Source organism: Homo sapiens, chromosome X (assembly GCF_000001405.40).
Source record: "Homo sapiens chromosome X, GRCh38.p14 Primary Assembly".
NCBI classification, from domain to species: Eukaryota; Metazoa; Chordata; class Mammalia; order Primates; family Hominidae; genus Homo; species Homo sapiens.
In genome coordinates this window covers 81,092,147-81,380,504 of record NC_000023.11, presented here as the reverse complement: position 1 = coordinate 81,380,504, position 288,358 = coordinate 81,092,147, and the positions used below count along the sequence as shown (strand labels likewise).

General features: G+C 36.9%; 2 protein-coding genes and 2 long non-coding RNA genes across 13 annotated transcripts, besides 5 other annotated features; 1 reads left to right on the top strand and 3 right to left on the bottom strand.

The window, feature by feature from the left end:
* Positions 1–14,289: 14,289 nt before the first annotated feature.
* On the bottom strand, positions 14,290–20,766 carry LOC105373284 (uncharacterized). The gene is made up of 2 exons (XR_007068280.1): positions 18,361–20,766; positions 14,290–17,278 (listed from the first exon to the last, which is right to left on the bottom strand). It is a non-coding gene; the product is annotated as an uncharacterized LOC105373284 (long non-coding RNA).
* Positions 20,767–52,228: 31,462 nt separating this feature from the next.
* On the bottom strand, positions 52,229–61,421 carry LOC124905203 (uncharacterized). Its single transcript, XR_007068279.1, has 3 exons — positions 61,320–61,421; positions 60,833–60,907; positions 52,229–55,929 (listed from the first exon to the last, which is right to left on the bottom strand). It is a non-coding gene; the product is annotated as an uncharacterized LOC124905203 (long non-coding RNA).
* A 20,536-nt stretch (positions 61,422–81,957) lies between these two features.
* Positions 81,958–178,403, bottom strand: SH3BGRL (SH3 domain binding glutamate rich protein like). Of its 4 annotated transcripts, XM_011531014.2 has the most exons (6): positions 178,260–178,403; positions 177,929–178,068; positions 143,225–143,387; positions 103,336–103,521; positions 102,094–102,174; positions 81,958–83,310 (listed from the first exon to the last, which is right to left on the bottom strand). In XM_011531014.2, exons 3-6 carry the CDS (start codon positions 143,378–143,380, stop codon positions 83,278–83,280), a joined length of 456 nt encoding a protein of 151 aa, XP_011529316.1. In that variant the 5' UTR covers positions 143,381–143,387; positions 177,929–178,068; positions 178,260–178,403; the 3' UTR covers positions 81,958–83,277. The 4 variants fall into 4 exon arrangements, with proteins under 4 accessions (XP_011529316.1, XP_047298310.1, XP_011529315.1 ...); XM_047442354.1 differs by lacking the exons at positions 177,929–178,068; positions 178,260–178,403 and adding an exon at positions 177,785–177,913; XM_011531013.1 differs by lacking the exons at positions 177,929–178,068; positions 178,260–178,403 and adding an exon at positions 144,115–144,197.
* Positions 122,604–122,869: a silencer, noted in NCBI's record as "fragment chrX:80513135-80513400 (GRCh37/hg19 assembly coordinates)". NCBI's record gives its function as "represses an EF-1alpha promoter that drives an FKBP-Casp9 reporter gene in an ReSE screen in HepG2 liver carcinoma cells {active_cell/tissue: HepG2}" and the evidence as "EXISTENCE:reporter gene assay evidence [ECO:0000049][PMID:32094911]".
* Positions 153,273–153,803: an enhancer, noted in NCBI's record as "NANOG hESC enhancer chrX:80482201-80482731 (GRCh37/hg19 assembly coordinates)". NCBI's record gives its function as "activates a minimal SCP1, AML or CMV promoter by ChIP-STARR-seq in naive H9 embryonic stem cells {active_cell/tissue: H9 hESC(naive)}" and the evidence as "EXISTENCE:reporter gene assay evidence [ECO:0000049][PMID:30033119]".
* Positions 178,208–178,377: an enhancer, noted in NCBI's record as "active region_29793". NCBI's record gives its function as "activates an Ori minimal core promoter by ATAC-STARR-seq in GM12878 lymphoblastoid cells {active_cell/tissue: GM12878}" and the evidence as "EXISTENCE:reporter gene assay evidence [ECO:0000049][PMID:35858748]".
* Positions 178,498–178,747: an enhancer, noted in NCBI's record as "active region_29792". NCBI's record gives its function as "activates an Ori minimal core promoter by ATAC-STARR-seq in GM12878 lymphoblastoid cells {active_cell/tissue: GM12878}" and the evidence as "EXISTENCE:reporter gene assay evidence [ECO:0000049][PMID:35858748]".
* Positions 178,592–266,806, top strand: HMGN5 (high mobility group nucleosome binding domain 5). Of its 7 annotated transcripts, none has more exons than NM_030763.3 (7): positions 178,592–178,768; positions 258,833–258,970; positions 260,688–260,717; positions 261,746–261,775; positions 262,020–262,073; positions 264,164–264,301; positions 265,275–266,806. In NM_030763.3, the coding sequence occupies exons 2-7, from the start codon at positions 258,956–258,958 to the stop codon at positions 265,854–265,856; spliced, it is 849 nt and encodes a 282-aa protein (NP_110390.1). In that variant the 5' UTR covers positions 178,592–178,768; positions 258,833–258,955; the 3' UTR covers positions 265,857–266,806. The 7 variants fall into 7 exon arrangements, with proteins under 7 accessions (NP_110390.1, XP_047298466.1, XP_047298470.1 ...); XM_047442510.1 differs by having other exon boundaries at positions 262,017–262,073; XM_047442514.1 differs by lacking the exon at positions 260,688–260,717.
* Positions 258,324–258,553: an enhancer, noted in NCBI's record as "active region_29791". NCBI's record gives its function as "activates an Ori minimal core promoter by ATAC-STARR-seq in GM12878 lymphoblastoid cells {active_cell/tissue: GM12878}" and the evidence as "EXISTENCE:reporter gene assay evidence [ECO:0000049][PMID:35858748]".

Here is a 288,358-nt window from a genome sequence, read left to right as displayed (position 1 = left end):
CAGCTCTAGAAGCTTGAAAAGACAAAATAAATTATCTCTTAGAGCCTCCAGAAGGAACACAGTCCAGCTAACACCTTGATTTTGGCCCAGTGAGACTTGTGTCAGATCTCTAACTTACAGAACTGTAATATGATAAGTTTGTAACACTTAAAAACTATATAATCTATAGCCTTGGAAGAAATATATTTGTAGAACAGAAGCCAGCAAATTATGTTTGTAATGGACTAGAGAGTAAGTACCTTTAGTTTTGTAAGTTACATGGTCTCCATTTCAACTACCCAACTCTGTCTTTGGAGCATGAAGGCAGCCATAGACAATATGTAAAGAAATAGACATGGCTGTGTTCTAATAAAAATTTATTAATTAACACTGAAAAAAGTCAAAACAATCTTGGAAAAGAAGAAAAAGTTAAAAGAGTTATACTTTATGATTTTAAAAGGCTGCTACTAAACTAAAGCAATCAAGACTGTATAGTACTGGCATAAAGAGAAACATATAGCTCAATGAAATGGAATTAAGAATATAAGAATAAAGCCTTCATATTTAGGGTACATTGATTTTCGCCAAGGGTGTCAGGAGAATTTAATGGGGAAAGAATAGTCCTTTCAGCAAATAGTACCCTAACAACTAGATATTCTCATGCAAAACAAGGAAGTTGGACTCCTACTTCATACCATAAACAAAAATTTACTCAAAATGAATCATAGACCTAAATATAGGCACTAAAATGATAAAACACTCAGAAGAAAACATAAGTGCAAACTTTGTTATATTGGATTTGGCAAAGCCTTGTTAGACATGACAAAGCACAAGTAACCAAAGAAAAAATATATACATTGAACTTCAAAATTAAATAATTTTGTGTGTAAAAGAACATGATCAAGACAGTGAAAATATAATACATAGAATGGGAGAAAATATTTAGAAATTATATAACTGATAAAGGTATAGTATCCAGAATATGTGAAGAACTATTACTACTCAACCACAAAAAGGCAAAAAATTCAATTTATAAGTAAGAAAAAAAGTTTAGATATTTTTCTAGAAAAGATATACAGAAGGCTAACAAACACATGAAAAAATGCTCCACATCATTAGTCATCAGGGAAATGCAAATCAAAACACCATGAGATATCACTTCAGACTGACTAGAATGGCTATGATTAAAAAATGGACAATAACGAATGATGATAAAGTGGAAAAATTAGAATGCTCAAACATCGTCGATTGGAACGGAATATGGTGGAATTCTGGGAAAACCAATTTGGCATTTCCTCAAAAAGTTAAACATAGCAGTTACCATAGAACCCAGCATTTCCGCTTTTATACATATAACCAAGATAAATGAAAACATATACCCACACAAAAACTTTTACACAGATGTTCATAACTACACTATTTATAATAACAAAAAAACTGTTAAAAATCAAAATGCTCATCAACCGATACATGGGTAAACAAAATTTTGTATATTCACACAACGAAGTATTTTTCAGCCATAAAAAAGAATGAAGTACTTATAACATGCTACAACATGGATGAAACTTGAAAGCATTATACTACATGAAAAAAGCCAGTCACAAATGGCCATTTATTTCATGATTCAATTTATATGAAGTGTCCAGGAAAGACAAATTCACAGAAACAGAAAGTAGATTAGTAGTTGCCAAGAACTTGGAGGAGAGAGTAATAGGAACTGACTGTTAATGAGCATGGAGTTTATTTTTGGGGTAACCAAAATGTTCTGAAATTAGATAGTGGTGATGATTGCACAACTTTGTGACCATACTAAAAACAAATGAAACAAAAATGTACAAACAAACATTGTACATTTTAAAGTGAAACAGATGTAATTTATGGTGCGTGAATTATAAATCTGTTATTAAAAAATACTCTGGGCATCAGTAGCCAAAATTATACTATAAATAATAGTCTTGGCTGTGCCCAGTGGCTCATGCCTATAATCCCAACACTTTGAGGGGCAGAGGAGGGAGGATCCCTTGAGCCCAAGAGTTACAGACCAGCCTGGGCAACATGGTGAAAACCCCTGTCTACAAAAAATATTTTTTTCATTAGCCCAATGTGGTGGCACATGCCTGTAGTCCCAGCTACGCGGGAGGCTGAGGTGAGAGAATCACCTGTGCCAGGGAGGTTGAGGCTGCAGTGAGCCGTGAGCACCCCGTGCCACTGCACTCCAGCCTGGGCAACAGAGTGAGACCCTGTCTCAAAAAAAAATGTTGAGAATAATAGAAGCTGGCATAAGAAGCATATTTCCACCTATGAGCTTCATAGACTAGACTAGGGAGGTAAAGCATCACAGACAATAATACAGTCTTACTCCAGCTATGGTTTCTTAGAAAGGGTTCTGAGAACAGAATATCTGAAAAATGAGGGTGCATGCGTCCTTCTTTAGACTTAGAATCCTGGAAGACAGTAGCTTCCCTGCATCAACATGTTAACAGGGATGGAGGGAACTTCACATGGCACAGCATGATAAAGGGGTAGTTATATTTTCTCATACTACCAAAAAATGATGAAGTACAACAAGAGAGGGGATGGGAGAGAGAGGGAGAGAAAAAGAGAGAAATCCTGACGGGTTGTGATTTTGATTTTGAGAAGTAAATACTGCAGAGGGTGGGGGATTAGGTGAAGTGTAGTTTGGGCAAATAAAATATGTATTTGAAGCCATCTCAGCAGGTTCTAGCATAGGGGAAACATTAGCTAAAGAGAGATGGATTTCCACGCTTTAGCGGATGCCAGTATGGACAGACATTAATGACTAAGTGCCTCCTTGCAGATGCCATGATACTATTTGAGCAGCTGGAAATGTTTATGCCACACTGGGGAAAGAGGATGAGGTGAGGACAAGCTCTTGTTAGACTGAATTTGAGCCCTAAAATAACTGAGAAACCTTAAAGTTACTTGAGCTTACCCAGAATTGATTAATAGCAAATTTCAGCCACTAGGTGGACTCAAAACCCAAGGTTGAAATGAAGTTTGGTTATGGAAAAATAATGACTTTTGGAACACTTGAATAAATGGCTTACGAAAGTCAGTATTCCTGCGTAAATTCTACTAATATAGTAGAACAAATTTTAAAACTTTACTGTCAAATTTAAATGTGTAATCAAAAACTACTCATATTTTCTTCTTTCATGAATGAACTTCCAGTCCCTTATGCAAGTTTTATTTCTAGATAACAGAATCCAGGATTGGATAAGACTTCATAAAACACCTGGTCTCATGCACTCTCCTTAACTGTACCTACGCCCTCCCTGAATATCTTCAGTGACATAGAAATTCAGAATTCATAATGCAGCCCATCCTATTTTGGACTGTTCTAATTGTTCGAATATTTTTTTAATGATCCAAAATCTATCTTGAATGCCTATAAGCTGGTCCTAATTCTGGTATGATTAATTTATTTATTCCTTTGATAAATATGTAACAGACACCATGCTAGGCCTGGAAGTTGTAACAGGAAACAAGACAGGCATAGTGTAGAGGCTAAGACACACATTAAACACAGATCAAGCACCCTTATCTTTCCCTGGCTTACACAAAAGCTGTGGGTTATAAAGGAATTTAGGAGAAAGCGAATACAACAGACCACCTTTTCACAAGTAGTGCCTGTTTGTCAAGATAGTTATTGAAATAAATGGTTCATGAAATCTGAAATAGATGGGAAGGAAAGTGAAAATAGAAGGAGGCTACCATAAAGGAAAAAGTCAGAGGTATCAATGGACTAGAAGTCAAAGAACTATTATGGTAGGAGTGTTTGCATAAACACTCTGGAAGATAGGAGACTCTCATGAGAAAATAGGATGCTTGATGAAGATTAGCACATTTGGGGGTATCTTCAGTAACAACATCTCTGGAAGTTAGTCAGTACTACAGCATAATCTAACATCTTCATTTCCAACTGTTAAGGACTGAGTGTATCTCCCCCAAATTTATATGTTATAATTATACCCAATAATATGATATATTCAGAAGCAGAACTTTTGGGAGGTAATTAGAGTTAGATGAGGTCAGGTGGGTAGGGTCCTCATGATGTGATTAGTATCCTTATAAGAAGAGAGGGTGACCAGAGCTCTCTCCACCACATGAAGATACAATGAGAAGGTGGTAGTCTGAAAGCTAGGAAGAGGGCTTACTATGAACAGAATCTCTCACCTTGATCTCGGACTTCTCGCCCCCACAACTGTGAGAAAATATGTATCTGTTGTTTAAGCCATCCATCTATGTTATTTTATTATAGCAGCCCCAAAAGACTAAGACAGCAACCTAGAAACTGTTTTCTGGTGTACAAAGAAAATTGTAACCTCAAATATAATTTTCCATCATATGGATTAAATTAGTTATTTCTGGTAAATCACCTACAAATGTTGCTTGACACATAATAAGCACTCAATAGATGTTACATTATTGTTACTATCATTACTATTGTTATATTTACTTCAATCTCTAGAATGAGTTACAAGAAACTTAAGAACCTTTGGAATTTGCAGGAGGGAAAGAAAGTTAAAAAACTGCATGAATAATATTTTAACATTTGTACAGACTTTGCTGTTGGTTTACAAAGCACCTCCAAACACATTTTACATATATATATATATGTGCAGAGTATATATACATATTATATATTTTTATATATGCAGAGTATATATTTATCAATATATATGCATATATAATTTTCACAATATTCCTTTGAGGTATAAGTAGGAAAAGTAGTAACCTGATTTTACAGATGAGGCAGTGACTCCCAAAAGCTCTGATAATAGGCAATCTATAATGTGAGCCTGATTAATCTGACCTCACCTCTGATGTTCTTTTTTCTCTTCTGCCTCCCCTGATAATAATAGAGCGGAAAAAGAAACCTTAAAAAGCTAACTGGTCCAAGCTAGTCTAAGTTTAAATAGAGAGCAGGAAATCTAAAATAATTATTCAGAACTTTATCATTATTTTCTTGATTACTTTGTAAAATTCTCTTAGAGAAGCCTTCTTTCTGGCTTCTGTACCTGTTCCTCAGAACTGTGTTTTTCTGTCCTTTCCAACTGAGGAACTATTCCTATAATTAGTTGTTCTTTCCACACATGAGACTCCAACATCCTTTTCTTTCTCTTCTGCACTAGTCACTTCTTCCTAAAGGAAGACAACACTGCCTTACTCGTAGAAAATCAGCGCATAGTTTTATTTCTCTTCCATTATGCTTCTTTAACAAGTCTTGCACCATTTTGAATCAAATCCATTACAATTAGGTACGTTCCTTGTCTTATCTGTTTTAAGGGTATTAAGTATGTGATTTTGGGGGGATCATCCAAAAGTTTTGCATTGTGTCTAATAAATGCTAAAGATGAAGTCAGAAAACGGCTTGCCTGCTCAGGTTAAGCCTTTTATAGACTTTTCATAGGATACTTTTAATATTTATTCTAAGTGTGAAAAATTGTAAGAGCAAAGGACTCCCCATTCAATAAATGGTGCTGGGATAATTGGCTAGCCATATGCAGAAGATTGAAACCAGACCCCTACCTTACACTACATACAACAATCAATGCAAGATGGATTGAAGACTTAAATGTAAAACCTGAAATTGTAAAAATCCTTGGAGATAACCTAGGAAATATCAATCTGGATATAGAGCCTGGCAAAGATTTCATGATGAAGACACCAAAGCAATTGCAACAAAACAAAAATTGACAAACGTAATTTAATTAAAGAGCTTCTGCAAAGAAAAGAAACTATCAACAGCATAAACAGAAAACCTACACAGTGGCAGAAATTATTTGCAGACTGTGCATCCAACAAAGGTCTAATATCCAGAAACTATAAGGAACTTATACAAATTTACCAAAACCCCCCAAACCACCCCATTAACAAGTGGGCAAAGGACATGACCAGACACTTTTCAAAAGAAGACATACATGCGGCCAACAAGCATATGAAAAATTACTCCATATCACTAATCATTAGAGAAATACAAATCAAAGCCACAATGAGATACCATCTCACACCAGTCAGAATGACTATTATTAAAAAGTCAAAAAATGACAGATGTTGGAGAGATCGTGGAGAAAAGGGAACGCTTATTTTGTTGGTGGAAGTGTAAATTAGTTCAACCATTGTGGAAAGCGGCATGGCAATTCTTCAAAGAGCTACAAACAGAACTACCTTCCAACCCAGCAATCTCATTACTGGGTATATAACCAAAGTAATATAAATAATTCTATCATAAAGACACATGCACATGTACGTTTGCATCACTCTCCACAATAACAAAGACATAAAATCAGCCTAAATGTCCATCAACAGTAGACTAGATTAAGAAAATGTGGTACATATACACTACTGAATACTATGCAGCCATAAAAAAGAATGAGATCATTTCCTTGGCAGCAATATGGATAGAGCTGGAGGTCATGATCTTAAGCAAACTAATACAGAAAAAGAAAACCAATACTGCATGTTCTCACTTGTAAGTGGGAGCTAAACAATGAGAACACATGGATACTAGGAGAGAAACAACAGACACTGGGGCCCACTTGAGGGTGGTGGGTGGGAGGAGAGAGAGGATCACAAAAAAATTACCTACTGGTTATTACATTTATTACCTGAGTGATGAAATTATCTGTATACCAAATTCTCATGACACACAGTTTACCTACATAACAAACCTGCACATGTACTCTTGCACCTAAAATACATTTTTAAAAAAGCATAAAAATCACACCTGCATTTCCAAGTCACATTGCACTTCAACAGAGTCCAATCTTTCCCATGAAATACTGTATGAGAGATTCTGCAAAGCAAGGGTAGATGACCCTGTATCCATCTGTGTCCTTCAATATTGGGTCTCCCAATTCCTCACCTAGACCCCCAACCTCTTCAGGAAAAAAAAGTAATTGTCTTGAATTATTTTCTACTTGTTTAATGTTTCCTAATCTTATCTTCTCATTTAGAATATGCAACTCCCTCGAATAGGGGAACCCTTCTGTACCACTTACCTCCCTCAGGCTCCAACATTCATTGTTCATGGATACAGGTGAAAAGGAAAAAAAAGTTACCTTCAGCAAGTCATTTACTCTTTCTTACTCTACATTTCCTTATCTTTACAGTGAAGGAGCTAATCTAGGTCAGAAGTTCTTCACCAAATGTCTGTATTAGAAACCAGATAACTTTTCCAAGCCCAAACCTCAAAGTCAAGTTTAGTAGATCAGGGATGAGGCCAATAAAATTTATCTCAGAGAAATTTCTCATGTGTTTCTGAAGTAGATCCCATGTTGAGAAATGAGCTGTAAGAAATCTATCACTCTATAAACATGCTATTTTTCTGTAGAACATATAAACATTTATATCCCTTCCTGAGATTTTTATTTGTCTAGGGCTCTTCACACTGGCTAGTTTGGCCACTGCTCTGTATAAGTCAGCTATCAGTTCTCATAGTCTGGAACATCTAGATTACTAAATGTAACAAGTAATGAGATTTATTTTGTTATTCTTTGTTTGGATGTTAGCATTGCTGAAATGGATGTCCTATATATATTTATATATTAAAGAGCAGTCTTAATGGTCTGAAGTGGCAGGAGAGAAGAGAGAAAATGTTTAACTGTTTATTCAAACAAATAATGGGAGTCAGATTCATTTTTAATAGCTTTTCTTTCCTCTTAGGGAGATTCTATAGTCACTGCATTTTAGTATTTTTCCTATTCATTATATGAACTCTCAGTTGCTCATTTTGATTATTTCATCACCACTGCTCAGTCAGTAAAATTAAAACAATGGGAAAATGATAACATCCAATGTTGTTATTTCTCTTTGAAAACAATTCTCCCCTCTGCAAATAGAATAAATTTACAAAATACACAGTGTAACAACATTTATTCTTTTATTTTTTAATTTTAATTTTTTGGATACTTAGTAGGTGTACATATTTATGGTGTACATCAGATGCTTTGATATAGGCATGGAAAACATAATAATCGCATCATATGAAATACCTCAACATTTATTCTTAATGGATCTACGGATCCATTAAGAATAATGGATGGGATGGGAGATGTGAAATGATGAGTGACTGCCAGTGGTTATGTGACAACTGGTCCCTCTGGTGCTTGGAGGCCTGGAGCAGCAGTTTATGGCACCATTTGGAAGCAAGCTTTTCCACTATACAGAAGCCTGCAAAACATTTTTGGCATGCATGCCACAGGATAAACTTTCTTACAGCTGCCAGTGATAATGCTAATAATGATGTTGATGATCACAGTCATATTCTGTTCTCAAAATGATAAAGAAGCAGCATAGGTCTATGAAATCATCACATTGCTAGCATATAAACACCTGGTACTTCAATTTAAAAAGCAAAAAGAAAACTAGACTGGGAATCAGAAGACATAGGCACCAATGCCAGTTTGGTCACTCACTAACTCCTTGGGAAATTTCATTCCCTCTCTTTGGGGATCATTTTTTTCACCTATAAGAGTGTTATGTTAGACCAATAATATTCAAACTGTTATTTAAGGATTCCCCTCAATGGCTGCCTAAATGTGATAAGAGGGAGCAGAATCTTTATTCTTCCTCTTTCAATCAGAGGAACTCTACCTCTTCCAATGCCTGTTTTATGTATGGGCTACTTCGTGTTTGTGTGTGTGTGTGCGAGAGAAAGGAGAGAGAGGTTTAGTTTCCTGGATTTTTAAGAGTAAATTTATTCTAGAACATGGGACTTTATATCTGTGATGTCCTAGAACTCTACAGTATCTATGATTAGAAAACAAAGATCTTCCAAAGATTTTCATGATAAATACCTCCTTTATTTTGCTTCTATTAGATCTTTTGCTATTTCTTTCATACCCTCTACCCCCATCCTCCTGAGCTTCAAGTCATAACATGCCTAATGAATGGCACTAACACTGTTACCCCCATAGGGCTGACTTAAGACCTAAAAAGATTCAGGGTTATATAGGTAGTGGACTTTTGAGAAACTAGCATGGGAGACTCAAATTCTCATCCCACACCATTTCTGGCTGAAGCCTGAATGCCCTTTTCGGAGCACAGAACCTGTTGTTACACATGGAGAATTTAGGTTTATAAAGGCAGACCCTTCTGGGAGAAAGAACATTGACATAATCACACTCAATTAGAAATGACTTTTATCTGGGCATGAGCTTTTGATTATGGAAAAACTGAATTATTGAGCACCTCAAGTCACAGGATGGAACACATCTCAATTTCTTCATATATAACATGGGAATAATGATAAATATAATAAAATAACAATGACACTGATAATTTATTGAGTCTTCAAGGGGTTCCAATATCATATGAGACCCTTGACTTACACTACCCATTTTTTCCTCACCTTATAAGGTGAGTGAATTATCCTTACAAGGTAGTGAAGTATCTATTGCAATGGTAAAGTCTCTGTTATTTATAACTTTATTACTATTATTATTATTATTAGGTAAAGGATCTAGGATGGGGAAGCTAGAAGTCAAATTGTACCAATTATACAGTCCTGCTGTCATGCTTCCTTGACAGTATGGAGTCAGCTCTCTCTTTTACGTGATATCCTAATCTTTGCCAATATTACATTCAGTTAGAAAAATAAACTACTATAGCTACAGCATTTGCTGCTGAAACCTACCATAACTCTTCCACAAAGGTTCTCACCAGTCTCTCTACACTTTAGTGTAATAGAAAGTACTGTGAATTAAACTAAGTTTATGTTTCTCTCCTCCAGCATTTACAATATGATTTCTCATTACAAATCATCCAGCTTAAATTTCCTGCTCTATCAGAAATATTTATTTATTTATGTTCAGAAATGTTATTTTAAATCAAAATGCTATAAAGTTTCTCAAACATTTGGAAACAGCCAGAGAAATCTTTCTCTTCATATATCCCTGTAGAACACACAAGTCTGTCACTCCCAGCAGTAAACAGTAGCAGCTTGTGTGGACTCTCATCTCTTATTTTACTTTGAGGTGGTCCTATTAAGTAATCAGAAGGGATTTATTCAAAGTATTTTTTAGGTTGGCAAAAAATAAATGCTTCCCCCATCCCAACCTTGAACATGATGATTAATTAATTTGTTAGAATTGTGCTGATGTTTATCGAAAGGATTTATATTAGTAGAATATTTTACCACTTACCAAGTCTTCTCACCTCCCTTTAATTTTCATAAAATTCCTGTGATATAGTTGGGGCAAGTGTTGCTATCCTCATTTTCCAGATGAGGAGATTGAGACTGGGAGAAACAGTGTGTCTTGTCAGGCAGTTAGTGAGTGGCTGAGTTGCAACATTATTAAAACATAAATATTCTCATTATGCATTCTTTGCTCTTTCCAGCTCTCTTTCCACCTGTTTCATTACATGATTCAGTTGTGTAACAGGATTGAAACAGGGATGTCTCTACACACCTACCACAGGAAAAAAAAAATCTCTGGTAGACTATAGAGTCCCTAGAAGACAAATCTTTCTCCCAAGCTCTCCTTCAAGGTAATGCCTCTATAAATGGTACCTTGTATTTACAGCCTCCAGAATTATTGGTCTTTACCTCCTTCATTGGGTCCCTCAATTCTCCACCAACTGCCTTCAGGTTCTGCTCTACTACTCCCTATATTGCACATTCTCTCTGTTTTTTTAATAACCCTGGGAAAAGTATAGGGTAGTTTTTAAGGTAGGGTTGCCAGGATGCCCAGTTAAATTTGGACTTCAGATTAATAATGAAATAATGTTTTAGTATTAGTGTGTCCCAAATATTGCATGAGGACATACTTTATACTAAAATATAATTTGTCGATTATCTGAAATTCAAATTTAACCAAGTATCCTGTATTTTTATTTGATACATCTGGCAACCCTAGTTAAAAGCAGAGGTTCTGATGTCAAAATAACTTCATTTGAATACTCACCCTGATGAGCTGCATAATCTTGGACAAATTTTTAACTTTTCTCAATTTTAATTTCCTCCTGTCTAAAATAGGGGTAATAATATAATAAGGTTGTTGAAATAATTGAGATAATGTGAATAAAGCTCTTAGCAGAGTGCGTACCACATAATAGATACTCCAAATGGTAACTATTATTATCACTGAATGACAATGAATAATAGCAGCACGCTCCCTGCTAAATAGACAGGCATTTAATAGGTAATAAAATTTTCAGTTCATGGGCAAAGCTCATTCAGAAAACTTCACATAGACAGGTCTTCTGAGGGCATGGACACTTTTTTATAGTTGAGCCTTAAAGTATAAGTCCTCAGTGTTTGAAACAGAAATACCTTTCTTTATGAAGCACAATGCACTATCAGTAGTTTTTAAGTTTTAGTTGACATATAAAGCAGGAATAAATGCTCAGGATAATCAATATCCAGCATCCAAAATGTGGTCCTCTCAGATCACTTAATTTGGTCAACAGGTGTCAGGCAATATATAATTCCAAGTCAACCTGCATTTGTATAGTATATCAAGAAGCAAGTGATCTTAAAGAAGCACACAGCAATAAAGATTGAAAACAAAGCAAAAGAGAATCAAGAAAGGTGAGTAAGAGTGAGGAAGGTCCAGTCAAAGTTTGAGGTTCTGGAATAGGTCTTCAGTTACTTAGAAACTGTATGAAAAAAGTAGGGCCCAAGCCTAGGGATACTAGTGATACTGAGCAGGATTTTGAAACGGGAATCTCAATACTGAAGTACATACATGCAGAAATGAGACTCAAAATATTTAACAACTCATAGGGACAGGAAGTACCACAGGTAGTATTGGAGCTGAGTACTAGAGGCTCCATGTTTGTCTGTGTAGATGCTGGATCATGAGAAGATACAAAGGTCCAGAGGGCGGAGCCAGAGTTGCCAAGATTCTCATGATGGGAGGATTTGGAGGGTTGGGGCAGCAGCTTCATATCAGCTGCTATGGAAAGAATTCAACATGTTTAATGGCCATTAGAGCCACACTGTTGTACACCAGCAAAATAGCAGTCCTGGATACAAGATTCAGACTAGATTATGAACAGAACAAGCAGACAGAACTACCAGTGTGGAATGATCTAGAGCTGCGTGCTTGTACTTCTCATATCCCTAAAGTTGGATTGTGATGATTTACTATTGCTCTCTGCTTTTACATCATCTAGACTATAAGCTCAGTGAAAAACAGGAATTGCATCATTTTTGTTCACCATTTATTCCTATTACCTATCACAGTGCTCAGTAAGTATTTGTTTAATACATGAAGAGCCAATCAATTTTTCTTAATATATGGTGTGTTCTGAAGATATTTCTACATGAAAGACAGAAAGATCTGAGAACTCCTTTTTGGTTTTCAACTGGCCTTGGAGATCTGCTACAGACACAAGCTGGTCCCATATCATTAAAACCGTTATAATATCAATTTCTAAGCTTCTCTTAAGCAGAAGACTACAAGGGTGTTATACAATTACAAGACTTCCTTAAAGTAAAGCTGAACCCTTAAATGAAAGAGGTAGAACCACACAAGTCCCTGGGATCCTGAGTTGTTAAATTTTTTCAATTCTATTCAAAATCTATTTAGCAGAAATGGGTTCAGTTTACAATTATTAGCATACATAGGCTGGGCGTGGTGGTTAACGCCTGTAACCCCAGCACTTTGGGAGGCTGAGGCGGGCGGATCACTTGAGGCCAGGAGTTCGAGACCAGCCTGGCCAACATGATGAAACCCCTTCTACCCAAAAAATTAAAAAAAGGAAAGAAAGAAAGAAAGAAAAGAAAAAAAGAAAAAAGAAAAGAAAAGAAAAGCCAAGCCAGGCATGGTGGTGGGTGCCTGTAATCCCAGCTACTCGGGAGGCTGAGAGATGAGAATTGCTTGAACCCGAGAGGTGGAGGTTGCAGTGAGCCGAGATTGCACCACTTAACTTCAGCCTGGGAGACAGAGTGAGACTTCATCTCAAAAAAAAGAAAAAAAAACATAAATAGTATATTCAGGAAAAGACTTTGGTCACTTTCAGATAAAACCAAGGTCTTTCACAATTTATTTTTCTCGTAATAAACTGCCTCCACTCATTTGGGGAAATAGAACCAGAACTATAGAGAAATTTTGTAAGCTACAAGTTTCTCAGCTTTAAATAGAAATAGCAGAACAATTCAAAGACAGCTTCCCACAACAATGATTCAGTATTTTTTAAGTTGCAGTCAATATACCTTAATTTGTTTCACATCACTTTACAGATATGATCTTCAATATAATTATTTAGAGGCTATTTCATAAAACTCCAAGTGATGGTGTGTATTTATACCCTAACAAATACTGAACCAATATGTAATAATAAGGCCATTTTTACAAATTTACTAGACCTTGAGGAAAAGAACATAACAATGTAACTGAGGACCAAAAGCTCCAAATTGCCCCTAGGTAATAAAAGGACACCTAGCTTAATTTTAACACTGTGATAACTATTTTGCTTTCAAATTATTATTTCATTTTTTCATGGATTTTCACACATACATAGTTGACTGGCTAAATTTCCATGCAAGTGACTAGTTATGAAAACATTAAACTACATTTAATTTGATTTAATAGATATCTGTTGATATTAATTTGTTGATTTCTTTCTGCATTGACTAAAAAAAATCATTCCTTTAACTACACAATTATTCCAGTTTATCAGTTTATCCTACACACTAATTCTCATCAAGTCACCTCTCCACCCTTCATCCACACATACATTACGTAATAATGCTAAGTTAGCCATTTACCTCTTCAAAGTAAACTATCTTAAAAAATATATTCCTTTAATTTTTTAACAGGAAAATAATTTCGTGGTATTAGATACTTCCATCCCCAAAGCAGGAACTATTTACTTTGTTTCTCCATTTCCAAAAACAAGTTTTAGTAAGACCCAGAAAGTCTGCTTACAACCTTGAATGGACCATCACAGTGTTAGGTCCAGTCTTAATAACCTCGGGGAGACTGGCTTCTTTTGAGGACTAACCTATAAGACAAAATGAGCCTGAAAATTCCAGGAGTACAGTATAGACTGTATCTCTTAAATAGGTGTTGGTGTTTAAAGGACACTCTTGACAGAAAACTTCCTGAGACTTGGTCAAATCTACTTTGGGACCCACAATAGTGACCTGAAATCCAAAGACGGGATGTAAATTAAACTGATCTATATAAGCAGGGAGCAACATTGTATTCAGCATCCTTCATAAACTCCTTGACTTTTTTTCCTACCAGAAAACATGATGATCCTCCCCAACGACTGAATCATTTACATTTTGTATATTCATAGAAGCACAAAACGAATACTTTCAACTTCTGCAAATGTGAGACAAAAAGAAATTTATTATTCCATACATTTCAAAAAATGTTTTGAAAGGGAACATTATGGTCATATAAATAATACCGATGGTGAACAACAGAATGAAGAATGACTACTTAAAGCCAAACTATGCTAAATCACAACGTCATATGCATATTTCATTCAAGCACTGAAGTCAGTAGGTATGAGGTCAGGATAAAACGTAACACCAAATTCATCATCTTTCCTTACTTAAGAATTGCATTATATTTTTAAACCATTTTAACCATAAGTGAGTATCTTTAGATGATAAATATTTTGATGACACAGATAAAGAGGGGGAAATTTTAAATATGAGAGCGTAATTAAATGCATTTATAAATTTGATATATACTAAATACTGTGGTTTTGTATATGATACTATGTAATTTCAACACTTTATGAATATATCTGTTTCATAAAATATTAATACATATTACTGGACCTAAGAAAACAATCCACACTAGTAATACTGTCCCATGATATTTAATTCACTTTTGTAAATGTTAACATTAATATTTCATAATTTTAGTAACTCTCCTATTAAAATGCCGAAATTTAACAGCATAAAAGACAATATACATACAACTTTTTTTCAATATCTAAAGATACTGAGTTACTTTAAACTCTTACTCATTGTCTCTTCAGAATCAAATGTCTGAATGATAAACATTAATTGGTATGGTTATGGTAGAGGATGGTGTGGAAGGGAGCAATAAAGAGAAAAACAGAAGACAAATCAGGGGTACTTACTATTATTAGATCATATACATTTGAAGAGGGTGAAAATAAACGAAGTATTGTGTGATCATAAAAAACGAGCTATTAGGGCATTACAGTGACTCATTCTACAAGAGTTAATCAAAGACCCAAGAAAAAATTGGAAGGGATGGAAGGGAATATATGATTGTCAATGCACAAATCTTATTAATGCATAATGCAATTGTAAGAATTCTATAACAGAAATTAATACCATTTTATTTTACAACACAGAAGTGCATGTCTATCATTTTCCTATTTCTATTAAAAGTATGGAGTCTTCTTTCCAAGTCTGCAATAAATTATACTGTTACTTTAGATATATTTTGTTAATTTATTTAATTTGGATCCGAAAATTTCCATAATAAACTACTGCCAGGATCATGATTGAGGATAATCTGATGTGTAATAAGTTGCTGAGAACCTTTTTATTTCTAAATGGTGGTTCTCTACTTTCTTCACTCTACCTGTGTGTTTTTTTTCCTCCCATCTCTAAAAACAACCAGAGATAACAGTGATATAAAACAGTTAATGCTCGTTCCAGGAAAGTTCCAAAGCACCAAGTTTCAATATAAATGGTACTTACAAATTTTCCATTTTTCCTTAAGCCCTCCCTCCATGTTTCTTTCAAACATCATTTAAATTTGACTTTTGTTTAAAGTATTTCCTTTTATATGTCCCCATACTCAATCTTGATATATAGATATCCACATATAGATATCCAGATATAGATATCCACATATAGATATCCAGATATAGATATCCACATATAGATATCCAGATATAGATATCCATATCCATAACTACATATCATAATTTCCCCTAGACTATTTTGATTGTCAGTATAAATGCGTTTTTGTGGGGAAATAAATGTCCCTCTCTGATATACCTTCTCATGGTCCTTCAGTATCTTGGAGCAATAATCCACTCCTCATCCCATTTTTGTTGTAAATAAAGCTGTGCGACACTGAGGTAATTGATTTGGGGTGCCAGTGACAATTAAATAGGTAAACGCATACAGAGTTTAGTTTGGCAACTATTAAAATATCAACACATTAAGAACTTGCACTCTAAAACGTAGTTACTATAGTTGTCTCCTATAAGAATTCAGATGTACCATGGGTCAAATCATTTCTCAAAAACTATAATAACCACACCCCAAAGAAGGCTAGATGTGACATGATAAGCTAGAAAAAACTCTTGTTATTGCAGTCTCTTAAGTCTGTCCAAACAACCTACATTTGTTATCTACTGTAGATGTGATAGAAGTTCCCTACTTGTCTGGTTCGATATTTGTAAGTCAGGGGTACTGAATTAAGAACTCTTTCCACTCTTTCCATGAGAAATGTTACACAGATTACATAGTGGTAGAGTGTAGGGCAGCTTCCTGAGCTTTCCATAACTCAATGTTCTGCTCTTGAGAGATTTGAAAGCTGATGTAATTTACATTATTCATTAGCAAATTGGAAGCCATAAGATTGGTTACAGAGTGGCATCTGGTGAGATTTTCTTCCAATAATTGTTTGCAGAGCTAGTCCACCTTTCTTTCCATATAAGTATTAAGCATAGAATTAGAGAGGGGCTGTTTATGAAACAACATACTTTTTTCTTGGCTTTCATCCCCATTCAATAATTTTGAGGTAGGTAATGTCTCTAGAGGCCCAATGACAGGAGAATGACCCAGTGGCCTACCAACTGAAAACAAAAGGGGACCATTAAAAACATCATTATGTGTGTGTTCCGTAAAGCAGCCTGAATCACACATGTTCCTCACATCGTCACCTCCAATCTGTAGGTCAGAATAATTGTGACAAATACTCATACACAACCAGGATCTATATAAATCTAGTTGTCTTTGATCATGTTTTTCTCTCTTTGAAATGGGCAACGCAACTGACACATTTCCTGGAAGAGGTAATACCTTTGCATTTTGCTACAGTTGTCTCATCCACAGATTTTATTTGATCTGTATCATCATTTTGCTCTGTTACACTTTCTTTCCTAGTTGTTTCTTGATTTTCCATCTTAGCAGAGGAAAGTGAATTTTCTTCTCTATCTAAAATCTTCTTTTTCCAAGTTTCCTTTTCAGTCTTCTTACATGTAAATGGTTTGCAAAATTTTGCATATTTCTGTTCTTTGTACAGAAGATCAATTAGGAAAGCTTCTCTAAGCATTTTGTTAGACAAGTTTTACAAAGTAAGTTTCTAGTATATTCCTGTAATATAAAATAACTCATTAAGGCAATGTACATTAAAAATGTCAAATAAGTATTTAACTCCTACGTGAAATAAAAGTAATTTAGGGAAGCCGTGTTGCTCAAAGTTTAGGAAATAGGACCAGGAATAACTAAACCTGGGTTTCCGTTCTGCAATGAACTTTTAACATAAGCTAATTTATTTAACATTTTGCGGTCTCAAATTTTTCAGCAGTTAAATGATGATACTGCACACATCATTTAATGAATCTTCACGGGACTATTGTCAGTGTAATATTATATGGTGCACATGCAAGTGTTAGAAGTACAAACATACAAATGTATAATTATTATATTCAACTATCTTTAAGGGTTTATTTAGAAATGATAAACTTTCTATCTTCAAAGAGTCTACTTAAAATGAAGGCAGCTGTCAAGGAATTGGTTTTAACTATCCTTTTTAATTAATGTCATTTGAGTCATAGATTGAAGTAAATTACTATACCTTAGAATGTATATAAGATGTGGAAATTTATATACAGTTTGGACTCCTGCAAATTTGTTGATTGAAAACATAAATACAGCCACTTTACTTTTTGAATAATGTAAGTGAATAGTTATCATTTCGGTGGTGAGAGCTATGTGAGATAATGCATTTGTTAATTAGCTAGATTTAACCACTCCAAAATGTTGTACATAATAAAAACATACAATGTTATTTGTGAATTTAAAAAATAATGTAAATGTAAATAGGTTTCTCAACTTCATTATCAATCTTTTTTTCTTTTTCTTTCCCTTTCCCTCCCTCCACTCCTCCTCACTTTCTTCTCTTCTCTTGTTTTGTATTAAAATCTTACTTAGCACTTATTGCAGACTTTTGTGTGGCTCTTTAGTGCAATTGGCAATCTTTACACCTCCAATTTTCTCAACATTACAAAAGCATGAAAGAAAAAAGCATACTTGATTCAAGATACAATTTTCCTCTTATAAGACAACACTGTTTGTTATAACTGTTTCCAGGAAATGCACTTATATTCATATTTACAGCCTTCTGTGAAGAAAATCAAAAAAAAGAACCAAAATATGTAAGATTTTAGACTTACCTTTTTGAAATATCAGGATACCTAAAGATTTGTTTTTCTGAGACTCCAACAGTAAAAACACAGAAGATGTCCTGTTTGGCTCATTTAGTTCTCATATTTCGTTTACTCTTCAAAAATAAAGCTTTAACCACACAAATTGTTCTGCTTTCCACTCACACCCTGGGATTGAACCAAACTAATAAGAAAATGACATGGATTGATCACATGTTCGGTATGGTAGTGATCCAAAAGAGGATCTTGAAAATGTTTATTCAAGTTTTCAGTAACAATGAGAATGGGAAAATGTTAATAGCACTAGCTTTTTTTCATACAAGTTAAGGCAGAGACAAGGTTATTTTAATTTTTAAAAAATATTTATAGATTCATGGGGTACATGTGCAGGTTTGTTACATGGATATATTGTGCAGTGGTGGAGTTTAGGCTTCTAGCATACCCATCACCTGAAAAGTGAGCATTGTACCCAACAGGTAATTTTTCAACCCTCATCCCCCTCCCAACCTGCCCCCTTCTGTAGTCTCCAGTGTCTATTATTTTCCTCCGTATGCTCATTTATACCCATTTAGCTCCCACTTGTAAGTGGGAAAGTGTGGTATTTTGTTTTCTCTTTCTAAGTTATTTCACTTAGGATAATGGCCTCAAACTCCATTCATGCTGCTGCAAAAGACATGATTTCACTCTTATTTTATGGCTGGGTAGTATTCTATTGTGTGTATATACCATATTTTCTTTATCCAATCATCTACTGATGGACACTCAAATTGATTCCATGACTTTTCTATTGTGAATAGTGCTGTGATAAACACACAAGTACAGGTGTTTTTTTTTACATAACAATTTATTTTTCTTCTGATAGGTACCCAGCAGTGGGTCTAATGGGTCAAATGGTAATTCCATCTTTAGTTAAAGTATGGATACCAGAATATTTTGTAACAATGAATATTTAGAAGTAATCTAAATGACCATCAACTACGAATTGTTAAATTAATTATAATATATCTATAACATGAAATAATAAACTGAGTGCTTTCAATGACATAATAATAATAAGCATCTACAGAGTAATTACTACATGTCAGTCATTCTAAATGTCCTATATATAGTACTTAATTTAGAGCTAAAGCTACTACCCCCATTTTACAGAGAAAACAAAGGAAGTTTATATACTTCCTGACAGGCATAAAGCTAGTAAATGATAGAACTAGGATTTGCACCTGATAATTGGATTCAGAACCAGAATCCATGCTCTTAATGGCTACACTACATTTCCCCTATGTGTACAGAATACAAGTTGTGAAACAATATATGCATCATGATTCCATGATGAATTGTGTGCACTATATGCCAGGCACTATTCTAAATACTTCACACATGCTAAAGACATCCTCATAACATGTCTATGAAGCGCTTAATATCCCCATTTTACCTATGAGGAAACCCAGGCACAGAGACATTAGATAACATCACCAATATCACACAACATTAAGTAACAGAATCTGGGTTTTAACCCAGGAAGCCCAGCTTCAAAGAAAGCATGGTTAACTTCTTTGTTAAACTGACTTTTTCTCCCTTTTAGTTACCTTAATATGTGTAACCATGTTGGCGGAAAAGGATACAAATCAAATTCTTAATAGTAGCTTCCTCTGGAGGGACAGTGGTAGGCGGTAACTGAAGGAATATTTTCACATTTTACTCTATATATTTACACATGGTTTGAATTCTTGTACAAATGAGCATGTATTCACGTATTACTTGAATAATAATAAAACATTTACACACACAAAAGAAGAAGAAAAATCTTTACTACCCTCTTTATAATGTATTTTCCTCAGCCTCACAAATGTCTTACCTGTTTTTTAGAAGGATTTTTACACCCAGATGCAAACTGCCAAAGTAGACTAGGCAGCATAAGCAAAATATCTATGTAGTTCACATTTTTATCGACAATTATCAATACAGCTTTTGTTTTACAGTTTTACCATTATAAATGATTATCACAAACATACTATAGAGTAGGTTATAATTTTGTATGCCATAGTAACCTAATTATTTTAGGTTGTCAAAGATACACTCTTGTAAGAAGTAGTGCACTAATTTAGCTTAGAGTCAAGGGAATGGCTCACAGTGAAATGAGGAGGCATGTCACAATCCTACACTGGAAACATAATGAAACCTATTTAAAAAAAAAAAGAAGAAGAAGAAAAAGAGAGAGAAAAGAGCAACCCAACCCGAAAGTTAGCAGAAGACAAAATAAATAACCAAAATCAGAGCTAAATTGAAGAAAAATGAGAAGAAAAACCATACAAAAGGTCAACGAATCCAGGAGTTTGTTCCTTGGAAGAAATTAGACTGCTAGCTAGACTAATAAAAAAAAGAGAAAAACACAATCAGAATGACAAAGGGGACATTACCAATGATAACCCAGAAATAGAAAAAAAAAAAAAACACCCTCGGAGACTACTATGAATACCTCTATGCACAAAAGCCAGAAAACTTAGAAGAAATAAATTCCTGGCAACATACAACATGTTGAGATTTAACCAGGAAGAGATTGAATCCCTGAACAGACCAATAACAAGTTCTGAAATTGAATCAGTAATAAAAAGCACACCAACCAAAAAAAGCCCAGGACCAAAAACGCAGCTGAATTCTACCAGGTGCATAAAAAAGAGCTGGTACCATTCCTACTGAAAATACTTCAAAAACAATGATGGGGATGGACTCCTCCCTGACTCATGATGCCACCGTGATGTTGATACCAAAACCTTGCAGAGACACACACAAAAAAAGAAAGTTTCAAGGCAATATCCTTGATGAACATAGATGCAAACATCCTCAACAAAATACTGTTAATATTATAGTAAACAAAGTCCAGCAACACATCAAAAAGCTAATCCACCATCATCCCTAAAATGCAAGGTTGATTCAACATACACAAATCAATAAATGTGATTCACCACATAAACAGAACTAAAAGTAAAAACCACATGATCATCTCAGTAGATGCAGAAAAGGTCTTCCGTAAAATTCAATATTTATTCATGTTAAACACCCTCAACAAACTAGGCATTGAAGGAAAATACTTCAAAATAATAAGCACCATCTATGAAACACCATAGCCAGCATCGTACTGAATGGGTAAAAGCTGGAAGCATTCCCACTGAAAACTGGAACAAGACAAGGATACGCTCTCTCTCTAGTCCTATTCAACATTGTACTGGAAGTCCTGGCCTGAGTAATTAGGCAAGAGCCAGAAATAAAAGGCATCCAGTTGGGAAGAGTGGAAGGCAAATTTTCCCTGTTTGCAGACAATATGATTCTATAGCTAGAAAACCCTATAGTCTCTGCCCAAAAGCTCCTTGATCTATCTGATAAACAACTTCAGCAAAGTTTCAGGACACAAAATCAATGTACAAAAATCAGTAGCATCCCTATAAACCAACAACATCCAAGCTGGGAACTAAATTAAGAATGCAATCCCATTCAAAATAGCCACAAAAAGAATAAAATACTCAAGAATATAGCTAACCAAGGAGGTGAAAAACCTCTACAGCAAGAATTACAAAATACTGCTTAATGAAATCAGAGATGGCACAAACAAATGGAAAAACATTCCATGATCATAGGTAGGGAGAATTAATATTGTTAAAATGGCCATAGTGCCCAAAGCAATTTACACATTCAATGCTATTCCTATGAAACTACCAAGTCAATGCTATTCCTATCAAACACAAATTTCATTACAGAATTAGAAAACTCTAATTTAAAATTCATTTGGAACCAAAGAAGAGCCCGAATAGCCAAGGCAACCCTAAGCTAAAAGAACAAAGCTGGAGGCATCACATTATCTGACTTCAAACTATACTAAAAGTCTACAGTAACCAAAATAGCATGATATTGGTACAAAAAAAAAAGACACATAGGCTAATGGAACAGAATAGAGACTCCAGAAATAATGCCAGCCACCTACAACCATCTGATCTTCAACAAAATTGACAAAAACAAGCAATGGGGAAAGGACTCCCTATTGAATAAATGGTGCTGGAACAACTGGCTACCCATCTGCAGAAGACTGAAACTGAAGCCCTTCCTTACACCATATACAAAAATTATCTCAAGATGGATTAAACACTTAAATGTAAAACCTAAAACTATAAGAATTCTGGGGGATAACCTGGGAAACACCATTCTGGACAAAGGACCTGGAAAAGATTTTATGACCAAGATGCCAAAAGCAATTGCAACAGAAACACAAATTGACAATTGGAACCTAAATAAACTAAAGAGCTTCTGCACAGCAAAAGAAACTATCAACAGAGTAAACAGACAATCTATTAAATGGGAGAAAATATTAGCAAATTATGCACCCAACAAAGGTCTAATATCCAGAATCTATAAGGAACTTAAAGTAACATGCATAAAAAAAACAACCCTATCAAAAAGCAGGCAAGGGATGCAGACATTTTTCAAAATAAGGTATAGACCCAGCCAACACGCATATGACAAAATTTTCAGTATCACTAATTATTAGAGAAGTGCGAATCAAATTCAAAATGAGATTCCATCTCACACCAGTCAGAATTGCTATTGTTATTATTATTTTTTTTATTTTTTTTTAGGTTCTGGGATACATGTGCAGAATGTGCAGGTTTGTTACATAGGTAAATGTGTGTCACAGTGGTTTGCTGCACCTATCAATCCATCACCTACGTATTAAGCTCCACATGCATTAGCTGTTTGTCCTGCTGCTCACCTCCCTCTGCCCCCTGACAGGCCCCAGTTCGTGTTGTTCCCCTCCCTGTGTCAATGTGTTCTCGTTGTTCAGCTCCCACTTATGAGTGAGAGTATATGGTGCTTGGTTTTGTTTTCCTGTGTTACTTTGCTGAGGATGATGCCTTCCAGCTCCAAAAGACATAATCTCATTCATTTTTATGGCTGCATAGTATTCCATGGTGTATATGTACCACATTTTCTTTGTCCAGTCTATCATTAATGGGTTTTGGGTTGATTCCATATCTTTGCTATTGTGAATAGTGCTGCAATAGACATATGTGTGCATATATCTTTATAACAGAATGATTTATATTCATTTGGGGATATACCCAGTAATTGGATTGCTCGGTCAAATGGTATTTCTGGTTCAGGATCCTAGAGGAATCACCATACTGTCTTCCACAATGGTTGAACTAATTTACATTCCCACCAACAGTGTAAAAGCTCAGAATGGCTATTATTAAAAAGTCAAAAAATGACAGATGCTGGTGAGGTGTTGGGAAAATGGAACACTTTTTGCTTCTAACATAGACTCCTTTATGTTATATCCCACCTCTTTTGCCGTCCTCACCCCTACCTCCAGCTCAATCAGTTGTAGCAATGCCCTGTCCTCAGAATATCTGCCTTTTCACTTCTCTCATGACTTTTGGTTCTTAGATTTTTGTAGTTGCTTCCAACCTTGCCTCTTTCCAATCCAATTGCCATCCTAGATTGGTCTACCTTTCTCACAAACCTTCTGAAATCTTCAATGGCTTCTGATCACCCATCATTTAATAATAAGCATAGACACAATTTATTGAGTGTCTCATAAGTGAAAGATGTTCTTAGGAAACTTCTATGCTTAATCTTCGCAGCAAATCTGCCAGTTGGGATTATCCACAATTTTAAAAAACAGAAAATACCCTCCAATGATTAAAAATCAAAATACAACATGAAAGCTGAACCCCTCTGTGATTTGCCTTGTTTACTTCCTCAGCCTCCATCTTTTCCTCCACTTGCTCCCAAAGCTCCAATTACCACATTGCTTCATTATCGGTCCTTCTACCTGAAATGTTTTCCTTCTCATAATTTCCTGGCAGAGTATATACATCCATCAGGTTTCAGTGCTTTAAAGATACATGCCTTAACCCACCTAGCCTGGTTTTGATTTCTCTTAATTGTATTTACTTCATCTTACCAGTTATCACTCTGTGAGTTCCTTGAAGGTAAACACTTTGTCTTATTCATGCATGTGTTCCCAAGCAATATGGAGAGTGTGGCACTTATTATCATAAACAAAACTTATTATCATTTTCTGCACTACCTACAATGTGTCAGACAGTTTACCAAACACTTTTATGTACTCAATTATTTTAATCCTCACAATGATGCTTTTAGGTTGGTATCACTGCCCTCTTTTTAACAATAAAGAAACTGACACTGGAGAAAGTAATTTACCTGAGACTCATAGTTATTAAGTGGTAGAGCCATAGATTCTAACTGTGCCTAACTCAAACGTTTGGAGTTGAGGTTCTTTGGCCCTTCACTCTCAATTTCCATTCCCCACATTTGGCAAACTGCCCAAATCCTGTAAATATTGTTCCTATTTTCCACTACCTTACAAGGTTACAATAAAAAATAAAGGCTGAAAAAATGAGATATGAACGTATTGAAGAGGAAGCAAGCATTTAAGACAGAGGTCCCTTTTATACAGGAAAAAGGAAGAGGAAGTGTAGGACAGGCAGGGACAATTGAACCCGCTATTTCAGAAACCAAAAGGTCAACTCCCAGAAGGAAAGGGCAGCTTACAAAGCACGCCCTCAAGAAGGGAGGAGGACTGGAGAATGGAGGCATTTCCCTGTGCTAAGAGATAACAAAAGTTGATAAAGTGGTCATGTCCTGACAGGCACCTTTTGCTCTGTCCCTACAAGCACAAGCAACGTGATTTTTATTTATCTTTTCTTCACTGATTACATTTTATTTTGGCCATTTTCTCCCTCAGGTATCTAGGTCTTTCAAGCGTGGCTGCAGTTGACAGCAGGAAAGTTCATGTTCTCCTCCATTCCCAAGCATGGAGGGGGAGAAAAGGCAGCAGGATTGCAGATTCAATTTGCTCTTCCCTCTCCCCCTCCCCTGAGCCTCGCAGATGAGACAATAGAAGAGGACTTACCTGTAGTTTATCATCCCTAGGTGTCCAGACCACTCCCCCAAGCCAGTGGGGATTCCACTTCCTCTTCACCAGCATTCCCTGGAATGGACCCTTGCCTAGGCTACAGAGGCACTTGTTTCCCAGCCAATGGTGAGTGCATGGGCCGCTGGCCCTTACCAATGGCCAAGGATAAGGGCAGGGCGGGGTATGGGAGTTGAGCCTGAAGCAGCGGTGAAGAGGCTGACCCTGTGTTGCTTCTGCAAAGTAGACTCAGTGGAAACAATGAGTTCCATTAAAGTCTATTACACCAGCATGTCAGGCTCTAGGGAGGTGAGTGGGAAGAAAAGAACCTCAGCCAGTGGGGTGGGGATAGTGGGTAGGAGTGAAGACTTAAGATTGTGCTAAGACATTATCAGCCCGTTTCTGCCTTCTATTCTTCAACTCTAAGTTTTCAAAGGTGGGAGGTGCAAGGAAAACAGAGAAAGTGATTATTGCCCTCACTTAGGTTGTGCTCTTAGAATGGAATGATCCGGGAGGTTTCAGTATTCTGAGCTCAACCATCTTAAGGTCCTCCAATAATTTTGCAGATGTTTCAAATGGAAGAAGTAAAAAATCCTGTTTAGTACAGAAGAGGAAAAATGTCAGTGAGTGAATGGCCAAAATCATCCAAGAAGTCAAGGCAACCTAAAAGAAGGGCAAACTGGTTGTTGATTTCTAAGAAGCAATTGTATTTGCATAGATGAGACATTTCTTAGATGAATTAAAGTTTAGATGAATTATTTTGACGGGGATAAAAGAAATATTATAGAACCATGCCTTCCAACAGAAATATAATGTGAGTCACATATCAAATTTAAAAAATTGTAGTTGCCACTTAAAAAAGATACTAAAGTTTTATTTGACACAAAATTTACAAAATATCATTGCAATATGTAGTCAATGTTTTTAAAAGATGTTACTTATTCTTTTTTTCACATTGTCTTCAAAATCCAGCATGGATTTGCGCGCATATGGCACATCTCATTTTGGACTAGCGACTTTTCAAGAACACAAAAGTCACATGTGACTAGTGGTTATCACATTGGATAGCACAGTTAAAGACAGACGATTATATGACTTAGAACCTCATTCTGCAAAGTTTTTAGAGAAGAATGAAAACTGAAGGATGTGGAGATTATTATAAATGGTTGACAAACACTCTACATGATTGCTATGTGCCAGACGCCATGATAACTGCAGACAGGAATGAGGTTTGATCTCAGCCTAGAAAGAGTGCATTGCTGTTGCATAAAACCTGGTCTGGTAGATTAGTGATTTCACTTGGGTATTAAGAAACAACGATAGCAAAAGGCTGTTTTTAAAAAGAAAGTTATGAAGAATGGGAGGGGTGTGGGTAATGAGAAATTACTTAATGAGTACAATGTACATTATTCAGGTGATGGACACACTAAAAGACCCGACTTCACCACTCTGCAGTATACCCATGCAACAAAACTGCAGTTGTACCCCATACATTTATACGGATTTAAAAAAGAAAGAAAGAAAGAAAAAGAAAATTATGGACTATTTGACTAGTTGCTGTTGTTTTTAACACTGTGATTTATGTTATTGAGTACCAGTACTAAGCATCCATAAGAAAGAATAATTTAATAAATAAAGACCATGATGGGTGCAGCAAAAGATTCACCCAACTATTGGTCCATGACTCCCAAACTGTAGCAAAAAAATCATCTAGAGGACTTGTTAAAACAGATACCTAAGACACATTCCCAGTGAGTCTGATTTTGTAGACTTAAAGTGTAGTAATGCTGATGCTGCCAGTCTGTGAATCACACGCAGAATAACATTGGTCTAGGCTGTTCTTCTCTTAATGGTTTCCTTTGAAAAGGTTTTGAAAAACTACTACAAAAATGTGACATGTCACATTCAACATGCTTTTGCAACCTCAAAATCTAAGAAGGCTTAGAAGGTAGAAATGCTGAATTTTGGAACTTCAGAATTTTTTCTGCTGTCTGTTGGAAATAGGCAGAGTTTCTTAAGCATGGCTGGAATATTTGCAAGTCATTAAACAAAAAGCCCACTGACTTTCACAGGAATCCCACTTGAATAAACTGGGGTTTGTACCTCTCAAATTACTTTCACATATGTTTTCTCCTGCTAGCATTAGAGGTTTTATGTGACAAAATGGTCTAAGATTGTTGTGCAAAAACACAGAAACCTCAACCTTTACCTAACATTCATGCTGTACTTATTTTTAAAATTGTAGTTAAAAAATATGTTTAAAAGACAGCCAACTATTAACATTTTACTTTAGCAGTTACATGTGTTTCAGGGGAAAAGGCAATGGAAAAAAACAGTCTGTTAACAGATGATACAAATCTTACAGTTCACACGAGAGAACATAGCAAGAACTGACCACTTTTATCCACTCACGTATTTGTAAATATTAATCCCCTTGTGTATTTATTTTCTTTTATTTTTGCATCCTGTGGATTTTATCTCTATATTTAGGCATAGTCTATGATTATAATTTGGAACTTGTAGTATGGTTTCCACAAACTTAAAAACCTGGTATCATGTCCATTTCCTACGCAAAGCTGCCATAGATATTAGCATAAATTAATGCAGTGAGGAGTGCAAAGGCTGCCTCAAGTGTTAGCAGAATGTTCTTACCACTTCAAGTGTGTTATGAAATCAATCTGGTAAATATTTATAACCCATTAGGGATTTTCTGCCCCCACTAAAATTCTTTATATATATATGAAAATGAACATGATACCAGGTTTTTTAATTTGAGGAAAACATACTACAAGTTCCAAATCACAATCAGAAACTATGCCTAAATATAGAAATAAAACCCATGGGAGGATGAAAAATAAAATATATATTATATATCAAATACAGCTATTTAATATATTTATATATTACATATATGTGTGTATATATATGATTTCACAAGAAAGTTATCTAACTTTTGCCCCTCAAAGAAAATTACACCGTTAAAAGCTGTTCCTGTTCCATAATATAATGGACAGGGAAAATGAAAAAAATATAAAAACATTGGGACCAGCCAGCAGATTAACATCTTTCTATTTCTCTCTCCCTCTATCTAGGTGAAGCAGAGACAAGAAGAAGTTACTAGAATTTTAGAGAGTTACAATATAAAGTATGAATTAACAGATGTTTCTATCAGTTTTAAAGTACTTCAATAAATGAGAATAAAGGTTTCTACCCTTAAGGCTCTACCACCTCAGATATTCAATGGTCAAGAATATCGTGGAGTAAGAGTAAATGTCCATTGTTATTTTATTTTGACACCTTAAGGTAATATACATGGGGAAATATTACATTTATGGAGTATGAGATTCAGATTTACCTATCTACAGAATAACTTAACTATGTCTCTGAAGACAAAACAATTTGTACTTTTGATAAAAAGATTATCATAAAAGAAAAATATATCATGCCACTTGTTTTGGGATACTTATGCAGTAGTTTTCACCATACATTATAATATGAAATGACTAGTGTTCTGGGGAAATTTTTCTTCTAACAGTTGGCAGAGGTTTGCAAATGTCCAGCAAGATAATTAGCAAACTTAACCTATATACCTGAACTTAATAACTTCATAATTAAAAATTATCAGCAGTAGTATTACAAATTAATTATTTTTGGCATTTTGAAATGTTTTACAAAGCAAAGGAGAATAAAGAGATTCTGAAATTCCTGAAGATGGAATGAATGGATAGTTATGATACAAGAGACACTTACTGGTATGGATCCACATATACATCCATATATATCAGTTACTTTTAAAACTATAAAAACAGAACTCTTTCACTAACATAACCAGTTTGACACATGGGCCTTTCCTGTTTCAATCGCGCATTAAAATTATTTCATTACACTGTGAATATTTTATATAGCTGTGTAAAAAACATTGTAAATTGTCTATCATAATCAAACTTTTAAGAATCACTATCCATTTATAGGCAAGAAATATACTTTCAGTATAATTTTAAATTTGCTTTCAGTTTTATTTTGTAAGTGCTTCTTTTTAAAAAAATTTATTTTTTTTAAGTTCCAGGGTACATGTGCAGGACATGCAGGTTTGTTACACAGGGAAATGTGTCCATGGTGGTTTGCTGCACCTATCAACTCATCACCTAGGCATTAAGCCCAGCATGCATTAGCTCTTTTCCCTAACGCTCTACCCCTGCCATCCTCCCCTGACAGGCCCCAAATACCGTATATTCTCACTTATAAATGGGAGTTGAACAATGAGAACACACGGACACAGGGAGGGTAAATACTTCTTAGTACACTTAACTGAGTTTTAAATACCATACTGGGGCTATTTGTTCAAAAAAAAAAAAAGGAAAGAAAAAAACAGATCACTGGCCTTATTCTAAGTCCTCCTAAAAAGAAAATAGAGAACAGAGTAAAAATCTATATTCTTAACAAGGTCTCAAGTGATTTTTCTTGTACACTGAAATCTGGGAACCAATACTAAAGAATAACAATAGTTTTAGGTCACCTCTCCCTTGCCCCCACCTCCATTATAAAATGATAGTCTTCTTCCAAATCTGTTTCTTCTCCAGTTGTTCTATCATGTTGAATGGCAAGTCCATCCACTCAAATCCCAATTCAGAAACTTGGTAGTCATCCTTAATATCACACACTCCCTCACCCCCATATGGAACGAATCACCAAGCCCTAGATGGGTTAGTCTCAACATTTCAGTTACACTCTACTTCTCCAGCTGTTGCCTTTGTTCATGTCCTCATCACTCTTGCCTGCACTACTGCAATGATATATTAACTAACCCCCTATTTCTAATTTTACTATTCTGATGTCTGCCCTCTACACTGCTGCTAGATTAGTGCTTTTCAACCTTGGCTGAACACTGGAATCTTCTAAGGAATTTTTAAAACTGTAATGTCGGCCGGGCGCGGTGGCTCACGCCTGTAATCCCAGCACTTTGGGAGGCCGAGGCGGGCGGATCACGAGGTCAGGAGATCGAGACCATCCCGGCTAAAACGGTGAAACCCCGTCTCTACTAAAAATACAAAAAAAATTAGCCGGGCGTAGTGGCGGGCGCCTGTAGTCCCAGCTACTTGGGAGGCTGAGGCAGGAGAATGGCGTGAACCCGGGAGGCGGAGCTTGCAGTGAGCCGAGATCCTGCCACTGCACTCCAGCCTGGGCGACAGAGCGAGACTCCGTCTCAAAAAAAAAAAAACAAAAACAAAACAAAAAAAAAAAAACTGTAATGTCTGCATCACACTCTTAATGATTCTAATGGGCAGCTAGGGTTCAGAACAACGGCATTAAAGGAGTCATTTTAAAAATAAGTTTAATACAGTCTACATAGCCTGCAACAGAAAGTTTCTCAGCATTTGGTGTAGGAAATTCACGTTCCTTAGAATCATCTGGAGTGCAGAACCCTAAAGCTGGGGCCAAGATAGTTGAATTTTAAATGAGTAGCTCCAGGTGCTTCTTAAACAGTAATTTTTGAAACCTATTGATCAATATGCCTCTATACTCATTCGCTGAAATCGGCATCTGTAGATCATTCTTTTCCACCTCTCCGTTACATCCATCCTTCTCCACCATGCATCACCATCACCTTTGCATTTCCTTGCCTTTTTGCAGACACTTGTAGTCCTGCTTCATCCCACCATCTGCTTGACAGTAATCATTGATCTTTGAAGTACAACTTCCCTATAAGGTTTTTCTTGACATCTTCCTTCTCTAATTGAATGTAACTCCATTCCTCTTTATGACCTAGATGACATTAATTGTCTACTTCTTCTATCACAGCCCTCATAAAAGTTTAGAACTATTGTCTACTTTAAAAGTAAAGCCAACACTTTTGAATACTTACTATATGCCCGGCACTTTACTAAAGTTTTTTTATATGAATATACCTCATGTAATCCTCACAACCCTATGAGGCAGGTACTATTTGTTAGCCCCACTACATGGAGGAGGAAAATGAGTTGCCAATTAGTAATTTGCACAAGATGACACAGCTAATAAGTGATAACGTCAGGTCTTGAACCCATTACAGACGCAAAATAAAAGGCCTTTCCTACACAATGGGGTTACAGGAAGAGGAGGGAGGATCTGAAAAGAGAGAAGACAGCAACAAAATGAGTCAGTAGTAGGGGTCCCTAAAAAAGAAGTCCTGGCCGGGCACGGTGGCTCATGCCTGTAATCCCACCACTTTGGGAAGTCGAGACAGGTGGATCACTTGAGTCCAGAAGTTAGAGACCAGCCTGGACAACATGGCGAAACCCCATCCATACAAAAAATATATAAAAAAAAAAATAGCCAGGCATGGTGGCACGCACCTGTAGTCTCAGCTACTCAGGAGGCTGAGGCAGGAGGATCGCTTGAGCCCAGCAGGGAGAGGTTGCAGTGAGCCGAGATCTTGCCACTGTAATCCAGCCTGGGCAACAGAGTCCCGTATCAAAAAAAAAAAAAAAAAAAAAAGTCCCTTCTTATGGTTAAAACCCAAAACCCAAAACCCCCAGGGAGATGGAGGAATAGACTCTTCAAAAATCTCTCAGCTAATTTTAGGAGGACCAGAAAGCAGAAATGACTGTTGTATCTCATTTCCAAAGTCTAGCCAGAGAAGACTGGCAGCCTCTCATTGCAACACAACTGCAGAGTTGCAGTGCCTAAGTGAGAGTCTAGGATGATGGGGTTCAGGGAAGCCTCACAAAGCCCTACGGCTCCATTTCGGTGAGTGAGACAGCCTTCCAAATTTCATATGCCTCCTGTGGAAATAAATGAAAACCACCAAAAATGAGAACAATTAAAGACTATTTATTCAGTTTGCTATAGCAAAGGAGTGAGCCACAATCACTTGCATTTTGCAGAGATTGAAAAGAAGGCAAAGAACTGGGAAATCTTTATGGCATAAAAAAAGGAAAAGCTTTATATACACCCTGATTGGAGGCTGTTGGCACGGGGAAGCTGAATTCAGGCTAACTAGAAGCAAGGCATCTTACATGATTGATTAAAGAAGCATAGTTGGCTTTCTCCAATTGGTCTTAAGTTGGAAGTAGGGACAAAAATTAGGGAAGCTGGCAGTTATTAACCAAGTACTAGCTGTTTGAGGCTGACTTCAAAGAGGCTGTGGTTTGATTTCATGAACAGTTTGCTGCAGAGTTCAAGATTTGGCTTTCTAGGTTGGATGTTGCAAGTTATGGGTTAGATATCTATTTTTTTATAAAAACTGTCCATCGTCTGTCTCTATATTCAGTTTCTCCACTCCAGGAGATGCTAAAAGATGTGAAGTGTGAGCTAGAAGATATAGAATATTCAAACTCAGAAAATGAATGATTAGAGACCTTTGTGAACCTGATGACAAATAAGTAGAGGGAAATATACAAATCACTCACAGTTTAAAGTTCATTTCTCCTTTAAAATAAAGACAATGCATACTATATACAAATGAGTTTTTCCCCCATTAACACCTTATTCCTCCAGCTTTCAGACACTGACTAAAAAATCTGAGGATTGTCACTTAGCATAATAACATTCCTTGGAGCTTCCCATAGGACTGTTAACCCGGGTGGCATAAAAACCTCTACTAATTTTGCCTATACAACACGCTGACAACCATCCACTGGGAAGGTCTTTTCTCTTCTCCTAAATCCCCTGTCATGGGTAAAAAGGTGACCCCTCCCCCCAAAAATAGATGTCTACATCTGAATCCCTGGAACCTGTGAATGTTACCTTATTTGGAAAAAGGGGTCTTTGTAAATGTAATTAAGGATTTTGAGATGAGGTGATCACCCTTAATTATCCAAGTGAACCCTAAATCCAATGACAACTTTCCTTATAAGGGTAAGGAAGAGGGAGATGATTAGACAGAGAGAAGAAAGAGGAGGCATTGTGATCATGGAAACAGAGATGGCAGTGATGCAGCCACATGCCAAGCACTTCCAGAAACCAACAGATGCCAAAACAGACTAAGAACATTTTATCCTCTAGAGTCTCCAGAGGGAATGTAGAAATGTTGATAGCTTCGTTTCAAACTTCTGGCTTCCGGAACTGTGAGAGAATAAATCTCCATTGTCTTAAGCCACTTATTTGTGATAGTTTGTTATGGAATTCACAGGAAGTTAATATATACCGCAACCGCCATTTCCCAAAAAGAAAGCAGAAGAGAATTAAAATATCTGGGATCACGGTTGAGGTTGAAAGAAGAAAAGGTTTCCCTTTACACTGATAAAGGATAGACACAGACATATTCCTAAGGTTGCACTATGGGTGAAAGCTAGTGGAATAAGGCAAGAGTCACTCTCAAATCCCAAGTACCTTTTATATTAATTCTGTAATGCAGAGACTTTGGAAAGAAAGGAGGTTATGTGAAATTAATATCTAGTAGTATGCTACTGGCCTTGTTGAGAAAAAGAAATAAAACAGCAGAAAATACTACAGTATATAGCACACATATAAAAGTACATAACTCAGAACTCACTCGAGGTGGAAAACCAGTGGGCACTGCTTGAAAACATTGTAAGGTGAATAAGAAACACACAGCCACCTGAAGCAAATCACTATGACCTATACATACAGCACACTGTCTAAATCTTGGTAGGAAAGCCTGAGAAGAAAGTTTCTTCGGGAAACTTGGGCATGCAAAAGTCCTCCTATATACCGGGGAATTTAAAAATAGACTTAATGCTAAGGACAGAATGCATGCTCAGAAAAGGCTTGAGAAGACCCTAAGATTTCACCTCTGGCTAATATCTAGACTCAAGGCAAGCAGAAAGTGAAGGTTATGTCAGACTTGCAAATGGCTTGGCTAAGCCTAAAAGCCTTGCCATAGCACAAAGCCAATACTCAAAGAGTGGGAGTGGTGTTTTGTATGTGTTTGTTTTTTTGAACTCCTCGACCTTAAGAAAATCTCAGAAAACACAAGCTGAACAGAAGCTAATAGAACTAGAGACTTCAGTGAACACAAGTTCAGTGAATACAATCTTTGCAATAGAAAAATAGAAAAACTGTAACTTTCAGGAATAAAGAACAACCAACCTTGGTAACTACATTATAATAGTCAAATGTGCAATTTTTGAAATACAATGAGTATACAAAGAAACAAAAAAGTACAGCCATTCAAAGGAAAAAATAAATCATTCCTGAGGAAGACCAGATATTGGACTTACCACACAAAGGCTTTAAGTCAACTGTATTAAATACACTCAAAGAGCTAATGGAAACTATGAATGAAGAACTAAAGGAAACCAAGAAAGCAATATATTGAACAAAATGAGAATTTTAATAAAAAGAAACTATAAAAAAGGAACCAAAGTGAAATTATTAAGGGAGGAGCCAAGATGGCCGAATAGGAACAGCTCCGGTCAACAGCTCCCAGCATGAGCAATGCAGAAGACCGGTGATTTCTGCATTTCCATCTGAGGTACCGGGTTCATCTTCACTAGGGAGTGCCAGACAGTGGGTACAGGTCAGTGGGTGTGCGCGCAGTGCGCGAGCCGAAGCAGGGCGAGGCATTGCCTCACTAAGGAAGTGCAAGGGGTCAGGGAGTTCCCTTTCCCAGTCAAAGAAAGGGGTGACAGACTGCACCTGGAAAATCGGGTCACTCCCAACCGAATACTGCGCTATTCCGATGGGCTTAAAAAACGGCGCACCAGGACATTATATCCCGCACATGGCTCAGAGGGTCCTACACCCACGGAGTCTCGCTGATTGCTAGCATAGCAGTCTGAGATCAAACTGCAAAGCGGCTGCGAGGCTGCGGGAGGGGCGCCCACCATTGCTCAGGCTTGCTTAGGTAAACAAAGCAGCCGGGAAGCTCAAACTGGGTGGAGCCCACCACAGCTCAAGGAGGCCTGCCTGCCTCTGTAGGCTCCACCTCTGGGGGCAGGGCACAGACAAACAAAAAGACAGCAGTAACCTCTGCAGACTTAAATGTCCATGTCTCACAGCTTTGAAGAGAGCAGTGGTTCTCCCAGCACGCAGCTGGAGATCTCAGAATGGGCAGACTGCCTCCTCAAGTGGGTCCCTGACCCCTGAACCCCGAGCAGCCTAACTGGGAGGCACCCCCCAGCAGGGGCAGACTGACACCTCACACGGCCAGGTACTCCAACAGACCTGCAGCTGAGGGTCCTCTCTGTTAGAAGGAAAACTAACAAACAGAAAGGACATCCACACCAAAAACCCATCTGTACATCACCATCATCAAAGACCAAAAGTACATAAAACCACAAAGATGGGGAAAAAACAGAACAGAAAAACTGGAAACTCTAAAAAGCAGAGCGCCTCTCCTCCTCCAAAGGAACAGAGTTCCTCACCAGCAAGGGAACAAAGCTGGACGGAGAATGACTTTGACGAGCTGAGAGAAGAAGGCTTCGGATGATCAAATTACTCCGAGCTAAGGGAGGAAATTCAAACCAAAGGCAAAGAAGTTGAAAACTTTGAAAAAAGTTTAGAAGAATGTATAACTAGAATAACCAATACAGAGAAGTGCTTAAAGGAGCTGATGTAGCTGAAAACCAAGGCTCGAGAACTACGTGAAGAATGCAGAAGCCTCAGGAGCCGATGCGATCAACTGGAAGAAAGGGTATCAGCGATGGAAGATGAAGTAAATGAAATGAAGTGAGAAGGGAAGTTTAGAGAAAAAAGAATAAAAAGAAACAAGCAAAGCCTCCAAGAAATATGGGACTATGTGAAAAGACCAAATCCGCATCTGATTGGTGTACCTGAAAGTGACGGGGAGAATGGAACCAAGCTGGAAAACACTCTGCAGGATATCATCCAGGAGAACTTCCTCAATCTAGCAAGGCAGGCCAACATTCAGATTCAGGAAATACAGAGAATGCCACAAAGATACTCCTCGAGAAGAGCAACTCCAAGACACAAAATTGTCAGATTCACCAAAGTTGAAATGAAGGAAAAAATGTTAAGGGCAGCCAGAGAGAAAGGTCGGGTTACCCACAAAGGGAAGCCCATCAGACTAACAGCGGATCTCTTGGCAGAAACTCTACAAGCCAGAATAGAGTGGGGGCCAATATTCAACATTCTTAAAGAAAAGAATTTTCAACCCAGAATTTCATATCCAGCCAAACTAAGCTTCATAAGTGAAGGAGAAATAAAATAGTTTACAGACAAGCAAATGCTGAGAGATTTTGTCACCACCAGGCCTGCCCTAAAAGAGCTCCTGAAAGAAGCACTAAACATGGAAAGGAACAACCGATACCAGCTCCTGCAAAATCATGCCAAAATGTAAAGACCATCAAGACTAGGAAGAAACTGCACCTACTAACGAGCAAAATAATCAGCTAACATCATAATGACAGGATCAAATTCATACATAACAATATTAACTTTAAATGTAAATGGACTAAATGCTTCAATTAAAAGACACAGACTGGCAAATTGGATAAAGACTCAAGACCCATCAGTGTGTTGTATTCAGGAAACCCATCTCTTGTGCAGAGACACACATAGGATCAAAATAAAAGGATGGAGGAAGATCTACCAAGCAAATGGAAAACAAAAAAAGGCAGGGGTTGCAACCCTAGTCTCTGATAAAACAGACTTTAAACCAACAAAGATCAAAAGAGACAAAGAAGAACATTACATAATGGTAAAGGGATCAATTCAACAAGAAGAGCTAACTATCCTAAATATATATGTACCCAATACAGGAGCACCCAGAATCATAAAGCAAGTCCTGAGTGACCTACAAAGAGACTTAGACTCCCACACAATAATAATGGGAGACTTTAACACCCCACTGTCAACATTAGACAGATCAGTGAGACAGAAAGTTAACAAGGATACCCAGGAATTGAACTCAGCTCTGCACCAAGCAGACCTAATAGACATCTACAGAACTCTTCACCCCAAATCAACAGAATATACATTTTTTCAGCACCACACCACACCTATTCCAAAATTGACCACATAGTTGGAAGTAAAGCTCTCCTCAGCAAATGTAAAAGAACAGAAATTATAACAAACTCTCTCTCAGACCACAGTGCAATCAAACTAGAACTCAGGATTAAGAATCTCACTCAAAACCACTCAACTACATGGAAACTGAACAACCTGCTCCTGAATGACTACTGGGTACATAACGAAATGAAGGCAGAAATAAAGATGTTCTTTGAAACCAATGAGAACAAAGATACACCATAACAGAATCTCTGGGACGCATTCAAAGCAGTGTGTAGAGGGAAATTTATAGCACTAAATGCCCACAAGAGAAAGCAGGAAAGATCCAAAATTGACACCCTAACATCACAATTAAAAGAACTAGAAAAGCAAGAGCAAACACATTCAAAAGCTAGCAGAGGGCAAGCAATAACTAAAATCAGAGCAGAACTGAAGGAAATAGAGACACAAAAAACCCTCCAAAAAATTAATGAATCCAGGAGCTGGTTTTTTGAAAGGGTCAACAAAATTGATAGACCGCTAGCAAGACTAATAAAGAAAAAAAAGAGAGAAGAATCAAATAGACACAATAAAAAATGATAAAGGGGATATCACCACTGATCCCACAGAAATACGAACTACCATCAGAGAATACTATAAACACCTTTACGCAAATAAACTAGAAAATCTAGAAGAAATGGATAAATTCCTCGACACATACACTCTCCCAAGACTAAACCAGGAAGAATTTGAATCTCTGAATAGATCAATAACAGGAGCTGAAATTGTGGCAATAATCAATAGCTTACCAACCAAAAAGAGTCCAGGACCAGATGGATTCACAACCGAATCCTACCAGAGGTACAAGGAGGAACTGGTACCATTCCTTCTGAAACTATTCCAATCACTAGGAAAAGAGGGAATCCTCCCTAACTCATTTTATGAGGCCAGCATCATCCTGATACCAAAGCCGGGCAGAGACACACCAAAAAAGAGAATTTTAGACCAATATCCTTGATGAACATTGATGCAAAAATCCTCAATAAAATACTGGCAAAACGAATCCAGCAGCACATCAAAAAGCTTATCCACCATGATCAAGTGGGCTTCATCCCTGGGATGCAAGGCTGGTTCAATATACACAAATCAATAAATGTAATCCAGCATATAAACAGAACGAAAGACAAAAACCACATGATTATCTCAATAGATGTAGAAAAGGCCTTTGACAAAATTCAACGACTCTTCATGCTAAAAACTCTCAATAAATTAGGTATTGATGGGACGTATCTCAAAATAATAAGAGCTATCTATGACAAACCCACAGCCAATACCATACTGAATGGGCAATAACTGGAAGCATTAGCTTGGAAAACTGGCACAAGACAGGGATGCCCTCTCTCACCACTCCTATTCAACATAGTGTTGGAATTTCTGGCCAGGGCAATTAGGCAGGAGAAGGAAATAAAGGGTGTTCAATTAGGAAAACAGGAAGTCAAATTGTCCCTGTTTGCAGACGACATGATTGTATACCTAGAAAACCCCATTGTCTCAGCCCAAAATCTCCTTCAGCTGATAAGCAACTTCAGCAAAGTCTCAGGATACAAAATCAATGTACAAAAATCACAAGCATTCTTATACACCAACAACAGACAAACAGAGAGCCAAATCATGAGTGAACACCCATTCACAATTGCTTCAAAGAGAATAAAATACCTAGGAATCCAACTTACAAGGGATGTGAAGGACCTCTTCAAGAAGAACTACAAACCACTGCTCAAGGAAATAAAAGAGGACACAAACAAATGGAAGAACATTCCATGCTCATGGATAGGAAGAATCAATGTCGTGAAAATGGCCATACTGCCCAAGGTAATTTACAGATTCAATGCCATCCCCATCAAGCTACCAATGACTTTCTTCACAGAATTGGAAAAAACTAAAGTTCATATGGAACCAAAAAAGAGCCCGCATCGCCAAGTCAATTCTCAGCCAAAAGAACAAAGCTGGAGGCATCACGCTACCTGACTTCAAACTATACTACAAGGCTACAGTAACCAAAACAGCATGGTACTGGTACAAAAACAGAGATATAGATCAATGGAACACAACAGAGCCCTCAGAAATAATGCCACATATCTACAACTATCTGATCTTTGACAAACCTGAGAAAAACAAGCAATGGGGAAAGGATTCTCTATTTAATAAATGGTGCTGGGAAAACTGGCTAGCCATATGTAGAAAGCTGAAACTGGATCCCTTCCTTACACCTTATACAAAAATCAATTCAAGATGGATTAAAGACTTAAACGTTAGACCTAAAACCATAAAAAACCCTAGAAGAAAACCTAGGCATTACCATTCAGGACATAGGCATGGGCAAGGACTTCATGTCTAAAACAACAAAAGCAATGGCAACAAAAGCAAAAATTGACAAATGGGATCTAATTAAACTAAAGAGCTTCTTCACAGCAAAAGAAACTACAATCAGAGAGAACAGGCAGCCTACAAAATGGGAGAAAATTTTCGCAACCTGCTCATCTGACAAAGGGCTAATATCCAGAATCTACAATGAACTCAAACAAATTTACAAGGAAAAAACAAACAACCCCATCAAAAAGTGGGCGAAGGACATGAACAGACACTTCTCAAAAGAAGACATTTATGCAGCCAAAAAACACATGAAAAAATGCTCACCATCACTGGCCATCAGAGAAATGCAAATCAAAACCACAATGAGATACCATCTCACACCAGTTAGAATGGCAATCATTAAAAAGTCAGGAAACAACAGGTGCTGGAGAGGATGTGGAGAAAAGGGAACACTTTTATACTGTTGGTGGGACTGTAAACTAGTTCAACCATTGTGGAAGTCAGTGTGGTGATTCCTCAGGGATCTAGAACTAGAAATACCATTTACCCAGCCATCCCATTAGTGGGTATATGCCCAAAAGACTATAAATCATGCTGCTATAAAGACACATGCACACATATGTTTATTGTGGCATTATTCACAATAGCAAAGACTTGGAACCAACCCAAATGTCCAACAATGATAGACTGGATTAAGAAAATGTGGCACATATACACCATGGAATACTATGCAGCCATAAAAAATGATGAATTCATGTCCTTTGTAGGGACATGAATGAAATTGGAAATCATCATTCTCAGTAAACTATCGCAAGAACAAAAAACCAAACACCGCATATTCTCACTCAGGTGGGAATTGAACAATGAGAACACATGGACACAGGAAGGGGAACATCACACTCTGGGGACTGTTGTGGGGTGGGGGGAGGGGAGAGGGATAGCACTGGGAGATATACCTAACGCTAGATGACGAGTTAGTGGGTGCAGCGCACCAGCATGGCACATGTATACATATGTAACTAACCTGCACATTGTGCACATGTACCCTAAAAGTATAATAATAATAAATTTAAAAAAAGAAATTATTCAGCTTACAATAACTGAAATTTAAAAAATACTAGAGATTCAAAACATATTTTAAGAGAGAGGAGAAAGATTCAGCAGACTTGAAGACAAGACAATTGAAATAATCCAGTCTGAGAGGCAGAAAAAAATGTACTAAGGTGAACAGATCCTAAGGGACTAGTGGGACTCTATCAAGCAAATCAACACACATGTGCATAATGAGAACAGCAATGCAAAAGGGAAAGAAACAGAATGATTATTTGAAGAAATAACAAAACAATACAAATTTGATAAAATACATGAATCTACACATCCAAAAACTCAACAGACTTTAAGTAAGATACATTCAAAGAGATTCACAAGGAAATGCATTATAATCAAACTGTCAAAAGCTTAAAACAAAAGGGCACTCTTGAAAGCAGCAAGAGAAGTGGATCATCGAATACAAGGAATCCTCAATAAGAACAACAGCCAATTTCTCATCGCAAACCACGGAGTCCAGAAAGCAGTGAGATAACATATTTAAGGTGTTAAAAGAAAAATAAAACATGTCAAGCAAGAATCCTAAAAATTATGTTTCAGAAATGTAGGAAAAATTAAGACATACACAGGTAAACCAATGTTGAGACAGTTTATTGCCAATAAGTCTGCCATATAACAAATGCCAAAGGGAGTCATTTGGGTTCAAATGGAATGACACCAGACTTCATTAAAAAGACAAGAATTGATTTAAAATACAAATGCATAAAAAATAAATCAGTTATTGATTACGCAATGTAAAAAGATGTAATTTGTGAAGAGAACAACAAGATAAAGAGGGGAGACACAGAGCTATATAGGCACAAAGTTTTTATATGCTACTGAAAATAAGGTTATATCAATTAAGACTACACTGTTATAAATTAAGAATGTGAATTATAATTCCCATGGTAATCACTAAGAAAATATTTTTAAAATATAGGTGAAAGGCAATGAGAAGGGAATGAAAATTCCCTACAATACAATAAAAAAAAATACAAATGAAAGCACTAATGAAGAGATGAGGGACAGAAACGGTATGAAATTTATCAAAACAAAAACAAAAATGTCTGAAGTTTTATTTATCAGTAATTACTTCTAAATGTAAGTGAATTAAACTCTTAAATCAATAGGAAAATTGGCAGAATGGATTAAAAAACATGGTCCATCCGGGTGTGGCAAAATGGCTGACTAGAAGTGGCTAGTGTGCTCCACTCTCACGGAGAGATGAAAGAGTGGCAAATAAACACTAGCTCTTCAATTGGAACATCTAGGTGGACAAAATGCGATTCATCAAGGAAACAAAACAATCCACAGGGAACGGAGAAGAGTAAGACAGCACAACTCACCAGGGTATGGCATCCTTGGGCTCAGGAGATCCCTTGTGAGCCCCCACCCCTACCACCCACCCCCACCCCCACCCCCAGGCCTCCAGATCAACACGGAGAGCTACTGGGACTCTTGGCAGAGCTGCTGCTCAGGCGCACATGGAGTTCCAGAAGCTTTGGATCCCTGGGAACACGGGAACCAGTAGCTGCAGCTCATGCAATGGAGGATGCCAGGCTCCCTCAGACACACCCAAGAAAGGGGCCAAATCCATGGGGTTGAGCAGGGCCAGACTGCAGGCCTCACCTGCACGGCGTCTTGCAGAATAAGAACCACTGGCCTGGGATGCTAGTGAGGCCACCCCAGCCCTATCTAAGTTCTCAGGCCAAGAGCTCCGTGCACTTCCCTGGGACAAAGCTCTCAGAGGGAGAAGCAGGCTGCCATTTTTCCTGCTCAGCACCTCTCACTCCTGTTGCCCTCAGGCTCAGAAAGGTGTGCAGTGATTAGGGACTACCATGGACCCCCCAGCACAGTGCAGCTGCCTTATGGAAAAGTGGTCACACTGCCTTCCATGTGGGTCCCCCACCCTGCTACTACTCACTGGGAACGGCCTAGGGACATGGGACCCCAGCCACACCCTGCCTGGGCTCTCGGGCTGGTAGCAGCTCTGTACTTCCCTGGAACAGAGCTCCTTGAGGGATAAGGCAGGCTGCAGTTTTGCTTCTCTGCAGCCCTTGCTTCTGTTGCCCTCAGGCTTGGGAGGGTACACAGTGATTAGAGAGTAATGGATACCCCTAGCATAGCACAGTTGTGTCAAGGAAAAGCAGCCAGACTGTTTTTCACGTTGGTCCCCCACTTCTACTACTCTTTACCGAGCAGTGCCTCTCTACCTAGGCACCAAGCACACCCTGCCCCTTCCTCAACACTTCAGTGGGTGGTGCCTCTGCATTTATTTCAGGAGAAAATTCCAGAAACAACTCACAGCCACTCTGCTATTGCAGCTGCTTACTGTCCTTCCTTACTATAAGCTTCCTTACTGTCCTTGGGTTGGGGAAAAAACAAAGGGCCTGATTGTTATGCTGGAACCCCCAGCATGCCATAGCCACTATATGGAGAGAGGTCCAGTCTCTCTTACCTGTGACCCTCCAACCCCCAATCCTCACCAGGCAGGGCCCTCAACTCAGAACCACAGAATAGTCACCCCACCCCTAGCTGAGCATTCAGCCACTGTGATCCTGATCCGCCTCTAGTGGCTCTGTGTTTCCCTGGGGACAGGCTCATAGAGGCAACCAAAATCCAGCAGTAGGTCTGCCCCTGATGCCCTCAGACTGAAGAAGAAACAGAGCCTGAGGGCTTTGATCGTGCTTCCAGCAAGACACAGTCACCCCACAGGGAGAGGAGCCCAGTCTCTTCTCCCTGTGAGCCCCGCTCTTCTCCAAGTGGGGCCCTCAGCAAGGGCCAGCAGCACAGCTGCCCCACTCCTGGCTGAACATTCCCAGTAGCAGTGGCTCTTCATATTTCTGAGGTGGAGTTTCCAGAGGCAACCGAAAGCACCTCTGCACTGCTGCCAATGGTACTGCCCTTACTGCCCTTGGACTGGGGAAAAGAATCTGCATGCTTTAACCACACCTTCAACAAGCAGCACAGCTGTCCTAAGGAACAGAGGCCAGTCTGTCTCCCCATGAGCCCCCCAGCCACTGCTCATCATCGGGCAGGGCTCTCCACCTTGGGCCTACAATGCAGCCTCCCCACCCCAGGCCAGTCACACCTATGGACAGTAGCTCTGCATTTCTCTGGGGTGAATCCCCAAGAAACAAGTAAAAAGCTCTCTGCCACAGCCACTGCCAAGGTCCCTCCCCCTGCTGGATCGAAGCTGGGAAAGAAACATAAACACTGAGTTCACCCCAGGGCTGCAGTGTGCAGCTCTGGACTGCCAAGTCAAGATCTAGAGTCAGCACTCAAGTGAGAGAGGAGTCCACACTTTCAAAGAAGTGAAAGGGGGAATGGCTGCAATTGTGAGGAAATGCATAGGAGCCACATAGCTGAGCAAGAGCCTACCTGCTGGTCATTACACTTAAGTGTTATCTACTGGATCACGCCCACATTTAAACACCAGAAACACTTTGCTATTATGACCCCCTGTGAAGCCAAGAAAGATAACTCAGCAACAAATAAGGATGCTGCACAAAGCTGTGGTCCTCTGAAAATATCGAGAAAAGAAGTCAATAGACTGTACTCGAATTACACCACAGTGAAAGGAACATCAGTCCACACAGATGAGAAAAAACAGTGCAATAACTCTGGCAACCCAAAAAGCCAGAGTGTCTTGTTCCTTCCAGATAATCGCACTACTTCCTCAGCAAGGGTTCTTACCAAGGCTGACATGGCTGAAATGTCAGAAATAGAACTGAGAATATGGAGAGGAATGAAGAGATCACTGACATTCAGGAGAAAGTTGAAACCCCATCCAAAGAATCTAAGGATTAGAATAAAAAGATACAGGAGCTGACAGACCAAATGGCATTATAAGAAAGAAACAAACTGATCAGATACAGCTGAAAAACACACTAAAAGAATTTCATAATAAAATCACAAATATTAACAGCAGATTACAACAAGCTGAGAAAAGAATTGCAGAGCTTGAAGACTGGTTTTCTGAACTAACTCAGTCAGACAAAGGTAAAGAAAAAAGAATTAAAAATGATTAACAAAACCTCCAAGAAATATGGGCTTATGTAAAGAGACCAAATCTATGACTCATTGGCATCACTGAAAGAGAAAGAGAAAAAGCAAGTAACTAGGAAAACATATTTCAAGATATTGTCAATGAAAATTTCCCCTGCCTCTCTAGAGAGGCCAATATTGAAATTCAGGAAATGCAGAGAACCCTTGCAAGACACTACCAAAAAAGACCATCCACAAGATACCTAGTCATCAGATTCTCCAAGGTTGAAATGAAAGAATAAATGTTAAAGGCACCTAAAAGAAGGGACAGGTCACCTACAAAGGGAACCCCATCAGGATAACAGCAGATCTTTCAGCAGAAACCCTACAATCCAGAAGAGATTGGGGACCTATATTCAACATTCCTAAAGAAAATAATTTCCAACCAAGAATTTCATATCCAGCCAAACTAAACTTAATAAGTGAAGGAGAAATAAGATCCGTTTCAGACAAGCAAATGCTAAGGGAATTTGTAAGCAAAAGACTTACCTTAAAAGAGGCCCCTAAATTAGTGCTAAATATGGAAAGGAAAGACTATTACCAAGCACTACCAAAGCACAGTTACATACATAGGCCATTGAAACTATAAAGCAACCACACAAAAAACACTGCATAATAACCAGCTGACAAACTGATGACAGGATCAAATCCACACATGTCAACATTAAACTTGAATATAATTGGGCTAATTGTACCAATTAAAAGGCATAGAATATCAAGCTGTAAAAAGAAGTATGACCTAATGGTATGCTGTCTTCAAAAGACACATTTCACATGCAATAATACACATAGGCTCAAAGTAAAGGGATGGAGAAAATTATACAAAGCAAACGGAAAACAGAAAAAAGAAGGAGCTGCAATTGTAATTTCAGACAAAACAGACTTTAAACCAACAAAGATCAAAAAAGACAAAGAAGGGCATTACCTAATGGTAAAGGGTTCAATTCAACAAGAAGACCTAAGTATCCTAAATATATATGCACTCAATGCAGGAGAAGAACGATTAATAAAGAAAGTTTTTAGAGACCGTTAAAGAGACTTAGACTCCCACACAATTACAGTGGGGGATGGTAACACCCCACTGACAGTATCAGACAGATCACTGAGGCAGAAAATTAACAAAGACATACCCAAAAACCACAGAATATACATTCTTCTCAATACCACATGGCACATACTCTAAAAATGATCACATCTCAATTCTTCTCAGCAAGTGCAAAATAACTGAAATCATAACAGAGAATCTCTCAGACCACAGTACAATCAAATTAGAAATCAAGACTGAGTAATTCACTTAAAACCATACAACTATATGGAAATTGAATAACCTGCTCTTGAATGACTTTCGGGTAAATAATGTAATTAAGGCAGAAATCAAGAAATTCTTTAAAACTTATGAAAACAAAGATACAACATACCAGAATCTCTGGGACACAGCTAAAGCAGTGTTGAGAGAGAAGGTTATAGCAGTAAACAGCCACATCAAAAAGTCAGAAAGATCTCAAATTAATAATCTAACATCACACATAGAAGAGCTAGAGAAACAAGAATAAACAACACCAAAGCCAGAAGAAGACAATAACCAAAATCAGAGCTGACTTGAAAGGAATTGGGAAACAATAACATACAAAAGATAAATGGATCCAGGGACCGGTTCTTTGAAAGAACTCATAAGATAGATAGATCACTAGTTAGTCTGATAGAAAAGGAGAAAGAGCCAAATAAACACAATTGGAAATGACAAAGGGGACATTTATCATTGAACACACAGAAATACTAAAACCCTCAGAGACTACCAAGAACACAAGTATGCACACAAAATGGAAAACCTAGAAGAAATGAATAAATTCATGGAAACATACAGGCTCTGACTACTGAATCAGGAAGAAATTGAAACCCTGAACAGACCAACAAGTTCTGAAATTGAATCAGTAATAAAAATCCTACTAACCAGAAGCCCAGAACCAGGGAAATTCACAGCCAAATTCTACCAGATGAATAAAGAAGAGCTGGTACCATTCCTACTGATATTATTCCAAAAAACTGAGGAGGAGAGATTCTTCCCTGAGTCATCCTATGAGCCCAGAATTATCCTGATACGAAAACCTGGCAGACGAACAACAACAACAACGACAACAATGAACTTCAGTCCAATATCCTTGATGAACACAGACACAAATTCCTCAACAAAGTACTAGCAAACTGAATCCAGCAGCATATAAAAAAACTAATCCACCACAATCAAGTAAGCTTGATCCCTAGGATGTAAAGTTGGTTCAACATACACAAATCAATAAATATGATTCATCACATAAACAAAACTAAAACCAAAAATGACATTGTCATCTCATAGATGCAGAAAAGGAACTTGATAAAATCCAACATCCTTCCATGTTAAAAACCTTTAACACACTGGGCATTGAATGAACACAATTCAAAATAATAAGAGCCACCTATGACAAACACACAACCAACATCACAGTAAGTGCACAAAAACTGGAAGCATTCCCCTTGAGGACTAGAACAAGAAAAGGATGCAGTCTCTCGACTCTCTTACTCAACATAGTACTGTAAGTCCTGGCCTGAGTAATCAGGCAAGAGGAAAAAATAAAAATAAAGGTCATCCAAAAGGAAGTCAAACTATCCCTGTTTGCAGATTATATGATTCTATATTTAGAAAACCCTAGAGTCTCTGACCAAAATCTCCTTGATAAGATAAACAACTTCAGTAAAGTTTTGGGATACAAAATTAGTATATAAAAATCAGTAGCATCCCTGTATACCAACAACATCCAAACAAAAAGCCAAATCTAGAACACAATCCCATTCACAATAGCCACAATAAATGGTGCTGGGATAATTGACTAACTATATGCAGAAAATTCAAACAGGACCCCTTCCTTACACCATATATAAAATCAACTCAAGATGAATTAAGGACTTAAATGTAAAACCTAAAGCTATAAAAAGGCTAGAAGATAACCTAGGCAATACAATTTTGGACATAGGACCTGGCAAATATTTCATGAAGATGTGAAAAGCAATTGCAACAGAAATACAAACTTATAAATGGGACCTAAATAAATGAAAGAGCTTCTGCATAGCAAAAGAAACTATCAGCAGAGTAAATAGACAACCTATTAAATTGGAGAAAATATTAGCAAACTATGCACCAGACAAAGGTCTAATATACAGCATCTATAAGGAACTTAAATTAACAAGCAAAGTACGTCCAGGTGCAGTGGCTCATGCTTGTAATTCCAGCACTTTGAGATGCCAAGGTGGGAGGATCCCTTGAGCCCAGGAGTTTGAGACCATTTTGGGGGACATGGTGAAATCTGGTCTGTACAAAAAATATAAAAATTAGCCATGTGTGGTGGCCTGCAGCTGTAGAACCAGCTACTCAGGAGGCTTATGTGGGAGGGTCACCTGAGCCTAGGGAGGTGGAGGCTGCAGTGAGCCAAGATCACAACACTGCACTCCAGTACTCCAGCCTGAGCAGGAAAGTAAAACCTTCTATCAAAAAAAAAAAAAAAAAAGGCAAAAACCAAACAACCCTATTAAAAGGTGGACAAAGGACATGAACAGAAATGTTTCAAAAGAAGACATACACATGGACAATAAGCATAAGATGGAAAGCTCCACATCACTAATCAGTAGAGGAATGCAAATCAAACCCCAAATAAGATTCCATCTTGCACTAGTCAAAAAGGCTATTGTTAAAATGGAAAAGAAAAAATGATCCTATATCTGGAAAACCCCTTCGTCTCAGGCTAAAAACTCCTTAAGCTGATAAGCAACTTCAGCAAAGTGTCAGGATACAACATCAATGTGCAAAAATCACAAGCATTTCTATACACCAACAATAGACAAGCAGAGAGCCAAATCATGAATGAACTCCCATTCACAATTGCTACAAAGAGAATAAAATACTTAGAAATGGAGTGAAAAGGGGAAGTGAAAGGCCTCTTCCAGGAGAACTACAAACCACTGCTCAAGGAAATAAGAGAGGAAACAAACAAATGAAAAAACATTCCATGATCACGGACAGAAAGAATCAATATCTTGAAAATGGCCATACTGCCCAAATTTATAGGTTCAATGCTATTTCCATTAAACTATCATTGACACTCTTCACAGAATTAAAAAAAAAAAACTTTAAAATTCATACAGAACTAAAAAGAGCCTGTATAGCCAAGACAACACTAAGCAAAATGAACAAAACTGGAGGAATCATGCTACCTGACTCAAACTATACTACAAGGGTACAGTAACCAAAACAGTATGGTACTGGTACAAAAACCAGACACACAGACCAACGGAACAGAATAGAGATCCCAGAAACAAGACCGCACATCTAAAACCATTTGATCTTCAACAAACCTGACAAAAACAAGCAATGGGGAAAGGATTCCCTATTTAATAAATGGTGCTGGGATAGCTGGCTAGCCATTTTTAGAAAATTGAAACTGGACCCCTTCCTTAAACCTTATTAAAAAACACCTCAAGATGGATTACAGACTTAAAAGTAAAACCCATAACTATACAAACCCTAGAAGAAATTCTAGGCAATACCATTCAAGACATAGGCACAGGCAAAGATTTCATGGCAAAAACAACAAAAGCAATTGCAACAAAAGCAAAAATTGACAAATGGGATCGATTTAAACTAAAGAGCTTCTGCACAGCAAAATAAACTATCATCAGAGTGAACAGACAATCTACAGAATGGGAGAAAATGTTTGCAATCTACCCATCTAACAAAGGTCTAATATCCAGAATCCACAAGAAACTTAAACAAATTTACAAGAGAAAAAAAAGCGACCAATTAAAATTGAGCAAAGGACACGAACAGAACCTTCTCAAAAGAAGACATATATGCAGCCAAAAAACATATGAAAAAAAGCTCAACATCAGTGATCATTAGAGAAATGCAAATCAGAACCACAATGAGATACTATCTCCTGCCAGTAAGAATGACGATTATTAAAAAGTCAATAAACAACAGATGCTGGCAAGGCTGCATTTTTCTATGTTTTATTTTACCTCTGGCTGAGATATCTATTTTTTAACCGATAAATAAAAATTATATATATTTATGGTATATATGATGATTTCTTAAAGATGAATTTTCGGGTTTGGTTCTGGGTTTTCTGGAAATTTTTCTCTAATCAAATTAAAGACATTACAGACTCTCTTTCAAGTGATAAACAGGGCACTCTGTCCACAGCATGATGTGTCAATAGAGATATGCAAAATTTGACCATTGGATACTTCTAATTAAATACTTATAAAGGCAAGGTTCTGGGTTATCATGCATTTGACAGCTTAGGACATTTTTGTGAAACTAATGCATATAATGATATTGACAGGCTACTGCTAACTACATTGGAGAAAGTAGGACAAGAAAAAAGAAGTTTCATTAAATTTATTTTCCAATTACAGTATGAATGGGGAGATATACATGCTTATGAATATGTATATAGTGACTGATGTAGATAAAGTCTTACATACTTATAGATCTATATTTACTTATTTATTGAGTCATGATTTAAGGTATATTTCTCACTGGAGATCATAACCAAAAAGTTTGAAGGTAATTATTATAATGGGTTGAAAATAAATGACTCAAGTTAAGGCTACTTTACATTATTTCGGACTGTGTGTGTGTGAAGGGTGTAACAAGCTAAAGAACATTTGGGACCTGGAGTTTTCTGACTCCCTCCCTTCTATGTCAAGAATACTGAGCTGAGACTTTATTTCAGGTTAATTTTGAAAAATAATAGCACTGTGTACAACATATCTAACACAGAATAAGTGCTTGTAATGGTAGCAGCCCAAAGGATAAATAGTAAAGTATATTTCAATTATTTTGCCTTATTTATCCATAGATAGTCTCCTGTAGTATCACTTGCCTGATTTAACAATCCAATATAAAATCTGCTTATTAATCAAGTACATTAAAAATGAATCACTAGTTTGTTATATATATGAAGTCCATTGGCATAATTCAGGGAAATATCAGTCTATGACTCTTTGTGTTTGACAAATAGATATGGTATCTGAGTTGAAAAAATATACTTTAAATTATGAATGTATAATATTTACAGTTCCTTTAGGCAGAAACATTTGTTTCTCGAGTGTAATGGCTTTCAAACTGTTCTTTAAAAAGGCTTAGGGGGTCCCAAGAGTTACTTGGTGCTTGAGATGGAGTGGGGGAGAGAACAAATACACACACACACTTATTTCACTCAGAAAAGCTTTACTTAACAAATATTTCATACTGGGCTTATATCATATGTTGTTCAAATAAACAACTCTTTTTGGTGTTTTCTAAGACACTAGTCATAACCAGGGTTGATTAGCACTGAAAACAGAAATGCACGTTTTTCAAGAAAATCTTGAAGTGTGCACTTCATAGTAATTTTCCTGTTACTTCAGAAAATTTCTCTTTCAAGATGACCTTAAAAGACATATAGTAGAAATACCACTGGATTGAGTAAGAAGCACCAGAATTATTCTTCCTTTGCATGTTACAAGTTTTGAGTCCTGGGGTATCATTTGATTTTTCTGTATTTCAGTTTCCTTGTTGGTAAAATGAGATTGTCTAGACTAGATTGAAGTAGCAAATAGGTTTTAACTCCTGTGCCAGATCTAATGATTGGTAGCATCTTCCTAAAGTAATGTGTTCAGAAGAATTCTGAGACTCCATAGGAAAGATCACTATAATCATTTAAACAGTATCTGGCACGGACAAGGGAATAAGTGTGGAAGCTTTTATGTAAGACATTTTGTATCCCTGGGCCAAATGATCTCTTAAATTCCTTTCCAATTCCAAACAATGTAACATAAATATAAAAAAACAAGGAACACATCAAATAAATGTAAAGCACATTAATAAATGACAAAAAACATTCACTACTATAAGAATAGCACCAAGCCTTTCACGAGGAATCCTCCTCCATTTCCCAAACACCTTTCACTAGGCCCCTCCTCCCAACACTGCCACACTGGGGACCAAATTTCAAGGTGTTGTGGTGGGACCAAAGCAATCATCCAAATGCTATCCAAACCAAAGCATTCTTCCCCTCCCCCTCAACTCATATTCTTCTCACATACGTCATTTCATCTCAGTAGTCTCAAAAGTCTTAACTTGTCCCAGCATTAACTCTAAAGTCCAAAATCCAGTCTCATTGAAGACTCAGGCAAGTTCCTTTCAGCTATGAGCCTATAAAATAAAAAGCAAGTTATTTACTTCCAAGATATAATGGTGGGACAGATATTTGGTAGACTTTCCCATTCCAAAAGGGAGAAATAGGCCAAAAAAAAAAAAAAAATAAGCCCCATGTAAATCTGAAACCCAGCAGGGCAGACATGCAGAATTAAATCCTTTTTTTTTTCTTTTTTTGAGACAGAGTCTTGCTCTGTCACCCAGACTGGAGTGCAGTGGCACGATCATGGCTCACTGCAGCCTCAATCTCCTGGACCCTACTGACCCTCCTACCTCAGCATCTTAAGTAGCTAGGATCACAGGTGTGTGCCACCATGCCAGGCTAATTTGTTTTACTTTTCACAGAGACAGGGTCTCCCTATGTTGCCCAGGAAGGTCTTGAACTCCTGGGCGCATGTGACCCTATTGCCTTGGCCTTTCTAACTGCTGGGATTATATTACATCTTAAAGCTCCAGAACAATCTCCTTTGACATCGATGTCCTACATCTTGGGCACACTGGTGTGAGGGGTGGGCTCCCAAGACCCTCGGAAGACCTGCCCACATAGGTTTCCAGGATGTAGCCCACGTGGCTGCTCTCACAAGTTGGAGTTGAATGCCTGTGACTTTTCCTAGCTGGTATTGCACACTGCCTGTGGCTCTACTATTCTGGGGGCCCAGTGGTGGCTCTGCCCCTATGGCTCCACTAGGTAGTGCCCTAGTAGTGATTTCCTGCGGTGGCTCCACCCTGTAGCAAGTTTCTGGATGGGCTCCCAGGCTTTCAGATATATCCTCTGAAATCTAGGTGGAAGCCACCTAGCCTCCATGACTCTTGTATTCTAGGCACTTGTAGACTTAGTACCATATGGAAACCATCAAGACTTACTACTTTGGCCCTCTGGAGCAGTGGTCTGAGCCATACCTGAGGCTGTTAAAGTGATGACTGATCTACCCAGATGGGTTGAGATTTGGGGAGCAGCATCCTGAGTTGATGTAAGGCAGTAGTGCCCCAGGTTCATCCTAGAAAACCATTCTGCCCTTCCAGGCCTCTGGGCTTGTGTTGGAAAGGACAGCCATGAAGATCTTCAAATGCCGGTGTAGCCTTCTAATTGTTTTGACTATTTGCACCTGTCTCCCTTTTAGCCCTGCTAACTTCTTTAGCAATCCGTTGCTCAGCCAGTCTTGATTCCTCTCCTTAAAATTCCCTTTTATTCTCTACCACAAGGCCAGGCTATGAAATTTCCAAATTTTTATGATCTGCTTCATTTTTAATTATAAATTCTGGCTCTTAGGTCATTCCTTTGATGCCTTAACTAATCATAAGCTATTAAAAGTAACCACACTAATTCTTGAGCACTTTGCTGCTTAGAAATTTCTTCCATCAGACATGCTAGGTCATTATTCTTAGGTTTGGCCTTCCACAAAGCTGTAGAGCATAGACATAATGCAGCCAAATTCTTTGCAACTTTATAACAAGAGTGACCTTTGTTCTACTTTTCAAATAAATACTCATTTTCATCTGAAATCTCATCAGAATATCCTTTACTGTCTAATTTTAGTCACTACCACTTACCCAATCTCTAAAAAGTTGCAAACTTTCCCTCATTTTTTTAGTCTTCTTTTGAGTACTTACCAAAAGCACCCTAATGCTCCCATTGCTGCAATACCATCTCCTTCTAGCCTGCTCTTTCAAACTCTTCCAACTTCTGCCCTTTACCCAGTTCAAAGCCACTTCCCCATTTGCAGGTATCTTTATAGTAACAATCCACTCCTTGGTACCAATTTTATGCCTTAGTCAATTTAGTGTTGCTGTAACAGAATACCTGAGGCTGAGTAATATATAATGAAAAGAGGTTTATTTACTTCACAGTTCCGCATGATGGGAAGTTCAAGGGCATAGCTCTGGCTTCTGATGAGGGATTTCATACTACGTGGTCATAACGTGGCAGAGAAGGTCAAAGGGGAAATAGACACGTACAAAGAGGCAAAACCCAAAGGGCATTATGGCTTTATTAACAGCCCACTTTTGAGGTAATGAACTCATTTCCATGAGAACTAAACTAATCCATTACCATAAGAAATAATTCAATCTCACCAGAGAGAAAACTCATTGACTACTGTCAGAATGGCACTAAGCCCTTCATGATGGGTCATCCCTCATGATCCAAACACCTCTCACTAGTCACCATTTCTCAACACTGCCACATTGGAGGCCAAATTTCAAGATCAGTTTTGGTAGGAACAAACAAACCATATCCAAACCACAGCAATCAGTTTCTAAAAGTAGGCATAATGTGTTGTTCATAATAGTATTCTCATTCTCTAACAAAGTGCCTGCTACATAGTATACAATTAAAAATATGGGTCAAATCAGTGAATAATTATAATTACTATTGACAGTAGCACTTTACAACTTAAACATTACAAAATGTAGAGAATTTGATTTTAAGACTGAGTTTTTTGATGACCCAGAATGTCTTCTGCCTTAATTATACATTCCCAAAGCATAGCATCGTGGCAGATACATTGTAGGAAACAACAAAAAAAAAGTAGAATTGAGTTGAAATGTCCATTGGCCATTAACCATGTAGACTGTTGTCCCATTTGCTGAGGAGTCAGTCATTAAACCAGATGTTAATTTGTGTTTTTCCCACCTCCACTCCAAGCTAGTTATTATAAATTTAATAAACACATGCTTCCCCAAATCTTCTGCTTAACACTTTACTAACACTTAGAGAGATGTGAAATAGAGAAATGTGATCTGTATATATTTCCAATATATATAGTAAAAAAACTGAAAGGAAATAAAACTATCCACTATTTCGTTCAAGTATCATCAACATAAACAAACCTGTTTGATTATTTTAACTGACTTCACCTCTTCAAGCCAGTCCAGAAACTGTCAGTCCAATTCTTCATTTGACTTATTTTTATTGATGGAGCTGATAAAACCAATATAAGTATCAAAATGCTTTGTGAATAAAGAGTTAGATTAAAATTATACAAGATAAACAGTTGAGGTAAAATCTGTACCTTCTCTGATTTGTTTATCTAAGTTACTTGTTTGTAGTATTTGCCTTAAAATTCTATTTCAAAGTTTAGACTTCCTGCTGCCACAGAAACTGCAGCATTCAGTAAGACCAGGATGTAATTTTTAAATTCAAGTAAATAAAAAAAGTGTTTGTGCCCAAGAATTTGACTTTATAGTCAGTGTTCAGGAATGTATTTATTTTATATATGGTCATCTAAAGAGAATTTAGGGGTAGAGAGAAGCAGGGAAAATGGTTCCGTTCAGCCTCACTTTAAGAGGAATGGCAGTGAGTGGCAAAAACACAGATTTTAGAGTTATTAATATTTAGAGAACTGCTATTTCCCAGCTGTGTAACCCTGGAAAGGTTACATAATTTCAGTTTCTCCATCAAAAATGTAGAGATAATAATATCTACAGTATTAGCCAAGGTTCTCCAGATAAACAGATAGATATGTAAATAACTACATATATATAAATCTCTCTCTCTATATATATAAATATCAATATCTATATATCTATGGGTATAGATATATAGGAACAGATAGCTATATTTATGTTCATACATGTTCTATATGCATATCTATGTTCATATAGATATCTATACATCTATAAAGACATGCATCTATGTATCTATGTATATTGATCAATGTCTACATATCAACAAAGATATATATTTATGTAGATATACATAGATATGTATATATTTCTATCTGTATTAAATATATATGTCTATGTATACATATATAGCAAGAGAGAAAGGAAAGAGAGATTCATGTAAGAAATTAATTTAAAAGATACATTTTAAGGAACTGGCTTACACAATTGTGGAGGCTGGCAAGTTTGAAATCTGCAGAGCAAGCTGGCTGGCTGAAAATTCCAGAGTTTACGTTGTAGTCTTGAGTCTGCAAGCAGTCTGGAAGCAGAGTTGCTGCTTCCTCAGTGGGCCTCAACCTTTTTCTCTTAAGGCTTTCACATGATTGAATGAGGTCTGCTCACCTTTATGAAGGGTAATCTGTTTTACAAAGTATATTAATTTAAATGTTAATCATACCTAAAGAACACCTTTACAGGAACGTCTGGACTGGTGTCCAAACTACTAGGCATCATAGTCTAGCTGGCACGTAAAATTAACCCTCGTACCTACTTTTCAGGGCTATTGTGAAGATTAAGTGAAATTATATATGCAGAGTACCTAGCAGAGTGCCCAGAGTAGATGCACAACTTTCATGATGCCCAGTCACAATAACACAATTGGGACTTGGATAAAAAAAGGGAGAAGAGAAAGGTGTTCTATACAAGTTCTATAGCCATTGTACTTTACTCAAAAGTAGGAGAAGGAAAATGAAAGTGCTAAAAACATGTGCCCATTACTGTCTCTCTGCCCCTTCCAATACATTACTCGAGTAGTAGTACAAATTAAAAGCTCAAAGATTTTTAAAATCTCAGTCAGTTAAATGATTTTGTATGTCAAAGCTTTTAAATTTGTACAGGAAATAAGATTTACTTTATTGTAAAAGGCAACCATGCTGAGCTTTTGTAATGGAAGAGTGAGGAACATGGCAGTCTTTGATACAACAAAACAATTCAACAAAGAAAATTATTTAAAACACAAGTTAAATTTCTGGAAGTTTTCCCTAAGGGCATAGAGCAGTACTGTCATAAGGAAATGACAGAAGATGGTAACTCAGTTCCACAGAAATAAATGAAGAGAGCCAAAAGGGTAAAGAAGAATATACATATTATAAAAACTCTATATTTGTGTTCTGCTCTATTCTCATAGTCTCTTTAAAAGACATACTATATAATGTTATAATTAAAACAATGTACTTATGGATTTGTAATATATATAGATGCCATACGTATAATTATAATAGCATGAAAATGGCAAAAGGGGATAGAGTTTATAGGAGTAAATATCTATACTTCACTGAAATTAAGTTAATACAAATCTGAAGGAAATTTTGATAAATTAAAATGTGTATTGTAAGCCCTAGACAGAAACTCTAAGAAAATAACTAAAAATACAATTTTAAAATAATCAACAGAATTAAAAGCTTACACTAAAAATATATTCAATTAACTTAAAAGAATACAGTAAAAAAGGAACAAAAATGACATGAGACAGAAAACGAAAAGCAAAATCACAGATGTCAATCCAACTATATCAATAATAACATTAATGTCACCAGATTGAACAATCCAATCTAAAAGCAGATAACATCACAAAAAAAAAACGACATCCAATTTTATACTTTCTATGACACACACACTAAATTCAAAGATAATAACTGGTTGAAAGCGAAAGGATGAAAAACAACAATAAGATGAATGACTATACTTATACCACAGAAGATAGATTTTAAACTAACAATAAAAGTTATTTATAGAGAAAGAAGGACATTTTATAATGAAGAAAGAGTCAATTCATCAAGAAGATACAACAATTATAAAAACTATATCATTGAAAGCCTTTCCTCTAAGATCGGGAATAAGACAAGGACGCCCACTTTCACAACTGTTATTCAACACAGTACTGGGAGTCCTAGCTTGAGAAATCAGACAAGATAAACAAATAAAAGGCATTTAAATTGGAAATAAAGAAGTCATATTATCCTTGTTTGCAGTTAATATGATCTTAAATTTGGAAAAACCTAAAGATTCCACCAAAAAAAACTATTAGAACTGATGAACAAATTCAGTAAAGTGGCAGAATACAAAATCAACATGCAAAAATCAGTATCATTTCTATATGCCAACAGCAAACAATCTGAAAAAAGAAATTTAAAGTAATCTCATTTACAATAGCTACAAATAAAATAAAGTACATAGTAATAAAATTAACCAAAGTGAAAGACCTCTGTGATGAAAACTATAAAACATTGATGCAAGACATTGAAGAGGACACACACAAAAAATGGAAAGATATTCCATGTCATAGATTGGAAGAATCAATATTGTTAAAATGCCCATACTACCCAAAGCAATCTACAGACTCAATACTAACCCTATCAAAATACCAATGACATCCCTCACAGAAGCAGAAATAAAACCCTAAAATTTATATGGAAGCATAAAAGACTCAGAATTCCCAAAGCTATGCTGAGCAAAAAGAGGAAAACTGGAGGAATCAAATTACCTAACTTCAAATTACAAAGCTATAGTAACCAAAACAGTGTAGTACTGGCATAAAAACAGACACATAAAACAATGGAGCAGATTGGACAACCCAGAAATGAATCCATACAACTAAAGTGAACTCATTTTTTTTCATTATTTAGATCATATTTGTTCGTATAATGAAACTCATGTAGATAAGATCTCACATACTTAATACAGTGAATTACCCCCATACAATGGAAAAAATTATATTTAATGTTCCTAGATCAATATGACTGTTAATTTCTGCACAATGCCAACTCAACACGATAAAATGTAATACATTTTCCAAAGCTGAGAGCACAGCTAAACTTTCAAAAAATACAAATATATATATATAATATACAAATATAGATTTATAGATCAATAATAACTGTTATGCATAGTAGCAGCAACAGCTTTTCCAGGTTCTGTAATCATCTGAACACAATTATAGAGACATCTAGCAAACCCCATTTAAAAAGGGAGAAAAGGTAAAAAACAAAACCCCAGAAAATAGCAATGTTCTGTTTTTCTTGTGGTACTTGGCACTATTTTTTAAATTAGCTTCTGAATCATCATCTGGAAAAAAAATTCTGGAATAATATCACTAAACACAGATCTGATGAAGCACTGTCACTACTATGTATCATAAAGCAGGAACAAGATATTTCACATTCACAGAGGTATCATACAGTACTCTCCTACATCTATAATACTACAGGATACAATTAAAAAGGCATTATTTGAGGCTTGACTCTACCTTTCCAGCAGAGAGCCCAAAGGATGGTATGACAGCTCGGTAAAGAAAGAGGAAGTCAAATTGTCCCTGTTTGCAGATGACATGATTGTATATCTAGAAAACCCCATTGTCTCAGCCCAAGATCTCCTTAAGCCGATAAGCAACTTCAGGAAAGTCTCAGGATACAAAATAAATATGCAAAAATCACAAGCATTCTTATACACCAATAACAGACAAACAGAGAGCCAAATCATGAGTGAACTCCCATTCACAATTGCTTCAAAGAGAATAAAATACCTAGGAATCCAACTTACAAGGGATGTGAAGGACCTCTTCAAGGAGAACTACAAACCACTGCTCAATGAAATAAAAGAGGACACAAATGGAAAAACATTCCATGCTCATGGATAGGAAGAATCAATGTCGTGAAAATGGCCATACTGCCCAAGGTAGTTTATAGATTCAATGTCATCCCCATCAAGCTACCAATAACTTTCTTCACAGAATTGGAAAAAACTACTTTAAAGTTCATATGGAACCAAAAAAGAGCCCTCATTGCCAAGTCAATCCTAAGCCAAAAGAACAAAGCGGGAGGCATCATGCTACCTGACTTCAAACTATACTACACGGCTACAGTAACCAAAACAGCTCAGTACTGGTACCAAAACAGAGATATAGACCAATGGAACAGAACAGAGCCCTCAGAAATAATACCACACATCTACAACCATCTGATCTTTGACAAACCTGACAAAAACAAGAAATGGGGAAAGGATTCCCTATTTAATAAATGGTGCTGGGAAAACTGCCTAGCCATATGTAGAAAGCTGAAACTGGATCGTTTTTTTACACCTTATGCAAAAATTAATTCAAGATGGATTAAAGACTTAAATGTTAGACCTAAAACCATAAAATCCCTAGAAGAAAACCTAGGCAATACCATTCAGGACATAGACATGGGCAAGGACTTCATGTCTAAAACACTGAAAGCAATGGCAACAAAAGCCAAAATTGACAAATGGGATCTAATGAAACTAAAGAGCTTCTGCACAGCAAAAGAAACCACCATCAGAGTGAACAGGCAACCTACAGAATGGGAGAAAATTTTTGCAATCTACTCAGCTGACAAAGGGCTAATATCCAGAATCTACAAAGAACTCAAACAAATTTACAAGAAAAAAACAAACAACCCCATCAAAAAGTGGGTGAAGGTCATGAACAGACACTTCTCAAAAGAAGACATTTATGTAGCCAACAGACACATGAAAAAATGCTCATCATCACCGGCCATCAGAGAAATACAAATCAAAACCACAATGAGATACCATCTCACACCAGTTAGAATGGCGATCATTAAAAAGTCAGGAAACAACAGGTGCTGGAGAGGATGTAGAGAAATAGGAACACTTTTACACTGTTGGTGGGATTGTAAACTAGTTCAACCATTGTGGAAGACAGTGTGGTTATTCCTCAAGGATCTAGAACTAGAAATACCATTGGACCCAGCCATCCCAGTACTGGGTATATACCCAAAGGATTATAAATCATGCTGCTATAAAGACATGTGCACATGTATGTTTATTGTGGCACTATTCACAATAGCAAAGACTTGGAACCAACCCAAATGTCCAACAATGACAGACTGGATTAAGAAAACGTGGCACATATACACCATGGAATACTATGCAGCTATAAAAAAAGATGAGTTCATGTCCTTTGTAGGGACATGGATGAAGCTGGAAACCATCATTCTCAGCAAACTATTGCAAGGACAGAAAACCAAACACCACAAGTTCTCACTCATAGGTGGGAATTGAACAGTGAGAACACTTGGACACAGGAAGGGGAACATCACACACCAGGGCCTGTTGTGGGGTGGGGGGAGGGGGGAGGGATACCATTAGGAGATATACCTAATGTAAATGACGAGTTAATGGGTGCAGCACACCAACATGGCACATGTATACATATGTAAGAAACCTGCACAATGTGCACATGTACCCTAGAACTTAAAGTATAATAAAAAAAAGAAAGGTACCTTCTTAGACAGCATTTCCTTTCATTAGCTGCACAGTTCTAGTACTCACTATTCTTCATAAACATCAGCTAAAAACTGTTAAAAAAAAAAGAAACAGAGAAAAACAAAACCATTGGATTCATACAAAGATCATAGAATGGAGACAAGCAAGACACAATCTAAATAGTATTTTATCCAATCTGTTGTGTTTAACTGGTCAGAGCTCCGTAGAAGAAAGGAGATTTCAAGTAGCACCTCAAAGCTCTGAAGCACAACCAAAACACAGCATCATTTCAGACCGAAGCAGTAACCAAACATTCCTACTTTGATATGGTTCAAGGATGCTATCATCAATATTGAATCATCTGCTCACTTATCCAGGAAGAAGGGGGGCTTAGTTACTACTGTACTATGATTGTGCTCAATCAACACGTTACAAAAATCAAGCTGCCATAATAATAATAATAAAGGCTCCTATACACAGGACCAATTATCTTCAGTTCTTCACCTCCAAGCATCCAGTGTTTACTTCCACATGTGCTCAATGTTTAGCTAAGACATATAAGTGAAATATGTGGTATTTGGTTTTCTGTTCCTCCATTAGTTCACTTAGGATTGTGGCCTTCAGCTCCATCCATGTTGCCACAAGGGAAGTGATTTCATTCTATTTTATGGCTGCATAGTATTTTATGGTGTATATGTACCACATTTTCTTTATTCAGTCCGAAATTGATAGGCTTCTAGGTTGATTCCATGTCTTTGCCTTTGTAAATGGTATGACAATGAACATAGAAGTAAATGCATCTTTTTAGTATAGTGACCTATTTTCCTTTGGGTTTATACCCAATAATGGGATTGCTGGGTTACATGGTAGATATGTTTTAAGTTCTGTGAGAACTCTCCAAACTGCCTTCCACAGTGGATGAATTAATTTACATTTCTACAACCAACAGTGTCTAAGTGGTGAACTCATTTTCGAGAAAGGTGCCAAAAATGTACAGTCTTTTCAATAAACAGTGCTGGGAAAGCTGAATTTCCATATACAGAAGGGTGAAACTAGACCCCTACCTCTCACTATATACAAAAATCAAATTAAAATGTATTAAAGAATTAAATAAATCTAAAACCTCAACTTATGAAACTACTAAAAGTAAACATTGGGGAAACTCTCCAGGACATTCTGGAGTGGGGAAAAATTTCTTGAGTAATACTGCCACAAGCGCAGGCAACGTAAGAAAAAATTGACAAATTGGATCACATTGAGTTAAAAAGTTTCTGCACAGCAAAGGAAGCAATCATCAAAATTACGAGACAAACCACAGAATGGGAAAAAAAAAAAAAAACCCTGCAAACTCTCCATCTCAGAAGGAATCAATAATCAAAATACATAAGAAACTCAAACAACAATATAGGAAAAAATCTCATAATCCAATTAAAAATTGGGCAAAATATTTGCATAGACATTTCTCAAAAGAAGACATACAAATGGCAAACAGGCATATGAAGAGGTGCTCAACATCACTGATCAACCAAGAAATGCAAATCAAAACTAACTACAATGAGATATCACCTAACCCCAGTTAAAATGACTTTCATCCAAATGTCAGGCAATAACAAATTCTGGCAAGATCGTGGAGAAAAGGGAATCCTTGCACACTGTTGGTGGGAATGTAAATTAGTACTAGCACTATGGAGAACAGTTTGCAGGTTCCTCAAAAGACTAAAAATAGAACTAGCACATGACCCAATAGTCCCACTGTTAGGTCTATACCCAAAAGAGAGCAAGTCAGTATACCAAAGAGATAACTGCACTCCCATGCTTATTACAGCACTATTCACATAGACAAGATTTGCAAGCAACCCAAGTGTCCATCAACAACGAAAGGATAAAGTAAATGTGACACAAATACACAATGGAGTACTATTCAGCCATAAAAGAATGAGATCCTATTATTTGCAGCAACATGGATGGAAATGGAGGACATCACATGAAATAAGCCAGACACAGAAAGATAAACTTCACTTGTTCTCACTTATTTGTGGGAGCTAAACTTTAGAACAACTGAACTCATGGAGACAGAGAGTAGAATGATGGTTACAAGAGGTTGGAAATAGTAGTGGAGGGGGGACTTAGGGATGGTTAATGGGTACAAAAATATAATTAGATAGAATGAATAAGATGTAGTATGTGATAGTACAAGAGGGTGACTACAGTCAACAATAATTTAGTGCACATTTAAAAATAAAAGAGTATAACTGGATTGTCTGTAACAAAAGAAATAAAAGCTTGAGGTGATTGATACCCTATCTACTGATGTGATTATTAAACATTGTATGTCCATATCAAAGTCTCATGTATCCCATAAATATATACACCAACTATATACCCGAAAAAATAAAAATTAAAAAAATGCACCTAATAAAAGAGCCCCACAGTAAATGAAGAAAACAGACTGAATTAAAGTGACAAGTGGCCAACTGAACAATAATAGTTGATGGCTTCAATACCCCATTTTCAATTAGTCATCTTTAGAATGCTCCAGCCACTATCAGAGTACTCATTCTTCTCAAGTGTACACAAAATATTCTGCATGATAGATCACATATTAGGCAATAAAACAAGAATCAGTAAATTTAAACAGACTGGATTCATATGAAATAGGCTATCCAACCACAGTGAAAAGAAATTAGAAAACAAGAACAGAACAAAATTTAGGAAATTCACAAGAAGTAGAAATTTAAAAACACATTCCTGGAGACTCATGGCAGATGGGAGGCAGGACTAGATTGCAGCTCCCACTCAGACAGACAGAGCAGTGTGTGGAGGCTTACATCATAAACTTTTGCTCCATAACAACTGCAGAAATACATTAGTAAAGGCAAGAGAACCCACAGGCCCTCTGAAGAAAGCAGACTGTTCCTGCAGGAATAGGGAGACACCCCAAATACTGGGAAACCTGAAGGTCTATGTTACAGAGATTCTGACCTTACTTGGAGCTGAGTCAATTTAGAGAGCCAAGAGAAATACAGGGTAGAGAAAGGAGTGGGAAAATGCCTGTGGGCTCACTGGGTTCCCTAGAAGCCATTTCTGCCCTGCCTCAGAAGGGTCCTTAGGGAGGGCAGTCAGAGGCACTGGGAAAAGGGCACAGGGAGAAGGAAACCTCTAGCTCAACACTGTTAACAATTTGAACTGATTGAGAAGTCTCCTGGCCAGAACTCAGGGGAGGGCGTGAATCTGGTGTGCAGACTCCACAGGCAGGAGAAGAATGAAAGCCTTAATTGCTTTCGCAACTGGAAGGTGAGTAGTCTGAGGCAAGTTCTCAGCCCTGCTGGCTCAGTGCCTGGAAACAAACTCCGTGTTGTTGGGGGGTGCACGGTGAGAGTGAGACTGGCCCTTTGGGTTGAGTGGGGGCTGGGTGAGGCCTGTGACTGACAGCTTTCCCCCACTTCCCTGACAACATGCATGACAAAGTAAAGGCAGCCGTAATCTTCCTAGGAACATAACTCCATTGATCTGGGAACTTCACCCCCATCACCCACAGCAGCCACAAGAAGACCTGCCCAAGGAGAGTCTCAGCTCGAACATGCCTAGCCCTGTCCCCACCTTATGGTACTTTCTTACCCACCTTGGTAAATGAAGACAAAAGGCATATACTCTTAGGAGTTCTAGGGCCCCACCCACCACATGTTCCTCCCCATACTACTACAGCTGATGCTCTCTTGAAAGTGCCACTTTCCAACAAGAGACCAACCAGCACAAAAATAGTGCAGTAAGCAACCAAAGCTAAGGACTCTCAGAGTCCATCTTGCCCCCCTGTCACCTCCACCGGAATAGGTGCTGGTATCCAGGGCTGAGAGACCCACAGAGAGTTCACATCACAGGACTCTGTGCAGACAAGCCCTAGTACCAACCCAGAGCCTGGTATACTCACTGGGTGGCTAGATCTAGAAGAGAGATAACAATCACTACAGCTTGGCTCCCAGAAAGCCACATCCCTTGGAAAATGGGGAGAATACTACATGAAGGGAACACCCTGTAGGACAAAAGAATCTGAACAACAGCCTTCAGGCCTAGACCTTCCCTCAGACAGTCTACCCAAATGAGAAGGAACCAAAACACCAACTCTGGTAACGTGACTAAACAAGTTTCTTTAACACTACCAAAAAAAATTGCACTAGCTCACCAGCAATGGATCCAAACCATGAAGAAATCCCTGATTTCCCTGAAAAAGAATTTAGAAGGTTAGTTATTAAGCTAATCAGGGAGCCACCAGAAAAAGGTGAAGCCCAATAAAAGGAAATTAAAAACAAACAAACAAACAAGAAGTGAAGGGAGAAATATTCAATGAGATAGCATAAATAAAAAAATCAAAATGTCAGGAAACAATGCACACACTTATTGAAATGCAAAATGCTCTGGAAAGTCTCAGCAATAGAATTCAACAAGCAGAAGAACTTCAGAGGTCGAAGACAAGGTCTTTGAATTAACCAAATCCAACAAAGAAAAAAAAATATGAACAAAGCCTCCAAGAAGTCTGAGATTATGTTGAATGACCAAACTTAAGAAAAAATTGCCATTCTTGAGAAAGAAGAGAAATCTAAAAGTTTGGAAAACATATTTGGGGGAATAATAGAGGAAAACTTCCCCAGCCTTGCTAGAAACCTAGACATATAAATACAAGAAGCACAAAGAATACCTGGGAAATTTATCGCAAAAAAATCATCACCTAGGCACATGGTCATCAGGATATCTAAAGATAAGATTAAAGAAAGAATATTAAGAGCTATCAGGCAAAAGCACCAGGTAACCTATAAAATCTATCAGATTAACAGCAGATTTCTCCGCAGAAACCCTACAAGCTAGAAGGAATTGGGGCCTTATCTTCAGCCTCCTTAAGCAAAACAATTATCAGCCAAGTATTTTGTATCCAGCAAAACTAAGATTCATAAATGAAAGAAAGAAAAAGTCTTTTTCAGACAAACAAATGCTGAGAAAATTTGCCATTAACAAGCAGGTACTACAAGAATTGCTTTAAAAGGAGCTCTAAATCATGAAACAAATCCTGGAAACACATCAAAAAAGGACATTTTAAAAGCATAAATCTCACAAAACCTATAAAGCAAAAATACAACTTAAAACAAAAAAATAAAAAACCAAGGTATACAGGCTACAAATAGCACAATGAATGGAATGGTACCTCACATCTCAATACTAATATTGAATGTAAATGGCCTAAATGCTCCACTTAAAATGTACAGAATTGCAGAATGGATAGGAACTCACCAACCATCTGCTGCCTTCACGAGACTCACCTAACATATAAGGTATCATATACATTTAAGGTAAAAAGGTAGAAACTGACATTCCATGTAAACGGACACAAAAAGTGAGCAGAAGTAGCTATTCTTATATCAGGCAAAACAAAATTTAAAGCAACAGCAGTTAAAAAAGGAAAAGTCGGACATAACATAATGATAAAAGGCCTTGCCCAACAGGAAACTATCACAATCCTACACACATATGCACCTAACACTGGAGCTCCCAAATTTATAAAACAATTACTAATAGACCTAAGAAATGAGATAGACAGTAAGACAGTAATAATAGTGGGGGACTTCAATACTCCACTGACAGCAATAGACAAGTCATCAAGACAGAAAGGCAACAAAAACAAAAAAAAAAACGGATTTAAACTATACACTGAAACAAATAGACTTAACAAATATATACACTACATTCTATCTAACAACTGGACAATATACATTCTGTTCAATAGTGCATGGAAACTTCTCCAAGATAGACCATATGATAGGCCACAAAATGAGCCTCAGTAGATAAAAGAAAATTGAAATTATATCAAGCACTCTCTCAAACCACAGTGAAATAAAACTGGAAATCAACTCAAAAAGGAACCTTCGAAACCATGAAAATACATGGAAATTAAATAACCTGCTCCTGAATAATTATTGGGTCAAAAATGAAATCATGATGGAAATTACAAAATTCTTTGAACTGAATGATAATAGTGAAATAACCTATCAAAATCTCTGTGATACAGCAAAGGTGGTGCTAAAAGGTAAGTTCATAGCCCTAAATGCTTACATCAAAAAGTCTAAAAGAGCATAAACAGAATCCTAAGGAATTTAGATTCTCAAGGAATCTAGAGGACACCTCCAGGAACTGGAGAAACAAGAACAAACCAAATTCAAACCCAGCAGAAAAGAAATAACAAAGATCAGAGCAGAGCTAAATGAAACTGAAAAAAAAAAAAAAACCGCAAAAGATAAATGAAACAAAAAGCTGGTTCTTGGAAAAGATAAATAAAATTTATAGACCATTAGCAAGATTAACCAAGAAAAGAAGAGAGAAAATCCAAATAAGCTCAATTAGAAATGAAACAAGAGATATTACAAATGACACCACAGAAATACAAAAGTCCATTCAAGGCTACTATGAACACCTTTATGCACATGAACTAGAAAACCTACAGGAGATGGAAAAATTGCTGGAACGACACAACCTTCCTAGCTTAAATCAGGAAGAAACAGACACTCTGAAAACACCAATAACAAGCAGCAAGATTGAAATGGTAATTACAAAATTACCAAAAAAAAAAAAAACAAAAAAAAAGGCCAGGACCAGAAAGATTCACAGCAGAATTCTACCAGACATTTGAAGAAGAACTGGTACCAATCCTATTGACACTATTCCACAGGATAGAGAGAAAACCCTCCCTAAATCATTTTATGAAGTCAGTATCACCCTAATACAGAAATCGGGAAAAGGCATAACCAAAAACAAACAAACAAACAAACAAAACAAAACAAAAAAACAACTGCAGACCAATATCCTTGATTAACGTACATGGTAAAATCCTAAAGAAAAAAACTAGGTAAACGAATCCAATAACATATCAAAAAGTTAACACATCATGATCAAGTGGATGTCATACCAGGGATGCAGGGACAGTTTAACATACACAAGTCAATAAATGTGATACCCCACATAAACAGAATTAAAAACAAAAATCACATGATCATATCAACAGATGCAAAAAAAGGATTCAACAAAATCCAGCTTCCTTTATGATTAAAACTCCCAGCAAAATCAGCATATAAGGTACATCAATGTAATAAAAGCCATCTAGGACAAACCCACAGCCAACATAATACTGAATGGGGAAAAGTTGAAAGCATTCCCTCTAAAAACTGGAACAAGACAAGGATGCCCACTCTCACCACTCCTCTTCAACATAGTGCTGGAAGTCCTAGCCAGAACAATCAGACAAGAGAAAGAAATAAAGGGCATCCAAATCAGTAAAGAGAAAGTCAAACTGTTGCTGTTTGCTGATTATATGATTGTTTACCTAGAAAACCCTAAAGACTCTTCCAGAAAGCTCCTGAAACTGATTTTAAAAATTCAGCAAAGTTTCTGGATACAAATTTCATGTACACAAATCAGTAACTCTTCTATACACCAACAGTGACAAAGCTGAGAATCAGATCAAGAACTCAATCCCCTTTACAATAGTTGCAAAAAAATAAAATAAAATACTCAGGAATATACCTAACCAAGGTTGTTAAAGACCTCTACAAGGAAAACTACAAAACCCTGCTGAAAAAAATCATAGATGACAGAAACAAATGAAAACACATCCCATGCTCATGGATGGGTAGAATCAATATTGTGAAAATGACCATACTGCCAAAAGCAATCTACAAATTCATCACAATTCCCATCAAAATACCACCCTCATTCTTCACAGAATTAAAAAAAACACAATCCTACAATTCATATGGAACCAAAGAAGAGCCTGTATAGCCAAAGAAAGACTAAGCAAAAAGAACAAATCTGGAGGCATCACATTACCTGATTTCAAACTATACTATAGAGCCATAGTCACAAAAACAACATGGTACTGGTATAAAAATGGCCACATTGACCAATGGAACAGAAAAGAGAACCCAGAAATAAACCGAAATACTTACAGCCAACTTATCTTTGACAAAGCAAACAAAAAGATAAAGTAGGGCAAGAACACCCCTTTCAACAAATGGTGCTGGGATAATTGGCTAGCCACATGTAGGAGAATGAAACTGGATCCTCATCTCTCATTTTATATAAAAAAAATCAACTCAAGATGGATCAAGGACTTAAATCTAAGACCAGAAACTATAAAAATTCTGGAAGATAACATTGGAAAAACCCTTCTAGAAATTGGCTTAGGCAAGGATTTCATGACCAAGAACCCAAAAGCAAATGCAATAAAAACAAAGATAGATAAATACCTGGGACTTAACTAAAGAGCTTTTGTATGGCAAAAGGAAGAGTCAGTAGAGTAAACAGACAACTCACAGAGTTGAGAAAATCTTCACAATCTATACATCTGAAAAATGACTAATATCCAGAATGCATAATTAACTCAAACAAATCAGAAACAAACAAACAAACAAATGATTCCATCAAAAAGTGGGCTAAGGACATGAATAGACAATTCTCAAAAGAAGATATACAAATGGCCAACAAACATATAAAAAAATGCTCAACATCACTAATGATCAGGGAAATGCAAATCAAAACCACAATGTGATACTACCTGATTCCTGCAAGAATGGCCATCATCAAAAAATAAAAAAAGAAACACAGATGTTGGCATGGATGTGGTGATCAGGGAACACCTCTGTAAACTAGTATAGTCACTATAGAAAACAGTGTGGAAATTCCTTAAAGAACTAACAGTAGAACTACCATTTGATCCAGCAATCCCACTACTGGGTATCTACCCAGGGGAAAATAAGTCATTATACGAAAAAGATACTTGCACATGCATGTTTATAGCAGCACAATTCACAACTGCAAAAACGTGGAACCAACCCAATGCCCATCAATCAACGAGTGAATAAAGAAGCTGTGATTTATATATATATATATATAAAAACATATATATACGTGTATTTTATATATATACACACATATATACATATATACGTATATACGTATATATGTACGTATATACGTATATACATATATACGTATATACGTATATATACGTATATATGTATACTTATATATGTATATACATATAAACATGTATATACATATATACATGTGTATATACGTGTATGTATATACGTGTGTATATACGTGTATGTATATGCGTGTGTATATACGTGTATGTATATGCGTGTGTATATACGTGTACGTATAATGAAATACTATTCAGCCATAAAAAGGAATAAATTCATGGCATTCATAACAACCTGGATGAGACTGGAGACTATTATTCTAAGTGAAGTAACTCAAGAATAAAAAACCAAACTAAATATTCTCACTCATAAGTGAGAGACAAGCTATGAGGATACAAAGGCATAAGAATGACACAGTGGATTTTGAGGACTCAGGGAGAAAGGGTGGGAAGCAGGTGGGAGATAAAAGACCACAAATTGGGTGCAGTGTATACTGCTCAGGTGATGGGTGCACCAAAATCTCACAAATCACTAAAGAAATTACTCATGTAACCAAACACCACCTGTTCCCCAATAACCCATGGAAAAAATTATAATAATTTGAAAACATTAAAAATATAAATAAAAAATAAAAACAAATTCCTAACCAGTGGGTTAAAGAAAAAAATGAGAAAAGACCTTGGTATAAATAAAAGAAACACACACACACACACACACACACACACACACACACACACACACAATATAACAAAACTTATAGGATGTAGTTTAAAAAGTGCTTGGAGGAAAATGTATATTTGTAATATTTTAATTTAATAAATTTTTCAGATCAATACATTCACTCCCACTTTAATGAGAAACTGGAAAATATGAGCAAACTAAACAAAAGCAAGCTAATGATTAGAGGGGAAATCAACAAAATATAAAACAGAAAAACAATAGAGAAAATCAACAAAACCCAAACTTGGTTCTTTGAAAGATAAACAAAAATGACAATCCTTTAGCTAGATAGATCAATAAAAATAGAGAGAACACTAAAATTACTAAAATCAGGAATAAAAAAGCAGACATCACTACTGACTATAGAGAAATATGTAGGATTATAAGGGAATTGTATGAACTAGTATAGTTGGAAAATGTTAAAATCTGTCAAAACTGAGTTAAAAGAAATAGAATACTTAAAAAGGTATGTAATGAGTAAAGATACTGAATTAGTAATCCAATGACTTCCCACATAGGGAAGTCCAGGTTCAGATGGCTTTACTGGTAAACGCTACCAGATATTTAAGAAAAATTAACACCAATCCTTTGAAAATTCTTCCAAAATATGGAAGAGCAGAACAAGCATTACAATATATTCTTTGGGGTCAATATTAACCTGATAGCAAAAGTATAAAAACATATCACGATATAAAAAATGACAGACCAATATCCCCTTATGAATAAACATGCAAAAATCCTGATGAAAATGTATAGTAAACCAAAATCCAGCAATATATAAAAGAGATTATGCACCATGGCTAAGTGGAACTTTCAGAAATTCAAAGTTGGTTCAACATATGAAAATCAATTAATGTAATATACTAAATGAATAAAAAGAAAACATAATTTTCTCCATAAGTGTAGAAAAAAGCATTTGCCAAAACCCAACACTTTCATGATAAGCGGTCAACAAACTAGAAATCGAATCGAACTTCTTAAACCTGATAAAGAACATCTATGGAAAACCCAAAAGACTGTGACAAGATGCTCAACAAGACACAGCCAGGATGAGCTTCTCCCACTGAGAGAGACCAGAATATAGGGTAGAACAGCATATTCCAAACAAATCGTCTCAGAAAATACACTGAGAGTGAGTAGAGAGAAAAATATAGAAATTGGGGCTGAAGAGAGAGGAAGCTGCGAACCCTGCACTGGGCTGCCAAGCACTGGGATTCATTCCTGGCCCTGAAAGGCTCCTAAGGTAGGGGTGAATGAACTAACTGTGGAGTAACCCACTCTCACCACAGATCTGCAAGATCTTAACTGCAGGAAATCCCATGACTCTTACGGACATATAAATTGAAAGGAGGAACTGCACAAAGAGATGGAACAGACAGAGCCCAGGGAGTTGCCATGGGGATAGCTGCAAAGGAACATGGCCGTAGGTGCCCATTCATCAATGCTCTCCATACTCCTCTAGATGGCTCTCAGCTGTGTTAACTACAGGACTTGAAGAGAGCAGAGCTGTCTTTCCCACAGAACAAGGGCAAAACTGATCTAAGTGCCCCCTGTCCACTTCACCATGGGAGCGGGCACACAGTGAAGCCACCACTGCTCAACCAGAGGGCTTTTGCAGGTGACCACTACCAGATTGCTTTCACTGGGGGCCCCTCCCACCATCCCACCAGAGTGCTTTCCCCAGTGCCCCCGCCCCCACCACTGCCCCACTGGAGCCCTTTAGCCAGTGGCTCCCTGCCGCTCTGAGGGAGTGCTTGTGACTATTGCCCCCACTGCCCTGACGTAGTGCTTTTACAAACCAACCCCCACTGACCTGATGGAGCACTTTCACCTTCTAACCCCAACAGAATGCTTTTACCAGCAGCTTGGGAGACTCTCAACCCCCCTAGCACAGCTGGTGCTCAGTCTCAAGGGGCCAGATAACAAGACTACGGGCTCAGTCCCAGTCCCCCAGGATAAAAGCAGCAGTCCAAGAGTGACAAGGTGAGCCTTGGCCCTCTAAAAGCATCCAGACGTGAAGCCAATCAACCATATTTAACTTGCACCACAAACACTCAAGAGAAATTAAGACTATAAAAACAAGAAGCCCCATCCAAAAGACAGCAATTTCAAAGAATAAATTAACATCAGCTTTCACAGGTGACAAAGAACCAGCACAAAAACTCTGGCAACTCTAAAAGCCAGAGTGTCGTCTTATCTCCAAATGATCACACTAGCTCCCCAGCAATGGTTCTTACCAGATTGAAATGGTTGAACTGTCAAACACAGAATTCAGCCTCTGGATGGAAACCAAGCTCAAAGAGATACAGAGGGTTGAAACCAAACAAGAAAAATGGTAAAATAATGCGAGAGTTCAAAGATGACCTAGCCATCTTAAGAAGGAACCATACTGAACTTCTGATAATAAATTTAGTACACAAATTTCATAATACAATTGGAAGCATTAGCAACAGAATAGATCAAGCTGAGGAATCCCAGAGCTCAAAGACCACTTCTTTGAATCAATGCAAGTAAACAAAAATTTAAAAAATAATTTTAAAAATGCACAAAATCTCTGAAAAATATGGAGTTATGTAAAGAGACCAAACCTATAACTCATTGGTATTCCTGAATGAGGAGAAAGAGTAAGGAACTTTGAAAACATATTTTAGGACACAGTCCACGAAAATTTTCCCAATATCACTAGAGAGGTCATCATGCAAATTAAAAAATTCAGAGAACGCTTTTGAGATATCATACAAGACAAACATCCCCAAAACACAGACTCATCAGATTTTCCAAAGTGAATGTGAAAGAAAAATTGTAAAGACAGCTAGAGAGAAGGATCAGGTCACCTATAAAGGCAGCCTTACCAGGCTAACATGGGCCTTTCACCAAAAACATTAGAAGCCAGAAGAGATTGGGGGCCTATTTTCAGCATCTTTAAGAAAATAAATTACAACAAATAACTTCATATCCCACCAAACGAGGCTTCATATGTGAAGGCGAAATAAATTCCTTTTCAGAGAAGCAAATGCTAAGAGAATTTGTTACCACTAGATCTGCCTGAAAAGGCATCCTTAAGTGAGTGCTAAACTTGGAAATGAAAGAAAGATACCTACCATCACAAAAACACACTTACATACATATGCCACAGACACTATTAAGCAACTACATAATCAAGTCTACATAACAACGATCTAACAACATGATGACAGGATCATATCCTTGCACATCAATATTAACCTTGAACATAAACAGGCTAAATGTCCCCACTTAGAAGGCATAGAGTGGCAAGCTGGATAAAGAAGCAAGACTCAACTGTCTGCAGTCTTCAGGAGACCCATCTCATATGCGATGATACCCACAGGTCCACAGTAAAGGGATGGAGAAATATTTATCATGCAAACAGAAAACAAAGAGCAGGGATTGCTATTCTTATATCAGATAAAACAGACTTTAAACCAACAGTAATTTAAAAGGACAAAGAAGGTCGTTACATAATAAAAAAGGGTTCAATTCAACTAGAAAACTTAACTATTCTAAATATATATACACCCAAATTTGGAACACTCAGATTCATAAAACAGGTACATAGAGACTTATGAACAGATGTAGATTATGATAAAATGATATTAGAAGACATCAACACCTCACTGACAATGTTTCAGACCATCCAAGCAGAAAACTAATAAAGATATGTTGGATTTAAACTCAACACTTGAACAATTGGATATAATAGACATCTACAGAATACTCCACCAAATAAGAACAGAATGCACATTCTTCTCATCTGCATGCAGTACATGCTCTAAGATGGATCACATGCTTGACCATAAAACAAGTTTCAACAAATTTAAAAAAAAATCTAACCATATCACTCACATTCTAAGACCAAAGTATAACAATAATAGAAATCAATACTAAGAAGATCTCTCAAAAGCATACAGTTACATGGAATTAAACAATGCACTTATAAATGACTGTGAGTAAAAAACAAAATCAATGGAGAAACCAATAAATTATTTGAAACTAATGAAAAAAGAGCCACAACATACTAGAATTGTTGGGACAGAGCTAAAGAAGTGTTAAGAGGTAAGTTTATAGCACTAAAGACGTCAAAAAGGAAGATCTCAAAGTAACAACCTAACATCAAACCTGGAGGAACTAGAAAAACAAGAGCAAACAAACCCCAAAGCTAGCAGGAGAAAATAAATAACCAAAAATCAGAGGAAAACGAAATAAAACTGAGATGCAAAAATTCATACAAAGATCTACAAAACCAAAAGTTTGTTCTTTCAAAGAATACGCAAGATTGATAGTCTGCTAGTTCAACTAACAAAGAAAAAAATGGAGAAGATAAAAATAAGTTCAATCAGAATGGAAAAAAGTGACATTACAATAACCCCATGGAAATACGAAAAAAAATAAATAATCACAGACTATAACAAACACCTCTATGCACATAAACTAGAAAACCTAGAAGAAATGGGTAAGTTTTTGGAAACACATAGCCTCCCAACATTGAAAAACTTGATACCCTGAGTAGACCAATAACAACTTCTGAAATTGAATCAGTAATAAAAAACACCTACTAAGCAAAAAATAAAGCCCTAGATCAGATGGATTTACAGCTGAATTTGACCAAATGTGCCAAGAAGAGCTAGTACCAATCCTACTAAAATTATACCAAAAAATCAAGGACAAGGGGCACCTCCCTATCTCATTCTATGAAGTCAGCACCATTAAGATACCAAAACCTCACAGAGACACAATAATAGAAGGATACTTCAGGCCAATACCCCTGATGAACATACACACAAAAATCCTCAACAAAATACTAGCAAACCAAATTGAGCACCACAACAAAAAGTTAATACCTCATGATTAAATAGGCTTCACTCCTGGGATGCAAGGTTGATTCAACATCTGCAAATCAATAAATGTGATTCACCACAAAATAGAATTAAAAACAAAACCACGTACCCATCTCAAGAGATGCAGAGAAGGCTTTTGATAAAATACAACATCACTTCATATTAAAAATCCTCAACAAATTAGGCTCTGAAGGAACATACATCAAACTAATTACAGCCATGTATGAAAAACCCACAGCCAACATCATGCTGAATGAGCAAAAGCTGGAAGCATTCCCCTTGAGAACTGGAACAAGGCAAGGATGCCCACTCTCACCACTCCTACTTAACACAGTGCTGAAATTTGTAGCCAGAGCAATTAGGCAAGAGAAAGAAATAAAAGGCACCCAAATAGAAAAAGAGGAAGTCACACTATCTGTCTTTGCAGATGATATGATTCTATTGCTAGAAAATGCTAAAGACTCTGCCACAAGGCTCCTAGAACTGAAAAATGACTTCAGTTAAGTTTCAGGATACAAAATTAATGTACAAAAATCAATAGCATTTCTATATGACAATAACATTCACATTGAGAGCCAGATCAATAATGCAATCCCATTTGCAATAGCCACAAAAAGAATAAAATATCTAGGAATACATCCAAACAAAAACATGAAGGATCTCTACATTGAGAACTACAAAACAGTACTGAAAGAAATAGAGACAACACAAACAATTGGAAAAATATTCCATGCTCATGTATGGGAAGAATTAATATCATTTAAATGGCCATACTGCCCAAAGCTATCAATATATTCAATGCTATTCTTATCAAACTACCAATGCCATTTTTCACAGAAGTATAGAAAGCAATTTCAAAATTCACATAGAACCAAAAAAAGAGCCTGAATAATCAAAGCAATCCTAAGCAAAAAGAGCAAAGCCAGAAGCATCACACTTACCAACTTGAAACTACACTACAAGGCTAAAGTAACCAAAGCAGCATAATACTGGTACAAAAACACATCCATGGACCAATGGAACAGGAGAGAGAACCAAGAAATACAGCTGCACACTTACAACCATCTGATATTTGACAAAGTTGACAATGACAAGTAATGGGGAAAGGACTTCCTATACAATAAACTGTGCTTTGATAACTGGATAACTATATGCAGAAGATTAAAATTGGACCCCTTTCTTTAACCACTTACAAAAATCAACTCAAGCTGAATTAAAGATTTAAGCATAAGACCTCAACCTATAAAAACCCTAAATGAACACCTAGGAAATACTTTTCTCAACATAGGCCTTGGCAAAGATTTTATGACTAAGTCCCAAAAAGCAACTGTAACAAAAACAAAAATTGACAAATGAGACCTAATTAAACTAAAGAGCTTCTGCACAGCAAAAGAAACGATCAACAATGTAAACAGACTACATACAAAATGGGAGAAAATATTCGTAAACTATGCATCTGACAAAGGTGTAATATCCAGAATCTATAAGGAACTGAAACAAATCAAGAAGCAAAAACCAAATAGCCCCATTTAAAAAATGGTGAAAGGACATGAGCAGACACTTCCCAAAAGAAGACTATTTAAAGGAGCTATTAAATATATGAAAACATTCACAACTCCACTTATCATCAAAGATTTGCAAATCAAAACCACAGTGAGATACCTTCTCACACCAGTTAATATGGTTATTATTAAAAAGTCAAAAAATAGCAGATGCTGCCTAGGTTTGTGGTGAAAAGAAAATGCCTATACACTGTTGGTGGGAATGTAAATTAGTTCAGCCACTGTGGAAAGCCATTTTGAGATTTCTTAAACAACTTAAAACAGAACTAGTATTCAAACCAGCAACCGCATTACTGGATATACCTCTAAAAGCAAATATATCATTCTACAAAAAAGACACATGCACTCATATGTTCATTGCTGCATTATTAACAATAGCAAAGATATGAAATCAGCCTGGATGCCCTTCAACAGTGGCCTGGATTTAAGAAAATGTGGTATAGACCCTGGAATACTACACAGTCATAAAAACAATGAAATCATGTCCTTTGCAGAAACATGGATGCAGCTTGAGGCCATCATCCTAAGCCACCTAACACAGGAACAGAAAATCAAATATCACGTGTTCCCACTTACAAGTGGGAACTAAACACAGTATACAAGGACACAAAGCTGAGAACAACAGACACTGAGGACTACTTGGAGAGGATAGTGGAAGTGGGTTGATAGTTAAAAAACTAATTATTGTGTACTAAACTCACTCCCTGAGTGACAGCATAATTCCTTCAGCAAACCCCATTAACATGTATTTTACCCATGTAAAAATGAGTAAAGCACATGTAGCTCCTGAACCTACTTTAAAAATAAAAAGAAAAAAAAAGCGCTTTTAGGTAAAACCAGCTTAATAAATGTGGAAAAAATATATGTCAAACTTATATTTCACTTAACGGCAAAAGATTGACATAAGTAAATAAATAAATCGGGAAGAAGACGAGGATTTATGCTCTAGAAACTTATTTTCAACATTGTAATCGAGGTTCTAACCAGGCCAATCAGGCAAGAAATACAATATATCCAGATCAGAAAGGAAGTAAAAGTTTCTTCCTTTGCAGATGACAGGATTTTTTATTAATATATAAACTATCTTAAAGAATCCACAAGAAAACCTATGAGAAGCAATAAACCAATTCAACAATGTTGCAAGTTACAAAATGAAAATACAAAAATCATACGTAAATACAGTGGTCACGTGTGTTTATGTACACTGGATAGATATGAAGAAACCAAAATTAATATTAAGAAAACAATTCTACTTATAACAGCATCAAAAAGAATAAAATGTTTAGAAATAAATTTAAGAAAAAAGGGTGAAGTATAAACTCTGCAAACTAAAAACTATTGCTGAAAGCAACTAAAAAAGATGCAATTAAATGGAAAGGCATCCATGCTTATGAATTAAAAGAGTTAATATTGTAAAGATGACACTGCTTCCCATGTTCAACTAAATATTCAACAGAATCCTTATCAAAATCCCAGCTGGGTTTTTTGCAGGTATTGACATGCTGATCCTATGAGTCATACAGAAATGCAAGGGATGCCAAAGAAAAAAAAGAATTTAAAAAGAAAGAACAACACTGGAGGACTCACACTTCCAAGTTTCAAAATGTACTACACAGCTACAGAAATCAAAACTGTGTGGAACTGGCAAAGGTACACATATAGTACACTGACATATAAACCATAGAAATATAATTGAATGCCCCGAAATATACCTTTACATGCAGCATTATTTACAATAGACAAGTTATGGAATCAACCCAAGTGTCCATCAATGGATGAATGGATAAAGAAAATATGTCTGTGTGTGTGTGTGTATATATATATATATACATATAAAACATTTTCTTTATATATGTTCCTTTATATATGTTTTTATAAAGAATATATGTTCTTTATAAAATATCTTAAAGAATATATGTTGTTTATAAAAACATATATAAAGGAACATATATAAAGAACATATATATGTTCTTTATGTTCTTCTTATGTCTACATGTGTTCTTCTTATGTTCTCTATATATGTTCCTTTATATATGTGTCTTTATATGTGTTTCTTATGTAACATTTCCACTGTATATGTGTATTTTATATATATATTATATATTTATGTTTTACATATATATAATATACACACACATATACAGTGGAATACTATCCAGCCTTATAAAAAAGAAGATTCTGTATTTGCAACAACATGGATGAATGTGGAGGACACTATACTAAGTGAAATATGCCAGATGCAGAAATACAAATACCACATGGTCTCACTTATATGTGGAATCTAAAATAATGTTGGTTAGCAGAGGCTAGGTGGGGTGAAATAGGGTGATGTTGGTCAAACAGTAAAAAGTTGCATCTGAACAGTAGGAATAAAGTAAGGTTATGGATATATTAATTAGTTTGATTAAATCATTTCCCACTGTGCATATATACACATATATAATATATATTATATAAAATAGCATCACACTACTTCTAGTTGTATGCAATTATAATTTGTTAAAATCATTAAATTAACAAATATATAACTACATATTTATGTATGATTATCTTATTTTTGACAAAGCTGCCAGGAAAATTTAATGGGGAAAGAGTGGTCATTTCAGCAAATGGTGCTTGGACAACTGAATGAACTTAAATCCCTATCCCATATCATATACAAAAAGTAACTCAAAATAGATCACAGACGTAAGTGCTCAAGGTAAAACTATTAAATGAAAACAGAAAAGTAAATCTTTATGACCTTGGATTAGGCAATGTTTCCTTAGCAAAAACAAAATATAAGCAATAACAAAAAAAAAGATGAATTTGCCAAAATTTAAAACTTACATACTTCAAAGCATACCCTCAAGAAAATAAGACGACCCATATAATGGTAAAACATTTTCAAACCACATATATAATAACAGACTTGTAATCAGAATATATAAGGAAATGTTAAAATTGAGCAATAAAAATACAAATAACCCAATTTAAAGATGGACACAGGATCTGAAAAGACATTTCTCCAAAGAAGATATATAAATGGCTATAATCACATAAAAAGATGCTCAACATATTTAGCCATCAGAGAAATGTAAATCACAACTACAATGAGGAACCACTTTATAGCCATCAGAATGGCTGTAATCAAAAGTGTAAATAACAACAAGCACTGGCCAGAAATTGGGAAAATCAGAACAATACTCATACATTGTTGGTGGGAATGTAAAATAGTGAAGCCAACTTGGAAAAGTCTCACGTTCCTCAAATTGTTAAATACAGAACAATCATGTAACTCTTCTACATATATATCCAAGACACAAAAACAGGTATTCCAACAAAAAATTTGTACACCGATGTTCATAGCAGCATTATGCGTAACAGCCAAAAAGTGGAAACCACCCAAATGTCCATCAACTGATTAATGGGCAAACATAATGTGCTTTTATCCATACAATGGAATGTTATTCAATAAAACATGTGAAGTACTAATGCATGCTACAACATGGATGAAACTCAAAAATGTGGTAACTAGAAGACACAAACCACAAAAGACCACATATTGTATGACTTTAGTTATATAAAATGTCTAGAATAGGTAAATCCACAGAGACAGAAAGTAAGTTGGTGTTTGCATAGTGCTGAGGGAGTGGGGGATGGGGAGTGACTGCTATTGGGTAGAGTTTATTTGTTGGGTGATGAAACATTCTAAACTTAAATCTTAGTGATGGTTGCATGATTCTGTGAATATAGTAAAAGTCACTGCCTTATACACTTTAAATGAGCAAAGTTTACAGTATGTGAATTGTATATCTCAGTAAAGATGTTAAAAAGACAATTGTGTGAAAATAGGAATTATGGTAACATTATAGTACTCTTTACAAAGGATTTCAAAATTTTGTTTGCTAAATAAAGGAAGGTGATAATAGATACAGGGGAAGAATGATGGGTGGAAGCAGAAGACTAGAAGGTTCAAATTAATCAAATGTGCATGTTTCTTAATCAGTTTTGTTGGAATTCTTCAAAAGAAAAGAAATATGTATTTTACATTAAAAAGATTAGACCAATGTCAACCTTTCAATATTTTTCAGCATCCACAACTGGGTAATAAAATCCATGTGAATCCTCATTTTTCCTTTTGCTGAATGAATGGAATATGTGCAATGAAATCTGACTTCACCAACATTTTCTGTATTTAAACTTTCCCAAGCAAGTAATTAACAACTTCTGTTTTAAAATTCTGTTTACCCCTACACTCAGACTCCCAAAGAAATGTTGACATTTAACAATGCAATCGACGTCCAATTTGCATTGTTTGGTGAAAATGAAAATCTTCCTGAGAGTCAAATATTCCCAAGAACAAACCAGCTCAATAACTGAACATAACAAATAAACAAGTCTGATTTACAAACAGAAACAATCTGAATGTAATATAACAAGTGGCAAAGATTATATTTTCCGGCCAAATATTTTGGAGATTTTTTTAAATAAAACTCACCTTCATATTCAGAATTTCACTTGCATTTTTGTATCTACAAAACATATTTCTCAGCTGACAAAATAAAATATTTCAGTTTAGGAAGACTCAATTCAACCTTTTACTTTAATATACTATGTTAATTTTAAGTTATATAAACATGGCAAAAAATACATCTATTTTTAAAGAATGCCCATTTTGGCAGTGTTAACTTATTTGACATTAAAATAAAAGTGAAAATGACCACATAAAATATTGCAAGTATCATCAGCAACATTTAATAAAGCTTAGGAGAAAATATTGACTAAAAAACTTTTTTTGCGTTTCCAGTGTATTACAAAGCACCCTGTTTTCTCTAGAGTTCTTTATGCCGTATTTTTGTAAACCCAATAAAATTGTTCATTTGACCTCATGTGTATTGTGAGATTAAAAGCCCTAAAAAGAAAACATAGAAAACGAAAACCTTGAATTGCATTCAAAGCTTTTTCTTTCTACTATTTTCTCTTTTTGCATTCCCAACCCTCTAAAAAAAGATATTACTCATCTAAAATTACTATTATATAAACTCCAAGAACACATAAGTTATGTTTCTAAAAGTACTGAGTTTATTTTAAAGCATAGCATCAAGTTTGAATCTCATGAAACAAAGGCATCTCTTCATTATATGTTGATTTTGGCAAAAAGTAAAGACCAGCATACAATAGATATACATGATAATGTAGTTTAAAGTAAGAGGTGTTTGCTTTTGGTAATAAGGTAGTGTGAAACTTACTATGTAAATCTATGTTGGTTATTTAGGCCATGTTTCTTGTCTTTTTAGAAGTCTTCAGGCTTAATATTTTAAAAGTTGCCCTTTTTATTTGATACTTCTACTTTTTGCTGGAATAGAGGCATAGAAAAGATTCTCACTGCTTAGACTAATACACTCATACAATACATGGCTAAACTGAAATAAAAAGGTAAGATATCTTAGGAATAGTAGCATTTACGATTGTGAGTTGTTTTAAACGGGCAAAACTACTAAGATTTGTTTTAGCAAAAACTCAAGGGAAACCAATCTTGGGAAATGATCGCCAACCTGTTTTATAAGAGTTATTTAAAAGTCTAATCTCTTTGCTAGAGAATGCCATTTTAAGCTTACTTGGCATCCCACTTTCATGATATACATATGCATATTTCACTGAGGCAAGGAACTTGGATATATCATTCCATCATAGCTGTGTAGTTAAACAAGGAACTTGTCCACTGAATGAATCTATTGCTTTTGTGCGTGTAAAAGGATATCTATTCTGATCACTGAAATGTGCAATGAAAGGCTACATTTAGAAGCTCAGAAAATCTGTGGTTCAATATGTAGAAGTTTCATCTACAAAAGAATGGGAATGTTATAATTACGATAGGAAATTACAACGTTTAACATATCATAAACATTACCTGCAAGAACTTTTTAATCGCAGTAATATAGCATCAAAAAGGTACATATTCTTGTTCATGAAAATTAATGAGGCAACTTAGGAATGAGAGACAGGTTATTTCTCTTTCTCCTTTTTAATGTAGAGCTGCAGATACACTTAAGTTGCCATAGTAATGGCAGAAGGAGGGAAGGGTGTTTTCTTTGTAAAATCATTGGTGTATACAGGATGGCTTGGCAGGTAACAACACTATTTCTACGATATCTACTTATTAATATAATTTTATGTTAATATCCCATTCTCCTCACCATAATCACCATAATGTTCAAATTTTAATTTTGTATTCATTTTGAATGTTTGCATGTGAAAACCCAACTAATCTATTATTTCAACATTAAGCCTATTTCTTTTGAAGCAAAGCTAATTCTGCTATTTTATAAAAGCAATGGAGACTCATTTTTCAGGATGCTTAAAGCACAGTGCTTAAGGTTCATGCTTGCTGCTTTGCTTGCACTTCTGCTTCCTGAAATGAAAAACAAACAAAACAGATAAGTTTAAACATCACAGAGCAGACACCCATGTGTATTTTAGTCAGACTACATTAGTTCCAACTACTAAGAATAAACAAAAGCCCCCAGAAGAGATTTCTTAAAAAGTTCTTAATAGAAAAACTATATAATACAAACAGATTTCTAGAAACAGATACACAAAAAGACTACCTAATCATTCCTAATGATTTGGAATACTTTCATGAAAGCAAGTGATATACAATTATAATTGATATTTTACTTAAAAATAGTCAGTTTCCTTTTTGTGTGATTTTTTTTCATGAAAATTGAGAATATAAAAACATGGTTACTTAAGTTTAAAATTAGTTGGGTTTTGGTTAATTAAGGTTTAAATTACTTAGAAAATGTGCTATCCATTAAAATATTGTAGTTTTCATGTTTTATGATAGAATACACACCAAAAAATCAGGTTGTCTTCCTTCTCCTCTGGATAGTGAGGTACTCACCTCTAGCATAGGAACTCTGACCTACTTGACACAAAATAAACTTCAAGGAAAGTTTGTTGAACTAAAGATGAGTGGCAAGATTGACTCCAGAAAAGGAAACATCAGACTTAAGTTGTAGAAATCAAGCGTGGTAGACAACATCATTCTAAACACCTGTCACTAAATCAATACTTGACAGTCTCAGGAGGACTGATACTGTCCAAATGAGTCCCAGTATTACATGCAAAAGAAGGGAGAAAAGCTAAAAGAGACACTAGATTTTTACCCAAAAAAGGCAAAAGTAGAGGAAAGAAGAAAATATTAAATGACACCAAAATTCATTCTTCATATCCTTTAAAAAAATAACGAAATATACTACTGACTCATTGATATGGTTTGGCTCTGTGTCCCCACCGAAATCCCATGTCAAATTGCAATTCCCAGTGTTGGAGGAGCAGCCTGCTGGGAGGATATTTGATCATGAGGGCAGTTTCTAATGGCTTAGCACCATCCTCCTACTGCTGCTTGTCTAAAAGTGTGTAGCACCTCTCCCTCTCTCTCCTGCCACCAGGCGAGGACGTGCTTCCTTCCCCTTCACCCTTTGCCATGATTGTAAGTTTCCTGAGGCCTCCTCAGCCATGGCTCCTGTACAGTCTTTGGAGGTGTGGGTCAATTAAACCTCTTTCTTCTTTATATATTGTCCAATCTCAAAAAGTTCTTTATAGCAGTGTAAGAATGAACTAATACATAAAATTGGTACCAGGGGTGGGGTATTACTATAAAGATACCTGAAAATGTGGAACCAACTTTGGAGGAAAGGTTGGTACAATTTGGAGGGCTCAGAAGAAGGCAGAAAGATGATGGAAAGTTTGGAGCTTCCTAGAGACTTGTTAAATTGTTATGACCGAAATGCTGATAGTGACATGGACAATAAGGTCCATACTGAGGTGGTCTCTGATGAAGATGAAGAACTTATTTGAAACTGGAGTAATGGTCACAACTACTGTGCTTCAGCAAAGAGACTGGTGACACTGTGCCCCAGCTCAAGGGATCTGTTGAAATTTGCACTTGAGAGAGATGGTTTAGGGCAAGCTTGTCAAACCTGTGGTCTGTGGGCTGCATGCTGCCCAGGACAGCTTTGAATGTGGCTGTATTAGTCTGTTTTCATGCTGCTCATAAAGACATACCCAAGACGAGGGAGAAAAAGAGGTTTAATTGGACTTACAGTCCCACATGGCTGGGGAGACCTCAGAATCATGGCGGAAGGTGAAAGACACTTCTTAAGAGGAGGCAGCAAGAGAAAATGAGGAAGATGCAAAAGTGAAAACGCCGGATAAAACCAACAGATCTGGTGAGATTTATTCACTACCACAAAAGCAGTATGGAGGAAACTGCCTTCATGATTCAAATTATCTCCCAACGAGTCCCTCTCAAAACAGGTGAAAATTATAGAAATAAAACTCAAGATGAGATTTGGGTGAGAACAAAGTGACAAACCATATCATTCTACCCCTGACCTCTCCAAATCTCATGTCCTCACATTTCAAAACTAGTCATGCCTTCCCAAAAGTCCCACAAAGTCTTAACTCATTTCAGCATTAAACCAAAAATCCACAGTCTGAAGTCTCATCTGAAACAAGTAAAGTCCCTTCCGCCTATGAGCCTGTAAAATCAGAAGCAAGTTCATTACTTCCTAGATACAACGATGGTACAGGCATTGGGTAAATACAGATGTTCCAAATGGGAGAAATTGGCCAAAACAAAGGGGCTACAGGCCCAGTGAAAGTTCAAAATCCAGCAGGGCAGTCAAATCTTAAAGCTCCAAAATGATCTCCTTTGACTCCATGTCTCACATCCAGGTCACAGTGATGCAAAAGGTAGGTTCCCATGGTCTTGGGCAGCTCTGCCCCTGTGGCTCTGCAGGGTACAGCCTCCCTCCCAGACCTTTTCACAGACTGGTGTTGAGTGTCTGCAGCTTTGCCAGGCACATGGTGCAAGCTGTCAGTGGATCTACCATTCTGGGGTCTGAAGGACAGTGGCCCTCTTCTCACAGCTCTACTAGGCGGTGCCCCGGTAGGGACTCTGTGTGGGGGCTCCAACTCCACATTTCCCTTCTGCACTGCCCTAGCAGAGGTTCTCCATGAGAGCCCCACCTCTGCAGCAAACTTCTGCTTGGATATCGAGGCATTTCCATACATCCTCTGAAATCTAGGCAGAGATTCCCAAACCTCAATTTTTGACTTCTGTGCACCCACAGGCTCAACACCACATGGAAGTTGCCAGGGCTTGGGGCTTGTGCCCACCACAGCCATGGCACAAGCTGTACTTTGGCCCCTTTTAGTCATGGCTGGAGTGGCTGGGACACAGGGTACAAAGTCCCTACACTGCACACAGTATGCAGACACTGGGTCTGAACCACAAAACCATTTTTTCCTCCTAGGCCTCTGAGCCTGTGATGGAAGGGGCTGCCGTGAAGACCTCTGACATGCCCTGGAGACTTTTTCCCCATTTTCTTGGGGATTAATAATTGGCTCCTCATTACTTATGCAAATTTCTGCATCCGGCTTGCATTTCTTCTCAGAAAATGGGCTTTTCTTTTCTATTACATTGTCAGGCTGCAAATTTTCCAAACTTTTATGCTCTGCTTTCCTTATGAAAGTGAATGCCTTTAACCACACCCAAGTCACCTCTTGAATGCTTTACTGCTTCAAAATTTCTTCTACCAGATACCCTAAACCACCTTTCTCAAGTTCAAAGTTCTATAAATCCCTAGGGCAGGGGCAAAATGCCACCAGTCTCTTTGCTAAAACATATCAAGAATCACCTTGCTCCAGTTCCCAACAAGTTCTTCATCTCTATCTGAGACCACCTCAGCCTGGACCTTATTGTCCATATCACCATCAAGCTTTTGGTCAAAGTCATTCAATAAGTCTCTAGGAAGTTCCAAACTTTCCCACATTTTCCTGTCTTCTTCTGAGCCCTCCAAACTGTTCCAACCTCTGCCTGTTACCCAGTTAAAAAGTCACTTCCACATTTTTTTTGAGATGGAATCTCACTCTATCACCCAGGCTGTTGTGCCGTGGTGCAATCTCAGCTCACTGCAACCTCCACCTCCCTGATTCAAGTGATCCTCCTGCCTCAGCCTCCCAAGTAGCTGGGACTACAGGCACATGCCACCATGCCCAGCTACTTTTTGTATTTTTAGTAGAGACAGGGTTTCAGCATGTTGGCCAGGCTGGTCTCAAACTCCTGATCTCAAGTGATCCACCTGCCTCGACCTCCCAAAGTGCTGGGATTACAGGCATGAGCCAGCGCACCTGGCCACATCCACATTTTTAAGTATCTTTTCAGCAACACTCCACTGTGCTGGTACCAATTTACCATATTAGTCCATTTTCACCCTGCTGACAAAGGCATACCCGAGGCTGGGAAGAAAAAAAAAATGTTTAATTAGACTTACAGTTCCACATGGCTGAGGAGGCCTCAAAATCATGGGGGAGGAGAAAGGCACTTCTTACACAGTGGCAGCAAGAGAAAATGAGAAAGATGCAAAAGCAGAAACCTCTGATAAAACTATCAGATCACAAGACTTATTCACTACCACTAGAACAGTATGGGGGAAACTGCCCCCATGATTCAAATTATCTCCCACTGAGTCTCTCCCACAACACGTGGGAATTGTGGGAGTACAATTCAAGATGAGATTTGGATGCAGACACAGAGCCAAACCATATCAATGATCCAACACAAAGTCATAAACTTTCTTAAAACATTATGAGATTTTTTTTTTGCAATATTTTTTAGTTCATCAGCTATCACTAGTGTCATTGTATTTTATGTGTGGCCCAAGACAATTGTTCTTTTTCCATTGTGGTCCAGGGAAGCCAAATGATTGGACATCCCTGATTTAGGGTCTCTGGTGGAAGAAATTTCTAAGGAGCAAAGGGTTCAAGATGTAGCCTGGCTGCTTCTAACAGCATAGCTCATATACATTCACAAAGAAATGGTCTGAAATTGCATCTTACATTGAAAAGGGAAGCAGATAATAAAAGTTTGGAAAATTTGAAACCTAACCGTATGGTAGAAAATAAAAACCCATTTTCAGGGAAGAAATTCAAGCTGACTGCAGAAATTTGCATAAGTAAAGGGAGCTGAATGTTAATAGCCAAGACAATAAAGAAAATGCCTCCAGGGCATTTCAGAGGCCTTTATGGCAGCCCCTGCCATCAAAAGCCCAGAGGCCTGGAATAGTAAAATGGTTTTGTGGGCCAGGCACAGAGCTCCACTGCTCTGTGCAGCCTCAGGATATGGCAACTCATGTTCCAGCCACTCCAGCTACAACCATGGCTAAAAGGGCCCCAGATATGTGTCAGGCCACTGCTCCAGATGATGGAAGCTACAAGCCTTGGGTACTTCCACATGATGTTAAGGCTGTGGGGGTACAGCAGGCAAGAGTTGAAGCTTGGGAGTCACGGCCTAGATTTCAGAGGATGTATGAAAATACCTGGATGTCCAGGCAGAAGTCTGCTGCAAGCATGGAGCCCTCATGCAGAACCTCTACTGGGGCAGTGCTGAGAGAAAATGTGGGGTTGGAGCCCCCACACAGAGGCTACACTGGGGTACTGCCTAGTGTAGCTGTGAGAAAGGGGCCACTGCCTCCAGGAAGAATGGTAGATCCACTCACAGCTTGCACCGTGGACCTGGTAAAGCCACAGGCACTCATCACCAGCCCATGAGTGCAGTTGCCAAGGCTGTACCCTGCAGAGCTGCAGGATCAGAGTTGCCCAAGGCCCTGGTATCACATCCCTTGCATGAGTGTGCCCTGGATGTGAGACATGCAGTCAAAGAAGATTATTTTGAAACTTTAAGATGTAATAATTGTCCTACTTGGTTTCAGTCTTACATAGAGCAATTTTGTCAGTTTTGGCCAATTTCCCCCTTTTGTAATAGGAGCACTTACCTAATGCCTGTACTCCTACTGTATCTTGGAAGTAACTAACTTCTTTTTATTTTACAGGCTTATAGGAAAAATGGACTTGCCTCATCTCAAATGAGACTTTGGACTTGGACTTTTTAGTTAATGCTGAAAGGAGTTAAGACTTTGGAAGACTGTTGAGAAGAGATGACAGTATTTTGCAATGTGAAAAGGACATGAGATTTGGGAGGGGCCAGAGGCATAATGATATGGTTCAGCTCTGCATCCCCACCCAAATCTCATGTCAAATTGTAATTCTCATTGTTGGAGGAGGGGCCTGGTGAGAGCTGATTGGATCATGGGGGGTGGTTTCTAATGGTTTAGCACCATCCCCTTATTTCTGCTTGTCTAAAAGTGTGTAGCACCTAACTCAACGCCTCCTGCCAACAAGTGTAGATGTGCTTGCTTCCCCTTTGCCTTCCACCATGATTGTAAGTTTCCCGAGGCCTCCCAAGCCATGTCTGCTTTATAGCCTGTGGAACTGTAAGTAAATTAAACTTCTTTTCTTTATAAATTACCCAGTCTTGGGTAGTTGTTTATAGCAGTGTGAGAATGAACTAATAGACTCACCTTTGCAAATGCCTAGTCAAAAAAGGAAAAGTCCCTAAGTTCTTTTGAAGCTTTAACAGTGTTTAGATGTCAAAATGAATATGTTAAAGTCACAGTATGCATCTTGCTTCATTTTATAGAACAAGCTTTCAAGAATTTCTACACATAACTCAAAAAATAATTTATACTAAGACCCCTCAAAAACATAGCATACATAGTTGGAGAAGCAGTTGTATAATAATGCAAAAATGACCTAACATGAAATCCTTTTTCCTCTAAGGACCTAACATTGCTCCATAGCCAGTATTTTGTTCTTTTTTTTATTTTGAATTTTTGTATGTACATAGTAGGTATATATATTTATGGGGTATATGACATGTTTTGATACAGGCATGCAATGGATAATAATCACATCTGGGTAAACGGGGTATCCATAACTCCAATATGTATTGTTTGTATTATAAACAACATAATTATTATATTATTAGTTATCTTAAAGTATACAATTAATTTATTTTTGACCGTAGTCTTCATGTTTTGGTATCAAATACTAGATCTTACTCATTGTTTCTGTTTTTTGTGCCATTAACCAAACCCACTTCTCAATCACCCACTACCTTTCTCAACCTCTGGTAACCATCTTTCTATTCTCTATCTCCATGAGTTCAATTGCTTGATTTTTAGATCCCACAAATAAGTGAGAACGTGGTGATCGTCTCTCTGTTCTTGGCTTATATCACTTAAAATGGTAATCTCCAGTTCCCTCCATTTTGTTGCAAATGACTGGATCTCATTCTTTTTCATGGCTGAATACTACTCTATTATGTATAAATACCACATTTTCTTAACCCACTCATCTGTTCATGGACACTTAGGTTACTTCCAAATCTTGGCTATTGTGTACAGTGTGGCAACAAACATGAGATTGCAGATATCTCTTTGATATACTGATTTGCTTTTTTTAGTGTATATACCCAGCAGCAGGATTGCTGAATCATATGGTAGTTCTACTTTTAGGTTTTTGAGGAACCTCCAAACTGTTCTGTATAGTGGCTGTATTAATTTACATTCCCACCAACAGTGTATGAATGATCCCTTTTCTCCTCATCCTTACCAGCATGTATTATTGCCTGACCTTTGGATAAAAGCCATATTAACTGAGGTGAGATTATATCTCATTGTAGTTTTTATTTGCATTTCTCTAATGATCAGTGATGTTTAGCACACTTTCACATCTGTTTGCAACTCATATGTCTTCTTTTGACAAAGGATTATTCAAATCTTTTGCCTACGTTTTAATTGGATTATTAGAATTTTTCCTATAGAGTTGTTTTTTGTTTGTTTGAGGCAGTCTCACTCTGTCAACCAGGCTGAAGTGCAGTGGTACAATCTTGGCTCACTGCAACCTCCACCTTTTGGGTTGAAGTGATTTTCGTGTCTCAGCTTCCTGAGAAGCATGTCTTACAGATTTGTGCCACTACTCCCGGCTAATTTTTGTATTTTTAGTAGAGACGGGGTTTCACCTTGTTGGTCAGGCAGGTCTCAAACTCCTAGCCTCAAGTGATCTGCCCGTCTTAGTCTCCCAAAGTGCTGGGATTAAAGGTCTAAGCCACCATGCATGGCCCCTATAGAGTGGTTTGAGCCTCTCATATATGCTCGTTACCGATCCCCTGTCAGATGGGTAGTTTGCAAATATTTTCTCCCATTCTTTGGGTTGTCTCTTCACTTTGTTTATTGTTTCCTTTGTTGTGAAGAAACTTTTTAACTTGATGTGATCCCATTTGTCCATGATTACTTTCGTTGCCTGTGCTTTTGGGATATTTCTCAACAAATTTTTGCCCAGATCAATGTCCTGGAGAGTTTCTACAGTGTTTTCTTGTAGTCATTTCATAGTTTGAGGTATTAGATTTAAGTCTTCATTGTGAAATGGTTTTTGTATATGGCAAGAGATAGGGGTCAAGTTTCATTCTTCTGCATATGGATGTCCAGTTTTCCCAGCACCATCTATTGAAGTGACTCTCTTTTCCCCAGTGTATGTTCTTGGCACCTTTGTCAAAAATGAGTTCACCGTAGATGTGAGGATTTGTTTCTGGGTTCTCTATTCTGTCACCTTGGTGTATGTGTTTGTTTTTATGCCAATACCTTGCTGTTTTGATTAGTATAGCTCTGTATTATAATTGGAAGTCAGGTAATGTGATTCCTCTAGTTTTGTTCTTTACACTTAGGATAGCTATGGCTATTCTGGGTCTTTTGTGGTTACCCATGAATTTTAGATTTTTTTTTATTTCTGTGAAGAATGTCATTGATATTTTTATATTAATTGAATCTGTAGATTGTTTTGGACAGTATGAACATTTTAATGTATTGATTATTTCAATCCATGATCATGGAATATTTTTTCAATTTTTTATGTCATCTTCAATTTCTTTCATCAATGCTTTACATTTTCATTGTAGAAAACTTTAAGATCTTTGGTTAAGTTAATTCCTAGGTATTTAATTTTATTTGTGGCTATTGTAAATGGAATTACTTCTTATATTATTTTTCATATTATTTGCTGTTGACATATAGAAATGCTACTGACTTTGTATGTTGATTTTGCATCCTGCAACTTTACTGAGTTTGTTTATCAGTCCTAATGGTTTTTTGGTGAAGTCTTTAAAACTCTTTGAATTCAACATTATATCATTTGCAAACAGGGATAATTTGACTTCTTCATTTTGAGTTTGGATAACTTTAGGTATTTTTCTTGGCTGGTTGCTCTAGCTAAGACTCCCAGTACTATGTTAAATAACAGTGGTGAAAGTGGCATCAATGTAGTGCTCCATATCTTATAGGAAAGGCATTCAGTTTTTCCTCATTCAGTATGATACTAGCTGTGGTTCAGTCATATATGGCTTTTATTGTGTTGAAGTATGTTCCTTCTATACTAAGTCTTTTTGATGGCTTTTATCTTAAAAGACGTTGAATTATATCAAATGCTTTTTCAGCATCAATTGAAATGATCAGATGGTTGTTATCCTTCATTCTGTTGATATAATGTGTCACATTGGTTGATTTGCATATATTGAATGATCATTGCATTCCAGAAAAAATTCTCACTTGGTCAGGATGAATGATCTTTCTAATATAGTGTTGAATTCTGTTTGCTAATATATTTTTGAAAAATTTTGTATCAGTATTCATCAGAGATATTGTCCTGTAGTTTCTTTCTTTCTCTTTCTTTCTTTCTTTCTTTCTTTCCTTCCTTCCTTCTTTCTTTTTCTTTTTTATGTATTCTAGTGTGATTTTGGCACCAGGGTAATATTGGCCTTGTAGAATGATTTTGGAACTATTCGTTCCTCCTCTATTTATCAGAATAGTTTGAGTAAAATTGGTATTGCCATTTCTTTTTTATTATTATACTTTAAGTTCTGGGTTGCATGTGCAGAACATGCAGTTTTGTTACATAGGTATACACATGCCCTGGTGGTCTGCTGCACCCGTCAACCCGTCACCTATATTAAGTATTTCTCCTAATCTTGTCCCTCCCCTACTCCCCCACCCACAGACAGGTCCCGGTGTGTGATGTTACCCTCCCTGTGTCTATGTGTTCTCATTGTTCAACTCCCACTTAGGAATGAGAACATGCAGTGTTTGGTATTAGCATTTCTTTAAATGTTTGGTAAAATTCAGCAGTGAAGCCATTGGGTTTCAGGCTTTTATTTACTGATAAACATTTTGTTATGGCTTTGATCTTTTTACTTGTAATTGGTCTGTTCAGGTTTTGGATTTCTTCATGGTTCAATCTTGGTTGATTGTACGTGTCTAGAAATTTGTCTATTTCTTCTAGAATTTCCAATTTATTGGCATATAATTGCTTGTAGCAGCCACTAATAATCCTTTGAATTCCTGCAGTATAAGTTGTAATGTCTCATTTTCATCTATGATTTTTATTTAAATCTTCTCCACTTTTTTCTTAGTCTGGCTAAAAGTTTGTCAATTTTGTTTAACTTTTCAAAATACCAACGTTTTCTTTCATTTTGTATTGTTTTCTTCATTTCGATTTGTAACTAGTATTTTGGATTAATACTAGTTACACATATAGGGAAAGAAGTTTATTTCCCTAAAGTGACACACTATCAATCTTTCCTATAATTTGTCATAAATTCTGCAGCTCTAAGTTATCATTTTTAATGGGAGAAATCACTGGCATAGAAATCCAGAACAAAATTCATCTCAAAATTCTTTATAATTTGTCTTTAGAACACATCAAAGTTACAGTAAATTATTTACCTTTCTAATCTTATTTTATATATCAAATATGTGAATTTATCTGAACTCCTTATTAGTGCCTACAAGCAAATTGTCAGTATTTGTAGAATGAGTCATCCAATCAAACAGAGAGCTTTAAGAGCAAGCATATAATGTTCTCTTCCTCCGTATTCCCAATGTAAACATCATTCCATAAAGGCACTGGTTTTAAATCAGATAATCCTGGGCTAAAATTTCAGCTTCACTACTAAATCATTATATACCCTTTGATAAATTACTTAAATTATCCTCTCTAAAGTGCTTCTAATTATATCTATCCTAAAGGGATGGTGGAAAGATAAAATGAGATGTACCTGAGGTGCCTATCTCAGTGTTTGGCCCATTATAGGCATCCATCCTTCTTTCCTGCTTTTCCCCTCTCTTTTTTTTTTTTTTTTTTTTTTTTTTGCCTAGTAGCTAAAATCAATACCACAGCTAAGTTTATGAACATGCAGTCTCTCTTGGAGATGTAGTAAAAATAGGATGAATTCAGTATAAATAGGATTGCTTCAAATCTCACAGCAGAGATGGACTCCGGAGCTCCTCCCTGGAGCAGTTTAATTCAACTAAAGCTAACGAGGACATTTCTCTGACCCATACCCTCTATTCTTTCAACATAAGTGAACATGCCTTTGCCAATAGAGTCGTTTTCCTTTCTGCACAAGCATCACCAAATATTTATTTTGTGGTAAAAATATCAGTGATCTTATTTCATATCTCAAAACCATCATCTCCACTTTAAAGTAAGAAATGCCAGTACTAAGAAATATTTCATATTGACAAAATTGAGTGAATCACAGTAGACAAATACATACCTTGTTTTAAACAATCCAATATAAAAAAGAATACAACAATTATTTGTCTTACACAGAAGGATTCTTTGCCTTATGGAAATATTTGACACAGAGTACTTTTCAATATCAAGCTCTCCAGTGCATTGGTTTCAATTATTTTTTAAATGTAAAGAGTATGTTTGATAATTATTTAAAAGTAGAGAATAGGAGAAAATGCATATTAACTACCTTTCAGTTTCTTTTTTTGTCCTATCCATACATTTTAAATGTAATTAGAATATTAACCTTACTTTCAAAATAATTCTGTAGCTCATTTACATATATGTTTTCACAAATTTTCATTTTCTTCATGACAGTCCAAGTTCATTCAGTAGATAAACTATTTTTGTTGACGCTATCGTTAGATACTTAACTAGTTTCTAAAGTTCAGAATTAGACACAGTATAATACTTTGATTCATATTTTATCCATAAAGTCCATTCAATGCATGAATTTAGTTGAACCTCTTGTTAAATATGTTAAGCATTTAACTTGTTTTCAAAGTTTTAAGATTATAATTAACACTTCTATTCACATTTTTATCTATGAAGCTTTTTCCACGTATAGGATTATTTCACTTGATTATAATACCCAATGTGAAACCACTGGGTGAAGGAGTACCAATATTTTTGAGATCCTTGACACGTATTTGCCATTTTGGTTTTCAAAAAGGGGTACCAATTTATGCCAACATCAGTAACGTATTATAGCAACTGTTTCAATCCACCCTTCTCAGCACTATTATCATTTTGTTTTAGTTTTGCTGAATTTACAGCTAAACATTTTATCTCATTTTATCATATAACTTTTATTATCAATTCACTTTTTCAATGTGGGTTAACCAGTTGTCTTTCTTATTTAGTATACTTTCTGTTCATCTGGTTCTTTGTTGAAGGCTTATTATCCTGTTAAAGGGGAAAACTCTAGAAATTGAGCTGAAGTATAAAAATATCATTCTGACATGAAATGGATCACTTCTAGTCTTGGAAAAACCTATTAAATACCAAAATTCAAAATCTCCCTATCACCAATCCACTCTTCATGTTCATTGTCAATACCACACCTATTCTTGTTAACCCAGTCTATCAGGTCCTTCTTGCCCATCCTTCATAACATTCACTATTCATTTACTCTATTCCTACTCCTGAGCTTAAGCAATGATGGAAGAAACATGGTAACCAAGATGTCTAGCTTCCTATGGGCCCATCAGTTCTAACTACTGCTGGGCCCTGCTTAGCTGTTTTTTATTTATTTGTCTGTTTATTTATTTATTTATTTATGATCTTAGCCTATTCCCTAGCCAATTTTCAACTGAATCTGTTCAATTCTCCTCAGGGATCTAATGTTTCAAATTTCCCCTCACTCCTTGCGGATAAGTTTTCCTCCTGCCTTATACTTTCAAATCTGACTTTCCCTAACCTTCCCACACATTAAAATTTCTCTTTATTTTTATTCCTTTCTCCTAATTTCATCCACTCTCAGAACACCACATGCTATTTCCAAGGCTAACTTCTTCCCTGGATCACTGACTTTTCTATTTCCTCCATGATCTTTTCTTCATTTCCCAATCACCAAGGTTAGAGATCCCATGGCTAGCTTTAATCCCGCTCAGGTCTTTACAGGCACAAGCAACTCATTAATTCCTAAATCCTGTAACTTTTTTTTTTTTTGGTGGGGGGAGGCTCCTAAATCCATCTTTTCCTTTCCAAAACTGCTGTCCCATTTTAGGCCCTCTCAATCACTTTTTGATTTCATATGAATTTTAGGATTTTTTTCTATGAAGAAGGATAGTGGTATTTTAATGGGAATTGCATTGAATTTGTAGATTGCTTTTGGCAGTTTGGTCATTTTCACAATATTGATTGTATCCATCCATGAGCATGGGATGTGTTTCCATTTTTGTGTTATCTATGATTTCTTTCAGCAGTGTTTTGCAGTTTTCCTTGTAGAGGTCTTTCTACTCCTTGGTTAGGTATATTCCTAAGTGGGTTTTTTTTTTCAGCTAACATAAAAGGGGTTGAGTTCTTGATTTGATTCTCCACTTGGTCACTGTTGGTGTATAGAAGAGCTACTGATTTGTGTATATTAATCTTGGATCTGGAAATTTTGCTGAATTCTTTTATCGTTCTGGGAGCTTTCTGGAGGAGTCCTTAGGGTTTTCAAGATAAATGATCCTATCATCAGCAAACAGTGACCAATTGACTTCCTTTTTACCAATTTGGATGCCCTTTATTTCTTTCTCTTGTCTGATTGCAATGGCTAAGACTTCCAGTACCATGTTGAAGAGTAGTGGTGACAGTGGGCATCCATGTCTTGCTCTAGTTCTCAGTGGGAATGTTTTCAACTTTTCCCCATTCTGTATTATGTTGGCTGTGGGTTTGTCATAGGTGGCTTTTATTACATTAAGGTATGTCCCTTGTATGCTGATTTTGCTGAGAGTTTTAATCATAAAGTGATGCTGGATTTTGTTGAATGCTTTTTCTGCATCTATTGAGCTGATTATGTAACTTTTGTTTTTAATTCTGTTTATGTGGTGCATCACATTTATTGACTTGTGTGTGTTAAACCATCCCTGCATCCCTGGTATGAAACCCATTTGATCATGGTGGATTATCTTTTTGCTTTTTTGTTGGATTCAGTTAACTAGTATTCTCTTAAGGATTTTAGCATCTATGTTCATCAAGGATATTGGTGTGTAGTTTTCTTTTTTGGTTGTGTCCTTTCCTGATTTTGGTATTAGGGTGATGCTGGCTTCATAGAATGAGTTAGAGAGGGTTCCTTCTTTCATTATCTTGTGGAATAGAGTCCAACAGATTGGTATTAATTCTTCTTTGAAAGTCTAGTAGAATTCTGCTGTGAATCAGGCTAATCCTGGACTTTTTGGTTGGTAATTTTTAAATTACCATTTCAATCTTGATGCCTGTTATTGGTCTTTTAAATGTATCTGATTCTTTCTGATTTAAGCTAGGAAAGTGATATTTTTCCAGGAATTTATCCATTCTCTTCTAGGTTTTCTAGTTTATGCGCATAGAGGTGTTCATATTAGCCTTGAATGATCTTATGTATTTCAGTGGTGTCAGTTATAATATTTCCTGTTTCATTTCTTAGTGAAGTTATTTGGATTTCCTTTATTCTTTTCTTGGTTAATCTTGCTAATGGTCTATCCATTTTAATCTTTTCAAAGAACCAGCTTTTTGTTTCATTTTATCTTTTGTATTTTTTTGTTTCAATTTAATTTAGTTATGTTCTGATCTTGGTTATTTCTTTCTTCTTCTGGGTTTGGGTTTGGTTTGTTCTTGTTTCTTTAGTTCTTTGAAGTGTGACCTTAGATTGTTTGTGCTCTTTCAGACTTTTTGATGTAGGCGTTTAGGGCCATAAACTTTCCTCTTAGCACCACCTTTGCTGTATCCCAGAGGTTTTGATAGGTTGTGTCATTACTGTCATTCAGTTTAAAGAATTTTTTAATTTCCATCTTGATTTTGTTTTTAACCCAATGCTCATTCAGGAGCAGGTTATTTACTTTCCATGTATTTCCATGGTTTTGAAGGTTCCTTTTGGAGTTGATTTCCAGTTTTATTCCACTGTGGTCTCAGAAAGTGCTTGATATAATATCAATTTTCTTAAATTTATTGAGGCTCATTTTATGGCCTATCATATGGTCTATGTTGGAGAAAGTTCCATGTGCTGTTGAATAGAATGTGTATTCTGCAGTTGGATAAAATGTTCTGTATATATCTGTTAAGTTCATTTGCTCCAAGGTAGAGTTTAAATCCATTGTTTCTTTGTTGACTTTCTGTGTTGATGACCTGTCTAGTGCTGTCAGTGGGATATTGAATTCCCCCACTATTATTGTGTTGCTGTCTATCTCATTTCTTGGGTCTATTAGTAATTGTTTTATAAATTTGAAAGCTCCAGTGTTAGGTGCATATATGTTTAAGATTGTGATATTTTCCTGTTGGATAAGGTCTTTCACCATTATATAATGTCCCTCTTTGTCTCTTTTACCACTGTTGCTTTAAAGTTTGTTTTGTCTGTTATAAGAATAGTTGCCCCACTCTCATTTGGTGTCCATATGCATGAAATACCTTTTTCCACCCCTTTACTTTATGTGCCTCCTTATGTGTTAGGTGAGTCTCCTGAAGGCAGCAGATAGTTGGTTGGCGAGTTCTTATCCATTCTGCAGTTCTGTATCTTTCAAGTGAAGCATTTAAGCCATTTACATTCAATGATAGCATGGAAATGTGAGGTACCATTGCATTCATTGTGCTCTTTGTTGCCTGTGTACTCTAGATTTTTTCATTGTTGTTTTTTGCTTTTGCTTTCAAGCTTGTATTTTTGTTTTATAGGTCCTGTGTGATTTATGCCTTAAAGAGGTTCTGTTTTGATGTGTTTCCAGGATTCCTTTCAAGATTTAGAGCTCCTGTAGTGGTGGCTTGATAATGGCGAATTCTCTCAGCATTTGTTTGTCTGAAAAGAGCTGAATCTTTCCTTCATATATGATGCTTAATTTCACTGGATACAAAATTGTTGGCTGATAATCATTTTGTTTAAGGAGGCTGAAGATAGGGCCTTAATCCCTTCTAGCTTGTAGGGTTTTTGCTGAGAAATCTGCAGTTAATCTGATAGGTTTTCCTTTATAGGTTACCTAGTGCTTCTGTCTCACAGCTCTTATTTCCTTTGTCTTAACTTTGGATAACCTGATGACAGTGTGCCTAAGGCGAAGATCTTTTTGGAATGGATTTCCCAGGTGTTCTTTGTGCTTCTTGTATTTGGATGTATATATATCTAGCTAGGCCAGGGAAGTTTTCCTTGATTATTCCCCCAAATATGTTTTCCAAGATTTTAGAATTCTCTTCTTCCTCAGGAACTCCAATTATTCTTAGGTTTGGTCGTTTAACATAATCTCAGACTTCTTGGAGGCTTTGTTCGTATTTTCTTATTCTTTTTTCTTTGTCTTTGTTGGATTGGGTTAATTCAAAGACCTTGTCTTTGAGCTCTTAATTTCTTTCTTCTACTTGTTCAATTCTATTGCTGAGACTTTCCAAAGCATTTCGTGTTTCTAAAAGTGCATCCAAAGTTTCCTGAATTTTTTATTGTTTTTTTCCTTACACTGTCTATTTCATTGAATATTTCTCCCTTTACTTCTCGTATCATTTTTTGGATTTCCTTGCATTGGGCTTTGCCTTTCTCTGTTCCCTCCCTGATTAGCTTAATAACTAACCCCCTGAATTCTTTTTCAGGTAAATCAGGGATTTCTTCTTGATTTGGATCATTGCTGGTGAGCTAGTGTGATTTTTTTGCAGATGTTGAAGGGAACTGTTTTGTCATATTACCACTGTTGGTTTTCTGGTTCCTTCTCACTTGGGTAGGCTCTGTCAGAGGGAAGGTCTAAGGCTGAAGGCTGTTGTTCAGATTATTTTGTCCCATGGGGTGCTCCCTTGATGTAGTACTCTCCCCCTTTTCCTATGGATGTGGCTTCTGTGAGCCAAACTGCAGTGATTGTTGTCTCTCTTCTGGGTCTAGCTACCCAGCGAGTCTACCCAGATCCTGGTTGGTACTGGCGGTTGTCTGCACAGAGTCCTGCGATGTGAACCATCTATGGGTCTCTCAGCCATGCATACCAGTGCCTGGTCTGGTGGAGGAGGTGGAGGGTGCAATGGACTCCGTGAGGGTCCTAAGCTTTGGTGGTTTAATGCTCTATTTTTATGCTGGTTGGCCAGGAGGTGGCGCTTTCCAGAAACCATCAGCTGTAGTATTGCGGAGAGGGACCCGCAGTAGGCAGGGCCCTAGAACTTCCAAGATTATATGCTCTTTGTCTTCCACTACCAGGGTGGAAAGGGAAGGACCATCAGGTGGGGGAGGGGCTGGGCATGTCTGAGCTCAGACTCTCCTCGGGTGGGTCTTGCTGTGGCTGCTGTGAGGGGTGGGGGTGAGATTCCCAGGTCACTGGAGTTCTATACCTAGGATGGCTTCCTCTGCTGAGTCAGGCAGATTGTCAGGGAAGTCCTGTAAAATCAGCAGTCACAGGCCTCACTCAGCTCCCAGGTAAACCGAAGGGTTGGTCTCACTTCCACCAAGCCCCCGTCCAACAGCCCTGAGTCTGTTTCCAGGTGGAGGGCAAGAGGGGCTTAAAAATTCACCCAAGGCTATCCACCTCCCAGCTGCGAAAGAAAAGGGTTTTGGTTCTTCCCTTGCCTGTGAAGTCTGCAAGCGAGATTTGCACCCTCCCCCGAGTTCTGGCCAGGAGGCTTCTTCCCCTTTCGAATTGTTACAAAATTTGGCTAGAGAATTCCTTCTTTCTGTGGAGTTTTAACCCCTGCTCCTCTGGCCACCCTCCCGATGGATCCCTATGGTGCCAGGCAGAAATGAGCTGCCTGGGGACCCAGCGAGATACCAGGGCCTTCCTGTTGCTTCCTTTACCCCTGTATTTCGCTGGGCTCTCTAACTTGACTCAGCTCCAGGTAAAGTTGGAAACTTCTCCCGCAAACAGACCTTCAGTTTCTCCAGTGAGGGTATCTGTTCGGGAGAGGAGGGTCTCCCTTTTCCACTTCCTCAGTTGGGGCACTCACAGTATTTGGGGTGTCTCCTGAGTCCTACATGAGCAGTCCACTTCCTTGAGAGGGTCTGTGGGTCCTCTCAGGATTGCTGGTTTGTTCTTGCAGTCTATTTGGGGCTAAAATGCACAATGCAAGCCTCCAGATGCTGCTCTGTCTGGATTGCAGATGCTGCAATCTAGTACTCTATCTTATTTAAAGAAAAGTGCCTTACCTCACTTTTCTTATGGCTCAAATTGTACAAAGCCTAAAATATAAGATTTTATCCATGGGAAAAGAAAGTTCGGCAAGAAAACCATTTTACAATGACATGAACACAGTACTAGTAAATTTTTGTCTAGTGAAAACAGACAATAACACAGCCTTTTAAAATAGGAGAGGGAATTGGAGTTCAAAGAATCTGTCTAACATACAATTAGTTGCTAAGAGCAAAACATAAAATGACAGAGCAAGAGACACGCATTTTGATTAAGGCAGTTTGTGTGAAGAACTACTATAAAAGGCAAAGGTATGTTTAAAGTTGATAGTTTGGGGACATCTCACTAGACAGGCAACTTTATTGTTGCTTTCTTTATTTGGTCTCTCCTGAAAATGCTGCTACTTAAAAAATTAATTTGTGTTGGCAGGAAAAAAGCCTCAAATTTGGCGAGCAATTTAGTGACCAGTTTTGCAATGCAGATGCTCTTAATTAACTTGAATGGATGACTCTATCATTTGCTCTCACACAAAGACAATAAGTGCTGCCAAGGAGATTACCATGAACTAAGATGCTTACTGTCGATGTAGAACCATGCAGGACAGCTGGAATAATGAAGGCTTTAAAATTGCTAAGCACTTATCTGTGCATAGGTCAATGAGAAATTTGCTCCCATGGGCAGCTTGATGGGGAAGTCACTCTACCTACCTGCTAAACACATAGTTTATGCATTTGGTTATGCACATCTTTCTGCCCTAATAGGAATTAAGTGGATGCAGAGAAGGCACTTTTTGCTATAAAGGATTGTCTCTGACTTAATTTGAATACTTAACAAAAATGAAAATCTTACTGATTAAAAAAGTTCAGCAGCAATAAAATGACCTATAAAACAGGAAAAAAAGGGTATCATACCTTTGAACCAGGTGGGGCTGTCAAGCCTAAGAAGGCATACACTGCATTATTTTCTCTGGCTTCAAAGAAGGCATCATAGTCCTTGATGAAAAGAAGATAAGATGAATTAGCAATATGCAACCAATAAAAGAAAAAAAGGAAATTTATTCAGCCGAAAGCAGTGGCTCACGCCTGTAATCCCAACACTTTGGGAGGCCGAGGTGGGCGGATCACCTAAGGTTGGGAGTTTGAGACCAGCCTGACCAACATGGAGAAACCCTGTCTCTACTAAAAATACAAAAATTAGCCAGGGGTGGGGGCACATGCCTGTAATCCCCGCTACTTGGAAGGTTGCGGCAGGAGAATCGCTTGAGCCTGGGAGGCGGAGGTTGCAGTGAGCCAAGATCACCCCACTGCACTCCAGCCTGGGCAACAGGAGGGAAACTCCATCTCAAGAAAAAAAGGAGATTTATTCAGAATGACCTGACTGGTCGACAGAATCATCTACCTCCTTGGGGACAGAGAGACTAACTTCCATAATACTAGAATTCTGGAAGGAATAAGGAGTAATAAAGAGGCAAGGCTTCTGGATCTTATTTAATATAGGTTGAAAAGTATGCTATTCTATGTCACAAAAACTGCAGAATGATTTATTCCACATCACATGGAATTTAACTCTGCCTGCAGCTTCCTCCACCATGCAAAACAGCCACCTATTTCCCAGTAAGAAGATGTTTATTTCTGGTCAGACACTGTTGTTTCCATTCACCATATTTCTGTTCCATTATTCATTTAGGTTGAGATTTTCTCAGAGCCTACAATAGACTAGATATTAGCTAGACATGCCCAAGGCCAGAAGAATAGTTAATCTTTGCTGTGTTTTGAGAAAGGCAATGAGATGTCCATGATGCATGACCAGAAGAGCAACCAAACTGCTAAGAGGTTTCAACCTGGGGAATGCAAGAGAATCTTCACATGACTAAATTTGGTTGGGATTCCTACTGTCATCTTATAAGCCACAACACATTCTCAAAAAGTAACAAATAAACTTTCCTAAATTTGGCTGTGATGCATAATCAATAGCAAACATATTTAGAAAATGTAGCCATTGTCTACATCCAGCCTTTGAGTGGATGGAAAGGACAAATGACTATATGCAAGAGATATGACTATATATATGCAGGCTTGGAGGCAGAGGTGAAAATAATGGATAGATTTGGGGCAATCTATTACAATAAACAAGAATTTAAATTGTTTTCTTACCCCGCGATACTGGCTTTCATTGAAAATCTGAGGTGGCAGGGGGTAACCTGTGGCTGGTCGACTATTTTCAGGTACATTTTCTCTCATCCACTTCCGATTCTCTTCATTGGCTGCAATATCTTTTTCTTCAAATCCTATTTTGTTGGCTTCTAGGAAACCAAGCACATCTTGTTGTTTCTTCTTAATCTAGGACCAAAGGACAAGAAACCGTATTTTCCAAATTCAACAAAAGTCAAATGTTTGTGAGCTGGCAGAAATGAATTCAGACAGAACAAAGATTGTGGTTTCACAGAAGTTATATGATTTTCACTCTTTATTATTGTATTGTTAATAATGCCTCACAAGTATATTGAAGAGCTTTTGGTCCACTGGTCCTTTTATCAAGTTGAATTTCTCTTTTTTTTTTCCATTGAAAATTTTCATTATTTAATGATGTACATGCAAAACTAACTGATGCATATCAATATCTAAAAATGCAGTTAACTCCAAATTATGTGCAGTGAAAAGTTATGTTTTCTGATACTCTACAAGCCTCTCTTAGTTTCAGCCTTTCAAGAAAGTTTTTTCCAAATGATGCGTCTGCTTCCCATCTTAACAAGAATTGTATATGCAATAGAAATGAATCTTTCCTTGACAAAGTGCACAGGCTTCAAGAGTCATTCAAGTCTCAATTTTCAGTGTTCAAAACAGAAACTGAACAAGAATATATTAGCTAATCCTACAAACTATAAAGTTTGCAATATATCTGTACCATTCATTAGCCCTTATCATGTGCTGCTAAGGTATCTTTTATGTGTATTATGTATTAGGTTGGTGCAAAAGTAATTGCAGTTTTGGTCATTACCTTCAATAGCAAAAACTGCAATTACCTTTGCACCAACCTAATATGTTCATCTAGATAACCAGGTGGAGATGGCACATGTATTCTGTCTCCTTATCATAGCTAGAAGAGAGCTTTGAAAACAGTAAAATTAATACTATTCAGTTCAGTTTCTCTTCCGACATGCATTTCTTTTAGAACCTGTATTCACACATCAATGGTAATTAACCCCTATTTAAAACCATAACTTAACATTTCTGAGTTATAGGACCGTAATCAATAAGCAAGTTTCTTCATGGAATCACATTAAAATAAAGACACATGGAGTGTTGTCATCAAAAAATAAAATAAAATAAATCTGTCTGCCAATGAGAATAAAAATGCAAAATAAGAAACTCACAATCAAGTCCCTCTCTGGATTTACACCCCTCCATCTACCCCCACATACATGCATATATGCATAAAAGTTGTGTTTTTGTCTTTCTAAGTTGCTCGTGATTGTGATTAAATAATTTTCTCTCTCATCACATAAACTCGGGAAAATAATTCTCAATTTCTCCCAAAAGAAACGGAAAGTTTTCAATGCTATTTAGATTAGGGTACTGAATGTCCCTCTTTAAAGATCAGTTAGAATCTAGCAAAACTTGCTACAAGGTAATTTTTCTAATGGGAATTCTGTTTTTTAATTGGCTTATAAAATCAAACTTTCATTCCTAAATGTAACATATGCCCTCTTTTGAACTGAGAAAAATCAATGTAAAACTCAATAAATAGGAGTGCCTAGTGGACTAATGCACTTGATGAAAGGTTCCATTAAATCAATGGTTTCAATTTCTGAGGTACAGTAGGTGGGTTCAGTCAATGTCAATTGTGTCAAGTAATTTGTCGATCATTAGCATATTTACAAATTTGAGTAGATATAAAGATGTCCTATTAAGACTGTACTTTCAAGGCTGGGCACGGTGGCTCTCATCTGTAATCCCAGCATTTTGGGAGGCTGAAGCAGGAGGATTGCTTGAGCCCAGGAATTCGAGACTGGCCTGGGCAACGTGTGAAAACCCCATACTTTGAGGGAACTTGCATTCCAACAGATTTTTTTTTTTGAATGAGTGAAGAGACATGCTAAGAATTTTACATACATGACCCTGGCAGAATGTCATCAGTCACATTTGCATGAGCAGAGGACCTTTAAGATAAATTATTTTTTGAGGCTTTTCCTACCTTATTGAATGCTTACTTTGTCGAGAACATGACTCACTGTGCTAAGTTAAAATGGTCGCCAGGCCTGGTATCACTAGGCATGATAGTGTACCTTCACTGAAGTAATTACTCTCCAGCCATCAGTTGGAGAGTAATGACCAAGTATTTCTCCCATGCCCTGAGATTGCCTGATGACAAGTACACATACCTACTAGTGTGTTCTACATCTCCATAAAGCTGAACAGAATTGGCCATAATCACACTTTGCTAATAGGTTCTGCCATGTCAAATATGAACTTTTGTTCAGCTTTGAATCTTCAGGGAAAGTTAAAAAAAAATGTTTCCTAACTTGATCAAATTTTCAAGTCCAAAATTTCACATATTAAGTTTATTTCCAAGAAGGAATCTATTCCTTTAATTTTTTTTTTCCAAGATAGGGTCTTGCTGTTTCACCCAGGCTGGAATGCAGTATCATGAGCTTGCATCACTGCAGCTTCAAACTCCTGCACTCAAGTGGAGATTTCTAATATATAAATAATTATTGCTTTTTTTTTTTCTGAGACAGAGTCTAGCTCTGTCGCCCAGGCTAGAGTGCAGTGGCGTGATCTCAGCTCACTTCAAGTGATTTCTTCTGCCTCAGCCTCCTGAGTAGCTGGGATTACAGGCGCACACCACCAAACCCGGCTAATTTTTGTATTTTTAGTAGAGACGGGGTTTCACCATGTTGGTCAGGCTGGTCTCGAACTCCTGACCTCATGATCTGTCCAACTTGGCCTCCCAAAGTGCTGGGATTACAGGCATGAGCCACTGCACCCAGCCAATTATTGTCTTTCTTATACACCTATAGGCACATGTTCACTATAACACACACTTATAAGGGAGCATCTGGTGATGGTAATTTCCTAATTTCCCTAATAGGACTTAAAATAAGGGGACACAGTGAATGCATGAGACTGAAAACCATATATTGCCAGAACCAAGAGGAATAGGTGTCACAAGGGTTCATTTAGAAATAAAATTTAAATTTCTTCCAGGATAAAAATGACTTTGGAGTTAAAAGGCTATTGATACCCTTTTCAGCAAATAAATGCATTTGCAAGTGGACAATGCACTGTCCAGGAATTTAAATAAATATTTTTCAAACAGTAAACCACACCCCTCACCTCTACCGAAAGAATTCCAAGTCATTTCTGTCCACATGTTAGATTTTTGAGATTCAGGGTATTCTTCTCTCCAAAGACACAGAGCAGGTACATTAAACAATTGTTTCCTGGAGTAAACAGTTGTCTTCCCACAAGTCTTAGCAAGCTCCCTTTCTGTCATGCTAAGGGTCAAGTTTCTTTCAAAAAAGGGGAGTGACAAAGTTTCTGCTTTAGAAGGTGCCAGTGTGAATGTTGCAAATACCAAAGAAAGATCAAAACTTCACCAATGATGCTTCAAATGGGAAAATACCCTTTTTATAAAAGAAAGTGTCGACCTTCCAAAAAAAAAAAAAAAAAACCATTTAACCAAAGTGGGAATTTTGCCTTTTTTAATGATCAACCTCTATCACACTTTCTCTACTAACAGTTAATTAACATTGACAGAAGTTCTTGACTATGATGTGCTAAAATATAAAATGATTGTCAGAAGTAATTCAACAATATTTCTTGAGTGTCTCTTAAGTGACTCTCAATGAACTTTGTTAGACTCTCTAAACTAGCTAAAGATAAATAGGCGTGATCCCTTCCTCACATTACAATCTATTGGGAGAGATTAGAAATAGATATATTTAAAAGTTCAATTACAATAGCGTATTTAAATAAGAAGCTAAGACAACAATACAAGGTTGTTAGGTGAGAGGAGCCAAGAGAATGGCAACGCCAATGAGAGAAGAGAGAACAAGCATTTATTGCTATTAGCAATGCCACTTAGACTAAGCTTAATAAGGAGAGCACAAATGTTAGATTTTTAATCCTTCTATATTGCATACAATCTATAGTTCTGGTGAAAGGATGACATACTTAATAAAATTTAATATAACTGGCCAACGGTAGAAACTGAGCTCACAAAGGTGACAGCATATTGAACTAGAACAATGAAGGTACAGTATTACAAAATAAACTTGGAAACTTTCTAAATGGATGCTCACAATTTCTCCTACTGAATTATTACATATAATCGAACTCTATAAATAAATCATGGTGTGTATGTGTATTTGTCTTTTTCCAAACAGGTTATAATTTTTGACTGACTCAGTCAACTTCCTCAAAGAGAAATTCAGATACGGAGTCTCCCTCCATTTGGCTCCATTTATTTCAAATGCTACCCTAGGAAGGGTCACTCTTCATTTTAGAAAAGTAATGAGCCTGGGCCAGGAGCGGTGGCTCACGCCTGTAATCCCAGCACTTTGGGAAGCCGAGGCGGGCGGATAACGAGGTCAGGAGATCGAGACCATCCTGACTAACATGGTGAAACCCCGTCTCCACTAAAAATACAAAAAATTAGCCGGGCGTGGTGTCAGGCACCTGAAGTCCCAGCTACCAGGAGGCTGATGCAGGAGAATGGCCTGAACCCAGGAGGTGGAGCTTGCAGTGAGCCCAGATCTCGCCACTGCACTCCAGCCTGGGCGGCAGAACGAGACTCTGTCTCAAAAAAAAAAAAAAAAGAAAAGAAAAAAAAGAAAAGTAATGACCCTGTCTTTGCCTACTCTGTGTCAAATGATTTAACAGTGGAGTGGATGAGGAGTGAACAAACAGCATTTAAAGCTGCCAATTCAGTCTTTTACTAAGTTACTTACAAAATACATCTAAAAGGAACATCAAATCTGAAACCCCAGTTAGTCAGTTTGGCAATAAGCGAGTGCAGTATTGCCACTGTGTAGTCTTTCAATAACCAAACAGATCTGTGTCTATTCTTAAATGAATACTGCCACGACCTACTAAACTATTGTCTTCCTTTTTTTTTTTTTTTTTGGACGCAGTCTCACTCTGTCACCCAGGCTGGAGTGCAGTGGCACGATCTCAGCTCACTGCAAGCTCTGCCTCCCGGGTTCATGCCATTCTCCCACCTCAGCCTCCTGAGTAGCTGGGACTACAGGCATCCGCCACCATGCCTGGCTAATTTTTTTTTGTATTTTTAGTAGAGACAGGGTTTCACCATGTTAGCCAGGATGGTCTCAATCTCCTGACCTCATGATCCGCCCACTTCAGCCTCCCAAAGTGCTGGGATTACAGGCATGAGCCACCATGCCCAGCCACCATTGGCTTCTTCTTGCTCAATTTCAGGGTTAACCACAGCAAGATACACCTTTTTTTTCAGCTTGTCTGTTTGCAATATTTCCAAAAGTGGTTTGATCACAATGCAACGTAATCTGATGATTATGTGTCTTGGGGTTGCTCTTCTTGAGGAGTATCTTTGTGGTGTTCTCTGTATTTCCCGAATTTGAATGTTGGCCTGTCTTGCTAGATTGGGGAAGTTCTCCTGGATAATATCCTGCAGAGTGTTTTCCAACTTGTTTCCATTCTCCCCATCACTTTCAGGTACACCAATCAGACGTAGATTTGGTCTTTTCACATAGTCCTATATTTCTTGGAGGCTTTGTTCATTTCTCTTTACCAACAAGAAACAAGTCTTGGTTAAAATGTCTAATAAGAATTTTCTTATCATTCCTCACCTGCACCCCTGGCTCCCTAGAGTTCTCGTGACAGATGTTCCAAGATGTGGCAGCATTAAAGTGTAATCTAAGATTTCCTATTTTATTCCTGCTAAAAGAAAAAGAAGATCACTTCCAAGATGGCCAAACAGGAACAGCTCTGGTCTACAACTCGCAGTGAGATTGACACAGAAGACAAGTGATTTCTGCATTTCCAACAGAGGTGCCTGGTTCATCTCACAGGGACTGGATGGACAGTGGGTGCAGCCCACAGAGGGCAAGCCAAAGCAGAGTGGGGTGTTGCCTCACTGGGGAAGTGCAAGGGGTCATAGGATTTCCCTTTCCTGGCCAAGGAAAGCTGTGAGTTACTGTACCTGGAGGAGAAGTACACTCCTGCCCAAATACTGCACTTTTCCTAAAGTCTTCGCAACCAGCCGACCAGGAGATCCCCTCCCATGCCTGGCTTGGTAGATCCCATGCCCACGGAGCCTTGCTCACTGCTAGTGCAGCAGTCTGAGATTGACCTGGGACACGGGAGCTTGGTTGGGGGGGGACGTCCACCTTTGCTGAGGATTGAGTAGGCAGTTCCATGCTCACAATGTAAACAAAGTGGCAGGGCAGCTTGAACTGGGTGGAGTCCACCCCAGCTTAGCAAGGCCTACTGCCTCTCTAGACTCCACCTGTGGGGGCAGGGTATATCTGAACAAAAGGCGGCTGACAGCTTCTCCAGACTTAAAGTTCACTGCCTGGCAGCTCTGAAGAGAGCAGTAGTTCTCCCGACATGGTGTTCGAGCTCCAATAACAGACAGACTGCCTCCTCAAGTGGGTCCCTGACCCCCGTGTAGCCTGACTGGGAGACACCTCCCAGTAGGGGCCAACAGACACCTCATACAGGTGGGTGCCCCTGTGGGACGAAGCTTCCAGAGTAAGGATCTGGCAGCAATATGTGCTGTTCTGCAGCCTCCACTGGTGATATGCAGGCAAACAGGGTCTAGAGTGGACCTCCGGCAAACGCCAACAGACCTGCAGCTGAGGGGCCTGTCTGTAGAAGTAAACCTAACAAACAGAAAGGAATAGCATCAACATCAACATCAACAAAAAGGACATCCACACCAAAACCACATCCATAGATCAGCAACATCAAAGACCAAAGGTAGATAAATCCACAAAGATGGTGAGAAACCAGAGCAGAAAGGTGGAAAATTGCAAAAACCAGAACGCCTCTTCTACAAAGGAACACAACTCCACACCAGCAAGGGAACAAAACTGGATGGAAAATGAGTTTGACGAGGAGACAGAAACAGGATTCAGAAGGTCTGTAATAACAAACTTCCCCGAGCTAAAGGAGCATGTTTTAGCCCATCACAAGGAGGATAAAAACCTTGACAAAAGGTTAGATGAATGGCTAAGTAGAATAACAAGTGTAGAGAAGAGCTTAAATGACCAGATGGAGCTGAAAACCACAGAACAAGAACTTCGTGAAGCATACACAAGCTTCAATGGCTCATTCAATCAAGCAGAAGGAAAGGATATCACTGACTGAAGATCAAATTAATGAAATAAAGTAAGAAGACAAGATTAGAGAAAAAAGAGTAAAAAGAAATGAACGAAGCCTCCAAGAAATATAGGACTATGTGAAAAGACCAAATCTACGTCTGATTGGTGTACCTGAAAGTGATGGGGAGAGTGGAAACAAGTTGGAAAACACTCTGCAGGATATTATCCAGGAGAACTTCCCCAATCTAGCAAGACAGGCCAACATTCAAATTCGGGAAATACAGAGAACACCACAAAGATACCCCTCAAGAAGAGCAACTCCAAGACACATAATCATCAGATTCACCAAGGTTGAAATGAAGGAAAAAATGTTAAGGGCAGCCAGGGAGAAAGGTCGGGTTACCCACAAAGGGAAGCCCATCAGACTAACAGTGGATCTCTCAGCAGAAACCCTACAAGCCAGAAGAGAGTGGGGGCCAATATTCAACATTCTTAAAGAAAAGAATTTTCAATCCAGAATTTCATATCCAGCGAAACTAAGCTTCATAAGTGAAGGAGAAATAAAATAGTTTACAGACAAGCAAATGCTGAGAGATTTTGTCACCACCAGGCCTGCCCTAAAAGAGCTCCTGAAGGAATTACTAAACTTGGAAAGGAGCAACTGGTACCAACCACTGCAAAAACGTGCCAAATTATAAAGACCATCAATGCTATGAAGAAACTGCATCAATTAACAGGCGAAATAACCAGCTAACATCATAATGACAGGATCAAATTCACACATAACAATATTAACCTTAAATGTAAATGGGCTAAATGCCCCAATTAAAAGACACAGACTGGCAAATTGGATAAAGAATCAAGACCCATCGGTGTGCTGTATTCAGGAGACCCATCTCACATGCAGAGACAAACATAGGCCCAAAATAAAGGGATAGAGGAAGATCTATCAAGCAAATGGAAGGCAAAAAAAGCAGGAGTTGCAATCCTGGTCTCTGATAAAACAAACTTTAAGCCAACAAAGATCAAAAGAGACAAAGAAGGCCATTACATAATGGCAAAGGGCTCAATTCAACAAGAAGAGCTAACTATCCTAAACATACATTCACTCAGTACAGGAGCAGCCAGATTCATAAAGCAAGTTCTTACAGACCTACAAAGAGACTTAGACTCCCACACAATAATAATGGAAGACTTTAACACCCCACTGTCAATATTAGACAGATCAATGAGACATAAAATTAACAAGGATATCCAGGACTTGAACTCAGCTCTGGACCAAGCAGACCTAATAGACATCTACAGACCTCTCTACCCCAAATCAATAGAATATACATTCTTCTCAGCACCACATCGCACTTATTCTAAAATTGACCACATAATTAGAAGTAAAACACTCCTCAGCAAATGTGTAAGAACAAAAATCACAACAAACTGCCTCTCAGACCACAGTGCAGTCAAATTAGAACTCAGGAGTAAGAATCTCACTAAACAGCACAACTACATGGAAACTGAACAACCTACTCCTGAATGACTAATGGGTAAATAATGAATGAAGGCAGAAATAAAGATGTTCTTTGAAACCAAGGAGAACAAAGATACAATGTACCGGAATCTCTGGGACACATTTAAAGCAGTGTGTAGAGGGAAATTTATAGCATTAAATGCCCACAAGAAAAAACAGGAAAGGTCTAAAATCGAAACCGTAAAATCACAATTAAAAGAACTAGAGAAGAAAGAGCAAACAAATTCAAAAGCTAGCAGAAGACAAGAAATAACTAAGATCAGAGCAGAACTGAAGGAGATAGAGACACAAAAAAAACCCTTCAAAAAAAAATTAGTGGATCCAGGAGCTGGTTTTTTGAAACAATCAACAAAATAGATAGACCCCTAGCAAGACTAATAAAGAAGAAAAGAGAGAAGAATCAAATAGATGCAATAAAAAAGGATGATGAGGATTTACCACCAATCCCACAGAAATACAAACTACCATCAGAGAATACTATAAACACCTCTACGAAAATAAACTAGAAAATCTAAAAGAAATGGACAAATTCTTGGACCCATACACCCTCCCAAGGCTAAACCAGAAAGAAGTTGAATCTCTGAATAGACCAGTAACAGGATCTGAAATTGAGGCAATAATTAATAGCCTAGCACCCAAAAAAAGTCCAGGACCAGACGGATTCACAGACAAATTCTACTCGAGGTACAAAGAGGAGCTTTATTGCATGCGTAGTTCCTTCTGAAACTATTCCAATCAACAGAAAAAGAGGAAATCCTACCTGACTCATTTTATGAGGCGAGCATCATCCTGACACCAAAGCAGGGCAGAGACACACACAAAAAAGAGAATTTTAGGCCAATATCCCTGATGAATATCGACGTGAAAATCCTCAATAAAATACTGGCAAACCGAATCCAGCAGCACATCAAAAAGCTTATCCACCACAATCAAGTCAGCTTCATCCCTGGGAGGCAAGGCTGGTTCAACACACAGAAATCAATAAACGTAATCCATCACATAAACAGAACCAACGACAAGAAGCACATGATTATCTCAATAGATGCAGAAAAGGCCTTTGACAAGATTCAACAGCCTTTCATGCTAAAAACTCTCAATAAACTAGGTATCAGTGAAACGTATCTCAACATAATAGGAGCTATTTAGGACAAACCCACAGCCGATGTCATACTGAATGGGCAATAACTGGAAGCATTCCCTTTGAAAACTGGCACAAGACAGGGATGCCTTTTCTCACCACTCCTATTCAACATAGTATTGGAAGTTCTGGCCAGGGCAATCAGGCAAGAGAAAGAAATAAAGGGTATTCAATTAGGAAAAGAGGAAGTCAAATTGTCTCTGTTTGCAGATGACATGATTGTATATTTAGAAAACCCCATCGTCTCAGCCCAAAATCTCCTTAAGCTGATAAGCAACTTCAGCAAAATCTCAGGATGCAAAGTCAATGTGCAAAAATCACAAGCATTCCTATACACCAATAACAGACAAACAGAGAGCCAAACCATGAGTGAACTCCCATTCACAATTGCTACTAATAGAATAAAATACCTAGGAATCCAACTTACAAGGGATGTGAAGGACCTCTTCAAGTAAATATACAAACCACTGCTCAAGGAAATAAGAGAGGACACAAACAAATCGAAAAACATTCCATGCTCATGGATAGGAAGAATCAATATCGTTAAAATGGCCTCACTGCCAAAAGCAATTTATAGATTCAATGCTATCCCCATCAAGCTACCACTGACTTTCTTCAAAGAATTGGGAAAAACTACTTTAAACTTCATATGAAACCAAAAAACAGCCCGCATAGCCAAGACAGTCCTGGGCAAGAAGAACAAATCTGAAGGCATCACACTATCTGACTTCAAACTTTACTACAAGGCTACAGTAACCAAAACAGAATGGTACTGGTACCAAGACAAATATATAGACCAATGGAACAGAACAGAGTCCTCAGAAATAACACCACACATCTACAACCATCTGATCTTCGATAAATCTGACACACGCAAGCAATGAGGAAAAGATTCCCTATTGAATAAATAGTGTTGGGAAAACACTATTTTTGCTAGCCATATGCAAAAATCTGAAACTGTACCCCTTCCTTACACTGTATACAAAAATCAACTCAAGATGGATCAAAGACTTAAATGTAAGACCTAGGACCATAAAAATCCTAGAAGAAAACCTGGGCAATACCATTCAGGACATAGGCATGGGCAAAGACTTCATGTCTAAAACACCAAAAGCAATGGCAACAAAAGCCAGAATTGATAAATGGGATCTAATTAAACTGAAGAGCTTCTGCACAGCAAAAGAAACTATCATCAGAGTGAACAGGCAACCTACAGAACGGGAGAAAATTTTTGCAATCTGTCCATCTGATAAAGGACTAATACCCAGAATCTTCAAATAACTTAAACAAATTTACAAGAAAAAAGCAAACAACTGCATCAAAAAAATGGGCAAAGGATATGAACAGACACATCTCAAAAGAAGACATTTATGCAGCCAACAAACACATGAAAAAATGTTCATCATCACTGGTCATTATAGAAATGCAAATCAAAACCACGAGATCGCCAGTTAGAATGGCGATCATTAAAAAGTCAGGAAACGACAGATGCTGGAGAGGTTGTGGAAAAATAGGAATGCTTTTACTCTGTTGGTGGGAGTGTAAATTAGTTCAACCATTGTGGAAAACAGTGTGGTGATTCCTTAAGGATCTAGAACTAGAAATACCATTTGACCCAGCCATCCCATTACTGGGCATATACCCAAAGAATTATAAATCATTCTACAATAAAGACACATGCACATGTATGTTTATTGCAGCACTATTCACATTAGCAAAGACTTGGAACCAACCAAATGTCCATCAATGATAGACTGGATTAAGAAAATGTGGCACATATATGCCATGGAATACTGTGCAGCCATAAAAAAGGATGAGTTCATGTCCTCTGCAGGGACATGGATGAAGCTGGAATCCATCATTCTCAGCAAACTATCACAAGATCAGAAAACCAAACACCGCATGTTCTCACTCATAAGCGGGAGTTGAACAATGAGAACACTTGGACACAGGGAGGGAAACATCACACACCGGGGCCTGTGGCGGGTGTGGGACTAGGGGAGGGATAACATTGGGAGAAATACCTAATGTAGGTGACCGGTTGATGGGTGCAGCAAATCACCATGGCACGTGTATACCTAACTGTAACAACACTGCACGTTCTGCACATGTAACCCAGAACTTAAAGTATCATTAAAAAAAAGAAAAAAAAAAAACTCTACTCTGTTTTCTTTTTTAGTTGCACTTCTACCACAATCATGCCTGCAGTACCTTTTCTAAAAACACGTTAAGGCTTACATAATTTCAAAAATAGAGTCTAGTGTGAAAAGTAAGCAGCTCCTTAAAGGATGTTTCTCAAAAACTGCTATGTCTTCAGGTGTTAACAGTAAAAAAAAAAAAAAAAAATACAGTCATTCCCAGTTTCTGGGTTAAAAGGGTTTTTCTTCTTGACTATGAAATCAGTTCTGAATAACTTTATCCACTTCTTTTTTATCTGGAATTACTATCTGTCTATACTTTTTTCTGGAGTCAGAAAGAACATTATTTAGTCATTTTCCCATTTCTTCAGAGATGGCTTCATGAGGCTGTGAAATAAGGAGCACTGAGAGTAACATCCTACCCTAAAGCCAATTCTACTCTCGGTGCCTGAAACTCTACCATTACTGATTCCCTACTTTAGTCTTCACAGAAAGGGCAGACAGTGAGCATATTTGAAGTAGAGGGAGGGACCACCTAGAGTGAATCAGGTAATGAAGACAGTGAAGTTTCTTTGTCTCAGAATTTTGCCTAGAGTTGCCCCTATATATATTCTAACAGAGGGTCACATAATAAAGGAATAGGAAAAGCCTCCCAAGATAACCCCAAAAGGAAATTTCCAAGCCTTACTATATGTTAGCAGCGAGATATGCACAGGATAAAATCGTTTACGGACAGAAGACTAACATTTGTTGAGTGCTTGTTAAGTGTTTTCTGAATATCAAACCCTTTTTGGGGTGGCTATCCATTTCACGGCAAAGGAAACAGGGGCTCAGAGATGTTAAGAAACCTGCTCAGTAAGACAGAGCTATTAATGGTCTTTAAATCAAATTACATGTCTAAATTTAGCTGACTACAAAGCCTTGTTTTTGTTTTGTTTTGTTTTTCATTACTTACAGTACACTACTTTCATGGGGGGGATATACTAGACATACTCCAAATTCAGCTGGAGACTGACATATGAGCGAGTTCCTTCTAAACTATGTAACTAAGTAAGACACCAAAGGTTGAGACATCTTATATTCTGTCCTAAATATCCCTTATGAGTGAACATGAATTCCTAGTTATTATAATCTCCTTTCTCTTGACCAGCCTTAACTGACTTCAACGAAGTCCTAACCCCCTATTATGTGGGCTTGCATGAACACAGGCAGTATGCACACAGGAGAACTGAGTAGAACACCACGAGGCCTCTGGTTTCTGGACCACACCGAGAACAATACAGCACATGCCTCCGCTTTGTCAAGAGTTCAGTTACCTAATAGTTTTGAGTGGGCAAAGTTAGTGTGGAAGATATAATTTCTGTACTTCAAATTTACAAAAAAAACAGACAAGAAAGTGCAAAGGCATCAGACCCTTTCTGTTCTTTTTATTTTTCTTATTACACACTGCACCCATCACTTTAAAAAAAAAATGCCCAACGAACTTTTTAAAGAGCAAAACGATCTAATTACAATGTATTTCTTTTGAAAGCAGAAACAAGCTTTGAGTCAGTAACAATAAAGGGACTAAAGTTCCTTCTGACTATGGAAAACAGCATGGACAGAGAAAAGTTCCAGACAAGAAAGGTCTGGATACATGAGATTATTCAGAAGTGATATTTCATTTAGTTAAGAAAGAGCCTTTTTAATCCAGAAAGTGGGCATGGCTGTACTTTCACCTCTTCAGGTGAAATCGTCCCCACATAGTCTTGTCTTATCAAACGTACATGCCAAGACAGTTGTTAGCTGATTAATATATGACAGACATAAATTTGGCCAAAGGCTGAAATTCAAAGAATTGAAACACATACAGTTACCCAACTGCTACTGAGGTTCCCTGTGGCCGGTTCCAACCCCTACCCTCTCTGACTGTTTAACTTTCAATGCCCTGCATAATGAGGCCCAGCTTCATCTGCCTCTGTAAAAGTATGCAGCCTCCTCTCTCCCAGATCAGATCAGGCTGCCTTTATTCTCCTCTGAACATGTCATGCCCAACACTCCAGTGCTTTTTCTCTCTTTGTTCCCTTCATCTGCAAGTCTCCCCTCTCTCCACTGATGCCATTCTAATCTATTCTTCCAGGTCTACTCTGTGAAGTTCTCTGTGGCCACTCCATCTGACCTCCTGCAGTTTTTACCACCCAGTTTGGAGCTTAATCAAAGAGTACCAATGTTTGCCAATCATTTCACATGTCAAAGTCACATCTCTTCAGTTAGTTGATAGGCTATCTGGAGGTAGGGACTATGCCTTTTGCTTTTGTCTCCCCATATAGTGCTCACCACAGGGCTGGACACAAAGTAGATACTAAAACTGATTGATCTCACAATTTTATTTTAAACTCAGCACCACCAAAATGTTTTTAGATTTTAATTATAATAAACTTTAATTCTGGAATGCAATTTACATTTACAGAAAATTTGCGAATATAGTAAAAAGTCTCCATATATCACTCACCCAGTTTCTGCTGTTGTTAACATCTTACCTCATAGTGGTACATCTGTCACAACTAAGAAGCCAACATTGGTATGATACTACTAACTAAACTCCAGCCTATTTGGATTTCATCAGCTTTTCTAATAATGTTCTCTTTCTGTTCCTTTCCAGGGTGTGTCAGTACACTTATTTGCCATGTCTCCTTAGTCTCCTCTGGGCTGTAAGAGTTTCTCAGACTTTTCTTATTTCCTGTGACCCTGACAGTTTTCAGGGGCCCTGGTTAAGTATTTCGTAGAATGTCCCTCAGGTCAAGTTTGTGTTATGCTTTTCTGATAATTATACTGGGGTTATGGATATTTGGGACAAATACCACAAAGAAGAAATGCCTTTCTCATCACATCATGTCATAGGGCATATTATAGCAACGGACTTATTGATGGTGATATTAACCTTGAATAACTGGTTATAGTAGTGTCTGCCAGAGTTCTGCACCTTTTATCCCTTTTCATCACTGTATATTTAGAATAAAGTCAATAAATCCAGCCCACACTCAAGTAGTCAAGGTGCTTTTATAAAAGCTCCTACTGCATAGTGGGACTCTGACCATACTTTCTAGAGTTTCTGGGAAGTTTGAGAAAAGTAAGGTGGCTGTAATCAGCAACCTATGATAGTTTATTAAAAAGTAATATACATCAGTCTTTGAGGCTGACTGGGCAGGATTTTTCATGGTTTGACTCTTATTTGGAAATATTTATTCAAAATAAATCTCCTGGATTAAACATCTCATGTACCAAATTAAATTGATGGGTTCTCCAAAATTGATTGGAGAAAACTCCATTTATTAGTGGTGTTTACTTATGTTTTTAGTCACTTTTTTGATGCCAGATATTCCTCCCACCCTTTAAGTACTAACGCCTGTGGAATGTACAATATGCCTACATGCATTCTTTTTACCTAGGATTTGAATACAGGGAGGCATTGTTCATAGTTACCGTTTGCACACAGATTCTTATCCATTCCCAACTAGCAAAGTACTTCCTTATTCTCCAAATCCTAGATGAAAGCTGATCAGAAGAAAGAGTCCTCAAAAATGCCCAGGGCCCTACAAAGTATCCTTCTAGCATATCCTATGGTAAAGAGATAGCATCTGCTTTACCAAAACACAAAAAGATTGGAGCACAAAATTTTTACAAGATTTAGAGCTCTGACCGCACATATGTTATGGGCTCCTCCATCACAGAGAGACACTTTAGGCTATCAGAAGGTGCTCTGTAATTATTTCCAAATTCAGGAGGATTTCAATTTGAGGCTGTGTTCTGAAAATACTGGAAGACAGATACTGTCTTCTTATAATTCATATCAATAAGAGCTACCATTTGTAGGTCAATTAAGTGATAATAGCTATAGCAGGCACTTTGCATATATTATTTCATTGAATAGTTATAGTAGCCCAGCAAGGTAGATATTATTATCTCCATTTTACAGACTAGAATACTGAGATTCAAAAAGGTTAAGTAAATTTATCCACAGTCACAAAGCAACTGGGTGTCAAGGCTGGAATTCAAACTTAGATATCCCTAACTCTAAATCTTAAGTTTGTTCCACTACTTTTCACTGTCTAGCCTCATGATATTTTATATGGCTTTTTTCTTAAGAGATTTTTATAGAAGGTCGACAATCTTTTACAACTAATATCACTTTTGATGTGTTCTTGCTAAATAATTTAAATTTAACTTCTACTTACCAGTCTGTGATTTTGCTTCCTTTTTTTATCCAAATGAGTATGTACACAATTTAATCAATTTCTACATCATTATAAACAAAATCAGTATAATACCCAATTTCAGCTCTAAGATCTTCTGCTTCTAGGGAAGGATCAGTGTTCGACTCCTGCCTAATAATGTTAGGAGCTATAGTTCAATCAAGATGATAGTCCCTGAGTACACATTGAGCCTAATGGCCACTGTTCTTACCCTGATGTAAGTAAAACTAAAATAAAGATAGTAGTTATGGTCTGAAGGAACTTTAATTATAATTATAAGGTCACAAATTCCATACTAGTAGATAATTTAATGATGGAATCTAACGAGCCCTTAATCAAAGTTTGGCCTCTTTCTGCTACAAGTAAGTGGGTATATTAGGGCTGGGCTCATAAGAAGAAACAGTGAGACACAGACCCCACTTTAGAGTGTGCTAGCAATGGGTTATGGAATTCTATATGTATTAAGTCTCTCTCTGTATTGCAGATATAATTGTATTGTAAAGTATAATACAATAATTATTATGTATTAAGTGCTTCCTATGGGCCAGGCACTGTGCTAAGCTCTTTACATGCTTATTTTATTTAATTCTAACAATAACCTTATGAGACAGCTGTTATTATTTTCATTCCAAATTCATAGATAAAGAGACAAATGCTCAGATGGATTAAGGAACATGCTCCAAGTTACACAGTTACCCATGCTCTGTCAGACCAAAAAGCACCATTTAAACACTAAGCCTACGAATAACAAAATCACGCACTACAATGTATGTTGTCTCATGCTAATTACACTGTCTGCCAACTTAATGAAGCCTCCTTGAGTGCAGATATGACTCATAATACTTTTGCATTATGCTTAATTCTAAAGTTTGGCCTAAGAAAAAACAAGAATACCTGTTGGTTATTTTGAGTATTTTGAAGGTTTTATACACCATAGGTTTTTTTAGGTAATCATTTTGTCCTTTCCCAGTCTGAGATTATGTGATAATGAAACAAAGAAACATGCCAGCAGCAATAAAAGCCTCCTGGATCTTTAAGATTTCGTAAGAAAAAGTTTCTGTGAAGAAGCAATGATTCATATGAATTACAATGACTTTACCAAAATAAAGTCCTATCTCCATTTGAAACTGTTTTCATGTATTTAGTCAAATAAAGTGTGAAGTTAAGAACATTCCACAACAGTGCTTCCATAACAGTGTCAGTGGCTTCTGACCATAGGTGGCTACAGAAAATGAGTAATAAAAGGGAAATAGAGGAACAAGTATTTTAGGTTGTTCTGAGGGCTTTGGGAGTAGGTGCCTTAAAGCAAAAGCCTTCCTTGAAACAAATCACACTGTCACAATCAAGTACCAAAACTAAATTTGTGACAAGTGCTAGCCTAGCATATGTTGACCTTCCATTTCAAAAATTTCTGACTAGAGTTACACTAAGATTTTGAAAGCAAACAAACCAGTTCATTCCAGCTTCCACTTCCCTGCCCTTATCACTACCATTACCAATTCGGTACAGTGAGTTTCTGCATAGATTTCAATTCTCTCTAGGGGAACTTTGTCAAGGGACAAGTTCAAGAATCTAGAGAATCAAGGGAATCTGACTAGTTATAAGGACCATTAAGAGCTATGAAATGATGATTATTTTATAGTCTGTAAGATGTTCTCCAACTCACCACCTTCTCTATGCAACAAAGACAATCCACATCCTAAAACCACACTTCCTACAAATGCTACAGTGCTTCTAATTTTGGTCAGACAGATCCTCCAGGCAGCCTTCCCATATAAGGATAAGCAAAAATACACAAACCTTCAAACAGGCTGATGTGAGGTCACAGGGCAGGCATATGCAAACCAAATTTGGTAGCTAAATTCTCCAGCTCACAACAGATACTTTTAAAAACAGACTGTAACTACAAACTCCAAACTATCAGTTCTTGAATCACAAGAAAAGTAATAATCAATTAATCTGTTCTTGTTAGTGTTAACTGGATGAAAACTATGAGCCAGTCTACTGTGTATAACATTAGCTTTTTTTCTTTTTACTTTTCTATTGCAGAAAACCCTACTGTAAAATGTGCTGCTAAAGTGGATACATACAATAGCAGAGTACTGCATCTAAATAGATAAATTAGTCCAATCTGTCCCTGTACACAAGGAAATACAGATTTCCCAAATGTCCTGTGAGAATAGCCTCTGATCTATTGTAGGAAAGGCACTGTCCTACACTGTGACCAGGAAAAATATCCATAGACATGACATCATTTGATATGAAGGGTAAGGCAGTATCCTGAGGGTATCCATGTCTTCCACTTGAACTCCAGGGTAGACTAAGACCCTTAGAAATGGCCCATGGCCATGAAGAGAAGATAATTCTCCCCACTTCTCTCAACCAAAACACCTTGATTTAGGACAGGTTAAGATATTGTCTTTCCAGTGATCACAGAGTTCCTAATAGCACTATCATATGCCTTGGAAATTTTGAAGGCTGTTAATTAAGTCAGTCAAATAAAATCAGAAATATTTTGATAGCATGCACCCAGAGCCATGGAAATGTTCATGTTATTTGATCCAGTAATTTCACTTCTGGATTCCTAGTTTAAGTAAATAATCCAAAAGACGGCAGAATTCTGAGTCTGAAGTAGTTATGTAACTGTGTTCTGTTGTTGTTGTTCATTTACTTGTTTTCAGCAGTGGAAGATTGAAAGTTGCCTGCATATCCAATCATTTGGATCTGATAAAATAAATGTTTGGTGGCATGGACAGTTGAAAGAATGTTGTGAGCACTCTGAAACTGACAGCTATACAATTCTTCAGCAACAGGAAAAAATGTTAATGATATCAAAATTGAGAAAGGAATTCTGGAGAATAATATATTTGCTCTGATTTCAGCAGTAAAAAGGAGAACTGTGTATATTTTTTAAAGACTAACAGGAAGTCAAACACCATCATTATGATGGCTTTGAGACAGCAGGCATGAGTACCTAGCACCTTGCTCAGGAGACTCATTGAACTGTGTTGGGATCATGAGATTATGGGGATTTTACCCCTAAACTTTTCTAATAGTGTTATATAGCTTTACAGAATTTTAAAAAATCAATTCATAGATGTTGAGCTCTTACTAGATGCAGCATGGTACAGTGGAACAATTACAGATTGTGGAACCTGTGACCCACTCTAATGTGGCCCCACCATGTTCCCCACCTCCTGGTGTTCACTCCCTTGTATGCTTCCCTCCCCTTGAGTGTGGGTAGGATCTGCTATTTGCTTCCAACCAATAGAATTTGGCAAAGGTGATAGGATGTCACTCTAATGATGATGTTATGTTATAAAATACTTTTTCTAGAAGACTCACACTAGGGTCTTTCTTTTTCTGGCTATGAAGAAGCAAAATGCCATGAGCACTACAGCCTCAAAGAAATGAATTTTGCCAACATTCATATGAGCTTGAAAATTGATTCTGCCATAGTGGAGCCATCAGATTGAGAAGTCAGTCCTTGCTGACACCTTGATTGTAGTCTTTTAGAGGAGAACTCAGCTAAGCTGTGCCAGGACTCCTGACCCATAGGCACTGTGATGTAATAAGTGTGTGTTGTTTCAAGCCACTAAATACTTAGTATTTGTTACACAGCATAGAAAACTAATACAGAACCTGACTGACTTGCATTTGAATCTCAAATCCTCCATTTATCTGTGTGACTGAGCAACTTGATTAACTTCTCTGAGTCTCAAATTCCTCATCTATTAGTTGAGAGTCATAATACCTACCTCTCAGAATCGTTGCACAGAAAATTATATATAACAGATGCAATGTGCCTATTGCACTGCCTGTCAAAAAATAAGCTAGATTGTTAATTATAAGCTCTCTCATGGCTGATCATGTTATCTAGTGCCTGCTATCATATCTGTGACCCATAGCGGGTATTCTATAAATATGTAGAGAATAAACAAATTAATAAATGATAATAAGTACTCAAGGATTGGTAGCTAGTATTTTAAATATACATAAGAAACTAGAGATATATAGAGTTGAGAGAAAATCCCTCCCCTCAAGCTATTAAAACTAATGAATGACAGAATAATGCATCAACCATAATATAGGAAAGTCTTCCTAGGGCAGTATAATAGTGAAGGTATGTAAATGAAGAACTGGACTTTGGGATCAAACATAAGAAAACTGTATCTGCACAATTCAATAAAATGTTTCTTAAGCTGCTGTCAATATCAATAGAAACAACAAATAGGGATGATAAAGTGTTTAAAGAAAGCAATATAGTTGCTAGGTAGCACGATCAGCCAAGTAGTTTACAATACGCTGGGCTGATGCCTAAGCATTAATGAAGCCTAATAACTTTCCTCACTCACATCATGGGGCTCTGAGAAACAAGATAGGCTACTTTGTATGCCCAGTAAATGTTTGAAGGATCACTGGGAAACTGTAAATTTCTCCCTGAGAAACTTAAGAAGACATAACAATTTATTGAATTACAGCAAAACTCCAAAAGTGTTCTGCTCAGAAAAAGGGCTGACCAAAGTAAGAAATTATATCTTGATAATGATCCATAAAAAGGAGCTTCTAAAGTAAGAGAATCTAATAAGAAAGTTGACTGGCAGTTAAATACTGTGGAGCAATATATTTCTGGAGCGCTAAGTCAATTCCCATCAAAGAACATCCTGCCAAATTGTAAAATTGCTCTTTTTCTTAGATTGGCACCTATTAAATTGTTTCAAATGCAAAAGCATTCTCTCTCTCAATGAATAGATAAATCTGAAGCAGTAGAAAACGTTCTGAAGTTAAATAAATCTGAACCTCAATCCCTATACTCAAAACCTACTCATGTACTTAGCTAGTGTTCACTGTGAAAATCCACCAACATTTGTTTCTGAAAAAGGGGGAAAACCAAAAACATTGTGAAATAATGAGGAGTAAGGAAGTTATTGACATAATCTCCGAAAGTCCCCCAAATCATTCTATGAAGAAGACTAATAATACCCATAGAAACACACATGAAAATTCTCAGAAATGCAACTCCTAATGATTCTAGGTTGAAATAAATGTACTTCTCCACTTCCCTTTATTTTTCCAATGGGAAAAAAAGCTATTTCTCCATAGGCCTTTCTGTATTTTCATCCCAGTAAAACGTCTCTTTGTTAGAACCAAATTTTCTCTCAATACAACAAAAATATTTTAAGGCAATGGCTTTTTTAAACTCAAAAGTGTTATTACAGTGGCAACCATAAATAACTGAACTATAAATAAAGTGAAAGAAGGGGAGCAAAACAGAAAATTATTCAGGGGTCTGACCTATTGCTAATGGCATCACTCTGACAGAATCGCAATCTAACACTCACTGTGAAGCAAGCCCTCAAATGCAGGAAAGAATCATAATCCTTTGGCAGATTGTTCAAATTCACTGAAATGGCACACAATGCCCCAATTCAACTTATATAAATTCATTTTATATATCCTTAATAATTATTATTCTATTAAATGTTTAACAGCAGAAGATAGCAAATCTTTGTACACATTATATAACTGGGTAATTTCCACAGAAAATTCTCTCAGAATTTTAGATCACAGGATCAGCTTTCAAAACAATGAAACCCTTGTCTAACTAAATAGCATGCTTTATTAACTTCATATAATGAGACAAATAGGCATGCCTTTATTTTTCACACACTGAAAAATTAAACATAGCCACCCATTTCAAAACTAACCTTCAGTTACAGTCTATTCAGGGTAAAAGAGTGTAAATGGCCTTCCACAAACATAGGATGATTGCAATTTTGCTTTTTAAAAGAATTTGTGGCTGGGTGTGGTGGCTCACGCCTGTAATCCCAGCACTTTGGGAGGCTGAGGGGGGCGGACCATGAGGTCAGGAGATTGAGAACCTCCTGGCCAACATGATAAAACCCCGTCTTTACTAAAAATACAAAAATTAGCCAGGTGTGGTGGCGCACGTCTGTAGTCCCAGCTACTGGGGAGGCTGAGGCAGGAGAATCGCTTGAACCCAGAGGCAAGGGTTGCAGTGAGCCGAGATCGTGCCACTGCACTCCAGCCTGGCAACAGAGCGAGACTCCATATCAAAAAAAAAAAAAAAAAACTTAAGAAAGAAGTTGTAAGAATCTCCACAAAGCAATGTATATTAATAAATGTTGCTTAACAATCTAAAATCTGTTTACATCAATGCCTCTTCAAGGCTGCACACTCAGTTGGTAAATAAGTCTTGATCAAGTTACTTTCACACACAAAAATACTGCATTTCCCTGGTCACCCTCTCTAGGCTGGTCTGGGAAAATAACTGTTAAACATCTGTCACTGATGGTGGGTCCACATGGTAATCATCATACCTGAAGGGCTCCCCATGACTAAAGAAAACACACACAACAAAAGCAAATACTACCTTTTCAGACTATGTTAGCTGTAGCACTGGGCTTTTTCCTCTATAGTTGGTAAAGTGATAAGATTTCATTACAAAAGAAATTAAACACTTTCCTTTCAAGGGAGCCTAGCAACTTAGATAATTGTTTACCCACCAAAACAAATTTATTTGCCATAGGAAGAAGAACTAGTCTGAAGCCACAGCGGTGTGCCCCAGATGAACATACCAGAAAGCACTAAGAATGTACTCTCAGACACAAGCCAAAAAAACATGGTCCAAACTGCCCAGCTGAGAACAACTGCCATATATTACCTAATTGGTTAAATAAGACCAGAATCAAATGATCCAAGAAGTTAACCAACTAGCAAACAAAAGGTGCTAAAATAAAAGGGGCTTGGGTCATATAATTCTATGGGCTCATTACTGAATTTCTGTGCAATTAATTGTTAGCATAGTTATTTGAACTATGACTATCAAGAACAACAGTATGTCCAGAAATAAGAACTACTGTCAAGAATGGTGGAGTCTGAGATTTTACCCTACTTGCAAACTAACTTGTAAGCCTAACACAGTTTTAAGGATGCTGGCAGATAACACGAGACCCCTGGGCCACAGATACAGCAGTAATCAGAGTATCAGCATTTTCTTTTACCTGCTTCCTGATCCTCAATTTCTACATGATGATACAGAGGGAAAGGATACATAATCTGAATCCTTTATACTGGACAGTAAGCAAATCTACCCTTTGCTCTGAAGGGAGACACTATATCTTTCAAGGATATTTGCATCTTTGAAAAGATAATACAGAACAAAAGCAGTCAGTGCCACTGCTCACAAGATGTGCAAAAAAGCAAGAAATCAATAAAAAATCGTATGCCAACATCTACCATTTACAAGTTATTTTGACTATTATAAAGTGTCCAGCTCTTGTCTTACAGATTTTTGAAAGGGAAGGTCATCTGAACATCAAATGTTGTGTTGAGTGATTAAAACCTGTAATTTCACCACCTGGTTGAACAGAAAATTGTGGGTGTTAAGTTGTATAACAATTCAATTAAAAATAGGAGTCATGGATGCTTGAAGAATCCATCAAGTGCCTGGCAAAGTGGCTCACGCTTGTAATTCCAGCACTTTGAGAGGCCAAGGTGAGAGGTTTGCTTGAGGCCAGGAAATTGAGGCTGCAGTGATCCATGACCATGCCACTGGGTAACAACCCAGGTAACAGAGCAAGACTATCTCAGAAAAATAAAAAAACAAACAAACAAACAGAAAAAAACAAAAATAATCCATCAAGCCAGACTGAACTCTTCCATCTCCAGGGATGATAATACAATTCCTTCATCACTCTCTTGTTAAGTGGGTTATTTATGTGTGAAATCAATTATTGTGATCCACATTACATCTTTACCTATTTTCACTCTAAAAGCAAATCTCCATATATTTACCAAAAGACGAAAAGTAAACCATGGCCTCATTTTAAAGTATAGACAAGCTGCAAAGCATTTATTCACTCTATGAACATGTTTTTGCCATAAGCATTTTGATCCTGATTCAGAGAATCACTTATTGACATAAATCTAATAGTATTCAAGTTGAAAAAAGAAAATAACATAGAATCCTTATTGAAAGTAAAGTGTATGAAAAAAGAACTCTAATGTCTTGTGTTATTACTCAAATGTTGTGTAAGCAGAACTGCTTTTTTCTCTTGTTTGTTTTAATTTTATCAATATTAGTAGTAAGTATAAATTACAGGAAATAAAATTGTAGAAATTCAAATACTCATTTTACCCACTGATTTTTAAAAATGCTGAACTGCTTACCAAAAATGTGGCTAAAACCTGTTTAAGATCCAGTGGGAAGCCATATACTAAAACAAGCTAGTCCAACCGGGGACCCAAGGGCCACATGTGGCCCAGGACGGCTTTGAATGTGGTCCAACACAAATTCATAAACTTTTTAAAAACACTATGAGATTTTTTTGGAATTTTTTTTTAGCTCATCAGATATCATTAGGGTTACTGTATTTTATGTGTGACCCAAGACAACTTTTTTTCCAATGCGGCCCAGGGACGCCAAAAGACTGAATACCCCTTTACTAAAAAGCGAAGTTCAGTTATAAGCCAGTTTCCATGGTGAGACAGTAAGATACATTTTCTCCATTAAAATGATGCATTCATATGCACAACTGGAATGATTTATTCTAAAGTATCTTAGATGATTTATTCTAAAGTATCACTTAGTGATCCAACAATAGATAATTTATTGAAATATATCTAATTTACCTGAGCATCTGACTAACTGGCAAACAGGTATAACTGACAGCAAACGGGTATTGGATTCTGCCCATTATAAACTCTCTAAAATTTAAAGAGGTTACTAATCATCTCTGCGCTTCAGTACATCTCAGGTATGTTTCAGGTATATCTCAGGAATGTTTCTTTGTTTATTGGTATAGATGCAGTTTCTGTAAACATTTATGGATATTTTAAAATATCTACATGATAAATACTTGTTAATGATTCTTCATCATAGAATACTGCAACTTTTTCACAATAGATTTGAAACAGACCAACACCTAAGTAACTATCTTTTTAGGGGAACAGAAAAAAAGCACTAAATATTCCCAGCCATCCAGAACATGTAGAATTCCATATAAATAATTCCATTTTTCTTGGTATAAAAACAAGTGGAAGTGTTAAGAAATAATTTGAAAAGATTACTGCTATGTAGCAATTTTAAAAATGATTAATGCTTTTTCCATATTCTTCAGTTCATGTTTCTATGAAATATCCTAGCAGTGGAAGCTACCCCCAATATCCTGTAGGTTAGTTCTGGTTCCACAGCCTCAGTTTTCAGGGAGCAAAAAAGTAGAAAATATTGTTTCTGTTTTAGAATGTTTAAAGTTTAGTGGGACATTAAAATTCAATTTGCTGTACTTCAGTGAAATATATGTGAGAATTATACATTTTAAATACTTATATCATATGCCAGACATGACACTAAGCACTGTGTCTCATTGTAATTAATGAGAAAACAGTTCTCAGAGCAGTTTAACTTTCTTGCCCAAGAGAACACAGCTAGAAAATGGTAGAACAGAGATTCAAACTAAACAGCACAATTTTAGAACCCATGATCTTTACCACCATATTATACAAGAGGAAATTAAAGAATTAAGTCATAAATAAAAAAAAAACAGTAATTTGTTAAACAATTAGGAAATTTTTCATCCTAAAAATTGAAAAGCGGAAGCGAGCTAGTCAAGCCAATGAAAAAAAAAGAGTGGCTTTAAACTAATAAACAGAAAACTATAGTATTAAAATATAAAATTCCTTTAACAGTTAAAAACATATTTTAAGCAGTTATTCTAATAAATATTTTTGTCTAATACATTTTCCAGCATTCAAGTCTAGAACTGAAATCCAAAATATATTTTAAATGATATTGCATAAAATCCATTAAAATACGAGTAATTTTCATAAAACGTCTCAGATTGCCCAATTTAGTTTATGATAATGATTAGAGAGCTGGGTGTCCTTTGACTTGTGAAAAGTCTTAGGAGGTTTCTTTAATTATGCAGTCTTCATTAAAAATCAGCAGGATTTTTTACAAATATCACAAATTTAAGATTAGAAGCTATGGTATAACTTAAAGCAGTATTTTTTTAACTCTCTACCTGATGGTGTATTTATGAATATATTTCATATCAGGTCACAAAATGAAGCTCTCTAGCTTTTCCATCCAACACGGGGACCAGGTATATTTGGATACATTCAATGACTGCCTAGTGCCTATTATCTACCAGTACAATTGAAGGAAAACGTGGCTCATGACTGTGAATAGTATTTGCTGAGAAAAAGAAAAACTTAAACTAAGGTCTAAATTCTGCATTTTTATTGCACCTATGGGTGCTTTATGAAGAACAAGAATTTGGCCTTGAAAGTTTGTTCCGAGGAGAAAAAAAATAGTTGAAGTTGGTAAACTTTATATAAATCAGGCTACTGTATATCAATGAAGGCATAATTTCATCAACTATACTTAATAATTTCTTTTAAATGTGGAGAAGGAAAAAGAAGAGGATGGAGTACAACACCAAACTTGGGTTATACCAAAGTATTATGCGTGAGACCAGGAAGGGAAATAATCACCTATCATTATAGCTAAGACTATTTTTTTCTTTCTATTTTTATTTTATTTTTTTTTTTTTTTGAGACGGAGTCTCGCTGTGTCGCCCAGGCTGGAATGCAGTGGCGAGATCTCGGATCTTGGCTCACTGCAACCTCTGCCTCCCGGGTTCAAGCGATTCTCCTGCCTCAGCCTCCCGAGTAGCTGGGACTACAGGCATGTGCCACCAGGCCCGGCTAATTTTTTGTATTTTTAGTAGAAACGGGGTTTCACCATGTTAGCCAGGATGGTCTTGATCTCCTGACCTCGTGATCCACCCACCTCGGCCTCCCAAAGTGCTGGGGCTACAGGTGTGAGCCACTGAACCTGGCCAGTTGAAACTATTTTTAAGAAAGAAAAAGCAAGTCCATAACTCCAGAACATGGAGACAAGATGCTGCTTAGTATACTGCATTAAAAAAAAAAAAGTTAAAACCTTCATTATATTAAAAATATTTTTTAAATTTATTTTAAATTATACACTGTGAAATTCACCTTTTTGTTGTGCATTTCTATGAATTTTAACAAATGCATAGCATCATGTAACTACCATACAGAACAGTTTAATTACTCCCCCCAAAATTCCTTTGTACTACCCCTTTATAGCACTAGTTTTTAAGATTAAAATTTCCATTCACCGATATTCTTCCTAACTACTTGCATAGTTACTTTCTGGTTTCTTTCGACCATTTTGTTGAATAAGAGTTTAGCTTTTTCACAAAAACACAAACGGATAACCGTCTGTATGTCAGGACAGCAAGTATTTATTAAGTACTCATTCTGGGCCCAGCAGTGTTCTGGGGACTACAAGAGAAGACAAAAATACTACATAAAAAGGGAAACCATAGGCATGTAAAACTTTGCAGACATAAAAGATATTCTGTAATGGAATGCTTAATTGCAAGGTTCACATTATAAAAGGGATGGTTAACAGGGTTCATGAGTCCCCTAGTAAAATGTGTATGTTATAAGCAATAAAATGGGACAAGGAAAACAGTGAGGAAAATTAGTATAATAGAAGTATGCAAGATAGGTTGAAAATAGACTGTAGTTAAGAAATTATTGTTTAATCTAGGTCTGAAAGAACAAGGGTCAAGTGGAAGTTATAAGTTGTAAAAATGCAGAGGAAATTTACTCTCTAAGAGACATTATTAAAATAACTAATGAGATTTACTGGTCCATTGGTTGGGAAAGATTAAGAATTAAGAATTATTCAATCAAGCACTCATTTAACAACTATTTATTGAGCTGAGACTTTTCTTGACACTTGTTCTAGGTGTCAGAGGAAGAGCAATAAAGATAGTTAAGATTTTTTGTTTTTTTTGTTTTGTTTTGTTTTGTTTTCCCAAGACAGCGTATTTGAGCATGCCTCAGGCACTTGGAAATAACAACATAGTGCATATAGATAAACTCTGTGAGCTTTAATTCAAGAAGGAAAATGGGAATCCACCAGAATTGTGAGGGACATCCCAGATCCTTGGGAGAAGAATGTCAGCAAAGCCCCTGTGATGGCATACAGCTGATAAAGGTGAGAAAAAATAAAAGTGATTAAAGTACATGAGAGAGGCAGAGAGCCTCTCCCTATGATTCATCTTTCCACTGGGGATCCAAGCAACCCAGGCCAATGGACAGCGCTTTCTTTCTCCCAACCCCTGGAGCTAACATGGGAAGAGGCTTGAAGACACTCTGAGGGAAAGACACCAGGAAAAGCTGCGGATATTTTCCCATACCCAAGGCTAAGAGCAGGATGCCATTTTTAATTTGGGTGCATAAAAGCCAGTCATGTTTTGGCAACCTGGTGGCACAACCACGCAGGCATTTTAGTCCCTTGCCAGAGATTGGAAATTCTGTTCTGGAGTTAGGTAGGGGGTCTCCACAGCCAAAACTGTGAAAAGTGCCTCAGCAGTAGGAACTGGAATTGTGCTCTGCCCTGTCACAAGCCTGGGTAGGGAAGAGAGCTGCTACAGCAGCTGTCTCTTCTGGACAATGAGACTTGCCACCAGGGCCAGCTTGTTGACCTGGAACTAGTCTGTGTGGGCCATTGCTGGGTGCCCCAGCCTGGTCCGCTGAAATCGTGGCACAGCAGGGTCCTCTACAAAGAGTCTCTCAGTAAACAAAAATCGAGTATATACCTAGCTGTATTGAGTGCAGCCAGCTCTTACCTGTAAGTGCCATCTACGGGCTTGTAGGTTTACCTGCATGGTACAATATAAAACCTGCTGAAAGACATACACTATCTAGATTAACAAAGACAAAAAGACATAAGATTCAAATAAGCATAATCAGAAAGGACAAAGGTGACATTACAAATGACCCCACAGAAATACAAAAGATTCTCAGGAACCATTATGAACACTTCTATGCACAGAAACTAAAAAATCTAGAAGATATAAATATATTCCTGGAAACACACAACCTCCTAGGATTGAATCAGGAAGGATTTGAAACCCTAAACAGGCCAATACTGAGTTCCAAAATTGAAGCAGTAATTTAAAAAAAAAAACTTCCAACCAAAAAAAAAGCCCTGGACCAGATGGATTCACAGCCAAATTCTACCAAAGAAGAACTTGTACCCATTCCTCTGAAAGTATTCCCAAAACAAGGAGGAAGGACATCTCCCTTACTCATTCTAAAAAACCAGCATTACCCTAATACTAAAACCTGGCAAAGTTACACTAAAAAAAGAAAACTGCAGGACAATATCCCTGATAAACCTAGACACAAAAATCCTCAACAAAATACTAGCAAACTGAGTCCAAAAGCACGACAGAAAGTTAATGCACCACAATCAAGCAGGACTTCATTCCTGGGATGCAAGGTTGATTTAAGAAATATAAATCAATAAATGTGATTCACAACAAAAACAGAATGAAAAACAAAAGCCATATAATCATCTCAATAGATGCAGAAAAAGCTTTCAATAAAATCCAGTATCTTTTCATGATAAAAACCCTCAAGAAACTAGGCGTCAAAGAACCATACCTCAAAATAAAAAGAGTCATCTATATCAAACCAACAGCCAACATCATACTGAATGGGCAAAAACCCGAAGCATTTCTCTTGAAAACTGCAATAAGACAAGGATGCCCACTGTCATCACTCCTTTTCAACATAGTACTGGAAGTCCTGGCCAGAGCAATCAGGCAAGAGAAAGTATAAAAGCATCCAAATAGGAAAAGAAGTCAAATTATCTCTCATCACAGACAATAAGATTCTACACCTAGAAAACCCTAAACACTCTTCCAGAAGCCTCTTGGAAATGATAAACTATTTCAGTACAAATTTCTAATACAAAATCAGCATACACAAATCAGTACCATTTCTATACAACAATAACATCCAAGCTGAGAGCCAAGTAAATAATGCAATTCCATTACAATAGGCACAAAAGAATAAAATGCTTAGGTTTGATGTGTTCAAACCAAAATGTGAAAGATCTCTATAACAAAAACTACAAAACAGTTCCAAAAGAAATCAAAGACAACACAAACAAATGGAAAAACTTTATATGCTAATGATTTGGAAGAAAAGTATTGTTAAAATGACCGCACTGCCTAAAGAAATCTACAGATTCAATGTTATTGCTATCAAACTACAAATAACATTCTTCGCAGAACTAGAAAAAAACTATGCTAAAATTCATACGAAACTAAAATATTGCCCAAATAGCCCTAGAAATCCTAAGCAAAAACAACAAAGCCAGAAGCGTCGCATTATCTGACTTCAAACTGCACTATAAGGCTACAATAATCAAACCAGCATGGTACTGGTACTAAAACAGACTCACTGACTAAGATAAAAAAAAAATAGAGAACCCAGAAATAAAGCTGCACACCTACAGTCATCTGATCTTTGACAAAGTTGAGAAAAATAAACAATTGGAAAGAACTTCCTATTCAATAAATGTTTCTGGGATAACTGGCTACCCATATGCAGAAGATTGAATCTGGGCCCCTTCCTTTCATGAAGTACAAAATTTAACTCAAGGTGAATTAAATATTTAGATGTAAGACCTCAAACTATAAAGATCCTAGAAGAAATCCTAGGAAACCATACTGGACATCTTCCTTGAGAAAGAATTTATGACTAAGTAATCAAAAGCAACTGCAAAAAGCAAAAAATTAACAAGTGTGACGTAATTAAAGAACTTCTGCACAGCAAAAGAAACTACTGCCAGAGTAAACAGGCCACCTATAGAAGGTGAGACAATATTCACAAACTACACATCTGACCAAGGTTTAATATCCAGAATCTATAAGGAACTTAAACAAATTAACAAGCAAAAACAAAATAACCCCATTACAAATGGGCAAAAGACATGAACGGACACTACTCAAAGGAAGATATACAAACGGCCAATACACATATAAAACAATGCTCCACATTACTAATCATCGGAGAAATGTTAATCAAAACCACAATGAGATACCATTTCACACCAGTCAGAATGGCTACTATTAACAAGTCAAAAAGCTGGCGAGGCTGTGGAGAAAAGGGAATGCTTATATGCTGTTGATGCGAACATAATTTATTTCAGCTACTGTGGAAAGCAGTTTGAAGATTTCTCAAACTTAAAACAAAACTAACATTTGACCTAGCAATCTAATTGCTGGGTATATATCCAAAAGAAAATCATTCGACCAAAAAGACACACTTACTTGCATAGTCATCACAGTACTATTCACAACAGCAAAGACATTGAATTAACCTAGGTGCCCATCAATGATGGACTGGACACCATAAAATGGTAACAGACAGAACTATCTGAACAAAAAGAAAACTAACATGGTACAGCAAAACAAGATATATTCTGTAATTTCTATCTCTACAAGTTAAGATGTTTTAATTTGTAATATAAATATAATGGTTATTCATACAGTGAGGCATGAACAATCAGTAAATTAATGCAATGTACTTCTCTTTTCTACTCGCACAGTTACCTGCTCATATAACTGCTTCTGCATTTTAAGATCTCTTATTACATAAAAGCAAGCTCGCCAAACCATTGTGTGCAAAGGAAGAAATCTGGAAAAAATATATACATACCTATATATTTTTGTGGAATATGATGTGAAATGTGAAAAAATACACTTTCACATAAAAGTCTTGTTGCTACTAGGTAACAGAGTCTCCTCAAGGGCAGGTCTCACATCTGATTTATGTTTGTGTGCCTCAGAATACAGAACAGAGTGCCTTATACATTGTGGGTACTCAATAAATACTTTTAAGTACAGGCCTATTCAGAGCAGAAAGCCTTATTTAAACCACAATGCATCATTTGGATAGTACTCTCACAAGAATACTGACAAGATCTATTCTATTGATGCTTTAATCACTGTAAAATCAGTTACTAGCAGTATTTTCATCTTTCAATCCAAGCCTGTTTTGGCCTAATTCTAAATCAGAAGACATTCACTGAAGAAAAGCAGAGTATATTGACTTTCAGGCCCAAGAACTAAACCAGAAAAGAGGGATGCAAAGAAATGAAGTAGGCAAAAATGCTCTGCTAGCATCTGACACCTTCTAGGTTTTTCTTCCTCTGCCTAACCCCAAGTTCTAAAATGACCTCTGTTTCTGGACAGGAAAGAATCTTTCTTTTACCTGAACACAGGGAGGGGAACATCACACACCACACCGGGGCCTGTAGCGGGGTGGAGGGAGGGATAGCATTAGGAGAAATACCTAATGTAGATGACGGGTTGATGGGTGCAGCAAACCACCATGGCACATGTATACGTATGTAACAAATCCTGCACATTCTGCACATGTGTCTGAGAACTTAAAAGTATAATAAGAAAATTAAATTAAAAAAAGAATCTTTCTTAAAGCTGTTAATCAGATACTTGATTCATGAGCCATTAGAAATCTATTTAGAATTGGTTTAAGTTTAAAGCTGACTATATATTAATACATACAACTGGTTTTTGTTCTCTGCCTGTCTAGTTTGAGAAAGCAAACAATTCGAAGATGATAAATACACCTTAGGGCAACAAGCATGACATTACATGCTGCATGTTGGCATAATAACCTAAAGTTCATAAAATAAGAGGCTCAGCTAAAATTTTTCATAGAAATGTACCCTGTCAGCTAACATTTTAAATGTTAGTTTAGGTGATGTTTTGTTACTTAATTACAGCCCTATAACTGATTGACAGAGACAACTGCATGAACATAGTCCCAAATGAACATAATCTGTCCAGTCTTGTAATTCATGTGTCCCCCCAGCACTCCTTTTTCTTGGATTTTTTCCCTACATTTTTTGGTCTGTGTTTCCTAAAGAGTTGTGAAGATTTGCATGGAAGAGACATATGTTAGATACAAGGATTTTAGCAGTCAAGAAAGAAAGCCAACTTTGGTAGAAAAAAAATAACTCAATAAAGATGACTAAATAAATTAATAAAGTGCTGTAAAAACATCTGACATGTGGTAAGCTTTCAATTAATGTCAGTTGTCATTATTACTGTTATCATTTCAATAGGTGAGGGAGACAGTGTGGTGTATTAACAATAATACTGGACTCTGAGTCAAATTTCGTTCACCATTTGACTATTTGACCTATTAGACATAAGGTAGTAAACAAACCACTTAAATCCTCAAGGCCTCAGTTTCCTGATGTCCAAAAGAGGGACATGAGTTCTTACCCTCATAAATTATTATGATTATTAATGTAAATATATTAGAATATATGTAAAAGACTTGTATAAATATAATCAAGTAAGAATTTACTTATTTTTTTTTAATTTTTGTGAGCACATAGTTGGTATATATATTTATGGGGGACATGAGATGTTTTGAAACAGACATGCAATGTTAATAAGCACATCGTACAGAATTAGGTATCCATCCCCATATCATAGAGAATCGGGTATCTATCCCCACAAGCATTTATACTTTTGTGCTATAAACAATACAATTATACTCAGTTATTTTAAAATTTAACAATTAAGTTATTATTGACAACAGTCACCCTGTTGTGCTATCAAATAGTAGGTCTTATTCATTCTTTCCAACTTTTTTGTACCCAATAACCATTCCAATCTCCTCCCGACCCCCTCGCTACCCTTTCCAATCTCTGGTAACCATATTTCTACTTTCTATGGCCATGAGTTTAATTGTTTTGAATTTTAGATTCCACAAATAAATGAGAACACATGGCATTTGCCTTATTGCGCCTGATTTATTTCACTTAATATAATGATCTCCAGTTCTATCCATGCTGTTGCAAATGACAGGATCTCATTTTTATGACTGAATAGTCCTCCACTGTGCATATGTACCACATTTTCTTTACATTTCATTCATCTGTCGATGGACACTTAGATTGCTTCCAAATCTTACCTATTGTGAATGCTACAACAAACATGGCAGTGCAGAATACCTCTTTGATATACTGATTTCCTTTCTTTGGGGTATATATCCAGCAGTAGAATTGCTGAATCATGTGTTATCTCTATTTTCAGTTTTTAGAGGAACCTACAAACATTTCTCCATACTGGTAGTACTAATGTACATTCCCACCAACAGTGTATGGGGGTTCCCTTTCCTCCACATCCTCACCAGAATTTTCTATTGCCTGTCTTTCTAGATAAGCCATTTTAACTGGGGTGAGATGATATATCATTGCAGTTTTGATTTACATTTCTCTGGTGATCAGTGATGTTGAGCACTTTTCCATGTCTGATTGTCCTCTGTATGCCCATTTTTTGATTGGATTATAAGTTTTTTTTTCCTCTAGAGCTGTTTGGGCTCCTTAAGTATTCTGGTTATTAATACCTTGTCAGATGGATAGTTTGCAAATATTGTCTACTACTCTGTGGGCTGTCTCTTCACTTTGTTGATTGTTCCCTTGCTGTGCAGAAGCTTTATAACATGATGTGATCGCAGTTGTTCATTTTTGCTTTAGTTGCTGGTGCCTGTGCAGTGTTACTCAAGCAATTTTTGCCCAGACCAATATCCTAAAGAGTTTCCCCCAATGTTTTCTTGTAGTAGTGTCTTGTAGTACTTTTGACATCTCATATTTAAGTCTTTAATCCATTTAAATATGATTTTTGTATATGGCAAGAGATAGGGGTCTACTTTCATTCTTCTGCATATGGATGTCCAGTTTTCCAGCACCATTAATCGAAGTGACTCTCTTTTCCCCAGTGTATGTTCATGGCAGTTTTGTCAAAAATGAGTTCACTGTAAATGTGTGGATTTGTTTCAGGGTTCTCTAGTCTGTTCTATTGGTCTATGCTTCTGTCTTTATGCCAATACCATGCTATTTTGGTTATTATAGCTCTGTAGTATAATTTTGTCATGGGATTCTTGGGGTGTCATTTTGCAAGCTAGAAAACTCTGTAGCTGGCAGCACCTTCTGCTTCAGTATTACTTACAAGTTCTTATTCCGCCCACTCGGTTCAGCATGCTGCACTTGGCTCATGCTACTGGCCTGGATCCCATACCTGCCAAGGGCAAGCCAGGGCAGAGAAGTGAGGGGTGTGTGGGTGAGCAAGTGTGGGGACCAGACACTGCGCCCAGCCAGGCATGCTGGCTTCTGCTGTCGGGCAGGCAGCTCCAGGCACTGGCACAGGTACCAGCTCCATGCAAGGCTGTGGCTGGACCAGATGTACTGCACGTGCCTTCCACTGCAAGCAACCTGTGTCTGGACGAGAGGAACGTGGTGATGCTTGGAAGTTGCAGATGCCAGGAACTGCAGAGCCCCAAAGAGGATGTCACATCTCTGGCTCGGGGACCCCCTAAGTCTGGGGTCCCCAAAGGGCTGCAACTCTTCTCTCCTTGTTGCCCACAACACAGTGAACAGGGGTGCATGTTTCAGCCAGGAGATGAGCTTCATTGAGTGACAGAACACTCAGGAGACCAAAAGTGGGTAGCTCCTTCCTGCAGCTGATAATCCCAATGTCTGCCAGAGTCTGGCTGAGTCTGGGGTTTTTATGGGCTCACAGGGAGGAAATGATTATTGATTGGTCCATGGGGAGCCATGGGTGGGCCAAGAAAAAGTACCATAAGCTATCACTCTGGGCCATGGACTCCACTTGGAACTGGCAGCCTGGCCCCCAGATTTCAGACTTTATCTGTCTTGAAGGTGGGGTTTCACCTGAAACCTACCCCTTTCCACCCCGGAGACTGTCTGCCTTCTGCCATCCATGGCACCCAGGCTGTTTGTGCCAAGGGGTGCATGCAGGCCCGTGCCAAGCAACCCTCAGCCTCCTCAGTATCCCTCTCATGCTCCTCAGTGCACAAAGTCTAGAGGAAGCTGAGGCAGCAGGGTCTGCTGTGTCAGCACCGCCCCAATCATGCACACACCCAGTTGGGTTGCTACAACACCCAGACAAGGCCACAACTTTGCTCCACCCAAGAGCAGGCACCAGGAGCGGGAAGAGGCCAGAGAGAGGGAAAAGGCACTTCTGAGCCTGCAGAAGCAGGGATGGATTTCCAGGCCCCTGAGAGGGCAAGGATGCCTGGGTTCACAACCTTGGCTGGGCATTTTCAGCTGCACACAGGAGCATGGGGCTCCCACCCTGCCAACTCAGTAGGGGATGGGGCTCCCACTTGTTACCAGCCCCCACTGGCTCTGCGGAGTGTGTAGCCCAAGCTGCATCTCCCCCACTGTAGCTGGCATCCCCACAGAGGCTGCTCCAGACACACCACCACCACCATCAATTTGAAGTCAGGTAATGTGATTCCTCCAGTTTTGTTCTTTTTTGTTTAAGATAGCTTTAACTATTCTGTGTCTTCTGTGGTTCCCTATAACTGTACAGATTGTTGTTTCTATGTTTGTGAAGAATGCCATTGCTATGTTGATATGGACTGCACTGAATCTGGAGATTGCTTTGGGTAGGATGAACATTTAAACAATATTGATTCTTCCAATCCATGAAAATGAGATGTATTTCCATTTTTTGGAGCCCTCTTCAGTTCCTGTCATCAAGGTTTTATGGTTTTCATTAGATCATTTACTTCTTTGGTTAACGCCCCGCTATTTAATTTTATTTCTGGCTATTGTAAATGGGATTAATTTTTTATTTCTTTTTCAGATTGTTCACTGTTGGCATGCCACATACTTGCAAATACTATCTTATGACCCATTATTTTCAACTAAATAATAACACTGTTTGCATGAAGAAACAAACATGCAAAATAAAACTAATAAAAACTTTACACCTTAACACCATCCACCTGCTTTTTAACTTTCTGCTGTTTCTGTTTACATATTATTGTATTGTCTATGTCTCCAAAAGATGTTGTAGTTATTGTTTTTGATTGGTTTATCGTTTAGTTCTTCTACTCAGGATAAGAGTGTTACACACCACAGTTACAGTGATATAATAATCTGTGTTTTTTCTGTGTATTTCCTCTTACCAGTGAATTTTGTACTTTCAAGAGATTACTTTTTGCTCATTATCATTATTTTCTTTCTCATTGAAATACTACCCTTAGCATTTCTTGTAGGACAAGTCTGGTGTTAATGAAAACCCTCAGCTTTTGTTTGTCGGGGAAAATATTTCTCCTTCAAGTTTGAAGAATATTTTTGCTAGATGTACTATTCTTGGGTTAAAGTTGTTCTCCTTCAGTACTTTAAATATATCGTCCCACTCTCTCCCGGTCTGTAAGGTTTCCACTGAATAGTCTGCTGCCAGATGCATTGGAGCTCCATTGTATGTTATTTATTTTCTCTTGCTGCTTTTAGGATTCTTTCTTTATCCTTGATCTTTGGAAGTTTGATTATTAAATGCCTTGAGGCAGTTTTCTTTGGGTTAAATCTGCTCGGTGTTCTACAACCTTCTTGTACTTGTTTCTTGGTATCTTTCTGTTTTGGAAGTTTCTCTGTCATTTTTCCTTTGAATGAACTTTCTACCCCTATCTCTTTCTCTACCTCCTCTCTAAGGCCCATAACTTTTAGATTTGCCCTTTTCCACCATTTTTTAGATTCTGTATGCGTGCTACATATTCTTTTTTCTTTTGTCTCCTATGACTGTGCATTTTCAAATAGCCAGTTATTAAGACCACTACTTCTTTCTTGTCTGATCAATTCCACTATTAAAAAACTCTGATGCATTTCTCAGTATCCTCATTGCATTTTCTGCTCCAGAATTTCTGTTTGTTTCTTTTTAATTACTTTAATCTCTTTCCTAAATTTATATGATAGAATTCTGAATTCCTTCTCTGTGTTATCTTGATTTCTTTTGAGTTTCCTCATCACAGCTATTTTGAATTATCAGTCTGAGAGTTCACATATCTCTTTTTCTCCAGGATTTGTCCCTGGTGTCTTATTTAGTAATTAATGAGGTCATGTTTTCCTGGATGATGTTGATGCTAGTAGATGTTCTTTGTCATCTGGGCATTAAAGAGTTAGGTATTTCTTGTAATCTTCAATGTTTGGGCTTGTTTGTACCTCTCTTTCTTAGAAAAGCTCTCCAGATATTCAAAATAAATTGGGTTTGTGATCCAAGCTGCAGCTGCTTCAGAAGGCATGCCAAGTCCATTAATTCTTTGGCTGTTGCATACTCATAGAGGTATCACCTTGATGGTGCTGGGCTAGTTCCAGGAGAATTCTCTGAATTACCAGGCAGAGACTCTTGTTCTCTTCCCTTACCTTCTCCCAAGCAATGGAGTCTCTCTCTCCCTCTCTCTCTCTCTCTCTCTCTCTCTCTCTCTCTGTTCTGCACTACCCAAAGGTAGGAACAGAGTGACACAAGTACCCCTGTGGCCACCACCACTATGACTGCACTGGGTCAGACCTGAAGCAAACATAGCACTGTGTCTCACCCGAGCCCTGCTGTAATCACCCCCTGGCTACTGCCTGTTCGCTCAAAACCCTGGGGCTTTACAATTAGCAGGTGACAAAACCAGCCTGGCCTGTGTTCTTCTCCTCAGTGTGGTGAGTTCCCCCAGATCCCAGGTGGATTCAAAGGTGTTGTGCAGGAGGCCGATAATAGAATCAAAAACCTTAGCAGTCCACCTGGTGTTCTATTATACTGTGGCTGCACTGGCACTTAAGCCACAAGATGTAGTCCTTTCTACTGTTCACTCCACTTTCCAAAGGCAGAGGTGCCTCACCCCGTGGCCACTGCCACCACAGGCCATGGGGAGTACTGCCAGACTGCTGTCAATGTTCCCTTAAGGCCCAAGGGCCCGTAAGTCGGCTTGTAGTTAATGTTGCCTGGCCTGAGACTCACCCTTCAGGGCAGTGGGCTCCCTTCAGGCCCAGGGCAGGTCCAGAAATACCATCCAAGAGTCAAGTCCTGGAGTCAGGGACTCCAAGAGCTTGCCTGATGCTCTACCCTCCTGTGGCCAGCCAAGCGGGTACCTTAAGCTTACAATCAGAGACCCAACCAAGGCCTTTGATGTAGTACCTGGGAATCACTGTTGGTTATTCAGGGCCTGAGGCCTCTTTAGTTAGCAAATGATGGATGCTGCCAAGATTGGGTCCTTCCCTTCAAGGCAGTGGGTTCCCTTCTGGCCCAGGGTATGTCTAGAAATGTCATCCGGGAGCTAGGGCCTGAAACAGGGGCCTCACAACTATGACCAGTGCCCTGTCCTGCTGTGGCTGAGCTAGTATCCAAGATACAAGACAAAGTCCTCCCCACTCTTCCTTCTCCTCTCCTCAAGCAGAAGGAAGGCGCTTCTTTTGGAGCTGTGAGCTGTGCAACCTAAGGTTAAAGGAGGGGTGATGACAGCATTCCCTTAGCCAACCCAGCTATTGTCTTAGTAGCTCATGTGCCCCACAGTCTACTGTATCTGGACTCAGTTCAGCTCTAGGATTTGCCTTAGTGTTGCAGCCCTTGTAGCCTAGCCTGCCTTTCAAGTTTACTTAAAGACCCAGGGCAATGTAACCCTCTGTGGCAAGGTTTGCAAGAACTCAAGTTCTGACTGCTAGTATCAACAATTCCCTTCTGGCTGGGGCTACTTTAAATGCTCCCTGTGTCCAGACATCAGCTGAGTTTGGTCTGGTTTTCCTTTCTGCTCTAACAGGACAGAACTGAGTTGAATGTCTCACAATTGCTGAGTTCTCCCTCCCCCAGCAACCAGAGAAGCTCTCTGCACCATGCAACTGCTGCTGGTCGGGGAGGGAGTTATGGGCGACACTGGTGATTCAAGACTGTTTTTTCTACCTTTTCAGTGCCTCTTTCACCAATATGATGTTAAAACCAGGTACTATGAGTACTTACCTGATTTTGAGTTCTTACAAAGGTTTTGTGTGTGTGCATGTAGATAGTTGTTAAATTGATGAAGCTTTTGTGTGTGTGCATGTAGATAGTTGTTAAATTGGTGTTCGTGTGAAGGGGATGATTGGTGGAGTCTTCTATTTCACCATCTTGATCCATCTCTTCCCTAGGAAATCCAAGTAAGAATTTAATTCAATAACATTACTTGACTTTTCTCTCACTACCATAGCCTTCACTGGAATCTATCTAATTTCCATGGTTTCAAGTCTTTAGACTGTGCCTGCTTTCTTACTGAAGGTTCCTTGCCACTTAGAAGCCACACCAGGGCCTCCTTGCACTGTCATCCTATTCTGTCTCTCTCTCTCTCTCTCTCTCTCTCTCTCCCTCAGCCTCTCTCTCTCCCTCCGTCCTTCCCTCACACACACACAACAAAACTTACTGGACTTCAGATAAGATCATTTTCTTTTCTTCTAGAATCCTGTGTATTATAACTTAAATGGTAATTGGTTCCACAGTGTGTGGCTAATTCCAAACACTGCCACTTTTTTATAGAAAGTGAGCATTCTCTAAACTACATAGTTTTCAGCCCTTTTAGAAATACATGGCTCAGTCTTCTCAAGTCTTCAACTACATATCCTTAGTTATATATAGCTACTTGATGTTTTTTGATGGTGCATCTGTTGTTGAAAATGCAGACTGTTGAGTCGCATTCCCATGGATCCAAATTTAATAAGTCTAGAGCACCCATGAATAAAATTTTAAACAGTCACCCTCTGAAATTTTTGAAGCAGGTGTTACTCATACTGCATCGTGAGAAACAATGGAATGTTTATAGAAAACCTAACACTGAGTCGTTTACTAGTCCTAAGTCATGTATTTGCTCTTACTGTTACCTCTCACAGGAATGTCCTTTGTCTTCACCTTGATTGTAGGTACCCGTTAATAGAAGTTTACTAGGCATGTTTTAATATCTGAAAGGGTTGTAATTCTGGTTAATTATTATTGCTTATTTTTTGAGATTCTGCTTAAAATGCAGAATCCTTGTCCATTTTTCCACACCTAGCATGTGTGCTCTTGCCTATTAAATTAGATATGGACACGATCTGCACTGGGGTACAAAGAAGTATTCGGTGATTATAGAGTCTGTAGGCTATACACACTGAAGTTTTGCATCTGAGTCCATACCCTTGAGTTAAGTTTGCTATCCAGGCTCTAAATTGGGTAAACTCATAAAAAACAAACAAACCTGGGCATCAGATTGGTCAGGGTAGTAATTCAGACCACATAGAAACTAGGGAGAAGAATTGGCAGTCATGTCAGGACCAGACATTGTGGATGAGAGGTCAGGAAATTAAAAGTAGCTGTCAGCTAGAAAACTGTACAAGTTCAGTACGAGGAGCCAGTGATAGCACTCCAATGGTTTAAGACCAAATGATGGCATGTTACACAACTATCTAGTTGAATAGGTACAGTTAGTTGATTGAGTTATGTAATAACAAGGAGAAAAAAGGCTAGAGTGGTAAAAGCAGAGTTGGAGTGGAACATAAGAAGGACAAGAGCCATGGGTACAGTTAATAAGTGGAAAAATAAAAATTTGAACTAATTTCAACCTTATTTTGTTATACCAGGAGATTTTCAAACCTCAGTATGACTGAAAATATACTTCAGAAAGTCAAGACCTGGGCCTAGGAGTCTGCATTAAAAACACTACTCTGGGTAGAGGTGGGTAGTCTATATATCATATCTGAAAACAGTAAACTATTGCTCTTAATTGTTTGCTTGAGGCACTATTTCTCTTTCCCTTTCTTACGTTCTACTTTTGTCAACTGAGGCAAGTTTCCATATTCACTTTTCCGATACTCAACTACCTAGCAACCCCAAGCATTAAAAATACAAATTCTCTGACCCTTTTTCTCTCTCCCCAGCCCTTCCAAACTCTGGGTTGTAAGACCTGGAGACTTCCTAAAAGAAAAAAGCAACTACTTTTTGGGACAGTTTGGTAGTGGTCTCTGCCAGGCATACTATATCCTAAATCCTCAAGCTCATAAGCATGTTTTCTTTGCTAACATTAAAATAATATTTATCAAAATTTTGTTAGCTTTACCTTTATTGAGTGCCTACTATGTACTAAGCACAGTGTGGAGCATATAACATTATCTCTAAATCCTCAAAATAAATCTGTGATGTTGGTATTACTGTCTTCATTTGACAGATAAAGAAAGGGACTCTCTGAGATGAGGGAAAAGGTAAGTAATCTACTCAAGACAACCACCATTAAATGATAGCTTGTTCCATTACATGAGATTTAAAAACATGTATCCTGAATCCAAAATTTGTGCTTTAAATTGTTCAGCTTTACAGTGTATGGAAACCCAGATGTCTCATAAGTACTTGCTAGCTCATAAATCTCCACAATAACTACTGGCATTAGTCTAAGACACAATCACAAAAATCTAAAAGGCAAAGGAAAGGGACATAACTCAAAACCCAGAATTACAACCCTTTCAGATATTAAAACATGCCTAGTAAACTTCTGTTAACGGGTACCTACAATCAAGGTGAAGAATTCATATGTCTCAAGACCCAGAGAGCCTTAATGATTTTAGTGGGAGACAGAATTGAAAAAAGAAGAATATTTCCACAGTTAAGCCTCATCTAAGAACTTTAAAATTTCCATAAGTTATCTTGCTGTTCAATAGTACACATACTTTCACAACAGAAGAAAAGTTTTCCATGTTACACCAAAAAATTCAATGGAGAACATTTTGCTGTAACACAAATCATAAAGAAATGTAATTAACAATCACATCTCCTGGCCATATTTGAATGCAAAATAATCAAAACATTGGAAGAAGCATTAATACCTTAAAAACGAAAAGCTGCACTGAACTGTTCATAAATTTACTTTGTAAAAATCATGAAAGACAACTAAAAAGAAAATGAGGAAAACCATTTCATCATCTGTATTTTATTAATGCATAATGCAGAAATGATTTTTTTTAACATTTGCCTTATTACTTTGAGAAAATGAGCAAGTCAAGGTATTTCTATATTGATGCAACCTATTTGTAATTGGAATCTACTTTTTAAAATCCAATTTGAAGAATTTAGAAAGGGCCAATAAAGAGACTATGTATGTTTTTGCAACTTGCTCGAGATAGCCTGTGAAAAACAGACTATTCTAGACTATGTAAAGAGCCTAGAGAGTAGAGGTAAATATTAATAGTAAATTAATGAAAGACAAAATAATCTGTTGAATGATGACCTAGAAAAAAACACAAACTTCCTCAACAGGACATTTAAAAATATCTAGGCAGTTAAGATGGGCCTGCCAAATGAGGAAAGTATAAAAGCAAACAACTGTAATTTCTGTGCACTTCTGACTTACCAGTTTAAATTCAAACTTTTTGTTTACCAGCATTAACAGTAGCTGACTTCTTCCTGTCTTAGTCGAACAATGAAACTATAAAATCCTGGATACGGATCCTGGCTCTAAAATTATTGACTATAAGACCTTGGGCAAGGTATTCAAATGCTCTGAGGCTCAGTTTTCTTAAATGTAAAATGGGCATAATAACACCTACTTCATAGACTACATAAAAGAGGAATGCAAAGTGCCTGGCTCCAAGCTTGGCACCCAAAAGGCACTCAATAAACAGAATGTCTTCCCACATTTATTTACTCCTTTTCTCCTACTTATTTTTCAAATTCATGCCAAAGTCATGTCAGTGTAAAATCCTGGATATGGATCCTGGCTCTGCTAAGTTATTGGCTATATAACCTTGGGCAAGGTATTCAAATGCTCATGGATATCAAAGTCCTATATTCTCTAAACATATTTTAGGCACACTGATTTTCCTTATATCTGAATTCTTACAGCAGTGGTTTCTAATCTGTGGTCCAGAGATCTCTGTCGGGATGAAGAATATGGAGGGAGAAACAAGAGTTATTGTAAAGGGTCTACAAAGCTCTACGTATGCAAAGCACTATCTATAGACTGAATAAATAAGTCTTGCACTTAAACACACAACTATTTTTTTCAATATGTGTAGATGCTGTTGTTTAAACTAAAATACAAATTCATTTCAAAGTGTTACCAAATTCATGACAGCTTCTTGTTATTATTTGTTCTCCCAATCAATTGTAAAAATTCAACTACTATTATAGAAGATTTCCACTTTCATACTCAGAAAAGGTGAATCCCACAATTGCAAGTTGTATATGTATCATATAGTTGTATATCATATAGTTGTATGATATCCTCCAGTGAGAAGAATGAGGCAGTAGTCATCTCTAGCATAAAATTTAAGAAGGCACCAAAACCACAGTAGTCAAGATAAAAATACTTAGAAAAAGTTTTAAAAATAAAAACTAATGCAAAAACATATAAAGAATAAAATATCAAAAGTTTAAATAAAGACATGATCTGACAGGGCCAAAATACAGGTGAAGTGACTGAGGTGAGTCATAAAAGTTCAAGATCAGATGCTGTTTCATAAAAATAGTGAGGATTTCACCCTGCATGTTTTAAGAAGGAAAGACTAGGTCATTATTCCACAATACGAAAAGTGTTTATTAAAATGTACAGCTGGACCTCAAAAATAGTAAGCTAACCTATGTCATTGGTGCTTTCACAAAGAAACAGCTTGATTTGGCATGCAAGAGTGAGAGAGAGAGAGTGAGAGAGAAGGCATGAGAAAGGAGAGCAGGATAGGCATGTTAAAAGTTTGAATTTAGTAACAAAAACAATTCTGGGAGAGCATCAACTAAGTAGTAAAATCTTGCTATTCAGAAAAACTAGTAGTTAGCCTACATTTCTTTTCCAGAGGACAGGTGATATCATCTTCCTTATCATCATCATCATCATCATCATCATCATCATCATCACTAATTCACTACTATTTATTTATTTATTGAACCGTTACTGTATCCCAAGATCTACATTGAGAACTTCATCTTGTTTAGTCATCACAACTATTCTGTGATGTGTATGTAATACTATTACCCCTATTTATGATCTAAATTTCAGAGAGAATTAAATAACTTGCATTAGATGCTATGCATAGTAAAATATTTTAGGGACAATATGAGTTTAATAAGGTATACCTGTAATAATAATAAAACATATATAAAATATAGCTATAGAACAGTTACTGTTTTAAGCACTGTGCTAAGCATATTATCTCATTTAAACTTTATAACAGCCAGGTAAGTATTATTATCCCCAATTTTACTGAGGCTTTGAGGTGTGTGTGTGTGGGTGTCTGTGTAGACACACACACCTGTACAAACATATACATATACGTGTGTGTGTATATATATAGAGAGAAACACATAAAAACATGCATATAAATATATGTGAACATGCATATATATTCAGCATCTACTACGTGCTAGTAATGATGCTAAGTACCATGCAAATGATTTTATTAATTTCATTTGATAGCACCCAGAAAATATTGCTACAGCAGTCTTGGACCCAAAGCTGCCACTTTTACAACTAGTGTTTGCTAATGGCTTGCCATGAGTCTATCTGAGTAAGCTGACTGAGCTCCAAAAGGTTCTCCTTAGAATTATTGCCACTATAACCTATGAAAGCTGATAAAGACCACAAAACCAAAACAGCAATTCAGTTAAATTGATAATAGCTATTGGTTAGTAAGAGTTAGGAACCCTCCTTCTAATCAGCTACATACAGCAACAAACTGCTTTCCAGCAAAGGACAAAATCCTATAACACAGTTTACTACATTCTTTAGATCACTAGGTTCAGACGGAATTGATTTAAAAAAGAAAGTATCCAAAATGATATTCTAACTTCTCTCTTCTAAAAGTGATGAATATGAATAATGACACCCTCAAAGGCTAACATTATAGAGAAAATAAATAAAATAAAATTCAACTCTCTTTATTTAAAAAAGAAGCCTAATGACACCACATTTCACAACTCTTTTAAGTGATAAACTGAGTTAGGAGTGATAAGTATTCCCTTGACTCCAAATTTACAAATAGAACTTCATCTGTAAGTCCATCTTTTTAGACATGCGTCTGATGAAATGTGCCATTCTTATTGGCGGAAGCTTTTGTTTTCCTAAGAGATTAAGAATGAACAAAGCTTTTACTGACAGGCTGCTGCTAAAATAATATTTAAATCTATTTCTACATGAACATTTTCCAAGGTCAATCCAACCTGGCTTTTCTGACTTCTCTCCTTCAAGAGCCACAGACCACCAACTTGTGAACATATTTGCCTTACTTTTACATATCAACATATTGTTCTAACGAGCACTGATTCAGTGACCCAATTAGGAACCACAAGATATGAAAAATCTCATTTGGGGGCAAATAACTACAGAAGAAATCTAAGATTTTTTTTTATCTTAAAGAAAGTTAGGGGAATCCAGCTTTCACCCAATTTAGCTCAGAGTCAAAGCATAAAAACAGGAATCCACAGACTTATCTTCATGCGTCAACAGTCAGTTGGGGCCACACATTACAAGGATGAAAGAACTCGGGAATGTTATATGGACGAAAATAGTGCCAGTCATACCACCACCACTTTAAACTTGTATAGGATTTTAGAGTTTATAAAGTTTACCACTGGCTTTATTTGATCTCTCCTCTGACTTCAACTCCAATTTTATTGCATATTATTCAGCCTGTTCTGGCCACACCAGGGATTACCTGTGTTCCTCAAATATGCCAAGATAATTTCCTCTTCTAGGTCTTTTCAGTTGCTAGCCCTCAGCCTGAAATGTTATTTTCTTTGCACATCACATACCTGTTTCCTTCTTATTTCCTTTGGAACTCAGTTTAAACATCACCTCCAGAGTGGCATCTTCCCTGATCACATTATCTAAAGTAAGTCTACTGTTACACTCTCACTCTAAACTCTGTCCTCTTACTTCCTGGCACTTATCAGAAGTCATAATTACATACTTATTTATGCATTTACTTCTTTAACGTCTGTATTTTCCAGTAGAATGTAACATTAATGAAAGTAGGGGCTATGTCTATGTCTATCCTGTTCAACACTGAATCCTCAGTGCCTAGCACAAAGTCAAGCACATAGAAGATGCTCAAAATATACTTGTTGATGAATAACTGAATAATGAATATATAATCTCTTTCACTATGACAACTTTATGGAATAGGTAGGGGAGTAGTATTATAATGTATAGTCATTTTTGAGTTGAGGTCACTGAGGTTCACAGAAATGAAGGGACCTGCAACACAGCTATGAATGGTGGAATTCACACTCAACCTCTGAACTTCATACTGCAAGTTCAATGTCCCTTCCACTACGACATATGCCTAGAATTGATACAGAAGAGGAGCATGGAAGCGCTGGGAAGGAAAGGTTGTGGTCCCTGGCTAGGGCTCTATCCCTGGGCCTGTGCCCACAGACCTAGGTGAGGACAAGTATTTCTGTTTTCCTGCCCAAATGCTGCATTTCCCAAGACCACCTTGGCCCATCATGCCCCCATCCTGTGCCCATAAAAACCCTGAGACCCTACTGGGCACGCATACAAGCGCCTGGACATCAAGAGGAACACAAAGGTGGAAGAACACACAAGCAGCTGGATGTTGAAAGGAACACACTAGTGTAAGAGCACACCAACAGTCACTGGCAAGCCACCAACCAGCAGAACGACATGGAGTTTGGCCAGGGCAGTCAGAGGACAGCCCGGCCACTGAGCAGCCTGAATCCAGGGGAAAACCACCTTCCCACTCCATCTCCCTTCTGGCTCCCCAACCATCTGCTGAGAGCTACTTCCCCTCAATAAAACCTTGCAATCATTCTCCAAGCTCACATGTGATCCGATTCTTCTGGTACACCAAGGCAAGAAACCCCAGGATACAGAAAGCACTCTGTCCTTGTGATAAGGCAGGGTGGGGTCTAATTGAGCTGACTAACACAAGGCACCTACAGATGGCTAAACTGAAAGAGCATACTGTAACACACGCCCACTGGGGCTTCAGCTGTAAACATTCACCCCAAGACACTGTTGTGGGGTCAGAGTCCCACAGCCTGCCCATATGCATGCTCCCCCCAGAGGTTTGAGTGGCGGGCCACCGAAAAAGTGAGCCACACCCCCATGGCACATCCTGTAAGGAGTATACGGAACTTCTCCCATTTCAGAATCTCCTTAATTACTAATAACTCCATGTTGTTTAATCATGGACACTTGCTCCACAGCCTCTGGACACAAATTCTAGGGAGCAGAGACATTAATGGATCACAGACTTCCTTAAAAAGGAGCTATCCAATTTTCTAGGTTCTTTGTAAAAGAGGACTGTCATTCTACTCAGGACACTCAAGATTTCCAAACTTCAGTAATATCGAATTTTGAACCCTCTAGATGCTGTGTGTAACTCACAAGCTATAGCTCATATGTCACAGCTATAAGTCATTTGTGGCAAAGAGCTCTTAATGTCACTGTGTTGAGAAATGAATTTACATTATATGTAACAAAGTAATGTTACATATGAACAAAGTAATGTGAATTAACTATATACTGTAGACCAAAACATATGAACAAAGTAATGTGAATTAACTATATACTGTAGACCAAAAATAAAATTCAAAGCCCCCCAGCCATCTAAATGGACCCCTCCTCTTGGCTAGGGGCATTCCAAAGTTAACCTGAAAATCTAGTTCAGGCCATGATGGGAAGGGAGAACTGGTCATGCCTCATTATACCTTCCTCCCTTTTAAAATTACCAATAGAACAGGCTCTTTAAATTTGATAAGAAACATTTACAAGCTATTCTCTCTGAAGCATGCTACCTAGTGGCTTCATCTGCATGAGAAAACTTTGGTCTCTACAACCCCTTATCTTAACCCAGACATTCCTTTCTATTGATTCCAGATCTGTAGATAGTAACTCTTTCAATCAATTGCCAATCAGAAAATCTTTGAATCTGCCTATGACCTGGAAGCTGTCCCCGCTCCCAGCACCTGCTTCCAGTTGTTCTGCCTTTCTGGACCGAACCAATGTACATCTTACATGTATTAACTGGTGTCTTATGTCTACCTAAAATATATAAAACCAAGCTGGAGTCCAACCACCAACATGGGCACATGTTTTCATGATCTCCTGAAGGTTGTGTCATGGGCCATTGGTCACTTAGATATGGTTCAGAATAAACCTCTTCATAAATATTAGAGTTTGATATTTTTAGTTGACAATACTATGGCTCCTTACATGGAACATTTTTCTATTTAAACCCATTCATATGAACCACCACTAGAAAAGGACTATACATACTTACATGAAATCACTATAATTTTTTTAAGCCCTGGTGTCTAAAACTGCATACAAACTGCAATATATGAGAGAACAAGAAGCATCGTGGTCACAGTTTATTTTGTAATAACTTGTGTAAATTCACCAGACAGTGCAGAAATCCAAGAAAGAAATGAAGTATGTTATCATATGGGTTAATACTTCAGGCATTAGTTCACCAATGTACTTATCCCATTCTTGGTTTAGGCTATGTAACAGCACATTCGGCTTACAAGAATTATAAAATAACAAATAAAAATAGATAAAATTATATTATTTTAACAGTATTTGCAAGTAAATGTTATTATTATTTAAAACTTAAAAAGCAAATGGAATCATTATGTCTTTTAGAGATTTATCAAGATAGCAAGCAAAAAAGAAATCATTTCTAAAGCAAATGTAAAAACATAAGACAACTGATTTCCTTTAGGCAACTGATTTCCTTTAGGCTAGGAAGCAGTCAACAGTCCCAACAGTACAAGAATTTTTGCACATTCTTCGCACAGACTTGAACTCTAAGGTTTTCCAAGTGATGAGACAGGCCCCCTGTTCTCAAATAGACCCAGCAAAGTAAGGGCATAGGGGTTAGAAACTGTGCAGAACAGAACATTTTGTTTGTTTTTAAGAAAAATACAAAAATGCAACTGTTAAATAGGAAACTAACTGATCGCTTTAGCAATGGATCTGGAAATCTTCTGTAGATCAAAATAAAATGTGGCCATTTCAAATCCATAAAGTGATTGAAAACTTTCCACCATGTTTCTAACTGGTGTCAGGTCTAACAAACAATGACTCAGTAACTGATTTTTGATGCTCCATTTTTTCATAAGAATATCATTCTTTAGAAAAGTCCAATGTATTTATTTCAGATACAACTTCACAATTCTTATGACAATCTTGAAAGATCTGTAATATGGGCAATGTTAAGCTCAACCTTACTTAAAAGGAACAAAAGCAGTGACAGAGTTAAGTGAACTGCACAAGGATAAATGACTTAACAATGGCATAGCCAACAACTCTATTAAGTTTCCTATTGTCATTCTAACAAATCACCACAAATTTAGTGGCTTGAAACAACACGGTTCTAAAGGTCAGAGCTTGAAATTAGTCTTACAGGGCTAAAACCAAGGTGGTGGTAAAACTCTTTCCTTCTGAGGGCTCTAGGAGAGATTCTATTTTCCTTGTCTTTTCTAGTTTTCAGAGCCCATCTACATTTCTTGGCTCATGACTCTTTCCTCACATCACTCCAACCTCTTGTTTACATCATCATACCTCCTATTTCCCTTTATGTCAAAAATTTTCCCTCTGCCTTTCTACTAAAAAGACCGTTGTTATTACATTTAGGGCCCACCTTAAATATAAATATTAATAAAATATAAATATAAATAAAATATAAATACATAAAATAAATAGATAAAATATAAACAAAATATAACAAAAATTATATATATATATATAGAGAGAGAGATATAGATATATATATATAGATATATATATATATATAAATATATCCAAGACTACACTGAAGACTTACACTTAAGACTTTTGGATTAAACACTTTAAAAATATTAGGGAGGCTCAAATTAGAAGCTGGCAGCCAAGATTGTAAAGGGCATAAAATATATGCACCATATAGAATGTTTGAAAGAACTAGGAACGTTCAATCTTTAGACAGATAATCAAAAGCTGTTTTCAGAAAACTGCAAGGAGACATGCCAGGGATCTTACCTTAGGTGAAGTGCTCTAATAGCAAGGAGAAGATTTACTTCAGAATACAAAAATCCAAACCACTGGGTAGATGTTAGAAAGAACCACATTTTGGTTTAATTTTAAATTAAATTTAAATCCTTTGTACTAACTAGAGTTGTCTAACAATGGAACAACCTATCTGAATAATTATTAGAGGTGCCAATGGGAGGTGGTTGGGGAGTTGTTGGTCAAAGGACATAAAACTACCGTTAGATAGGAAGAATAACTTTAAGAGATCTATTGTACATAGCATGGTGATTACAGTTAATGATGATATATTGTACTAATAAAAAATGATGAGAGTAGATGTTTAATGTTCTTACCACAGAAATGAAAGCTATGTGAGGTAAAAAGAAATCATTCTTCAGAAGAAGAAATAATGTACTGCCAACACTTAGGTCAAGGTATCATTCTTCTTTCAGAGGACTGGGATTTATTTACAATATAATTAGTAGTGACCCATAATATTGGTTAACATTTCAACTAGGATCATTGTGTTTCCTTAGTCTTAATTATATAAAATTAATTGGATCTAGCTATTGTGTTATTCACAATAGCCAAGTCACAGAATCAACCCGTGTCCATCAGTGGATGATTGGATAAAGAAACTGTGATAAAAATATACACCATGGAATACTACTTAGCCACAAAAAAGAATGAAATCATGTCCTCTGCAGTAACATGGATGCAATTTCCCATTATCCTAAGTGAATTAACACAGAAACGAAAGTCAAATACTGCATGTTCCCACTTATACATGAGAGCTAAACAAAGAATACACATAGTCATGCAGAGTTAAATAATAGGCAATGGAGACTATTAAAGGTGAGAGGGTGGAAGGGGGGTGAGAGATGAAAATTTATCTATTGGGTACAAAGTACACTATTTAGATGATGAGTGCACGATGTAATATAGCGATGTAAGAAAACTGCATTTGTACCCCCTAAATTATAAAAATTAAAAAGAAAATATATAAATAATCTCCTGCTCTATGCTAAAACAGTTATTCCCCTAATACTGAAGATCTTATCAAATTTTATTTTTGTTGAAAGAAAAAATTAATGCTTTTCCATGGCTAAAGAGCTGGTTAAAAAAAAATAAAATTGGTACTGGAGATGTCAGAGCTTACCTCAGACTTGAAAGGCTTGAAAGAAGGCCTGAGTATTGAGTGAAATATAGTCTCTATTTGTCCGGAGTTTTTATGAGAAAGCCATCTTTGTTTCACATATCATTCATCAAGCAATTATCTGAACCATCACCTTTTTTTTAGAAAAGACTGAGGTTGAGTTAGCTTTTAATCAGCAAACTCCAAGAAGAAATAGCGCCTCCTTCGTGGTTTCTCTAGTGACTTAGGGGGAAAAAAAAAAGTGTTCCCAACTCCAGAGTTGAGGAAAAAGAAGGAGAAAAGACTATTGACAAAAACAACAACAACAAAAAAGATTGAACAAAGGATGATTCATAATCCATTTATTATACCATATCCAAAAATGTAGTTTAAGAAAAATGCAGTGGAATCATAAGTGAGGCTCAAAATAAACTTTTTGTATACAATGAAGTTAGTAAATACAAACCATCTTAATCTCACAGGGTAATTGTGACCTGAAATAATGCCTTCTAGTATCTATTCTTGATTTACTCTTAGTATTGCCTCCAATTATATGGTTTTGGGTTAAGCACGTAACTTGTGCCTCAGCTTGTCTTCCTGACATTATAAATTGTGTTTTAAAGAAGTCACATTAGAGTTTTAACAAATTATTTTGGGCTGCTAATGAAAAAAAAATCCTTTCTTTCAAAGAAATTCAAAGCTCTTGCTATTAATCACATTTTAAAAATCTAACTAGCATTCCTAGGAAGTAGAGTTAAGGTCATTTCTTTCTTACGTGGTGACTGGGGTTGGGGAATGGGATGAAACAAAGGTTAACCCATTTCCCTAAGGCCCTTTACGCCCCAACACAGGGTTTCCTGGTTGATTAGCATACTGACGATGACAAAGATTTCTAACAAGTTAGCAGTAAACTACATTAAAAAGTCACAGCATTAAGTATAGAGTTCTAAAACAGTGATATTTCTTCTACAACAACAAGCAGTATAATTCAAAGTTTTATGATAAAATTTTTCTGGAAATTGAACCTTTTAAAGCATTGCATTGGGTATTACATTAGCCATGTCATGTAATTTTCTTCATTTATAACACTATCAACTATCATGAATGAACAACTCCCAATACTTGAGCTTTAGGGAATTACTGACTAAAGAATTTGGCCAGGTGCAGTGATTCACACCTGTAATCCCAACACATTGGGAGGCCAAGACTGGAGGGTCACTTGAGGCCAGGAATTCAAGACCAGCCTGGGCAACATAGCAAGATCCCATTTCTACAAAAAAAAGTTTTTTTTAATCAGTCAGACCTGGTACTAGGGAGGGTACTGAGATGGGAAGATTGCTTGAGCCCAGAAGTTGGAGGCTGTAGTGAGCTGTGACTGCATCACTGCAATCTAGCCTGGAACACAGAGCGTGACCCTATCGCAAAGAAAAAAAAAAGTTTAAAACACTAATTTTAAAATTGGTTTTAATTCAGTATGTCTTGAGTTTCATATAGGAATATTCCCCTTATCACATGATCTTACACTGTACTGATCCACAGGCAGAAGCAATACACAGAAAGCTTCCTAAAAAGAGAAGAGAGGTAGAAAAGAAAAAAAAAATCATCAGACTTATTTTAAGCTTTTCAAAACAAAATTAGCTCTTTCAGAATTAAGGCCTTGTTCTCTACAGAGTTGAGTATTTTATCAGTGGGTACTTAGGAAATATATATTAAATTGATAACTACTGGCTCTCCATGTATTGTATGGTGCTTGATTTCCCCTGCTTCCACAGTTTCAAGAATCTGATCTCCCACTTCACCACAAAAAAAAGAGGTAAAAAGAAAATGTTAGACCTAAAACCATAAAAACCCTAGAAGAAAACCTAGGCAATACCATTCAGGACATAGGCATGGGCAAGGACTTCATGACTAAAACAACAAAAGCAATGGCAACAAAAGCCAAAATTGACAAATGGGATCTAATTAAACTAAAGAGCTTCTGCACAGCAAAAGAAACCACCATCAGAGTGAACAGGCAACCTACAGAATGGGAGAAAATTTTTGCAATCTACTCATCTGACAAAGGGCTAATATCCAGAATCTGCAATGAACTCAAACAAATTTACAAGAAAAAAAACAAACAACCCCATCAAAAAGTGGGTGAAGGATATGAACAGACACTTCTCAAAAGAAGACATTTATGCAGCCAAAAGACACATGAAAAAATGCTCATCATCACTGGCAATCAGAGAAATGCAAATCAAAACCACAATGAGATACCATCTCACACCAGTTGGAATGACAATCATTAAAAAGTCAGGAAACAACAAGTGCTGGACAGGATGTGGAGAAATAGGAACACTTTTACACTGTTGGTGGGACTGTAAAATAGTTCAACCATTGTGGAAGTCAGTGTGGCGATTCCTCAGGCATTTGGAACTAGAAATACCATTTGACCCAGCCATCCCATTACTGGGCATATACCCAAAAGACTATAAAATATGCTGCTATAAAGACACATGCACATGTATATTTATTGCGGCACTATTCACAATAGCAAAGACTTGGAACCAACCCAAATGTCTAACAATGATAGACTGGATTAAGAAAATGTGGCACATATACACCATGGAATACTATGCAGTCATAAAAAAGGATAAGTTCATGTCCTTTGTAGGGACATGGATGAAACTGGAAACCATCATTCTCAGCAAACTATCGCAAGGACAAAAAGCCAAACACCGCATGTTCTCACTCATAGATGGGAATTGAACTATGAGAACACATGGACACAGGAAGGGGAACATCACACACCGGGGCCTGTTGTGGGGTGGGGGGAGGGGGGAGGGATAGCATTAGGAGATATACCTAATGTTAAATGACGAGTTAATGGGTGCAGCACACCAACATGGCACATGTATACATATGTAACAAACCTGCACGTTGTGCACATGTACCCTAAAACTTAAAGTATAATAAAAAATTAAATAAATAAAAAAGAAAGAAATCCTTCAATGGTCAGCCAGATTTCTGTAATCTTAGACGCAGAGTCTAGGACAACAAGGAATAAAGTATTACTGCAGCATATTACCAAAGGAGGTTGTATATTTCTTTCCTTGGAGAATTTACTAAGAGAAAATTGATAATAATATTTCTGGGACAATTCACAAACAGTCCTTACATGGATGGACTAGATGATTTCCCATGATCCCTTCTATACATATGCTTCTAATATTTTATTTGCAATATGTTTGATGGTGATAAAGGTGGAACAGACTAAAAGTCAATTTCTATACAATGGAGAAGGAACTTTCAGTGTTATGCTCAAGCTTTCTTAATAACAATTGACATTAATAACAAAAAAGAGTAATGTTTTACTGCATGACCTTTCTACCTAGATATCATTGTTTTAGTTCACCTAAAGCACCATTATAAAATGTGGAAAGCCATAATGCTATTTTAAAAAGAACAACCTTGATGCTAGGACAAAATTTATCCACTAGAGCAACAGGGCCCAAATGGATTCTTATGCTTATTAACTCCTGGGAGTAAGACACCCATTTTGCCAGAGTTCAAATGTTTGCAGTAGGGATTGTTACAAATATACTGGGGAAAAAGATAAAGGGGAAAGGTGGAGCAAAAATTATCTTTACTTATATAGTAATCTGACGGAAACCTAAGGAGAAATAATTACTTTAGCACTTAGACTTTTTGCCATACAGTTGGCCAAAGGCAACCATTGAGCAGCCACAGCATTGAAAATTCTGGCACAATAGGTGATTCTTATCAAGTTTAATTGTAGCAGCGACATGAATTAACTCCAAAAGTTAAGAAGGGGGTGAAGAAGATATATGCAACAACCGCTGGAGCACCCAGATATATAAGGCAAAAATTATTAGAGCTAAAGAAATAAATAGAGCCTAACACAATAATTGCTGGAGACTTCAAGACCTGTCATTCAGCATTGGACAGATTATACAAACAGACAATCAACAAAGAAATATTAGAATTCAGTTGCCCTGTAGAACAAATAGATCTAATAGATATTTACAGAACATATCATTCAATGCCTGCAGAATACACATTCTTCTCCTCAGCACATAGATCATTCTCAAGAATAGACCATATGTTAGGACACAGAACAAGTCTTTAAAAATTCCTCAAAAATGAAATTATAACAAATATATTTTCTGAACATAATGGAATAGAACTGGAAACCAATAACAAGAAGAATTTTGGAAGCTATCCAAACACATGAAAATAAGACAATATGCTCCTGAGTGAACAGTGGGTCAACGAAGAAATTAAGAAAATTGAAAAATCTCTTAAACCAATAAAAACAGAAATATGATATACCAAAACCTATAAGATACAGTGAAATATATAGTAAAAAATAAAAGTTTATAGCTATAAGGGTGACTTAAAAGGTTTTTAGAAAAACTTCAAATAAACAACTTAAAGGTGCATCTCAAAGAACTAGAAAAGCAAGATCAAATCATACCCAAACTTAGAAGAAAATAAATAAATAAGGGCAGATCAAAAATAAATTAAATTGAAATGAAAAAAAAACACTAAAAAAGATCAATGAAACAAAAAGTGGGTTTTTTGAAAAGATGTAAAGAATGGACAAACTTAAGCTCAGAATAAGAAAACAGAGAGAAGGCCCAATTAAATAAAATCAGTGATTAAAAAGGTGATATTACAACCAATACCACAAAAATTGAAAAGATCATTAGAGGCTACTATGAGCAACTATATGCCAATTAATTGGAAAACCCAGAAGAAATTGATAAATTCCTAGACAGATACAACTTACAAATATTGAACCATGGAGAAATCCAAAACCTGAGCAGACAAAAAACAAGTAATGAGAACAAAGCTGCAACAGAGTCTTCCAGCAAAGAAATGCCAGGACCTGATGGGCTTCACTGCTCAATTTTATCAAACATTTAAAGAAGAACTAATACAAATCCTATGTCAAAGTATTCTGAAGCAGAAAAGAAGGAGGAAATACTTCCAAACTGATTATACAAGGCCAATAGTACACTGGTACCAAAACTGGACAAAGACACACCAAAAAAAGAAAACTATAGGCCAATATCCCTGATGAACATTGATGCAAAACTACTCAACAAAATACTAAAAAAATGAATTCATGAACACATTAAAAAGATCATTCATCATGACCAAGTGGAATTTATCCCAGGGATGCAAAGATGGTTCAACAGATGCAAATCGATCAATGTAATACATCATATCAATGGAATGAAGGACAAAAACCATATGATAATTTCAGATGATGCTAAAAAAGCATTTGATAAAATTCAACATACCTTCATGACAGCAAGTGTCAAAATACTGGGGATTGAAACATACCTCAGCATAATAAAAGCCATATATGAGAGAATCACAGCTAATATAACACTTAATGGGAAAAAAACTGAAAGGCTTTCCTCTAAATCTGGTACACGACAAAGATGTCCACTTTTACCACTGTTATTCAACATACTACTAAAAGCCCTAGCTAGAGCAATCAGACAAGAGAAAGACATAAAGGGCATCCCAATTTGAAATAAAGAAGTCAATTTATCCATCTTTGCAGATGATATGATGTTACATTTGGAAAAACCTAAAGACTTCACCAAAAAATCCCATTAGACCTAATAAATAAATTATGTACAGTTGCAGGATACAAAATCAACACACAGAAATCAGTAGCATTTCTAAATGCCAATAGTGAACAATCTGAGAAAGAAATCAAGAAAGTAATCCCATTCACAGTAGTCACAAACATAATAAACTACACAGGGATTAACTTAAACAAGTGAAAGCTCTCTACAATGAAAACTATGAAATATTGATGAAAGAAACTCAAGAAGACTGAAAAAATGTACATATATAAATCTACATATATATGTAAATATATATATATAGTTACCTGATGCTTTTGCCTCACAGCTCTTAAGATTCTTTCCTTTGTCTTGATTTTATGTAACCTGATGACCATGTGCCTAGGTGATGATCTTTTTGTGACAAATTTCCTGGCTGTTCTTTGAGCCTCTTGTAGTTGGATGTCTAGATCTCTAGCAAGGCCAGGGAAGTTTTCCTCAATTATTCCCTCAAATAAGTTTTCGATTTCTTTCTCTGATTGTTCACTGTTGGCATTTAGAAATGCTACTGATTTTTGTGTGTTGATTTCGTATCCTGCAACTGTACATAATTTGTTTATTAGGTCTAATGGGATTTTTTGGTGAAGTCCTTAGGTTTTTCCAAATGTAACATCATAACATCTGCAAAGATGGATACATTGACTTCTTCATTTCAAATTGGGATATATCTATATCTATATCTATATCTATATCTATATATACATACAGATATATATGTGTATATATATCTATATCTATATATCTGTATGTGTATATATACAGATATATATACATATCTGTATGTGTGTATATATACACATATATATCTGTATATATATATATATACATACAGATATATAGATATAGATATAGATGTATAAAACCTGTCAGATTAACAGCAGACTTCTCAGCAGAGACCCTACAAGCCAGAAGAGATTGGGGTACTATCTTTAACCTCAGTAAACAAAAACAAAAAAAAATAAGCTAAGAATTTTGTATCCAGTGAAACTAAGCTTCATAAATGAAGGACAGATAAAGTCTTTTTGAGACAAACAAATGTGGAGACAATTCCCCACTACCAAGCCAGCACTGTAAGAAATGCTAAAAGGAGTTCTAAATCTTAAAACATAACTTTGAAATACACCAAAATAGAACCTTCTTAAAGCATAAACCTCAGAGGACCTATAAAACAATAACACAATTTTAAAAAAAGTACTCACACAACAATTAGCATGATGAAAAAAATCTCTCAACACTAACACTGAATGTAAGTAGCCTAAATGTTCCACTTAAAAAATACAGAATGGCAGGATGGACAAAAATCCAACCACCAACTATTTGCTGTCTTCAAGAGACTCACCTAACACATAAGGACTCATATGAACTTAAGGTAAAGGGGTGGAAAAAGATATTCCATGCAAATGAAAACCAAAAGCAAGCAGGAGTAGTTATTCTTATATCAGACAAAACAGACTTTAAAGCAACAAAAGTGAAAAAAGACAAAGAGGGGCATTATATAATGATAAATATATCAGTCCAACATGAAAATATCACAATCCTAAATATATATGCACTTAACACAGGAGCTCCCAAATTTATAAAACAATTACACTAGACCTAAGAAATGAGACACACAGCAAAACAATAACAGTGGGGAAATTCAATACTTCACTGACAGCACGAGACAGGTCATCAAGACAGAAAGTCAACAAAAAAACAACTGACTTAAAGTGTACCCTAGAACAAATGAACTAAACAGATATTTACAGAACATTCTACCCAACAACTGCAGAATATACATTTTTTATCAGCACATAGAACATTCTCCAAGATAGATCATATGATAGGCCACAAAACAAGTCTCAATAAATTTAAGAAAATGAAAATTCTATCAAGTTCTCTCTCAGACCACAGTGGAATAAGATTGAAAATTCACTCTAAAAGGAACCCTCAAAACTATACAAATACATGAAAATTAAATAGTCTTCTCCTGAATGATCTTTGAGTCAACAGTGAAAATCAAGATGGAAATTTAGAAAATTCTTTAAACTGGATGATAATAGTGATACAAACTATCAAACAGCAAAAGCAGTGCTAAAAGGAAAGTTCCTAACATTAAAGGCCTACATCAAAAAGTCTGAAAGCACAAATAGACCATCTAAGCTCACACCTAATGGAACTAGAGAAACAAAATCCAAACCCAAACCCAGCAGAAGAAAAAAAAAATCAAAGATCAGAGCAGAACTAAATGAAATTGAAACAAAAAATTAAAGATAAATGAAACAAAAAGCTGGTTTTTTGAAAATATAAACAAAATTAATTGACCATTAGTGAGATTAAGAAAATAAGAGAGAAGATACAAATAAATATATATAAATAAAATGGCTTTTATCCAAAGACAGGCAATAACATGCTGGCGAGGATGTGGAGAAACGGGAACCCTCATACACTCTTGGTGGTATGGTAAATTAGTACAACCACTAAAAAGAACAGTTGGGAGGTTCCTCAAAGAAACTAAAAATAGAGCTTACATATATGTGATCCAGCCACCCTACTGCTGGGTACATATCCAAAAGAAAATGGATATATCAAAGAGATAGCTGCACTCCTGTGTTTATTGCAGCACTATTCACAATAGCCAAGATTTGGAAGCAACTTATGTGTCCGTTGACAGATGAATGGATAAAGAAAAGGTGGCACATATACACAATGGAGTATTACTCAGTTATAAAAAGAATGAGATCCTTTCATTTGCGACAACTTAAATATAACTGGATGACATTATTTTAAGTGAAATGAGCCAGGCACAGAAGGACAAACTTTGCATGTTCTCACTTACTAGTGGGAGCTAAAAATTAAAACAATTGAACTCATGGAGATAGAGTAGAACCATGATTATAAGAGACTGGGAAGGATAATGGGTAGGGTAGGGAGGATGGGGATGGTTAATGGGTACAAAAATATAGATAGAGTCAATGAATAAGGTCTACTATTTGACAGTGCAACCAGGGTGACTATGGTCAACAATAATTTATTATACATTTTAAAAACTGAAAGAGTATAACTGGATCATTTGTAACACAAGGAAAAGATAGATGCTTGGGTTCATGGATTCCCTATTTATCCTGATGTGATTATTGTGCATTATGTGCCTGTATCAGAGTGTCTCATGTGCCTCATAAATATGTGTACCTACTCTGTACGCACAAAAATTAAAAATTGAAAATTAAAGCAAAAACAAAGTAAATAATGCATATTGATATATAGAATACTGAACTAAACTTCAAACCAAACTGTCAGGAATCCTATAACCCTTGGAAAAGAGAGGGAAAAAAAACAAGGAGAGCAGGAAGAGTGACAAACAGAAAGTGGTTGAGATTATAAATAAAGGAATGAATACAATTCAGATTTTTATAAGACATAATTGTTTACACAAAAGATCAAAGCTAGGATGATCTCAAGGTGAGGGAATTATAGAAAAGTCTAAAAGGCATTTTTTAGATAATGAAAAAGGGAATTTAGTGGGCTTTGTTCCATAATCCCAGGCTAAATGTTAGAAACAGACAATGAAGCCACAAATCTTTAATTTATTATGACTGCAACATTTGGCTTTAATCAGAACTGTATAATAGTAATGTCTTTGTGGAATGTTCCGGTATAAAAAGGAAGTGCAAATTGTGCTTAGGATCTACTTTCCACACTTCTGTCTAGTGAAATGGCAAGAAAATTGGGTAACAGTTCAACTGAACTAATAACTTATCACTTTTCAGAACTGTCATTCAATAAGAAGATCATTGTCAGGGGGACTGGAAAGGGTAGGCAGAATATATTTGCACACTGGTTGGGGGACAGGAGAATGCTAATTTCTATGAGGCAGCTTATCAACAGGCAGGCAGAGAGTCCCTAAAGTACCTCTGCCTTGACTCCTTTCTTATTTGCAGACCATGTAACTTAGTCCCTCAAATTGACATCCCCATACTTTCTCCTTCATTCTGGCTCAGGGAGGAGGCTGAGAAAATCTTTATTCCTGGCCTTTTCTCGTCCTTCGGAGCCTGGGTCCAGAGTTTAGTCCAGTGGCTGGCAACAAGTATATTCTCAATGAATGAGTGAATTTGAGGGTGAAAGCAAGATAATTCCTAAGCACAAATCATAGATTCAGAATCGGCAGGACCTATCTACATAATCTATTCAAATTGTCCACCCTGTGCAAGGCTCTGCACTTGAACATCTCTGCCAAGTGTTTATATGGTACATGTATGTGCACATACGATCAAGTTAGTTCAATGTAAAAGTATTGAATGTAGAAGTATGAAATTCTAGGGGAGAGAGTTTATGGAACCGGAGCTCCATAAACTCTCTCCACTAGAATTGAATAATGTCATTGATATGGAATCCCAAACTTCTGATTTAATTCCATTTTCCTTTCTTTATCTTCTTTCTTGAATAGTATTCACCAGATCTTAAGTCAGCCCAGAAATCTTAAAGGAAGTGATCTGCCTACCAATTTTCTAACCGTATACTCTTTCCAGCCTCCTAGAAGCTAGGTTGGCATTAGCGAGAAGGGAAAATAAGTGTAAAGTATTAGATCAGTTATACTTTCTTATGACTAAAATAATCCATCCCATAGCCAGAAGTCAAAGTTTAAAAAGCAATATGTTCTAAAGAATCAAACTGATCTTTACTAAATTTCAGCAAATAAATGGTGGTAATAAAAATTGTCCAGCTGTTCTTCATACTTTTTATGAGAACTTTGACTTTCCTGCTTATTTTTTACGAGGGTAATAAAATGCTTTTTGAAATAATATGCATTTGTCTGATAAAATTATTCATTGGGCATTCTCAAGTAGAACAATATAAAAATATTTATTTGCTTTCATCCTTTCCTATCACAAATATTCATGTTCTGTCTCTGTCACAATTTCCAAATATTAATTGTTGAATATTTCAGCCACTAGACACTGAGGTAGTTTAAAGTTGATTCTATGGTGAAATTAAAGAATCAACAATGATCTGATAAATCTAGGCTGGGAAAACAGACAAACAGGATTTTTCTAGGAAAAATTCCAGTTCGCTTAATTTTCTTCTTTTTTAATAACGCTGGAATAATATCATTTTATTTTAACTATTTTCAGGAATCTTCTTTTTCCTTTCCTCTCACCAAACTAGTCAAATATTAGTCTATATACTCATCTCTTCCTCATTATTTGCTCCATTTCTTAACCTTTCCCAATCAGGCTGTTGTTTTCACCAATCTACTGAAACCGCTTTTCTCCAAGGTCACTAATCATTTCCTTATTTTGAATTCAATGACCTTTTATCAGTTTTCAAAATTCCTGTATGGAACTAACAATGTTCATTGTCCTTGAAAATTCTTCCCTACCATGGTTTCTATTACAAGATGCTACTCTGATCTTTCCTAATGAATCCACGTGTTTCCTGCTGTTCCTGTTTCTTTCACCTCCTCCGAAATGTGAACATTCAGCAAAGTCCTGTCTTTGTTTTCAGCTCTCTTCTCATCTCATGCCATAATTCCTTTTTCCTAGTGAGTTCATTCTTTTCCATAGTTTGAAGTAGCACCTATACATAAATGACTCCCATATCTACTCTCCGTCCACCATCTTTCCCAAACTCTAGTCACACGTTTCCATCTAGCAGCTGCAAATCTCCACTTGGGTGGCCTGTTTTGCACTTGAATTTCAACAGGCCATCCACTCATATGTGAAAAAATATTTATTTAAAAACTTACCAGTTTATAATTATATTCTGTGTAATAAGAAGTGAAAGAGGTAGATGATAAGTTGCTACTCATCACTTTGTTGAATTTTGAAATAGTACTATTCTACAGTAGAGTTCTACAAAGTATTTTTAACTTTTGACGGGTCCATTAATAAATGAGGAGGAAAGTTAAAAAAAAAACTGTAACAATATACCCCTTGCCTCAAAATCTGTTCATTAGGAACAGAAATCTGCCTTATATAACTTGAAACAGTTGCTAAGAGGCAATTGCTAAAGCTTAAGGAAATATTTAGGAAAAATGCATAACGCTATTATGTGCAACATGCCATCTATCTTTTTATCATATGCTTTTACCTAGCATAATGACTCACCATTAATCATATGAAATAAAAATTGCTATATATTTTTACTAAAACATACACAAATTAATGCCTACCATTCCAACTTCAAATATTTGAAGAAAGTGTATGACATCAAGTGGTGGTACTTTGTGGAGGTGTGGGTGTAGAATTCGGTCATGATTACCTCAATCACTGGGAGATAGTCAACTATTTTTTTCTTATAACTGCTTTTGGAGAAATCCATGTTCTGACAATCCAAGGTTTCAAATTTCATTTTCTTCCCCAAAATCTCTTCTCTTACATGAGCTGTTGCACAAGACAGAATCTCATTTTTTGTGCTAATAGCTCCTTTTGAGCCATTCTCCATATATTTTAAGCAATATAATGTTTATGCACTCTATCGCTAGTTTTATACTTCAACGAAAAAGTACAATTCTAAGACTTTCCTACTCAACCACATTATGAAATGAAAAAAAGTCAATTCAATCTCTGTAAGTGAATAATTTTCAAAAAGTAATTAGACATTGATTTACAGTAAATCCACTTGGACATGTAGACATAATTTTGACAAGATCGTATTAGATGCTTTGAGTTTTCATGAAACCTAGAGTGACTGACTTTGGAAAGTGCACACATGCTGTGTGTCTGGTGGGACCTGTCCCAAGCAGTCCCTGGCATTTGGGCAGCATAAGGATCCCCTGGGATGTGTACTTTACTTCTCGAGTTCAACTCATGGGTTGAGTCAGATTAAATCCCAAGTGAGATATGCACTCCTCTATTAAGCTCCCCATACAGCACCTAATCATAGCCACACAATTTCTAATTGGATATAAACACACACTAAACAAAACTCATTCTTCAACTTTAACTTAAAGATCTAATAAAAAATCCTAATCTGATCTGATGGGCAATTTGTAAATGTTTAGTCACATTTTTTTCACAATATTTTTTACTTGCCTTTCAACATCCTCTTTTTCAAAAAAAAAGAATGAATTCAAAGCATGAATTCAAAGTCGAGTATAAAATTGTCCTTACTTTGGATCTTGTCACACTTCCATTTTGCTCACTTTAAAACCCACCAGGTGTTTGTCTTGTTACCTGGCAAATTGTCTCATCACCACCAACAACCCTGATTGTCCCCTCAACATTGTTTAGAAAGTTTAAATTTAACATCTTTATTCTTTTTTTTTTATTTTTTATTTTTTGTAGAGACAGGGTCTCACTTTGTTCCCCAAGCTGGTCTCAAACGCCTAGCCTCAAATGATCGTCCCCCGCTGGGCCTCCCAAGTTACTAGGATTACAGACATGAGCCATTGTGCCAGGTCTACCTTTACTCTTGTTTCAAGTAGAAATTCACTGAAAATATTTCACCCCAACTACTGAATCCTTTGAGAAGTTAAAATTATTTACCTGAATCACAAGACCAATTATGTTTTTTCTGAAAGTCTGAGATCAGATTTCATTATTTTTAGTAATAAATTTCCAACAACACTTTGTATTAGGGTTCTCTTAGAGGGGCAGAAGTAGTAGGATATATGTGTGTATATACATATATATATATGGAGTTTATTAAGTATTAACTTACATGATCACAAGGTTCCACAATAGGCTTTCTGCAAGCTGAGGATCAAGGAGAGCCAGTCCAAGTCCCAAAACTGAAGAACTTGAAGTCCGACGTTCAAAGGCAGGAAGCGTCCAGCACGGGAGAAACATGTAAAGTGGGAGGCTAGGCCTGTCTCTCTTTTTCACGTTTTTCTACCTGCTTTATATTTGCTGGAAGCTGATTAGATTGTGCCCAGCAGATTTAGGGTGGATCTGCCTTCCCCAACTCACTGACTTTTTTTTTTTTTGAGACGGAGTCTCGCTCTGTAGCCCAGGCTGGAGTGCAGTGGCACGATCTCGGATCACTGCAAGCTCCGCCTCCCGGGTTCACACCATTCTCCTGCCTCAGCCTCCCGAGTAGCTGGGACTACAGGCGCCCGCCACCACGCCCGGCTAATTTTTTTTGTATTTTCAGTAGAGACGGGGTTTCACCCTGTTAGCCAGGATGGTCTTGATCTCCTGACCTCGTGATCCGCCCGCCTCGGCCCCCACAAAGTGCTGAGATTACAGGCGTGAGCCACCGCGCCCGGCCTCAAATGTTAATCTCTTTTGGCAACACCCACACAGACAGTACCCAGGATTAATACTTTGTATCCCTCAATCCAATCAAGTTGACACTCAGTATTAACCATCACACACTTCTAGAAGCTTTCTTTCATGATACTCTTCATTTTAAGTTACTCATATTCAGCTTGTGAGAATGATGAGAGGCAAAGAAAGTTTTATGACCTACTCAAATCACACAGGCAATAGCCAATAAAACATATCTCACCCTTACAGCTAAAAAAGCTTTAAAATCCCTTCAAAAAACAATTCATCTTATCTACTTTTCATTAGATTGCAATAAAATGATTTTCTTAAATTGAGATAAAGGTACATGTTCTGCATTCTAACTAATAGTATAGGCTGAGCTCTTATAACTTTGATTGTCTCCTCTGATAAACTCAAGTTCTCCACTTGATGTAACAGACCACCAGAATTATCCTTAGTATTTCTATAGACCACGTATTGCTATAGACCAGTTAATTAAGAAGTATTTTTCATGGTTTTTCAAGTTCATCAGAAAAGAAGTATTACAACGACTTGTAAATCAGTTTCAGAGCTGCATTCAGAGTGGGTAATTAGTGAATATCATCAAGTGGGAAGAATAGCATAGGGCTTCAGATCATGGGCCCTGGAATCAGACAAACCTGGGGGGTACTTTACTAGCTCTGTGACCTGGCTAGTTCTCTGAGCCTCTCTTCTTAAAAACAGAGATAATAAGAGTACTAGCTTCATTGAATTGTCAGAAAAATGAAACAATACATGTAAAGTTCTTACCGGTGTGCCTGACTCAATGAATTATAGCTCTTAATATTATTACCCACTAAAGCTGACAATTTGCATGAGAAATTAAAGTAAGATGATTGATCATATGTTTAATAAATTAAGTAATTATATATGCTTGTCTTCCTTCTAAATCAAATTTGATATAACATACTGAAGAGAACGGTCTCCAATATCATACAACTACTATTAAATATATATTTACAGATAATTTTAACAGAAAAACATGCTGCACTTATAATGAAACAACTGGCTGAAAGGTGATGGTGAAACAGAAAATTTTCTCATGTAGTAAATGTTACCTAAGATGAATATTCTCTGGTGTTTGAAAGGTGAAATTTTATTTGTCTTGACTCATTTTTGGAAATCCCCCAAGCAGAAAGGCTTGGCTAGACCCTAACTCTAGGATAGGGTCTCATTTCCAAAAAGGACTAAGCCAAAGGGACAGAAATCAAGGACTAGAGTCTAAAACCAGAGTTTACAAGTTATAGCAGTACTGCCTTCCTGGTTAATTTAGATTTACAGAATCATAGAAACCACCTTTTAATTATGTTGGTCTATAGCCACATAACATGCAAGAGAATCAGTCATAAAAATTCAGTATGTAACACAGGCCAGCATAAGAAAGTACAGACAAATATTATTTTTAAGTGTGCCCTCGATGAATTCATTTGATTTTAAAAAAAGAACCACATTTTAAAAGAACATGGTGCTACTATCCTCCCTACACCCAGCCTGCCCACCAGTGCCAACTCTCATCTCACTCTCGAGTACGGGTTATGAATGAGAACACATTTGCCTACTTAGACATCATCCCCTCTTGAATGGCAATTGTATTTCAAAATCATATAACAGGATTTTTATGTAGTATTGACAATTTCTATTCAATACCTATAAACAGAGGATGTGTAAATAACACAGTGTTTAGGAGTGGGTTCTGAAGTCCGAACAACCAGAGTTCTGATCACAGCCCTGTCATTTCTAGCTCTTCAGTCTTGACCAATGTACCTATGTTTCTGGATCTTAGAGATACCCCCTCCAATTAGGTAAAATGAATCTAATAGTAGTTATTACTATGTTAAAATATTATTGTAAAGATAAATTAAGTAAAATAATGTAGGTAAAGCCCTGGGCACCTTGCCTGACATATACAATGCATAAATAAGTGTTGTCTTTACTATTACTAAAGTCAAATCTTAGCAGCTGAGCATGGTGGCTCACGCGTGTAATCCCAGCACTTTGGAAGGTCGAGGAGGGCGGATCACTTTAGCTGAAGAGTTTGTGACCAGCCTGGGCAACGTGGTGAAAACCTGTCTCTACCAAAAATACAAAAGTTATCTGGGCCTGGTGGTGCATGTCTGTGGTCCCAGCTACTTGAGAGGTTGAAGCAGGAAGATCGCTTGAGCCTGGGAGGCAGAGATTGCAGTGAGCCAAGATCATGCCATCACACCACAGCCTGGGTGACAGAGTGAGACTCCGTCTTAAAAAAAAAAAAAAAAAAAAAAACTTAGTTATGCTAACGAAAGGGCAATACAACAACAAAAAACCTAGCATCATTGAACACTTAAATATACAGTCTTTGAATTTGTTATGATATTTTTAAACTTATATTTGAATTTTTTGCCTGATGTTCTGGCAATCTGCAAGATTTCAAGCAAACCTAATAAAACCAACAGGCAAGACCTGGGCTAGAAAAAAATCTCCTTGCTTAAAATTCTTCTCTGCTGCCCAAGTGTAAAAGGTCAGGTTTGTCTCTCATATTAATGAAAACAGTCATCATAAATGAACCGCCTCGTCTCTCTAAATGTACTTTTGTTTAACCTTGGTCTGGATTGAAGAAAGTAATTAAAGACTGGGTTTAAAAGGCCTCCTAGTGGGCCGCAAAGTAGATCTGAAAGCAAACAGATGGTCAGATAGTTAACCAGCAGCTTCTCTCTTAATCTGTTTACTTGTATCAGTAAGAAATGAAATACAAAATTCAACCTTGATAATTCCATTAAAGCAGGAAATGTTTTTGTAAATGATACTTGGTTAATTGCACAATATATATTTCATAAAAGATTTTAAAGATTAGCTACAGAGAACATTCAATCTGATTGACATTTGAGGTTTATTTATTTTTTCCCTAGGCTAACCCTGGTGGAGGGTTTATTGATCAAAACCCTTCCTCAACAAAGTAACTAGTCTTTGTGCTAGAAATAAGTCCATTTTATCTTTCTCTTCTACCAAATAATGATTTTTTTTTTTGAGACGGTGTCTCGCTCTGTCACCCAGATTGGAGTGCAGTGGCACGATCTCGGCTCACTGCAACCTCTGCCTTCCGGGTTCAGGCCATTCTCCTGCCTCAGCCTCCCAAGTAGCTGGGACTACAGGTGCCCGCCACCACGCCCGGCTATTTTTTTGTTTTTGTATTTTTAGTAGAGACGGGGTCTCACCGTGTTAGCCAGGCTGGTCTTGAACTCCTGACCTCGTGATCCGCCTAGCTCGGCCTCCCAAAGTGCTGGGATTACAGATGTGAGCCACCGTGCCCGGCCCAGATAATTAATCTTTTACTAAACTTTCACAATATATTCTTCCCTACAACCATGTAACATTTAAGCATCTTTTTAAATGCCCAAGAATCACCATCACTGATCACTGATCAGCCTCTTTTTGGGCCAAATTCTTCCAATGTTTCTGTGAAATTTAGGAAATCAGCCATCAAATACTAAGCATCAATTTGAAAGCACTGATCTTGAGTCTCCACATTTGCCATGTGAAAGCTGCCATTTTCCACTGTTAGGGACCTCCAAAAAGTATGTCCCAGTCATTTGGTGAACAGTTTCTAATTTTAGTCTTCTAAGTGAACATCTTCTATGAACACCTTTAAACAACATTCAAACAAACTTTGGAAGATATGACAAAAATCCTTGCATACACAAAATCAATGTTTAATGTATAAATACAGACAGAGCAGCAAAACATTCTGCGCCTAAAGTACAATTATTTGAGAACCACATAATGAAGAACTGTGTCTTGCTCTTCTATATTATCCAGATGAAGAAAATACTGTGACTAGTGACTAATTACACAATCCAGAACATTGTTTTATCTGTTGTTATAAATTGTGCAGAGTACAACCATAGAGAAAAATTATGTATATTTGTGAACAATCCAAGCTACAACTAGCTTCTGTTTTATCAGTTATATAAAATACATCAATTTTTAAAAGTTACTTCACAATTAAAACCCTAAGAAATCATCTATTTCCCACAATCTTAAAATTTCTACACCAAGGCACAAATAGAATGCATAGATGCCATGAAATGGAGATCATTATGGGTCTTGGGGAAATATGTATAGGGAAAAAACTCCCAAACCAGTTAAAATTCTCCAAGCTATCATCTCTCTAGCAATTCTCATCCTAGGCCAATGTTGATTTTTGTTAAGAAGTTATTGCAATTTATTAACTTATATAGGCTCTGAGATTACTATTCATTTTCCATTAAATGTAAATTTACAAGGCATTACAATCTCAAGAAACAAAACGTGGCATATACCTGTGTCACAGTGAGTTAAGACATGTATAAACAATTCTGAACAGGCAGAAATCACTTCATATAGACAGACTACTTGGAAGCTGCATTCTTGTTAAATGGTTCCCATCAAACTAAACAGTATTAAGGCCTGAATTTTATACCTTGACCTATACCAGACCAGTTTAGGCTTTCCAACTGTGTAGGTCTTCTCTATCTTCTTGGCCTTGGGTGAACAGTCACTTACCCTACTTACAGACATTCCCTTTTAGACACAATATCCCTCCTACACACTAGCTGCCCATTTCTCTATTCCCCTATATGCACATGCCCAGGCAACTCTTCTTCCACTTACAGGACTTACTTCCTCCCCTACCTCTTACTCGTGTTCAAATTTATTTCCTCATGCCTACTAGTTGCCATAAATCACTGGGAGGATGCATTTCTTGGTGGTTAAGTACATATTCTTTGGATTCAAACATCTTGCTTGGATTCAAGCTCTATGGCTTACCAACTGTGTAACCTTGAGAAAGTTATTTACTCTTTGAACCTGTATACTGTATTTCCTTCTCTGAAAAACAGAGATAATCATAGTGCTTAATTCAAAGGATTATTTTTAAAAATGAGATAGTATCTGACATACTTAGGGGCTTCTACTGACTATCATTATTATGGTTACCATCAAGAAGTCCATTACATTGGTCTGGGCAAAGATTTTTTGGGTAAAACCTCAAAAACAGGCAATGAAAGTAAAAATAGACAAATGGAACTATATTAAGCTAAAAAGCTTCTGCACAGCAAAGGAAACAATCAATAGAGTAAGGAGAAACCTAAAAATGGGAGGAAATATTTTCCAACTATCCATCTGACAAGAGATTAATATGTGGAATATATAAGGAAGTCAGTAGCAAAAAAGAAACCCACAAAAAAACAAATAATCCAATTTTTTTAAATGGCAAATGATTTCAATAAACATTTCACAAAAGAAGACATACAAATCGCAAACAGGTATAAGAAAAAATGTTCCGCATCACTAACCATCAGGAAAATGCAAATCAAAACTATAATGAGATAACATCTCACTCCAATTAAAATGGCTATTACCAAAAAGATAACAAATGCTGGTAAGGGCACTGAGAAAGCGGAATACTAGTACACTTTTGCTGGGAATGTAAATTAGTACAGCTGCTATGGAAAACAGCACAGAGATTTCTCAAAAAAACAAAAATAGAACTACCACATGATCTAGAGCTGCCATGGAAAACAGCATAGAGGTTCCTCAAAAAACAAAAATAGAACTATCACATGATTTAGCAATCTCACTTTTGGGTATATATCCAAAAGAAAGGATATCAGTATATCAAAGAAATATCTGCACTCCCATGTTTATTAAAGAACTATTCAAAATAACTATGATATGTGGCTAAGTGTCCATCAACGGTGAATGAATAAAGGAAATGTGATATATATATATATATATATATATATACACACACACACACACACATATATATACACACACTTATATATACACACATATATATACACACACAAAATAAAATATTATTCAGCCATAAAAATGATATTCTGTTATTTGTGACAACATGGATGAGCCTGGAGGACATTATTTTAAGTGAACTAAGACATAACACAGAAAGACAAAAGACATACCACACGTTCTCACCCATGTGGGAGCTAAAAAAGTCGATCCCATGAAGATATTGGGTAGAATGGATGGTGGTTACCAGAGGCTGAGAAGGGTAGGGGGAAAGAAGGATTAAGAGAGGTTGGTTAATGAGTACACAAATACAGTTAGATAGAAGGAATAAGATCCACTGTTCAATTGCACAATAGGGTGGCTATAGTTACCAATATAATTTACTGTATAGCTAGAAAAAACAGCTAGAATGTTTGGAATGTTCCCACCACAAATAAATGATAAATGTTTGCGGTAACGGATATCCTAATTACCCTAATTTGATCATCACACATTGTGTGCATGTATCAAAAGATCATATGTCCCCCATAAATATGCACAATTATGATATATCAATAAAAATAAAAAATGAAATCCATTGCAAAGACCAACATACTTGTTTTCATTTCTAAACTTTCAAGAAGCAAGTGCTACTCTTCACTATTAGGCCACTTTTTTTGTTTTGTTTTGTTTTTGAGAGAAAGTCTCGCTCTGTTGCCCAGGCTGGATTGCAGTGGTGCGATCTCTGCTCACCGCAAGCTCCGCCTCTTGGGTTCACGCCATTCTCCTGCCTCAGCCTCCCGAGTGGCTGGGACTGCAGGCGCCCGCCACCATAATAAGTTAACATTGTCTTGCCAATTATCACAGATCCAGATCCCCCACTCTGCCCAGTATAACCAGTATAACATCTGTTGTTTTTTTTTTTAATGACAACCAGTAGGAAGATTAAGAAACAGTCAGCTACCACCAATCCAAAGCAAAGAAGCTTTTAACTGTTCTTCAGACAACTAAACTTAGTCACTTATTGAAGTATCTCACTATGTGCAATTGTAGGACTCCATCAGGATATTTGCTCAAAACTTTCTAACTTATGTATTAAAACAAACAGGGCATCAATCTTAAAGGAAAACTTTAGTACAGCAAACTGAAAAGTGCCTTTCTGAAGTAAATAATCACCACTCCATTCATGTTACAAAGAAGTACTCACTTTACACTGTTTTGGTATTATTTAAAAGTGTTGTAATAGTATAATAAAGCAAGGATTTATTTTGGCATTATGAAGTAGAATTTTGATAACAGGTTCATTGAACTATAATTACTACAGTAGATAAATTTCTAATAAATTTCTAACTACTCATGACAAAAAATTGAAATAAAATACAAATACCATAAACATCTGCCATTTGCATGGTCTTCAACAATAAAGTCCAACAAAGATGGGAAGAATAGACACTGAAGACTACAGAGGAGGGAGGGAGGAAGGCAAAGGTTGTAAAATTACCTATTGGGTACTACGCCCACTACCAGGGTGAGAGGTTCAATGGTACCCCAAACCTTGCACAGTATACCCATGCATCAAATCTGCACATGTACCCTCTGAATCTAAAATAAAAGTTGAAATCTAAATAAAAAAAAAAAGGAGTCCAATAAAGGAAATAATAGAAGACAGCAGCCATTTCTAAGGCTCTTGGAAACTTAAGACTTAACAAAGAGAGGTGCAGTTATTCTTACTTGAATAGAAATTCTGAAAGCAGTTTCTTGTTGAATCTACTTTTAAAGAAGGGGTAGAGGAAGGAGAAAGCAAAGAATAAATAACAGTATTGAAACTGTATGACTCCCAAAGCAAAACTAACTGCCTGATCTGTTCAGTCTCATTAGGGGTTTAACTAAAGGCATTAAGTTGGACTTTACAATTATTGGATTGAGTTGAGACTCTGAGCAACTCAAATTTTACTTTGAAATATTAGACAACATGTATGGAAAATAATAAAGCAAGAGGCTCATAAAATTAGGTCCAAAGGAAATATAAAAGGTGTTCTTTTTTTTAACCTAAACTTATTCAAAAAATGTAAGATTAAATTTTCTGATATTCCAAAATTGCATAAACATATCCACACATGGTGGCCAGAGAAGACAAAGTTCAAATATCAAGGTTCTTGTGATTTAACATAACCTCCACTTCCATTCCACATCCTCTCAGGTGTAAATAAACAAGCCAAAAAATAAAAACACACAACAACCTGGATTAGCTGCTGCTCTAAAGCTCAAGAAGAGGGAAGGGGTTCCTATACCCTACAATCTGAACCCACACATCTGTTCTTGCCACTGTCTGCCTTTCTCTTGAGTTGTAAAAAGCAGAAGCACTTTCATTTATCATGGATATACACTCATCTTGCACCCCAGTTTATCATATTCTCCCGACAGCTGCTGAAAATTTGTTATTCTAAATTAAGAGTAAGTGAATCCATGAAAGAGAAAGTCCTATCATTTGAAGCAGCAGCAACTCAGGCTGCCACTACACAAGAAGCCACTGAGCTCCCTATCCAGTTCTCAATATACTTGAAGCAGTGAGAGAAATTTAAAAGTAAAATATTTTGAAAGAATAGAAACAGTCAAAATAAGGGACAATATGGGGGGAAAACTGAATCTCGTGTCATATTAAGTTAAAAAAAAATTTACGTCATTGTTACCAACTTCCCCTCCCAATTTGTCTAGTTCTAACAGGCCTTCAAGCTCAAGTTAACCACTTTCTTCTACACACTCTCAAAATAACTCTATTACCAGGGTCTCACTCACCCAGAATAATTACAATGCCTCGGTAGGCCTCCACTCAATCCCCACCAGTTACAGCATGTGTACCCCCATCCTTTACAGAAGTGCACTCCTCCTTGTCTCAGTACTTAGGGCGTATTCATCAAATGTCTCACTCTTGAAACTCACCAGTGTGCGATTTTACTTGACTTCACGTAACCCTAAAGACCGTATAGCACCATCTCCCATCTCCCAAAACTTGGTAGCTTTCGTTTTCCTTCAAAGCAGAAATGTGCCCCCCAACGTCACGAAGCAAACAAAGCTGAACTCTATGTGGAAAAAAAAAAAAATGAAATCGATGCAACAAAGGGAAAAAAGGGAAGAAGAAGGGTGGGATCGGGGATGCATGAGTCTTCCAAAGGAGAAGCTGCCAGAGGAACTTCTGCATTTTAATGGTTCTGGGGCAGCAGAGGACTGGTGTGTAGGAAAACAACAAAGGTGGACTCCCCACTCTCCTTACCGCTGTAGAGCCAGAGGAAGATGCAATATATACACGGATCACCATCCTGGGAACAGCGGCTGCGGTTGTTTGGGTCCTGAAAAGGGCTGTGGAGCAGCTGCAGCAATGGCTGGAATCCAGCTAGGGGCTGAAACAGCGGTTGGCAGAGAAGGGTGGGGGAAGGTGGAAGGAGAACTCGCCAGAGCCCCGCCTCCGCCTTTAGCAGCTTCCACCGAGCTCTCTAAGCGCTGCAGTTCCAGCCCAAAACCCCGGAAGGAACAGGCTGTTTGCATCAATTCTATTTTTTTTTAATAGGGAATCTCGAATAGCACCGCGAGATCTGTTGAAACATTGATTTTTGACGATTCCTTCCCTGAGAAGAGGGCGAGGAGAAGAAGAAAGAAAAAGGAGAACTGAATTGAATTAGATTAGCATGAAGGACCTTTTCACGCGGAGACTAAAAGTACTGCGCATAACTTCCTGCTCAGAAATATATGCAAATAAGAAGACAGATCCTGAAAGAGCAAGCTGTATGTTGAAAACCCATGTTCTCAAAGCCTTGCGCATTTTAAGATTCCTATTACGTAGTGATTTTTCTGATCTTAGCTCGTTGTAGGAATTAGGCACTAAAGTACTGAGCAATGCTGCAGAGTTTTGAAGGAAAGTTTCAGGTTTCCTTAAGCCCAGAAATGGCAGGATTGGTTTTCTTTTTGAATTTTGTGTTTTGTTAAATTAGGGAACCCTGCTTCCGTGGGAATTTGCAGGAGGCCTGATTGGCAAGTTTAAGAATGAAGGAATAAATTACAAAGAAAAGATTGAAAATATTGTGTAAAAAGATGGATGATTTTTGTTTTGTTTTGCTTTTTAACTGACTGAAGTAAGGGATTTGGGAGAACATATTGCAGATGTTGAAATGGTGAAGAGAGAGATCAGATGGTTATTTGTAGCTCTAAGGAAATGAGCAAACAGTTAATAATGTCCAGAGACAGACCATATACTTCAAAGTGTAGTTTTAGGTTCCCAGATTATGTTAAATGAACAGAAAAAAAGGAATTTGCAAGATGAATGAGAGTGGAGAGGAGTCAGTCGCTTGTCCTACTTCTTTTCCTTTGCTGTTTTTCCACTGTCTCCAGTCTAGTGGTTTACTGTCTTTGCCTAGGCTCAGTGCTTACAATAGCTTTGTTAACTGTTCCCTACCCACAGGTTTTCCCTTCTCCAATCTGTCTTAAATACTAATTCCAAATTAATCTCTTTACATGTTGTCCTTAAAACAACCTCAAGAGGTGGGTACTATTACATTAATTTTACAGATGAAGAAACTGAAACTCAGAAAAATAGTTTTCCTAAAATCATATGGTTAGTACATTCCAGAGTTAGGAACTCCAGAGGCCACCTTCTTATTTTTTTTTAATTATACTTTAAATTCTAGGGTACATGTGCACAACGTGCAGGTTTGTTACATAGGTATACATGTGCCATGTTGGTTTGCTGCACCCATCAACTCGTTGTTTACATTAGGTATTTCACCTAATGCTATCACTCCTCCAGCCCCCCACCCCCCGACTGGCCCCGGGGTGTGATGTTCCCTGTCCTGTGTCCATGTGTTCTCATTGTTCAACTCCCACATATGAGTGAGAACATGTGGTGTTTGGTTTTCTGTCCTTGTGATAGTTTGCTTAGAATGATGGTTTCCAGCTTCATCCATGTCCCTGCAAAGGACATGAACTCATCCTTTTCTATGGCTGCATAGTATTCCATGGTGTACATGTGCCACATTTTCTTAATCCAGTCTATCACTGGGACATTTGAGTTGGTTCCAAGTCTTTGCTATTATGAATAGTGCTGCAATAAACATACATGTGCATGTGTCTTTATTATAGAAAGATTTATAATCCTTTGGGTATATGCTCAGTAATGAGATTGCTGGGTCAAATGACATTTCTAGTCTAGATCCTTGGGGGATCGCCACACTGTCTTCCACAATGGTTGAACTAATTTACACTCCCACCAACAGTATAAAAGCATTCCTATTTCTCCAAACCCTCTCCAGCATCTGTTGTATGATTGCCATTCTAACTAGCATGAGATGGTATTTCATTGTGGTTTTGATTTGCATTTCTCTCATGACCAGTGATGATGAGCATTTTTGCATATGTCTGTTGGCTGCATAAATGTCTTCTTTTGAGAAATGTCTGTTCATATCCTTTGCCCACATTTTGATGGGGTTGTTTTTTTCTTGTAAATTTGTTTAAGTTCTTCGTAGATTCTGGATATTAGCCCTTTGTCAGATGAGTAGATTGCAAAAATTTTCTCCCATTCTGTAGGTTGCCTGTTCACTCTGATGATAGTTTCTTTTGCTGTGCAGAAGCTCTTTAGTTTAACTAGATCCCATTTGTCTATTTTGGCTTTTGTTGCCATTGCTTTCAGTGTTTTAGTCATGAATCTTTGCCCATGCCTATGTCCTGAATGGCATTGCCTAGGTCTTCTTCTAGGGTTTTTATGGTGTTAGGTCTTACATTTAAATCTTTAATCCATCTTGAGTCAATTTTTGTATACGGTGTAAGGAAAGGATCCAGTTTCAGCTTTCTACATATGGCTAGCCAGTTTTCCCAGCACCGTTTATTAAATAGGGAATCCTTTCCCCATTGCTTGTTTTTGTCAGGTTTGTCAAAGGTCAGATGGTTGTGATGTGTGGTGTTATTTCTGAGACCTCTGTTCTGTTCCATTGGTCTATATATCTGTTTTGGTACCACTACCATGCTGTTTTGGTTACTGTAGCCTTGTAGTATAGTTTGAAGTCAGGTAGCATGATGCCTCCAGCTTTGTTCTTTTTGCTTAGGATTGTCTTGGCCATGTGGGCTCTTTTTTGGTTCCATATGAACTTTAAAGTAGTTTTTTCCAATTCTGTGAAGAAAGTCATTGGTAGCTTGATGGGGATAGCATTGAATCTATAAGTTACTTTGGACAGTATGGCCATTTTCACGATATTGATTCTTCCTATCCATGAGCACGGAATGTTCTTCCATTTGTTTGTGTCCTCTTTTATTTCATTGAGCAGTGGTTTGTAGTTCTCCTTGAAGAGGTCCTTCACATCCCTTGTAAGTTGGATTCCTGGGTATTTTATTCTATTTGTAGCAATTGTGAATGGGAGTTCACTCATGATTTGGCTCTCTGTTTGTCTGTTATTGGTGTATAGGAATGCTTGTGATCTTTGCACATTGATTTTGTACCCTGAGACTTTGCTGAAGTTGCTTATCAGCTTAAGGAGATTTTGGGCTGAAACAATGGGATTTTCTAAGTATACAATCATGTCATGTGCAAACAGGGACAATTTGACTTCCTCTTTTCCTAATTGAATACCCATTCTTTCTTTCTCTTGCCTGATTGCCCTAGCCAGAACTTCCAACACTATGTTAAATAGGATTGGTGAGAGAGGGCATCCTTGTCTTGTGCCAGTTTTCAAAGGGAATGCTTCCAGTTTTTGTCCATTCAGTATTATATTGGCTGTGGGTTTGTCATAAATAGCTCTCATTATTTTGAGATATGTTCCATCAATACCTAGTTTATTGAGAGTTTTTAGCATGAAGGGCTGTTAAATTTTTTCGAAGGCCTTTTCTGCATCTATTGAGATAATCGTGTGGTTTTTGTCATTAGTTCTGTTTATGTGATGGATTACATTAATTGATTTGCATATATTGAACTAGCCTTGCATCCCAGGGATGAAGCCAACTTGATCGTGGTGGATAAGCTTTTTGATGTACTGCTAGATTCTGTTTGCCAGTATTTTACTGAGGATTTTCACATCGATGTTCATCAGAGATATTGGCCTAAAATTCTCCTTTTTTGTTGTTGTGTCTCTGCCAGGCTTTGGTATCAGGATGCTGCTAGCCTCCAGAGGCCACCTTCTTAACTATTACTGTTAACTCACTGCCTGGAAGAGTGAAAGTACTAAAAAAAAAGTTAGCAATTTTTTCATCCTAAAACACCACTTTCTTATATTACTGAAGACAACGTAGGCAGAAATACTTAAATTAGCTCTCCATTGACTATCGAACTAAACCTAAATTATGTTGCTAAACAGTTTTCACCATAATCTAGGCCCACACTATTCATACAATCTTACTTAGTGCTCCCCCAAACTAACTTCCCTATGTACGTAATCATTGTTGACTACCTGCTGCAATCATCATGCTTATGATCACTCTCATGCCTTTGCTCTTCCTGTTTCTTTCTTCACCTTCTCCCCACATTCTCATAACCTTTTCTGCCCTCTCCACTTATCCAACTCTTGCCTTTGCTAGACACAACTCAAAATCTTTATACAAATAATCAGGCAAAAGTAAGTCAGCATGATCTAGTCACCCTCCTCATTGCCAACATCAGGGCTACTGCTATTGCACTTTTCGGCCTATGCAACAGGAGACTCTTTCTTCTGTTTTTTTTTTTTCATTTTGCAAAATGAACATAATTTGTCTTATACTACCGTAGTATGACATCCCTTTCCCTTCTCAAGTGGACACTGCTATGCTCTCACCCCTCACTCAGAACTAAGAGTCTCCAGGTGAGTTATTTTCATTTGCCACACCAAAAGTAGCTGAATTTTCTTGATCAGCAAATACCCCCTCAGCAGAAGCACTCTTTATCATCACTGAGCTCTTTGGAGTTGTAATTCACCCTCTTTTCTCGCCCTGATAATTCCTCACTTTCCTCTTGAGGTCTTTGATATTTTTCATGTATTATAAAATACCTTCCAATATTTTAAATTCCCTTTATCAAGAGAGTTCCAGATCACCTATCCCCACCTTTTCCAGAAGCAGAAATTTTACCTACTTTTAAACTTTTGAGAAAGTTAAAATATTATTTACCTACAAAACACTACAAAATTATGGTGTAGAAATGTTTAATGAACTGTCTGAAAAACATTATCATGTCAACTTCATTGAATATTAAGTTTACTATTTGTAAAAATTTCATTTCATTTGAAAACAATTTGGAGTTTACATTTTTATCTCACATAAGCAGAATTCCTGTTTCTGCAGAGAAATCACTGTCGAGCATATTTTAATGAATTGCTTGTGGCTGAAAATTTTTTAAATTTTAAAACAAAGTTATACAAATTTTAGAATATGCTTAATATTTATATTTAAGTGGGATTATAAGTACATTTGCATTTTTATGTTTGATACACTGTGAAGTGGTGTGTATTAGTCTGTTTCACACTGCTATAAAGAAATACCAAAGACTGGGTAATTTATAAAGGAAAGAGGTTTAATTGACTCACAGTTCTGCATAGCTGGGGAGGCCTCAGGAGACTTACAATCATGGTGGAAGGCAAAGGGGAAGCAAGCTTGGACCTTCTCACATGGCAGCAGGAGACAGAAGAGGGAGGAGCAACGGGGGAAGAGCTCCTTATAAAACCATGAGATCAGCTGGGCACAGTGGCTCACGCCTGTAATCCCAGCACTTTGGGAGGCTGAGATGGGCAGATCATGAGGTCAGGAGATTGAGACCATCTTGGCCAACAAGGTGAAACCCCATCTCTACTAAAAATACAAAAATTAGCCAGGCGTGGTGGTGGCCGCCTGTAATCCCAGCTACCCAGGAGGCTGAGGTGGGAGAATTGCAGGGAGAGGTTGCAGTGAGCCGAGATCACGCCACTGAACTCCAGCCTGGCGACAGAGCTAAACTCCTCAAAAAACAAAACAAAACAAAAACAAAAAACAAACAAACAAAAAAAACCCATGAGATCTCATGAGAACTCATTCACTATCACTAGACCAGCATGGGGGAAACCACCCCCATGATCCAGTCACCTCCCACCTGGTCTCTCTCTAGACATGTGGGGATTATGAGGATTACAATTCAAGATGAAATTTGGATGGGGACACAAAGCGTAACCAAATCTTCCCGTTTCCAAAGTAAGAATGTCTGGAGTCTTGGTGGTCTTCAAAGAGCCTTGATTTTTAGAAGAACCAACAACATCACTCAATGATGCCCTAGTGCCCACCTTCCTGCCTCCTCTGGCAGATGGGAGACCAGTAATATAAAATTTTTTCTCTATTAACACACAACACATTAACACATAAATATGTAAATCACATACAAAATTACCGCACATTGGAGGATATACTGTTGTTCTCTTCAAGTGCCAGCAGAAGGGGAGTATCTGCAGAGGAGATAGGGTAGGTTAAGTAACAGAGTGTTATGCTTAAGAATTCTTATCCTGTCTCAGTCACCTGCTATGTAGTGATGTGCATCAGCAGGAAGCAACATTGACTCCTTACCAGAGGGAGTCCTGAAGTATTGTGTTCAGAGGTCTGATCTCATCCCAGATGGTACGTTCATGATTAGAGCCACTAGAGGGCGCCACTCAGCTATAGAAAAACAATGTGGAAGGCTTTGAAGCGCCGGACTTAAGAGATGTAATTTTTATTAGCTCTTTACAGAATTCCAGCAGAGGGATAGAATGTCATTTCATGCGTTGTCCCTGAGCAGTAACAGTAAATGGTCTCAAGGAAAAATAAGGCTCTACTCAGGAGCATCCCCTATTTCCAAAACCTTCTGATAGTTTGAGTAAGGGTTACTGCCCCACTCTTCCGTTGGGTATCACTGACTCCAGAGGAGGAGCGAATAAATTTGGTTATCATTGGAAAGAGACAGGATAGGGATAGGGTGGAATTTTAAACCCCTTAAAACCTCAGAAGTCACTCTAACCCTCTGTGATGGTTAATACTGAGTGTCAACTTGAATGGATTGAGGATGCAAAGTATTGTTCCTGGGTGTGTCTGTGAGGGTGTTGCCAAAGGAGATTAACATATGAGTCAGTGGACTGGGAGATGCTTACCCACCCTCAGTCTGGCTGGGTACCATCTAATCAGCTTCCAGCACTGCTAGCATAAAAGCAGGCAAAGGAACATGGAAGGACTAGACTGGCTTAGTCTCCCAGCCCACATCTTTCTCCCGTACTAGATGCTTCCTGCCCTTGAACATTGGAATACAAGTTCTTCAGCTTTGGGACTCTTGGACCTTCGACCACAGACTGAAGGCTGCACTGTCGGCTTCCCTATTTTTGAGGTTTTGGAACTTGGACTGGCTTTCTTGCTCCTCAGCTTGCAGACAGCCTAATGTGGGACTTCATCTTGTGATCGTGTGAGTCAATGCTTCTTAATAAATTCCCCTTTATATATACACCTATCTTATTAGTTCTGTCCCTCTAGAAAACCCTGACTAATACGCTCTCTATCTTCCCCCCACATCCTACCAGTAATAACTCCATAGAGTGGTTGTCCAGAAATTACTTATGAACACCTCCAGTTACAGTGAGCTGAAAATTCCAGAGGCATTTCCATTCTGCTTTTAGTCAGCTTAAAACATTAGAACATTATTTTCTGAGATTAAGCTGAGAACTGTTTCCTTTCATGTTTCTTTGATTCTAATAATTACCCATTATAAACTCATCTTTATCCTTGTAATATGAAGCCTTCTCTTCTCCAACTTAGTATTTCCTGTTTCTCTAGCCATTCTTCATAAGCTGTGATCTCTAGAGGTGTCACTAAATATGTTTCAGTTTGTCAGTTTCTCTCTTCTACAAAAGGTCGTCCCAGAATTGAATGTCATAATCCAAGAATGGTATGACTAGCATTGTATAAAGTAGTGTAAGGTCCTCATTCTGGACACTTTGTTTCTCTTTTAGCCCTTTTATTTTCTGAGGAATAGTATTTCACAGTGGTTTTAATTTACATTTCACTGATTACTAAGAAGTTGTGCATCTTTTCATATATTTATTGCCATTTATATATTTTCTTTTGTGGAATATCTGTTAAGAACTTTTTCTATTTTTCTATATTTTTTTGTCTCTATTCCTAATAGCAACATTTTGTCCCTATGTGTTGCAAGTAACTTTTATCCTGAGGCTAGCCTTTTTTTAAACATTTTTAATTAGTCATATATAAAATATTTTTCTTTATGGTTAATGCTTTTCTGTGAATTTTTAAAGAAATCTTTCCAGACCCTGAGAACGTGAAAATGTTATCTTACATTTATTTATAAAAGCTTTATTGTGGTGCTTTTTACATTTAGATCTACATTCCACCTGGAATTGATTTGTGTGTAAGGTTTGAGATATATGTCAAGTTTAATTTTTTTCAAATAGCTATCCAATTATTCTAGCACCAATAATTGAAACTACACCCTTTTCCCACTATTTTGCAATACCATCTTTGTCAAAAATCAAATGATTATACATGCGTGAGTCTGTTTCTGGTGTCTGTATTCTGTTTCATTTGTCTATTTGTCTACCCTTGTGCCATTACCACACTATATTACTTATTATAAATTTAAATATCTTGAAATGTAATATGGCAAATTCTCCTACTTTGGTCTTCTTCATGAAGTGTCCTGACTATTCATTGCCCTTTATATTTCCTTTTAAAAAGGTAGAATGTTTATAACCGCAATATACAAATACAATTGATTATAGTATGTTGACCTTGTATCAAGTAATTTTCTAAACTCATATGTGAATATTAATAGTTTATCTGTATATTCTTTTACATTTTCTATTTACACAATAACATCAACCATAAAAAATGGCAGCTCTATTTTTTCTTCCAATCTTATACTTTTTATTCATTTTCATTTCCTTATTTCCTTTGACACCTCCAGAACACTCATTCCTTTCACCATTGTTGTGTAACAAACAACCCTAAAGCTTAGTGGCATGAAGCAACCATTTTATTATACTCACAGATTCTGCAGGTCAAGAATTCAGCCAGGGCACAGAGGTGACTACTTGTCTCTTCTCTACTGTAATTAGGACGTCAGCTGGAAAGCCTTGAAGGCTGGGAGTCACTTGATGGCTGCAGGCTAAAACCATTTGGAGGTTTCTTTATTTGTGTTTCTGGTGCCTTTGTTGAAATGATTCAAACATTAAGCTCAGATGTAAATGTTGACTAGAGTGCCTGAATATGGCTTCACCACATGACTTTCTCATGGCATGGCAGCTTCAGAGAGTTGATCTTCTCATACTGCAGCTTACAGCCCAATGAACAAGGCAGAAACTAGATCATCTTTTATGACCTTATCTTGGAAGTCACATAGCATCATTTCTCCGAACAGCTATAATCCAGAAACAAGAAAAACAACACTTGAATGGACTCCAAAGGAACCTTTAAGGTGACTTGGATAGGCTCCAAAAGCAAAAGTTATATGTCTTTGAAAAAAGATAGCATCATCTGGAGCCTCATTGTTAGTACCACATTTTCATCTCAAAGTCTAGCACTCGATTGAAAATAATCTTACCTAAAAAAATAGATGTGACTGAAAACTAAAGACTAGAAAAGCACACAAAAATTAAAAAGAGGTATTACCATCAAAGGAGTAGCAAAAAAAAAAATTATTGCTGACTGTACATCAGAACAAATGAGAGGCAGAAGACAATGAAAACATGGCTTCAATGTTCTAAAAGAATATAACTGTCAGCATAGAATATAACTGTGCTAAAATAATAACTGTCAGCATAGAAATCTAAAGCCAACAAAAATATCCCTTACAAACTAATGTGAAATAAAGACACTTTCATATAAACAAAAGAGAATTATTCACCAAAGTTTTACACTAATTGAAATACTAAAGAATGTATTTCGGGTAAAATAAAAAAGATTATAGCTAAGAGATGCAGCAAGAAGTGAAGAACAACAGAAATGGCAAATATCTGAGTAAATCTGAATGAGCAATGTGTAAAACAATAATAACAAATGTCTTGTGAGTTTAAAATATGTACAGAACTAAAAGACATAAGAAAAATTTAAAATTGTATATATAAATAAAAACCTTCCCACAAAGTAAACTATAGGCCCAGGTTGTTTCATTGGCAAAATTTACCAAACATTTAAAGAATAAATAATGCCAATTTTACCCATATTCTTCAATATAATAGAAGAAAAAGGATATTTCTCAATCATTTCAAGGGCAGCTTAGTGTTCATTCCAAAGCTTGATGAGTACATTTCAAGAAAAGAAATACACAGGCCAATCTCATCTCTTGAAAAATAGAAGCAAAGTTACTAAACTAAGTAGTATCAAACCAAATCCAGTAGTATATAAAAAGGATAGTACTTTATGACCAAGTTGGGTTATTCTAATTGTTAAGCAGAACACTGGGCATCACTTGCTAATCCCAGGAATTGACTCTAATCACATATGCCCATTGCATCGCTTTATCAGAGTCATGAAGGAGAACATAATGCAGTCAAGCCCTGGATGAAACAACACTTTACTTATATAGAAAAAAAACAGAGCACAATCAGCTTCAATAGTGTGTGTTGGTACCCTCCATGGCTAGACGGTACCCCCTAGCAACAAACACAGAGCAACTGGATAAGCACACCCTTCTTGTGCCTTAGAAAAAGGACCCTTATCCACACCCACACCAACCCAGTCTGAAAGACAGAAAGCTAGGACATGTCTGAGAGCCATGGATGCATACACTTAGTAAAACAAAAGAACACTTAGTAAGTCTGAAACAGAAAAATATTTCTAGCCTGGAACAGGGTGTGTAGGCTGCTTATCTCTTGCTAAGGAAATATTTTAGTCCCAATGCCTATTTTAAATGGCCATGTGGGGGTCAAAAGACTGCATACACAAGATTGCCTTTCCCAACACTAAGAATTCAGGGTTGGTTCAACACTTGAAAAGCAATCAATGTAATGTGCCTCATTAACTTAAGAAAGAAGAAAAATCACATGATCATCTCAATAGATGAAGAAAAGTAATGTGATAAATTCAGCTTCCCTTCATGATTGAAAATTAGCAAACTAGAAATAAAAAGAGCCTCTTTAATCTGATAAAAGATGTATATAAAAAGCTAAAGCAAACAGTATACTTAGTGGTGAAATATTAAACTTCTTCCTGTGACAATGGGAATGAAACATGAATACCTGCTATTACCTCTTCTACTCAACATAGTGCTAGATATTCTAGGCAATATAAAAGAAGAAAAATAAAATAAAGTTATAATTTTTGGAAGGGAATAAATTTAAATGTAACCAATTGTAAATAATACACATGTATGTAGAAAATACAAAAGAAAATCTAATAAACTATTTTAAATAATAAATTGTTTGAGCAAGATAACTGCCTGCAAGATCAATATGTAAATAGAATGGTATTTGAACATATTAGTAACAGACATGGGAAATAAAAATGTTTAAACATACCATTTAAGATAAATAAAACAATATTGAAGGAAAAGAACAGAGTTGGAGGACTGACACTACCCAATTTCAAGGCATACTATAAAGCTACAGAAATCAAGACAGTGTGGTATTGGTGAAAGAACAAATAGATCAAGGGAATAGACTAGAGAGCCTAGAAATAGACCTACATTAATACAGTCAACTGACCTTTAATAATGAAGGCAATTGAGCTAATAAGGTAGTTCTTTTAACAAATGGTGCTGGAATAACTGGATACCTGCATGTAAAAAAAAATGAGTCTAGACATGAGATTTTACACCCGTTACAATAATTAACTCAAAATGGATCACTGACCTAAATTTAAAATGCAAAACTATAAAACTCCTAGAAGATACCATAGGAGAAAATCTAGGTGACTCAGAGTTTAACAATGACATTTTAGATAAAACACCAAAACCACAGTCCATAAAAGAAATAATCCGTAACCTTAACATCATTAAAATTAACAAATTTCTTACAGAGAATATGAAAATTTATTTAGATAGAGAGTAGATTGGTAGTTGCTAGAGGCTGGTGGTGAGGGTTTGGGAAGAATAGAGGGGTTGGGAGGTGAGAACTAAAGGGTATGGGGTTTATTTATGGGGTCGTGAGAATGTCCTAAAATTGGTTGTGGTGATGATTACATAACTGAATATAGTGCAGATAAAAACTATTAGATTGTACCCTTTAAAGGAATAAATTGTATAATATATGAATTATACTTTAATAAATCTGTTACCAAATAAAATTTAAAAGTTCAGCTCTGCAGAAGACACTGTCAAGAGAATAAAAAGAGAAGCCAGAGACTGGGAGAAAATGTTTACAAAAGACATATCCGATAAGGGACAGTTTTACAAAATATACAAATAACAAAATATACAAAATATACGAATACTTAAAACTCAACAATAAGAAAATATACAAATACTTAAAACTCAACAATAAGAAAACAAACAACCAAATAAAAATGGGCCAAAGATCTTAAGCAACACCTACCTCATTAAAGAAGTTATACAGCTGGCAAATATACATTTGAAAAGATGCTCAGCTTCGTATGTCATGATGGAAATGTAAATGAAAACAACAATGAGATACCACTACACAACTATTAGAATAACCAAAATCCAGAACACTGACAACAGCAAATGCTGGTGAGAATGTATAGCAACAGGAACATCATTCATTGCTGGTGGAAATGCAAAATGGCCCAGCCACTTTGGAAGTCAGTTTGGTGGTTTCTTACAAAATGAAGCATACTCATACCATATTACCCAGCAATCATGCTGCTTGGTGTTTCTCCAAAGGAGTTAAAAACTTATGTCTACAGAAACAAGCACATGGATGTTTATAGCAGCTTTATTCACAATTGCCTACACTTGGAAGCAAATAAGATGTCCTTCAGTACATGAATGAATAGATTAACTGTGGTACATCCAAAAATGAAATATTATTAGATACTGAAAAGAAGTGAGCTATTAAGCCATGAAAATACATAGAGGAAACTTAAATCCTTACTATTAAGTGAAATAAGCTAGTCTGAAAAGGCTACATACCGTATGATTCCAACTATGGGACATTATGGAAAAGGCAAAACTATGGATACAGTAAAAACATCAGTGGCTTCCAGGGGCTGGGGGTAGGTAGAGACAAATAGGTAGAGCTATTTGAAAATATTCTATTTGAAAACACACAGCCAGAGGAGACAAAATAAAAAACAATAAAAAACAAGTACACCTACAGGATCTAGAAAATAGCATCAAAGGGGAAAATCTTAACACAGTTATTGGCTTTCAAGAATAGGTAGAGAAAGAGAGACTCTCGGGCAGCAGACTTTTTGGTGGAAACCTTACAGTCCAGCAGTGCTGGAAGAAGAAAACTTTTACTCTAGAATAGTATATTCAGCAAAAATATCCTTGAAACATAAAAGAGAAATAAAGACTTTCCCAGACAAACAAAAGCTGAGAGATTTCATTAACACCAGACCTGTCCCACAAGAAATGCTAAAAGGAGGACTTCAGTCAGAAATAAAAGAACATTAATAAGCCATGAGAAATCATCTGAAATACAAAGTAAACTGGTAATAATGAGTACACAGGAAAAAAAATTGTAGCACTGTGACTGTGGTGTGTAAACTACTCTTACCTTAAATGTCCATCAATGATAGACTGGATTAAGAAAATGTGGCACATATACACCATGGAATACTATGCAGCCATAAAAAAGGATGAGTTCATGTCCTTTGTAGGGACATGGATGAAGCTGGAAACCATCATTCTCAGCAAACTATCGCAGGGACAAAAAACCAAACACCGCATATTCTCACTCATAGGCGGGAATTGAACAATGAGAACACTTGGACACAGGAAGGGGAACATCACACATCAGGGCCTGTCGTGGGGTGGGGAGAGGGGGGAGGGATAGCGTTAGGAGATATAACTAATGTAAATGACGAGTTAATGGGAGCAGCAAACGAACATGGCACATGTATACGTATGTAACAAACCTGCACGTTGTGCACGTGTACCCTAAAACTTAAAGTATATATATATAAAAAAAGTAGAAAGACTAAATGATGAACCAGTCAAAAACAATAATTACAACATTTGGCTGGGCACAATGGCTCACGCTTGTAATCCCAGCAATTTGGGAGGCCAAGGCTGGTGGATCTTTTGAGCTTAGGAGTTCGAGACCAGCCTGGGCAGTGTAGCAAAACCCCATCAGTACAATAACAATAATAATAATAATAATAATAATAATAATAATAATAATATTCTGTGCACAGTGGCACATGCCTGTAGTCCCAGCTACTCAGGAGGCTGAGGTGGGAGGATTGCTTGAGCCCAGGAGGCAGAGATTGCAGTGAGCCATGATTTTGCCACTGCACTCCAGCCTGGGTGACAGAGTGAGACTCTGTCTCAAAAAAGGAAAAATAAACAATAATTACAACTTTTCAAGACATAGACAGTACAATAAGATATAAGTAGAAACAACAAAAAGTTAAAAAAAAGGAATGAAGTTAATATGTATGGTTTTTAATAATTTTCTTTTTGCTTGCTTGTTAGGTTTTTTATTCAAACAGTGTAAAGTTTCTAACTAAAAATAATGGGTTATAAGATAGTAACCTCTTGTAAGGTTGTAAGCCTCATGGTAACCTCAAATCAAAAAGCATACAATAGATACACAAAAAAGCAAGAAATTAAATCATACAATCAAAGAAAATCACCTTTAATAAAAGAAAGACAGGAAGGAAGGAAAGAAGAAAGAGGAAACACAAATCAGCCAGAAAACAAATAATAAAATGGCAGGAGTAAATCTTTACAATCAACAATAACACTGACCAGAAATGAACTAAATGCTCAAGTGAAAACACATAGACTGGCTGAATGGATTTAAAAAATACCCAATTATCTGTTGCCTGCAAGAAACACACTTCCCCTACAAAGGTGCACATGGATCGAAAACAAAAAGATATAAAAATATATTCCATACCAATGGAAACAAAAAAAGAGGAAGAGTAGCTACACTAATATCAGACAAAATAAATTTCAAGAAAAAAATTCTATAAGAAGGAACAAAGAAAGACACTCTATAATGATGAAAGTGTCAATACAGTCAGAAAATATGACAATTTTTAATGTAAATGCACCCAACACTGGAATACCCAGATATATAAAACAAATATTATTAGAGCTAAAGAGAGACAGATGCCCCAATACAATAATAGCTGGAGACATCAAACACCCGACTTTCAGCATTGGACAGCTCTTCCAGAAAGAAAATCAACAAAGCAACATTAGAAATAATCTCCACTATAGACCAAAGTGAACTAACAGAAATTTACAGAACATTTCATCCAGTGGCTGCAGAATACACATTCTTCTCAGCACATGGATCATTCTCAAGGATAGACCATATGTACAGTCACAAAACAAGTCTTTAAAAATTTTTAAAAATATTGAAATAATATCAAGCATCTTCTCTAACCACATGGAATAAAACTATAAATCAATGACAAGAGAAATTTAGGAAATTATAAAAACACATGGAAATTAAACAATATGCTCCTGAATGACCGGTGGATCAGTAAAGAAATTAGGAAGGGAATATAAAAATTGGTTGAAACAAACGATAATGTAAACACAACATACCGAAATCTATGAGATACGGCAAAAGCACTACTAAGATGGAAGTGTATAGCTGTAAGTGCTACATAAAAAAATACTTCAAATAAGCAACCTAATAATTTATTGTAAAGATGTGCTTATTTTACATTGCATGCCTATATCAAAACATCTCATGTACCCCATAAATATATACACCTACTATGTACCCAAAAAATTAAAAATTAAAAAATTAAAATTAAAGTCAAAGAACTAGAAAAGCAAGAGCAAACAAAACACAAAATTATTCAAAGAAATGATATCAGAGCTGAAATTAATAAATATGAAATGAACAAAATAATACAAAAGATCAATGAAACAGAAAGTTGGTGTTCTGAAAAGATAAATTAACAAACCTTTAGTCAAACTAATTCTGAAAAAGAGAGAAGACCCAAATAAAATCAATGTTGAAATATGTGACATTTCAATTGATACTGAAGAATTTCAAAGGATCATTAGTGGCTACTGTAAGCAACCATATGCCAATTGGAAAATCTAGAAGAAATGGATGAATTCCTACACAAATACAAGTTACCAAGGTTGAACCATGGATAAATCCAAAACCTGGACAGATCAGTAACAACTAATGAGATTGAAGCCGTAATAGAAAGATTTTTAGTAAAGAAAAGCCTGGCACCCAATGGTTTCACTGCTGAATTCCACCAAACATATAAAGAAGAATTAATACCAACCTACTCACACTATTGTGAAACATAGAAGAAGAGGGGACACTTTTAAATTCATTCTATGAGGCCAGTATTGCTCTGATACAAAAAAACAAAGACACATCAAAAAAGGAGAACTATAGGTGAATATCTTTGTTGAATATTGACACAAAAATACTCAACAAAATACTTCCAAACTGAATTCAATCACACATTAAAAATATCATTCATGATCACCAAGTAGGATTTATCCCATTAATTGAAGGATAGTTCAAGATATGCAAATCAATTATTGTTATACATCATATAAAGAGAATGAAAGACTAAAATCATATGATTATTTCAATTGATGCTAAAAAAGCATTTGAAAAAAATCCAACATCCCTTCATGATAAAAACCCTAAAAAAACTGGGAATAGAAGCAACATACCTTTACATAGTAAAAGCCATGTATGACAGACCCATAGTTAGTATCATACTTAATGAGGAAAAACTGAAAGTCATTTCTCTAAGATCAAGAGCATGACAAGGGTGCCAACTTTTGCCATTGATATTCAGCATAGTACTGGAAGTCCTAGTTAGAGTAATCAGAAAAGAGGAACAAATAAAGGGTACCCAAATTGGAAAAGAAAAATAAAATTATCCTTGTTTGCAGATGATGTAATCTTATATTTGATAAAACCTAAAATCTCCTCCAAAGAGCTATTAGAACTAATATACAAATTCAGTAAAGTTGCAGGATACAAAATCAACATATAATAACTGCTAGCATTTCCATATGGCAACAGAAAACAATCTGAAAAATAAGTCAAGAAAGTAACCCCATTTGCAGTAGCTACAAATAAAATAAAATAACTGGGAATTAACTTAATCAAAGAAGTGAATGATCTCTACAATAAAAACTATAAAACATTGATGTAAGAAATTGAAGAAAAGAAAAAATTGGAAAGGTATTCCACAATCATGAATGGGAAGAATTAATATTGTTAAAATATTCATAGCACCCAAGCAATCTACAAATTCAATGTAATATCTGTCAATGTAACAATGACATTCTTAACAGAACAAAAATCTAAAAATTTGTATGGAACCACAGTAAACCCAGAATAGCCAAAGCTATTCTAAGAAAAAGAACAGAACTGGAGGAATCACATACCTGACTTCAAATTATATTACGGAGCTATAGTAACTAAAACAGCATGGTAACACCATAAAAACAGACACACAGACCAATGGAGCAGAATAGAGAAACCAGAAACAAATTCACACACCTAAAGTGAACTCATTTTCAGCAAAGGTGCCAAAAACATACACTGGGGAAAAGAAAGTCACTTTAATAAATGGTGTTGAGAAAACTGGATACTCATTCTCAAAAGAATGGAACTAGGTCCCGCTCTCTTGCCACATAGAAAAATCAATTCAAAATGGATTAAAGACTTCACCTAAGGTATAAAACTAAGAAACTACTGAAAGAAAACATTGGGGAAACTCTCCAGGACATTGGACTAGGCAAAGATCTCTTTGAGTAATAACCCACAAGCATAGGAAACCATAGCAAAAGTTGACAGATGATATCAAATCAAGTTAAAAAGCTTCTGCACAGCAAAAAACAAAAACAAAGACAAAACAAAGCAAAACAAAAAAAAAAAATCAATAAAATGAAGAGACAACCCACCCAGTGGGAGAAAATATTTGTAAACTACCCACCTGCATTACTCAGTTCTAACACTGCTATAAAGAAATATGTGAGACGGGGTAATTTGTTTTAAAAGAGGTTTAATTGGCTCACAGTTCTGAAGGCCATACAGGAAGCATGATTCTGGCATCTGCTCAGTTTCTGGGAAGGTCTCAGGAAACTTTCAATTATTGAGAAAGGCAAAAGGGAAGCAAGCATGTCTTACTTGGCCAGAGCAGGAGCAAGGGGGCAGAAGGTACTATACACTTTTAAACAACCAGTTCTCACAATAATTACTATTGTGATGACAGCTCCAGGAGGGATGGTATTAAACCATGAGAAACTGCCCCCATAATCCAGTCATCTCCCATCAGGCCCCTTCTCCAACATTGGCTATTACAATTGAATATGAAACTTGGGTGAAGACAAAGATCCAAACCATATCATTCCACCCCGGCCCCTCCCAAAACTCATTTCTTTCTCAAACTGCAAAATACAATCAGGCCTTCCCAACAGGCCCTCACAGTCTTAACTCATTCCAGCATTAACTCAAAAGTCCAAATTTCAAAGTCTCATTTGAGACAAGGCAAGTCCTTTCCACCTAAGAGCCTGTAAAATAAAAAACAAGTTAGTTACTTCCAAGATACAACAGCAATATAGGCATTTAATAAGCACTCCTGTTTCAAAAGGGAGAAATCATCCAAAATAAGGGACTACAGGCCCCACACAAGTCTGAAACCCAGAAAGAAATTTATTACATCTTAAATCTCCAAAATAATCTTTGACACCAATGTCTCACATCCAGGGCACACTGGTGCAACACTGCTCCAACCCCTCATTTCCCCTCCATGCTGCCCTAGCAGAGGTTCTCCATGAGGGCTCCACCCCTGCAGCAGCTTCTGCCTGGGCATCCAAGCTTTTCCATACATCTTCTGGAATCCAGATGTAGGCTCCCAAGCCTCAACTGTTGTACTCTGCACACCCACAGGCTTAATACAACATGGAAGCCACCATGGCTTATGGCTTTCACCCTCTGAGGCAGTGACCCAAGCTGCATCTGGGCCCCTTTTAAGCCATAGCTGGGATTGGAGCAGCTGGGATACAGAAAGCAGTCTCCTGAGGCTGCACAGGGCAGCGGGGCCCTGGGTCTGGCTCAGGAAATGATTCTTCCCTCCTAGGCCTCCAGGCCTGTGATGGAAGGAGCTGCCAAGCAAGTCTCTGAAATGCTTTCAAGGCATTTTTTTTTTCATTGTCTTGGCTATCAGCACTTGCTTTTCTCTTAGTTATGCAAATTTATGCAGCCAGCTTGAATTCCTCCTCTGAAAATGGCCTTTTCTTTTTTACCACATGACCAGGCTGCAAATTTTCCAAACTTTTATGCTTTGCTTCCCTTTTAAATATAAGTTCCAGTTTCAGTTCATTTCTTTGCTGCTTAGAAATTTCTTCCATCAGATACCCTAAATCATCTCATAACAGAAGTGACCAATACGTTTCTTATCTTCATCTGAGACCTCCTGAGACTGGCCTTCACTGTCCATATCACTATCAGCATTTTGGTCATAACCATTCAACCAGTCTCTAGGAAGTTACATACTTTCCCTCATCTTCCTGTCTTCTTCTGAGCCTTCCACACTCTTCCAACCTCTGCCCATTACCCAGTTCCCATTACCCAGTTCCACTTCTACAATTTCAGGTATCTTTATAGCAATGCCACACTCCTTGATACCAATTTGTCATATTAGCCAATTCACACACTGCTATAAAGAATACCTGAGACTGGATAATTTATAAAGCAATGAGGTTTAATTGGCTTATTAATGGATAAAGAAATTGTGGTACATATACACAGGCAGGCATACAGGAAGCATAGCAGCATCTACTTCTGGGAAGGCCTCAGGGAGCTTTTACTCATGGCAGAAGGCAAATCAGAAACAGGTGTCTTACATGGCAGGAGCAAGACCAAGGAAGCTTGGGGTGGGGGGTGCCACACACTTTTAAACAACCAGATATCACAAGAATTCATTATCACAACAACAGCTCCAATGGGGACGGAGTTAAACCATGAGAAATCACCCCATGACCAATTCACCTGCCACCAGGCCCCACTTCCAACATTGGGAATTACAATTGAACATGAGATTTGGGTGGGGACACAGAACCAAACCATGTCACCATCTGACAAGGAATTTATAACCAGAATATATAAGGAGCTCAAACAGTTCTGTAGGAAAATGCCTAATAATCCAATTCAAAAATAGACAAAAGATTTGAATAGAGATTTCTCAAATGAAGACATAAAAATGATAAACAGATATATGAAAAGACACTCAACATCATTGCTCATCAGAGAAATGCGTATCAAAACCGCAATGATATATCATCTCACCCCAGTTAAAATGGCTTTTATCCAAAGACCGGCAATAACAGATGCTGGCAAGGATGTGGAGAAACGGGAACCCACATACACTGTTGGTAGTAATGTAAGTGAGTACAACCACTATAAAGAACAGTTTGGAAGTTCCTCAAAAAACTAAAAATAGAGCTACCATATGATCCAGCAATCCCACTCCTAGGTATATAGCCAAAAAGAAAGGAAATCAGTATATCGAAGAGATATCTGTACTCTCATGTTTATTACAGCCCTATTCCCAATAGCCAAGATTTGGAAGCAACCTAAGGGTCTGTCAACAAATGAATGAAGATATTGTAGTACATATACACAACTGACTACTATTCAGTCATAAAAAAGAATGAGATCCTTTCCTTTGCAACAACATAGATGGCACTGTAGGTCATTATATTAAATAAAATAAGCCAGGCACAGAAAGACAAACATCACACATTCTCACTTATTTGTGGGTGTTAAAAATTAAAACAATTGAACTCATGAAGATAAAAACTAGAATGATGGTTACCAGATGCTGGGAAGGGTAGTGGCTAGACAGAGAGAAGTTGGGATGGTTAATGGGTTCAAAAAACAGAAAGAATGAATAAGACCTAGTATTTGCTAGCACAACAGTGTGACTATGGTAAAAAATAATTATACCTTTTTCAAAAACTGAAAGAGTATAATTGGATAGCTTGTAACCAAAGGATAAATACTTGAGGTGATGGATACCCCATTTACACCAATATGATTATTATGCATTGCATGTCTGTATCAAAATATATCACGTAACCGATAAATATATGCACATACTATGTACCCACACAAATAAAAAATAAATAAAAAACCAAAAAATTTAAAAATAATTTAAATTTTAATTAATAATGAATAAGGTTTGGTGTTAAAGATGTGTGAAGGGATATATAAATTGTCTCTTTTTAATGTTTTTTTATTATACTGTAACTTCTAGGGTACATGTGCACAATGTGCAGGTTTGATACATAGGTATACATGTGCCATGTTGGTTTGCTGCACCCATCAACTCGTTGTTTACATTAGATATATCTCCTAATGCTATCCCTCCCCCAGGCCCCACCCCTGACAGGCCCCTGTGTGTGATGTTCCCCGCCCTGTGTCCAACTGATCACAGTGGTCAATTCCCACCTACGACTGAGAATATACAGTGTTTGGTTTTCTGTCCTTGTGATAGTTTGCTGAGAATGATGGTCTCCAGCTTCATCCATGTCCCTACAAAGGACATGAACTCATCCTTTTTATGGCTGCATAGTATTCCATGGTGTACATGTGCCACATTTTCTTAATCCAGTCTATCATTGATGGACATTAGGGTTAGTTCCAAGTCTTTACTATTGTGAATAGTGCTGCAATAAACATACGTGTGCATGTGTCTTTATAGTAGCATAGTTTGTGATCCTTTGGGTATATATCCAGTAATAGGATTGCTGGGTCAAATGATATTTCTAGTTCTAGATCCTTGAGGGATCACCACACTGTCTTCCACAATGGTTGAACTAATTTACACTCCCAACAACAGTGTAAAAGTGTTCCTATTTCTCCATATCCTCTCCAGCATCCGTTGTTTCCTGACTTTTTAATGATTGTCATTCTAACTGGCACAAGATGGTATCTCACTGTGGTTTTGATTTGCATTTCTCTGACGGCCAGTGATGATGAGCATTTTTTCTGGTGTCTGTTGACTGCATAAATGTCTTCTTTTGAGAAGTGCCTGTTCATATCCTTTGCCCACTTTTTGATGGAGTTGTTTTTTTCTTGTAAATTTGTTTGAGTTCTTTGTAGATTCTGGATATTAGGCCTTCATCAGATGGGTAGATTGCAAAAATTTTCTCCCATTCTGTAGGTTGCCTGTTCACTCTGATGGTAGTTTCTTTTGCTGTGCAAAAGCTCTTTAGTTTAATTAGATCCCGTTTGTCAATTTTGGCTTTTGTTGCCATTGCTTTTGGTGTTTTAGACATGAAGCCCTTGCCCATGCCTGTGTCCTGAATGGTAATGCCTAGGTTTTCTTCTAGGGTTTTTATGGTTTTAGGTCTAACATTTAAGTCTTTAATCCATCTTGAATTAATTTTTGTATAAGGTGTAAGGAAGAGATCCAGTTTCAGCTTTCTACATATGGCTAGCCAGTTTTCCCAGCACCATTTATTAAATAGGGAATCCTTTCCCCATTTCTTGTTTTTGTCAGGTTTGTCAAAGATCAGATGGTTGTAGATGTGTGGTGCTATTTCTGAGGCCTCTATTCTGTTTCATTGGTGTATATATCTGCTTTGGTGCCAGTACTATGCTGTTTTGGTTACTGTAGCCTTGTAGTATAGTTTGAAGTCAGGTAGCATGATGCCTCCAGCTTTTTTCTTTTTGCTTAGGATTGTCTGGGCAATGCGTGCTCTTTTTTGGTTCCACATGAACTTTAAAGTAGTTTTTTCCAATTCTGTGAAGAAAGTCATTGGTATCTTGATGGGGATGGCATTGAATCTATAAATTATCTTGGGCAGTATGGCCACTTTCACGATATTAATTCCTCCTATCCATGAGCATGGAATGTTTTTCCATTTGTTTGTGTCCTCTTTTATTTCATTGAGCAGTGGTTTGTAGTTCTCCTTGAAGAGGTCCTTCACATCCCTTGTAAGTTGGATTCCTAGGTATTTTATTCTCTTTTTAGCAATTGTGAATGGGAGTTCACTCATGATTTGGCTCTCTGTTTGTCTGTTATTGGTGTATAAGAATGCTTGTGATTTTTGCACTTTGATTTTGTATCCTGAGACTTTGCTGAAGTTGCTTATCAGCTTAAGGAGATTTGGGGCTGAAACGATGGGGTTTTCCAAATATACAATCATGTCATGTGCAAACAGGGACAATTTGACTTCCTCTTTTCCTAATCGAATACACTTTATTTCTTTCTCTTGCCTGATTGCCCTGTCCAGAACTTCCAACACTATGTTGAATAGGAGTGGTGAGAGAGGGCATCCTTGTCTTGTGCCGGTTTTCAAAGGGAATGTTTCCAGTTTTTGTCCATTCAGTATTATATTGGCTGTGGGTTTGTCATAAATAGCTCTTATTATTTTGAGATACGTCCCATCAATACCCTGTTTATTGAGAGTTTTTAGCATGAAGAGCTGTTGAATTTTGTCGAAGGCCTTTTCTGCATCTATTGAAATAACCATGTGGTTTTTGTCATTGGTTCTGTTTATGTGATTGATTATGCTTATTGATTTGTGTATTTTGAACCAGCCTTGCATCCCAGGGATGAAGCAGTCCTGATTGTGGTGGATAAGCTTTTTGATGTGCTACTGGATTCAGTTTGCCAGTATTTTCTTGAGGATTTTCTCATCTATATTCATTAGGGATGTTGGTCTAAAATTCCCTTTTTTTGTTGTGTCTTTACCAGGCTTTGGTATCAAGATGATGTTGGCCTCACAAAATGAGTTAGCAAGGATTCCCTCTTTTTCTATTGATTGGAATAGTTTCAGAAGGAATGGTACCAGCTCCTCTTTGTACCTCTGGTAGAATTCGGCTGTGAATCCATCTGTTCCTGGACTTTTTATGGTTGTAATTATTGCCTCAATTTCAGAGCCTGTTTTTGGTCTATTCAGAGATTCAAATTCTTCCTGGTTTAGTCTTGGAAGGGTGTATGTGTCCAGGAACTTATCCATTTGTTGTAGATTTTCTAGTTTATTTGCGTAGAGATGTCTATAGTATTCTCTGAGGGTAATTTGTATTTCTGTGGGATCGGTGGTGATATCCCCTTTATCCTTTTTTATTGCATCTATTTGATTCTTCTCTCTTTTCTTCTTTATTAGTCTTGCTAACTATCAATTTTGTTGATCTTTTCAAAAAACCAGCTCATGGATTCATTGATTTTTTAAGGGTTTTTTGTGTCTCTATCTCTTTCCATTCTGCTCTGATCTTAGTTATTTCTTGCCTTCTGCTAGCTTTTGAATGTGTTTGCTCTTGTTTCTCTAGTTCTTTCAGTTGTGATGTTAGGGTGTCGATTTGAGATCTTTCCTGCTTTCTCTTATGGGCATTTAGTGCTATAAATTTTCCTCTACACACTGCTTTAAAAGTGTCCCAGAGATTCTGGTATGTTGTGTGTTTGTTCTCATTGGTTTCAAAGAACATCTTTATTTCTGCCTTCATTTCATTACATACCCAGTAGTCACTCAGGAGCAAGTTGTTCGGTTTCCATGAAGCTGTGCAGTTTTCAGTGAGTTTCTTAATCGTGAGTTCTAATTTGCTTGCACTGTGGTCTGAGAGACAGTTTGTTGTGATTTCTGTTCTTTTACATTTGCTGAGGAGTGTTTTTCTTCCAATTATGTGGTCAATTTTGGAATAAGTGTGATGTGGTGCTGAGAAAAATGTATATTATGTTGATTTGGGGTGGAGAGTTCTGTAGATGTCTATTAGGTCTGCTTGGTGCAGAGCTGAGTTCAAGCCCTGGATATCCTTGTTAACCTTCTTTCTCATTGATCTGTCTAGTACTGCCACTGGGGTGTTAAAGTCTCCCATTATTATTGTGTGTGAGTCTAAGTCTCTTTGTAGGTCTCTAAGGACTTGCTTTATGAATCTGGGTGCTCCTGTATTGGGTACATATATATTTAGGATAGTTAGCTCTTCTTGTTGAATTAATCCCTTCACCATCATGTAATGGCCTTCTTTATCTCTTTTGATCTTTGTTGGTTCAAAATCTGTTTTAACAGAGACTAGGATTGCAACCACTTCTTTTTTTTTTTTTTTTTTTTTTTTTTTTTTTGCTTTCCATTTGCTTGGTAGATCTTCCTCCATCCCTTTATTTTGAGCCTGGTGGTGACAAAATCTCTTGGCATTTGCTTGTCTGTAAAGGATTTTATTTCTCCTTCACTTATGAAGCTTAGTTTGGCTGAATATGAAATTCTGGGTTGAAATTTTTTTTTAATATTTTAGTACATTTATTAAATTAGTAAATGTAATCTTAGAACATGTATTAGTTCTTTAAGAATGTTGAATATTGGCCTCCAGTCTCTTCTGGCTTGTAGGGTTTCTTCTGAGAGATCCGCTGTTAGTCTGATGGGCTTCCCTTTGTGGGTAACTCGACCTTCCTCCCTGGCTACCCTTATCATTTTTTCCTTTATTTCAGCCTTGGTGAATCTGACAATTATGTGTCTTGCTCTTACTCTTCTCGAGGAGTATCTTTGTGGTGTTCTCTGTATTTCCTGAAGTTGAATGTTGGCCTGTCTTTCTAGGTCTTTCTAGGTTGGGGAAGTTCTCCTGGACAATATCCTGCAGAGTGTTTTCCAACTTGGTCCCATTCTCCCTGACACTTTCAGGTACACCAATCAAATGTAGATTTGGTCTTTTCACATAGTCCCATATTTCTTGGAGGCTTTGTTCGTTTGTTTTTACTCTTTTTCCTCTTTGTCTTCTCATTTTATCTCATTAATTTCATCTTTGGTCACTGATAGCCTTTCTTCCACTTTTCAAATTGGCTACTGAAGCATGTGCATGTGTCACGAAGTTCTCATGCCATGGTTTGCAGCTCCATCAGGTCATTTAAGGTCTTCTCTACACTGTTTATTCTAGTTAGCCATTCGTCTAACCTTTTTTTCAAGGTTTTTAGCTTCCTTGCAATGGGTTCAAACATGCTCCTTTAGTTCGGAGAAGTTTGTTATTACCAACCTTCTGAAGCCTACTTCTGTCAACTCATCAGTCATTCTCCGTCCAGCTTTGCTCCGTTGCTGGTGAGGAACTGTGATCCTTTGGAGGAGAGGAGGTGCTCCTCTGATTTTTAGAATTTTCAACTTTTCTGCTCTGGTTTCTCCCTATCTTTGTGGTTTTAGCTACCTTTGGTCTTTCATGTTGGTGACCTACAGATGGGGTTTTGGTGTAGATGTCCTTTTTGTTCATGTTGATGCTATTCCTTTCTGTTTGTTAGCTTTCCTTCTAACAGTCAGGCCCCTCTGCTGCAGGTCTGTTGGCGTTTGCTGGAGGTCCACTCCAGACCCTGTTTGCCTGGCTATCACCAGCGGAGGTTGCAGAACAGCAAATATTGCTGGCTGATCCTTCCTCTGGAAGCTTCCTCCCAGAGGGGCACCCACCTATATGAGGTGTCTGTCGGCCCCTACTGGGAAGTGTCTCCCAGTTAGGCTACACAGGGGTCAGGGACCCACTTGAGGAGGCAGTCTGTCCATTCTCAGAGCTCAAACACCATGTTGGGAGAACCACTGCTCTCTTCAGAGCTCAGTTGGAAATGCAGAAATCACCCGTGTTCTGGGTCGATCATGCTGGGATCTGCCGACTGGAGCTGTTCCTATTCGGCCATAGTTCCATGTAGCTGGGAGAGGCCTCACAATTATGGCAGAAGGTGAAGGCACTTCAGTGGAAAGCAGGGGCTCCAACGGGGTAAAGGCATGCTCCATAACAGATTATTGGCCTACAATAGCGGGTGGAGCCACAGAGTTGGGAGCACAGGCTGCGGGAGCTAAGGCGATTGACTGCTTGGCATGCGGCTGAGGAGCCTCTGGGATATATAAATTTTCAAAATTTATTTAAGGGTTATGGAATCAATATATTTAAGTGATCCTGAAGACATGTTTTCATCTTACATTTATGAAATTTCTTCAAACTCCTTATAAAAATTAAAATAAAACATGATTGTTTATTTTCCTTTCCACAAGTCTCGTAACTCTACAAATAAAGAAAATTAACTTAAAACTATAGTTAACCAAAACTATATTTCATAGGCCGTTAGTCTAGAATAATGATAAGTAATACACACATACACACACACACACACACACAAATAGAATTGTTCTGTGTTCAAATACTTTGCTAAATACCTGTTTCCCATATTTATTTAGCCATAGAACAGATTTTTTAATTCCAGCACCATTCTATTAACATTTAGTATTCTGAGGGACACCAGTTTGAGTAACACTGGTTTCGCATAATACATTCTTAGTGAATCCACATTGACTTTTAGTAACATCCATTTCTTTTTCCAAAGTGCTTTTTAATACATTTAGAATCTTTCTTAGACTTCCACTCTTATGTTCAAATAAATAAATCATATTCTTCCATCATCAGTCTTCTGAACTCTCTTTTATTCTTCTTAGTAAGATTACTAATAGTTGTTGATCAGTTTCATTTACTAATCTTCTCACTACTTATTCTAAGTTGTTCCCCCCTACCTTGTACAGCTTGAGAATTATGACAAGAGTATCATGTGTGAATGCAGAGTCTATTTATAAGTTTTTGGAATGGAGTCATATACTACATATACTATAAAGCAGATAAATGCTACTCTTAGGAAAAAAATACATTGCAGAAAAGAACACTTCTATTTCTACACTACAAGACTTTAAAATACTTATTAAATTATTTATTATATGGCAAGCAGTGTGTATTTTATGTACTTTCATTTTTTCATTTAACTCTTCATAGAAATCCTATGAAATAGGTATTATTATCCTTATTTGATGGAGGATAAATCTAAGACATAATATTTAAGCAATTTGCTCAAGGTCATGTAACTAGTAAAGAGAGAAGCAATGTTTCAGAAGTAGATGTATTTTATTCTATGTTTTTAACTACTATGCTATACTGCCTCCCTGAGGACAAACTTTATATTTATTCCTTAGTATCTCAGAATGCCTAGTATAGTAGTTGCTCAAAAAATATTTACTGAATGAATAACTATATAAACAAATGTATTTCAGCTGGGTCAAGGGACTTTCATGCATTCAAAGAATTTATGTACTCTAGGAAAATATCTCTTTCCATCTTTAAACGCCTATTTACTAGTGTTATTCTACCCTTATCAGTCTGTAGAAGTCTGTCTAAATACTATGAGTGTCTTTCAAAATTAATTCTTGAAATTCTGTAAATTAAATAAAAAGGAAAAGGAGATTTTAAAAACAGCTTAACAGATTTCTGCATACCCTTTAATAAAGGACTGTATGATGTGTGAGGTCTCTGTGGATAAACACATAAGTGTAATAAACATTTTTTTAAGATTTATTTCTTATTTTCCTATAATGAGACTATTATTTTACTAGAGAGTGATCATCTTACATATGATAATATTAATATCTTTTGTTAACTTAGGAGAAATTACAGAAAAAAATTTCTAACTTTATGGAAGTCTCTCAGTTCACTGTCTTAATTTAACACATATCTCCAGGAGTTCACATCATAAAGACAAACAAATCTAAGTGAGTAATTCTAACATAAGATAACGATAAATGCAATAAAATAGACACAAGTAAGATGTTATGGGAAGAGATTCACTAAGATAAGGTGGACTTGAAAAGGTTACATTCATTCAAAGACAGTTTACTGGATAACTACCACTTGCCAGGCACTGTGCTCATTATGAGAGAGACAGCAATGCCTTAAAACAAGATTTCTACACTTTAGGAGTTCATAGCTTTGTAGGAATTACCAATAAGAAACAAAAAGTATAGTACTCACTGAGGAGTGTTATAGAAAATAGTATATATATAAAACACACAAAATAGCGTGGAAGCACAAGAAAAAGAAATATTAAATCTTCTTGAGAGAAATGGAAAAGATTTGCTGAGGAGCTAATTTTCCTATTTTAAACTGTTTTTATTTATCTTGTTTTCAATGTGTAATATAGTCACATGTCTCAAAATAAAGCAACATAACAAGGTTTCTATTCAGAAGTCCCATTTCTATCCTTTCTCAATCTACATGGCTCCTCCTACCCCTCCATTAACTGCTTTTATTCAATATTGTGGCTACTTCGAGTGTTTCTTTATGTAAAAGCAAGAAAATTATGACATACTTCATTTTCATTTCCAACCTTTATTTATTACAAAGGTAGTATACTATAGATACTCTACCTTTCCTTGCTTTTTTTCACTGAACTCTGTATCCTGAAACCTTCTCATATCAGTATAAATAAAGAGCGGGTCTTCATTCTTTGTTTTTCAAACAGGTGAGTAGTACTCCATTGTATGAATGTACCATAACTTATTTAACCAGTTCTCTGTGATGTACATTTGAGTTATTTCTAATATTTTATTAATCCAAACAGTACACCAATAAAAAGTTTTGTATATATGCATACACAGGTATATCTGTAGACATAAATTCTAGTAGGATTGTTGACTCGAACAAATTCATTTGTATTTTTTATAAATATTACAAAATTAACCTTCATAGGGATTGTTCTACCAAAATATATGAGAGTGCTTACTTCCTGAAGTTTATTGCTGAACATTCTTTTTCATTGTAGTTTAATCCATATTTCTCTTTTATGAGTAAGGTTGAGTATTTTTCATATATGTCTTATCAGTTTCTAAAAGTAGGAGGATTAGGTCTTATCTGTGATATCAGTTGCAAATATTTTTTCCAGTTTTTCATTTGTCATTTAAAATTTTTTTATCATGTTATGTTTTATGATCATGTAAATTTTTTGTTTATTTGCTTTTAAAGTAGTTGATATTATCAGTCTTTGTTTCTTTGGCCTGGACTTTTTACCAAAGTTTAAAAGGTCTTTCCTGTCACTCAATTATACAAAAATTCACTGTTTCCTTCTTGTTCTTTTATAGTTTTTTTTTTTTACATTGGGTGTTTTTTTCTGGGTATTCAGTGTACATAACAACAATCTCTTTACATGTATTCTTTCCTTTGCTTTTTTCTGGAATACTTTAAAGCAAATTTCAGACATTATGTTAGTTCACTCCTTAATATTTCAGAGTACATATCAAACTAATAGGACTTATTTTTCCACATAACCACCCAGTTATTACCATACCTACCAAAATTAACAATAATGTTTTAATAACATCTAATACCCAGCTTAGGTTAAAATTTTCCTAATTATCTCAAAGATATCTTCTTCCAACTTTTTTCTCATCAGCATGCAAACAATGTCCACACATTTGGTTTTTATGTTTCTTATGTTTATTCTACAGTCCCCTGTTTTTCTCTCTATTGTGTACATAAATTTAAAGAGCAGAGGGAAAAACCAAAAGAGTGAAGTGTTGCTCTTTGAAAATGGATTTACAGCCTCCTCAATTTTTTTTTTTAGGGAAAGAAAGATGATTTAAACAAGCAAATAATATTTACCTTTGTTCAAGCACATTTAATTTTATCAAGACACGATTCATAAGAAGTAATTTGTTTTTAATAGAGCTACACTTTATGGAATTAATCTAGGATTCTTTAATTTGTTTCTTGTGAACATTCTTATCGGTTTTCATTTTACATACTTATCACTTATTTCAAATATTTTCTTATAGGAGGACAAAATAATTTCAGTAATGTATCATAATTTGGGTACAATATGTACAATGACCCTGAACCAGTGTGATTGGAATGTAGTGATCAAGGGTTGGAGTGACTTGAGATGAAGTACAAAAAGAGAAACAGATGCTAAACCATGCAGCACTTTCTAGGGCCATTAAGGATTTTAGTTTTTATCCTGAGAACAATGGTGAGTTATCAAAAAGTTTTAATTTTCCAGTTGTATACCTTTAACTCAGGAAAACCACGGATATTTCTATGTGTGATTAACTATCTCACATAAAAATATACAAGGAAATGTAATCTTTTTGGCTCTTATTCATAAACATGTGATTCAAAACAATGAATTGTTAAATAACTGAGTAAATTATGTTGTCAAGTCTGGAAACATGGCATCACATTTCTGTACACATTTCCACTGACTTCCAAAGTTTATGTAGAACTAGAATTGACCTGCTACCTGACACATTCAGAGTTCAAAAGTTTCTATTTGAAAGAAAGTTATATTTATAAAAATCAAAAGTTTATATAGTCATATTTTCAGGTGTTAACTTCAGTCCTATTCATTTTTCTTCTTACTTACCTAAAATTCATGTTTTTCTGTGATAAAAGCTGAAATCTTATCATCTTTGGTTGGTCCATTTATAAAATCCCAAGCTCTCATATGCAGATCTCCAAAGTGTTTTTTGTCACTGAATATTCACCAAATGAGATTTAAGGAACTAACAGTACACAAATAAGATGTTAGAATAAAAACACATTCTCCTGAGTCTCAATAGCGATGTGTTATTCTTGTGACAGCTGTATACATTTTTCCACACTCATTTCAGTCTCTCAAAATCAACCTCCCTGGAAGGCAGCATATTATAATAGAGAGAACATCAGGATTGAAGTCAGTTTGAACAGGATGGCAAATACAATTCTATCACATAATTGCTGTATAACTCAGAGAGTCACAATCTCTCTGAGCCTCAGTTTTAACATCTACAAAATGGCAATAATAGTACCTAATGTGCAGGGTTGCTGGAAGGATTGAGTGAGATAGTTTAAAGGAAGCATCTGGCACATAGTAGATGCTCAACATAATTATGATGTTTTCTTGTGGTATTTATCATTACTAATGATAATAGAGTGGGGAATTTGAGATATGTTAGCGTTTCCTATTATATATATTACCAGATAGCTGATAATACCTCATTGATAATTGGTATATTTAATCAACTATATATCTTGTTGATAATACCTCATTGACAGCATTTGAAGGATCATTGATTTTACTCTTTATGTCCTGGGTGCACCCACTTATAGTTTTATAAATTAGGCAATTAACATTACTAGACAAATTGATTATGCCTGATTTTGATTCATTTTCTTAATACAGTTTACTTTTATACACTTATTTTCTTACTAGAAAAGGAATATAACCATAATTGATTTTCATTTCACAGGCTACATGATAATGGATATAAAATAGAGTTATGTTAACAATCATCAAATAATTTCTCTTTGACTCTAACCCATTTGTTTTAAAAATAGGTAGTGCTTGCTCTACTTTGCTCTATTCATGGACTCAGTGCATCACAAATAGTTTTGCAAGTACTTAAGGGACATGGGTATCTCTCAGATGCCGTGAGAACCAGTCTTCTTGGCTACTATGTAATGACTCTTATTTTCTTCTCCTTGCTGTAGTAATGCCTCCTATGCCAAAAGAAGCTATGGAATCCATTGCCTCTTAAGATATCTCTCACTACTGATGACTGTTGAAGGTTATTGCTGCTGGTGGTACTCCTCCATGGTTTTTTTTTTTTTTTTTTTTGAGACGGGGTCTCACTCTGTCTCCCAGGTTGGAGTGCAGTGGGGCGTTGTCAGTTCAGTGCAACCTCCGCCTCCTGGGTTCAAGTAATCCTCCCACCTCAGCCTCTCGAGTAGCTAGGACTACAGGAGCGCACCACCATGCCTCGCTAATTTTTGTATTTTTTGTAGAGATGAGGTTTTGCCATGTTGCCCAGCTGGTCTACAGCTCCTGGACTCAAGCAGTCAGCCCACCTTGACCTCCCAAAGTGTTGGGATTACTGGCATGAGCCATTGTGCCCAGACAATATTTTTATACTAAGGCTGCTGATGTCCACTCTCCTTGCCTAGGAGGGATATCTTTGTTTTTTTCTTGATATCCCTCTATGGCTAAAACATGAATCTCTATAAATGAGCTGGATCAGTAACAAATCTAACTGAGGGATATATGCCTATTCTGTAATTTGAATCACCCTGTCTAATGGGACTGGCCAATCATCTTTGAACTCATCTTGAGTTCTGTGACTTTCTCTTCCCTAAGGACAAATTATTTAACAAAGGTTATTTGGCCCGTTAGGTAGCTAGGATCTTGGCATTGTTTTTTCAAGCAGTTCTCCAAGTATGCTCAGACATGTTAAAAGCCTAAGTGGAACAGTGGTTGAGGATATGCTGATATCCCCTACAACTTTTATTATACTCTTCCATGTATAAAAAAACTTTATAGTACATGTTACAGTCTATATCTTCACTCATGAATTGGCTCTTCCAAGAATCAGATAATAAGCAGCCCTTTATCTGGGCACTGTAAGCTTGGTTAATAGGCTCAGATTCTCACATACCAAATCACATCCTCCCCCAGGATAACCAGAGTGATAGAACAAAACTGGGCTATTATCCAGGTTTCAAATTACTCCTAGTGTGAATTAGCACTCTTTTTCAAGATGAGCATTTTCCCTTCAGTTCCTTGTTCTCTTACCTTAGAGACACAGGCCTCCAGGTTTTGTTTCTTCTAGAAATTCCTGAGGCCTCTCTAGAAAAGCCTATGTTCAAAGACCACTGTCCATTACAAAGTCTATGGGTATGGGTAGGCAGACTCCCTTACTTATGATGACAACCACTCCAATCTCATTTCTAACTCTCTCTCTAGCTTAGTGTCTCTGTTTCCCATGGAAATGAGACATAGTCAACTGTAAACTTTTCCTAGGCAAAAGACAGCCTCATCCACCAGTCTTAGTTCCCAAGCACTGGGATCACAGACATAGAAAGTCTTCTCCCCAATTAATTTATAGTTAATAAATCCTACTTGTAGACCCGCTGTATTAGATCCATCCTATTTCCTGCCAACTGTTTTTATACAGGCTGTGGCCACAAACTTTAGCCCCACTATATAGGATGTAAGTGTACCCCTGACATTCATTTCATACTGAAAGGGGAGACGCAAAGTCTACAATAGTACTCATCACCCATCTTGAAGTTACTGGTACCAAACTTGAGCACTGACAGTACTGTTGTGACTCACAGCGGTATTTCATCTGGGAATTTCCAGGTGTAGTTTCTCACTTCACTTACCCACATGCTAGATCAAGCTTATTGAATCTCCATTCTCAATAGCCAATCCAAATTAGGGGTCTGTGGACAGTCAGCCCCCCACCAAATACCCCAAAGTAAAAGGTAAACAAAGTGGGCATTTTTTAGAACCTTCATAGCCACATGATAAGAATGTTATGTGCTGGTTCCATTAACCCTTTTCTCTGCCCCCACTGCCTGCTTCCTAGTATGTACAGCAAAGTCCAATGAAATATTTTAAGTTGTGAATCATAAAGAGGATGTTCTGGATTTTTGTGTATCCACTACCTCTAGAGTACTTTGCATAATAGTCCATATATAGAGGTCACCTGGAATACTTCGCATAATAGCCTATAGAGAGAGAAGCATTTCTTCCATAAAATCTAGGCAACTGTGATTAGAGCCCTTTAATTTGGGGCATGATGGGTAAAAGAATTGGTTTCCAAGAGTCTGCTCCCACAAGTTCTGCTATCTGGTTTTAAAAACAAGAAGTCTTTGTTCATTAACTCTATGAGCTTGCCATTAAGGATTGTTTCCAGATAGGCTGCCAAATTTGGAGGTCTTTTGCAGTATGCAGAAGTTTCACAGTGTATTTAATGTCTTCATTCACCCCTGGCAAACAAAACAAAAAAAAAATCCAGGTCTAAATTAGTTCTAGGGTCTTTTCTTTTTTAATAGTCACAGCCATTGCTTAATGCTCTCACAAGTACCTGCTCATATCCTCTGAGAAAAATAAGATGCATAAAAAAATCAAATGTTTCTACTTCCCTTACATAGACCAATGCAAAATATAACTTAATTCCTGGCTTACTATTTTTAACTTTTGTCATTCTTAAAGTAAAATCTTAGTCACACTAGAAGAATATTTTTCAAAGTGCAGATCTTAATCCACTAAGCTATTAAATCAGTTCAGTTGGTCAAAAACAGTATTTTTATAAAAGGAAGTATAAGATAGAAAAATAAATATAAGAATATGTGGCATTTAGAAAAGTAATTATTTTGTGAAACTTTTGCTTCAGTTATATGTTTGTGTGTGTGTGTGTGTGTGTGTGTGTGTGTACACAAATATGTTTGCTGGATAAAGCCATAAAATGTATTTCATTTGTGGATAGTAGTCAAAATAATTGAAGATTTAAAATCCACTGTCATGGAAGAGTCACCAATCCCCAAGGTGTAGAAGGCCTTTTTCTCTTAGCTCATCATGCTGTCCTCTACCCCATATGTTGAGGCACCAAGAGTTTATGCAAGGCAACATAGCTGATAGCTACTACAGATACTGTCTGTAGGTTGTCCTAAGTTTTCAAACAGGCTTGCCTTCCCAGAGTGCCATGTACTCTGGGAATTCCAAATAAACCTAATTCCCTCCAAGGGGATAGTTTCTATTTCCCGTAAGTGGAACACTTGAGATGACATATGCACACCTTTCTTGCTAATCTTGGCCCTATAACATAGATTGAAGCCTTAAAATGATACTCAGAGAACATCACCACCCACTTATGCCTAGTGATATCTATTCTGAAAGTGGTATTCAGTCCCCTCTCCAAGACGAGCAAGTTGTCGGAGACAATAAAGACCAAGGTAGGATGTGGTATTCTGGGAGTCAGTGCCAGCAATTATACTGAAATGGCTGTTTGGGACCTTGTTGTTCATGTAGCTGGGCTGACTGAGTCCAAGAATGTATGAGACTTTGCTTGAACCTTTCTAAAGTTCTTCTTTGCATGAGTCTCTCTTGAATAGCATCACCATGGAACTAGTGCTTTTCTATAGGCATTTTCAAATTGGCTATACCCAAGTGGTTTGGGACCTTAAATAGCCAGCATCCATGTTCTTCCAGTTGCGGAAGGCATTGCTGTCATTCAGTACTACCTATACCTCAAGGTAGTTCATGTAACCCACTGCATTTCCATTAGGTGTTGTGGAGTGGCAGAAACTTTTGTTTTCCACTGACATATCCTTTTAAACTGATAAAGATCATTTTTAATTCATCTTTATCAACTCTTAGAATCTGGTGATTCATGTTCTACAAATGTAATACAGCGATTTACTAGCTTTCTGATAAGCCACTCTGTGTATCTTATATCAGCCATAGTAATTATGTATGACTTACTATGCATATGCATACATACACAAATAGAAAGTATACATATGTAGTAACTATGATAATCTGTGCCCATTGAAAAATTTCCAGTTTCTTATTCTCTCATTACCATAATAGATGAGGTATATATATATATGGAAAGAAGAATTTGGTAATAATCCCATTAGTCAATTACCTTTAAAATGATTTCTCATATCATCAGTCTGATATAGCAATTCTCCTAGATCAGTCGCTATTAACTGGGGGCAATTTTGTCATTCAAAAGACATTTAGCAATGTCTGGAGACATTTTGGCTTGTCACAACTGAGGCAGTGGTGCTACTGGCATCTAGTAAGTAGAGGGCACGGATACTGCTAAACACTATACAATGCACAAGGCAGTCCCCATCTCCCCCACACAGAGAGAGAATTATTTGGTCCTAAATGTCAGTGGTGCTGATGTTGAAAACTCCTGTTCTGATCCTAATATTTTTGTTGTTGTTGTTTTTAAGGACTTTTAACCAAAATAGGTCACCAATTAACTGCAGCTGATATCTGTTATTACATTAGCATTTAGAGCATTAACGATATAATCATTTATCATAATACACAAAAAAGGTAGAACAAGAAAGAATAATGTAGCTTTTGTATCCATGGCTGATCCTGACGTTTGACCCTGACATTTACTTAAGTCATTCAAACATAGTGGGCTATTCCTTTTTTACACACTTCTATTCATAGAGAGACTATACCATGGCAATAACCCTGATCTTCCTTCTCAAGCTTTCATTCAACTTCTCAGAACTTGAAGAGACCCCAGTCTCAAAATTAAGTTAACTTACGTCTTAGACTTGGAATTTTATAGGATAATGCCCTGGAGGAAAATAGAAAATGAGAGCTGTTTGTTTCTCTTTGTCTCTAACTTCTGGTGAGCTAATGTGTATAAGACAAGTAAGGGGAGTTTTGTTAAGGATCTATCATCAGTCTACTGCTGGAAATAATATTCTGGGACTCGAAAAGGCTAAAATTAGCCTCAATCAATGTTATATACACTACAACAGGCTTGATTCAGCTCATCTCAGTGGCAAATATGGGGGAAATATAATGAGTTCAATTTTAAATATCATGAGTTTGAGGTGCCTGTGAGTCATTCAAGCGGAGATGTCAAGTAGGTAATTGAGTATATGGAATTGCACGTATAAACAGAAATGTAGGCATCATCAGCTTATAGACAGTAATTGAATCCATGGGAATGGATGAGACCAACTAAGGAAAAAATACAGATTTAGAAGAGAAGGTAGCCCATACTGAATTCTTAGGTACTTTCAATATTTGATGTCAGATAAAGGATTATTCCAAAATCGATGACCTTTCCACTATATCATGCTGTCTCCCAGATAGAAAGTGAGCTGCATTTAATCATTCAATAAAATTTCACATTAAGCACCTCTCATATGCCAGACACTATTGTAGGCACTTGGGATACATCAGTTTAAAAAAAACTGACAAAAATCTCAGAGCTTAAAAGAGGTTATAGTCTAGTGAGTTTCTTTATAATGAAACAGGGGCACCCTTCCACAGCTCAGCTGATAGAGTGGAAGACTGTGGGGGTTATAATAAAACAAGGGTTACAGAAGGCTTTACTTCCCTGCTGTAAAGCCTCTAAACCCCTGAAACTCTCAATCCCCTCACCTTCAATATTAGAAAGAAATCTTAGACAGCATCTTATTCTTCCCTTTCCCCTACTCCAGCTTCTTTGTTTGGTACTGCATGTGACTAGTTTTTATACAAATTTGCCAGTTGCCTTGAACAAATAGATAATAGAGCAACCAAGAAATTAGAGAGACATTGACCTTGGGTGAAAGGAAAAAGAAAGAATGTCACATAAAAAGGAATGAGAGGCATTCATAATAAAATAAATAACATTATAGGCCCAAGTTAAGATAAGTGGACAAAGAAATCTCAGTTCCTAGATTGACAAAATATAACAAAGTTGGGAAAACCTAGCAACAAGGTATTAGAGAGAGTGAGGGTAAGGAGGTGGTCCTGGTTTGAAAATGCTAGCATGCATTAGGAAGGAACAATTAGAGGAAAATGTGGTAAACTCACACAGCTATCTTTCTGATTCTGTATCTTTCTTATTGTTATCTTGGATTCAGTTTTACTCCCATCAAGCAACAAATTGATGTGAGTCACACCACATAATAAATACATTGAACTAAAATTTCATGATAAAACTTTTGACATTCTCAGCACTTTAAAAATAGCTCTGTTATTTGAGGGGACTGGGATTCACTTAGGGAAAGAGCACAGTAACACATAAAGACAGCTTTTCTGCTGCTTCTTAAAATAGCATTGATTGTGTTGGGCATCTATCTGCTTTTGCACATCTCTGACATTTCTGTTCCAACCCAGGGGCCACTTTTAAACAAATATGAAACTACAGAGCTTTATGTGGCACTCCAAGGACACTTGTAAAATAATTATTTCCTTAGTTCTTTGCCATGCCCCTGACTGCCTAGAATTGAAGGCCTATACAATAAATAACCTGTCTCAGATCTCAGGAGGATATTAGTGTACAAATCAGTGAATCTCAAATGGAGATCGCATAAGAATCTCCAGGATTTAGGGACTTTTTAAAAGTACACATTCCCCCATCCTATCCCCTGTAGATTATTATGTATACCTCTTATCCTTACACATAAAAGTTACTTCTATAGAGAGACAATATTACTTATGAGAAAAGGTTTCATTCCTTAGGTTAGGAAGGTAGAAAGGTTGAAGAATACTGACGTGTTTGACATTTTTAAATATATTCCATAGATACATCTCTCTAACAAACTCCCAGTTCCAGCAGTAGTGAGTTTTCTATATCAGTACTGTTTCCAGACTAAAACAAACAAATCATCAAAAGTCTAGAGATGGAATTCCTCAGCCAGAACTGTCCAGTAGAACATTCTACCTGTCTGTCTAGAACTTGATTTAAGATTCAAGGGTACTGGCTATCAGGTATTGTTCCAGTTACTATTTCTATGTGACAAGTCACCCAAACTTAGTGGCATACAACAATTGATTCATTAATCTCAGATTCTGAATCAGGGTCAGAAATTTGGAAAGGACACAGCAGGGATGGATTGTTTGTGCTCCACAGTGTCTAGGGCCTCAGCTAGGAAGACTCAAAAGTCTGAAGGCTAATATTGTCTAAAGCTTCACTCACTTCCATGTCTGGCAGTTGAGGATGCTGAGTATCAGTCATGATCTCAGCTGGGGCTGTCAGCTGAAACACCTATGTGTGACTTCTTCATGTAGCTGCTTGGAGTTCATCACAGTATAGCAAATGGGTTACAAGAACAAGTTTCCAAAGAGTCATGGAGTAAACTAGCTTTGGAAGTCACAAAACATTACTTGTACCAAGTCACAATTACACTCAGATTGAATGGAGGGGAACGCAGACCCCATTTCTTGATGGAAGAAATGTCGAAGTCACATGTTCAAAAGAGCATGTGGGATTGGAGATATACAGTGTAGTCATCTTTGGAAACTACAATTTGCTATAATCTGCCCACTAGGTACAATAACTAATATCCTCCCAACATTCAAAGTATTCTAATTCCCTCCTCCAAGACCTCTAAGTCGCATAATGACAGCAGCTCAACTACAAGGTCTCATTTTCTATATTAGGTCCAGGTGCAGATGAAGATCCTAAGGTTTGATTCTTTTGAGTACAGTTCCATAAGCACCTCTTGACCTGAAGACATGCAAGCTAAAGTTACAAGTTACCTGCTCTACACATTCAACATAAAATTATGGGGCCAGGCCTAGAATAATTGCCATAGGCCCTCTCATGGAAATGGAAGAGGGGATGGAAAGACTGCAGCAGTCACTAGTTCATAACAATTCTGAAATATAGCTAAGTACATATTGCCAGTTCCTTGTTTTGTCCTACTGCTTGAGATCTACTCTCTATTACTTCTCACTCTGCCTCTAGTCTCTTGGTTCCATTTTCTGTGTCATCTTTCCTTGTTTCATAAAAAAAGCTTATGTTTGCAGCTGAGTGGTTTTTTTTTTTTTTTCAGTTTGTTTTCTCCTGTAGTAGTCTGGAAGTCCAAAGCACTTCATTTTGTACTATCTCTATCCTTTTAAGTCCAACCTATTGCACAATTCCTTGAAAAATTTTCTGTGTACCAATTTATAATCCACTCTATCAGACAAAAGCCATAATAAGAGATTTCCATTGTTTTTTCTACCTTGGGCTCCCTGTGAGGCTGCTGTGGTATAACCCCCTTAAACTTAAAAGCTCCATCACTTAGCAAAAAGAGATCTGTATCTGTCCTTAAGATCCTTAGAAGGCCTTTGTTCTGTCTGAAAGGTTCTAGGAGGCACTGCTTTACATATTTTTGAGGCTTTAACAAAGAGTCCCAACCTGGTTTTTATCTTTAGCACAGAGCCTTTTTTGATTTGAGAATCTCTGTATGGAGAGACTGGGAAAGTGAAATAGTATTGTATTCAAACTTACCAAGTACTGCATTCTTTATAATAAGAGTCAAACCTTTAGCTCGTATATTTCCTTTTGCGTTTTATCATATGCAGTGAAAAGAAGCCAAGTGGTATTTTACACATCTCTATAGCTAGTTCATCAAGTTTACTAGGTGTATCCTATTTTTCATGTTACCACAGAAGGGTGTTGCTGACTTTCTGCTACTAAAGAACAAGGTCTCCCTTTCACAGAGCTTCCATTTTTTCTTACTTTCCTTTAAGCCCTCACCAACAGCCCCTTTAAGGCTCTGAAGGCTTTTTTCTATCACTCTCTTCAAGAGTCTTTCGTACTCCTCTGCTTCCTGGTCCACACATTTTCAGGTTTTCTTATAACAGCACTCTACTTACAGGTACCAAATTATATTTCAGTTAGCAATAATTGAGTAACAAAGCATTCTAAACTTAGAGGCACAAAACAACAACAATTTTATTATGCTTACAGATTCTTTGGGCTTAGAATTTGGAAAGAACATAACAGAAATGTCTTGGTTTTGCTCCAAAATGTCTAAGGTCTCAGCTGGGAATACTCAAAGACTAGGGGATAGGAGCATTTGAAGGCTTATTCATTCATATATCTGGCAGTAAATGCTAGCCATTAGTTGGGCCAGAACTCCTACCTGTGGTTTTTCCATATCACTGATTGAAGACTTTATTTATAGAAATAATTTTGAGGGTACTCATTAACATGTGTCCAGGGGTCAGTCGTCACAACTTGGAACATCAGATCAGTAAGGAAGCACAGCTCATATTTCACACAATGGGCAATATTCTTGGGGCAATTCAAGTTCAAACACGCACATACTAGGTAACCAAAACTTCTGGGTAGATGCATTATCATGCCATCCAGGATGACATGGGGTAGCAGGAGCCACTTAACCCCAGAAGATCCTCTACTCTGGAAATTTTATAATTGTCTATCAACAGTTGGAAATAACTCATCAGATATAAACAATCAGCAGATGATTATATATGTCCTTGCTTGAGGTCCTCTGTGAAAGACACCAAAGTTGTAGACTGAACTAGGAACACATTCCACAGAATGATTGGTTGAAGATGTCCACTCAAAAAGTCTGCACACAAGCACTATTTACAATAACAAACACATGGAACCAACCCAAATGCCCAACAATGATAGGCTGGATAAAGAAAATGTGGTACATATACACCATGGAATACTATGCAGCCATAAAAAAGAATGAGATCATGTCCTTTGCAGGGATATGGATGAAGCTGGAAGCCATCATCTTCAGCAAACTAACACAGGAACAGAAAACCAAGCACCACATATTCTCACTAACAAGTGGGAGTTGAACAATGAGAACACATGGACACAGGGAGGGGAACATCACACACCAGGGCCAGTTGTGAGGTGAGGGGCAAGGGGAAGGAGAGCATTAGGAAAAATAGGTAATCAATGTGGGGCTTAAAACCTAGATGACAGGTTAGTAGGTGCAGCTACCCATCATTGCACATGTATACCTATGCAACAAACCTACACATCCTGGAACTGAAAGTAAAATAAAAAATAATAAATAAATAAAAAGCAAGAAAAGAAAAAGAAAAAAGAAGTCTGCACACAAGTTATTTGCCTCTGGACATTACCACAGGGTCTTGTTAATACACTGATAGTAAATTTTCTGGGATTTCTATTGATCTTATATCAGGAATGATGTCTTCAATATGCCACAAATTTTCCTGAATCAAGAAACACCCAACAAATCCTAAACCTGCTAAGATATCTTTATCAAGGTTGATATGGGATTGAGAATTGAGATTATACAGTAAATACAATTCTGAATGGGCTGTCTTCATCTACAACAACATCACAAGCATTTTTTCATGTAATTGCATTATTTTCATAACTAGAAATATTAAATTCAACAGTTTTCCCTTAAGATTTAATTGCATACAAATATTTGAATGATAAAAAACTCAAGTATGTCAATAAATTATATCTACATTTCAAATCTCAGAGATGAATATTGTATAGGGATTCATTTTGAAGTAAAGAAAAAGTACTCCTTTTTAAATTAATACATTAAAAGTTGTGCTTTTATCATAAATATATTTTTTAGTATTAAAAAACTGACTATGGCTCATGCCTGTAATCCCAACACTTTAGGAAGCTGAGAGGGGCCATGGTTTGAGCCCAGGAGTTTGAGACCAGACTGGACAACATAGTGAGACACTGTCTCTATCAAAAAAAAAAAATAGAATTTCACAGGTAAGTTAAGTATTAACCAAGAGAGACAAAATTATCCTAAAACTTTTGTTTACCTCCTTAACTACCATTTGAATTCTCCCTCTGGCTCAAATGGTTATTGATTCATCTTATCACCCAAGATGCTTTGGCCCTCTGGGTAGGACTCTTATTGAACTCTCCACAACTTAAATAGGACATGATCGTCATATTATGAAACCCATAGTTTTAGAAGCACTACACGTATTGATAGAGATGAGCTGACAGCATTTGTGCAGACTTTTCTTTTTTTAAATTTTTATTTTTATTTGAAGTTCTGGGGTACATGTGCAGGATGTGCAGGTTTGTTACATAGGTGAAAGTGTGCCATGGTGGTTTGCTGCACCTATCAACTCATCACCCAAGCATTAAGCCCAGCATGCATCACCTATTTTTCCTAATGCTCTTTCTCCCCACACTCTATCCCCCAATAGGCCCCAGTGTGTGTTGTTCCCCTCCCTGTGCTCATGTGTTTCCATTGTTCAGCTCACACTTACAAGTGAGAACATGCAGTGCTTGGTTTTCTGTTGCTGCGTTAGTTTGCTGAGGATAATGGCTTCCAGCTCTATCCATGTCCCAGCAAAGAACATGGTCTCATTCCTTTTTATAGCTGCATAGTACTCCATGGTGTATATGTACCACATTTTCTTTATCCAGTCTATTATTGATGGACATTTGGGTTGATTCCATGTCTCTGCTATTGTGAATAGTGCTGCAGTGAACATACACGTGCATGTATGTTTGTAATAGAATGATTTATGTTCCTTTGGATATATACCCAGTAATGAGATTTCTGGACCAAATGCTAGCTACACATTATACAAAAATTAACTCAAGATGGATTAAAGACTTAAATGTAAAACCCAAAACTATAAAAACCCTAGAAGAAAATCTAGGCAATACCATTCAGGACATAGGCACAGGCAAAGATTTCATGACGAAAACTCCAAAAGCAATTACAACAAAAGCAAAAATTGACAAATGGGATCGAATTAAACTAAAGAGCTTCTGCACAGCAAAAGAAACTATCCTCAGAGTGAACAGGCAACCTACAGAGTGGGAGAAAATTTTTGCAGCCTATCCATCTGACAAAGGTCTAATATCCAGAATCTACAAACAACTTAAACAAATTTACAATAAAAGAAAACCATTAAAAAGTGGGCAAAGGACATGAACAGATAATTCTCACAAGAAGACATTCATGTGGCCAACAAACATATGAAATAAAGCTCAACATCACTGATCATCAGAGAAATGCAAATCAAAACCACAATGAGATACCATCTCACGCCAGTCAGAATGGTGATTATTAGAAAGTCAAGAAACAACAGATGCTGGCAAGGTTGCAGAGAAATAGGAACACTTTTACATTGTTGGTGGGAATGTGAATTAGTTCAACCATTGTGGAAGAAGGTATGCAGTCTTTTCATTAGGACAACACTGGAAGGTAACTAAGCAATTTTTGGAAGAAAGCAATTATAGAACTATTGGTTTTAATCAAATGTCTTACTCATACATCTCAGGACACAACATTTGCACATTTTTTTTCAGGTATATAATGCCATTTAAAACATTTTACTTGGCTGGGCCTGGTGGCTCACACCTGTAATCCCAGCACTTTGGGAGGCCGAGGCAGGCAGATCACAAGGTCAGGAGATCGAGACCATCCTGGCTAACATGGTGAAGCCCCGTCTCTACTGAAAATACAAAAAAAGTAGCCGGGCATGGTGGCGGGCACCTGTAGTCTCAGCTACTTGGGAGGCTGAGGCAGGAGAATGGCGTGAACCCAGGAGGCAGAGCTTGCAGTGAGCCGAGATTGCGCCACTGCACTCCAGCCTGGGTGACAGAGCAAGACTCCGTCTCAAAAAAAAAAATTTATTTTACCTGGGTCAGTTGATAAAATTTTTTATATAACTCCAGGAAACTCAGGCCTCATAATTCTGAGGAAGGTGGAATATTTTAAATATCCTATTTGATGGAAAATATATAGACTAGGTCATTCTGTCCATAGGTCCCTATGCCATACCTATGTTGGATTAGTATTAGCACTCTGGAGGGTATGTGAGTTCTTGTTTATGAGGAGACGCCAATACTTTCAAGGTAGGGGACAGACATTGTTTAAAAGTTCCAGTTTTGGAAAAGATGTGCTATGGAATAATGCTGCCCTAACCATGACATTCAAGGAAACGCTTTCGACACTTTTATGTGAACAACTGTTATAGATCTCTAAGGCTGGTCACCTGGGATCTGTATATACAGCTGAAAGGCTACCCGGTCAAATGCATCCACCTCTTAGACATCCTGTTTCAGTCTAGCACCAGCTATGACTGAGTAAATACACTAGCAGAAAACACCTTATTGCAGAAAATTCAGCCACTTTATGTAAAAGTGTGCCAGGCCCACTGGCAAGAAATGCTGCAGCTACTCAGTAATGATAAAATCAGCTAAGCCCTCCTGCTTTAGCTTTATCTAAATTAGGGGGGATCTTGGCTGCCCATATACCCACACACTGGCAGATTTCAAGGCAATGGGAAACTTAATAATGGTCCAGCAGACCCAGACTCACTTCAAACCTCTGCCAGGCTTTGCATACATGTAAAGGCAATCTGCTTCCAAGAGAGACCCACTATCTATAAGAATCTACTAGGGTAGAAAAATTCATGGAGGTTCTCATGCTCATGTTGGTACTTAAAACTTAATAGTTCTAGGCCCATAAGTGAACTATAATCAGAAGCATCCTGAACTACGAGCTTCATCTTAAACAACTGATAGTATCAGTGCCCACAGGTTATTCAGGGGTGCCTGCTTTATCAATCACACTGACAAGCAGAGTGCAAGACAAGAAATCAATCTTCGGAGAAGCCATCTCTCAACAGAAGACAGAAGAGTTACCCCATTTATTCAGTTATTAAATAGATAATTATTGTAAACTTACTATGAGATAGGCCCTTGGGATACAGTGGTGAGCAAAGTAGACAAAAATCCTTGCCCTATGGAGCTTACTTTCTAGAGCAGGAGATAGAAAATGAACCAAATAAATAAGTAAATTAAATTGCTTATTGAAAGTGATAAGTGCTGTGGAGATAAATAAAGCAAATAAAGGGAATACAGAGATTATTTTTCAAATAAGTCATCAGGAAAGGTCTCACTGAGACACTAATATTTAACCAACGACTTCAAGTTTGAAGTTGGAAGACCCATAGGTGTGTAGAGCTCTAGACAGAGGGACCAAGAATTGGGAATTTCAACTCTGATTTAAACTTTAGGCTGAGGCCTCAGTCATTTTGATTAAATAAAAAGTGAATCAGCATGATGGTAGCTGTTGCTAATATGTGTTAGCCTGGCTTCACTTCTGTCCATACCTTGGCCTACCTTGATTTAGATCACATTCACATAGTACAATGTCTGCTCCCATTACTACTTTGGAGGCAAACATATTGCAGGAGGATACCAGCCACACCAATAACTACAATGACCATTTGATTTTTAGAAAACAAAATGACATTGAGTATTTTGGAGAACAGGTTGACAAATTCTATTCCATAAGCCAAACTCATCCATTTTTTTAATTGAAATTTTTGTTGAGAGAACTATGGATTCATATGGAGTTGTAGGAAATATTAGAGTGATACCATATACTTTACCCAGTTTCCCCCAGTGGTAATGACTTTCAAAACTATATCACAAACAGGCTATTTACAAGAGACAATCCTCTGACCTTGTTCACATTTCTACATATTTTTATGCACTCATTTGTTTGTGTGTGTGTGTTAAGTTCTAAGAAATTTTATCACAAATATAGGTTCATGTATACACTATCACAGTCTAGATACAAACCAACTCCATTATGACAAGGATCCATTATGTTGTGTTTTTCTAACTACTGCCCCCAGCTCCTTCCCAATTACTACCCTGTTCATAATCCCTGGCAATCTGTTATTTATTTCTAAAGTTTTGTTATTTAAAGAATGTTTTAAAAAGGATTCACAGAATATGTGATCATTTGGGGTTGGTTTTTTTCACTCGACTTAATTCCCTGGAAATTCATTCAAGCTATTGGATGTAGCAATTGTTCATTCCTTTACATTGCTGTGTAGTATTCCATGGTATAGATGTTCCATAGCTTAACCATTAACACATTGAAGGACATTTGAGTTTTTACTGTTTGTGGCTATTATGAATAAAGCTGCTACGAACATTCCTGTACAGCTTTATGTGTGAACATAAGTTTTAACTCTCCAGGGAAAAATGACCCAGAGGGCAATTGCTGAGTGGCTGTGCCATTTTACATTCTCACCTGCAACATATCCATGATGCATTTCTCCACATTCTTGCCAGAATTTTCTAATATCTCTAATTTATATTTTATAATTATATTATATAATTATATAAATTATAATATCTATAATTTATATATTATATAATCAGCCACTCTCTAATTACATATTATATAATCAGCCACTCTCTGATTACTTCTAATTTTCTAATGGGTTGTAAGGAGTTTTTTGGTTAAGTTTTAAGAGTATATATATATATATATATGTGTATGTGTGTGTGTATATATATATATATATATATATATATACTGATATATACTGATATCCTTTCTTTTAGGCATATACCCGGCAGTGGGATTGCTGGATCATACTTTTAGTAGCTCTATTTTTGGTAGCTCTATTTTTAGTCATTTGAGGAACTTCCAAACTGTTTCCTACAGTGGTTGTACTAATTTACATTCCCACCACCAGTGTACAAGGGTTCCATTTTCTTTACATCCTCACCAGCATTTGTTATTTGCTGTTGTTTTTGGATATAAGCCATTTTAACTGAGGTGAAATGATATCTCATTGTAGTTTTGATTTGAATTTCTCTGATAATCAATGATGTTGAGCACCTTTTCATATGCCTGTTTGCCATTTGTACGTCTCCTTTTGAGAAATGTCTATTCTAATCTTTTGCTCATTTTTAATTGGATTATTATACTTTTTTTTCCTATAGAGTTGTCTGAGCTCCTTATATATTCTGGTTATGAATCCCTTGTCAGATGGGTAGTTTGCAAATATTTTCTCCAATTCTGTGGGTTATCTGTTTACTTTGTTGATTGTTTCTTTTGCTGTGCAAAAGCTTTTTAACTTGATGTGATCCCATTTGTCCACGTTTGTTTTGGTTGCCTGTGCTTGTGGGAGATAATGCTCAAGAAATTTTTGCCTGGTCTGTTGTCGTGGGGAGTTTCTCCAGTGTTTCTTTGTATTAGTTTCACAGCTTGAAGGGTCAGATTTAAGTCTTTAATCCATTTTGATTTGATTTTTGTATATGGCAAGAGATAGGAGTCAAGTTTCATTATTCTGCATGCTGATATCCAGATTTCCCAGCACCATATATTGAAGAGACTGTCTTTTCCCCAGTGTATATTCTTGGCAGCTACCTTAAAAATGAGTTCACTGTATATGTATGGATTAACTCTGAGTTTTCTATTCTATTCCTTTGGTGTATATGTCTGTTTTTATGCCAGTACCATGTTGTTTTGATTACTAAAGCTCTGTAGAATTTAAAGTGAGGTAATAGGATTCCTCCAGTTTTGTTCTTTTTGCTTAGGATAATTTCGGCTATCCTGGGTCTTCTGTGGTTCCCTATAAATTTTAGAATTTTTTTCTATTTCTGTGAAGAATGCCATTGGTATTTTGATAGGGGTTGCATTAAGTCTGTAGATTGCTTAGGGTAGTGTGGACATTTTAATAATATTGATTCTATGAGGTATTTTTCCTTTTTTTTGGTATCCTCTTCAATTGATTTCATCTTGTTTTATAGTTTTCATTACAGAGCTCTTTCACTTTTTTGGTTAAGTTAATTCCTAGGTATTTAATTTTATGTGTGGCTATTATAAATGGGATTACTTTTTTAAACTTCATTTTCAGATTGTATGTAGATTTTGTATCCTGCAACTTTTCTGAATTTTTTAATCAGTCTAATAGTTTTATTCTGGAGTCTTTAGTTTTTTTCAAATATAAACAAGGAGATACATATATATATATATATATATATATATATATATATATATATATATATATATATATATAGAGAGAGAGAGAGAGAGAGAGAGAGAGAGAGAGGCAGAGTTTCGCTCTGTCACCCAGGCTGGAGTGCAGTGGCTTGATCTTGGCTCACTGCAACCTTTGCCTCCCAGGTTCAAGCAATTCTTGTGCCTCAGCCTCCTGAGTAGCTGGGATTACAGGCGTGGGCCACAACACCTAGCTAATTTTTGTATTTTTATTCGAGATTAGGGTTTCATCATGTTGGCCAGGCTGGTCTTGAACTTCTGGCTTTAAGTGATCTACCCACCTCAGCCTTCCAAAGTGCTGGGATTACAGGTGTGAGCCACCAAGCCCAGCCTGATCTTTTTAGTGTATTATTGAACTCAGTTTTGAAGTATTTCGTTGAGGATTTTTGCATCAATATTCAAGAGAGATATTGGCCTATAGTTTTCTTTTTTTATTTTTTTATTTTTTTTAATTATTATTATACTTTAAGTTTTAGGGTACATGTGCACAATGTGCAGGTTAGTTACGTATGTATACATGTGCCATGCTGGTGTGCTGCACCCATTAACTCGTCCTTTAGCATTAGGTATATCTCCCAATGCTATCCCTCCCCCCTCCCCCCACCCCACAACAGTCCCCAGAGTGTGATGTTACCCTTCCTGTGTCCAAGTGTTCTCATTGTTCAATTCCCATCTAAGAGTGAGAACATGTGGTGTTTGGTTTTTTGTTTTTGCGATAGTTTACTGAGAATGATGATTTCCAATTTCATCCATGTCCCTACAAAGGACATGAACTCATCATTTTTTATGGCTGCATAGTATTCCATGGTGTATATGTGCCACATTTTCTTAACCCAGTCTATCATTGTTGGACATTTGGGTTGGTTCCAAGTCTTTGCTATTGTGAATAGTGCCACAATAAACATACGTGTGCATGTGTCTTTAAAGCAGCATGATTTATAGTCCTTTGGGCATATACCGAGTAATGGGATGGCTAGGTCAAATGGTATTTCTAGTTCTAGATCCCTGAGGGATCACCACACTGACTTCCACAATGGTTGAACTAGTTTACAGTCCCACCAACAGTGTAAAAGTGTTCCTATTTCTCCACATCCTCTCCAGCACCTGTTGTTTCCTGACTTTTTAATGATTGCCATTCTAACTGGTGTGAGATGGTATCTCATTGTGGTTTTGATTTGCATTTCTCTGATGGCCAGTGATGGTGAGCATTTTTTCATGTGTTTTTTGGCTGCATAAATGTCCTCTTTTGAGAAGTGTCTGTTCATATCCTTTGCCGACTTTTTGATGGGGTTGTTTGTTTTTTTCTTGTAAATTTGTTTGAGTTCATTGTAGATTCTGAATATTAGCCCTTTGTCAGATGAGTCGGTTGTGAAAATTTTCTCCCATTTTGTAGCTTGCCTGTCCACTCTGATGGTAGTTTCTTTTGCTGTGCAGAAGCTCTTTAGTTTAATTAGATCCCATTTGTGAATTTTGGCTTTTGTTGCCATTGCTTTTGGTGTTTTAGACGTGAAGTCCTTGCCCATGCCTATGTCCTGAATGGTAATGCCTAGGTTTTCTTCTAGGGTTTTTATGTTTTTAGGTCTAACGTTTAAGTCTTTAATCCATCTTGAATTGATTTTTGTATAAGGTGTAAGGAAGGGATCCAGTTTCAGCTTTCTACATATTAAAAGGTATTAAATTAGGAAAAGAGGAAGTCAAATTGTCCCTGTTTGCAGACGACATGATTGTATATCTAGAAAACCCCATTGTCTCAGCCCAAAATCTCCTTAAGCTGATAAGCAACTTCAGCAAAGTCTCAGGATATAAAATCAATGTACAAAAATCACAAGCATTCTTATACACCAATAACAGACAAACAGAGAGCCAAATCATGAGTGAACTCCCATTCACAATTGCTTCAAAGAGAATAAAATACTTAGGAATCCAACTTACAAGGGACGTGAAGGATCTCTTCAAGGAGAGCTACAAACCACTGCTCAATGAAATAAAACAGGATACAAACAAATGGAAGAACATTCCATGCTCATGGGTAGGAAGAATCAATATCGTGAAAATGGCCATACTGCCCAAGGTAATTTATAGATTCAATGCCATCCCCATCAAGCTACCAATGACTTTCTTCACAGAATTGGAAAAAACTACTTTAAAGTTCATATGGAACCAAAAAAGAGCCTACATCGCCAAGTCAATCCTAAGCCAAAAGAACAAAGCTGGAGGCATCATGCTACCTGACTTCAAACTATACTACAAGGCTACAGTAACCAAAACAGCATGGTACTGGTACAAAAACAGAGATATAGATCAATGGAACAGAACAGAGCCCTCAGAAATAATGTCGCATATCTACAACTATCTGATCTTTGACAAACCTGAGAAAAACAAGCAATGGGGAAAGGATTCCCTATTTAACAAATGGTGCTGGGAAAACTGGCTACTTTTCTTTTTTTTGATGTGACTTTTTCTGGTTTGGGAATCAGGGTAATAATAGCCTTGTAGAATGAGGTTGGAAGTATTCCTTGTGCCTCAATTTATCAGAATAGTTTGAATAGGATTGGTGTTAGTATTTAGTTAAATTTTTCATAGAATTCAGCACTGAAACCATCAGCTTTTCTTTACTGGGATACTTTTTCTTACGGCTTCAATTTTGTTACTTGTTGTTCTGTTCAGGGTTTGGATTTCTTCCTTGTTCAATTTTTGTAGGTTGTATTTGTCTAGGAATTTGTTCATTTCTTCTAGATTTTCCAATTTATTGGCATATAGTTGCTCATAGTAGCTACTAATGATCCTTCGAATTTCTACAGTGTCAATTGTAATGCCTCCTTTTTCATTTTCCATTTAATTGAATCTTCTCTCTTTTTTTCAGTTAGTCTGCCCATAGGTTCGTCAATTTGGTTTAACTTTTCAAAAAAGCAACTTTCTGTTTCATTGATCTTTTGTTTTGCTTTCTTCATTTCAAAATAATTTATTACTGCTTTTATATTTTTAATTTTCATTTTGTTTTGTTTTTGTTTTTGTTATTGTTTTGTTTTGTTTTGCAAGACAGAGTTTCACTCTCAGTGCCCAGGCTGGAGTGCAATGGCACGATCTCAGTTCACTGCAACCTCCGCCTCCTGGGTTCAAAGCGATTCTCCTGCCTCAGCCTCCCTAGTGGCTGAGATTACAGGTGTCCGCCACCATGCCCAGCTAATTTTTTGTATTTTTAGTAGAGACGGGGTTTCATCATGTTGGCTAGGCTGGTCTCAAACTCCTGACCTCAGGTGATCCACCCGCCTCGGCCTCCCAAAGTGCTGGGGTTACAGGTGTGAGCCACCGCACCCAGCACATGTGTTTTTACAGTTCCCAAAATTCCTTATGTTATGGATTTCTAATTTTATTCCATTGTGTTCAGAGAGGATGCTTGATATTATTTCAATTTTAGAAAACGTTTTAAAACTTGTTTTGTGACCTAACATATGGTCTATTCTTGAGAATCATTTATGTGCTGAGGAAAAGAATGTGTATTCTGCAGCCGATGAATGAAGTGTTCTGTAAATATCTGTTAGAATCATTTGGTCTATATAGTGCAGATTAAGTCTAATGTTTCTTTTTTGATTTTCTGTCTGGAAGATCTGTACAATGCTGAGAGTGGGGTGTTGAGGTCTTCAGCTATGACTGTATGGGGACCTATCTGTTGCTTTAGCCCTAGTAATATTTGCTTTATAAATCCAGGTGCTCCAGGTTGGGTGCATAAATGTTTAACATTGTTAAAGCATCTTGCTGAATTGGTGACTTTATGATTATATAGTAACCATCTTTGTCTCTTGTTATAGTTTTGTCTTGAAATCTATTCTGTCTGATGTAAGTATAGCTACTCCTGTGCTTTTTCAGTTTCCATTGGCATGGAATATATATTTCCATCCCTTTATGTTCACGCTATGTGTGTCTTCATAGGTGAATTGTATTTCTTTCAGGCAACAGATCAATGGGTCTTGTATTTTTTATTATTATACTTCAAGTTCTGGGGTATATGTGCAAAACATGTAGATTAGTTACATAGGTATACATGTGCCATGGTGCTTTGCTGCACCCGTCAAACCATCATCTACATTAGATATTTCTCCTAATGCTATCCCTTCCCTAGCGCTCCCCACCCCCTGACAGGGCCTAGTGTGTGATGCTCCTCTCCCTGTGTCCATGTGTTCAACTCCCTCTTATGAGTGAGAACATGCAGTGTTTGGTTTTCTGTGCTTGTGTTAGTTTGCTGAGAATGATGTTTTCCAGCTTCATCCATGTCCCTGCAAAGGACATGAACTCATCCTTTTTTATGGCTGCATAGAATTCCATGGTGTATATGCACCACATTTTTTTAATCCACTCTACCATTGGTGGACATTTGGGTTGGTTCCAAGTCTTTGCTATTGACAACAGTGCTACAGTAAACATACAAGTGCACGTGTCTTTATAATAGAATGATTTATAATCCTTTGGGTATATACCTAGTAATGAGATTGCTGGGTCAAATGGTGTTTCTAGTTCTAGATCCTTGAGGAATTGCCACACTGGATTCCACAACGGTTGAACTAATTTACACTCTCACCAACAGTGTAAAAGTGTTCCTATTTCTCCACATCCTCTCCAGCATCTGTTGTTTCCTCACTTTTTAATGATCATCATTCTAACTGGCATGAAATGGTATCTCATTGTGGTTTTGATTTGCATTTCTCTCATGACCAGTGATGATAAGCATTTTTGCATGTCTGTTGGCTGCATAAATTTTGTCTTTTGAGAAGTGTCTGTTCATATCCTTTGCCCATTTTTTGATGGGATTGTTTTTTTTTCTTGTAAATTTGTTTAAGTTCTTTGTAGATTCTAGATATTAGCCCTTTGTCAGATGAGTAGATTGCAAAATTTTTCTCCCATTCTGTAGGCTGCCTGTTCGCTCTAATGGTAGCTTCTTTTGCTGTGCAGAACCTCTTTATTTTAATTAGATCCCATTTGTCAATTTTGGCTTTTGTTGCCATTGCTTTTGGTGATTTAGTCATGAAGTCTTTGCCCATGCCTATGTCCTGAATGGTATTGCCTAGGTTATCTTCTAGGGTTTTTATGGTTTTAGGTCTTACATTTAAGCCTTTAATCCATCTTGAATTAATTTCTGTATAAGGCGTAAGGAAGGGATCCAGTTTCAGCTTTCTGCATATGGCTAGCCAGTTCTCCCAACACCATTTATTAAATAAAGAATCCTTTCCCAATTGCTTGTTTTTGTCATGTTTGTCAAAGATCAGATGGTTGTAGGTGTGTGGTGTTATTTCTGAGGACTCTGTTCTGTTCCATTGGTCTATATATCTGTTTTGGTACCAGTACCATGCTGTTTTTGTTACTGTTGCCTAGTAGTAGTTTGAAGTCAGGTAACGTGATGCACACAGCTTTGTTCTTTTTGCTTAGGATTGTCTTGGCTATGCAGGTTCTTTTTTGGTTCCATATGAAAGTTCAAGTAATTTTTTCCAGTTCAGTGAAGAAAGTCAATGGTAGCTTGATGGGGATAGCATTGAATCTATAAATTACTTTGGGCAGTATGGCCATTTTCATGATATTGATTCTTCCTATCCATGAGCATGGAATGTTTTTCCATTTGTTTGTGTCCTCTCTTATTTCCTTGAGCAGTGGTTTGTAGTTCTCTTTGAACAGGTCCTTCACATCCCCTGTAAGTTGGATTCCTAGGTATTTTATTCTCTTTGTAGCAATTGTGAATGGGAGTTCACTCATGATTTGGCTCTGTGTTTGTCTGTTATTGGTGTATAGGAATGCTAGTGATTTTTGCACATCGATTTTGTATCCTGAGACTTTGCTGAAGTTGCTTATCAGCTTAAGGAGATTTTGGGCTGAGACGATGGGGTTTTCTAAATATACAATCTTGTCATCTGCAAACAGAGACAATTTGACTTCCTTTTTTCCTAATTGAATATCTTTTATTTCTTTCTCTTGCCTGATTGCCCTAGCCAGAACTTCCAATACTATGTGGAATAGGAGTGGTGAGAGAGGGCATCCTTGTCTTGTGCCGGTTTTCAAAGGGAATGCTTCTAGTTTTTGCCCACTTAGTATGATATTGGCTGTGGGTTTGTCATAAATAGATCTTATTATTTTTAGAAATGTTCCATCAATACCTAGTATATTGAGCGTTTTTGGCATGAAGCTAAATATCTTTTCTGTATCAATTTAAATAATCACGTGGTTTTTGTCTTTGGTTCTGTTTATGTGATGGATTATGTTTATTGATTTGCTTATGTTGAGCCATCCTTGCCTCCCAGGGATGAAGCCAACTTGATCATGGTGGATAAGCTTTTTGATATGCTGCTGGATTTGGTTTGCCAGTATTTTATTGAGGATTTTTGCATTGATGTTCACTAAGGGTACTGTCCTATAATTTTCTATTTTGCTGTGTCTCTGCAGGTTTTGGTATCAGGATGATGCTGACCTCATAAGATGAGTTAGGGAGGATTCCCTTTTTTTCTATTGTTTGGAATAGTTTCAGAAGGAATGGTACCAGCTCCTCTTTGTACCTCTAGTAGAATTTGGCTGTGAGTCCGTCTGGTCCTGGACTTCTTTTGGTTTGTAGGCTATGAATTGCTGCCCCAATTTCTGAGCTTGTTATTGGTCTATTCAGGGATTTGACTTCTTCCTGGTTTAGTCTTGGGAGGGTGTATGTGTCCTGGAACTTATCCATTTCTTCTAGATTTCCTAGCTTATTGGCGTAGAGGTGTTTATAGTATTCTCTGATGTTAGCTTGTATTTCTGTGGGATCGGTGGTGATATCCCCTTTATCATTTTTTATTGTGTCTATTTGATTCTTCTCTCTTTTCTTCTTTATTAGTCTGACTAGCAGTCTATCTATTTTGTTGATCTTTTCAAAAAACTAGCTCCTTGATTCATTGATTTTTTGAAGGGTTTTTTATGTCTCTATCTCCATCAGTTCTGCTCTGGTGTTAGTTATTTCTTGTCTTCTGCTAGCTTTTGAATGTGTTTGCTCTTGTTTCTTTTGTTCTTTTAGTTGTGATGTTAGGGTGTTGATTTTAGATCTTTCTTTCTTTCTCTTGTGAGCATTTGGAGCTATAAATTTCCCTCTACACACTGCTTTAAATGTGTCCCAGAGATTCTGGTACATTGTGCCTTTGTTCCCCTTGGTTTTAAAGAACATCTTTATTTCTGCCCTCATTTCATTATTTACCCAGTAGTCATTCAGGAGCTGGTTGTTCCGTTTCCATGTAGTTGTGCAGTTTTGAGTGAGTTTCTCAATCCTGAGTTATAATTTGATTTCACTGTGGTCTGAGAGACTGTTATGATTTTCATTCTTTTGCCTTTGCTGAGGAGTGTTTTACTTCCAATTATGTGGTCAATTTTAGAATAAGTGTGATGTGGTGCTGAGAAGAATGTGTATTCTGTTGATTTGTGGTGGAGAGTTCTGTAGATGTCTTTTAGGTCCACTTGGTCCAGAGCTGAGTTCACATCCTGGATATCCTTGTTAATTTCTGTCTCATTGATCTGTCTATTGTTGACAGCGGGGTGTTAAAGTCTCTCACTACTATTGTGTGAGAGTCTAAGTCTCTTTGTAGGTCTCTGAGAACTTGCTCTATCAATCTGGGTGCTCCTGTTTTGGGTGCATATATATTTAGGATAGTTAGCTCTTCTTGTTGCATTTATCCCTTTACCACTATATAATGCTCCTCTTTGTCTGTTTTGATCTTTGTTGATTTAAAGTCTGTTTTATCAGAGACTAGGATTGCAACCTCTGCTTTTTTTTAATTTCCATTTGCTTCGTAAATATTCCTCCATCCCTTTATTTTGAGCCTATGTTTGTCTTTGCACATGAGATGGGTCTCCTGAATACAGCACACAGATGGGTCTTGACTCTTTAACCAATTCTTCAGCCTGTGTCTTTTAATTTGCCCATTTAGCTGATTTACATTTAAGGTTAATATTGTTATGTGTCAATTTGATCCTGTCATTATGATGCTAGCTGGTTATTTTGCCAATTAGTTGATGCAGTTTCTTCATAGCGTCGATGGTCTTTACAATTTGGTATGTTTTTGCAGTGGCTGGCACTCGTTGTTCCTTTCCATGTTTAGTACTTCCTTCCAGAGCTTTTGTAAGGCAGGCCTGGTGGTGACAATATCTCAGCATTTGCTTGTCTGAAAGGATTTTATTTCTCTTTCACTTATGAAGCTTACTGTGGCTGGATATGAAATTCTGGGTTGAAAATTCTTTTCTTTAAGAATGTTGAATACTGGTCCCCACTCTCTTCTGGCTTTTAGGGTTTCTGCTGAGAGATCTGCTGTTAGTGTGATGGGTTCCCCTTGTGGGTAACCTGACCTTTCTCTCTAAGGTCTGGCTGCCATTAACATTTTTTTCTTCATTTCAACCTTGGTGAATCTGATGATTATGTATCTGGGGTTGCTCTTCTTGAGGAAAATGTTTGTGTTGTTCGCTGTATTTCCTGAATTTGAATGTTGACCTGTCTTTCTAGATTGGGGAAGTTCTCCCGGATAATATCCTTAAGAGTGTTTCCAACTTGGTTCCATTCTCCCCGTCACTTTCAGGTGCACCAATCAAACGTAGATTTGGCCTTTCCATATAGTCCCATATTTCTTGGAGGCTGTGTTCATTTCTTTTCACTCTTTTTTCTCTAATCTTGTCTTTTTGCTTTATTTCATTGAGTTGATCTTTGATCTCTGGTATCATTTCTTCCACTTGATCGATTTGGCAATTGATACTTTTGTATGCTTCAAGAAGTTCTTGTGCTATGTTTTTCAGCTCCATCAGGTCATTTATGTTCTTCTCTAAACTGGTTATTCTAGTTAGCAATTCATCTAACCTTTTTTCAAGGTTCCTAGCTTCCTTGGATTGGGTTAGAACATGCTCCTTTAGCTCAAAGGAGTTTGTTATTACCCACCTTCTGAAGCCTGCTTCTGTCAATTCATCAAACTCATTCTCCATCCAGTTTTGTTCTCTTACTGGCAAAACGTTGTGCCTTTGGAGGAGGAGAGGTGTTCTGCGTTTTGAAATTTTCAACCTTTTTGTGCTGGTTTTTCCTCATCTTCGTGGATTTATCTACCTTTGGTCTTTGATGTTGGTGACTTTCAAATGGGGTTTCTGTGTGTAGATCCTTTTTGTTGATGTTGATGCTATTCCTTTCTGTTTGTTAATTTTCCTTCTAACAGTCCGACTCGTCTGCTGCAGGTCTGCTGGAGTTTGCTGGAGGTCCACTCCAGACCCTGTTTGCCTGGGTATCACCAGTGGAGGTTGCAGAACAGCAAAGATTGCTGCCTGTTCCTTCCTCTGGAAGCTTCGTCCTGGAGGCCACCTGCCAGATGCCAGTGAGAGCTCTCCTGTATAGATGTCTGTCGGCCTCTACTGGGGGATGTCTTCCAGTCAGGATACACGGGGGTTAGGGACCCACCTGAGGAGGCAGCCTGTCCCTTATCAGAGCTCAAACACTGTTCTGGGAGATCAGATGCTCTTTTAAGAGCTGTCATGCAGGGACGTTTAAGTCTCCTGAAGCTGTGCCCACAGCTGTTCCTTCCCCCAAGTGCTCTGTCCCAAGGAGAAGGGGGTTTTATCTATATGTCCCTGACTTGGGCGGCTGCCTTTTTTTCAGAGATGACCTGCCAAGAGAGGAAATATCTAGAGAGGCAGCCTGGCCACAGCAGCCTTGCTGAGCTGTGGTGGGCTCTGCCCAGTTCAAACTTCCATGTGGCTTTGTTTACATGGTGAGGGTAAAACTGTCTACTCAAGCCTCAGCAATGGTGGACGCTCCTCCCCCCACCAAGCTTGAGCATCCCAGGTGGATTTCAGACTGCTAACAGTGAGAATTTCAAGCCAGTGGATCTTAGCTTGCTCTGCTCCATGGGAGTGGGACCCACCAAGCCAGGCACCAGAGGGAATCTCCTGATCTGCCAGTTGTGAAGACCATGCGAAAAGCACAGAATCTGGGCCGGAGTGCACTGTTGTTCCGGGTACAGTCTCTCACAGCTCCCTTTGGCTAGGAAAGGGAAATCCCCTGACCCCTTGCATTTCCCGGGTGAGGCAATGCCCCATTCTGCTTTGGCTCACCCTGCATGGGCTGCATTCACTGTCCAACCAGTCCCAATGAGATGAACTGGATACCTCTGTTGGAAATGCAGAAATCACCTGCCTTCTGCATCAATCTCGCTGGGAACTGCAGACAAGAGCTGTTCCTATTCAGCCACCTTGCCAGCAAGTCCCCTGGTTCTTGTTTTTTCATTCATTCAGCCACTCCATGTCTTTTGATGGGAGAGTTTAGTCCATTGATATTCAGTGTTATTATTGATAAGTAAAGACTCACCCTGCCATTTTGTTATTTGTTTTCTGGTTGTTTCTTGGTGTTCTCTTCTTTCTTTCTCTCCTTTCTGTCTTCCTTTAGTGAAGGTGATTTTCTCTTCTGATATAATTAAGTTTCTTGTTTCTTATTTTTTGTGTATCCATTGTATTTTTTTGTTTGAAGTTATCATGAGGCTTGCAAATACTATGTAATATCCAATCGCTTTAAGCTGATAATAGCTTAATGTTGTTTGCATCAACAAATAAACAATTAAAAAAACTAATAAAAACTTTACACCTTAACTTCATTCCCTTGCTTTTTAGCTTATTGTTGCCTCTATTTACATCTTATTGTATTGTCTATGTCTTGAAAAGTTGTCATAGTCATTATTTTTTATTGATTCATCATTTAGTCTTTCTATTTAGCAAGAGTAGTATACACACCACAGTTATGGTGTTATAATATTGTGTGTGTTTCTGTTTACTTACTATGACCAGTGAGATATGTACCTTCAGGTGATTACTTATTGTTCATTAACATCCTTTTCTTTCTGATTGAAGTACTCCCTTTAGCATTTCTTGTGGGACATGTCTGGTGTTGAAATCACTCATCTTTTGTTTTTCTGGAAAAATCTTTATTTCTCCTTCATACTTAAAGGATATTTTTACTGGATAGGCTATTCTAGGATAAAAGTTTTTTTTTCCTTCAGTACTTTGAATATGTCATGTCAATCTCTCCTGGCATGTCAGGTTTCCACTGAAAAATCTGCTGCAAGATTTATTGGAGCTCCACTGTATTAAATATGTTATCTGTTTATTTTCTCTTGCTGCCTTTAGGATTCTTTCTTCATCCTTTGTATTTGGGAGTTTGACTATTAAATGCCTGAGGTAGTCTTCTTTGAGTTAAATCTGCTTGGTGTTGTATAACCTTCTTCTGCTTAGATATTAATACCTTTCTCTTGGTTTCAGAAGTTCTATGATATTATCCCTTTGAATCAATTTTCTACCCCCTATCTCTTTCTCTGCCTCCTCCTTAAAGTCAATAACTCTCAGATTTGCCCTTTTGGGGCTGTTTTCTAGATCCTGAGGATGTGCTTTTTGGTTATTTATTCTTTTTTTCCTTTGTCTCCTCTTACTGTATAATTTTGAATACCCTGTCCTCAAATTCACTAATTGTTTCTTCTGGTTGATCAGTTCTGCTATTAAAAGACTTTGATATGTTCTTCAGTATACCAATTGCATTTCTCAGCTTCAGAATTTATGCTGGAAACCTTTTAATTACTTCAGTCTGTTAAATTTATCTGATAGAATTCTGAATTCCTTCTCTGTGTTATCTTAAATTTCTTTGGCTTCCTCAACACAGCTACTATTTTGAATTCTCTGTCCTAAAGTTCACATATAGATATGTTTCTCCAGGATTGGTCCCTGATTCCTTATTTAGTTCATTTGGGGAGGTCATGTTTTCCTGGGTGCTGTTGATGCTAATAGATGTTATTTAGTGTCTGGGCATTGAAGAGTTTGGTATTTATTGTTGTCTTCATTGTCTGGGCTTGTTTGCACCCATCCTTCTTTGGAAGGCTTTCCAGATATTCAAAAGTACTTGGGTGCTGTGTTCCAAGCTGTATCTGTTTTGGGATGCTTCCAAAGCCCACTAACACTTTGGTTCCTGAAAACTAGTAAAAGTACCTCCTTGATGACCTTGGGCAAGAACTGGGAGAATATTCTGTGCTACCAGGCAGAGACACTTGTTTTCTTCCCTTACTTTCTCCTAAACAAAAGTAGTCTCTCTCTCTCTCTCTTTCTCTCTCTCTCTCTCTCTCTCTCTCTCTGTTTTGCATCACTTGAAGCTGGGGATGGAGCGAAATAAGCATTCTTGTGGCCACTGCCACTATAACTGAGCTGGGTCAGACTTGTAGCCAGCACAGCACTGGGTCTCTCCCAAAGCTTGCAATAACCACTCCCTTGCTACTGCCTATGTTCATTTAAGGCCCTAGGGTTCTACAGTCAGCAGATGGCAAGGCCAGCCAGACCTGTGTCCTTCCCTGCAGGGTGAAGACTTCCCCCAGGCACTGGGTGAATCCAGAGGTGCTATCTGGGAGTCAGGGACTAGATTCAAAAACCATGGAAGCCTACCTGGTATTCTATTATACTGTGACTGAACTGGCACTCAAACCATAAGATGCAGTCCTTCCCACTCTTCCCTCTCCTTTTCAAAGGCAGAGGAGCCTCTCCTGGTAGCTACCACCATCCCAGGCCATGGGGAGTTCTGCCAGACTACCACTGATGTTCTCTTAAGGCCCACGGGCTCTTCAGTCAGCTTGTGATGAATGCTGCCTGGCCTGAGACTCACCCTTCAGGGCAGTGGGCTCCCCTCTGACCCAGGGCAAGTCCAGAGATGCTGACTAAGAGTCAAGTCCTGAAATCAGGGATCCCAGGGGACTGCTTGATGCACTATCCCCCCGTGGCCATGCTGGTAACTAAGGTGCAAGACAAAATTCCCTTTACTTTTCCATCTGCTTTTCTCAAGCAGAAGGAGTTTTGCACTGTATCCACCAGAGCTGGTCATATGCTGAATCTCACCTGAAGGCAGAAAGTCTCAGAGGCTCACCCAAGGCCTTGACGTAGTACCAGGTAATCGTTACTGGTTGTTTAGGGACAAAGGGCTTTTCAGTTAGTGGGTAATGAATGCTGACAGACTGAGTCTGTCTTTTTTTTTTTTTTTTTTTTTTTTTGAGACAGAGTCTCGCTCTGTCGCCAAGGCTGGAGTGCAGTGGCGCGATCTCGCCTCACTGCAAGCTCCCCCTTCCGGGTTCACGCCATTCTCCTGCCTCAGCCTCCCGAGTAGCTGGGACTACAGGCGCCCGCCACCATGCCTGGCTAATTTTTTGTATTTTTAGCAGAGACGGGGTTTCACCTTGTTAGCCAGGATGGTCTCAATCTCCTGACCTCGTGATCCGCCCGCCTCGGCCTCCCAAAATGCTGGGATTACAGGCGTGAGTCACCGCACGCGGCCCTGAGTCCTTCCTTTTAAGGCAGCAGGTTCCCTTCTGGCTCAAGGTATGTCTGGAAATGTTATCTGGGAACTAGGGCCTGAAACAGTGACCTCACAACTCTGGTGCCCTTTCCTGCTGTGACTGAGCTGGTATCCAAGATACAAGACAAAGTCCTCCTCATTCTTTCCTCTCCTCTCCTCATGCGGAAAGAAGAGGTCTCTTTTAAGACTGCCAGCTATGCAGCCTGGGGTTAGGGGAGGGCTGATGCCAATATTCCCTTGACTGCTCCAGCTGGTGTCTCAGTAGGTTGCAAGCTACCCAGTCCACTGTCTCTGGGCTCAATTCAGCCCTGGGACTTGCCTAAGAGTTGCAATCCTTATGTCATAGACTGTCTTTCAAGTTTACTTGCAGACATAGGTTGCTGGAGCCCTCCGTGATGAGGTTTGCAGGAAATCAAGTCTTGACCACTAGGATCCACAATTCCCCTCTGACTAGGGCTGGTTTAAATGCTCCCTCTGTGGACAGGCATCAGCTGAGTTTGGTTCAGTTCTCCTTTCTGCTATAACGGAATAGCACTGAGTTCAGTGCCTCACTGTTGCTGTACTCTTCCTCCTGCAGTGTGGAGTTGCTCCCTGCACTGTGCAGCTTCTGCTGGGGTAGTGGCAGAGGGGTAGTATTAGCGATTCGAGACTGCTTTTACTATCTCTTCAGCGCCTCTTTCAGCAATACAGAGTTAAAACCAGGTACTGTGACAGCTCACCTGATTTTTGCTTCTTATGAAGATGTTTTTTTTTTTCTGTGTAGATAGTTGTTAAATTACTGTCCTTGCGGGGAAGATAATTGATGGAGCTTCCCATTCTGCCATCTTACTCTGCCTCTTTGTGAGTTAGTTTTTAAGATAAGGTGTAAGTTAAGGTCAAGGTTCATCGTTGCCTATGGGTATCCAGTTGTTCTAGTATCATTTATTGAAAAGACTACCCTTCATTGATTTGTGTTTGCACCTTTACCAAAAGTCAGTTGCCTATGCACCTATTCTTCTGCCAAACCACACTGCTTTGATTACTGTGGCTATAGTAAACCTTAACATGATATGAAGTGATTCTTCCTGCTTTGTTCTTCTTTTTGAAATTGCTTTAGCTATTCTAGAACCTGTGCATTTTCATAGAAATTTTAGAATATGTCTATGTTTATGTCTATGTCTACAAAAGCTTGAAATTTTAATAAGAATTACATTAAATCTATAGACCAATTCAGAGAGAATTGACATCTTTTATATACTGAGTTTTTCATTCTGTGAGCGTGATATGTCTCTCCATTTCTTTTTTTATGTTCTTCATCAGTAGTTTATAATTTTAAGCATATAGAACTTGTACATATTTTAAGTATATACCTAAATATTTTATTTTCTTTCTAACAATTGTAAATGATATTGTGCTTTTAATTTTATTTTCCACCTGTTCATAGTATATAGAAGTGAAATTAACTTTTGTATGTTGATTTCGTATCTTCCAAACTTACTGAACACACTTATTAGTTCTAGAGGTTTTTTTATAGACTTCAATGGATTTTCTATGTAAACAATCATATCATCTGCAAATAGGGACAATTTTATTCCTTTCCTTCCAACTGCATACCTTTTATTTCTTTTTCTTGTCTTATTGTGCTGACTAAAACTTCCCGCACAGTGTTAAGAAAGAGTGGTGAGAGCACACATCTTTCCCAGTTTTAGGGGGAAAGCATTCAGTCTTTCACCATTTAATATGATGTTAACAATAGGATTTTTTACATGTTCTTTATCAAGTTGAAGTAATTTCTCTCTATTGCTAACTGGCTCAGAGTTTTTATCATCAATATCTGTGGAATTTTGTCAAATGTGCCTTCCATATATGTTAATATGATCACGATTTTTCTTCTTTCACCTGTTGATAAATATTGCACCTACTATGTACCCACAAACAATTAAAAATAAAAAAATTAAAATGATGGATTACTTTAATTGAGCCAAATGTTCAACCAGTCTTGCATACCTGGAATAAATCACACTTTGTCATTGTATGTAATTTCTTTTATACATTGTTGGATTAGGTTTGCCAAAGTTTTATCAAAAATTTCTACTTCTAAGTTCTTGATAGATATTGGTCTGTATTTTTCTTATTTTATACTATCTTTGTCTGGTTTTGGTAGCAGGGTAATACTGGCCTTGTAAAATTAGGAAATGTTATATCTTTGAATTTTTGGAAGGCATCATGTAGAATTTATTTTAATTATGTTTTAAGTGTTTAGTAGCAGGGATTATTCATCGTGGTTGAGATTTTAGAGTGTGTGATTTTTAGGAAACTGGTCCATTTCTTATAACTGGTAAAATTTATGAGTGTAAAGTTATTCATATTCCTCCCTTATTACCCTTTCATTAACTGCAAGATCTGTAGTGCTATCTCCTGTTTCATTCCCCATATTGGTTACTTGTGCAATCTGTTTTTGTTTTTGTCAGCCTTGCTAGAGGTTTATCAAGCTTATAATTTGTTTGAGAATCAGCTTTTAATTGTATCAATTTTCTCCAATGTTTTTCTGTTTTCGACTTCATTGATTTCTCCCTTTCTCTGTATTATTTCATAATCTTTCTGCATGCTTTGTGTTTGTCTTTTTTCTTTTTTCTAGCTTGTTGAAAGTATTAGAATATTAATTTGAGACTTGCTTCTTGTTTAATGTAATGATTTCATGCTATGAACTTCTCTCTGAGCACTGCTTTAGCTGTATCTCCTATATTTTGATATGTTTGTTTTATTGTTATTTTCCTTAGAGACTTTCTCTTTGACTGATGGGCTATATAAAGGTGTTTTGTTTAATTTTGAAGTATTTGGATATTTTCCTGTTTTGTTTTATTATTGATTTCTAATTTGATTTCATTATTGTCAGAGAACATATCTGTATCATTTCAATTATTTTATATGTATTGAGGTGTCTTATGATGCTGGGTATGGTATATCTTGATGAATGTTCAATGAATGCTTAAAAATGTGTGTTCTGCTGTTCTCATGTGGAGTGTTATATCTATATAAATTAGATCCTGTTGGTTTATTGTATTGTTCAGCTCCTTTATATCTTTGATGACTTTCTATCTAGTAGTTCTATCAGTTGCTATGAAGAATATGTGAAAGTCCCCAACTATACAGATCCACAAGTATAGCTGGGGACTTCAACATACTATTTCTCCCTTTGGGTCTATCAGATTTTGCTTCATGCATTTGCTTCATTTATTTGTTTTGGGGCACTATTGTTTAATCCATGCACATTTAGGATCATTATGTCTTCAGGGTGAATTGATCCTTTTATCATTATTTAAAGTCCCTCTATCTCTAGTAATTTATTTGCCCTGAAGTTGATTGGATACTATGTATTAATTCCTACCTTTTTAAAATTAGTATTTACTTGGTGTGTCTTTTTCCATTCTTTTATGTTTAACCTACCCCTGTTACTGAAGTTGACAAGTGTTTCTTGCAAACAGTATATCATTGGGTAATGTTTGTTTGTTTCCTTCCAGTCTCTGTCTTTTGATTCCTGTATTTAGACTGTTTACATTTAAGGTTATTATTGATATGTTAGAACTTAAGTCTGCCATTTTATTATTTGTTTTCCGTTTGTTTCCTCTGGCTCTCATTCCTCTATTTCTCTTTTCTTGCCTTCCTGTTGGTTACTTGAACATATTTTAGAATTCTATCTTGAGTCATTTATAGTGTTTTTGTTTTTGAGTGCATATTTTGTATAGTTTTCATAGAGGTTGCTGTAGGTATTACAATACACATATGTGACTTATCACAGTCTCCTGGTTTCAACATTTTACCACTTTTAGTATAGTGGGGAAACCATACTTACATTAAGGTCCCTTTACCTTTCCCACTTTTTAAATACTATTGCCTTTAACATCAGATAATGCTATTTTTTGTTTCAATCATCAACTATAATTTATAAACTATAAACTCACAAGGAAAAAGGGAATTTATTGCACTTACCCACATTTATTTTTAACAGCTTTAGTAAGAAATCATACAGATACCATATAATTCACTCATTTAAAGTGTAAAATTCGATGTTTTTAGTATAACAGGGTTATGCAACATTCACCCTGCCTTAGTTTATTTCTGTTGCTATAACAAAATACCTGAGACTGAGTACATTATCAAGACAAGAAATTTACTTAGCTCACAGTTCTGGAGGCTGGAAAATTCAAGATCAGGTGGCTGCATCTGGTGAGAGCCTTGTGCTGCTTCATAGTTTAGCAGAAAAGTGGAAGGGGAATTGGTTATGTGCTAAGAGAGAGGAGACAAAGGAGGCTGACCCGTTTTATAACACAACCTGTTTTTGCAGGAACTGATTCAGTTTCATGAGGACTAACCCAGTCTCCTGAGAAAGAGGGTAATCCATCTTAATGACCTAATCACCACTTAAAGGCCCCACCTCTCAACATGGTTACAATGGCATTAAATTTCAACATGAGTTATGGCAGGGAGAAAACACATCCAAAACATAGCACACTACAATTATTTTTAGAATATTGTTCCCTCTAGAAATAAATCCCATATCCATTAGCAGTTACTCTTCATTCCCCCAAATTCTCCCTCCCTGCCAGCCCCAGGCAACCACCAAGATATTTTTTGTCTCTATTGATTTGCCTGATCTGGATATTTCACATATATGAAATAAAATCATTTGTAGTCACTTTGTTACTGGGTTCTTTCACTTAGTATAATGTTTTTGAGGTAGCATGTATCACTATCTTATTCCTTTCTACTGCTGAAAAATATTCAGTTGTACTGATACACTACCTTTTACTTACCCATTTATCCATTGGTGGACATTTGGGTTCTTTCTACTTGGCTATAATAAATAATGCCTATACAAACATCTGTGTATAAGTTTTTATGTGCATGTAAGCTTTTATTTCTATTTGTTATGAATCTAGGAGTGGAATTACTGAGTCATATCAAATCCTTTCCCCATTTATAAATTGGGTTGTTTGTCTTTTTCTTATTGAGATGTGAGAGTTCTTTATATATTCTGGATAAAATTCCCTTGTTGTACATATTACTTGTAAATATTTTCACATTATATGGGTTGTCTTTTAACTTTACTGATGATATTGCTTGCAGCACAAAATATTTAAAATCGATGAAGTCCAATTTATCTGTTTTTCTTTTATTGAGTGTGCTCTTGGTGTCATATTTAAGAAACCATAGGCTAACTCAAAGTCATGAAGACTTACTCTTATGTTTTATTATAAGAGTTTTATTGTTTTCACTCTTACATTTAGGTCTGTCATCTATTTTGAGTTGATTTTTTGTGTGTATGATGTGAAGAAGTTCACTCAATTTCATTTGTTTGTATGCTGGTTTTCACTCTTCCAGTGTCATTTGTTGAAAAGACTATTTTTTGCTCTATGGAATTCTCTTTGAACTTTTGTTGAAAATCAGGTGACCACAAATGTAATTGTGTCTTTGTGGATTCTGAGTTCTATTCCATTGATCCACAAGTCTCGCCCTATGCCACTATCTGTCTTAATGATGCTTTGTAATGAGTTTTGAAACTGAGAATTCTGAGTCCTTCAACTTTATTTTTATTTTCCAAGGGTACTTTGACTGGTCTGTGTCCCTTTAATTTAATTTCCACATAAATGTATCGATGTGTTAAACTGCAGATACATTGGGGGAGGGAGTTGGGGAGAATGTGAAGTGACTACCAATGGGCAAGGGATTTCTTTAGTGGGTGGTTTAAATGTTCTAAAATCTATTGTGGTGATGGTTGCACAATTCTGGATATACACAAAAACATACTGAACTGTACACTTTAAATGAGTTCAGTGTATGGCATGTAAATTATATCTCAATAAAGCTTATTAATGAAATAAATCTAATAATGAAATGTGAAGCTCTCATCACAAATTTAAAATAATTAAGTAATTAAAGAAGCCAAATATTATATCCAAAACTCATTGGAACACTCAAGTTCAATATGAAATCAAATGATAGTGTCCAAACTCATCATGAAGGGCCTAAACTGGCTATAATCGATGTTTGTAACCAAAATTGAGAAATGGCAGTACAGTACATAGCATGATTTCTAACAGACCAAAATTCAGTAGTCAGCTATGTTTAAATTAGAAAAGTTTTGTAATATTCATAACCACTGTTTTCTAGTGTCACTCTTTTTTTGCTAGATCTAAATGTATTCATAGTTTCATCATTAATAAATTCGTTCATTTATTGTACTCCTGGAAAACAAACAAGTATTTTTATGCTCATTATAATAAAAACATAATGGAAATTCAATTTACTAAAAACCTAAACCTCTTCATATTTAAAAATTTATTTGAAACATTGAAGTAATTGCTAACAAAAACCTAAAGAAGCTATCAAGTTAAAAAGATAACTTTTTATACTTCTATTTTAAGTTTAGGGGTACAGGTGCAGGTTTGTTACATAGGCAAATGTGTGTCATGGAGGTTTGTTGAAGAGATTATTTTATCACACGGGTATTAAGCCTAGTACCCATTAGTTATTTTTCCTGATCCTCTCCCTCCTCCCACCCTTCACCCTCTAATAGGTCCCAGTGTGTGTTGTTCCCCTCTTGTATGCCCATGTGTTCTCATCATTTAGCTCCCACGTATAAGTGAGAACATGTGGTATTTGGTTTTCTGTTCCTGGGTTAGTTTTCTAAGCATAATGGCCTCCAGCTCCATACATGTCCCTGCAAAGGACATTATTTCATTCTTTTTTATGGCTGCATAGTAGTCCATGGTGTATTTGTGCCACATTTTCTTTATCCCATCTATGATTGATGAACATCTAGGTTGATTCCATGTCTTTGCTGTTGTGAATAGTGCTGCAATTAACAAATGTTTGCAGGTGTCTTTATAATAGAATGATTTACATTCCTTTGGTTATATACACAGTAATAGGATTGCTGGGTCGAATGGTACTTCCGTCTTTAGTAGGTCTTTGAGGAATTGTCACACTGTCTTCCACAATGGTTGAACTAATTTATACTCTCATAAACACTGTATAAGCGTTCCTTTTTCTCCACAACCTCACAGCATCTGTTATTTTTTTTGATTTCGTAATAATTGTTATTCTGACTGGTGTGACATGGTATCTCATTGTGGTTTTGATTTGCATTTCTCTAATGATAGGTGATGTTGAGCTTTTTTTAATGTGATTGTTGGCCACTATATTTCTTCTTTTGAGAATTGTCTGTTCATGTCCTTTGCCCACTTTTTAATGGTGTTGTTTTATTTCTTCTAAATTTATTTAAGTTCCTTGCAGATGCTGGATATTAGACCTTTGTCAGATGCATAGTTTGCAATTTTTTCCCATTCTGTAGGTTGTCTGTCTACTCTATTGGTGGTGTTTGTTTGTTTATTTGTTTTGTTGTGTGGAAGCTCTTTAGTTTAATTAAATCCCACTTGTCAATTTTTGCTTTTGTTGGGATTGCTTTTGGTGTCTTTGTTGTAAAATCTTTGCCTGTTCCTATTTCAAGGATGTCATTGCCTATGTTGTCTTTTAGGGTTTTTGTAGTCTTGGGTATTACATTTAAGTCTTTATCCATCTTGAGTTAATTTTTCTATATGATATAAGGAAGGGGTCCAGTTTCAGTCTTCTGAGTATCGCTAGCAAGTTATCCCAGCACCATTTATTGAACACGGAATCCTTTCCCTATTGATTGTTCTTGTCAGGTTTGTCAAAGATCAGATATTTTTAGTTGTGCAGTCTTATTTCTGGGTTCTGTATTCTATTCCATTGGTCTATGCCAGTACCATGCTGTTTGGTTATTTAGCCCTGTAGTATAGTTTGAAGTCGGGTAGCATGATGCCTCCAGCTTTGTTCTTTTTGCTTAGGATTGCCTTGGCTATTGGGTGTTTTTTGGTTCCATATGAATTTTAAAATAGTTTTGTTCTAGTTCTGTGAAGAATGTGAATTGTAATTTAATGGGAATAGCATTGAATCTACAAATTGCTTTGGACAGTATGGCCATTTTAACGATAGTGATTCTTCCTTTCCATGATCATGGGGTGTTTTTCCATTTGTTCGTTTCATCTCTGATTTCTTTGAGCAGTGGTTTGTAGTTCTCCTTGTAAAGATCTTTCACCTCCCCAGTTTGCTCTAGTCCTAGGTATTTTGTTGTTTTTGTGGCAACTGTAAATGAAAGTTTATTCATGACAGGTCTTGGCTTGACTGTTGTTGGTGTATAATAATGCTAGCGATTTTTGCACATTGATTTTGCATCCTGAGACTTTGCTGAAGTTGCTTATCAGTTTAAGTAGCTTTTTGGCTGAGATGATGGGGTTTTTGAGAGATAGAATCATGTCACCTGCAAACAAGGATAGTTTGACTTCCTCTCTTCCTATTTGAATGCCCTTTATTTCTTTCTCTTGCCTGATTGCCTTGGCCAGAACTTCTAATACTATGTTGAATAGGAGTGGTGAGATGGGGCATCTTTGTCTTGTGCCAGTTTTCAAGGGGAATAATTCCAGCTTTTGTCCATTCAGTGTGATGTAGGCTGTGAGTTTGTCATATATGTTTCTTATTCTTTGAGGTAAGTTCATTCAATACTTAGCTTATTGAGAGTTTTTAACACGAAGGGATAAAGATAATTTTAATTTTTCATATGTCAGTGAAATTATGTGACATACACATGATGGTACATATGCCATATATTCGCCAGTCTTGTCAACATTTTAAGCAAGGAGGCTAAATTATTCCACAGATCAGCTGAATGATTCATATCTGCCCTTGTTTGCCTAAAATGGAAGCTGCAAGGTCATATTTTCTATTCATCCTGGATACTCATAAAGTCCTTTTCAATCCCCACACAGGTCCTTTGCAGGGGTTCACCTGACTATACTCAATGCAGTGTTCCACTTCTCTGTAGTCAAGAAAGAAAAACGAAATGTCATCCATTCACCACTGCCTAAGAAAGACATAGCCTAAATGGACAGCAAATGTCCAGTTATATAAAAAACCCACACAGCTGCACTGAGCCCTGGGAATAATGCCAGTATTGCTAATAGAGCAATGCTTCTCAATGTGTGGATACACTACCATTGGTGGTCCACAAGAAAATTTGCGGGGACACACTGGCAAATGTTTTAATAGTTATGTATTTGTTTTCTTGTGTACTAAGAAAAATAAATACTTAGCACACAAAATCTGTGTTCTCAAAAATATTACTTTTTGAGGATGGGTAAAAATTATGGTATTATTAGTAATTCCTTTACTTAGAATGCTCATCCATCTCTCTTGTTTGTCTTTGCCTCATGAGTAAGTTCTTCCCTGACCCAACTTTCAGACAGTTTTAGTTGGTTCTCCCTCTGGTCCCCATAATGTTTTTCACATATCTCATTTATATCACATTTCAGATTACAGTGTAATTTTTATAAGCACACTTATTTTTATTAGAGTGTGAGCTTCTCAAGAATCAGAGTCAAATCTTTGTATCCTTAGAGCCTGATACAGAGGTTGGACCCTTGTAGTGCTCAATTAATATTTGTGGAATTAATGCATATGAATTACAACTGTGGTCAGGATAATTACGTTCTACAAGCATTGATCTAGTAGCTATTTCTCAGTTGGAGGCACGATGGCAGGGTATCTCAGGGAGAACTGAAAATTTAAAACTACAAGACAGGAAACCAAGCATAATTAATTCTCTATTTGATTAATTACATTAGCAAAATTTTATATGCTGAGTTTTCTTATAATAATAGATTTCTGATCTAAGATTCAAAAGCAGAATTACTGAAAAGAAATAAAGGTTGAAAGAACTGAAGTTTAATTAAGAGAGCAGAGGCTCTGGAATCAAACTGTTCTGAGTTTGAATTCTTACTCAACAATTACTAGCTTTATCATCTGTATACTGAGGACCAGAGATAATTCATATGAAGCCTAACAAAGTACTTTATACATGGTAAGATCCTGATAAGTGCAAGCTGTTATTATTAATTTAAAGCATATCTTACTAATTACATACAACTAGTAATTCTGTGAGGTCTAGCCTAAGAGAAAAATATAAAGAAGTCCAGTTCTCCCCTCTTACTTTGTTACCATTCTTACTCCAACCCTCTCTCATGATAGCATTATGATCATTACCTTCCAGACTTATGCCAACCACCAGTTTAAAGCACACCTGGTCTCTCTCTCCAAAGTTCCTGGTATAAATCTTCCCTATACAAGGAAATAAATCATTTTCTAATTCATACTTTCCTGGTGGCAAGGAGATAATTGTTTAAATTTAAAAAGTTTTTTCATCTAATTTCTACTGGGTTAGAGTAAATCAGAATGCTGTCAAGCCAGGAAAGTACTTAATTAAGTAGAGAAGGTGACAATGAGTCAGCGTACTTTGTTGGAAAAATTACAGGCCAAAAGTTTAAGTAGGAGACCAGATTTCTAGTCTCTACTTTGCTAATAACTCACTTAGAAACTTTAGGTGAGTTGTTTAACTGCTCTAGCCTCAACTTCGTTACCTGAAGATGGTAAGTTCTATGCCGCCAAGACACTGGCTTATATTTTCAAAAAAATAAGGCTGTATCCCCCACTCACTCCTGAAACCAAAATAAATTCCAGAGGACTGAACAAATATTTAACTATAAAATGTCAAACTATATAATTTATAAAGAGAAGTGTAAATGGATTTGTTTATACCTGTGGAATAGAGAAACTCTTCTAAAGGAAAACACAACCAGAAGTAATAAAGGAAAATAATAAGACTACATAAAAGCTTAAGTCTTCTCTCTAGAAAAAAATATCACTATTAAGAGCTGAAAGAATGAAAGAGAAAATCCAGTAGAAAAAGAAAGGATATGGTCGAAAAATTCACAGACAGGAAATACAAATGGTCATCAAACATATGAAAAAATGTTCAGCTTCACTCGTAATTAAAGATATGCAAATCAAAAAAAGCCATTTCAATCTATTCAATTTTTAAAAATGAATAATTTTTCAGGTACCAAATGCTGTAATGTCAAAGTGAGCATGCTTCTGTGTCAGAGTATAAATTGGTGCTGCTCTCCAGTGCCAGTTCTTGCCACCTGTCTCTGAAGTACTTCTTTCCCAATCATTCTCAGAGATGACCCTCTTCCACTATTCCTATTTTCTGATTTGGCGTCCCACAGCCACTTTATAGTCTGGGACACTATGTGCAAATAGGTACTTTTTTCCATCACACATCATGTCACCTCCTCTGCTTTCTGGAAAGTTCAAAGTTCCTTCAATATGGCTCTTTTTCTCTCTCCTACTCTTTGGAGTCTCTTCTCTAATAAATAAGTTCTACAAATTTCAAGAACCTAGCCAGTGTAATTTTCAAATGGTCATTAGCAGTTGGCTGCCTGGAAGAAACGAAGACTTGAGTAAGCTCTTAAAATGTAAACAAAGCAAAAATTAATATTCAAGACATTAATCTTACCACAGTTATTTTAAAGATGAAATTAAGATAACCAAATACAATAGAATGCTACATTTATTGACAAAAATTAGCATAAACTCACAAAACAATGTTTCTGTTTTCAAGAGCTATACAAATATTAATATTTTTCACAGAGCAAAACCCATCTCACAAACCAAAAAAGCATGAACCATATATATTTTATTACCTTTTTTATCTCCAGTGTGGGCCTTATTCAGAAGAAATTAAGTGCTAAATGGTATCCAATCTTACAATAAATTTAGAAGTAAACTAGAACATAAAAACAAATAGGAAACTGAAGGAGTAATTATATTTTCCCTTAAACATGAATTGATCATGTGTCTGTATATGAAGTAGACTAAACAATATATATATTCCAACAAGTAAACTATTTAGAGAGCATATTTTTAAAAATATTATCTTATTTCCACTTAGGCAATTTAACCCTGAAACCAAGGGAAGGAGTTCCAAAGATATGCTTAGTTTATTGGAAATAATGAAAATATGTAAATGTGGATTTATACTATCGTCATTAAAATTTGTGAGAATTGAGCATGTCCATTTGCTTGAATTGTTACTCATTTCAATATAAAATATAATCTTTTTAGGTTTTGAGTAGGTGTAAATGATTGAAGCATGTCAGCTATTGTTTAACAAAGGAAGTGAGCATAGACTGAATAAAAAACGGATAGAAATAAACAAACAAAAAAGAATGATTCCTTGAAAAACAAGTAAATGTGAGAATGTCACCATGTCCTTAGAAGGTAAGAACACACACACACAGACAGACACACACACACACATATATATGATGCCTCCAAATATGACTCTTAAGACATAAATTTTAACGATTCCTCCTTAGTGAATCTCCCTTTCTTTCTTCCTTCCTGTACTCTAGCTTTGCTGTGCATTCTAGAGCATTTTAAAATTTAATACCTTTGTTGAAGAGCCATTTGTCCTTTTATCCTCTTAAAGGACTATACAGTTAATGTTAGCAATAGCAAAGATTGCCAATTCCCCATACAAGAAAATCTACTTGAGCTCTGCTACTTCATCAGAGTGTTCATATCTACACTTTGAGGATTAAAGACAACTAGTTTTAACATCATTTTATCTCACCTTAAATGTGTCTAAGTTAAAGCAAGCTCCAGTTGATGGCCCATGTGTTTCAAATAATTTACAACAAAACGAAACAATTCGTAGGTTATATGAAGCTTGTTATAAAATGATAAGTAAGGCTCTAAGTGAATGGATAAAGCCCAAAACAGGAAAAGGAAAAAAAAAATCCTAGCATAACACAAACTGAAGAAAATCAATTGTTACAGACATCTAAAAAATCGCATTTAACTTTAGCTTTTGGTTAAAATGCCATCAGTTTACTAAATTGAATATTTTTCTTAATAAAGATGTTGGTTTCTAACACACAACCTATTTGACAGGTCACCACTATTCTCTCATGAAGGGTGATTATTTCTAATCAACCCTCACTAGTGAACAGTTGGACTACACCGAAAACTGATCTATTCTTGAAAATAGGCTCTTGTCTCATATAGGCAGCCTGGGGCATTTATCAGTTCTTGAATTCTTGTTTCATTTCTTTTTGTAAGAGTAACCAGCATTAGTGAACTTTCTAAGGAGAAAAAGCCTGAACATTAAGGCCAATTAAAATAAACAAAGTGAAAATATAATTGCTTTAAACTAAAGATGTCATTTTTTCAATGTGCCACAATAGCCGCAAAACTTTAGAAGTGTCACAATCTACATTTCCATATTTTAAAAGCTATGAATTAATATCTGTGCTTCTATAAGTTGAGGATGAAGGTTAAACGTTCCTATCATATTAAGATTTTAAAAGTCTATTTCATGCAAAAAAACATAGATATCAACTATACCAAAAGTATAAATTAAGTTCAATAGATAGGATTTAGTAAATACCCTAGAAATTTTCTAAGAGAGTAGATATTAGGTGCTCTTACCACAAAACAATAATTTTTTTGTTGTTGAATATGTTGACTTGCTTGACCGTAGTAATCATTTCATTATATGTATATCAAAACATCATGTTGTACATCTTAATATATACAATTAATCTTTTAATTTTAAACAATAACTATGTATATAAATAAATTTAAGGGAAGCTGAAATCTTATAAAGTAAGAAAGTTTGAAACTCTTTTCAAGTAAATGATGACACCTACTGGATGTTAGAAATCTTCAAATAACATTTAACCAATAATGAATCTCATCCGCAATTTTTATCTGAAAACCTCTTTGCTGGCAAGGGAAAGAAGAAAACATGGGCAAGCATTTGGACGTTCAAGATTAAAAACTCACATTCACCAGACTTACTTTAGACCAAAAAACAAATAAAGGAATAAGGTAAAAAGTAGTTTTTCTCTTCTGAATTTTCTACTTTCTTGAGGTATAGAAAACTGACTAGAGAATACAAGTTTAAGATCATAGATGAGTGAGGATCCAATGAATCAGTAAAAAGATATATCTGAAGTAGGTTGACAGCCAGAGTTTCATCTTGAGTTTTAAGGTCATTGAGATGGAACATAATTCGTGTTTACCAAATGTGTCATTTAGTCATTAACATTTCTGTATAAACTGTGTAATTGCTGATATCACAACCGTAGATAAAATTTTTAGTAAAAAAGTGAAAAAAACTGCCTGATTTTTTTTTTTTTTTTTTTTTTTTGAGACTGCGTCTTGCTCTGTCACCCAGGCTGGAGTGCAGTGGCATGATCTCGGCTCATTGCAACCTCTGCCTCCCAGGTTCAAGCGATTCTCCTGCCGCAGCCTCCCAAGTAGCTGAGATTACAGGCATCCACCACCACACCCCGCTAATTTTTGTATTTTTGGTAGAGATGGGGTTTCACCATGTTGGCCATGTTGATCTCGAACTCTTCACCTCAGGTGATCCACCCGCCTCAGCGTCCCAAAGAGCTGGGATTACAGACGCGAGCCACCACACCCAGCCAACTGCTTAAATTTTAATAGATGATCTTTCGCAAGTCATTTAAGCTCTCTGGGCTTGTGTTTATTCATCTGTATTCCAAGGGTATTGAAACTAGAAAATCTCTATTAGTATCTGCTAAACTTGAATGTCTGAAAGCCTAAAAATAGCATTCTTTTAAATTGTTACTTTAAAAGTCGGTAGAAATTTTACAAATAGAAACATAAAATGTATTATATTCCTTTTACCCCTAGAAAGCAGCTCAATTTACTTTTACCACTGGAAAAATAATCTATCTGTCATATCAGTGGCTACTCTTTAATTCAGTATTTTATTAGTCTTTGGCCTGCTGCAAATAAACATAGGACATAGGAAGATTTGGGTCACCAGAATTACAGTTTTTCCAGAGTCAGTCTCAGCTAAGTGGCATCATCAATTCAAATAAATTTCTGATATCAATCTTAAACAAGGCTCAGAAATAAGTGTATTGATGTATTTGGCTCACTGTAGACTTGGATTTATTTTACCCTCTGAAAATACCAACAAAAAAAATCTAAAACACTGTATTCTAATAATATGATAGAATTCTTGCATTATTTGCTGACAATAGTATATAGTTTTCCAATTTTTTATTTTATTAAAATACAACAGGAATAATAATGGTGTTGCATGAGGTCAAAATTAGAGATATTTTAACAGAGAAAATAAAGTATTTCTTACTAGTCAATCAGTATTTTTGAGATCCCATTGCATGCAAAGTAGTGTATCTAGAATGCTTTTAATTAATCATATATATATATAATTTTAAACTATGAATATACAGAACATTTGAAGACCTGTTTTATCTTGGCTGTTTAGCATTCCTTTTCTCATAAATACATAATATTTTCTTTTGGATTCTCTGTCAATATATCTTAATGTTGGTGCCTTTAATCCATAAATTTTCATATCTTCCTGTGTCATTTTTAACTGGTTACTAAATGGACACGTTACAGTTCCTGTAAATTTTGGGAGTGGTAGTAGGCATGCTTAATAGCCAGGTAAAATTAGGGAATTCTGTGGAGAATTGTCAGGCAATCAATTTTCCTAGTCATTAATAAATTAAAAAGAGAAACAAGCCAACGTAATCTTAGAAAAAAATAGTCCAGTAAAAAGTCTCACTTTGACAATTACACAAAAATAACCTTTTTACTCTGGAATAATTTATCAATTTTAGAAAAATATATTGGAAAAGTAGTAAATTCTACAGAAGGTATGTAGAGTGTGATGTGCTGAGTAAATATTTAGGCAAAAGGAAATAAGTATATACAAGTTTGACCCAATTTGAAGAAGTTTGATGGAGTGGTTGGGAAAAAAAGGAAAAATCAAGCTTGCTTGTGTCCTATGAGTAGTACAATCTAAATTGTATAGTATAACAGCAGGGAAGAATTTCTTAGGGCTAAAATAATTGAAGAAGGCTTTTGTCAAAGAGGTGATATTTGGATTGGGTCTAAACAGTTTGGTAAACATTTGATAGGTGAAGATATTTGAGAATGGGGCTGCAGTCAGAGGTAATAATACTGCAAAGGCAAAGAGCCTAAACAGGTTTGCTAATGTAAAGGACCGCTCTGGTTAATGGTTAGAAGGAAGAACATGAGGAAATGGGGGATTGGGGTCAAGAAACAGAAGAATGTTTCACACTTAGAAAATGTTCTTTTGCATGCATGACTATTTTTTCAATTTAATAAGATATAAATCACAGTTGCAACACGTTAGCCTTCAAGAAGAAAAAACTGGCCAAAAAAGAAAATTGCTGACAAATTTAAGAGGAGTTTTAGAGCTCACTGACCTGCACATTATGCTTTGCTTCTCTAAGCTTTACCTTCCAAGGCTCCTCAAGATAATTTGTTTCAATCCACTTGGACTAGGCACTATGTTCCCTGAACAAGTACAACCTTTTCCTGCCGCTGCATTTGCTGTAATGTAACAGTCTACCGAACTGTTCACAGGCAAGCCAAATTCCACTTCCTCAATCAAACCCTTTGCCAAGTTACCTTAGTCCTAAAAGATCCTTCCCTCCTGTTTTATTATTGAATTTAGATTGCACCATTCAGATAATACAATCAGCTTTGATTTGTAAATAGGTATGCATCTGTTTGCTCAATCCTACAAAATTATAAAATTCCTTAAAGACAGAAGCTGTGTAATGCAACTTTGCATGCTACAGGGTTTCGCATTTTCATAAGCTAGTCTACAAAAACAAAATCCGACTCACAAAATAATGCTAAATAAGAATTTGTTGAATGGATGCATTCCACTGCTGACACATTTTCATTCCCTTCATTTTTCTTCTTATCCTTATGAGGCAATCCTTATATTAAAATCAATTTTTATGCTTATCTTCTAACTGTTGGAGAATAAAATGATTGAAACATATTTAAGTTCACCCAGGAATGCTTTTACCATAAGGGCAAAAAGTGACATCAGGAACATCTAGGGATTATCCCAATAACTGTGGACGAAGGAAGCAATTTAAATATCTTTCTGATTTACTTACTTGAATTAGAATGCAGTATGAAGTTGGGGGAAGGAAACTGAGCAGCAGTCACGCAGGCTCATTCTACCTGATCTATGTAATTCCATACTATCAGTGCTGGGGAAGAATGGGCAATAATAATAATAATAATGATATAAATATATAACAAAATAAAAATAATATAGCAATAGTAAATATAATAATTACAATGGGTTATTCTGTTAGGCTGTATTTTTGCTTGAAGGGATGGTTTGGCACTCTGTAGCAGATACAGTGTTTATCTCTTAAACTGATTATTCCAAATTTTTTAACCTACATAAACACAAATGAATTCTTCCTAAAGTAACTGTTCAAAAGGTTAAATTTCTTTTTTGATTAACCCTCCAGGATAAGGATTTGGGTTGTTGTTTGGGAGCACTTTTATACACAGGTAGCTCTTACAACAACCACATCAAGGCGCCTCTGAGAAAGGGCGGTGGGGAATTAGATCCTCTATTTTAATCATATTTATTCCCAAGTAATTTATTCATCAATCTCCACCTCAACCCTGAAAACTTTAGGTCTCAGAAACTGACACTGAAAGGCACCTATAAGCCTCTCTTACAGTCGAAAGTCACCTAAATATGGCTGGGACTAGAGTGACGCTATGGAGACATTCTCCTTTGGCAAAAATTTTAAAGGGCCGCCTAGAAACTCAGTAATGAAGATACTTAATATTTTTAGACAATCTTTTTAAATATCAAAATTCTTGCAAAAAAGTCCATGATGAACAAAATATCAAAAATTTAAATAAAGACAGGATCATACCCTGCACTTGCGTGACTCACCTCACTCGCCTCATCCTAGTCTCCTGGGTTTTTGTCACAAGCTTAAATTTTGTGCCTGAGGCGAGTACCTCAATGGCTTTATGCTAGTCTAGGTTCTGAGTCCTAAACACTTTCGTGGATAGCACCTTCTTGAGTCCTTTCACTAAATGCAACCTTCAGATTAAAAATCTATTCTCAGTGTTTTTCATTTGGATAGACCTCTGCTATTACACATTTCCCTCGGAGTCCCGCTGAATTCTTCGTATACCTCCTCCAAGTGGGATAACGGTATAGCTCCCGGTTTTGTCGCTACTCTACACCTGCGGAAAACACGCCATTTTGGCACCCTCCTCTTGCCAGCACCACAGTTCTGCTTTGGCAGGATGTTCCCACACCAGAGAAACATCTCCACTCTTTTGCGCTTTCTGAATGAATGTTCTTGTCGGTTCAACACCATCCCGCCAAAGGTGGCAGGGAAAGACCGGAGCCCAGACTCAACTGGTCTTAAAAGCACTTATCCCGCTAGGAATAGGGAAGGGTGGCGGGTTTGGAGGCTGTGAAGAAAGCAACTGTTGTGGCTTTCGCCTGTCATTATAACATAAAAGAAAAAAAAACTGATCAAGTCAGCTCTGGCTTTCCTGCTGTTCTTATTCCTGATCGCTTAGCCCTTGCTAAGTTCGCGTGCTCCGCCACTACACCAGCGGTTAGAGCCGACAGGGAACGAGGGCTTCGGGCAAGTTCGCGGGCCACGCCCCTCAAAGCCGGCTGCCTCTTCTTATTGGCCTGAGAGCCTGTCACTCCAATGTGGCTCCCACTCCGGTTAACCATTCACGTAGTTTGGTTGCGTCTTGGCGTGTTTAATGTTGCCAATAACGAGGGATTTTTTTTTTTTCCAGAGGAGAGTACAGGTCGTGCTGCAGTTAGTTCATTGAAAACTCATTTGCTCTTGGAGCAGTCAGGCAGTGACTGCCTTCGGCTTTTTTTCTGCTGACTAAGATCTCCTATAGAGAGCTACAACAATGCCCAAAAGAAAGGTAAGTGAAATGGAAAGACAGACGGGGAATGAGCTGCTGAGTTACCTATTTCCTAATAGGAAGAATTTATTTGTTTGTTTGGTTTTTTTTAAAGCTTTTTGGCTTCTTCCATTTTGTGATGTAATGAAACGGAAAGGGGTAGAAGGGCAAAGAGCAGTCGGTGTAAGGTTTAGGATGGTCTTGCATGCAACTGGTAGTTCACTTTTGGAGTGTTCTGTTTAAGGAGAGAATCTCTTGAAAGGTGTCTCCATGCTGAATTACAAACAGCCATAGCGCTGGGCTGTCGCTTCCTACCCCAACCCCCTTCCTCCGCTTACCCTATTGGAGAACACTTCTCCCAACCATACTTCAGTTTCCTCCTCTGCCACCGGCTTTTCTCGGGGAACCGTCCCGTCTGGGGAACGAAAGCCATGGCTTTCTCCTGTATTTGCCTTTGTTCTTCCCGTTTTCTTTTTTCTTTTTTTTTTTTCCTTCCCTCCTCCTCCACTTCTTGTCAGGCCAGATGGCTATGCAATGGTAATCCTGTGCCATTAGGCGGCGCAGACTTCAAACTGTCCTAGAGAACAGAGATTCACCGCTGTAATTAGAAACTTTAGGGGTGAGAAAGCTGGACCTTTCCAAGCTCTTTAGCTAAAGATGGGAAGATTATAAGGAGACAGCGTCGGATAAACTTGCTGATGTTGGGGTAGCATGGATTTGTTCACTTTAGTAGTGCAGAATTGATCTGAGCCTTTCGAGCTCCACAGGTCTTCTGCAAACCCTCACTTCACAATTCCTGGCTCCTCGCAGACAGGAAACAAGTTCACGCTCGGCGTTTTTTTCTTAGTCCCCTAGAAGTGAAATCGAACGCTGTTTCATTGCTTGGTAAAACCGTATAACACTATGCTAAGACATTATGATTGTTTTTGGATTATTCCTATAAACAACTCCGCCTTCCTTATTCCTAAAACATAGGAATAATACTGAAATTCCCCCGTGCTCTGTGGCTGTCTGAATCGTGCAATAGCTTGATAATTCTCAGGCTAAAGGGCTGCTCAGATATGGAAAACAACTGTTTCTAATCACCATCCCCCCTTCCTGAGATTCCCGCCACTGTGCTTTTCTATACTTGTGCAGTAGGTCTTGCTGTTTTCCAGAGCTGACAGCAACCTTAAAGCAGGTAGTGGCGGGAAGTTTTAAAATCGGCGGCCAGTTTCTTAGAATAAAGCATTGACTTTGTAACAAAGAGGTCTCCCCAAGAAAACACTGTGGGGGCTGTAATTCTTGCATGCAAAACTTGGAGAAAATAGTCCAGAATCAGTGGAGAGGATAAGATAGGTACAATTGCATGGCAAACATAAGGCAAGAAAGCGAAATTGCATGAAGCTCCGCCTTCATTTGACCCACCCCCACATTTTTGGCTTTTACATTATCTAAAGCAGGTGGATTTCAAAATTACAAAGGTTTGCTTTTAGGAGATGCAATTTACACAAAAGGATGAAATTAACTATCAATTGTGTAAAAGTATGTCTTGTGCATGCACTTGCATCTTGGTGCACATTAGTAAAACAGCAGTATGTAGCATGGTTCCTAAGAAACAACACGTGTCTACTTGAGCAGGAACCCAGGAGAAAGTAATAAGCAATTATATTGAAATTTGTAATCCGCAGGCAGTATTTTCTGATTTATGTGTTTATATCAATGACCTTATTTCTGTGTGGTTTTCTCCTCTGTGTAGGCTGCAGGTCAAGGTGATATGAGGCAGGAGGTGAGTTTCTTTAGTCTTAGCATCTATTAGGAAAAACCACTCGTTTTATAAACTTGACATAAGCAGCTAAAAAATAGATGCTGGTTGGTATATTTGTACAATATGAGTTCCAATATGGTATACCAGTGGGATCTCTCAAAAATATATATCCGAATTTCAGAAGAGAGGACTTTTTAAAATTGCCATTCAGAATAAAAGAAAAGGCTTTTTCACTTTTTTTTATAGAAATGATGGTACGGAAATATTCTTGACAATAGAGATGTGCTAATATTTTATTTGGGTGTTTTGTGGGTTAGACTATGATTTGGTGTGTGTACTTTACAGGCTTACATGTTGCTTACTTTAGAAAGTTGAGGCTCTAAATGACTGTTCACATATGTGAAACATTTCTTAAAGTACTATATAGTTTTTGTTATTGCATTAAATATATATTGTTCTAACTCCTAGAGTATGCCATCTTCTATATGTCCTACAAAGCGAGAATCATTGTTGTGCGACAATTATATTAAAGAAACCTCTCAGTTTACCTTTATGGCCTTGTTAATCTAATATTTTGGTCAATGCATATTATTAATTTTAATCTAATTAATGCACAATAAAAATATACTGAGTGTGAAAAAAATGTATATATAGTAAGTATTAAAAACTGCAAGCTTCTTCGAATTTAAGACCTTATTGTGCTTGTTCAGATGTGGAGAGAACTTCTTCCTTTTAAGCAAAATAATTGCTTTGTCATTTGGCAAGAAAAGGCTATATTTTCATTTCTAAATGTGCTCCTTGTTACTAGCTACTGTGTTAATTTAGCCTAGCTGCTTAAGCTTAATTTGGGACTTTTTCCTTAGTATGTAAAGTGTTCAGAGGACGGAAAAATCAAAACTTATATTTCTCTTGTATTTTCTAACCAAATTCACAATTACTTAATGACAATATTTATGTATTGTTACACCAAATATTTTGACCTCAATAAAAATAATTCTAGCTTTTTGTATCCATAATTCTCTTAACAGATTTTTGTTTTTAACTTATAGCCAAAGAGAAGATCTGCCAGGTTGTCTGCTGTAAGTAATCTTTTCAAAAAGCAGCCCATGTATTGTGAAACGTCATTTTAAAATTTAGGGAATCCTAAAATATTCAATACACGATTTATTTTTGAAGTTTTAAGAAAAACTTTCACACCAAGGAAATGTATTTTTTTTCCTAATACTCATTTATTTTAATTCAGAGGTTGGATTTCATTTTTAGCGTTCTTTCTTCAAATATGATTTTTTTCCTTTTCTTTTCTTTTCCCACAACTTGAAGCAGATGCTTGTGCCAGTTACACCAGAGGTGAAGCCTAAAAGAACATCAAGTTCAAGGGTAAATATTCAACGTAGAATATTGAAATAAATTTGCTTTTTTTTTCAAAAATAATTTTTGAAATGGCATACAGCTGATCATTTTACTTTGCTTATATTTTGTTCAGTTAGTAATATATTATATTCTATCATATGATACATGTAAACCCCTTGGGTGGGGATTATTTGTTCTGTTTTGTGATTGTCCACAGTGTTTTGACATTTTCACTGGGTAGAGACAAAACAATTTCAGTTGGATAGGCCCATTAAATGTACATGCCTTTGCTATCATATAGTGACAATACTGTTTCCCTGGGAAAACAAAAGGTGAAAACAGTAGTAACCCCAAAGTTGTGCTTTGTAATAAAAGTAGTAACTAACATTTGATAATATTTTACAGTTGGCAAAGTATATAAGATTATATATAATTATATATATAATATATGTAAGATGTATTTGCATATGTTAATTTTAAATGGACACAATTGATTTTGTATGGACTTATATACTCTGGTGTTATGGCTAAAGGCATGTAGAAATAGATATAATCTCAATATTTAGTTTACTGCTAATTGCTTAATACATAAGAATATTGATTGAATTCCTGAAATCATAAAAGGTTAAAGCTATGAGAAACATTAGAGAGCATCTAATCCTATCACTTTGTAGTTGAAGAAAGTATAAACTGTCATTATGTTCATAAATGAAATCCTTTATTAAAAAATATTGCTAAACTTAGGGAAATTGAAGTTTTAGTAATAATTGATATATTTAATGGTGACAAAAGAAAAGAAGGTTTTTTTTTCTGCATTTTACTTTTCAAGTCCACTATTATATAAGGTTAAATATTCAACTTACTAGTTTTTAAAACAGTAAATACAGCATATTTTCTTTTAAAAAGAAAAGTAAGGCCAGACGTGGTGGCTTACACCTGTAATCTGAGTACTCTGGAAGGTTGAGATGGGCAGATTGCTTGAACGTAGGAGTTTGAGACCAGCCTGGGCAACATAGAAAATCACCATCACCACAGAAAATACAAAAATTAGCCGGGCATGCCTGTAGTCCCAGCTGCTTGGGAGGCTGTTGTGGGAGGATTGCTTGAGCCTGGGAGGAGGAGGTTGCAGTGAGCAGAGATTGCCTCACTCCAGCCTGGGCGACAGAGGGAGTCCCTGTCTCAAAAAAAAAAAAAAAAACGGAAAAAAAAGAAAAGAAAAGAAAAATAGGGCTAGACTAAAACATATACTATATAACCATAGACTTTACCCTCCTTGGCTCTGTTTCTCATGTGTTAAAAGAGTAATAACTTATATCTAAATTACAAATTACAGTTTCTAAAGCATTTTTTTCATGTGTTTTCTCATTTTCTCCTTGTAACATCCCCGTGAGGTGGGTGGTATTACTCTCTTTTTATATATGAAAATAACAGCCTCAAAGATACTTATGCCTTTGCTCAAGATCACATCACATAAGTGGCAGATCTAGAATTCAAACACAGGTTTTCCGGCCCCTCAATCCAGTGGTCTTTCTATTACATACACAGGTAGGCAAAAATTTTCTTGGTGAAGTCGTCATGAATCAGGGCATTCCAAACTTGTAGATACAAAGATTGAAACACTTACATCACCATAAGGTCTTTTAAAAATATATCTAAATTGTTGTTCTCACTAACAGCATTTCTCTTAATTATTACCAATGGAGGCGTAACGATCAACAAAACCCTGTTCCTTATTAATTAGACTTGACAGAAATAAACTGACCCTCTCTAGACAGAGGGAATTAATTGATCAGTCTAACCTGATGCCAGCAGTTTGTCCTTGGCAGCAACTAGTCAGCATTCTAACTGGTTGCCTCTCATCTATATCACTCAACTTAAAAGGAAATTTATTTTGTTTATATCAAGGGAACATTGTTCATTTTTAATCCTGCTTTAGGCTTACAATGAAATTTACAATGAAGATATTATATGATAATTTTGTTGATACCAGATTTATATGTGATACTTTAAAGAGTTTGCATAAATTATTACAACAGCTGGTAAAATAATTGTGACCATTTAATCAACACAGCAGTTAAATTGTATATTTACTTTCATTGTTTTATATTGCTTGGCAGAAAATGAAGACAAAAAGTGATATGATGGAAGAAAACATAGATACAAGTGCCCAAGCAGTTGCTGAAACCAAGCAAGAAGCAGTTGTTGAAGAAGACTACAATGAAAATGCTAAAAATGGAGAAGCCAAAATTACAGAGGTATTTTCTAATGTTAACAGTTTTATCTATTTGAAAGTTTAACAATGGGTACAACTGAAAGAAATCCTATTTGCCTTTTAGTTTATAAGTTGGAAAAAAATTAAGTGAGCAGTGGTTCTATAGTATAATGGTATCTAAGAGGAAAATAAAATTAACTTAAAATATGAGAATTTAGAGGGACCAGTAGTGCGAGCAGTGGCTTAGCATTGCTGTTACTAGAACAATGCCAATGATTATGACTTAGTACTAACATAACAACCTTCTTATTAAATACAAGCCAATCTTTATTCCTTTTATCAGCACACAGGCTATTTGTAAATCCCTTTTCCAGAATTTATGATTCTTTTATTTCCTCTGTGGATGGCAAAGCAAATCATTATATAAATGTTTTTAATCTTATTTTGCATATTTAATGCATACAACATTTTTAGGTATTGTAATAAAACACTGAAAATGGGTGTAGCCACCAAATCTATAAACCAAACATATGCAAATATGGAAAATCTTTTGTAAGTTATCTTATAATATCTGGTACAGTACTTTTCAAGTAATTTTTACATAAAAAATATCATTATTATAGAAACAAAATATGTTATTTTCCAAGGACTATATTTTGTTTACATGCATAGTCCTCATTAAGAATTGCTGATACAGAATAAATATATGTCATCCTTTAAGTATTTACTTTGTGCTTCTTCATATTTGAAATAAAAAGTATTTATAAGTGTTTCTGTATTTATTGTTTCAAATATCTATTTGTAGATATTTCCGTGGACATATTTTAGTTAATCTCATTTCTTAGAATGTTTTCTCATAATGTGATATTTAGCAGGCTTCTTTCACAGGAAAATTACTTTCTTTAAATGAAGTATTAGTCTTTCTGTGAAATAGATATAATCCAGTGTAAATATTTAGGGGAAATGGTTCTAAATTTACAGACAGAATCTTGTTTTTCTTTTCACTATACTTACAGGCACCAGCTTCTGAAAAAGAAATTGTGGAAGTAAAAGAAGAAAATATTGAAGATGCCACAGAAAAGGGAGGAGAAAAGAAAGAAGCAGTGGCAGCAGAAGTAAAAAATGAAGAAGAAGATCAGAAAGAAGATGAAGAAGATCAAAACGAAGAGAAAGGGGAAGCTGGAAAAGAAGACAAAGATGAAAAAGGGGAAGAAGATGGAAAAGAGGATAAAAATGGAAATGAGAAAGGAGAAGATGCAAAAGAGAAAGAAGATGGAAAAAAAGGTGAAGACGGAAAAGGAAATGGAGAAGATGGAAAAGAGAAAGGAGAAGATGAAAAAGAGGAAGAAGACAGAAAAGAAACAGGAGATGGAAAAGAGAATGAAGATGGAAAAGAGAAGGGAGATAAAAAAGAGGGGAAAGATGTAAAAGTCAAAGAAGATGAAAAAGAGAGAGAAGATGGAAAAGAAGATGAAGGTGGAAATGAGGAAGAAGCTGGAAAAGAGAAAGAAGATTTAAAAGAAGAGGAAGAAGGAAAAGAGGAAGATGAGATCAAAGAAGATGATGGAAAAAAAGAGGAGCCACAGAGTATTGTTTAAAACTGCCCTATGTAGTTTCATAATTTGGTAACATGTACCTTCATGTTGTAAAGTTAATAGAGATAAATATTTTTATCAAAAATTTTATAAACACAGCCTTTCTTTAGCATTGATTTAATTTCAGAACATCTTCATATTGATTATTAGCCATAAAGTTTCTAACATGAAACATTTATCTATAAATTTTGTGATTATAGTAGTGGAATACATAGAAAAAAATATGCTTTCAACTTTGTGAGTGAATTTCGTGTTGTGTAAGTTATATGTCAAATCTTTGAATTTTAATTTTACTCTTTTATACATGTGATAATTTCATAAAGTGAGGGATCCCAAAAAAAGAGTTTCATCCAACATTCTTGTTCTGCAGGTTGCTTTTATAAAGAAGGTGAACTATTTTCATGTAATGTTAAGAGTTAAACTTATCTTTCCCAAATATAACTTTATTATTAGCTTGGGAAAAATGAAATTGTATTCCCATTTTTAAAATAAATACAAATGTTTATTTCAGAAGGGCAGTTTTGATTATATGTGAATACACAAATTTTACTGGATTTATCTTAATAAAAAGACTCTGACGATGATTGTGTTTTGTTATATCTTCAAAAATATAGCTAGTGAAATATTGTGCTTAATTTTTTTCTATTGTGTTATTCATGAAAATATTTAATATTCACTGACATAAAATTAATATAAAGTAAAATTCACCATTTTAATTATAATAAAAATAAAGTATATAATTCAATGGTTGTCAGTATATTCACAATGTTGTGTCCACTGTTTAATTCCAGAGAATTTTTATCACCCAAATAAGAAACAAAGCACCAATTAGCAGTCTCTTCCCATTTTCGCCCAACTTATCCCCCACCTCCATCCCTTGGCAACCACTAATCTGCCTTCTATCTCTATGGATTTGCCTATTCTGAACATTTATTATAAATGGAATCACATAATATGTGTGTGGCCTTTGGTATCTGGCTTCTTTAACTTAGCAAAACGTTTTCAGGTCAATCTCCATTGTAATTTGTATCATTACAGCAGGTCTCAATTTTGTTCAATGCTGTTTGGTTATAATTTTGATGAGAAAATAGATTCCCAGCTGGGGCCACTGTTTGTGGAGTTTGCAAGTTCTCACCATGTCTTCATGAGTTTTCTCCAGGTAGTTCAGTTTCCTCGTACATCCCAAAGAAGTGCATTTTAGGTTAACTGGCATGCCTAAATGATCCCAGTATGAGTGTGTGTGTGTGTGTGTGTGTGTGTGTGTGTGTGTGTTCCCTGTGATGGACTGGAGTCCTGTCTAGGATGGGTTCCCGCCTTGCCTTCTGAGCTGCTAAAATAGGCTGCAGCGATCCACTACTGTAAACTGGAATAAGCATGTAAATAATTATCTTGTTCTTATTGTTCTTAATTCTATGCATAGCTTATATTTATTTCAGTGTTTAATATTAGAAGTATTTTAGTCTTTAGAAGTTTGGTGATGCTGTAACCAGAAATATTTGGTAGGAACTTAACTCTTATCTATTTCAATTAGCCTGTTGGTAAAATTGGTTTCCTTATGTGTCGCTTAACTTAAAATTACAGTTTCTAAAAATCTGTCAACGATGTTAAGTGAGGACTTACTGTACTTTATTTCTTCTAATGCCTGAATAATATTCTGTTAATATACCACATTATGTTTGTTGATGGGCATTTGGGTTTTCTCCATGTTTTTTCAATTATAAACAATAATGCTGTGAACATTATTGTGCAAGTTTTTTTTGTGGATGTATTTTCTCATTTCTTCTGAGTATATATCTAGGAGTGAAGCTATTGGATCTTATAATAGTTCTATGCATAAATTTTTGAGGAACTTTTGGACTTTTCCAAAGTGGCTTCAGCATTTTATATTTCTACTAGAAATTTATGAGTGTTCTAATTTCTCCACGTCCTTGCTAACACTTATTGCATGTTTTTTATTACAGCCATTCTAGTAGGGTGATTTGGAGGTGATGCAAATCATATGATCTTGATTTGTATTTCTCTAATGATGTTGAGCATCTTCTGATGTGCTGGTTGGTCATTTGTATATCTTCTTTGGAGAAATGTCTATGCAAATCATTTTCCATTATTTAATTGGGTTGTCTCTTTAGCATTGAGTTCTAAGATATGTATATCTTTTACATACAAGTCCCTTGTCAGATATATGATTTGCAATATTTTTCTCCCATTCTGTGGTTTTCGTTTTCTTGATAGTGTCCTTTGATACACAAATTTTTAATTTTTATGATCAATTCATTTTTTTCTTTTATAGCTTATATTTTTGGTGGTATATCTAAGAATTTTGTCAAACCCTGGGTTACTAAGATGTACACATATGTTTTCTTCTAAGAGTTGTATACTTTTTTCTCATACATTTAGGTCTTTGGTACATTTTGTGTTAATTTTTGTATATGAAGTGAAGTAGGGATCAATTTTCACTCATTTACATTTGGCTATCCATTTGCCCAAGTATCATTTATTGAAAAACACTATTCTTTCCCCATTCAATGGCCTTGGCACCTGTGTCAAAATCAATAAACCACAGATGTATGGGTTTATTTCTGGACCCTGAATTTTGCAACATTGACCCATGTCAATCTTTGTCAGTACAAAAATTTTGATTACTGTAGTATTACAGTAAGTTTGACATCAGAAGTGTCAGTTCTCCAACTTTGCTCATTACTTCAGGTCTCTTGCAATTCCACATAAATTTTAGGATTAGCTTGTCCATTTCTGCAAAAACAAGGCAGGGAGCAGTTGGTGTTTTGACTGGGGTTGCAATTAATATGCAGATCCACTTGGGGAATATTGCCATTTTAACAATACTAAATCTTCCAATCCATGAACACAGTATGTCTTTCCGTTTATTTAGGTTCTCTTTCATTTCTTTCAGCAATAATTTGTATTTTTTGGTGTACAAGACTCCCACCACTTCCTTGGTTAAATTTATTCCTATTAATCTTTGCTGGTGTAAGTGAAATTCTTAATTTCCATTTTGAATCATTCATTGGGAGGGTATAGAAATGCAACTGATTTTTGTATACTAATCTTGTATTCTGCAATTTGGCTGAACTTGTTTATTAGCTGTAATAGGCATTTTGTGGAATTTTCAAGGTTTTCTATTTTACAATTATGACATCTGTGGAGATAGTTTTACTTCTTCCTGTCCAATTTTGATGACTTTATTTTTCTTGCCTAATTGTCCTGGCTTTAAAAAGACTTCACAATATTAAGAATAAAAAAGGAAATACGCAAAATGCAAGAGGTCTAACTTTCGAAACACAGACCTCTGACTCTACTTTTTCCTGGGCTGGCAAGTCCTTTACCATTTTACACCCTCTCTCAAACTTTGTACAATGCTACAGTTATCAAAACCAACCCCAAAGATCAGGTTGAACTTCTAGGCACCTTGCTTGGATCCCCTGCTTCCTAGCCACATTGTGCAACCACAGAGAATGGATTCATATAACATTCAACAGAGAAACTAGTCTCTTAAACACCTTGATGCCATTCGTTATCAATGCGAAATGAAAATAACGATCTTGGCTTCCTCTTTAGAAACATATTCCAGGTTTCTAGCAGAACTGTGGTAATGGATTATCTTGAGTTTTCATGTGAAAGCTTGCTTTCTACAGAAGGAGGGTAGTCAGCTTCCCTGTGCAATGTTATTTTAACTACATGATAAAGCCCTTATATAGCAAGAATACTGTAATATACTAAAACAGGGTCATTTCTTCATACTATATTATTACAAAAGTAACCTTTCTTCCTCAGGTCTTATTTTGTCTCTTGATGTTTAATTGGATTCTACTTTCCCTTTACCATCCAAACATTGCCTCACACAGTTTCTCTCCTAAAAGCCTCAGCAACTGCAAGATGTGGAGGGAAGAGTGGGGTAGGAGTGGTGGTAATTTATAAAAACAGTACACCATCACTGTAAGTGAAAGTGAATGTACATTACAAATCTACTGTAGTAGAACACTCTTTACCAAGGTTGGAGAGAAATAGCCAATGGTACCAAAAAATCTATAAGGAGCACCACACGGAAAAGTTGTTGAAAAAGGACTTTTGGTGCCTCTTTAGTAATATGAGACATATTTTTTTAATTGTCTCATTTGCAACATAAGTTTTCAGTAACATATAATGCTGACTTAGACAATAATTGATTTTCTGAGTATATACTGCTGAAGTTTTAATCTAAAATTTTCTGGTGACACTATAAAGTGTTTACCCCTAAGCTTTATTTTGTCTGGTAGGGAGGCATTCCTCAGAGTCAACAGTTTTCTAATGGGAATAACCTCAGAAGTCATATTGTAATTAGATGCGAAAGTATGATTCTGTTTATCGTTTATTGTTCCTTAAAAAAAGAACCATTAAATGTAATTCTTCTGGGGCATTTCTACTACATAAAAAAGGCCTGCTGTTAATGTTTCCTCCAATAATGTTTAAAATGTTCTATACTGGTTATCATTAATCTTTGTTTTAAAAACCCATGTTTAATATGGCCTGAAAAAAGAAGATACAGAGCAAGTGCAAGTCAGACCTGAAGTCTAATCTTATGAACCATAATATAATAGGCATTATTAATGACCTACTGAGATCACAATTAAATCTTGACATCATTTTTAAAAATCAGGTTTTGATAATCCTCAAACAGTAATTTATTGGTCCTAAAAAATTATTTTTTGAATATATTATTGCAGCAATTTTCTAAAATTTAAAAGCAGAACTGTTAGAACAAGTTGTTCAACGTATAAGAAACAAAGTACACCAAGTCAGCTCTGGTTTAGAGCCTCCTGTGCTATAATTAAATTAAATCTAAGCCAGGCAGTAGCCAAATTACTCGTGTGAGAATACTTTTTAAGAATACAGAGACATGATTGCCTCCACCTTGGTCACCTCAGGCTCCACCACCACTGCCTCAACTGCCTTGACCACCTCTCACCTACCCTGCCCAACCCACCCTGGCCTCCCTTCAACATCCTACAGGATAGCACATTGGAGATATATTTCCACAGAATCTGGCATTACATGTTCCTGTTCAGAAGTGAGTAGTCAGTGTAACTGGTATCCTCCAGAGGACTATTTACAAGAGAGAAGCTCCTCACATGGTTCTTTGTAAATACTTAGGAGAGGGCTTATCTAGATCATGTGTTATGTGGACTCCACAACAAAAGTCAATCTTTCTATAAATCACTCATTCTGGTTATGATTCTCTGGGTAACAATAAGTTTACACCTTTGCTTTCTATGGATCTGCTATAAATGTTATAGCCTGCTTACAGGAGAATGCTGGTTATCTGAGAAACCATGTTGAGATGCATCATGGCAGCAGACACAGAAAGCAGAGAGGAGCAAAGCTGGGAACCAGCCTGTCTGGGCTCAACATGGAGCCAGGAGAGCCTCTCCAACATAAGAAAGGGTGAGTGAATGAGAACTCCCTGGGGGATTCACACTCTCCATGAGGACCTGTGCAAGACAAGAAAAGTGAGAATCCCCTGGCCTTCCCTCATCCCTGCCACCAACCTTCTAGACTAAGGCAAAGAGCCGCCCAGATGTTTTGTGGTGGCAACTTTCAAGTTCAAGGGAACCTCTACAAGCCTTGGGCCCAAGAGTAGACAAGCACTGGCACCATTGCCCCAACAGAGGACATAGTCATGGGACCTGTGAGCAGAAAGATTGCTTAACTCCTACTTGCCAGATAAGGTTCGATACCAGCTTTTATCCTAGCAGTCTGCTTCTGCCTAAACTCAGCACAGGCACAGCAACCTGCTGTCCCAGGAAGCATTTGAATGGCTGGGCAAGATACCCCACCCACCACTGCCAATGGTAACACCACAGGCAGTGCCTGCTAGAGATTCCAGCCCAGTGGTCCGTCTTCTGTGTTAACTCAGCCAGAGGATGCAACCTCCTGTTGTCCCCAGAAACACCCAAATGGCAGGTTAGGTGACCCCAACCTCTCCACTAGTAGTCTGATGGACAATGCCTGCTAGAGCTTCCAGCCCAGTGGTTTGCTTCTGTCTGAACTCAGCGAGTGGGCATAGCCTCTCATTATCCCAAGTAACATCCTGATGTCAGGATGGGTTTATTAGTTTTTTCTTGCACTGCTATAAATAAATATCTGACACTGAGTAATTTATAAAGATAAGATGAGTAGTTGGCTTTTGGTTCTGCATTCTGCATGCTATACTGGAAGCATGGTGGGATCTACTTCTGGGGAAGCCTCAGGAAACTTACAATCATGGCAGAAAGCAAAGGGGAAACAGGTATGTCTTACATGGCTAAGACAGGAGGAAGAGGAGGGAGAGTAGAGATGCCACACACTTTTAAACAACCAGATCTCAGGAGAATACACTCACTATCGTGAGGACAGTACAAAGAGGGAAATCTGCCCCCATGGCCCAATCTCCTCCCATCAGGGCCTACCTCCAACATTGGGGATTACAATTTAACATGAGATTTGGGTGGGGACATAGATCCAAACCATACCATTCTGCCTCTGGCCTCTCCCAAATATCACATGCTTCTCACATCGAAAAACACAATCATGCCTTCTTAACAATGCCCCAAGCTCTTAACTCATTCCAACATTAACTCAAAAGTCCAAAGTCTCATCTGAGACCAGAAAAGCCCCTTCCACTTATGAGCTTGTAAAATAAAAAACAAATTAGTTACTTTCAAGATACAATGGGGGTACAGGCATTGGATAAATATTCTTCTTCAAAAGGGAGAAATCAACAAAAAGAAAGACCCCACACATATCTGAAACCCAGCAGGGAAGTCATTAAATCTTAAAGCTCCAAAATAATTTCTTTTGACTCCATGTCCAACATCCAAGATCCATTGGTGTAAGGGGTGGGCTCCCTAGGCCTGAGGTATCTCTGACCCTGTGGCATTGCAGGGTTGAGCCCCAGAAGCTGCTCTCACGGGCTGCCATTGAGTGCCTGGGGCTTTTCCAGGTGCAGGTTGCAAGCTGTTGGTGAGTCTACCATTCTGAGGTTTGGAGGATGGCGACCCCCTTTGCAAAGCTCCACTAGGCAGTGTCCCAGTGGGGACACTGTGTGGGAGCTCCAACCCCACATTTTCCCTCCACATGGCCCTACTAGAAGTTCTCCATGAGGGCTCCACACCTGCAGCAGGCTTCTACCTGGACATCCTGGCATTTTCATACGTCCTTTGAAATCTAGGTGGAAGCTCCCAGCCTCAATTCTTGCACTTTGTGAACCCACAGGCTTAGCAACACATAGAAGCTGCTGAGGCTTATGGCATGCACCCTTTGAAACAGTAGCCCAAATTGTACCTGTGCCCCTATTAGCCATGGCTGACCTGAAGCAGCTGGGATGCAGAGAGCAGTGTCCTGAGGCTCTACATGGAAGTGAGGCCTTGGGCCTGGCCCAGGAAATCATTCTTCTCTCCTAGGCCTCCAGGCCTGTGATGGGAGGGGCTGCCATGAAGCTCTCAGAAATGCCTTCAAGGTCTTTTGTCCATTGTCTTGGCTAGCAGTACTTGGCTCCTATTTATTTGGGCAGATTTTTGCACCCTGTTTGACTTCTTCCCCAGGAAATAGGTTTTTCTTTTCTACTGCAAAGCCAGGCTGCAAATTTTCCAAATTTTTGTGCTCTGTTTTTCTCTTAAATATAAGTTCCAGTTTCAGGTCATTTATTTGCTCATATATATGAGTGCAGGTGGTTAGAAGCTGCCAGGTCACATCTCAGACGTTTTGCTGCTTAGAAATTTTTTCTACCAGATACCCTAAATCATCTCTCTCTCAAGTTTACGGTTCCACAGATCCCTAAGGCAGGGGCAAAATCCAACAAAGCTCTTTGATAAAGGATAACAAAAGTGACCTTTGCTCCAGTTTCCAAGAAGTTCCTCATCTCCATCTGAGACCTCCTCAGGCTGGACTCACTGTCCATATCACTATCAACTTCTTGGTCACAACTATTTAACAAGTCTCTAGGAAGTTACAAATTTTCCCTCATCTTCTTGTCTTCTTCTGAGCCCTCCACACTCTTCTAACTTCTGCCCATTACCCAGTTCTGAATTCACCTCCACATTTTCAAGTATCTTTATAGCAATGCTCTGTCTTCAGTACCAATTTTCTGCATTAGTCCATTCTCACATTGCTATAAAGAAATACCTGACAGTGGGTAATTTATAAAGAAAAGAGGCTTAATTGGATCATGGTTTGTGGGCTGTATAGGAAGCATAGCAACTTCTTTTTCTGAGGAGGCCTCAAGAAACTTCCAATCATGACAAAAGGCCAAGGGGAAGCAGGAACATCTTACATGGCCAGAGCAGGAGGAAGCGCAGGAGGAGGTGCTATACACTTATAAGCAATAAGATCACGTGGGAACTCACTAACTATACAGTACCAAGGAAGGATTGTATTAAATCATTCATGAGAACTCTGCCCTCATGATCCAATCACCTCCCAGCAGGCCCCACCTCCAACACTGGGGATTACAATTTGACATGAGATTTGGATGGGGATACATATTTAAACCATATCAGCAGATGACCCTGACTGCCCCTGATGGTGGTAGCCAGGCAGGCAATGCCAGCTAGACTTTCCAGCCCAGTGATATTGCTTCTATCAGAAGTTAGTCCATTGATGAAGCCTCTTATTGTCCCAGAAAACACCTGGACAGCAGATGTTTTTCCCAACTCTCATAGCCAGGCAATCCATGCCTGCTAGAGCTTCCAGCCCAGTGGTACTAATTCTGCCTAAATTTGCCAAGAGGTGCAGCCATGGAAATACCGGATCAAAAGGGTGGACGACTCCCCCGACCCTCAGCTCCCATAGGCAGACAGGCTACACCCACTAGAGCCTCCAGCCCAGTGGGCCTGAATCTGCCTCAACTCAGCAGGCAGGTGCAATCCTGTGTTCCCCAGAGAAACACTCAGACAGCAGATTAAGGCCAACCCAGCAGGGATATGACCACTCTGCCAACTGCAGCACCTATTAAGAAAGTCTTATGGACCAGAACACACAAAAACAAAATGAGGCCATGGAGGCAGAAATTGGAGTGAGCTCCTCTGAGCCCCAGGATTGGGCTAGAATAAAAGCCAGTTGACTGAACCCACCCTATGCCACAATCAAACACTGAAGGGCATAAAAAAATAAAATAAATAAACAACAAAAAAATCCTAAGGACAGCCACTTCAAAGGAAGGGACATCAGCCCACGTAGATTAGAAAAAAACAGCACAAGAACTCCAGCAACTCAAAAATTCAGACTCTTCTTACCTTCAAACAGCCACACTTGTTCCCCAGTAATGGCTTTTAACCAGGGTGAAATGGCTGAAATATCATAAATATAATTAAGAATATGGATAGGAATGAAGATCATCAACATTCAAGAGAAAGTCAAAACTCAATTCAAGGAATTTAAGAGATACAATAAAATAATACAGGAAATCAAAGATGAAATGGTCATTTTAAGAAAGAACCACACTGAACTGATAGAGCTGAAAAACACACTTCAAAAATTTCATAATAAAATTATAAATATTAAGACCAGAATCAACATAGCTGAGAAAAGAATCTCAGAGTTTGTAGACTGATTCATTAAAATAACACAGCCTTAAAAAATAAAGAAAAATCAATAAAGAAGAATAAATAAAACCTCCAAGAAATATGGAAATCTGTAAAGAGACCAAATATATGACACATTGGCTTCCCTGAAAGAAAGGGAAAAAAAAGCAAGCAACTTCTAAAACATATTTGAGAATATCACCCATAAAAATTTTCCCAACCTCGCTACAGAGACAGACAGTCAAATTGAGGAAATGTAGAGAACCCCTGTAAAATACTATACATATGCCATCCACAAGACACCTAGTCATAAGATTCTATGAGGTCAAAATGAAAGAAAAAAATGTTAAAGACGTCTAAAGAAAAGGGGCATTTTCATGTGCAAATGAAACCACATCAGGCTAATAGAAGATCTTTCAGCGGAAACTCTACAAAACAGAAGCATTCATAAAGAAAAGAAATTCCAACCAAGAATTTCATGCTCAGCCAAACTAATCTTTATAAGTGAAGGAGAAATACGATTCTTTTCAGACAACAAAATGCTGAGGGCATTTGTTACCACCAGACCTGTCTTATAAGAGGTCCTTAAGGAAATGCTAAATATGAAAAAAAAAAAAAAGATTGTTACCAGCCACCAGAAATGCATGCACACTTCAGTACATAGACCACTGGCACTATATAGCAGTCACACAATCAAGTATCCTTAGTAACCAGCTAACAACACGATGACAGGATCAAACCTACATATGTATATATTTTTCAGACAGAGTCTCACTCTGTCATCCAGGCTTGGGTGCAGTGGTGCATTCTCAGCTCACTGCAACCTTTGCCTCCCAAGATCAAGTGATTCTCGTGCCTCAGCCTGCCGAGTAGCTGGGATTACAGGCACATGCCACTATGCCCAGCTAATTTTTGTATTTTTAATAGAGACAGGGGTTCACCATGTTGACCAGGCTGGTCTCAAACTCCTGGCCTCAAGCAATCCACCTGCCTTGGCCTCCCAAAGTGCTGGGATTGCAGGTGTGAGCCACCACACCCAGCCCAAACCTAAATATATTAATATTAACCATGAGTGTAACCAGGCTAAATTCCCCAATTAAAAGGCACAGAGTGGTAAATAGGTTAGTAAGACACAACTGTTTGCTGCTTACAAGAGCCCCATACACATGCAATGACACTCACAGGCTCAAAGTAAAGACATAGAGAAAAATCTAACAAGCAAATGGACAACATACAAAATCAGGGGTCCCTATGCTAATTTCAGGCAAAACAGACATTAAACTGGCAATGATCAAAAAGAAAAGAAAAGAAAAAAGGGCACTGCATAATGGTAAAGGGTTCAATTCAACAAGAAGACCTAACTATCCCAAATATATATCCATCCAACACAGGAGCACCCAGATTCATAATGCAGGTTCTTAGAGACCTATGAAGAGATTTAGATAACCACTAAATGATAGTGGGAGATTTCAACACCTCATTAACAGTATTAGATAGATCACTGAGGCAGAAAACTGACAAAGTATTCAGGGCCTGAACTCAACGTTTAACCAAATTAGCAAAACAGACATCTGCAGAACTCACCATTCAAAAACAACAGGATATACATTCTTCTTATCTGCACATAGCATGTATTCTAAAATCAACCACAGAATCAGCGATAAAAAAATTCTCAGCAAATTCAAAAAAATTAAAATGATTTTAAAAACACACTATTGGACCACAGCACAATAAAAAGAAAAATAATTCCTAAGAAAATCACTCAAAACAATACAATTGCATAAAAATTAAACAACCATCTCCTGAATGACTTGTACATAAACAAAGAAAGGCAGAAATCAAGGAATTCTTTGAAATGCATGAAAACAAAGATAAAACATACCAGAATTTCTGGGATACAGCTAAAGCAGTGTTAACAGAGAAGTTTAGAATGCTAAACACCCACAGTGAAAAGTCAGAAAGATCTCAAATTAACAACTTAAAATTACACCTAGAGGAACCAGAGAAGCAAGAGCAAACCAACCCCAAAGCTAGCAGAAGACAAGAAATAACCAAAATCAGAGCTGAACTGAAGTAAATTAAGATGTGGAAAATGTTACAGAAGACCAACAAATTTAGGTGTTGGCTCTATGAAAAAATATGATTGATAAACCACAAGCTGCCCTAATAAAGAAAAAAAGGAGAAAAAAATCTAAATAAGCACAATCAGAAATGAAAATGTTAAAATAACCACCACCTCCAAAGAAATATAAAAATCCCTCAGAGAATATTATGAACATCTCTATGCACAAGAAGTAGAAAACCTAGAAGAAATGGATACTTTTCTGGAAACATACAACCTCCCAAGATTGAACCAGGAAGAAATTAAATTTCTGAACAGACCAATAACGTGGTCTGAAATTGAATTAGTAATGAAAAGGTTACCAATGAGTAGAAGCCAAGGACCAGACAGCTTCACAGCTGAATTCTACCAGATGTATAAAGAGTTGCTACCATTTCTACAAAAACTATTCCAAAAAAATTGAGGAACAGGGACTCCTCCCTAACTCATTCTATGAGGCCATCATCATCTTCAAAACAAAATCTGGCAGGGAAACAAACAAACAAAACTTTCAGGGCAATATCCTTGATGAACATAGATGCAAAATTTTTTAACAAAATACTAGAAAACCATATCCAGCAGGACACAAAAAGCTAATCCATCACAAACAAGTAGGCTTTATCCCTGGGGTGCAAGTTTGGCTCAATATATGTAAATCAATAAATGTGATTTACTACATAAACAGAACTAAAAACAAAAACAACATGATCATCTCAATAGATGCAAAAAAGCTATTTGATAATATTCAACATTTATTTGTGTTAACAAACCTTAACACACTAGGCATTGAAGGAATATGCTTCAAACTTATGTGAGCCATCTATGACAAACACAAAGCCAAAATCATACTGAACGGGCAAAAGCTGGAATTACTCCCCTTGAAAACCAGAACAAGACTAGGATGCCCACTTTCACCACTTCTATTCAACATAGTATTGGAAATCCTAGCCAGAGCAGTGAGGCAAGAGAAAAAAAAAATGAAATGCACACAAATAGGAAGCAAGCAAGTAAAACTATCTCTGTTTGTAGATGGTATGATTTTATATCTAGAAAACTCCATAGCCTCTGCCCAAAAGCTCCTAGATCTGATAAACACCTTCAGCAAAGTTTCAAAATACAAAATCAATGCATAGAAATCGATAGCATTTCTATGCACCAACAATGTCCAAGCTGAGAACCAAATACAAATACAATTCCATTCCTAATAGCCACAGAAAAGTACCTAGGAATATAACTAAACAGGAAGATAAAAGATCTCTACAACAAGAATTACAAAACACTGCTGAAATAAATAAGAGATGACACAATCAAATGGAAAAATATATCATGCTCATGGATAGAAAGAATCACTATCTTTAAATGACCATATTGCCCAAAGCAATTTACATATCTAATGCTATTCCTATAAAACTAGTAATGGCATTCTTCATAGAATTAGAAAAAACTATTTTAAAATTTATATGAAACTGAAAAAGAGCTCAAATAGTCAATTCTAAGCAAAAAGAACAAAACTGTAGGCATCACATTACCCAACTTCAAGCTATACTACATGGCTACAGTAACCAAACAATCATAGTGCTGGTACCAAAACAGACACAAAGACAAATGGAACAGAATAGAGGACCCAGAAATAAAGCCACAAGCCTACAACCATCTGATCTTTGATAGTCATGAAAAATGAGCAATGAGGAAAGGACACCCTAGCCAGTAAATTATGCTGAGATAACTGGGTTGCCATATGCAAAGATTGAAGTTAGACCTCATCTTTGCACCATATACAAAAATCAACTCAAGATGAATTAAAGACTTCAATGTAAAACCTAAAACTATAAGAACCCATGAAGATAACCTAGGAAATACTATTCTGGACATAGGCCCTGAAAAGATACCATGATAAAGATGTCAAAGCAATTGCAACAAAAACAAAAATTGACAAACGGGATCTAATTAAACTAAATGGCTTCTGCACAGCAAAAGAAACTGTCAACAGACAGTAACCTACATAATGGGAGGGGAAAACATTACCTACATAACTGGAGAAAACATTTGTAAATTACACATCTGACAAAGGCCTAGTCAGAATTTATAAGAAACTTAAATATACAAGCAAAAAACAAACACCCCATTAAAAAGTTTACAAAGAATATGACCAGACACTTTTCAAAAGAAGACATACACATGGCCACCAGGTATATGAAAAAACGCTGAACATCACTAATCATTAGAGAAATGCAAATCAAAACCACAGTGCAATACTATCTCACATCGGTCAGAATGGCTATTATTAAAAAGTCAAAAAATAACAGATGCTGGTGAGGTTACAGAGCAAAGGGAATTCTTATACACTGCTGGTGAGAACGCAAATTAGTTCCACCACTGTGGAAAGCGGTTTGGTGATTTCTCAAAGAATTTAAAACAGAAGTAACATTTAACCCAGCAATTCCATTATTGGATATATACCCAAAGGAACATAAATCATTCTACCACAAAGACAAATGCACACGTACATTCATTGTAGCACTACTCACAATAGCAAAGTCATGGAATTAACACTAATGCCCAACAACAGTGGACTGGATAAAGAAAATGTGGTACATATACACCATAGAGTACTACACAGTCATGTAAGAGTGAGATCATGCCCTAGCATCAACATGGATGGAGTTGGAGGCCATAATCCTAAGTTAACTGGTGCAGAAAAAGAAAAGCAAATACTGCACATTCTCACTTATAAGTGGGAGCTAAACATTGCGTACACATTTTCACAAAGATGGGAATAATAGACACTGGGACCTACTTGAGGGTGGAGGTTTGAAGGAGGAAGAAGATTGAAAAACTACCTATTAGATACTATGTTTATTACCTGTGTGATGAAATAATCTATAAACCAAATTCTGGTAACATGTAATTTACCTATATAACAAACCTACACATGTACCCCTGAACATAAAATAAAAATTTAAAAAAATAAAAATTAATACATTTTAAAAGGTTCTCACACACATAGTTTTATGGGTGAATTGTAACATAATTTTAAGAAATACTTGATTTCTAACATACACATTTTTTCAGAAAATAGAAAATAGAAGCTTCCTGGCCTTTTATATGATGGAATGTAGCCTTGACTCCAATATCATAAAATTTTAGAACAGAAAAAGAGAACAGGGCCATTTCATTAGTAAATATAGTTAAAATTTAGTAGAAAACATTAATTTACCAATTTCAGAGATACACTTAAAACAAATCTAAATAAAACATTGTGATCAGTACAAAAAAAGAAGAATGTAGAATTGGTTTCTACTGTGATGCTTACACAAAATATATTATTAACTTTTTATCTTAAAATACATGAATTTAAGGCTATTACCTCTTATTAATAATACTGTATTTGCATCTCAGAAATACAGTAGTCTTTCAGATTATGTTAACTACCTTAATATGAAAAATAGTAAGGGGCAAAAGTCCAATTTTTTATGAAGTAATAATCATTTTCTCTCACATATTATCTAACTAGCGTTGTTCATTCTGATTGTTTATTAGTAGTTTAAAAAATATCTTTTTTGAAAAAGTGTTATTTCTTGTGAATGTTGTCTGTACATATTTATATCAAGTGCCACATAATAGTGTAAGTCAAAATGGATTTTATTTCTTCAAAAGAGTTAAACATTAAAAATTAAATAACCCTTAATAACCCAAACAATGATTTATTATATCTCACTTGACAGTATATGCCTTTTAAATCATAATTATTACAAATAAAATATTTTAAAACATGCCCTTAATCACCTAGGATTATACACTCCAGGTTTTGTGAAATTTACTAAATAAAATGAATTAACACAAAAATTTTAGAGATTTAGTTCCAGGTTATATAATGGGGAAGGGAGTCTATGTGTGTTTTTGTTTTCTATAGGAGAGGGAAAGAATTAATTTTAAAGTGAGATGAATGACTTTGAAATGTTTTAGTATTATTGGCTTAAATCGTTACTTTTGTCATATAGATGAGGCTTTCAAATCAAGCATTAAATAATTTCTTCACATATTTAACGTCTATAAAGTGTTTACTCTGCTCCAGATACCATTCTAAGCAGTTTACATATACTACACATACATGTAAAAATATATTTACATATAGCAACCCCATGAGGCAGGTACTGTTACTATTCTCATTTGATAGATGAGGTAGCTAAAACACAAAGGCCTATCGGTTTTTTAGTGGCAAATACATAATTTCCAGTATTCAAACTACGTTATGCTGCCTCTCTTCCATTCTTCCCAATTCTTCCAAATAGGATTCTTCCCAATAGGATTTTGGACTTTGCTTTGTAAAAATAATCTGAGAAATCTAATGAGAAAAGACAAGTTACCCTCCAATGTTACAACTTAGATTATTCAATTTATTCAGTCAATAAATATTTATTGAGTACCTACTGGATGTTAATTAGGTATTCATGTTACATCAGTGAAGAAAATGGGGATATTCTTTGCCCTCATTCAGGACAGAAAACCAGAATATTATAACCACATAAATAATTACATAATTACAAATTTTTTGATTCTGTAGAAGAATAGTAATGTAGCTAGATGAGAGTATGACAGAGACCTGGAAGAAGGTAGTATTTGTGGGGGATTAGCATTGCCAACTTTCATAAAATGTAGTATCTAACTCACCCAGACATGTAAGTTAACTGGGCTCAGTTGGAAAGTTCTCACTTGAGGTTTCTCATATTGTTGTAGGCATATAATGACTGGGGCTAGAGTCAACTAAAGGCATGACTGGGAAGACATTTAATAAGATGGCTTCCTCAATCACATGTCTAGCACTTCAACTGGAATGGTGTTTCATATAGTTAGCTTGGTCTTTTTTACAACGTGGTAGTCTCTAGATAGCACAACTTATTTCATGGTGGTTGACTTCCCCCAGAGTGTGTATTGCAAAGACTCAGGCACAAATTGCAAGGCTTCTAATGACCTAGGCTGTAAAAACATATATTACTTCTGTCACATTTTATTGTTCCTAAAGCAAGTCAAAGGTCAGCCCAAATTCAAGGAGAGGAAAATAGGCAGGGACATGAATATGGGAGGCATGGTTCATTGGGGAGCCATGTTTTGGTGTTAGCTACCACAATTTTCCATTTTCTCTATTCTCTGTTTCCACAGCTTCTACTAGATGGATGTTGGACCTTGTGGATTCGTTTCCTATTTTAAAAATCTTTTCTTTTCTATTTTGCTTCTCTCGGTCTTTTTTCTTCTTTCTGGAATATTTTCTTAACTTTTTATCCAACCTATTTATTGAGTTATATATTTCTGTTTTATTTTTTATTTCCATGAGCTTGTTCTTATCCCATACTTTTCCTTATTTCATAGTATGCTGTTCCCATTTCTTGATACAACCTTTTTTCTCTCTCTCTTCTGGTATTAATTTTACAACAGCTTGTTGCTGTTGTGAGTTTTGTTTAAGTTTACTATCCCTGGACTACTATATTTCCTCCAATATTCTCACCCCATCCCAATTTTGGCCTGCTTTTGTCTCTGCATTGAATGTTAAAGTCTTTTCTCAAATACCGTGTGATTTAAGATGCTTAACCCTCAGATTTATGAATGAGGCACTAAAAAAGTTGATTGAGTGAAGCTTATCAACTAATGACACCCTGAGAAATTCTGTAGGAATTTGGTCATTTTATGAGCCTTTTCTCATTAGCTACTGAGTTTCCCTAGGAAGGAATCATCCAAATTCTTGTCTAGATGCATAAGTTTAAGTACCAATATTCTAAAAACCCAAGTAAAAAAGGAGGCTGTTGGCTTCTGTATTTCTTAGGTTTCTTCAGAGAAATCGAACCAATGAAATATGTGTATACACAGAAAGACATGTATTTATATAAAGATGTGTGTGTGTGTGTGTGTGTGTGTGTGTGTGTATAGTAAGAAATTTATTATTAGGAATTGGCTTATGTGACTATACAGACTGGCAAGTCAAAATCTTCCATGTAGGTCCACAGACACCAGATCCAGAAGAGCCATTGGTGCAGTTCCAGTCCAAAGGCTGGCAAGCAGAGACCCTGGAGGGTTGATGTGCAGGTAAAATTTGAAAATGAAGATAAAGTCTTCTGGAGAATTTCATCTTGCTCAGGAGTTCAATCTTTTTGTTTTATTTAGGCTTTCAAGTGGTTACATTAAGCCCACCCACATTAGGAAGAGCAATCTGCTTACTCAAAGTTCACAAATTGAAATCTTAATTTCATCCAAAAGCACCCTTAAAGTTGACATATAAAATTAGCCATCACAGTCTCACTGATTAGTATGTAGACTTTCAACTAATTTACTGTGAGGTTTTCAAAAAAGTACCTTATCTTCATCGTTAGTTGTAACTGGTATCACTAAGACCAGAGCCCCTCTCTTTTTTAAGAAATGGAGTATCACTATGTTGCCCAGGCTGGCCTTGAACTTTTGGTCTCAGGCAATCCTCTCACCTCAGCCTCCTGAGTAGATGGAACTATAGGCATGCAGCAACATGCCTGGCTCCTGAGCCCTTTTGTTTAAAACTCTTTACAGACTAAACTTCCAGCCCATGGCTGCTCTGACCAATAGAATGTGGCAAAAGGGATGCTATGCCAATTCTGGGCCTAGACTTTATTTTTTATTTAGTATTGACATTCTGTAACTTGTAAGTTGTACTTTATTATTAGAAGCACTCTGCTACTTAACTTTTCCAGGTCAACAAGAAAAAATTACTTTATGACCAGAAATAATAAGATATAAGAAAGATAATTTTAGGAAAAACATGAAAGATGGATTTGCTTTTCTTAATTTTTTAATTTTAATATCTTTAGAGCTACAAGCGGATTTTTTGTTACATGGATAAATTGTATAATGGTAAAGTTAGGATTTTAGTGCACCCATCACCTGAGTAGTGTACATATTACCCAATAGTTAGTTTTTCATTCATCACCTCCCACCCAACCTTACCCCTTCTGCATCTCCAATGTCTATTATGCCATTCTGTATGCCTTTGTGTACACATAGCTTAGTTCCCACTTATATGTGAGAACATGTGGTATCTGCTTTTCAATTCCCAAGTTAGTTCACTTAGAACAATGGCTTCCATTTCGCTCCAAGTTGCTGCAAAATACATTATTTTGTTCTTTTTATGACTGATTAGTATTTCATGGTGTGTGAATATATATATAGTCATATTTATACTTATATTTATATTCCATTATTTTTATCCACTCATCAGCTTATGGGCAAGTAGCTTGATTCCATGTCTTTACAGTTGTAAATTGTGCTGCAATAAACATACATATGCAGGTGTCTTTCTGATATACTGACTTCTTTTTCTTTTCCTTTGGGTAGTTACACAGTAGTGGGATTGCTGGATCAAATTGTAGAGCTACTTTTAGTTCTTTGAGAAATCTCCATACTGTTTTTCATAAAGATTTTGCTAATTTACATTCCCACTGGTAGTGCATAAGCATTTCTTTTTCACCATATCTATGCCAATATCTATTGTTTTTCACTTTTTAAAAATGGCCACTCTGACTAGGGTAAGGTGATATCACAATAGGATTTTAATTTGTATTTCCCTGATTACTAATAACGTTGAGAATTTTTTCATGTATGTTGGCCATTTATATATCTTCTTTTTGTGTTTTGTTAAGATTTTATAATTTTGTAGGTTTTTGGGGAACAGGTGGTATTTGGTTACATAAGTAAGTTCTTTAGTGGTGATTTGTGAGATTTTGGTGCACCCATCTCTTGAGCAGTATACACTGAACCCAATTTGCAGCCTTTTATCCCTTACTCTTTTCCCACCCTTTCCCCTTGAGTCCCCAAGGCCCATCGTGTGATTCTTATGCCTTTGCATCCTCACAGCTTAGCTCCCACTTATGAGCGAGAAAATACAATGTTTGTTTTTCCATTCCTGAGTTTCTTCACTTAGAATAATAGTCTCCAATCCCACCCAGGTTGCTGTGAATGCTATTAGTTCATTTCTTTTTATGACTGAGTAGTATTCCATTGCATATATATACCACAGTTTCTTTATCCAGTCTGATTGATGGGCATTTGGGTTGGTCCCACATTTCTGCAATTGCAAATTGTGCTGCTGTAAACATGCGTGAGCAAGTATCTTTTTCGTATGATTACTTCTTTTCCTCTGGGTAGTGAGATTGCTGGATTAAATGATAGATCTACTTTTATTTCTTTACGGAATCTCCATACTGTTTTCCATAGTGGCTGCACTAGTTTACATTCCCACCAGCAGTGTAGAAGTGTTCCCTCCTCACCACATCCATGCCAACATCTTTTTTTTTTTAATTTTTTGATTATGGCCATTCTTGCAGGAGTAGGGTGGTATCGCATTGTAGTTATGATTTACATTTCTCTGATCATTAGTAATGTGGATAATTTTTTAATATGTTTGTTGGCCATTTGTATATCTTCTTTTAAGATTATCTATTCATGTCCTTAACCCACTTTTTGGTGGGTTTTTCCTTGCTAATTTGTTTGAGTTCATTGTAGATTCTGGATATTAGTCATTTATCAGATGTATAGATTGTGAAGATTTTCTCCCACTCTATGGGTTGTCTGTTTACTCTGCTGACTGTTCCTTTTGACGTGCAAAAGCTCTTTAGTTTAATTAAGTCCCAGCTATTTATCTTTGTTTTTATTGCATTTGCTTTTGGGTTCTTGGTCATGAAATTGTTGCCTAAGCGAATGTCTAGAAGGGTTTTCCCAATGTTATCTTCTAGAATTATTATAGTTTCAGGACATAGATTTAAGTCCTTGATCTATCTTAAGTTTGTTTTTGTATAAAGAGAGAGGTGAGGATCCAGTTTCATTCTCCTACATGTGGCTTGCCGATTATCTCAGCACCATTTGTTGAATAGGGTGTCCTTTCCCCACTTTATGTTTTTGTTTGCTATGACAAAGATCAGTTGGCTGTAAGGATTTGGGTTTATTTCTGGGTTCTCTATTCTGTTCCAATGGTCTATGTTCCTATTTTTATGCCAGTACCATGCTGTTTGGTGACTATGGCCTTATAGTATAGCTTGAAATCAGATAATGTGATGCCTCCAGATTTGTTCTTTTTGCTTAGTCTTGCTTTGGCTATGTGGGCTCTTTTTTGGCTTTCTATGAATTTTAGGATGGTTTTTTCTGCTCTGTGAAGAATGATGGTGATATTTTGATGGGAATTGCGTTGAATTTGTAGATTGCTTTTGGTAGGATGGTCATTTTCACAATATTGATTCTACCCATTCATGAGCATGGGATATGTTTCTATTCATTTATGTTGTCTATCATTTCTCTCAGCAGTGTTTTATAGTTTTCTTTGTAGAGGTCTTTCATCTCCTTGGTTAGGTATATTCCTAAGTATTTTTTTTCAGGTATTTTAAAAGGGGTTGAGTTCTTGATTTGATTCTCAACTTGGTTGCTGTTAGTGTATAGGAGAACTACTGATTTGTGTACACTAATTTTGTATCTTGAAATTTTGCTGAATTCTTTGATCCGTTCTAGGAGCTTTCTGGAGGAGTCTATAGGGTTTTCTAGGTACACAATCATATCATCAGCAAACACCGAGAGTTTGACTTTCTCTTTACTAATTTGAATGCCCTTTATGTATTTCCTTTGTCTGATTGCTCTGGCTAAAACTTCCAGTACTACGTTGAATAGAAGTAGTGAGAGTGGGTATCCTTGTCATGTTCTGTTTCTCAGAAGGAATACTTTCAACTTTTCCATATTCAGTATTATGTTGGCTGTGGGTTTGTCATAGATGGCTTTTACTACATTGAGGTATGTCTCTTGTATGTTGATTTTGCTGAGAGTTTTAGTCATAAAGGGATGCTGGATTTTGTCAAATGCTTTTTCTGTGTCTATTGAGATGATCATGTAATTTTTGTTTTTAATTCTCTTTATAAGGTGTGTCACATTTATTGACTTGCATATGTTAAGTCACATTTATTGACTTGCATACCATCCCTGCATCTCTGGTATGAAACCTACTTGATCACAATGGACTATCTTTTTAATGTTGTTGGATTTGGTTAGCTAGTATTTTGTTGCAATTTTGGCATCTATGTTCATCAGGGATACTGGTCTGTAGTGTTCTTTTTTGGTTAAGTCCTTTCCTGGTTTTGGTATTAGGGTAATACTGGCTTTAGAGAATGGTTTAGGGAGGATTCCCTCTTTGTCTATTTTGTGGAATAGTGTCAACAGGATTGATACCAATTTTCTTTGAATGGCTAGTAGAATTCAGCTGTGAATTCTTTGAATGACTGGTAGAATTCCGTCTGGTTCTGGACTTTATTTTGCTGATAATTTTTAACTTACCATTTCAATCTCGCTGCTTGTTATTGGACTGTTCAGGATATCTAATTTTTCCTGATTTAAGGTAGGAGAATTGTATTTTTTCAGAAATTTATTCATCTTTTCTAGGTTTTCTAGTTTACGTGTGTAAAGGTGTTCATAGTAGCCTTAAATAACCTTTTGTATTTCTGTGGTGTCAGTTCTAATGCCTTCTGTTTCATTTCTAATTGAGCTTAATTGGGTTTTCCCTATTCTTTTCCTGGTTACTCTTGCTAATGGTCTGTCAACTTTGTCTTTTCAAAGACCCAGCTTTTTGTTTCCTTTACCTTTTGTATTTTATTTTGTTTGTTTCAACATTTATTACTGCTCTGATCTTGGTTATTTCCTTTCTTCTGCTGGGTTTGTGTTTGGTTTGTTCTTGTTTCTCTAGTACCTTGAGGTGTGACCTTAGATTGTCTATTTGTGCTTTTTCACACTTTTTGATGTAGGCATTTAGGGCTATATATGTTCCTCTTAGCACCACATTTGCTGTATCCCAGAAGTTC

What these genes read in the sequence shown, in the direction of transcription:
- SH3BGRL (XM_011531013.1), bottom strand. Translation starts at nt 144,182, where the DNA reads ATGCCTAGTAAACTTCTATTAACGGGTACCTACAATCAAGGTGAAGAC. An exon ending in TTGTAAGAACTCAAAATCAG is followed by an intron (nt 103,522 to 143,224) that starts GTAAGTACTCAT and finishes CTTTGGTCCTAG; the next exon opens with ATTAAGAAGAAACAACAAGA. An exon ending in ATGAAAGCCAGTATCGCGGG is followed by an intron (nt 102,175 to 103,335) that starts GTAAGAAAACAA and finishes CTTTTCATCAAG; the next exon opens with GACTATGATGCCTTCTTTGA.
- HMGN5 (XM_047442510.1), top strand. An exon ending in AAGGTGATATGAGGCAGGAG is followed by an intron (nt 260,718 to 261,745) that starts GTGAGTTTCTTT and finishes TTTAACTTATAG; the next exon opens with CCAAAGAGAAGATCTGCCAG. An exon ending in GAGAAGCCAAAATTACAGAG is followed by an intron (nt 264,302 to 265,274) that starts GTATTTTCTAAT and finishes CTATACTTACAG; the next exon opens with GCACCAGCTTCTGAAAAAGA.